Below are 288,358 nucleotides of genomic sequence, written 5' to 3'. Positions count from 1 at the left end.
GATGAGTGGCATGGTCGGAATGGGTCCAGGGCCAAATGAACCACTCAGGGGTGCTGGTCCTTATGATCCGAGTATGAGACCAGCAGGTCCTTATGATCCAAACATGGGAACATCAAGCCAGTATGATCCAAGTATGGGAGGCCCTGGTCCATATGATCCAGGTATGAGAGCATCCGGTCCATATGATCCAAGCATGGGAGGACCTGGTCCATATGATCCAAGCATGGGAGGACCTGGTCCATATGATCCAAGCATGGGAGGACCCGGTCCATATGATCCAAACATGGGAGGACCTGGTCCATACGACCCAAGCATGGGAGGACCTGGTCCATATGATCCAAGCTTGGGAGGACCTGGTCCTTATGATCCAAGTATGGGTCCGTATGATCGAAACTCTGGAGTGGGACCTGGAGCATATGATCCAACAATGACAGGTTCTGGACGTTATGATCCACCTTTGGGTGGACCTGGGCCTTTCGAGCCTGGTTTTAATGGTGCAGGGACATTCGATCAAGGTTTTGGCGGTCATGGGCCAAATCCAGGACAGGGAGGTATGGGACCTTATCCCGCTGATGCCGGCACTCGATCGACGTCACTGCAAGACAGTCTGCAAGGACGTCATCTATCGAACCAGATGGCGCTGCATGAGAGACGGAGAATGGGGCCGACACAACTGCGATCACAGATGGACATGGGAAATGGATTTCAAGATCATCCACTCAGCAGGAACAGGCCTAATCCTAACACACTTACAGAACATTCCCCTCGTCAACTGAATCCGCCTGTTTCTGGCACTCAAACTGGAGGCTCCTTTGGTCAACAAACAGGTTCTTCTAATACCGATCAGTCAGGAGGACTTTCAAATAGATTCACTGTATCTGCTCAGTCAGTGCTAGATACTGGCGCGAATTCATTATCTCAAGGAACTTCATCCTTCTCATCTACAAATACAGCAGTAACAAATCGTGTAGGGTCTCCTAACAGTCAAGCAGAAGGTCCGACCCAATCCTCACAAAACTTAGCAAGTGATGGTACTCTAAAATCGTCCCTGGTCAATAGTCAAGCACTTTCAGGTTCTGTGAGTGGTACAAATGCGATACAAGCCTTTGATGGAATGGCTGACTCAAGTGGAGGTGCCCTTGGTCAAGCACAAAGTATGCTTTCTCAGTCCGCAACACAACAGCAGACTCTAAATCATCAGTTAGCATCAGACCAGTCGGGAGTTACATTTAACAGAAAACCATCTACAAACCAGATGACTCAAAGCAAAATGTCTTCAGGAATGTCTCACCAACGCGGTGGAATGAGCCAGGATCTCGCCAACGTACGTTTGCAGAATGCCAGACAAGACTTCGGCGATCAACGCATGATGTCGACTGGAAGGATGTCACAGACATCCAGAGATTCATCATTCCTTTCCGACCATCCCCGCTCATCAGTTTCTCACCCTTCTGACATGATGACACGTCCTAACTGGAGAATGTCAGCGAGATCCAGCGCTCACTTCAATGCTCACGATATGGGAAGAGAAGCAACAATGAGCCGCTCCAGCAGATTCCTTCAGAACAGGGACAGACATCAACAGCTTCGCAGTGGTTCGTCATTTGGTCATAATTCACGGATGATGTCTTGGAATTCACCCAGGTCCTCTGGCCGGATGTCCAGCTTCTCCCACCAGAGCACATCACCATCCTTCACAAAGAGTATTATGGGCCAGAGATCTCAGTTTGACACAATGCGATTAGGGATGCAGTCAAGCATGAAGTCTCAGTTTAATGGTAAGCGTAGGTTTCTGAGTGCGGCTGTTGGAAGCACTACAAAAACGTTTTCAAAAAGACCCAGTGTCAATTCTGTCCATGAAACACCTGGTGTTGCAGAGACTGGGAAGAACGGTGACACTTTTTCAATGACATCTACCGATGGCCTTGGAGGAGTAGGTTCGTCCGATACTACGTTGAGGAAAAAAGAAGCGTTTTCTTCACCGGACACTCGACAAAGTCCCAAGTTTGATGCAGTAGAGAGAAATAGCTTGATGCGAGGAACGGCTCTCACGGAAAAAGATATCTTCCTCAGTAAAGGAAAACCCCATTTAAATCCGGGTACTAAGGTAGGCACACGGGTAGCAAACGAAGTCCTTTCCTCGCCGAGTATTGAAAGAGGAGCTGAAGGTTTACCATCCGTGTCCCAGCAAGTATCACACGATGGCATATCAGTAAAGGACAGAACACTTGAAGGAAATGGCGGCAATAATAACATTCAAACGTTACGTAATGGAGCCGAGATGAGATTAAGCCACAACGCTCTTCCTCCCGACAGTAACACGTTAACTACCCCTGGAGGAGATCGACGCACAGACCCAAATTCTCGCACGGATATCCAGACAGACTCATTTGCTTTGAGGAATACCTTAACCGATGTTGGTCAAACTGGTGAAATGGCGTTGGGAAATGCCGCCGCGAATGACCCACCACCCATCGAGGTGCCGGTGGTGTCTGCTGGCATGCTAACGGGGCACATATCTTCACATGTCAATGGTGATGTTGAGAACAAAGCTCAAGGACTTGATTCTGGTGCTGGGCCTACTTTGTCCAGCGGTGGAAAAGGCGGTGCTACCATCGTAGATGGTGGTAAGTTAACCAATACTGAACTTGCCACGAGATTCCGACCCCCTGTAATCATACGAAAGGCAGACATCAATAGTCCTGTTAGGGACCCCGAGATTGACAAGTATGGCGGTAGGCTCAGAATAACACAGTCGATAGGTACCAATGACAAAGTCATGGAGAAGGGAACTGTCCGCGGTGGCGACCTCCGTCTTGGGCATGGCCTTCCCAGCAGTCAGACAGCTGACATTGAGGCAAGGAAAGATGTCATGAGCTCCAGGAATAGTCATGGCATTGACCATGCACGTGACACCGTGGTGAACGACGTTACGTATTTAAGATCAAAGAGCAAAGGTCAAGGTAACCTTCATGAACGTCATCTTGCTGTTGATCAGAGGTTAGGAAGAGCAGGCCATTCACAGAGTCCGAGGTCAAACAGGTCATTTAATGGTGTTGTTGATGCTGGCCTAGGACGGGATGTTACTGTGATGGGTTCATCACTAGGTACTAGGCATCGTCCAGGTGATCATGGTTCTACAGTAGCTGGGCATAGAGGTACAGGACCTGTTGATGCATTACCGACAAGACATGGAGCAAACCTGGACACTCGTACTGGGCACCCAATGGGAGCTCGGCATGCAGCGAATCGTTTCAGAAACGAGGGACCATTCCCAGGCGATGGCATGGGTGTAGCCGCTGGTGTCGGGTTTGGAAATCAGAGTCCTGATATGGGTTTGAGTGGGTCAGCAGCCTCAGCAGACATGGGTTTTGGAAATACCGGTCTGTACGCTAGGTCCGATGTGGGAATGGGCAGCTCAATGAGTGTGGGCTCAGCAACGGATTTGGGTTTTGGACATATTGATCATATCCATAGACCTGATTTTGGGTTGGGTGGTGGTCAAGGGGTGAGTGGTGGTTATGTAATGGATGGAAGTCCGTGGATGGATGGAGGTCACGGGATGGGCGGAGGTCATGTAATGGATGGAAGTTCGGGGATGGGCGGAGGTCATGTAATGGATGGAAGTTCGGGGATGGGTGGAGGTCATGTAATGGATGGAAGTCCGGGGATGGGTGGAGGTCGTGTAATGGATGGGAGCACGGGGATGGGTGGTGGTCACGGGATGGGAATGGGAATGGGATTGGATTCACATCTTTCTACACATACTGATCCTAATGCCATGGGACCAGATCCATTCTTACTTAGCTTAATATAATGTTGGCAGATTTGATTACAAAGGTGCGTTGCCTTGAATAGATTACGTAATGTTTGGCTGAGATCATCCCATTCAAAGAGAAACTGTAATTTGTAGATCCCCTTTAAATATAGAACTTCCTCGATATCACCCGTTTCTATACTAAATGAAACCAATCATGTATATTTGAAATAAAGTTAGTTTATGTACAAAACGGACACAATGTCTATTTTCTGTTGTCAAAAGCATTGCTTGGCATGGAATTGCTTAATTTGTCTAATTACTGATTATTCAGTTAGACTTAAGTGATAAAAAGAAGCCAGGTACATACTTGTTACCCTTACATACATTTGACAATATTAATGGTAGAACAGTGACTCCCCGTTAATTGGGACCCAGCCGATTCGGACAACACCAGAACTGATACAACCGTAAAACTGATAACTGCTGTTTTTAATTTCCTAATCCGGACAATACTCCACGTGGCCGACGACTGTGATACGATCGCCTATATACTAACTGCTGTTTTTAATTTCCTAATCCGGACAATACTCCACGTGGCCGTCGACTGTGATACGATCGCCTATATACTAACTGCTGTTTTTAATTTCCTAATCCGGACAATACTCCACGTGGCCGACGACTGTGATACGATCACCTAAATGATGACTACTTTCCTTAGTTTTCTAATCCGGAAATATGTCACGTCGCCTTTGCTTTAAACGGCTGTGTCCGGATAAACCAGACTTTACAGTATACCAATTCAACCTGCAGACATTGGTGGCATTGTGTAAATGATGGTTTGAATTGCTCTCTTGAAGCATTTCACGGTGTCTGTTTCCTATGACGTATGTGCATGCTATGCAAGTAGGAACCGCCCTTTGTTCAGCGTGACAATTAAAATGTCACGTGTCACGTCCTAACAACGAGGGAGGATGACACAGGCGGGCCTCCTCGCTCCGACGTGAATATGGTCAATATGGTATCACTGAAGATTCTTGTTCAGCCTGTAGTCGTTTTGTTGACATTAACAGGTAGGTTTGTGCTTGTTTGTATTTGTCATACTTTGACTGTAACTGATAATTAATATCTAAGAATCTATGTAAACACGTTTGATCTGATATCACAATCATCATGCGCAACCCATTACACAAAGACATATAGCGACGTAGTATCATGATTAAGAAGAGACTGATTATTTGTACCATAAAGTTGCATTGTAATATGTACCTGCAATGTACACCTGTAGTGTACACCTGTAGTGTACACCTGTAATGTACACCTGAAATGTACACCTGTACTTTACACCTGTGAATTGCACCTGAGATGCTACCAATAACGCTGATTCACCTTGCAGGTGTTACCGGACAATGGGGCGGAGGTAACTATCAGACTAACTCTTTATCAGTTGTAAAATTTCAAATATTTGTAATTCTAACATTAAGAAAATAAACATGTCTAGTACGTATCTAATTGATGACTGAAGTTAAAGTATGTTTCATGCGTACAACATGATATGCATGATGTCATGACTCGGTGTATACCAGCGTCAACACTAATGTCACAAACATATATTATCACGCATCTTTGGAAGGTGACGTTGTATGTTGTACGTGTATATAGCTTTTCAGTAAATATTTATGTTTTGTATGTCATTTCATGATTTCAGGGGAGATAATGGGAGGCCGTCTCAGTAAGTATTCACGGTGTAACACATATCCGGGGCAGTATTACGGTACAACCAATTCCCTCAATAAGCATGCAAGACAAATATATAAATTATATGATATTCACATTATGCTCAATTTGTTTTTATTATGTTTGACCCCTGCAGAATATACAATTGATTTAATCGTTCCCGGCATTTTCAGTCCAATCACGTGACTTACTGGCAGTTCAAAACAATATTAACAGTATTCACAATATGTACAAAATGTGTGGATCAATGAAGTATGGATACTAGTCATAGCGCAGTAAAAGGTATCTACTATTCTCAGACCAATTCAACGTTTATGCAAACGTTACAATTTAATGCAATGTGTACAACATTCACAGTTCAACAAAATATGTAGAATATTCAAAGACGAATATGTGTACAAATAGTACAAAATTCATATTTCGATAGAATATGTCCAATTCGTAAGTATACATGTATGTATCCCATTACATAAAGACCATAAAGAATGTTGTTTCTGCGCTGACATCTCCAGTCAAACACGTGAGTATACATATACGTATCGCATTGCATAAAGAACAAAATGAATATTGTTTCTGAGTTGACTTCTCCAGTCGAACACGTAAGTATACATGTATGTATTCCATTATATGAAGAACAAAATGAATTATTTTTATTGAATTATTGAAGGCGAGAAATGCAACAGCTTCCGCGGAATAAGTCAAGCACTTTCGCTTTCTGTGATTGTGTTAATGGCAGCTTATCTAGTACTTGGAACTTTCCAACATTTCATTTACGGGTACTTATGACACAACGAATGTTAATGACAACCACCCAACAATGAAAGTTGAGCATTATTTATACTGTTCTGTTATTCATATGTTTGTTTAAGTGGGCCCTGCCTTACCAGATCCGGGATTAATAGAGGGAGGTGAGTAACGTTTGCCGTTTCACGCGACGCATGGCCATTTTGCAAGTGCATGATAACGGTCTGTAAGTTGTGAAGCCGAGAAGGACAATCTAGTGGTTGACTTCTTGAGCAATCGGGATACGACAGCATGCACCCTTCACGTGGTCCTGTTAGTCTCCCTTGACGACAAGGAGCTGAGGAAGTTCAGAGTTTACGGAGATTTTCGCGGCTGAGTAGCGGCTGGATATGTGCTTACGTCTATTAAGTAATGTTATAAAAAGTACAGGTAGTGAACTGATATATTGTAACGTTGTGACAAAATCTGGTTAAGTAGAACAGATACATTATTGAGTTATATCAAAACTTTGTGGCGAATAACAGATACATTGTTGAGCAAGTTATATCTTTGGCGAAGAACGGATGTAGTGAAATGGTATATCAAAATCCGACTTCAAAGAACAGATGCATTGTAGCGTAATATCAAAATCCGTTTGCGTAGGACAGATTTATTGTAACTTTACGTACTATGTCATCACCAACTGGTCGTGCGTTGTCGACATATTGTTAGGTTAGGTCAACTTCCGGCCATGAACAGCAATTATAGTACACTGTAGTACCAGCAGGAGATACAACACAGGAACTCCACTTTAACTTCATCATCAACAGGAATCAGTGTTTGGCAATATGTGTATGTTTAGTTGCATTTCTTGAAATTTCCGGTCCATTTCAGGCGGATTCGGTGTGGACCTTGCCGCAGGAATAGGGGGAGGGATGGACGCCCGTAGGGGCGGAGGAGGTCCCCCTCCCTCTCCACCTGGGGGAATGGGTATGCCCAGGGGATTCCGTACGTATACAGTAATCTGAGTAACATGTCGATAATAGAGTGATATCCGTCCCTTTTTGACTTATACGGTATTTATAACTGACTTGCCTCATCGTGTGTTTCTTTCTGAATCCATGTTATCACCATTGTTCATGACACGTCAAAAACACGTCTGTGGTTTCATTGGGAATAATACAAACACACCCTTGCAAAGTTGATATGTCTAGTGAGAAGCGAACGGATTTTGAGGGTTTTATTTACTAAATGTCCAAATTGAAGAAAATAATGAAAATAAAGCAAAGGCAATATTAATGACCGTTCCAACGTGTGCTGGGTCCATAGCTGTACCCACTATTGGAGGATAGGCGGTGTGTGTTAATGTGACGTCTTCCGTATGATATACATGTATGATATGAAACGTATGATATACATGTATGATATGAAACGTATGATATACATGTATGATATGAAACGTATGATATACATGTATGATATGAAACGTATGATATACATGTATGATGTGAAACGTATGATATACATGTATGATATGAAACGTATGATATACATGTATGATATGAAACGTATGATATACATGTATGATATGAAACGTATGATATACATGTATGATATGAAACGTATGATATGTATATTCAACTACGTATAACGCATATATACAATGATTTCTTAACATTGGAATCATACCGTCAGACGTCAGGATGCAATATTTCTGACGTCGTGTTGACTGTTAGCTTTTGGACCCACTTGTCAGTATCAAGACAACCCGGAAGTGCTGCAGCAAAATATCAAATACTTCCACCACGAGTTTCCTTGATGTAGAGCCGAATACACGAAGTGTATGGTAGATGAATGTCCACTTGTGGTCATAAGGTTGTCACGGCCATCCTCTTCTGATTACGTCCTTTCTTGTCAAGATGAATATTTAATACGATTAAGAGATCGTGCCACGTTGATGCCAATGTATGTTTGCATTACAGCACTGATGTCCCTCGACCAGCTAGGTATGTGGTACTGGATACAACTGTCTGTATCTGTGTGTGTTTGTCTGACTAAATCACATATCTCAAGTCCCAATGACGCATCACGTTGACGTTTATCAATGCGATCGGTGCAATGCTGCAAAACGTTGTTAAACTGCAGGGATAACTGACTGACTTTTGGTTGTGCGCCTCTTTTAGCAATATTTCCCGCTATATCATGGCTGGGAACACCAGAAATAGTCTCCACTCATTGTACTCATATCTGAATCTAACCCAGGTCTTTGGCGCGACAAACGAACTATTAAACCACTTGGCTACCCCACCGCCCACAAGGATAACTGATTTGGCTGTTGTCAGCATGACAATCTTTTCCATTGGATCGAGGTTGAATGACGTGTGGGTTAGCACGCTATGTATGTTAGAGATCTGGTGTCTCAGTCTATGGGGTTTGAACCGCTGATGGGACTCAACCCCAAAATGTAGTATCAACATTATAGCGCCCCACAGGTAGCTTGGCTTACCCGTGGCAACAGTAACTTATACTTAACGGTAACAGTATGTCCATCACGTTCAAAGTGTTTAGAGCACGTTCGTGCGTTGTGGGGATCAGCTCCATGTAAATGGCATAAATAAATAAAGTGTAATAATAAGATAATATAAGAAAGTGCCAACTCTAACATATGGTAGGCTTGAACACAGTACATTGCGTATTATTAAAAGGAGAATACAATACCTGTAAATCACATATAGCGACAATATTCTTTAAACGCCAGACAATATTCTTCGATCGTCATGGTCCATACGCTAGACTTGTTCGGCAGTGTTCGGCAGTGTTCGGCCATGTACGACATTTCGATGGTAACGGAAAAGTTTGTCTTGAGCAGTGCTACTGTTGATCAGCTCCACAAATCTAAATGACAACGGTTTGAAGACATGCTTACATGAAGTGTGCATGATGTTTCAGCGGAGTACAATGAGGTGCCCTTCATGCAGCGCCCCCTGGCAGCCCGGATTGCGGAAGTGCAATGGAGGTGTAAGTAAGATCATATGTTTTACTTGAACGCTGGAGTGACAGGGAATGGTGAAAAGTTCATATGTTAATTAAATTGTATTGGTACACGTGTATGTGAGCAGCGTGAATAAAAAGATAACTTCAGACGGCCTCAAGTATCAAACCTCTGATGCAGATTTGAACATTTCGGTGAAAAGACCACAATCACGGAATAGAACCACCTGGCGCAGATAAAGTAACGGAACTCTGTATAGTGTGTTGTGCCATGAAAGATGACTGTGTGCCCATGCGGTAGATCTCATTGTCCAATCAGTTACAATACCGTCGTTAATTTTTTCAATCCATATACTGTGTAGATATGCGCATGTTGGCCATTATATTCTCCCCACCCCCAAACCCCGCACCAAATTTTGACACTTTGAAACTTTGATCCAAGTGTTTCTGAAGGTTAGAGAAACCCATGCTTAACAGCTTCCATGGATTACACCCAGTATTGAGATGAAGAATCAGTGCCAAAATATTATGCTATTTACTATAAAGCATTGATCATTTTGGTCGTACAACATGTTTATCGAAAAAAGGCCTGATACAACATGTTTATCGAAAAAAGGCCTGATACAAAAACACGGTGAGGGTCACTTAGGTGAGTTCGTTCAATGAGTCACACAGGGTGACAGGTCGAGGTCGTTAAACAGGGTCACAGATCGAGGTCGTTACAAAGGGTGACGGGTTGAGGTCGTCGAAAAGAATAACAGGTCGAGGCCGTTGAAAAGGGTGACAGGTCAGAGCATGTTGTCTGCATATCCTTATAAACACGTGTCTGCCTGTTTCCAGCCCAGATGCCGTCTATGCTAGCCATGGAGCCGCTCCAAAGAGGATGTAAGTCTCTGTCACAACTATCGCCGGAATCTACAGTACTTCAGTAGCAATAAACACTATGCAACACTTTCCCTGAGGCTGATCATAGACACCCTTTTCATATCGAATGGGACTCTTTAACCAGACTCCACTCTGCGGAACTGCTATGTCATGACCATTTTGACTCACTATCAGAGAAGACACCAGGTGTTCGCGTAAACCTGGTAACCCCGAGACCCGTACATTCAAGAAATAGTGTAGTCTAGCTGAGGTACTGTACATTCCCGCGTACTTGGGCACCATAGACCCGTTGTGTTTATGTACGGCATGACACACGTCACATGACCAGGCAGACATGCAGGAATAGCTCTCACTCAAATTCGCCATCTGATTGGACATCTATCTTAATGCATGCAATGGATAACGCATATATCTCTTGAAAGTGGTATAAGATCAGAATTTCATTTACAGTATAATAAATATGTCTTCAGATAAAATGATCGTATAGTAGATGTTCCTTTGAATTCGAAGCTCTTCCTTTTCTCTGTTTTGTAGTATCATGAATATGTAATTTGTAAATATATCAACTTGACATTAATCTGGCATCACAAATAACAAATAGAAGCCTCGTTAAAGTATGACTGTAATTGTCCTAGCTGTAGTATTCAGAGAGTTTAGTTTTACATCGCTTTTATCGATATTACAGCTAAATCGGACCCCAGAAATGGACTTCACACATCATGCATATGTGGGGAATCGAATATGTGGGTCTTGGTCTTGAGGCGTTACCCAGTAGGTTACCCCACCGCCCCCTCGTTAACGTGTGTCTATACGTGTCTCAGCTGTAATATTTAACATAAAGTGAGTCAGTGAGTTCAGTTGTACACCGCTTGTTCCAGCAGTATCACGACAAGGGACACGAGAAACTGGCTTGACACATTGTACCCTAGCTGGGAATCGAACCCGGGTCCTCAGCGTAACGAGCGAATGCTTAAATCACTAGAGTATGCACTTTATGATGAATTGTGTCGCAATGAGCGCTCTGTCCAAGCACCGAGTTCACTTTAACGAGGTTTCGTTTTGTAAAGTGTGTAGTGTGTGTTTTGTGTAATTCTCGTTATTAATTGGAGATTGCCTTACGTCCGTCCTCTCTTGCAGGGCAGCTCCTGGGGCGTAAGTGACACTAGCATAGATGGCTCTGTCTGGGTCAGAGGTCACGTCAGGCATCTCGTGGTGTTAGACAAACTAAACCAATGGCAAACAAGTGGAAATGTTAACAATCCCCGGTTTATACGTGTCATAAGTGAAATAAAGTATTTTAAATACGAAACTAACGTTTCACGTTTTTCCCGTCTGTCGAAATTTGTTTTCGCTCAATTACGACACTGACTACTGCATGTAAACGTCGACAGTATTTCTAACACATTGTACTAAAGGTATAGCTAGAGGAGGACCAAACACCTGTAATTGCCTCTCTGTAATAAATATTCATAAATTATAAGAAAAAACTTTGTCTTGGGAGTGACACCGTAATTTGTGATCATGTTGACTTGTAAGGAGTTAATCTAGCTAAATATGTAAATTGTCATAAACACGTAAATCCATATGACATCCGTGATATGAACATGGTAACAGCTGCCTCAGTGAATACATATATTAGGAAACAGCATTATTCACTTTTATAGCCACATCGACTGTCACAGAAAAGCCGAAGCGATATAGATGTGAGTATACCTAATCTGAAGCTATGCTGAATGTTGCTTTACTAATGTGTACTGCATTTTAACACTCTCACATAAAGATCAGACAGGCCATTTGGTATTCTTCAAAGGAACTACGGTTTGGGGAAATCATTCAGTTTCTGAAAATTATCCACCCAAATTGTGTTATTATGCCACCTGTATACGACACGTGTAATGTTTCCACAGACTACCGTCCGAGAGTCCAAACATACGTTGGCTTTTACCTTCCAAGAACAAATAAGAAACAAAACAAGCCAAAAAAAGCAGAAAAAAGACCCCCAAAACAATGCCAAATAAAAAGATGGAATATTTTGAAGCAATGAAATATGTTTTGTTTTTAAATTTGTCGATAACAGCAGCAGCAAATGGTCTGTGATTAACATTTCTTGAATCAGTATGAAATATTTGTGTCAACAATTATTCAGTCTCTTGTATATGTTAGTATTGTTGTTTTCATTTTAAAGATTTGTGTTTTATGTATGGTGATCCAGAATGTAATCATTTCGTTGATAAATGTGGATATAGTTGAATAGTGGAAAGTATAGATCAGACGCTGTATGTATCGTTGTCATCGTGTAGCATACATTGGGACTTTAAAACCCTGTGTTAATATCCATGGTCAGTTGTGGACAGTCGGGTGGACAGTCGGGTGGACAGTCGGGTGGTTAGGCTCGTAACAGGATCGGATGGTCAGACTCGCTGACGTGTTTGGCTCATGTCATCGTACCCCGATCGATCTTCATACTGTTGGTCACTGGACTGTCTGGTCCAGACGGACGCCATATAGCTACAAACACTGCTGACTGCGGCCTTAATAAACAACACATGCAAACAAACACGTCATTATTTCAGTATTTTCCAGATCCAAGGCTGGGGAACGAGCCACAAGGTACGTTTGCCGACATTGTTCAAACCGATGTGCGTGAGTTAACAAACCCTTAGTTTATATCTTGTAGAAGAGCGACATTAAATACTAGATTGTTTTAATTCCAATTAGTTCTTATTACCAGAACTTTACATGCCTAAGAACAAAATTTTGAAAGTCAACATTGTCACTGCGTACGAAACGAAACTCTTGCTTTTTGCCAAGTTTTCAAAAAGAAGATATAAACATGAACGCTTACTGTTATGAGATTATATTTTTTTCCAAATTTGGTTTTCTTTTGCTGTTCAATATATATGTTATTGATATTTAGACGCGACCAAACTGTTTCTTGTTACATTCATAAATATTCACCGCGTTTATTGTATGGTGTACATGCTGAAAATGGTGTTATATATAAGACGTGAAATGTGACATTCTATTGGACGTCAAAATGTCACCGAGCATTATTGTATAATACCATTGACGTTGTCGTGCTAAGTCGTTGAATATTATGCGTTAAGGCTTTATTTCTAAATCTCGTTTTAAACGCTCGAGGACAGATTCTCTTCTTCCTGTTGTACAACATTTGTGCATTTCTTGTGAAATTCAAAGTATCAATTTTCATTTGTACCAAAGTACGATAAAATTAATATTGGGATTAAGATGAAATGAGAAAACGTTGGTGTCTTTCGTCTAGTACAAGTCTAGCGTCAGTCATTGTTTCAGGTCCTAGAGGTCCGGACAAGCACGGTAAGGATCTACAGATACTTATAAAGTGCCAAAGCACACTACATCAATGTAGCCTGCAGACAATTGAAAAATTGCCGCTTGGCATTGTCATAATTTATTGTGCCCTTTAATTTCAAATGCGTTTATCATACATATTACATAATAATGTTATACACTAAATTATTGTTACGAAAATTATTAACCGGAAGAGAAAGTGAATATTATCATACAGCCAATATTTATTGCATAGAAGTAATAGTTCGCATGGACATATGGGGTCAACACTTATTTGCAGTGTCCATATACATATTGCTTAGCAATAATTGGCCTACAAGCCATGTGCCACTCCATGTGCCACTCCATGTGCCGCTCCATATGCCACTCCAGATACTCTCCACAGCTATAATCGGTATATATTTCATCATGATCGTACAGTAGGCGTTTGTGTACCTAAATGTATTTTGGGCTTTGAGGTAGCCTGGTGCTTCATCCGCATCAGACCCGGGTTCGATTCCCCACATGGGTGAAATCCACGCCGAGATATTGCTTGGATATATCATCGAGCAGTGTATTAGTAAACTCACTCTAAAATGTATCGACAATACATCAAAACAAGAAATCTACTCTGTTCCAGCATGGAAAAAACTCAAGGCTACTTTGGGTAAGTGTTTCCGAGGACACTGAAGAATATGTTTGTTTAGTAAAGACAAGCTACTGGACCAGATGGTGAATCTCATAAGTCACAGTCACATACTGCTCAATGTTTGCAGTGTCAGATAGTAAATGGCAATTATGCTAGATTTGTTACTCCGTGCGAAAATTGTAACTTGAAGTTTAAATGTACCATAAGGTATGGTAGTAATTTCGTTTATTTTATTTCAGATAAAACTTTGTCTGTGTTCCCGACGCAGGAAAGAACAGATTTGAAACCAATCGACAGCAAATTTACTCAAGAACCCGCGCATCAGTCTGTTTCCAAGACTTTACCCCCAGCTCCAGGCTTTCAGGTTCCTCACGTGCCACAACAGAACAACACAGTCAACACACACCACCCACACAACATACAGAGCTCACACAGCATACATCATGCCCCACACTCACACTTTAAACACAGTCATCCAGGCAGCCTTGGAACAACTAACGTCAAGCCATACATTGGTCCTGCTTATCGGTCTCTGCCCCCTTCTATCCCCTACACCTCCTCTTCATCTCAAACAGTCTCCTCCTCTGCAGCACGTGCGCTGAACCCACAGCCTCAGCCCAGCACTGGAGCAGTCTTTCAATCAATGACACCAGTAGTTGCTAATGTCTTTCAGCACAGGGGCATGTTTCAGCACAATCAGGCCTCTGGGGTGCCATCTAGAACGCCCTCTGGGGCACCCTCTCGGACGCCATCTCCGTCAATGCCTTATCAGGTTCCCAGGAGTATTCTGTTGAAACAATCGGCTGCTTTTACATCCCCGGGGAGAGCACAGAAAAATAGGCCTGTATTATCTAGTAATTTCGCACGTGGTACACAGAGCCCAGCTATACATGGTGTTTCCCAGGCGCTTCATAAACCAGTGGCAACTTTCAACCAGGTTTACCATCAGCCGAACACCGGGTTGTATGACTTGCAAGGCATCAAGGCCCCGGATGTAGGATACAATCAGTTTGGTCCATCCAAATCAGGACTGATCCTGACTAAGAACCCTAATCCCCAGATTGAATCCATGAGACAGGCTGTCCAGAATGGAGAGAGATTTGACATTGTAGTAAGATCAAATAGCACAGCGGGAGTTGCGTCCACCACGTCGCCATCTACAGGAGCACCAGAGACAAATCCTCGGCCTGGGCACCCACCAACGCCGCTCGACGCGTTGACCCAAGCAGCTGAAGGACCGTCAATATTTAACCTCAACTCAGTTTCACTGAACGGTGCTAGGATCAGATCAGGCATTCCAAACACTATTCCCGACCCATACAGCCCCGTCACAAGTTCTCCCTATTTAGATGCGGGAGGATTGTATGGTGTCAGACAGGAACCGCACTTAACAACCCCGCCGTGGAGCTACACCTCCCCGGGGACTTACTACACTCTACCCCAGACTGTGTACCCTGACTATCTCACGCAAACACCGTACTACCAGGGGTATTACGAGCTGAACTCGGTACCGAACCAAGTTGCTGTCGGTGCTGTAGGGTCTGACTATATGCCCGGGGGCTTGGTAATTCAGCAGAGTCACAACTCTATATATCAACTCGCAGACTCTGCCAGGAAGACAACTACACTGCCCCCATCAACAACAACGTCATTCGACCCATCAACACAAGCATCGACCACACAACCATCAACTGCATCCACATCAACTACACGCTCATCAACCACACAGCTACCGACCTTTCAAACTAAATCTACTCAACCACCTGTCCCAACTAGTGGGAAGTTGACGACAAAAGCATCATCAGTTTCTAGTTCGCCGTCGTCGAATAAAGTAGAAACAACAACAGCGACTCCGTTGCCAACTCTTCAAACATCATCCTTTTCACATCCGTACGCTCGACAGTTGAAACACTTGGACCCTCGTTCCCATCAGCTGAATCCAGGAAGACCTCCACTGTATCGAGATCGACAGATCAACATTCGACCGGAGTACCTCCTACAGAGAGACAGGTATAGAACAGTATGGAATGTTCGACCCAGCGATAGTATGGGACCAAGGCCCACTCACGTGAAGCCAAATCCGAACCCTCGTTATCCATTAAGGCACACAATCACTGATGGTACAAACCTGATGACCTCGACCACAGTGGAAACTTCGTCACCAGCAGCCTCTACTCATTCACCAACTTCAAACGAAACAACAGATTTATCGACAACACCAAAAGCAATAACACAGCGCACAGGAGAGCCAACAACAGAACGCACAGAACAGACGACATCAACCATTCCGTCTGTAAACAGTTCAGCTTCTACCCCGACAGAGAGTTCAGTTTTTCTCAACATGGTCGAAGGACCACTAGCCATAAAGACCGTTCGGAACCACAGCTTCACAACTCCTGTTGACGAAGATGCTTCATCTCCAGTCACCGTGGAGTCCAGTTCGTATCAAGACGCACTGGACCAAAGCCACCAGTTGTTTGATGCCCAGATTCAGAACATGGACAGACTACAGTTGCTTGCCCAAGGAAACACTGACTCACAAACTAGAGCGTCGGCAGTTGTAAACAACAAGAACAACAACAACGAAGTTCGTCCAGTAACCACTGAAACGTCTCCATCTACAGCAACACCAACGCCAGTGTACGTGTCTACAACACCTGCTACCATATTAAAGGTCAGTGCAACCTCACCAGTCCGTCCCACAGCCACCCTGATACCAACGTCAGTTTCTGTCATGTCAAAATCAGCGACGTCACCACCGACGACATCACAACCGACGACACCACAGGTTAACGTATTGGATACTTCCAAATTGACAACGTCACACTACACAGATTATCTCAGCAATTCGGGCAGGAACCCCACTTTGATTGGTCAATCTTTGGTCCTAGCACAAAATAGATTTAACCCAGGAACCCAAGGTCATCTAAATGTGAGAGGTCGAATAGAACTGAGTGACCAGATGAAGTTTTCTGGAACTGGTGAATCCCTTCAAGGCCATCTTACTTTACAACAGGTGGGAGGCAGTGCTGGAGTTACTGTAAAACCATTCAGTGTTCAGCAACCCACTCTTCCTCCAAGACCAATTCACTTAAGTTTACCACTGCGGTCGTCCTTCGGGAACAGTGCTCTAACCATGAGACACAACACCCCATTGGTAAGGACTTCAGTCAATCCAAACATCTCGATGTCGTCCGCAACCCCGGCTCCTAAATTCAGTCTCAATACGAGAGCCGGGCGGGTGCAGTATAGATATCCTCAACGTACCATACAACCACTGCGATCCTTCCATGCCAATAAACAGACTTTGGGTAGTTCACGAATCGGAAGCCAGACCGTTGTAGCAAGAAGCCACTTTCTTCAGAGATACCCCGGTAGGGCGCTATCACACAGAGTCACGCCACAATCAACAGTCCGCAGACTAAACTTCACCAAACCAACATTTTCGCACAAACCAATACACACCACATTTCACACCCCACTACACAAAGGCTCACGGGCATTTCATACCTTCATAAACCGTTCCAGAATGACGACAGGGCGTAGTCTGAAACCAGGAATGCCAGCTGCCCTGGGTGGTCAGGGCAACCCGAGACATTCATCTAAAGTGACAACTAGACCTGTCCCTGGCACACGTCGGGCAACTGCTGGACGAAAAGCTGTTCCTTATGGTTTTGTCTCTTCGGCGCAGCCATCACGACCGCAGACGTCCGTTGACGTGGCAAGTATCGTGTCCAAGACGAAACCCATGGATGTCAAACCAGCAGCACCACACAGTAACCCTACAATTAAACATGAACGACCTGGACATCCATCCCAGTCACACCACCATCTGAAACGACCAGCATCCTCTCCACCGTCACCCCAACCACAGAGGAAGCCTCATCCTAGATCCCCTTCCACATCCAACACCACGGCCATAACTGATCACACACGTGGTCAGATTGCTGCATTGAATACTGGCATAAGTAAACTAGTATCTGCAATACTACCCAAACCTTCACATGCTGGGCACCTTCCTACCACTCAAAGAGGAGTTGATCGCAGGGGACATCATCACAGAAGACCCCATCTTTCTGCTGCGCGGCCGAATCAACAACCTCCTTCAAGGAATGCTCTAGGGTCAGTTTTACCCAAACCAGCACCGACGTCAGCCATACAACGTCCTCTACTGTACTCTACTCTGAGTAGTTTATCAGCGGCTGCCAAGACCCATAAATCTTTGCGTATAGGGAACCCCATCAATAAGATTCAGCTTACGTCAGCAAATCCCAGACCCCAGCATCCAGCATCTGGCAAGTTACAGCTTCGACAAGTACAGAGTAAGTGTTTGTGTGGGAGTGGTTGTGAGTGAGAGAGTGAGTTAAAGGCACAATGTTACACCATACCTTTGCACATGATGCATTTCTCTCAATAATACAAACTATCAGTCTTCAGGGAAGCTACCATATAACACATTCCTAAACTAATTACGTATATAAATTCGAATAAATTAATGCAACTTTGCATTAAATCGCCTCCCGCGCTCTCTACCTGCCGAACCTAATTTCAAGCGAACCCCATAGACCTACGTCCCTTGGAGCGCTCTTTGATTAAAACAAGTTCGGCAAACACCGACAGCACCGCGTGCGAAGGTTTTCGATGTATGTAGCAATCGATTACATTCGATAGGTGGCAAGTGCTCTCTGTTTGGAAGATATTCGCCTCGATGTTTCAGTTGTCGATTTCATACAAGTCGTAAGGGATAATCAGGGTGTTTTTTGCATCATTAAGAAGCTAAAATGAGTGCCAGGTCCCCAATATATCAAAAACGGACCAAAATGTGGTCGAAATGTGTGACATTGTGCCTTTAAGATATTTTAAATTCACCATCTTTAGCTGCACCCTTCTTGATATTTACATCCAGGTATTTCCTGTGATGCAGTAAAGTAAGATAATGACAGTACAACCCACACGCTTAGTTTCCCAGTTTATACACTTAGGCCCTTGAGGAAGAGAGTTTTATGCATATCAGCTTCTTTACTACGAGGAAGACAACGTTTCAGAACCTGGGACAGACAGCTTATCAACAGACAGAGCTTGACGTTGTTCTAGTTCTGGTATGATTCATGTTCCAGTCAACTTCTAACAATGTTGTAGCTTTAGTGTGGCTCTTATTTGTTTCTGGGCCAACTATATGTTTCCTATGAGACAAACTGATGCCCTTATACCATGTGTATGTTGTACCTTCCAGTGGGCCAGCCAGTGCCAAGAGCCATCCAGCCTACAGGTTCGTAACAAGTTATGTCTAGGAAAATGCAAATCAAAATGATGACAGCTTCTTATGTATTGCATACCACAACGTTTCTGGGCGGTTCGTTACCACGTTAATTGATACAAACAAGATATATCAATACGTATATGTATTAAAGTGTACAAGACGTCAGTGGTGCATGTATAAACAATAAACTGAATAAGAAACACGAGATGAAAGGGTGAGATGTACAGACAGTGGGTATGTTGCTTACACAAGAGTAAAGTCCACACGAGGGAAGAGTTTATACAAGTGGTTTGCAGATGTGGATTGAAGCCAGTGGCGATTTAACTGACTTCCCAGGCACTGCGTAAATACGCCCTTTGGTCCCCATTCAGCCGTTGTAATTGTCTTACCTAATTGACTCTCATTGTTTGCGCTTGCACCAATCATGAACAGCAGCGGTTGATGTGGTTGATTGGTGCCAATCATGAAGAATAGTGGCTGATTGGTGCCAATCAAAGGAGTGAGAATGGTTTGTGATGACGATGAGCTCTGTCGTATGTCACATGGGTGGTATATTTCACCTAGGCACATGGAGTCACAATCACATTGCAGTTTGTATAAGCATCCCATGGGTCTACTAAGAGTTTCAATAGAGAGATATTACTCCACATTGAAGCGACCCATCTCATGCATGTGCCAGTGACGATATGGGGTAGAGCTGGTTTCAGCCAAACCCTGATTGTCATATGCAAGGATCTGGGCCCAAGTCTGTTAGCGCTAAGACAGTCGTAAGTTAATGTCAATGCATGGCAATTACGAATTTGACAATCTAGGCCCTGCTGAAGAAGCAGTTTCGTGCGAACATTACTTATCGCAAGAGGTGATGTACTATTAAAAGTACGTAGATAAAAACGTCAATCACCGGACTATGTGGTGCCGACTCACTTATCGTATATAACCAGAACATATTACCCGCCAGCCTGTCTCAAAATGTGATTCTATGGAAATGTTAAGCTAAAATAATTGATAATAATTTCCATATATAGAAAAGGTTCACCTAGTGACTGATTTAGGGAGATCATAATCATTTGTATTTACAATGAAAGGAAATATAGTTAAAGACATGAAGACTGCATTTTAAAGCGAAATAACTATCCGTCTCCTGCTACAACACCATGACAATCCCCGACACGGATTACACCCAAATGAAGGTCTGGCTTGATAACCTGCCTTTAACTGTTTGTTTACAGGGTAACTGCTGACCCAGAAATGCTGTGCCAACTGTGAAGACTGGACAGGGGTTCCCAGCCTGTCAACACAGCGTTGTTCTTGTACATGTTTCCCTAGACGAGACTCAGGGGCGGATCCATGGGGACCAGGGTGGTGGGAAGAGTATTGGGGTTGGAAACAAATAGATGCCTTAGATATGAACCTAAATAATACCACCATAGCCTAATACTGTCATCTGATAGTCTGTTCTGAAGCAAACACACTTCCCAACATCATCATCTCCACCCAATGTCGACCTTAAGGCCCACAAGTTTCAGTTACAGTTCCGACCCCAAGCCACGCCCGCCAAAACACACCCTGATGTTAAGAATTCGCATTTTGAACATCCACCCTTGTGACCAAACATGGATCCACCGCTGACCTTGTAGCTATCACCACCGTGTCAACCTGTATCTGATCTGTACAAACATTTCATGGACTCTATTTCATCTTAATAAAATGTTATTATCGTTTTCCTTGTGTTAACTTGTGTTATGCTAACATTGCCTAATGTGTCATGTATTTGGCAAAAAAAGTCAGTTTGGAAAGACACGTGTACAGAAACTGTGTGAATGAATGAAGGTTTACGCCGCTCATAGCATTTAGACAACTAAGCCTCTTGCTCAGACAAACATCCAAACCTGAGGTCTTCCACGTTCATCGCAGATAGGATCCGAGACGATCCGGGTGACAATTGGTCTTTACTAAGCCATGCTTGTCTCCCGTGAAGATTCAGGTGTGAGTGATTATTGGTGTGCGGCAAGAGGCAACCAACGGGATCGGGTGGCCAGACTTGGCTTACACGACATCGTATCGCCTATCCGTAGATCGACGATGATCACTGGTTTGTCTGGTCGATAATTACTGTGTGCTGCGTGAGGCATTTGACGTCTGGTTAACTTTGTTTTATATTTTATGCAGGAGAAACATCCACACAACCTTAAACATAACTAAATCAAATTCCCACCTACATTGAGTATTCATTGCACGTTTCCGACAAGATCATAAGCATGCGTTTATGAATTATTAACAGTCAGGGATGACACCAGGTGTTCGCAATATGTGAGTGTATCATGCCGTACAGGCGGCACCGAGTACAGCACACAGACAGGACACCTGCTAATTATGACACCTGCCTCAGGCACGAGGGCATTGCTGGTGATGAAGGCAAGCTTCTGACATGCCTCGGTACCATTACTGGTGTGGTCCATGGTGTGACCGCCTGGTACGAAAATACAAGGGGAGAAAACACTATTAATATTGCAATATTTTGTCTCAATGGACTATCGCCATCGCAACACTTGTCTCCCCCTCAACACCCCTAGTAATCTAACGACAGTGCATGTACTCTCGACACCGTAGGGGAATACAGGGCCTTCAAAGCAAACTAGGCCGTCGGACATCGCGATTGTCTATTGTTGTTTATGAAAGAGTTCACAATGTTGTGAACTGAAGGTATCAAAGCCAGGACTGACTTTCAGGCCAGATACCCTGAAAGCTGCCTCTCGAAAATCATGGATCTAATCACACTTCCCTGCACATACGTTATCTGAATCTTTGCGACCAGGATATTGTGGTTTCAGTGGTTTCCTATACTTCCAGTTTGGTAGGTGAATGAGAGAAGTGAGTGGGCTGGGTGACCTTGACAGATGTTCCATCATTCAAGTGAGAGCTGTAATGTTTGGCCCAGTTCCTATTCGAACGCCAGCACATCTGGTCACGTGGCACTGACTTTATCTTATCTTGTCGCACCTACATTAGATCTTGGTTAATTTGAACACCATTGTCTGTGTGAATAATTCATTTCAAGATGTTTACAACAGTTCTTGTCCTGGGACTTTGTGCTGGTATGTCTTTTTCTGATTGACATTGGATATAGTTTGTTTGATACCTGTTAAGTTCAGTGTACCTGATGTCTGTTAGATCCATGATCCCTCTCAGAGCCAGTTAGCTTGATCCCTCTCAGAACCAGTTTCCCTGATTCCTGTTAGCTTCAGTTTCACTGACCCCGTTAGATCCAGTTTCTCGGATCCCTGTTAGGTTCAGATTTTACTGATCCCTGTCAGATCCAATGTCTGTGATCCTGTTAGAAAAAAACTTCTGATACCTGTTTGATACGGTTTTTCTGAAACCTGTTATTTCCAGTTTTTCAGATACTTGTTAGATCCATTTTTTTCTGATACCTGTTGGATCCGGTTTTTCTCGTCCCTGTTAGATTCACGTTTTCTGATCCCTGTTAGGTTCAGGTTTTCCGGTACCTGTTATATACAGTTTTTCTGATACGTGTTAGATCCAGGTTTTCTCATAAACGTCCATGTCAAGTGATTTGAATAAAGGAGAGAATACAGTTTTACACTGCAATATTCCAGAACACACAGCGTGGAAGGCAAGACAGGGCTTTTCCATACTGACCCCTGTATGTAATCAAACTAGGGCCATCAGTCTGGCAAGCGAACGCTTGAACCAGCAGGCCACCAAACCGCTTCAAATCTTGGACTTGTTGTTTCAGCGGCTGTGCAAGGCGTACCCTTCAAGCGTCAGATCGGGACCTGTGTGGAGGAGTGTTCTGTGGTCGGTATTGGGTTTCTCAGTGGTTGTCCCCATGGTCAGATCTGTCAGTCCAATGGGTGTGGTCACACATGTCAACCAGTAATCCTGGGCAAGCGACAGTTTGGAATCTGTGTTGAGATGTGCACTCCTGCGGGAAATGGTCGCGAGGATTCCTGTCCAGCGGGAAGTACCTGCAGGTCTAACGGATGCGGGCACACCTGTCACAGCGTCAGCCTCAAAGGGAGAAGCTTAATCAAACCAAGTATGTACTGCATCAAGGCAAATGCAGTGATGGCCCTGTAGGTGGGAGACTGTAAGGTCATTCCTGTACACTTCCTAGATATTAAGGCCATTCTGGCTATTCCACCTGCTGTTCAATTTCCCAAGATTAAGACCATTTTGGCTATGGTAACATTGGCCAATTCCCCGCGATTAATGTCATTCTGACTATCTCACCTGCTGCACAATTCCCCGAGATAAAGACCATTCTCGCTATCTCACCTGTATCCCAATTCAGAGGGTCATGCGGTTGATCATTGGATTGTCTGGTCCAGACCCGGTAGAAATGACCAACGCCATATTGCAGTAACAATGTAGAGTTCGGCGTTAAATAGGAAAGAAACAAAATGACACATCTGTTAGCAATGTCATGAGCTGTGTTATTGTTAACGGTACTATCTTCCGCAGACTGCCCCATGGTGCTGTGTGAACTATACTGCTTTAACGGGTTCGCTACTGGTGCCGACGGATGCCCTGTGTGCAGGTGTAACAGCGGAGGGGACCTGAACAAGGTGCTGGGGACACTCGGCTAGACGGGCAATGGTATTAGGAGGAAACACAAGGTTTTGTCAACTGACACTGTAACTGTGAATAAACTAGTTACAATATTACTGAGGCTTGGAGACTGAAAATGTTCAGTTTGTTCGTTATACAGTAATAATAACAGTAATGCCACAGTAATACCATAGTAATACCATGGTAATACAACAGTAATGCAAAATGTATGCTTAGTTACGCGGCGTTTTGAAAGGGCGTATTGAACTGTGACTCCGTTGTAATTTCTGTATTTCCTGAGGCGAAGCGGAGTAGACTGTATGGCAAATGTACATTACTCCTGAGATCTGCTTATATACCTTTTCTTTAAAAGCCAGCATTCACTCTTCAGCAGAGTTTGGTTTTTCATGCACGATATAATGGGAGATAACTCGGAAACGCTTGGTTTATGATGAGCATGATCGAATGTGAGGTGAAGTTAAACAGCATGTGACATACAGAGACATTTAATTTTCTGAACATTTTTATTAACACAGGATATTATAGCACAAATGATATTATTTATGTTCAACTGGGTATGTCAGCTCTCAAATTGCCAACTCGAAACGATCTGCCGTTTGGCAGCCACATTCCAAGGTCAAGGTCATTTGTACAAATGTGTAGGGTGTGAAGTGACAGATTTGACAGGATGTACGATTCATACGCCTGACATATCCGCTTACATGGTTTTTCAAAGCTGTGGCTATTGACCAATCAGCATTCAACAAATTTATCTTGGTTAATGATTATTGTACTTTTGCATCCACTCGTGCTGATAGAAGTGCACGTACACAAATCTGATGCGTGTAGATCCTCCGACGGCAGATAGAATGTTGGATTAAAAACATTTTTCAAAATGGCTTATCAAGGCCAACATGTTGAAAAGGAAATGACCATTTTCATTTCCTGTTTTGCAATTTAGGACACATTTCGTTTACTGCTCTTTTTACATACCGTGTCATGTTTTCGGGGGAACCATGTTTTCAGTTTACATGTATTTCTTTTCCCCGTATTTTCTTGCGTGCAGTGAGATGACAGAGCCACCTGTAAACACCGTCTCGCGTGCAGAACACAAAATGTTTGAAATGTTCAGCTTTCACGGCAGTTTTGGCCTAATTTCTGTCAATGTACTAAAATTCTCCCCTAGAACCTAATGCCCTTTGAGAACCTTCGTAAATGTGATCATAACTTTTGAAATAACGCTCGCGACTTGTCAAGCGAACCATCGTCTGCTCGAGTGAAAAGCCAAACATAAATATCCCTGACCCGTGGAATGTTGCCGACGTAATAAAAAAAACCATTGAGTACCGAATTGGTCATCTCTTACATATGCTATTTCGTGGTGCAGAATTCGTACCAGACATGTGACCTCTGTGTTCATTTAAAATACAACTCCGCAGCAACCCGAAAACATGGTACGTCAATTCTAGCGCTCGTGCTTGCCGACAAGACACGAAATGTACGCTGCATTGCAAACCAGCGGACGACAGAACATTTTAACAATAAATTTATGAAAGGTGATGTTTAATTACAGTTTTGATACTCCATTGATACGCAATAATGTTCATGATCATTTTTTTGCGTTATTACCCCGAAAACAGGTTACACCATGGTAATGAATTCGAAAGAAAACCCGTCTTACTGTAGGAAATAGTTTCAATGACCTTAAAGCGGCTAAAGTCATCCCAACTCTGGACATAAGTCAAATACATTCGGAAATAAAATACACTTGTATATACTATTTTATTTCTTTTTAAGTACATTTCAACTGAAACAACCATATTTCATAACCATATTTCGTTAAATGAAAACAGGACTATGTGTAGATGCACGCATCTATTGTTCCTGTCCGGCAGTTGTGTAATGTTGTTCACATCAGCCTAGTCTCAGTACTGCAATTGCAACGTCTTCAAGGACGTGCACAGCAACAACGTGGAACAACACCAACGTACATGTATTCTGATGCCCAGCGCTAGTTGAGAGAATGAAATTAGAATCCGATATTAAAAGTTCCAAGTCAAACGATTACAGTAACAATTTATTTAAATCTCAAAACAATAATTCGTGAATGAGATATATACTACTCAGGAGGAGTTAAGGATCGCCATCAAACCCACGAACCACAACTATAGTCAATTTTTAAACTTCTTATGAGTAGTATTTGACAGAAATCCAAACCTATAAATTAAGATGCGACAGTTACGGGTTCGGTCATACAATGTGACCATGTCACTATTCATCGCTACCTCAACAAACAGAAGTAACAAACAAATACACAAATACAAGTTATCCGGGCACATGGCTATTTTAGAAGACGAAGACCATACATTAGGTACAAGTTGTCTTTTAAAATATATTAAATTTATATAATCTGCCTGTATTCGACAGTGTTACGTTAATACACATAGCAATGTTATTGTGTTGAAACTATTCACACACTGTCTGAATGCTGAAAATCGGGAACCACTATCGACGATACTTGAACGGTGTATTATTCTACATGTCTCTTCTGTAGGAACGGTGTTTGAGCGTGTATTGATGGTCCCTTTAAGCACTGTGTTGGTATCGATGTAACCAGCCGAACTACAGCCTGAAAACACCATACAGCGATCAGCGTCTGAAACAGAATATGCATAAGAATTAGGCCACAAGAGATTTGTTAACATATAAGTATAGAAACGCATCTTTACACGCAGCCACAGCAAGGAATGTAGCGTTAATTCCCGGAGATACCGTGCAGACTGGCACAAGTCATGCAATACTTCTGTAACAACCGAGTGAGTGAGTTTAGTTTTACGCCGCATTCAGCAATATCTCAGCTATATGGCAGCGGTGTGTGAATACTCGACCCTGGAGCAGACAATCCAATGATTAACAGCATGAGCACCGATCTGCGCCATTGGGAACTGATGACATGTGAAACACGTTGTTTTGGGTAGGTTTATGGGACTGTAAGACCCTTGTAATTCAATATTTCTTCGGATGCTCCTCGTCCTTTTAAAACACCGTGTGACAAATTTTTTACCCTTAGTTGCCTTTAAATAACAACATTCAACCTTCGGCAGAACCTTTCGCCATGAGGTTTCCTAATCGGTCATAAAGGGAGATAATCTGGAAATGCAGAAGTATTTTAGTTTTTGGATATATTTACTGACACAAACAAATAAAAAATGTTGGCAACGATTTTATTATATAAATACTTTTGTATACGCCAACTCTAAAATTTCGAGGCGATCTGCCGTTTGGCAGCCATATTCCATCTAAAGTCAAGATCATTTGTATACCCCATGTAGTGTGTCATGCGATAGACGGAGTGTACAGCAAATTCGAGTACATTATGTGTTTTATCACTGATGGGATTGTATGATGCCTACCGATGTTATTCACAGAGAACCCGTGTGGTGCCGATGTAGAACTCGTTGCTGCAGACACCGCCGCAGTCGTTGATGCTGAAACAAATAGCTTCCTTCATTAAAGGCGATGTCAGTGTCACGATGTCGTTGTCCAGGTTAAGAATGTTTGACCGCTGACCGTACGCGTGTAAATGTTTTGTTCAAACTGTATCTATGTGTGTGGATATAAATAATAGCAGCCATTACATTCACTTCCGCTTAAATATTAAGTAGAGGTGTGTGTCTTGTTTAATGATCCAGCTGTACGCTTTGAGCAGCAAAGCTAGGCTGGAAAAGGCGTGTAATGAATATTCTCAATGCTATTAACACATTAATCATTTATTGTGTAAATATATCTCTTACACGCCCTGGGTGACAACTGTTATATACGTACACACATTCCGCTGTGGGGTTGTTTTTACATCGGCAGAAGTCTCTGTTCCATAGGTACGTGGCCTGTAGAGTCTGGGTACAGTCCGCCCTTGGGCTGCCACCATAGCAGCCTACAAATATATAGTGTCATGATAAACTCCGTGCTGCAAAATTCAGGATTCAGGAGTGAGTGGGTTAATTTTACGCCGCACTCGGCAATATTCCAGCTATATGGTAGCTGTCTGTAAATAATTGAGTCTAGACCAGACAATCCAGTGATCAACAGCATTAACATCGACCTGCACAAATGGGAAGTGATGTCATGTGTCAACCATGTCAACGAGCCTGACCACTCGATCCCGTTAGTCGCCTCTTACGACAAGGATGGTTGCCTTTTGTGGCAAGCATGAGTTGCTGAAGGCCTATTCTACCCCGTGTAGATCTCCAGGAGTCGCAGTATTCAACACTGGCAAACGGTGGCAAGATGGAAAGTTCTGCTCCATGCAGTATAAATGTTGTGTGAGACGAACTGATTTACTTACTGGGAACACGTGGCAGCGTCTTCGCTATTTCAATGACATCTGAAAATACACACACAATAGAATCAGTGAGTGAATGGATGGTGGATAGGTGAGTGAGTGGGCAGTTGATTGATTGGTTGATTGATTGGTTGATTGATTGGTTCATTCATTGCTTGATTGATTGGTCGATTGGTTCATTCATTGATTCATTGATTCATTGATTCACCGATTGATTGATTGATTGATTGATTGATTGATTGATTGATTGATTGGTTGATTGATTGATTGATTGATTGATTGATTGATTGATTGATTGATTGATTGATTGATTGATTGATTGATTGATTGATTGATTGATTGATTGATTGATTGATTGATTGATTGACTGATTGATTGATTGACTGATTGATTATAGTGTATTACCTTGCTTCCTCTTTCACAAAGCGGTAAAAGTGCTAGGCCTATTTAAGTAAATGTTAGAGTATGGGTATTACGGTCTACCTATACCCAGTTGTTTAAATCGATGTTCATGATGTTGATCACTGGATTGTCTGGTCCATTTAGCAGGAATCGTGTGGAGTGGTGCGTCAACCAGCCAACAAACCAAATATCTAACCAACCAACCAACCACCAACCAAACAATCACCGTAGCACTATGGCCGCCTTTTGTGAAAGGGTCCAGTTCTGTGTTGAAATATAAATTTTGTAGTCTACTGTGATTTTGTCTACTTACTGTAGTGTACATGTTAGTGTGTACTGTGGTGTACTGCGATGTACTACGGTTCAGGACCTAGATTTTCGAAGCTCTCTTAGTGCTGTACATTAACATTAACTTACGACTATCTTAGCGATAAGAGAGCTTCGAAAATCAAGGACCAGAGTCCCGCTGCATGATGCGTCAGGAGCGCTATGACGTTATTAATTCTACGATGAACTGTAGGCTTGCGACAGGTCGTAAGGTTACGAATTCTCTGCGGGTCGGGACCCTATGTGATACTGTGCACGTGTCAGTGGAGTCCACCTTACCGAATAGTCTGTACACGTGCAGTCCATCTGGAACACAGAGCAGATACATGGTAATGACGGTCGTCAATCTTGGCGTTAATACACAATGTTGACAAGGCCTGGGTTTTTGAAGCTCTCATAGCGCTAGGAAAGTCGTACGTGCGTGTTAATGTACGGCATGTATGGCACTTACGATTAGCTTAGCGCTAAGAGAGTTTCAGACTATAGGCCCTAGACCCTACAGTGATGCACATAAAATAACACTAAAACTGTGATAACAAAATGATGAACTTGACCAAGTGTTCCTCATATACAACGTAAACTCGCATGTATAGTTATGCAACTGTAAAAGCCGCGCACCTTGAGCATTTCTTATAGCATACACGGCGCTATAGGCCATGCTGACTTAAATGCAAAGAAACGTGTCACGCTTGTTCCACACATATCTACTTATACCGTCGATTTAGAGGGATTTCATCCTCGTTAAGCAGAAGTCAGGTGAGTTAGTGAGTGAGTCTAGTTTTATGCCGCCTTTAGCAATATTCCATCAATATCACGGCCGGGGATACCAGAAATGGGTTTCATCATATGGGGTCTTCAGCTTGACGAACGAACGCTTTAACCACAAGACTACCCCACTGACCCATAAGCCACGCGGGCCAGAGCATTACCAACAGCTGCTGTCTGTGGAGGAAGTGTGATGTGACCAGACCAGAAGTGTATGACTGAGACTCAGGGAGTTCCGAGTCCTTCACAGTTCCATCTCTCCTAAGTCAGAACCAGTGAACCCTAAGAGAGGTGTGTGAATAGTGGAATCATTCAAACGATAGAAGTGGGCAGAGGTCGGCGAAGCTTTTGATCCAATAACTAACCTCAGCGTCAGTGAAGGGATCGGCGTAGCTAATGTAACTTCCATAAACACCTGGCTGGAGGACATGTTAAGTTGTTCACTGGTCGAGAGAGTACATGAGCCCATGGATCCAGAGGAACAAGTGAACGACGTATTTATTTTACCGAAAACCTGAATTTTGATGTTGAACTGTTTGAAGCACTTCTGTTGAATACGAGGCGAATTGCCATTTTGCAGACGACACAAGGTAAACAGATTTAGAGTTATCTCCCTTTCATTGATTTTCAATCGCAAAACATCGGTAATTTCAGTGCTTGATGCATGATGTTATTCGAGGTAAAAAAAAGTACTATCATGAAGCACCAGTAGAGTTCGGAATTCCCAGCGGTGTACATTGAAAATAATAGAATAGCGCTTAGCCAGTCAGAAAGCGACATTCATGTGTGAGGTAAGGTAATATGAGTTGTTCACTGGTCTCTTTTGGGAACATGGGTTGTGGTACCCTCGATGTATGTTCATGTTCTCCTAACCCTCAATCTGAAGGGTGAGGAGAAAGTACAGGCAGACGAACGTAGCACGCAGGGAAGCCAGAAGTGCAAGCGGAAGATAAACAGGCCATGGGACCAGTGAACAACGTATTTATCCTACCTAAAACCTTAGTGTTAATTTTGAGCTGTTTAAAGCATGGGTATTGGATCTTACACTTCAGCCAACCTGAGTGAATCAAACGACTCGAATCTTGCATCTTGCTGTTTTCTCCAGAAAGTATTGTCTTAGCAAAGTCGCCACGATGCATAATTCCTCTTCTAAATATTCACAGGGCCTACATTTGAACGTTTTGTCAAAATATATTTATTGGAAAGAGAGTAAAATGTTTTCGTAACCATCGCTAGATTTTGCGGACATAAGAAAAACAGATTTAGAGTTGTCTCCCTTCCATCGATTTCCATTCGCAAAACATCAATAATTTCCGCAAATCATGCGTCATTTAATGTTATTCGAGATGAAAAAAAGTAACCACCACGAAGTACGGAATGAGCTGCCACTGGCAGCGGGGTGCATTACAATGTACCTCGCTTGTAAGCAGGGTACATTGAAAATAATAGAAAAAACGCTCAGCCAATCAGAAAGTGACATTTTTGTGTGAGATAATGTGAAAACCTTACCTCCATTATAACGACACAGGTCGGGGATGGTTGGATTGGCCACACACGGTTGTGCTTTCTGCCAGGCAACGAAGGCGGGGCCTGGAGGGGGGCGGGGCATCGACGCAGCAGGGGGTATGTGGTAGGGATTATAGCCGAAGGTGTTGTTGGGCGCTTGTGACTGGTATGGCTGCTGGGGCGGTTGATAAGGCCGATGGACCTGTGGTCTTTGAGCAGGATGTGGTTTGGGCTGAGGTTGTGGCTGAGGTTTTGGTCGGACTTGCTGTGGTGGCTGTTGTGGTCGATGTTGTGGTCGCGGCTGTTGTGGCTGTGGTTGTGGTTGATTGGGGTAGGTATTAGGGTAGTCTCTCACAGCGCCAGCCGGGGGCGCTGAATTCCGGCCGCCTTGATTGGATGACGGTGGAGCGAAGAAGTTATTGGGTATATCGGGATAACCTGAGGTAGAAGAATACCGTAATTAACATCGCAAATATACAACCATGCACAGTGAGTAGGATGGTCACTATATACTCACCGAAACATTTGAATTATGACTTGCATCGTAGTAAGAGGTTTTACCGCTACCTAACAAATATTTGGTTACATGTTCTTGCATACAGAAACAAGAGTGAGTGAGAATGATTTTACGCCGCTGTTATAGTTTTCCAACAATATCATGGCGGGGGACCCCAGAAATGGGCTTCTCTCATTTTACCGATGTGGGGAATCAAACCCAGATCTTTTCGTGAAGAGTGGATTTTGAACCACTCGGCCACCCCACTGCCCGTGACATAAAGAACAAGGTTAAGCTATATCTGAAATGGAATTTACAAAACATATCATAGTTCTTATATTTTATCCATTGTATACTGACGTGCAGAAGGAAGTATACAACCGGGGTTTTGATTCTAATGTCACAAGAAAAGAACATCAGTATTTTCAAAACTGTGGTTTTAATTGTGAAACAACATTGTGAACTGTTTCCTGAATTGCAACACCTAGTTCCGGTAACGTACAAATGTTAACGTTATTCACGATCAAAACATAAACTGTCAATTTTAAAGATGAATGTTTTTATATGTTATTGCTATGCCGCTTGTGTTTGTTCAAATGTTAGCTGCCGAGGAGATAAACATCGTGCATCATTACAGTTTAGTTACTACTGCACATTCCACGGCTGAAAAGTCCACTGAATACACCCGATCTTAATAGGGGTGTGGCATGCTCATACTCGTATACCTCACGGTATACTCTCAGTAAACTCGTCAAGACGAAAACTGGAAAAAGGCATCAGTCATTTTTCCTAGTACTTTCTAGATTCGGGATACAAAGCATGCCATTTTCAGCGATAACGGAGTGAGTGAATTTAGTTTTATGCCGCACTCAGCAATATTATAGCTATATGGCGGTTTGAATATGATCAGCTCTGTGCCAAACAGTCCTGTAATCAACAACATGAGCGACCTAACGATGTACGATGAAATACGATGACATGTTGTAAATAAATCAGCGAGCCTTTGCACCTTTCCGTTAGTCGTATCCCCATTTTGCCAAGTTCGCCTAACAGGCAGAGTGGCTTCATGAGTCTTGGGGAGTTGAAAAAGTAACGGAGAGTATGATAGTGTCCTGTGACCAGGAATAGTAATATACGTAACGCCGTGTACAGGCAATATGCCGGATATGAGTGCGAATAAGTGGACTGCTGTTGCTGCTACTACTACTACTACTACTACTACTACTACTACTACTACTACTACTACTACTACTACTACTACTACTACTACTACTACTACTACTACTACTACTACTACTACTACTACTACTACTACTACTACTACTGCTACTGCTACTGCTACTGCTGCTACTACTGCTGCTGCTACTACTGCTGCTGCTGCTACTGCTACTGCTGCTACTACTACTACTGCTACTGCTGCTGCTGCTACTGCTGTTGCTACTACTACTACTACCACTACTACTACTACTACTACTCCTGCTGCTACTGCTGCTGCTACTACTACTACTGCTGCTGCTACTACTACTGCTGTTGCTGCTACTACTACTGCTACTACTACTGCTGCTGCTGCTGCTACTACTATTACTACTGCTGCTACTACTGCTGCTACTACTACTACTACTACTGCTCCTACTACTACTACTGCTACTACTACTACTGCTGTTACTACTATTATGCTATATACAACTGCTACTTTTACTACTACTACATCTACTACAACAACAACTACTACCACAACTACTACTACATCTACTACTAATACTACTTCTACTACCAACGTGATTGTAGTTTTTCGAATTATTATGCAAAGAATTATTACTGGATTACAAAATTATTCATGTGCAGAGGTTGCTATGGAAGATTTCAGGGCCCGAATTAGATTTTCATCACCAATTTAGTGATTATATTACAGCAATATTCATGCAGGATTTACAAATATGATTATATAACACCCATAGACTTGCCTCCTTGCCATTGAGAGCCGCCGCCTGGTTGAGCTGTAACATGGCAACAATAGACATTGATCAGCATAGTAAACATATACAGCAGTACATGACATGACAAAACTATTAAAAATCTTGAATTAAATGTGAATTTAACACAGAACGATATGTTTACTCTGTTTTGATATCTTGATTAAAATGGTACGTTTCACCTTATTTGCACCACATTTAATAAGAGATGGATAGAAATCATGAGAAAGATATTTATTTCGTTTAAGAAATTGAATATTCGAGACACGCAACGACAATACAATGGTGAATATTACATGAATAGGTGTGGATGATCTTCTATATATGTTGTATGACAACCGCAACCTTCAGCGTATGGAAGCATTAGCGCAGATAGCACGTGGTTAATGAATATTGTATGATGTTATGTTTTATCATGGCTGGCATCAACTTGATTAGTGTTCCAGTGGTATGGAGAATGAGGAAACTACAAACTTTGGAAGGACCACAAAGAGGATGGTTCTCCTGCGATATATCCGTATCGACATACAACATCAGTATCTTCATACACAGATGGCAACAACGAACGTATTTTCCTTTACTATTACAAAGTAACGGAGTAGTTATTACACACATTCTACGGTAAGCACTATCTATGATTATAAAATGCTCTACCTAAAATGTTAGGAAATACAGAATTGTTTGATAATGGACAAAGTACAATGATACATTGCTCTACTCTCTCAATAATACATCCCAAAATATAGTGGTAGATAGAGGTATGACGTCATATGACGTCACGGCTTCGGGTACCTGCATAAGGGTCCCTGGACGAGTAGCTATCCGCAGGTCGGGACACGGAGGATGATGAGGGTTTGTTCGGCAGATAGTCACTGAGAGTGTGTGACCTTGAATGTTGCAGATAGTCATTCGTGGGGCGTGACATGGGTGATGATTGGGGGTCACGCGGTAGGTAGTCACTCCCGGGATGTGACATTGACGGTGAGTTACTAGGCAGATAATCACGTGGCATAGAGGGGGAATGGGAGTTACTAGGCAGGTAGTCACGTGGCAGTGGAGATGAATGGGCGTTACTAGGCAGATAGTCACGTGGCACGGAAGGTGACTGGGAGTTCCTTGGCAGGTAGTCACGTGGCATGGAAGGTGACTGGGAGTTACCAGACAGGTAGTCACGTGGCATGGAAGGTGACTGGGAGTTACCAGGCAGGTAGTCACGTGGCATGGAAGGTGACTGGGAGTTACCAGGCAGGTAGTCACGTGGCATGGAAGGTGACTGGGAGTTACCAGGCAGGTAGTCACGTGGCATGGAAGGTGACTGGGAGTTACTAGGCAGATAATCACTTACGGGACCTGACATGGAAGATGGCTGTTGGTCACTGGGCAGGAAGTCACCTACGGGGCGTGAATCAGAAGTGGAGTGACTGGGCAGGTAGTCAGTGACTGAACGTGACACGGGATCTGGTTGTGCCTCAGGACTCGGCTTAGAGGCTGGCGGGGAGGTGGGTGGGGAGGGGTAAGTGTGCACGCTGTTGCGTGACGACGTGGGTGGAGCCGATGGAGCTGGAGGAGTCGGGAGTGACTTTGGAGGTGCAGGATCCTTTGGAGCCGCCGGAGCTGTTGATGCTGCTTTAGGTTTGGAAACAGCTACAGAAGCAGATATAGTTGGGATACATTTCAAACTGAAATCAGCGTTGTGTCATGGATTCAATATATATATCTATATAAAATGACTCCCCATGTAATCTAATAATATACGATTCAAAATAATATAAGACACTACAATCTGGATAAATGAAATTAACTTATGTGTTAATTTGGAATCGTTAGCGACAATGCTTTAGCGTATTAACTTTTGAATAATTATCTAAATGTTTCTTTATATAAACAGTGCCAGGATGATCGTATGTAACGGTAAATGTTCGAGGAGGGAGGAAGGTTGGCCTTCCGTCAAGTGTCGGTACCTGCTTTGGGTCTATATTTTTCCGCACTTGGGTAATTGGGCAAGAGGGCAGACATAAGAATGGATGTGCTGCTCACCTCGGAGCCTGGGGCGCCAATAGCTTCAACAGAACAGCATCAGTAACAACTTATAATGGTGAAACGCTGACCCGTGCTATAGTCCACCCATACAACGGTCTGCATATAACCTGGACCACACAATCCAGTGATCGCCATCTTGGTAAATGCCAAATGTCTTAAAACGAACAAGCCTCCTATCGAAGTAGCATTTGGTGGAGGAAACCTTCGGTACCATTTGCAATGAAGCCATTGACTAGATTGGATACGTTGTGAAATTTTGGGAGTAGGGTGCTCATAATTTCACAGACTGGTTTGCTGGGACCAGATTTATTACAGACCGTCGTGACAGAACTGGAATATCACTGTCAGCTATGTTAAACAATATTGACACGGCCATGTCAGATGAAGACGGCCCTTCAGCTTTAACATACACTCGGAATGTGCTGACATATCATTTCATACAAACGTCATTCACTACAAAGAAATAAATATTGATTGTGATACGAATTTGAATTCTATTAATGAAATGAATCGGCGATAAAACATCTGACCTGCCAAGGGTTGGAGGCAAAGGATGAGATGAATGCCTGCATACCTGTTATATTTTTATAATTCATTAGCAGGTGCGCGGATGAGCCATCAACCAATCGGCTACCTTCAATCAAGTCTTGCATATCAATATCTGATTACAGAAGCAGTACTTGTTCCACACCAACTCTGTAATGTCTCCACAAACTGCTGGCCCGTGTTGCATTGCCCATTTCCCCATAGCTTGATAATACTACTCAACCATTGCTAGGGAGCACAGTTAATATTTCGGGAATGGGATCTTGACGGAGACAAACGACATTTTTGCTTGATGCAGTGATGTCGACTTTTATGCATAATTAGAATTTAAATATTTCACTAAATCAGTTAATTTAATGTGGATAGAAGGGATGAGTATCCTTAGAATGGTTTGAGTAGTATACGAAATGCCCCCTGCTCCCAGAATGTAGCAACTGACCAGGTGTATCTGCAGGGTCTGCTGTAGGCGAGCCTTGTTGCCATGCGGGTCCGTCTGAAATAATAACCCATGATGTTCCCAGGAAATGACCTTTCACACGTGACATTAAAACTCGAGTTGTCCTATAAACCGTGTGGGAAGAACACCCACCCTGGTGTTTTCAGTCGCTAGCAAGTTAAATAATACATTAAATTCCCTTTACTCCGGATGTGACTATATACGTTCTTGGTAGGATATGTTCACGCAGCAAAGAAACTTTGACATCCTTAACCAGTCACATAGTTCAGTACATACACTGATCAATCGATGGTTGGGACGGGTGATCCTGGAACCTGCCTTTGTGTCTCCTTTTGGAGACAAAGAGACGTCGTATCACGCGTTATGTAGTGTTAGTCTCACCTTGATGGTTCACAACAACACTGAATGATGAGGACATGCTTATAATGAGTAGATGACGTTGAGGGGTAAACGGGTATATGACGGGTACATGGTGACCGGGTGAAACAGTGAACACCTACATCTGTTAAGCATGCTACTATGGTAAGTTAACAAAGTGATATATATGAAAGTTAAAAGGATTTTTGGAGGAAAGGCTGGACTTACTCTGTTGTCCCCATGGCTGAGCGGCTGCGGGAACTGTGAAGGATGAAGGAGACAAAATACATCATGCTTGAGATATATAACACATCCGTGAAGGATTGCCTTAGTGAACACACATTTGGGCAATGCAATGAATGGAGAATATAGAATAGAATATACTTCCAGATGAATGAGTGAGTCTTGTTGTACGCCGCTTTCAGCAATATTCCAGCAATGTTACGGCTGGGAACACCACAAATGGGCTTCACACATTGTACCCATGTGAGGAATCGAACTCGGGTGTTCGGTGTGACGAGCGAACGCTTTATCCACTACCCCACCGCCCTAATTACCCGATGTACCAGGTAGAATGGAAACAGCGTCCCCAATGACGCATGCCAATACATAGGCAAATACCGTATTATTAAGCTGAATATATCAAACTCATTCACCCGTCGATACAACAGGACATACAATCAGTAGGCGATGCTCTATTATTATTTATCGACAACTAGGTCACTAGATTATGACATGACATGTATACATTTACGCTTACAAACATTTTTTAGTAGTTTGGAAATTTGTATGTCTTGTAACAGCATCACATCGTTAAGTGGCACTGGAGGTCATAGCCACTGCGTATGTGGTCTGTCCAAGTTCAAGGTTACGTGATATATCAATATTATGTCAAGGTCACAAGGTTACCATCGGGCGGGTCAGCTGGATCCGGCATTGACGACGGGTCAATCCCTCCCGGTATGACTGGTCAAAAGTCAGATTTCAGAGGTCAGAGGTCAGAGATTATTTAGAGTATATTTTTATGATAACTGTTACAAAATATGCTTCGGTTTTTACCTGTTAATATTATTTTTCAATTTCTTTTTAACACGTTTAATTGCTTACACACACATCTTGGTTACAGTTACTTACATTCAAGACCATTGAACATAGCTATTGGCAAAGATTTCATCATCGAGCTTACGTCGTTTGCAAATGCATATATTTTTAGCTTGAGTATATTTCGTGCTAACTGTGAAGCAGTAGATACTTTTATAACAGCAGATAAATGCGCATGCGTGTATGTGTTTATATACAGCTATAATGCGTTTATATATAACTGATAAGTCAAGAGGTATATAAAATTATAGAAACGTGCCGTTACTTCATTGGTTGAATCCTTGATGGAATATACAATAACAACCAATGGCTCTCAAAACTGGGCAAACTTTATGGATAACTATTTCTATATTTCTATATTATTTTATAAAATACTGTTTTGTGCAAGCGCTGGCTTCATGCAATAGTATTACACTACATCACGTGATATAATCATGTAGCGCAGTGTTGTGGTATTGTCACAGTTTGAAAGATGTAACCAGTATAACGTGATGACGTAAATGTGTTATAACTGTTCTTATTAACTCTCTGGGTCAAAGTGTATTGCTCTATATTTCTGACGTTCGCTCCACTGGAACAGACAAGTCTTGGTATATGCCATACACTATATATATATGCTACTCTATATGTCTGACGTTATCTATACCATGACTGACATTCTCTTCTATATGTCTGATATTCTCTATACCATGACTGACATGCCCTGCGGTATGTCTGACCTTTTCAATATGTTGGCTGACATGCTACTCTCTGTGCATATGCAATAATTCTATGCAGCGCTGACAGATCTAGAAGAGTCCGCGGACTGTTGAACATACCTTGCAGCCATAGCGGATACTGAGAAACTTAAAGGAGAAGTATGAACACGATTTCATGAACATGCCTGTTGTTTACCACCCAGTCTACATGAACACGTCTCTCTCCTTAACGTTGCAGTGCTATGATGACAGTACTACGACGCTACTGTAACACCAATGAGAGTACTATCACGTCACTATGACACTAATGTGACAGTACTACGACAACACTGTGACAATAATGTGACGGTACTACCACGTCACTATGACGCTAATGTGACAGTACTACGACATCACTGTGGCAATAATGTGACAGTACTATCACGTCACTATGACGCTAATGTGACAGTACTACGACAACACTGTGGCAATAATGTGACAGTACTACCACGTCACTATGACGCTAATGTGACAGTACTACCACGTCACTATGACGCTAATGTGACAGTACTACGACAACACTGTGGCAATAATGTGACAGTACTACCACGTCACTATGACGCTAATGTCACAGTACTACGACAACACTGTGGCAATAATGTGACAGTACTACCACGTCACTATGACGCTAATGTGACAGTACTACGACATCACTGCGGCACTACTGCAAACATATAGCGACAGCAGTGCAGACCACTGCGACACGACTCTACTGAAGTTTCAGCAATACTACAGCTGCACTTCTGAGACACAAAGCGATCATACTGTGATACTAAGCGACAGTACTGTGATACTAAGCGACAATACTGCCTGAAAACAGGATCAGTGAAGAGCCACTACTGCAGCTAAACTTCGCCGCAACTACTGCATTACTATGAGTCTAATGCGCCATTAATGCGGTTCTAATGCGCTGTTAGTGTGCCTCTAAATCGCCGCTAATGTGACTCTATTGCGCCACTACTGTGACTCTAATGCGCCACTGCTGTGACTCTATTGCGCCACTGCTGTGACTACTGCGCTACTGGTATGGCTTTAATGCGTCAATGCTGTGGCTCTATTGCACCACTGGTATGGCTTCAATGCGCCACTGCTATAGCTCTATTGAGCCACTGCTGTGACTATTGCGCTACTGGTATGGCTTTAATGCGTCAATGCTGTGGCTCTATTGAGCCACTGGTATGGCTTCAATGCGCCACTGCTATAGCTCTATTGAGCCACTGCTGTGACTATTGCGCTACTGGTATGGCTTTAATGCGCCATTGCTGTGGCTCTATTGCACCACTGGTATGGCTTCAATGCGCCACTGCTATAGCTCTATTGAGCCACTGTTGTGACTATTGCACCACTGGTATGACTTCAGTGCGCCACTGCTATAGCTCTATTGAGCCACTGCTGTGACTATTGCGCCACTGGTATGGCTTTAATGCGCCACTGCTGTGGCTCTATTGCACCACTGGTATGGCTTTAATGCGCCACTGCTGTGGCTCTATTGCACCACTGGTATGGCTTTAATGCGCCACTGCTGTGGCTCTATTGCACCACTGGTATGGCTTCAATGCGCCACTGCTATAGCTCTATTGAGCCACTGCTGTGACTATTGCGCTACTGCTGTGACTCTAATTCGACACTACTGTAAGTACACAACTACCCTGCTGCTGCGTTAGTGAGGCTCTAAAGCGCCCCTACTGCAACTACACAACTCCTCTACGGCGTCAGTGCGGCTCTAATGCATCGCTACAACCGTACAACGACTGTGCATGCAGTCACGTACCTAGCTGCCATGGTGAATATGGAGAGGCTGAACACAAAGTCACATTCAAAGAATATCATGATAAAAAACAGTTGATTTTTTGCATGAAATTGGGAGTGAGTATAATTTTACTCCGCTTTCAGTCAAACTGAAACAAGGTACTAGGTCACGACAGTAGACATCTGAAATGGGCTTCACACATTGTACCATTTGGGTAATCAAACCGGGATCTTGTAGGTGACAACTGTACAAGCTACATTACGTCCCCTGACTAAAACAGTGTGATGTATGTGTGCACTACATGTGCAAGATTTAGAAACAAAAATTGCATCCTAATCAAAATGAATGAAGTTGTTTCCAGGTTCACACAGGTTAAGTGATATTTGTTACGAGGGAGAAGTGTAGAGAAAGGAACAGCCAGGTGTGCTAGGAAGGATAAAGACGGCACAGCACAGGTTAATGTAGACAACGGGCACCTGTCCAAATGCTTCTCAAACACCTTGCTGTCTTTCCCTTGCACTTCTAGCCCGTTACAAACAGTTTACTTTGTCAATCTTTTTATGACAGTTTGCTAAACAATTTGTTTTTTATCCTCTGGACCAAAATTCTGGAAAAACCTCATAAAGATGTTTTGATTATGATCATCGTTTCATTCAGTATTTCATGTTCAATAGTTTTCGAGTTAGAATGCAATTTATGGGTCCGTTTTTGAGCCAAACGGACAATATCTACCGGAACCCGAGTTATATTGGTTTGTGTTCCCGGGAGTACCCGAAGCATAAACACAGACGGTGCAAACTGTGCCACATGAGAACACTTGATAATATTTATGACGATACCGATCATAATCATGATCACATCTGTGTTATCAGTAGTTTGGGTATAATGAGGGTAGGCCATTTCTACTGATCCCTATTGTCTGTAGGTCGGATGTACCAATATGAGTGAGTATGGTTTAGAGTGACTTTAAGAAATATTCCAGCAATAACACGCAGTTTGATCACGTCGGATATCGAACCCGGGTCTTCTTTGTGGGAAGCGAGCGCTTTAACCACAGGACTACCCTTCCGCACAGAAGCACAGAGTTGTTTTGATAACTTACACCCAAAAAAGCAATAACAGTAAGCTTTCTCACCAACCCATCGACGTGGTAGTTTAAATTTTGAGTTTTCGCGTTTTCCCCATTTTTTCATCTTTTGCATATACTCGTGCTAACTGTTATTTGAATTTAGCAAATCCTTTGGGAGAAACTCTTCAAAGTTTCTGTACCTTTTGGTTTCTAGAATGAAATTGTGATTTCATGCCTATTTGAAATGAAAAGTGCATGGTGTTTGTGACAGTAATGCAGTGATATAAGTCGTCACTTACCCGGTTGTTGGTAGGGAGAGCCTTGCTGCCTGGCTGATAAAATAGAATTGATACAATAAGCAAACCTGTATTTAGGACTGTACAATTGTACACCTTCTGAACAAATCTAGGTCATCATTCTTCATGACAATTAGTGCAAAGTAAGTAATCAGTAGGACTGATATTAGTATGTTGCTAACGAGGAACCTCGGCGAGGTCATGATCAGTTTGAGGACATGCAAAACTAGAATACACTGATTAGTACTACAAGCTATCGTTGTTAAACAATCGTAATTACTGAACTTAGATGTAAAGACACACTGACTGATGAACGACCACAACCAACCTCCCGCGGTCTGGCTATTCGGGGATGACTCCCATCCGGGTGGGGGTTTGTCAGGCGGTGATTGCCAGCCAGGGACTGCACCATCTGGTGGTGGTTGCCAGCTAGGAGGTTGACCATCTTGCTGTGGTTGCCATGGATGCGGGGGTTGATCTGGGGGTGGTTGCCATGGTTGCAGATTTTGATCTGGCGGTGGTTGCCATCCAGGAGGTGGGCCATCAGCTGGTGGTTGCCATGGTTGCGGTGGTTTATCAGGCGGTGGTTGCCATCCAGGAGGCACACCATCAGGTGGTGGTTGCCATCCAGGGGGTGGGCTATCAGGTTGTGGCTGCCATGTTTGCGGTGGTTTATCAGGCGGTGGTTGCCAACCAGGAGGAGCACCATCAGGCGGTGGTTGCCATCCAGGAGGTGGTTTATCAGGCGGTGGTTGCCAGCCAAGGGGTGCACCATCAGGTGGTGGTTGCCATGGTTGCGGTGGTTTATCCGGCGGTGGTTGCCAGCCAGGAGGCGCCCCATCAGCCGTTGGTTGCCATGGTTGCTGTGATTTATCAGGAGACGGTTGCCATGGTTGTGAGGGTTTACCGGAAGAATGTTGCTGGTTTGATCCATCTGGCAGAGGTTGCCATGGTTGCGAGGGTTTCTCGGGGGATGGTTGCCAGCCTGGCGGGGGGCCATCAGAGGGTGGCTGCCACACTTGGTTTGGACCATTTGGTGGTGTTTGCCATGGAGGGTTCTGGTGGTGATGGGGTGACTGCCACCTCCCCCCACCTTGGCTAGGAGCATCTGGGGGTGGCTGCCACGCCGTCCCTGAACCCCCTCCCGTGGAACTGGATGGCGGGTCCCACCCGCCGGTGTTGGGACTATTGGGGTATTTCGGCCACGCCCCACTCTGCTCACTCTGCCAACCACCTTGGTTTTGTGGATTGTTTGGTGGCTGACCGCCTGAAATATTTCAAATGTAGGACAAAAACTTACATCCTGCCATAAAACTCTCCACTACGTTTCCCATTTCAGTCGTGAGAACAAATGGAAACATTCCACGGATCAATACCCGCATCCATAACGTTCTGATTTCTTTTTGAATTTCCATTTCAAGTGAGCGGGTTTAGTTTTATGCCGCTTCTAGCAATATCCAAGCAATATCACGGCGGGGACACCAGAATCCGGCTTCATAAACAATACCAATATGGGCCAACAAACCCGGGTTTTCGGCGTGACGAGAGAACGCCTTAACCACTAGGTTACCCCGACGCCCCTTCTTTCCGGGAATGTATTGTTAACGCATGTATTGTATTGTTATTTCCATCCCATAATTAAGCTTCACTCATGTGTACGTCGCATGGAGGAAGGCTGGAGTGATTACCTAGGTTGTCTGGGAGATCTGGGGATGGGGCTCCATAGGCTGGCTGCCCCGTGGGTGAGGCAGTGTGACCTTCACCTCCAGCAGGTGCTGCTTAAAGGTTGGAAGTGAAAGTTAAACAAGTGCATCTATAACGACATGCAAATATTACTGAAACTAGACTAGATATCTAACACACGGTCATCGCCCACAGTTTACAGGATCATATAAGAGACTGACAGTTGAATGTACGCTGAAATGAACGTTGCTGTCTGTCAAATATATTTAAATTGAGAGGGGACAAAGACTTAAATGTGTTATCCTAGTAGTCAGATGAGAGATATTTTACCGAAGCACTTTCTCTCTCCTCTCTTTCCCTCTTTCTTCCCCTTTCGCAATGTCTTTTCGCCCCATATGTAAAAACGAATTATTACAAATAAGTACAGGTTGTTCAGCTTGACCTGAGCTATTTTACATATGCATGACCCACAGGGTCAAATGTCACAAACGGCTTGTCGAGTCAACTTCATCAAATAGGGGAGCAGATATTGATGTACACGCCCTGGGGTCGTTACAGAACTTGTCCCGGAAAACAACTCTTATGAAAAAAAAAAATCATGTTTTAACTGAATTGGGTTTACAGTCGTAACCCATCTAGTTTGGTTTACTAACTTTACAATGTAAAGTCATTTTCTTTCACAATCACATTCACTGCTGCTGCTGGCTGTCTAAAAGCCCGAATATGAAACATTAAACAATCTGCAGTTAATTGACTAAAGAAAATTGGGACATTGCTGACGGTTTCCCGACTCTGAGATATCAAACGGTGGCCTTGTCTCGGCTGCTGGGACAATCACCTGACAAAGTCGCACCCCTTCACAATAATAGAGCCATCCAGTTGTGACATGGTCGTGCAATGAATTAGTATTTACTTGATGAGGTCAAGCTGGACAATCTGTATACAATACCACCCCTTCTGCACTTAAACCGTGAGTGATGACCATACTAGAACTAACCAGCTGGCATGCATCTATGTGATCAAACAGTGAGTGAGAGAGTGAGTGAGTTAATCTCTAAAGTCACATCGGCAATGTCTCAGCCGTATCGTGACTAAGATTAAAGAGTGAAGTGAAGTCTTGTCATGCATATTAGTCTAGTCTGGGGTATGAATACACAATGACATTTAGAAAGTGGTCAGATGTAACATATGTCATATTTGGGATTTCACTTTCTTAGTGAAGTACAAATTCTAGTACTTTTATGGTTGAGTCCCACCCGGGATTCGAGACCGTGGCGGAGGGGGCTAGGCGGCTGACTTTGTGTGCTGGCGATATGGTGCCTGACTCTGAGGGTTCAGGTTCGAATCCAGATGGGACTCAAACATAAAAATACTAGAATTTGTTCTTCACTAAAAAAGTGTAATCCCAAATATGACATATGTTTCGTTACATGTACAGTCTGGTGTATTAACTGCTATAACATCACATTAGGTAACTAGGTAACCACAGTGAATATTGTTTGCAGAAATATAGCATCACAATAGCGAATCATACCGTTCATGGGCATGCGTAACAGGCAATACACAGCAGAAATAATACACTGTTAACGAAATGTCAGTACCATACTATATGAATCGCCTCATCTGTATTCAGAACACTTCTTTGAGCTCAAATAGGGTCTGTTTTCAATGGAGAGTGAATGAGTGTGGTTTTTCACCGTGTTTAACAATATTCCGACAATATCATGGCGAGGGACACCAGAAAGGGTTCCAAACATTGTACCCGTGTGGGGAATCGAATCCACCTCTTCGGTGTACCGAGCGAACGCTTTAACCGCTAGGCTACACTCTCGTCACAGAGCTGCCAGACAGAGTGTGTAGATCAGTGGAGACACTGTCGGTAGACTTACCTTGTGGCCACTGGTACTGCATCTGCTGAGACGGCACTAGATCAGACACAAACTCAGATTAAAATTCATCAGACAAACAATCTGGACAAAACAAGTTAGAGATATTGGGATTTTGCTGATTGTTATTGTATCAATCACTATTTTTGTCCAATATATATATTGTTCATTCATTCATATTTAGGTATTTGTTTTTAAATGTTGAAGTATATGACTGAAAACATTACTCATTGCAGAAAATTAGTATCCGAACTACTTACAAGTTCGTGACAATCAAATAAGGAAGGTCAACGATTAAAACTTCCTTATTGGAACGTGAGAGTTCACTTACTTGCATTTGGTAGTAAAGTGTTAATACACTATCTAGATACAGACAAGGTCAAGTTATATTCTCTCATGCTTCGAGGGTAAGCGTTTCAGTTGTTATATATATATCTACTTGCATTATACGGAAGTTAAAGAGATTAATCATACTATGGTAATGTTATAATGTTGTTTGTCAGACAGGAGGAAGGAAATGATGATGATTTGACATTGTCCATAAATACTCATGACTTCTCTCTACAGGAAAAGTCAATGGCTTTTCCACAATGACTGCCAGTGTTGAGTTCTGGTTTCTGTGGGCCAGACAATCTCGTGACTGATACTGCTCATACTGTTATCAGCCAACCACGCAGTGCCTCTCGACAAATATGGATGGCAGAGGAGAAGGGCACCTCTGCCCATGAAGTCCAAGGGGGCATTAGGGCAAGTACCATGCGTGGCACCCACTTACACTATACTCATAAGACACATGGTCATTGGACATTGCACTCGATACCCACAGCTTCCTTCATATGAAATGAAATAGCGTTAACACAAGGACAGTCCATGCTGTTTTAGGTGACAGGATTGTTTAACGTCACACTAATATTGCAGTGACATGAAGACGGTGAGTAGAATAGAGTGTAGACCAGACAATCAGGTGACTGATAATGTCAAGAGCCATCCACGCTATCGGATACAACGACACACGAACGGTGGCTAACAATCAGTCCCACTTATTCTCGTACTTTGGCCAGGTGATAGTGGGAACCAATTCCGCCCTTGAGGTCCACGGAGCCGTTAGGACAAGAACCTTACACCGTACACACTCACTCATACTACACTCATGCAATACGGACAAACAGATATTTGGCAGTTGATATGAAAGGTCAAGGTCACACAGTTTACTGATGGTTATTGGACACATGCCGTGACCTTGGTTGGAGTAGTGAGGACATTAATCAAGGTCAAGGTTACAGTTCACGGGAATTTCAGGAACATTAAATAAGTTGTTTGGTTGAAAAAAATATAAAATATATTAGTTGTATGACGTGACACGCGGTATAACATTGCATGCAAAATATTAATTTTGCATTGTATCTAACATGCACATTACATTATAGGACAGAATCTACTAGACATGGGTAAGTTCGTCTAATGGCGCTTTCCCAGATACAGCATAAGGAATCATTAAAGTGAAGACTTTAATCCATCCTGATATTAGCGTCTCTTGTCTGATATTTACAGCCAGAAAAAATAATAAAACAAAACATCACTATAATACACTCACATTTGATTTCCCTAAGGACAAAAAGCAAGGGAAAATTACTCGATGAACATATACATTTGGTTTCAGCAAAGCGTGATGATCAAGTACAACGTTTATGTACATACTTGCTTCTACAGTTAACAATTATGCTGTTTTACAACATCTGTATTCAGGGAAAACATTGATGTACAGTCATGCGTGTTTATAGTATGGGACGCAGCACTGATGCAATGAGACGTTCTAGCTGGCGAGTCTCGCAATAATTGTTAGCATTGTCATTATTGTTCATTGATAACTCTTTTCGTTTTGAGCCAGATGACCCGTTGCATTGCGAGACAGTGCTGGTTCTATCTACTCTACACGGGCGAGCTACAAAATGGCTCTGTCTTTACGCATGTAATTGTTCCTCGGCCACTGGGCATTATACCCGTTGGGTGGATAGTTACTGTTCCCTGCAGAAAGAACGGGGAGATCTGACTGGTGGACAATAACACAACCAGAAACTAGTTCACGAACACTACCACAAGCATGATAATGATCGCATTCACGAACCTAAGAAAAACGCGATCCCAAACTCGTTCATGAAGATGATCACAAGCATGGTAATGCACGCTTTCACGAACAAAAAGATCAGAGACACGTTCATGAGCGCGATCATAAGCTTCATAATGAACGCAATGACAAAAATGTTCATGAATGCGATCACACACATATTCTTGAACACAATCACTACGACGCCCACTAACATGCTAAGAAACAAGTTGACGAAACCTGTCAGTCTACACACAAAATCAGGCAAGATTATTAAGCAGAGAAAACACTACTCGCTAAAAGTTAACCACAAAATCTTAACACTGGGTTTTTCTCTCAACTGAGCAATTCCATAGACTACGAGTACGTTGATACAGACACCCTCACAGCGATCGTAACGTTATGATGATCGTAACTCCTTCACTTTAACATAGACTTACGATAGTCGTAGCGCTAGTAACAAGGCTAATATATATAAAATACCCTTTATTAGTGACCTGGCTAGGAGGCGAACAATGAAGGGATTTCTACAGGTCACGTTGTTCTTCCACAACACCAACACAAACTACTGCAGATCTAGTACATAGTAGTTTAGTAGTATATACAATGGGGGTTTTGGACCACTTTCAAGAAAAGTCTCTACAAAGCCTTATTTACTAAATAAGGCTTTGGTTGGGACCTTAGCTCTTGCTACTATTACCCCTACTACAAAAAAGTTGGCGGTAATTACTGTGCCTATGTCACGTTTACCGTTTAACGTGACTTGCTACTATTACCGTGTGTTGGTAGGAGGTAACACTGTGCCGTATGGTACGATCAATAATTCTTCTCTTACCCGGCCTATGTCACGTTTACCTCGATGAAACAGTTTAACGTGAACCGCCTATGATCTCTTTGGTGTTCATAATAAAGGCTTGTTGGGCTTTTTGTATCCCCTGTTCTATGTACTTTTTTTTCTCGTCCTCACTGATAGCAGACTTACAAGATTTGGACCGAATATCTTGTTTCATTCCGTTATATTTTGTGAGTTCAGAGAGGATTGAACGAAACTCCTCTTCTGAGATCTTACTATCAGAGAGTGCCGTGGAAATACGCCCACTTACTGTGTTGAGCTTTGCTTCAGCCAGAATCCTGATCTCGTCGTGTTTCAATACCTTACGATGAAGTCTGCGTGATACTAACTTAAGCGCCAACCCTAACACCCCTGCCACCCCAGCTGTTATTTCAATACCTAGCACTATAGGTGCAGCCACGATGGTAGCTAACAACCCAACACCTGCCGCCCCTAGTCCCATACTGGTTGCCATAAGGGTAGTGTCATTGTTATACTATTTACGATATAATTTCCAACTGGTTTTCTGATAATAGTTCAAGGGTGAACTTCATACCCATGAAGTGTATGTTGTTAGGCAGGAAGATATTGGTTAGTGATATCTTGTTTTCCACGATCACGTTGACCCCCTGCAGACTGGTGTTGGAGTCGGCACCCACCCGCACGTAAACGTTGCAAACTTGATACTGGTGTCGTTTCACCCAACCGAGTTTGATCCCCTTCACGATCTCGACATCATTCCCCGATGGTTCCCCTAGGTAGACTTTGATGATCAGTGTTGAGTTTGCCAGTAGACTCTCTAGTATAGTGACCACGCCTTCGAATTCAGACACCAACTGCAATTTCACGTTTTGTATGGCCGGTTTACTCGATAGCATGTGGGCTGCCATAGTGTTGAGTGGGCTGACGGCTATGCTACGTCTCTGAGTTGGGACGTAAGCCACGAGCAGGGTTCCATTGTTCACGACTTTGTTTAGGTGGTTGTCTTTGTTATCCTTGAACACGTAGGGAGAGACGAGTCTAATATTGGGAACCAGTCGTCGTTATCGGGTAACAACACCCACTTGTCATCTTCGGTGAAGACGAGCATATATGGCTTGTTTCGGGCGACGGTAGTGCTCTCAACATCGTCTAAGTCGAACAGTTTACCCCCGAACGATGGGTATATTATCCAGTTATTACCGGTGTTGAAAAGGGCGTACTTAGTGTTGACTTTTGCTCTTGCGGTATCTACTATATCACTTAGGGCTCCACCGGAGGTGACTTCAACGCGTTTGTAAATGTTGTTTTTCAGTTGAAATGCGTACGATGTACCATCTACTCCGGGAGCGTCGAAACCACGCGTGTCTCCGAGGTCGGAGATCCCGATATTGACGCATTTTTTCACTCCGGGCCCTTGTGCGCTGGTCATTTTACATGAAGCGTTAAGCTGAGGTATCCTATATTTACAGGATTATGATTTCTATCTAACACCGATATTGTCAGCTCAGGTATGTTGCCCTGGGTTAATCTCTTATACTGCCATGGTGAAAACGACTCGGTTCTACCGTCGTTGTATTTCTCAGTTTTCACCGGCACTGCTCTCAGTATAGTGGAAGGGTGACCTCCTTGAATGTTGTACGTTGTGCTCACCTGACCGAGATGAATGTACAGCTCTCGGTACGGTACTAGATCGGGTAACTTCGTGCCTGTGACGGTTGTTGTTGGTTTTATCTCATCAGGAGACATACCGAGTATCCTCGCTAATGGTCGGCCGAGCCTCAAGGGGTTTCTTCCGTTGTTGATTAACACCACTGTACCGTTTGAGTCGTTCATCTTGAGTTCGGCTCCCAGGGGTTTGAAGACCTCGTCGTTTAGAGAGCACACGCTGTAGTAGCCGTCAGTTATCTGGCTGCGAGTTCCACTGACGAACAGCTTATTGTTGCTGACGTTGATGTTAGTCCATTGCGGTAGGTAGGTGATATCGCAGAGTGCGACTTCGAGTTGGCCTGACGTGTTATCGATCGCGTGCGTCAGCTGAACGGCCTCACCGCTCGTTATTCCTGGAAGTGTTATGTACATGTTAGAGTATATATTCTCATTATATAAGAGTTTTAAAATGTTGTTTTACCCTAAACTGGACGTAGATTTCTCCCCCATGAAGATCGTGGTTGCTCCTGGGTTGTATTTCAATGCCCAGCTTTTAGATGTGTTCGATAAGTATAAGCTTTCGGTGACTAACATCAAGGCAGTCCACGCTTGGTTCAACAACCCTATGCAGTTCTGGCAGAATCAATTCAACTTTGCCGTGTGGTGCGCTACAACGGGGTGTGGTGTGACATTGACCGACACTCGGCGTGGACCGCTGAGTCAGTCTGTGTTCAAGTTCCACGTATACTACCAGGTCAGACGTATCCTTAAAGAGATCAGCGCCCCCCTCCCACAGGACAAAGCGTGGGACGCAACAAACAACCTGTACGATAGACGGGCCTACGAACGTATTTGCAATGAATTCGAAATACACCCGAAGACGGATTGGCGTTTGCCGGGGCTGAACCACGGGTTGGGTTTTCCTTACAGCGATGGGCTCTCAGTAAAAGCATTTAAGAAAGATTTACTAACAAACTTTATGAAACGAAAAATGTTTAGTACTGAGAATTTTTTCCATGCATTAGATGATATTGTTCCTAAACCTACCAAATATGGACCAAAACCAGTGAAAGATGCAAGTGATGATTTAGTGAAACGAGGTATACTTAGACTTTTCTTTGTCGAGTAATGCATGGAGGGATGATCGTATGGACTTTGAAGGTGGTGTTGCTTTCATAATCCAGAAAGTGGAGCAGTCAACCGCAGACGGGTGGAAAATGTTTATGCTGGACACGTCGAAAGGGTTTACTCGTGCCGGGGTAGCCAGGTTGAACGACTCGATTCGAACGTACGTGTGGGCGCTGTTGGGTGCGCAGTCGATGACGCGTTCCAACATCCTCGGTAAGGGAACTGCTTACGACGCTCAGAAACAGTTCGTTTCCAACATTGAGGATGCTATCAATTCTCCAGTTGATCTCCCGCGGGCCATCGACCGTTACCAAAACGTGTTAGAATACGCCAGATCGAAAGTCAATTACGTGTTCGGCGTGGGGCTGTACATGGCTCCGAGTGATATGCAACTGAGAGTAAAAAAAGTGGTGGGTTATAACAACAAAATAGTCATAGCCACGAAGGATCAAAAGTTGGGTATCAACCCCGATATTAACACCACCTATATCCCACACATCCCACCACGTGAAACGGGTATAGTGGCGTCACCCCCGGAGTCTAAAGTTCATGTGGGGGTACCCCCCACACACCCCCATATTCAGGCCTCCTATCAGCAGCATATTGATAGTAAAACGGCCCTGGTGGTTGGTGGGGTAGCTTTGGGACTTATTTGGTTAAAGATTTCTTAGCCGCTACGTACACCAGACCCGCCACGGCGACGATGGCTGCCCACAGGTTTTGACTGAGCCACGTGGCAGTTTTAGCCAGAGCGCCCAACAACCACGAGACGATGCTACCCAGGATGCCGGGAAGGGCTTCGGCGGCTTTACCAGCCAGTTTAGCTAGGTCTTCCCCGAGTTTTTTTATCCAGTCTTTAACACCCCCACCGCCACTTGGGGTTCCGCCGCCAGCAGGCCCCACAGTACCCCCTGTCAGTGACACCACCAGGGTTGATATGATGAAACCCAATGCAGTCAGAATGCTGGCGATGGTGATCCCTTGCTCCCGGAACAATATCCGAATCCTGTCTGCTAACGTGGTGTCTCGGTAGAGGACTTGATTGATGGTTTCCCGCACACGGTTGGTCTGGGATCGAAGCTTTTCTTTGTAGCTGGATGCTGTCTCCAACCAGACCTGCCTTTCATCTTCCAAATTACGTATTTGTTCCTCGATGGTGGTTTTAATAGACTCGTCCTCAGTTTCACCGAGTTTGCCCTTTTCATAGGCGATTTTGTCGTCTATCTCACTCACTTTGGCCGTGCTTTTCCAGAGCTGACCACGAATGGTTTGCATCAACAGGTCCAACCCCTTCAGTTCCCGAAAGGTAATTTCGAGGCCCGGGAAGGGCTTGTTCTCGTAGTCGGCCAACACCTTTTCAATATCATAAGTCATGTTTTGATCCGATGTGGCGTCCCTGATGCCTTCCAGATCTTGACGGACCTTCGGGGTAAGCTTACGTCGCGCGCCACCGTAATTTGTGAAACCTAGTTCATCTTGGACAAAGTCAGTATGATATTTACCGACCAATGTTGCTAAGGCAAGCGGTTTTCTCGTTTTTTGATGAAAGAGATCGATCTCCGGGTGATCCTTCAAACGCAGCTTACCCTTGTCGAGGGTAAACTTGTTATAGTCTCGCCACCGCGTTTTGATGTTGTCTCTTTCTTCAATTGCGTTGTAATAAGCGTCGACGGCGCCATTCACGAGTGTGGTAAATGAGATCTCCTGCTTGTTTATATCTTCAACTTCGTCGACAGCCGGCTGTAGGCCAGTACTGAATGAGGTCTCCTGGTCATCATTGAATGCCTGGGCACTATCGTCCCACATATCATTCATAGGTACGTCTTCATCCATTATTTAGTATTAAAAATATATTTCGTTTATATATAACAATGTACGGCAGAAAATTAGATCCTTTCAGAAGATTGAGAGAGCCATTAGGAGCCAGAGCCGTGCGTCAGTCGGTGACCATCACCAACAATCCCAGCAAGATAGACCAGAATCAAACTCTGCTGGTTAGATTTCCAAACCTTGGTGAGAATGACCTCATTGTACCAGGCACTGTTCGAGTGGCGTTCAATATCACGTTGACCTCTGACAACAACAAACGCGAGCTAGTGCGGAACGTGGGTCGAGCCATCATCAAGAAAACGACCGTCAAGATCAGCGGTAACGAGGTGCTGAGCATCGACGACAGCGACATGTTTCACTGCTACGGGGATCTCTGGAAAAGCGAGGGAGAACGAGTCAATGATGTGTACCAGGGTATCAGCAAATCAACCCGGTTGCGCATAGGGTATGCCTTCACGCCAGACCAGCAAGACAATCGGACGGTGAAAAGGCCATCGCTCGAGCATACGGGAATCGATTCTGCGTGCCGCTAGACTTCGAGTTGCTCACGGGACCAGCGCCGTTTTACCAGGCCGCGCTGGGTGATAGGCTCGAATACGAGCTCACGTTTAACGACTATAGCAAAGTAGTGCGTACGCTGAACGGTGATGAGGCCAGTTATGCCATAGACAACATCTCTCTGGAGTTCGACATGGTCACTAGCCCGGAGCTGGCCAGGCAGGTTCGAAGCCAGTACTCTGGGAAGATGGCTATCCTGTACGATTGCGTACTGAGGCATAGATCAGTCGTGCGAGATAAGAGCGACACTGTATGGAATATCAACCTGAACGTGCCGGCGCGATCGATGAAAGGTATCCTGGTCGTCCCCGTGGAGGATTACGAGCCATTCCGGAGGGACAGCGAGAAGTTTTTCAACCCCAAGATTGAAAAGGTGGAAGTGACCATCGAGGGCGTGCCCAACCAGCTGTTCAGTCATGGTATGAGACCACACCAGCAGTGGGATGAGATAAAAAAGCTACCAGTGGGGACCTCACATTATATAACAAAGGACCTGGACCTCGGCTCAGTGCAGATCGGTGAATACCTGACCACCAAGTACGCCCTATGGTTGGACATGCGATCCACGGATGATGATAAACTGCACGGTAAACTTAATATAGACAATGGGAGATTTGTGCAAGCCATCTACTGATGGGGGGTACCCCCCACTCCCCACTGACCCACACTGCGCCATAGTGTGCGGGCAGACTGGCTGTGGGAAGACCGTTTTCGTGTTGGATATGTTGGAGGGTTACTACAAGGATGTGTTCGATAACATCGTTATCATGTGCCCTACTCTGAGCATGAATAAAACGTATGCGCGACCTTGGGTGATGACGGACCCGGACGTACACAAAATCGACCCTGGAACACGCCTGCAGGACTGGTTGAAAGCTCTTCACGAGAAATTTAAAGGGGAACCGACGCTGTTCATACTGGACGACTGCAGCGCTAATCGCGAGATAACAAAAAAGAGAGACATGTTATCGTACCTGGCCTTCTCCAGCCGGCATGCAAATCACAGCGTCTGGGTGCTAACGCAGAAGTTCAACTCGGTGTTGAAAGACCTCAGGGAGCAGACGTGATGGGTGGCCTTATTTCACTGCAAGGACAGGGATTCGTTCGAGGAGTGTTTGAGAGAGAACGATGTGATGAGTAAATTAGAACGGGAACGGGTGAAGAAACAGCTCGCTGAAACTAAACACGCTAAGCTCGTGCTCAAGACCGACCAACCCGTGGCTTATATAGTATGCTAAGCAAAGCTAAGCTAAAGCTAAGCAAAGCTAAGCTAAAGCTAAGCAAAGCTAAGCAAAAGCTAAGCAAATGCTAAGCATAGCTATGATATTTGAAGTGTTTGTCGTGTGCAACTTAACCTTCATTTCTCTGTGTTTTGTCTGCATCGGGTATTATATAGTTAAAACTAAATCTTACTTGTTATATTATAAGATGGAGTGTGAGGAATTGCTCGAACAGTTGGTACCTGGGGTCTCCCCCACTGATGATAAGCGAGAGAAACTGGTGGCGTTGGCTGTTGGCGGCAAAGCCAAACATTACTTTGGAGACTACACTCCGGATAAAATTCACAAAATGTCAGCCGAAGAAATCGATAAGCTGTACACTAGATACGAGTCCCGGCTCGGAGCAGAAATGACAAAGACAATAGGATCGGCTATGGCCCAGATATACACCGGTATTGTGTCATACTTCCTTCCCATTCCACCAGAGCGCCGACTTTACCTGTGGGAGGACCTCGAGAAAGACCCTTTTATCGAACACGCCGTGAGCTCTATCAGCTGCGAGCTGTACCACAAATATGGCATGTTGTTGGCTCCAGTGACGGCGGCGATTATCACGGCAAAGCATTGTCAATTTGAGAGAAAGAATAATAATAATAGTATAGATGGATGCTGCACAGGAAACCCCCGTGGGGGTACCCCCAACAGTGAGGGAAACTCCACTGGAGGAGACCCCTTCACAGGAACCCCCAACAGTAACCAGGCAGAAGAATCCTAAGAGAGTAGCTGCCGGTAAAAAACGGTGGTGTAACCAACATAAAATTATTACAGTGACCAACCCAACCCGACTGTTGTTGGCTGTAGGCGTAACTGCTGCCTTGGCTATCTCGTGGTTATATACACGTGAGGGAAACCCTCACTGTGAGGTACCCCCAAACAGTGAGGTAACCCCCACTATTGACCCGCATATCATGTTATAATTTTAATATTTTATATCATATACATAATGTCTGAGGGGAAAACGTTCGTCAACGACGCATACCACGCCACAGTGGTCGCCAGTCTAGCCGTAGGGTACGCTCGGTTGACTAAAATGGTGCTTAAACAACCAACTATCAAGCTAGATTTCAACCTGCAGGATATGGGTATGCTCATAATGAACCTTGGTATGGCGATGGCCACAAAAGACATCCTAGTAAAACAAGGAATAATACCTGAAAATATAATGAAATAAATATAGGATGGCCACGATAGCTATGATGGCCGGTGGGGCGTTAGTGAATGCCCTGGCATTTTCCGGGAGTAATTTCCTCTTCTCGAAACTACGAGATGACAACGTGGCTGAAATACAGGAAGAAAGGAAGCGGCACGATCTCGCTACTGAGAAATTACAAAGGGCACAGGCCGAGTACGCTAAAAAACGCCTCCAGAGGATCGATTGTATTAACGAACAACTCACGCGTGAAAACCATGCCGTTCAAACATTCAACAATGTCGATGAAGCAATGAAAGAATACTACCTACTAACTGGCAAACGATTGGAACCACTAAATAAACCCACACTCGCTCAGTACTACACACCATCCAAGGGACAAATGAATCGTGAACTGGGCTTCATAGTGTTGGGTACAGCAGCTACTGCGTTGGTTGCGAAGCAATTAAATTAAATACCTATTTAAGTAAACATGAGACCCGCTCCATACCGATGCGAATACATACTTATGGGGAAGACCGAGGCCTGTGGTAGGAAATGCAGGAATCTGGGGTTCTGTTGTTTCCATATGGGAAGTCCTAACTACACGTGTTCTGTGTGTGGTATCGGGGTTAAAGGGCACTACTGTCTATGTAAAGCTCACGGAGCGAACGTAGTCAGACATCAACTCATCTACGAGAATAAAAAGGGCTACATAAAAGAACGTAGGCGACTGCTCAAGATAGACTCCAATTAAATGTTTTATTGAGGTTACTGTGAACCAATTAGACATTGGTTCTCTTAGGTGTAAACACTATGACTACGGTGCGCGAGCTGAAGCGGGTCGCAAAACAGAGAGGTGTGATCGGGTATTCTCGAATGCGGAAGTCAGCATTGTTGAGATTACTAGGTTTAGAAGCCCCTCCTACGGTAACACAATTAAAAGCTCAAGCAAAACAGCTTGGATACACGGGTTATTCAAACCTGGGGAGAACCGGGTTAACCGCATCGTTATCACATGCCCCCGTAGCAAAACGTCCCACTGTAAAATAACTGAAAGCCGAGGCACACGATTTGGGTTTAGGCGGGTATTCCCGTATGAGAAAACCACAGCTTGTAGAATTATTACGACAGAATAGAGCTATTGACCTACAGTTCGTGCGCACTGAGCACGCTGTAGGCAACTATTTGAGAGGTTGGCGCATGCACGTTGATAGAAACATAGACATTACAGATATCAAGCCTCTGATAGCTGATAAGGTCAACCAGGAACTAAATAACCTAGGAAGTATCAAGTTTCAGATCACAGTGAAAATGTCGCTCGATAAGCAGGTTGTGGGGCCCACAGGGACCACTGAGTATGTTCAGCCTTACTTCCGAGGTAAACAAGAGGTCGTCACACATACAGAGACCATTGACGCATCAATCGATACCAGTTTTCAGCAGATACGAGAAAACCTAGAACGCTACACACACTTGGGGTCCGGGTGGGCTGTAGATAAAATCGATAATGTCTATCTAGACATAGCTAACTACGTGCCATTCAGAGGCGGGTCATACCTAGCCTTGCCACCATACTATAGGAACAAACATGCCATAGTAAACGTTAAGAATAGAGGAAACGATTGCCTGAGGTTAGCTATCAGGTCAGCCTTATTTCCAGCTGACACTCATTCAGATAGGCTTTCTAGCTATCCCCAAGACGATGGGCTCAACTGGGATGGTATAGATGAACCCACCCCCATATCCCAGATCACTAAAGTAGAAAAACAGAATAATCTGGCTATAAATGTCTTTGGGCACGAAGGTAACACAACAATAGTACACAGGGTCAGCCCGGTGAAGGATCGCCAAGTTATCAATATATTCATGATCCAGCGAGGTGACAAGTATCACTACACATGGATAAAACACTTTAGCAGGCTGTTGTATGACCAATCGGCACACAGAGAAAAGACCCACTTCTGTGAACGATGCCTACATGGCTTCACACGAGCTGATTTATTAGAATCCCACCGGGATGATTGTCAAGGTGTGGGGCAGACGACCATACGAGTCGACATGCCTAAGGAAGGTGATAATATCCTAAAATTCGGTAACCACAAGAACCAAATGTCTGTGCCTTATATCATATACGCCGACTTCGAAGCCTTAGTTGTGGGTGGGGATTCCCCCAGTGGTGCCGCCGGCGAGGCTCCCATCACCCACAAAACACAAGAGCATAAAGCCTGTTCGTTTGGATACATTGTCGTCCGTTGTGACGGGGAAACGAAAGCTCCGGTAGTGTATAGGGGCCCTGACGCGGCTGAAAGGTTTCTAAAGTGTTTGCAGGAGGAAGAAAAAATTATTAGGAATGCATTGTATAGAATCGCTCCCATGCGTATGACCCGAGTCGACAGGCTAGCTCACGCTAGTAGCACTAACTGTCACGTGTGTGACTCACCACTTAACGGTGATTCGGTGAGAGATCACTGCCACATAACTGGTAAGTATAGAGGCGCCGCTCACAGCGCGTGCAACCTCAAGCTTAAAATCAACCCTAAGACCATAAACATCCCCGTTGTCTTTCACAACTTGAGAGGGTACGACTCACACTTGATGGAGCATGGAGAGATACATCTCCTTCAGCTTAAACGGACTTAGGTTCATTGACTCGTTTCAGTTCCTCCTGTCGTCACTCGACAGTCTGGTCAAGGCCAACAATACCTTCCCTATCACCGATCGATACACAGACGCCGAGACTAGACCCCTGCTTATGAGGAAGGGTGTGTACCCCTATGAGTACATGGATAGTTGGGCCAAGTTCACCGAGACCAGACTACCCCCTATTGACTGCTTTTATAGCAAGCTGAATGAGGCGTCCGTCTCACGAGATGATTACTCGCACGCGACTAACGTATGGAATAAACTGGGTTGTAAGAACCTGGGTGATTATCACGACCTGTACTTGAGGACAGATGTACTGCTGTTAGCCGACGTGTTTGAGACGTTTAGGCGGACGTGTTTCAAGCAGTATAAACTCGACCCCGCATGGTATTACACCAGCCCAGGTCTGTCGTGGGACGCCTTGCTTAAAAAGACCGGAGTTAATTTGGAATTGCTCACAGATTACGACATGCACCTATTCATTGAGAAAGGCTTGCGAGGTGGGATTTCCATGGCATCCAAACGATACGCTAAAGCAAATAATCAATACGTGAAAGGTTACGATCCTAACAAGCCAACCAATCACATTCTCTACCTCGACGCAAACAACCTGTACGGCTGGGCCATGAGCCAGTATCTACCTAAAGGGGGATTCGAATGGGTACCCCACGTTGATGTTATGGGGGTTGCACCAGATTCGAACAAAGGGTATATCCTCGAGGTTGACTTAGAGTATACCAAGGAATTACACACATCGCACAACAGCTACCCCCTGGCCCCCGAACGTATGAGGGTTAACCCAGACTTGATGTCTGAGTACCAACATAACTTGTTAGGTGGGCGTGTGACAGACGTTGAAAAACTCGTGCCTAACTTAATGAATAAGACCAAGTACATCGTTCACTATCGCAACCTACAGCTGTACCTGTCGTTGGGTATGAGGCTGACCAAAATACACAGGGTGCTCATGTTCGACCAGAGCGCATGGATGGAGCCCTACATCAGAATGAACACAGACCTACGAAAAAAAGCCACCAGTGATTTTGAGAAAAATCTCTACAAGCTCATGAACAACTCGGTGTTTGGTAAGACTATGGAGAACCTGAGGAAACGCGTGACCGTGAAGCTGGTTCGGTCGAGTGAGGAAGACAAGCTCAGGAGATTGATAGCCAGTCCGGCATTCAACCGTAGTAAGATATTCACAGACAACATGGTTGCCCTACACATGAAGAAAAGCCACATAAAATTCAACCGGCCTGTTTACGTGGGGATGAGCATCCTCGATTTATCCAAACACCTGATGTACGACTTTTACTACAACGAGCTCAAGAAACAGTACGGTGACAGGTGTGAAGTGCTGTACACTGACACGGATTCCCTGCTGATGGAGATTCGAACCGAGGACGTGTACGAGGACATGAAAAAACACCTCGATTTATACGACACCAGCGACTACCCTAAGACACATGCCATACACAGTACGGTAAATAAAAAGGTCCTAGGTAAGATGAAGGACGAGTGTGCTGGCACGCCCATAGCCGAGTACATAGGTTTGAGACCTAAGATGTACTCCATACTGAAAGCCGACAGTAGTGAGATCCGGAAGGCTAAGGGGGTTAAGAAGTATGTGGTGAAACAACACATCAAACACGCCAGATTCAAGGAAGCCCTGTTCAAGACCCGTACCTTTAGGCATAAAATGAACACACTTAGAAGTGATGGACATAAGATATACGGACTGACTATAAACAAGACGTCCCTGTCGCCTATGGACACTAAACGTTGGATAGCTATTGATGGGATAAACACATACGCGTATGGACATGAAAAAATTTGAGGCTATTTACTACAGCCCGCATGGGTACTGGAAAGGAGCTAGCACAGTAGATAAGCTAGCTAAAATAGCGCGAGTACCCCAGGAGGAAGCCAAAGCGTGGCTTGAAAAACAAGCCCTGTGGCAGATCTATTTGCCGGCACCACGCTACGTGCCTAGAAGGAGGTTCGGTATTAACATACCTAATAGCGTTCACCAGGCAGACCTACCATTCCTACCCCACGACAAGAGGTATAAGTATGCCTTAACCGTAGTGGACGTAGCCAGTCGTTACAAGGAAGCCGAACCCTTGACCACGAAAGATTCAGCCCAGGTAGCCAGAGGATTCGAACGCATATACAAACGCAGCCCGCTGACGTGGCCAACAGAGCTGCAAGTTGACCCCGGACGGGAGTTCATGGGTGCCGTGTCACAACTGCTAGCCAAACACGATACAAAGGTCAGGCGTGGCACGGCCGGAGCCCATCGCAGCCAAGCCATAGTTGAGAGATTTAATAGGACTTTGGCTGAGCGCTTGTTCGGCCATCAGTATGCTAGGGAGATGGTCACCCCTGGAAAACGATCGACTGAATGGGTCACTAGGTTACCCAAGGTGGTGTCGGCAATCAACCATGAAGTCACCCGTCTCACCGGTAAGAAACCGGCAGACGCTATCAAACTAAAATCAATAGTTGCAGAGTCGGCCGCTCTATTGCGTGGGAAGGAGATACAGATACCAGATAGGGCCCTAGTGAGATATCTATACCAGCCGGGAGAACACGAGGGTGACAACCGTAAGCGGGCCACCGATCCTATATGGTCAGTCAAAACTTACAACATAGATAAAGTGGATATGAAAGCCGACGAACCTAACTTGTACTACTTGAGGGATGGGCCGGGTAGGGGGTTTGTAAGAGAAGAATTATTGATCGTACCGTACTGCACAGTGTTACCTCCAACACACGTTAAGTAGTAGGGGTAATAGTAGCAAGAGCTAAGGTCCCAACCAAAGCCTTATTTAGTAAATAAGGCTTTGTAGAGACTTTTCTTGAAAGTGTTTTAGAACCCCCATTGTATATACTACTAGTTTTGCGCTTACGATATCGACTAATACTATCATCTGAAATGGATTGAAAGATGGCCAGCTGTGCAGAGATTATTGCATGAGTGATACATTGATGAAGAGATGGATGGATGGATGGATGGATGGATGGATGGATGGATGGGTAAATTAATGCACGGACAGCCAGAAATTATGTCTGTATTTCAGAAATGTTTTCTTTGTTTTCATCGGGACAAGATTGAACCCCTTCTACTAACATCATACACCCCAAACACCATCCTACGCATGCTGTACATTTAGACATGTATTCTGTACTGAGTTTTAATAATGTCGAGAAGACAAACGTCATACCCAAATAGAAGTTTGCGTGTCGCCACGCCCGGCTTGTATATAGGTAAGCCGTATCTTAATTCATGAACATGAAGACCTTGTGAATTTACTACAGTCGTGAAGTAGGACTCAAGTAGGACGTTAATCCTGTGGATTGCTGTCGACATTAAACAATGTATCAGAAAGCCCCCCATGTCGGTGGAAACGAGCAGGGACATAAATCCCCCCCTCCCCCCCAGTTGTATAATTATACAAATCACACGTCTGACGAGTACCACACGTCCTTGTTCTCGTTGGTATGGCAATCCAGTTTACGTTAAAGACGAGATTTCGGCTGTATTTGCACGCTAATAACAGACCTTGCTTTGCCACATGACAAGAGGTCTCTTGTCAGCATTGAGCAAATTACTTGGGAATTATATGGTTTGTTACTGACCGTCTATGGCAATATTTGGATTTGAAGAATTTGACAGGCTTGAACTCTTCTGTTCAATGCCATATTATAATTATATTTCAAAATATGTCAAATGAAATTGAAATAGTAAATATTTGCATGACTAAATACTGTTATTCTAACACCTGAAATGGACAAATAAGTAAATAATGGACATGCAGTATCATTGCTACATTTTAACAAAAAACCTGCCATAACATCTATATGAAGAAGTAGGAAGTTTAATATATAATCATAAGTAAACATTTTAAAGTTGTACAGAGCACATGTATGATGATCAGCAGTCAATACATGATGTTTGTCACAATGACCCCGCGGGTCTGTAAAGGTTCATGAAGAAATATACCACTTTTGATTTGGATCATCTGATATCTCAAAAACATTAAGATTTATCATCCAAAACCGTGTTTCACAGGAAATATCGCTTGTGTGAGATGGGACGATATCTTCAAGGGAATATCGTTTTGACAGTAGATTTTGTACAATGCCCTGACAATGCGAGGACGTCATGGAGTTGATGACGTCACAATGTTGTGATATCGCTGCATTGGAAAATTAATGCCAGCACTGTGTTCAGAAATGTAGATCTTTCATTGAAAACTAATGAAGAATGATTTTGGATGATAAATAGAATCTCACCCTTGTGTCTACTGATATCAGTTATATCAACAATCATTGATAAAGGTAAAAATATCCTCGGCAAGCCTCGGACATTCGTTAGTTTAATAGCTTATGCTGATATATTTGATATTAGTAGACACTTGGGTGAGAGATTGAAGATAATTTTGAGGTAATATTGTCTGTGAAAACCCTGACAGCCATGTTCACCTGACAATGAATATACTCACATCCTCCTTGCGCTTCAGCTGTCCCTACAACAGAGCCAACAAGGGTGTACATTTCTTTGAGAGCAATCTAGAAATTGAATCTGTGCCTGAAAACACGCGCTGAGATGATGAGTCTTTATATTCGTAAGGGAGGATAACAAAATATGGCCGAACAACTTCTCCATTGCAGTGCGAGCGGCGTTTCTAACGCCGTTTTGTAGTTCTAACGTCATCAGATAGCACGTGAATCACTCAGCGAAACGTCGCTCTCACTGCAATAAAGAAGCTGTTTATCCATATATTGTTATCCTTCCTTACGAATACAGAAGAATGGTCATCCATCTCGTGGTATTCAGTCACAGTCAAGATCGTAAGATATCGGGGACATTGTCAACCTTCCAACATTTACCTTTATACCATTCAAAGTGCCCAGTCTTTCCAAAATCTAAACACCGTGTTTGTTTTTTTTATCAGCTAATCATTTCCTTCATGACAATTTCTTGTGTAGAAGCATATGTTGAAATTAACATTTCCTGGTCTGGTCATAATTCTCAACACAAGATATCAAGAAGGGCGAGTTGTTTTATTAGGATTGTCCCGCATGCTCATCTTTACTAGTAGTATAAGTAATTGTGGCACGAGACAAGGCCTACTTTACTCAAGAAGGAACCAGTGAAGGCTACATAGTATGCAATTCTGCACTTCCTAAACAGTTTCCATGATTTCATAGAGAATGTTGAAACAAGAGGACATTGATTAACAACACAGTACTACAGTAAAAGACTGAAATGGTAATCTATAAAACCAGCTGGTGAAAGAGTAATCACTTTGATACCTTGGGCTAAAAGAGAACATACGTTATCAGAACAGTACTAGGATAAAACTGTCCCTGAAAGACTCCAAACGTAAGGTGTGCAACAATAACGCCTGTAAACAGACACATCAGCGCCGCTTGAACATAATCCATTTTTAGTATAACTCGTAAAAACGTGAAAGTTCTTTTGTGATTCAAATACAAAGATGTTTCATATTTACCCGTCAGGTATATCGACACCAGTGCTGAAAAAGACAAAAAGGAATCATGAATGATTTGTTGAATTCTGTTCACAACAAATTGCAATCTTCATGTCACAACCAACAGAAAAATGCTCTTTGAGAACATCCCTACTCTTTGACTGGAAGTCTAGCTGCTGCAGTCTAGCAGCCAATACAACTTTAGGGACTCTCACATTTATGAATTAAGATTTTTTAACTTTTAGAAAACGTTATATTTTCTTATTCAAAACAAGTATGCTGAATCAAATAACGCATATTCTACACAAGGTTTTACGTTGCAGGACAATGTACAAAGTCCAATGTTGGTGTGTTTTACATTCTAGGGCAATATACAGGGTTACAATGTCGGTGTGTTTGACGTTCTATGGCAATATACAGGGTCCAATGTTGGTGTGTTTTACAATCTAGAGTAATTTACAGTGTCCAGTGGTGGTGTGTTGTACACTCTAGGGCAATATACAGTGTCCAATGTTAGTGTGTTTTACACTCTAGGTCAATATACGGGGTCCAGTGTTGGTGTGTTTTATACTCTGGGGCAATATACAAGGTCCAATGGTGGTGTGTTTTACACTCTAGAGCAATATACAGGGTCCAGTGTTGGTGTGTTTTATACTCTAGGGCAATATACAAGGTCCAACGGTGGTGTGTTTTACACTCCAGGGCAACATACAGTGTCCAATGGTGGAGGGTTTTACACTGTAGGGCTATGATATACAAGGTCCGGTGGTGATTGTTTATACAATGCAGGACAACAATATCCACGGAACTACCGTGATTATTTATGCGATACAGCACTATACTAAATAGAGGCGCCAAAATCTTACCTACGCCTGTGAGACATCACTGCAAACAACAGAGTGGACAGTGCAATTGTGATTATATCGTGAGTATCTGTTTGTCTTTGTGAACCATCGAGTATGGACCAGGCAATACAGTCATTGTCACCATGCGATACGATGACAGAGCACGTGTTTGTGAATCACTAAGTATGAAATAGTACTGAGTCCAGGTGTTCGCAAAGAGCGTCCTTCCCCTCTGTACAGCCCGTCATAAATACATGCAAAGTCTAGTCAGTTGTTCATGTATGGTGCAAGTCAAAATAAGGACCTCATCTGACATCATTTTTATTACTGATGTGTCAAATGTGGAAATATTGTCTGCCATAAGACGTTTTTTGACTTTCATAATTCTTGGAATTTGTAACCGTGATCAAACAATATATCAGCAAGACTGGTGAGACGATGTTTGAAAATTTGGTGAAAAAAGCAAGCTCGATTGCACCCTAGAAGGTGTGAACTGTAAGAATCAATGACTGAAGCAGCTGTTGGAATACTGCTCCACTTAAAGGGAACATTGGAACGAAATTGTATATTTCATGGTTTTTGAACAATACTAGACCACCGTTATACCCGACTCTTATGATCAACTTCTTCGCCTAACCACATCGTTTTGATTCTGCCAATACAAGCAAAAATTCAGAAAATAAAGAAGAAAACAAACAAGTCTTCAAGAAGGGGGACGTAATTGGTGCCCATGGGTATGCCTACCTCTTGTCCAAATGTTTTACCCCAAGAAATTTATATACGATGTAAAGGAGTGAGTGGGTTTAGTTATTAGGCTCAGTCAGCATTATCATAAGGTCCCATGGAGATGGTCTGTATGTTGTATGTCTATTCTATACAAGGTCTTATGATGATGCTTTACAAGTTGTAGGACCTCAAGGTCCTGTGGTGATGGTATGTAACATGTAGATCTTCAGTAGACAAGGTCCTATGTGATTGGTATATAACATGTAGATCCACAATAGACAAGGGCCTGTGGTGATGGTATATAACATGTAGATCTTCAATAGACAAGGTCCTATGGGGATGGTTTATAACATGTAGATCTACAGTAGACGACGTCTTGTGATGATGGTTTAAAACATCTAGATCTACAATAGACAACGTGTTATGGGGACGGTTTATAACATGTAGATCTACAACAGACAAGGTCCTATGGTGATGGTCTATACGTTATAGGTCTAAAACGGACAAATCCCCATCGAAATAGTCTATGCGTTGCTAAACTATAATAAACATGATCCTATGACGATAGTTTATACGTTGTAAGTGATGGTTTATTGGTATTTCCAGCCAATACAATATTGATGGAATGGTACAGTTGCAATAAAGAGTTATTGTAAGCCATACACCAATATTGAGAAAGGTTCTCAAGATGACGTTTAAAAATTGCAGACTTACAATATGTCTCGTCCTTCGGTTACTAAAGTGTCAAACAACAGTATGGAAGACCCCGCGGGTGACAATGAAACTCCTCTGAACAGTACCAACTGCTGTTAGTGCGTACATCGAACAACTGCTACAAGCCCAGTTTTATGGTGTTGTGTAGACGTTCTACAACAGTAATAAGTCTGGTCCTATGTTGGTCACATATACAAGTAGTGATGCTAGGTTCCACGTTACACGTGGCGAGGAAACAATACTTTTCAGGGTGAAACTATGGCAACTCCCTGGTAATGGTTTCCATAGCGACCAATATTCGTGATAGATATATATAGTTTCATCAACACTTTCCTGTTTTGGTATTATCTCATACTGCATGTGCAAATTCTTCGATCATAATAAACACTCTCCCATGCTGTATGTAAAAATTTTACGATCACAAATAACACTGCCCCATAGTGTATATGTACATATTGTACAACCACAATAAACACAACATCCTTATGTAAGTACATATTATATTATCACAATAACCACTGCACCATACTCTATATACTCATTCTACGATGAGACTAAAGACTACCCCATACTGTATGTACATATTCTACGATCATAATAAATACTGCTCCTTTCTGTGTGTACATATTCCATGATCACAATAAACACTGTCCCATACTGTATGTACATATTCCATGATCACAATAAACACTGTCCCATACTGTATATACATATTCTACGATCACAATACACACTGCACCATATTATATGTACATATTCTACGATCATAATAAATACTGCTCCTTTAATTCTGTATGTACATATTCCATGATCACAATAAACACTGTCCCATACTGTATATACATATTCTACGATCACAATACACACTGCACCATATTATATGTACATATTCTACGATCATAATAAATACTGCTCCTTTAATTCTGTATGTACATATTCCATGATCACAATAAACACTGCACCATAGTACAGTCAGGCCGCGTTAGTCCGGACCCCGACAATCCGATTCCCGCGATATCCGAACGATAGCTAACTGTAACCAATCTTGTTTACTATGTAAACTCATTACCTGTTGATTCAGTAATCCGGTGCTTCACTCTCCGTATCCGAACGTTAATCAGCGGTAACAGATTAGCTAATTACACATAGTTTTGCTTCATTAATCCGGCGGTGCATCAAAAAGGTTCGGATAATCCCTTCACACCATGAGCCCCATTCAGTGGTAATTGTTAAGTGACACTTGCGAGTTGAAGATGTCGTTAGTTTGTGATTTTGATCAATTAGTTGGTCTCACTTTTGGTTAGTTGGAGTAATACCTGTCATGGTTACTTCCTGTATAAAACACTGATCGTGTCAAAATGAGATCAGCTGACGCTTGTCAGTCATAATGGAAAAGTCCCGCCCCTAGGCGTAAAAGATGTGAAATTACTGCCGCACAAAGAAAAAGAGAAAACCTTGAAGCCAACTTTGATCTTATGTGTAAACATTTTGGTCAAGAATTCAGACAGTCTATCGGCAAGAGCACAATTTCGGACATCGGATATGTTTTGTGATTGGTATGATCGTTTGACAGACAGATGCAATCACGTGGTTGACACGTGATCTCACTTCGTAACAATGCTGCTAGTCACAAGTATGCCAATGTCAAACTGACCAACGTGAAAGTTGATTTCTTGCCCCCAAACACCACATCGCACATTCAGCCAACTTGTATACGTTCGTATGTTTTTGTATCGCCATGTCAAAGGGAAGTAACCCTACTGTAGTTGTGTTCATAAAAGTTCATTTCAGTAGTCCGTACGTTTCACTATCCGAACGTTTTTGATGAAAAACGGACGTGTTCGGATTAACGCGGTCTGACTGTATATGTACATATTCTACGATCACAATAAACACTGCACCATACTGTATGTACATATTCTGCTATCACAATAAGCACTGCACCATGCTGTATGTACATATTCTACTATCGTAATAAACACTGCTCCTTTCTGTATGTACATATTCCATGATCACCATAAACACTGTCCCATACTGTATGTGCATATTCTACTCTCACAATAAGCACTGCACCATAGTGTATGTACATATTCCACGATGGATATTCTACACTTTGTTTAACAATAAAACACACCATCTATCACAGTCTCACGCTGTGTCAGTATCTATTGTTCAACAATAAAACACACCAATCTCTGTATTCCCTACGCATTGTTAGAGAATAAAATGCATCGTCTATCAGTGTCTCGTGCTGTTCAATATATGTTGTTCAACAATAAAACACACCGTCTCATGCTGTTTTCTATATTTTGTTCAACAATAAAACACAAGATTATCATATATGCTATTTTCTGTGCATTATTAATAATCATCAAACTGTCCCAAACATTTCTTTTCAAATAGAATATATCAAACGATGCTACGATATATTGTTAACCAATAAATCACTTCCTTATTACCGTTACATTTTGTTCAACAATGACATACACTGTCCAATCATTTTCTTTCTACACAGATACAGATAAACCACACATCTTATGCTTTTGTTTAAACTTTGTCCAAAACTATTCTTCATACCTGGTGTTGATTTCATAAAAACGTTTCTATTCTGTTATATTGTACAATTGTACAATTGTCTTAAATACTGCTCCGTACTGTTGTTTATAAAGCTATGCTGAGTGTAAACAAGGCCGTATGATTCCCTGTGTACACATGTTGTACACGGTGGGTGACGTACAGTAAAACTGGCCACAATCTAGCTGTCTTGTGCAGTGTATATCATGTAAAACTCTCTACCATATAACGTGATACACTGACCGAGAGAGCATTACATCTTTGGCTCTACGCACAGTATGAGAACGTAAGCAAGTCTTGTATTTATTGTTACATTGTTCATATGTTTTAACTGGGATTACACTTCTTAGTAAACTAGGAATTTTAGTACATGTACTTGGTAGGAGTCACATCCGTTGAACCCACACCTTCAGAGTCAAGCACCTAACCGCCAGCACACAAAATCAGTCGCCAAACCCGCTCAACTGCGACATTCACAGAAATGAAATTGAGACAAGTGTTAGTCTAGACTGCCGACTTTGTGTACTCCTCTGATACGTGTATGCTAAGAAAGTAAAGTCCCAGATATAAGATACTTTACACTTTCTAATTGGTATTGTGTAATTATTGTTACATTTGTTTGTCATGGTTTAAACTTAGTAAGAGTATTTCGTCCAGTTTTCCCAGGCTTTTCGTGTATTTATTACAATGAGAATGTCTCAGACCACGAGCACGGCATAACGGGATATGACTAGGACCAGTGAGTTTATGGGGTGAATAATGTCCGCCTCCTGCCAAATGACGTGCCAGATATATAACACTTTACCTCACACTGCGGGTTATAGCTACACGCCAGTAAAAACACAAGTCGTTATTGCCTCATCTACAACAATGACGTATATATTCCATATAGCTACATCAGTCTAGCTTTACAACACTCTAGATAGAGGTCTAGAGGGAAATAGCTTCATAGTTAAAGCGTTCGCTCGTCAAGATGAAGAACTGGGTTCGATTTCTCACATAGGTACAGTGTGGGAAACCCATATCTGGTGTCCCCAGTCGTGATATTTCTGGAATGCTCTTTGCTAAAAGAGGTTTAAAACTAGATGTAACTCACTATAAATATTTCAGTGTGTCGCTGCTTTGTCGCTTTGCGTATAGGTAGTACTACACTGCACATGGCCTCCTGCATGCTGTTGTCTTAGATCGTCGTCATGTTAGTGGTGTACATGGAATCACCCTTGTGAAGATCTCATTTAGAACAGGTCTCCAGAAACCAATACTTGTCGTAAACGGTTGATACCTGACTGGATAATTAGGGTGATGCTCATGCTTTCAATCACTGGGTTGTCTTGCCCAGACCCTATTATTTACAAACGGCGGCAATGTAACAGTACTATTGAGATAATATTGCATTAATAATGGCATAAGCGAAACTAATCAAGCTTTATGAAGGTAAAGTACAGCGTTCATCAACGAAAGGAAAACACAATCATCCAGACAGCAGTCCGAAGCCGTTTACATTGATCTGGATAAGCGAATCACGATCATATATGTACCACCAATATGATAAATTCACCTATGCGAGAATAAGCAGTTGGCCACTGGACTAGCAGGGTTTAATTGTTGTGGACAATTTCAAATAAGTGAATGAGTGTTGTTTCGCGTCGCTTCCTGCAATGCTCCAAAAGTAACAAATCATCCTCGAAATGAACTTAACACATTTTCATGCGGGAATCAAACCTAGACCTAATAAATGAACGCTGTTACTAAAGGCGTACATCGTTCAGTTTAAATCAAAATATTGTACATGTGATCAAAACCGGATGAGGACGTCCAAACCGAACCAATGTGTTCCCAGTGTGCACATGGTTCCTGGAGACGCGCTATGGCAGAGTACTGGACCTCGTTATACCGTGGTGGAAAATGACATGTTTTGTAATGGATGCTGGGACATTAAGCCATACGACAAATTTAACGTCACATCAAGTTGACGAGACGTTTACAATGACGTTAACAAATAGCCGGAAACACAACCACATTCCGAGTCTGTGAGATGTCACTTTAATGGCACCAGAAAACATGAAATATTGAATATGCTGGAAATGCACCCTTAAAAAAGAGAAAAGGACAAAAAAAACATCGGGAGAAATTAACATTAGTGAATAACTGCTGTATAGCATACTGTCTGGTAGAAAATACCCGGTAGTTTAGTTATGTACCCGATATAGATCATATTGTAAGCTGCCAAGGTGTGCTTTTTGTTTCATTATTCTTTAGATAGTTCCTGCCTATTAATTGCTCCTTGACACTTCTACTATACGGTGCTCCATGACAGGTCTGCACTGCCTGGGCACTGAAGAAGATTGCGAAGGAGATACTGGGTACAAACTGTCCTCATATTCCACATGTTCCATCAACCTGAATACACCTACCCCATAAGACGATCATTCCGACCATTGTCCGCGTGTCCACAATGGTGTCCAGTCCCAACAGTGTCCGTCAATTCCTCGTGAGCTGTATAACACTCCGGACACAGCGTTCCTTCTAGCTGTCACGTGACGAAGCCGACTTTTACTTGTCACTCAATCCGTGGACGTGAACATCATCCCACTTATAGCGCCATGACAGGGGTGATTGATGTCAGTGAACTTTACAGCTGTATCCGCCATGTTTCATCAATGAACCGTTGTCCTCCGATAGGTGATCAATTGATGGACAATTGGTGGACAATTGACAAATGAACACGTCAATCATTGTTATCTAACTCACGTGTCAGAAATTACTTATACGTAGGGGTAACACTGCTGGTCTTTCTGTCCCCAACATAGTCTCAGGTGGTAGAATGTTTTATCGCGTGGCCATCTTTTTGTGTAGTTTTCGCAGAGAAATGTATTATGTGTTCTACAGGTAGTCTGCAGGAAAGTTGAACTCGAGGATACACATATTGACTTATTTCTGAAAAATACAGTGCTTCTGTACACGCATATTTCATTGCCTAAAGTATTTTGAAACGTTTTTCACAGAATAATATGTCGACCGATGCGTCTTTCTAAGAAAAGCTGTCATGTAAGAATACCCAGATACACACTACACTTCTCAAGAAGTCCGATTGCTAAAACGGGTAAAATGAAGTATGAGCACCCTCTTTCACAATCATTGGTACTACCCCTTCCTACCCTCTCTCAAGAAGCTGTATCCACCTCTGCATCAGGAGAGTGCAGTTATGTTGTTTTTGGATCCTTGCACTGATCAAAATATTTCTTGGATTGCCAGCCTCAACGAGGGGAGATTGATGTGAAGTAAGTTGTATATATGAGTCCGCCTCTCACACGCGTTACCTAAACACATACCCGAGAAGACCTTCAGTAACCCATGACTGCCTATATCTGTGGAGATTCGGGTTACAATTGATCTTTAGGAACCATGCTTGTAAGAATTGACTAGTAGGATCGGGTGGTTAGGCTGGCTGACTTTGTTGACGCATCTCATTCCATCCCACTTGCTAAGACCGATGTTCATATTTTGATCACTGGATTGTTTGGTCCAGACTGGATAATTTACAAACCGCGGCCATATTGCTGGTATATTGTGAGCGTGGAGTTCAACAGCATTCAGTCTAAATAAAATGAAATAAAATCCGAAAAGGAAGGTGAATATGTCTCAAATCTTTTAAATCTGTCAAACGCGTTGCATAATGCAACAGAAGTAATATGTTGTGATTGTGAGCTTGGCATACAAACGTTTAGTGATGTAATACTCAAGTAAGCGGAGACCATTACATCGTCCAAACCAAACCCAGATTGGTTTAATAATACATGTTTGGTACTTAAACATCGGCGGTGGCACTACCTTAATAAATTTAGAAAGCATAAAGACACACCATCCCGGGACTTATACATTTCATCAAGAAATGTCTACAAAACTGCGTGTCGGGATGCAAAACGTAAGTTTGAAAACAAAAATATGAATGAGTTGTCGGACTCAATTACTAAACCCCAATTATTTTGGCGAAAACTAAAGTACATCTTATGTCCACGTAAAACTGAAAGTAACATTACGGTTAATTCATGGCACGATTACTTTAGAAACCTCTTTGATTGGGACTCCAGTGTGACTTACATTGACTCCCTAGAAGATAGTAATGGCATATTCATACCTGATAGCCAGGTAACTAATGATATATTCAGTGCGCCAATTAGACGGGACGAAATCCAGTCAAGTGTTAATAAACTTAGATATAATAAAACCGCTGGGGAAGACCTCGTAGTCTTGTCATGTCATCATGCCTTACCTTGAAATCATTTTCAACACATTGCATGATAATGGATCATTCCCTATAAAATGAACAAAAGCAATAACTGTGCCAATATATAAACAAGGCGATAGAAACCATCTATTTCCAAAGCATTTGACTCAGTACAGAGACACAAATTATGGTATGTCTTCAATAAACACGGTCTCCTTTCAAAAATGGATAAAACCCTAAAATGTATTTACGAAAATGTTAAAGCCTGTGCTCGCACTAACAACAATATTCATACAGACGTATTTGACTGTCCTGTTGGTGTTAGGCAAGGTTGTGTCGTAAGCCCTTTCCTATTTTCGTTTGTTATCAAAAAACTAGTCTCCGAGATTAACCTTTCATGTTCTACTGGTGTTCAGTTATTTCCAGATCTTACTGAAATATTTATTCTGATGTTTGCCAATGATGCGGTATTCCTCTCAGAGTCTGTAATCGGTCTACAGAGGCAAATTAATGCTCTAGAAACCTACTGCAATAAGTGGACCCTAAATGTCAATCTTGATAAAACTAAAATCATGGTTTTTGAAAGAGGATCAAAACTTTCAGAATCAGAAAAATGGACACATAAATCCACTACCCTTGAAGTTGTTACATCTTACCAGTATCTTGGTGTAACATTCAACAGCACTCTAAATTGGTCCCTCTCACCCAAAGACATTTCAACTATGGCAACGGAAGCCTTAGTTTCTATTACAAAATGCCTTTGTAATTTTAAAGACTTGTCATATGATGTCTACTTTAAAATATTCGACTGTAAAATACTACCAATATTATTGTATGGGTCAGAATTGTGGGGTTTACACAAACATGATTGCTTGGAAAGGGTATTATTTTATGCAGGTAAACGATTTCTTGGTTTGCGAATGTCTACACAAAATAACATTGTACTCGGAGAAACTGGTAGATATCCTGTCCATGTATATACTCTTAAACGCTGCATTGCCTACTGGTTAAAGCTCCTCTCCATGCCCTCTTCACGCTTTCCCTCTAAAGCTTACAAAATGTTATGTAATGTAGACTCAAACGCAAGCGTCGAGCGAAATAGGTTTAATTGGGAGCAAACACAATTTCTTAAATCTGCTTCTACGAAGAAGCAAAGATTGCTCTATACAGGAGTGACATGAAAAACTCCAAAACAGTTCTTGTACATTCACTTATTCCTTGTTTAAAGAAAATGTTTATATGTGAACCATATGTAGGCTGTATTAATCTCAAGAAGTAAGAATAGCCATGTCACAGTTCCGTTCCATTTATTATGACTTAAGCTGTCATAAAGAAAAAATCCATAAGAAATCCACCGTGTGCAAATACTGTAAATTTAATATCCTGGAAGACGAATGCCATGTACTATTAATTTGTGATTACTATAGAAACATTAGAACCCAATTATTTTACGATACAACCGTCAAAACATAAATTTATCCAACTACTGTCAAATTCCAATCGGATACTCATTGAAAATATTGCTTTGTTTATTTATCATGCTATTTCGAAAAGAAATCCACTCTGCTGTTGAACTGTTTTTTATATATCTGTACTATGGGCCTGAGGCCTCCAGTTCTGAATAAAGATTGATTGAATGTAAAATTAAATAAATTAAATGAATATGATACGTGATTCCCATTTCGGGTGGAGTACCCACGGGGTTAAAGTGTCCGCTCGTCCCGATGAAGGCCCGGGTTCGATTACCCAACAGAATATTTCTCATTTCCTTGATTAACAATACAGGAATTACATTAGCGCAGATGGACAACACGTCATGGGAAGGACATAACACCGACTGGTCACAAACCTTGTGTTCATGACAGTAAATAAGCCGAAGTCCGCAATACCCTCCTTTATAATAAAAAATTTATTGCCCGACAAGGGAATTCCTTTCACAACAGTGAGGCATACAGCATGGTTAAAACAATTCAAGCAAAGAGACTCGATCACATTAAAAAAACACAAATGAATAAACGGCATGAGAAAGATAACCAGTGTATATTGTAAGAGACTGGTAGGCAGATGCCTTTAACGTTGTGGCTAGGTCTAACCTTCATTTAAAAGTTTAATGCTAGCGGGTATAAAAGATGTTTGGGGCCTCTTTGTGCGCTCTTTAGAAACGAGGAATCTACGTCGAGATGGTAAAAGCTTAAAACAAGAATGTAGGTCATGAGACGGGTCAGATAAAATTTTGTTCGCAGACATTAAAACACGCTCCTCATACATATAACAAAGGGGGTGCAAATTCATGCCGACAAGTTTTGAACAGGTGGTTACAACTTTTTGCAGTTTGTTTTTGTTTTGAAGAGAAAGGGCACCGAACCAACACTGAGCAAGAGAACACTAAAATCGATTGGATACAGCAGTTATAGAAAATATTCAAAATGGTGTTGTCAATGTTAAAGTATCTGAGCCTTCTCATAAAATACATCCGCTGTTGACATTTCTTGTATGTAGCCTCGGCATTATGTGTGTAAGTTAAAAATGTCATCAAATATGTTCCTTCTTAGATTTTCAATTTAAACTGAGCCGATTTATAGTTTACATGCATGTTTATCGACGTTCTTTTACATATACTTAAGAGATATTTCTCTAGAAAGCGATGATACATATGGATAATAACTTCCTTATTATGTTACAGATTGTCATGCCGTTGACTCTGGCTCGAAGAGACTCAAATTCTATTTTAAAACGTAACGCAAAATTTACTCCAAACACATAGAACGAATGTTTACTCATGGATCCTAGAAATAAGTACACAAGACAAGGCTTCGTCTACATGGACATGTAAAAATCACGAGACAAAAACAATAAACTGCTGTCCAAGGCCCGAGCGAGAGGTGTTGAGGTCGTTGTCAGGTACTGACCTGTACATGGCCATAAAACATGGGTACAACACGTATATCACTCAGTCACGGGTTCAGTTGATGTATCAGCTTGTCATTGGTAGTAATCAATGTCTCATGTCCTTGTTTGTGGTCTGGGTTGACTTCAGTAAATACTCATATGTGCTTTATTGTGTTTAGCTAAAACACGATGTTGCCGAAACAAGGCTAAATAACACCAGAAAAAAAAAGAAAAAAACACTGTACGCATGACGTCCACAGGTGTGATGGGGTGAGGTGAAAAGAGTGTTATTACAAGCCCGTTGAAGTTATTGCCATGTAATAATTTATTTTCACTTCAATATTACACTAGTGTCATACAGCTTGTCAAAATGGTTCAAAGTTGTGACGTCACAATGTTAATGTCGCTATCGCGATTTCACTAGACCTTGCTTGACTCGCTGAAAGCTGAGAGTATTCATCCTGCAGGCAGTGTAGGCAGTTTCTGTCAGTTTACATTGATGAGTAATTTTACTAAACACGTTAAAGATTTAGTATCACACTCACTTTCGCTCGTTTGCACTGATTTGCCATAACTGTTATAGGCACGCAATTTCGAAGGACGAGATGAGATATGTTTCGGCGGTTTTAAATCTGTTACGTTCAGCCATATGTAAATGTTTTCTCTTAGAGTCGTGGCATAATCTCATATTCCCAGCAAACATAAACATATGACAAGAAATATTCCTCGTCAGAAATGTGTCTCTCATGTATATACAGTCGAACCCCATTGTCTCGAACCCGGTTGGCAAGTACATGGACCTGCGTATAAGTAGTGCATGTCTGGAAAATATAAGGAAAAAATGATTAAATATCGGCACGGTTCGTTTGACCATTTTGTTCATGAAAAATCGAAACGAATCTGTCAATATGATTAATAAAAGGTATGGAAATAGATTGAGGAATTCGCTTTGTGTTCGTCTATCTATTAATATTGAACTCTCTCTCTCTCTCTCTCTCTCTCTCTCTCTCTCTCAGTATATCTTCCTTTGTTTGACATGCTAAATGTCATGACGAAAACATGTTAGCTTCAGCAACCATTCTTAAATTGTAGTGTCACAACACCCTACCCCGCGCACGCCTACCAGTAGACTGTAACGCCCACCGCCCAGTCACACTTCTTTAATTGTGTATGATTGGATGACACAGTCGCATCACAATATATCTTCTAGTTCATCACATGCAGCCTGAGTTGTATGCATCCCCACATTCGTCAAGACAGCAGTCCCAGGTACTCAATCTGTCGACTCTAACCGGATGTCACAGAAACGTGAAGGACGTTCCGGATAAAGCGCCGTCCCCGGAAGGTGAAGGACGTTCCAGTGTCTTTTTTCGATGACAAAATTCGAGACGGTAACGTTTTCACCCAGTCTAGTTAAACTTAGTCTCAGTATTATTCGTTACACTCCACTACTGATAAAACTTAGGTAACCTTTCAACGGCATGTGACCACCCATTTAAATGAGAGTGAGTGAGTTTAGTTTTACGCCGTACTCAAAAATATTCCAGGTATATGGCGGCGGTCTGTAAATAATCGAGTCTGGGCCAGACAATCCAGTGATCAACACCATTAGCATCGATCTGCGCAACTGGGAACCGATGACATGTGTCAACCAAGTCAGCGAGCCCGACCACCCGATCCCGTTAGTCGCCTCTTACGACAAGCATAGTCCCCTTTCATGGCAAGCGTGGGTTTCTGAATACCTATTCTACCCCGCGACCTTCACGGGTCTTTAAATGAGAGACGACCGAACGTCTAATCAGTCAGACAACGGCTATTGTTTAGGGTCTGGCGGGACTGACAAAATTCCCCTGTCACCGACCCTGACCCCTCAACAAAGGAAAATCTGCTTAACGTACAGATATTTGACCTGCATATACGCTTAGGGGTTTCTGTTGACATGGTTACCATCAGCCAATAATATCGTGTGCACCACTCTGAAGAGATCGTACGGAAAATAGCATTCGGAATCGTTCGAGTACAAATCTTTTCGAGGTAAAAGTTCAGAAGGTATGTGCGAATGTCCGCTTTCGCGACATGGTAAGCTGTGGTCTGATTGGTCAATCTCAAAAGTTTGAGCTCAGAAGAGCAAAGCTCAAGTGGTTTATATTCTCCTTCTTCCTGTTTTTCGTCATGGCTGTAGTCAAATCAACGCGGCCATCCGAATCGTCGAAGGTAAGTCACCATAATTTGAGGTACAGAGCTGCGTCCCTAGAGCACATCAGAAACCAATGGTTTTGCCTTCAAATAACGGATGTTTCTACACATATAATACATTCAACACTCTGTAATCCTGCAACGTGAAAATGCACCACAAAGAGAGGTCTCAACGTGCGATTAGAGGAATATTATTAAGTCAATCAAATTAAGTTTTACTTAAGTCGTTCTTCTCTTCATTTACTAATCTCCGAACACCCATCAGGGTGGTGGATGTTCTCGTGATGAAACATCGCACACGTGCTGTCGCGTGCATATTTACTGACACCACGTGAATTTGCAGGTAATGAAACTACACCTTCATCAACCCACCCGCGTCATGGACGAGTTCACATCACGTGATGTATGTATAAGGAGTATATACTGCCAGCCAGATGAAACATATATGTTCACATTTGGTACGTATTTCCATAATATCACTGATGGCATACTATTGGTATTTCTTAAAAATACCGAACATATATCTTCCCCTGCTGTGGTGAGTATAGGACCCCCCTCAGTTCCATCTGGAAAGACCTCAACAATTGATGAACTTCGAACATAGCATAAAAACAATCAAACTGTTAGGGGTTTCAGAACTCATTATAAACATTATACACCTCATCCATAATCGTCTCAACCAATGGCCGCCATCCTCTTCTTGACAACTCGTTTGACCGCTCCTCCTCTAAGGCTCAGGAAGGTTGGTTGGTTAGCTGATTGGTTGGTTTGTTGTTCAACGCTGCACTCAGTTATATTTCAGCTAATGGCGGTGGTCTGTAAATAATCTAGTCTAAACCAGACAATCGAGTGATCAACAGCATGAGCGTTGATCTACACGACTGGAATACAATGACATGCGGCAACCAAGTGAGAGAGATTGATGACCCTGTAGACGTCTCTTATGACAAGCAAGGGTTCCCGAAGCTCGAATCTTCATGGATCTGAGAAAGGAAATTCACACAAGATATTTAGGATAGCTGATGACTACTTGACAATCGTTTAAACATACAAGGTCACATATGTCGCTTGCCGTGACATTTCTGGATTATGTGTATTACTGCGTGACCTCGAATTAGATCCTATACACACTAAAGAGGTCAGTTATTTGCGAAGTGTAGTACATCGCCGTAGTACATGTGGTAACAATGTTCTATCCGACGTTCATATTTCCTTCTTTGATTAACTCCTCAAAACTGGGCATTTCCGTTTGTTTTAATAGCAGCCAAGCTGTTCACGACATCAGTATGTTAAATGGGAAGATAGAAATCAAGGTCATGCATGAAACCTTTGTAGGTTTTACAGCTGACGCGGGTTCTTCATACACCTCTATATATGCCATATAAAAAGGCGGGATATGTTGGGTATACAAACGTCATACAATGCAAATAAAAGAGTTGCGTAGGAAACATGATAAGGAGGAGGAGGGGGGAAGAAATTAATGGAATTCGTTCCATTCCTTTGGACATGTTTTATCTGTATATTACTATTTTCTCGTATGAACTGGCATTCGCAAAATGGAATATCCTCTACTTTGTTAATGGTATATAAACATATATTAGCGTGCTTTCACTTTCAGGCTATTTATGAGAATGACTTTAACATTTTCTTCTTGCCCTACCATTTATCTACCAGTTTCTATTTTTACACGAAATGAGCCACATGCTCACCCTGCCCGGCAACACAAATCCTATTTATAGAGATACAACGATGTAGGGTTCACCTCCAAGTAGGTTTACAGGAGTAGGTAAATCGTGATGAGCTGTAATATGAGTATAATTTAGTCATTTAGTAATCGATCTCGTCCCTTCATTCCTCCATCAAAACTGCTTTGTGTCATGAACTATTCAATTAAAGTACGTTACAGGTTAATGCGTCAACATAATGCGGCAGTACGTCATGGCGGCATTAGCTGGTCACGACACGGTAATAAACCTAGCCATGTGTGTGTCACTGTGACGGATGTTGACGGACGGACGGTGACGGCGAGGAAGTCGTTCAGGTAAATGTAAGAGCGTTGTTTATGTGTGAGCGGAGCTAAACAAGCGTTAACAACATAGCTGTTCCATATTTAACTGGTTTTTTTTATGCAGGAATGTATAAGTGTGGTTGGTGGCTGGTGGAATTTGTCATATAAACTGAGATAAGATAACAGGCGGCCAACACAGCGGAATAATTAAATGTTTTGCCTGATATGTATGCTTACATCATGCACTGAAAAGCAAATGCAATATATGGTGGCTAATTTCTCTCGCATTATCCATGATAACCTGGTTCAATGGGCATTCGGTATATATAGGACGTATGTTTCGTGTATATGGGACATATATTTGGGGTATGTAGGAAATTCGGTTGCTGTTTTTTACAGAACATACAGTCACGGAAAAACCGTCACAGGAAATAGGTCACAATACATAAATATATATTGATGGTTCATAGAGGCATATAGAAGCTGGTATTCAAGTCTAAGACAAAATATTATGAATGTCAACTTCTTCCTTGTGGTAAACACAACGTTTCTGAGCTATTCTTTGCTCCTTCATCAGGTCAATACTATCAAAAATGATACATAACATTATGATATTAGTGGGTTGAAAAAATAGGAAAACTGTCATTTACTAAAATAAATTAATACATTAAATTGATTATGCTCTGTAAAACATAGAGCAAAAACCCCTGTAACTGCACCAGGTTGGACGTGTATCAAATGTCCGAATTTCTTTTCGCCACACACATCTGGCTCGGCGTATATAGAACCTAGACTCAGCCTCAGCCTCAAAGAGCTAACTGCGGCATAAAACCATACTCACTCACTCACTCATTCATCCTCACCGGGTACCTTTCTACCCTGAAGCAATGACTGGTTTGAGTAAAACTGTTGATTTTAGATGCAATGAAAATTTGACCTGACCTGCTTCAGATATGTCTTTGCAACACATCTGTTGGTCAGCTACAGGTCGGTCAAGGAGAAACAATACATGTTTACACACAGGTATATGTTTTATTCACATATTAGCACAGTGGACAGATACGAAAAAAATAAGTAAAATATTGTTTGTCCTCAAACATATAGTTCATCATACATATCACTGATATTGACAACAGTCGTCGAAAAGGCGTTGCAAGTTTGTGCCGAATGCTTGGATTTCTTTCCACGGAACACCACATCGAAAACTGAAACGTGTTGAAGAATTACTGCGTTTAATGACAAAGTGCAATATAAAACTGGAACCACCGTTCTTTTCTTTGACACATGTTGACAAAATGAGGAAAGATGTCCCAGATTCTGTAAACTGATGGAGGGTGATGGAATACAATGCACTTTGAACGCCAAGGACAGCTGGGTCACATGTTTGGGTGGGCGTGTCGAGTTACTTCTATTGTGGGTTTCTTGACCACTGGCCCTTCTGGACAGGGCAGTCCACGACCACAACGCTGTTGTTAGCCACCTTGTAGAACTCGGTGCCACAGTTGGATCCACAGCCTGTCACCCTAAAATCAAAAGCCGTTCAAACATGACATGTGTGTCTCAAGCCGACTCACATGTCTCAATATCTTACTCGCATATCTCACATCTCGATCGAATGTCTCACATGTTAATGCTACGACTCAGTCGAATGTTCCACATGTTATAACACATCTCAGAAGAATGCCTCACATGTTATAACACATCTCAGAAGAATGCCTCACATGTTATAACACATCTCAGAAGAATGCCTCACATGTTATAACACATCTCAGAAGAATGCCTCACATGTTATAACACATCTCAGAAGAATGCCTCACATGTTACTGACACATCTCACACCTTAGTTGAATCTCCGATTATCACATTTCACTCACTTATGTTGGAGGGGGCTGACATTTGACTACCTACACTATTGGTATATATGGCACTACTGAACGCATATAAACCGATATTTGGATCTCATTTCAGTCACAAGTGGAGCAAGTGTTCATGTCACCCACTCACATTTGGACCACGTCGACTCACATTTGGACCACACACCCTTCTCACTTTTGAGTCACGTTCCACTCAAATTGTGATTACATTTGACTCACACTTGACTCACATTTGACTCACACAGTACTCACTGGCCCACTGAATACGCTATGGTATACTAAACCTGACAACGGACGTTGTGCTTCTGACAAAGAGAAAGATACTACAGACGCAGTAAAACGCAGTGGGGCACTTTCAAGTCATAGGGCGACGGAGTTCATTCCACCAGCCTACCTATACCTTCAGGACCACTGGACTCACTTGCCTCTCCTGACGCCATGACCTCCTCAACTACCATACAACACATACCTGCACCGTGCGTGTGTGTCTGACTGACAATGGTTGTAGAAGCACCTGCACGTCGGTTTCTGGTCCGGGGGACAGGCTGCAGTCAAATATTAAATTTTCAGGTCACAATTATTATCATGATATAACCTAGTCGCGTACAATGAACTATAACCAACTGCATTTTGGCTAAATATTTAAATACCGCTTAAAAACTGAATCTTACACAATTTTGCAACTTTGGTATCACCTGGGTGAGACAAGCATTGAATATCAGACACTAAGTCTACTTTGGTATCGCCTGGGTGAAACAAGCCTTAATATTAGACAATATTTCTACTTTGGCATTTAACGAATGGAATATTAGGGAAAGTCTCTGTTTTTGACACTGACAGTGAAAATGTTAGATACAAGCTCAGCTGACTCACGTGATGCCGACCATGGGATTTCACAATCCACTTTTCTGTTACCAATGAACCACTCTGCTCTGCACGACATGCACTTGGAATATCTATATAAACAATATAATATATATTATATATATAATATTAGTCAGTGAGTGAGACGCACCCGGTGTCTGGGTGGGTGGGACACGAGCATTGAGAGCAGTAAGTTTATATCTGTTACAGTCAATATCTACAATCAGGCAATGTGTACAATGACTGAATTAATCAATGTGTACATTGCCTAACGAGCTCAGTCATTGTGTACATTGCCTGATTAATTAGAGCAATTATTGTACACATTGACTGATTGTTAAACAGGGATCATCCAGGTGACGATGTTTATTCGTTAGAGCACTGTGGCCTCTCATGAAGGTTTATAGTTGAGATTAGTGGAGGAGATGAGGTTACCACAGGTTTCATTCTGTGATCACATAGAAACCACAATGCTGTGGCTTCATATAATGAAGTTATGTTTATAATTGAGATTAGTTGAGAAATCTTGTTGAAAATAATAATACATGTGTAGTTCTTTCATCACATGGAAGTCTTTTAATAACGTTATTCTTGGAGTACAGGCTTCACATGCTGGACATTCTAGAAAACGGAAAATTCTCAATATCCTTCATAGTCACTCTGGTCACTCTGTCATCATGGAGTCGTCATTTCATGAGCAGCTCTTGACCAGGAGACAGTCTGATGCAAAGTCAATATTGTTGACTAAGGCAGAGTACTTCAGTTTGACTGAGGAAGTAATGGTTGCATCAGTGGCTGAGTGGCTGACATTTCGCCAGTATTACATTCTTGGGAGGTATGAGATCTTTACAGTGTGGCGACATTGAGAAGTTAATCAAAAAGAGAAAATCAGAGTCTGCAGAGACCTCGTCAGCATCCCCGACAACATCTGCAGAGACCTCGTCAGCATCCCCGACAGCATCAACACAAGACACATTGCCTGACGCTCAGCATCTTGAGGTACAACATGCCAACATCATGTCATGTCGGAAGAGAGCTGCTGATGGCATTCTAACACAAGCTCAGGGAATGATCAAACGCAGTCGTATAATCAGTGTTGCTGCTAACCCTGGAGACAATGTGACTGTCCCCATTCCCATGGTTGATGGAGGAAAATGTGACATTCACGGACTCAGTTTGAGCTTTGCCCCCAGAAACTTTACACTGTCAATGACATTTTCACACAGAAAGAAATCGGACTAAGACAAGCAGTCCAAACAGAATCCAAATGTGGTGGACAAGGTTACACAAGGTGTAACTGCTCCAAAAGTGGGAAACAGTGTGCCACAAATAAGTGTAAATGTTACAAGTCGGTTGTGTTGTGTAACAGCAGGTGCCACAGCAGTCAGAACAAGGATTGTTGATGATTGTTATGTACCTGTTACCATGATTGTTTTCCATTCAGAAGTAATTTCATGTGTTTGTGTATGTTGTGAAATAAAGTCATTTTATCACTGATATTAGTCGTTTTAGTTTTAGTCAAAGAGAACACTTGAACAGAACCATTCAATCTTCATAAGAAACCACAGTGCTCTAATGAATAAACATTATTACGTTAAAAGAAGCCTGTGCGACCACAGAATGAAACCTGTATTAATCTCGCTATCTGGATCATCCCTCTTAAAGGTCACATGCAACCAAAACATCAAACATAATTAAAACACATTTATCACTTATTCATGACATATAATATACATTGCTGCTTTAAAAAAACCAAATAAACAAAATTATAAGCGTACAATCGCGATTCAAATGTGCAATATTTTGTATTTGGGCTTACTTCCCCCGAAACGAAGCCTTCGGGAGACCGAACCCAGTCATAGCGGGTGGATATGCACTCAAGTGTAACGACGGCTTCCGATTGGCTGTTTCATTTGCTGATATGCTGAGGGTTCATTGTGTGCACAGAAAGATGATCTGTTTGATGGGCATTTTAGAAGTATAGCCAGTCACAAGAAAGTAAGATTCTTTATGGATAACAACTTCTTTTTGTGTACTTGATGCGTCGTTTCAGTATGGATTCATATAGTGTTGTCATGCAAAATCGCATACACTAAAAGAAGTCGTTATCCATGAAGAATGTACATACAGATGTTGGGTTTGGAAAATACATGTTCTCTGAATTTGAGTTCGATCCAATCAAATATCATGTCAGTAGAGATGGTAAACTAGTGCGTGGCTGTAATCTGTCCAAGTACAGAGCAGGACTTGAGTTTGCACAAGTTTCCGTCAGATCCAGTCATCCGAAAAAAATGAATGTAGTTTGTTTGCAACCCACAGACATAAAAACATGTCATGTGTATCACACGTACCTAATTACATAATGTGACAGGCACGGGACTCGAGTGCACGAGTCATAAATCAACTTGTTTTCTTCATGTCGTATAGTCTGATAGGTGCTAAGTTTAAATTGCACGTGGTCACTGACTGAAGCTGTGTATTGCATGTTGTCTTTAGCACACAGGCAGACAGTCATATAGGTGTGAATATACCAGACAATGAGCTTTCTCTGTGACAGAGACTGCTTACCACAATCAACAAAATTTTTTTACGTAACGAGTAGATTATTTACATGTTTGTGTACACAACCAGGATTAGACTACTGCTCACGACCTAAGACGCTGGACGTGCATACTGTTTCAAGCTCCACGAACCTATTCACTGCGCATGCATTATGGACGCAGCGCAGCACAGCTGTTGAAACCAGTTTTCCCCCCAGCGCTGGGGGGAATTTAGTGAAACGTTTGAACTCCGATTTCGCGGGCTTTTCTTTCATCGCGTTTTTTTCAACTTTATAGGTTGAATTGGCATTTTTTATGATTTGTTCCGGTAAGTGCATACCGAAAGGTCCCAGAATCTGCAAAGTTGTGTTTTACGTTGCATGTGACCTTTAAACAATCAGTCAATGTGTACAATAATTGGGCTAATTAATCAGGCAATGTACACAATGACTGAGCTCGTTAGGCAATATACACATTGACTGATTAATTCAGTCATTGTACACATTGCCTGATTGTATATATTGACTGTAACATATCTACGAGTATTGAGTGTGGTAAGTATATATCTACCTGCACACTGCGTCTGGGTGAGCGGGACATGAGTACTCGGCACAGGGGTTCCTAGGACACGACGCTGTTATCTGAGACTCTTTACACCCTGCGTAAAGTAAACAAAACATTGCACAAATACCATTTCATTTCACTACCTAAAAGTAACAAAAACAGTTAATAACAAGTTTAAATTTGATATTAATTGGTAATTAATCCTGAAACAGGCAGTGCTGGCTGGTTTGTCTTTAGTGCACTGATTGCTAGAAATCCAGGTTTGCTAATCCCTTTCAAGCATTCCGCATGTTTATCACTGTCAGATGTATATTCGCCTGTTCCCTGGTGTAGTAAATTAGTCTAGTTTGACAAAGGTATCGGAATCAACACGGAGCGTCGTACCATATTGTAGGCGTTTCCATCCACAAACTCTCCTTCCATTCGTGTGTCTTCGTAAACCAACAATATTATTACAAAAAATATACTCGAAGTTGTTTTTATGAAACAAAACAATAACAACTGAACCCAATATTATGAAAATGACATATTTTCCCTTCCCTTAATGCATATCCCCACTGTTCATTGGACGACGAAAGTCAGTTCGACCAGGGTTGATTCGGAAAGTTGGACCCAAGTGACAAGTAAGGGAGGCTACTCTGTAAACACGATCCACGCCGAGTACGGTGATGCTACTCACCTGGTGAACAGTCCACCTCCCGACCATCAAGGTACCACCGGGCGAAGCAGGAACCGCAGGCATTCGGGCTGCACAAAGTAAGGTATTTTAGTGATTTGTTTCGTGCTTTATTTTTATTTCTTTTATTATTATTTGTGTGTGTGTGTGGTCCGTGTGTTTTGTAGAATTTTTAATGTTTTTTTAATGCTTGCTGTAGTAGTTTCTTTGTTGTGTGAAGTGAAGTAGCTCCCGTCATCCAACTTCTATATCGAACACATACCAGCCAGGTGGCGCAATGTCCGATACCATCGACTGGCAGATCTCGACGGTGGTGTAGCCAAGTGGTTACAGCAATCGATCGTCCCGACGAAGAGCCGGGGCGTAAAGCCCAAACAAACCATTCTTCCAATACATGTATGTATGTGTGTGTGTGTGTGTGTGTGTGTGTGTGTACGAGCACGCGCGTGTGTATAGTATGTATTGGCGTGTGTGTATGCTAGTATGCATGTTTGTGTGTACGTTTTCTGTATTTAAGTATGCAGATCTGTGCTTGTTCAGTTAACTTAAGATGTATACGTACGTATGTTTGTACATACATGTTTATAATGTTTCTTTAGTCTCTCATACCCCCACGGGTGGTTTCTGTACTTTTAAAGTCTTAAATCTCTCTCTCTCGCTCTCTCTCTCTCTCTCTCCCTCCCCCCCCCCCTCTCTCTCTCTCTAGCTTAGGTCTCGAAAGACATTATTATCTCAATTTTGGCACACATGCTGTTTGGAGGGAATCATAGGGTGTGGCAGTTTGGTTTCTAATACATACATGCAGGTTGCCCCCGGGATGTGGCAGGTCTGGTTGGCGCAGGGGTTGGAGGAACACACAGCTGGGGAGGTACCCGCTGGGCAGTTTTCAGCTGAAACAACATATACGGGTACATACATGTACGGTATTGAGTGCATAACATTCTTGTATGCCACTTTCGGGGCAGTGGGGTAGACTGAAGGTCAAATAGTTTGTTTGTCATGTCGAAGACTTGGGTTTGACTCCCCACATGGGTATACTGTGTGAGGCCCATTTCTGGTGTCCCCCCCACCGTGATGTTGCTGGAACAGTGCTAAAACATATTTATTTATTTTTTAACTTTTTTTATTTTTGCACTGCATTTTTTTATTTTTTTAAAAAAAATATTCCACTCTTCTACACCTTTAATGAGTAGAATTTCAGAATTCAAAGTTGTTCCGAAATAGGAACAAGCCATGTAGACACGCAGGTTGATATAAAGGGCAGTCTAATATTTTTCGGGCTTTGATATGTTCGTTGTGGACAGCTGAAAGGCTAAGGATGCCTCCGTACCCACTCACAACGGCTAATCATCATCGTAATTATGGAGGGCCATGTCTGCTAACTCGTCGTGGACCACTAAACTCAATTTTTGGGTACTCTTTTTATCACTGCATATGAAAGACTTTTGGTTAGTCATAAACGAAACACCATTTTTTTTTAAAAAAAACAAAAACTTGAGGTTAATTAATACCAAGCGCTTAAAACTTGCTAAAAAGCCGTCCGCTTCTCTCTCGCCCGCAAACGAAACCGCAGACAGGTTACGTAACTCTGTCGCCAGAGCCCTACAGTGACGTCATAGAAGGAACGGTTTCCAGTTAAATGTATAGAAAATGTGTAGGAAGCTCGTCATTTTGCTGATTTCTTGAAGTCACCAAAGACATGCCGAATTGTTGTGTTGCCGTCAATTGTTCCTTGGGGTCGGGTGATGGTGTCACCATGCACAGATTTCCACCAGACTCCGTAGTTTGTGCTTAAATTGGTTGTTAGTGTGTGCGAAGTGAGCTTTGTGGAAACCTGTGGTGTATACTAAATCGGATGGTTCGCCATTTTTGAAAATCGTGAAGTCACGGGCTAAAGTCCGTTAGAATTATTGAGATTATGATTTGTTCTCATCAAGTTAGAAAATCCGAACTACTTTTAACTGGTAGTTAAATATGCATTTGAATCATGGCCAAAAGGATTCTGCATGACACAACCTTTAACATAAGGACTTCTTCCAAGGAAGCAAGATGGCGGTCGAAGTGACATTTATATTGCAAGCAATGTTATATTGACCTCCACCTCACTTCCAGGAGTGAAACTGTTATGTTATAAGCAATGTCATGGAAAATCCTATTGTCCATCAATACAATACATATTTTACTACCAGTAGAAATAATTGTCCTTTTGTAAGTCCGTGAAAACAAACTTAAATAGCATTCATCGCAAGACAGGGCGCCGCCATTTTTGAAAATCGTGAAGTCAAATCCATTTGAATTAATGAGATTATGTATGGTTTGTTTTCATCACGTTAGAGAATCAAAACTACATAAATATGTATTTGAATCATGACCAAAAGGAGTTTGCATGACACAACCTGGAACATAACCTAAGCAAGGTCGGGGTCGAAGTGAAAATACTACGCGATAAATTTCTTCACTTGGTAAATTTACTTGGTTTGTAACGTTCACTCACCAGTATGTAGACACTTGTCAATATACGTCTTTATACTTGGTCTCATAATCCTATTTACTTTATAATCATACTTGTATGCATTTTGAAACTTGATAAAAAGAAGCGATCTGCGAATGGATAACAGGAAGGTAATATGTAGACATTTCATAGTTTTCCTATATGAATCATAACACGCCCTAGTGTATGTCGTCTGCATCATTACACTTAACGACGAAAACAATGATTCTGTTGAAAGCTACGACAACTTATTAAAAACAAAAATGCAAATATTAAAAGTTATAGGAGCAATGTCAGGCTATTACCTTGTTCGAGGAATGTGTCCATTAATATCCACAAAAACAAGTGATATATAATTCATCTGCCGATATCCCAATTCATGTGTCTTTTAACAGTCTAATATAAGAAAACGTGATGTACCGTTTCAGTTTTTTCATATTGCTGTATAGTTTCATTGGTTACCCAAGATAGCACACCTGGCAACTAATTGCATAATGTGCGTCATTCTTTTTAAAAAAGTTATTCATTTAGTCGATAATGAGCAATCAATCAATGTATTGGTGGTTAATCCTTTGAAACGAGGGTGTTGTTTTACATAGACACAGACACGACAGAGTGTATTCAGTATAGATTAGTAAATGTACATACATAAACAGTACCTTCTGACAAATCCCCCATTTAAATCCCCATAAAACTAATTAATGAATCAGCATGTTATCGGTTAATCCTTTGATCGATCCAGACAAAAGAAATGCCAAATGGGGGCCTTTGTCGGGTAATCTAAGTGGCGTTACCACTAATTATACCTGTTATAAATTCATTAACTGAGCATCAAGTGAATGATGACAAATAACATGTAGGTTTATACCACCCAACACGGATTACAACCTAGCGACACCAAGTGATTTTGACAGAATCGTCTATGAAAACAAGGGTTGTAACTCGAAAATTAGGCAAAGCAGGAGACAAAACTAAATGATAGTAGATTGTGAGAACATATAGCTTTCATTTTTCTCAACATTTTTTTGTACAAACCTGTAAACGAAATAGTTTAACCCCTGAAATGTAGATGAATACTGCACAGACCCTCATTTCTATATCCACTATCACGTCACGGAGACGTGCAGCTCTGATTGGTTGAAATTTCATTTGCGGCTGAGAATTGTGCACTGTTGACAAAAAGGTCGATTTAAGGTAATTAAAGATCGAAATGAGCAGTTTTGATGACGGGGTTTCATTTATAACGATGTCAGCAAGTGATTTCGCATTTGTACCCTATTAGAGTATATGTGACATTTAATACCTTCCAGTGTGTTTTCTCTTCAACGCCGTTATGAACAGACCTTCTGTGGCTCTGTTTAATATGGGATAAAATCCCCTATATAACTCAGCCAAAAAACATGAGTACAGGTGCGTGTTGACAAAACCAACTGGCATTAAGAGTTCGAAAATTGGATTAATGGTAAGAACAAGGGGCGTAACTGATGATTTTGAATCCGGCTCCTTTCTCGAGTATTTCATAAGAAGTTCATTATTAAGGTGAGTGTCAATCAGTCAGGAATTCTGGAAGTGGATTTGTGGTAAACAATTTTTAAAACATTTGAAAAAGGAATATTTCAAAAAGTGCTAGTGATACCTGTAGTTGGGACAAACAGTCCTCTTTGACTCGGCAAAGGTCCTAGAGATGTCCTTACAACACCGCTCTGTCCATCACGTGGAACCAGTGTGCTTCCTGTAGCACCGGATCTTGCTCTCCAGGCCGCGAGGTTATTCTGACCTTGACCCTCACTAGCCTGCCATGCAGTACCTGCGGTGTTGGTGAACGAGGGAGGGGGCAGGGCCCCAGAACTTCTACTGAACGACTCCTGTACAGTCTGGCCCTGAGATCCGAAACTGTTCTGTGTTTCGTCCATGGAATTTGTCGGTAGCGGTCCACCGGTTTGTGATGCTGAGGATACTTGCGGGGCAGTGTTCTCGTCGGGAAACAGGGCTCCAAGTCCGAACACATTCTGTTGGAGTGCTAACGCAGCGTCACCACGTGACTGTGTCCGAGAGTTCTGTGGGATGGTGCTCTGACTGGACACACTGCTAGCAACGACTCGGGGACCGGTAGCGGCAGTGCGTGGGGTAACTTGTGTGATACGGGGGCCGTCTGTCCATGGTGACGGTGGTTGGGTGAGGCTTGGAGAAGGTTGTAGAATCTGCGGACCTGTCCAACTGGGAGCAGGACCTGGTACTTGGGTGAACGGATCCGGGCCTGGCTGTGTGATAGGTGGAGCTGAAATCATCACATTTCGGACAGGATTGTCAGTGACACAAGCTTGTGTTGCCGATGGGGAAGAATGCACGTGTTTCTTTTAATTAAAGATGATGCATGTGTTTTTGTTGTGACTGAGAACTGTGCACGTGCATGTGTTGTCTCTGTGGACAGTGAACGTGTTCATATTGTCACTGAGGACGCACATAGGTACATGGTACGTCTCTTGCACCGTATCTACTTACATTTTCTCCAGAGGAGCACCACATCTCCTTACATTGTATTTAGCAGAGCACCATATCTAGTCACGTTGTCTCCAGCGTGGAGTACCATTTCTACTTACGTTGCCGGCGGCCTTTGCTGTTGGTGTACGCGCTCCTGTCCTTCACCATCACGGACGCTGGGTCAATGAGCTCCGGGAAACTTGTCCGTCCGCACTGTACTCTCATGCCGTCCCTGAAGAACTCGGCCATGCACCCCCCGCAGTAGTTAGGCCTGCATAGGAACAAATGGGTGTTTATTACCCACTCGTTGAAGATATCGCTTTTAACTGCATCTACTATACTTTTACATTGTGTGTTATTATTATAACATCCCGTGATGCCGTACGTATGACGTCATATTGATGTATAGTCATGACGTCACAATGCTAAAGCTTCTGTTACAATAGTATCAGACCTTTCATAAAATTCGAGACAGATTTATCATCAACACTTTCATAGAGCTGGTATCCTTTACATCACATCTGCTTTATGAAAGAGAACTCGCATATTGTTGCAGGTTGGAGACGTACTGCAGTGGGTTTGATGTTGACAAGCCCAGAATCATTGATGGGCTTATATAGCAGGTTTACCTCCATAACACAGATCGCCCAAATATGTAGATAAACATGGCACAACAATCAACTGGCCCATGATGGTCACCCCCAATTGATAAATGGCCTGGTCCGCACTTCGATAACTATGGATAACAACAAAGGACTGGGTGGACATCCTTGTCTAACACCAGTGGAGCGATCTAAATATACAGATATTTTTCTCCCTTCGCCGACAACCAGAGCAGACTTCACATTGTCATGTAAATGTCAACGAACACGAAATAGTCTCCCTTGGATACTTCTTCTATAAGAAGATGACGTAATTTATACCAGACAAAAATAGTTAGGGATATTTGTAAATTTGAAATTATGAATAATGATGATGTATTTATTCATTGACATACTGACAAAATATCAGTCGAGAAAATACCAATATCCCTGACTTATTTTGTCCAGTATATTTCGATTAACCATCTCGAACGTTTCCGTGAAATTCATGAAAGCGCAGTACAATCTGCCTTTTCATCGAACTATATGCTTTTGAACAATACATTGAAGAATGTATAGGTTGTCAGTGTTGAATTATGTTCTATAAACCCACTAGGTATTCACCAATTATTCCTTCATTCTCGAAAAAAGTATTAATTATCTTGTTTATGATAGATGTAAATAATTTACACAAAAAGTAACCAAAAGTATATCCTTTAGTAGAAGTGAGCAAGATAAGTTTTATAAAAAGTGGATGTTATGTCATGATTTTGCAAATTGATAATGACTTCCTGAAGTCTTTTTTCGTTTTCCCTAATCCTTTCTCCAGGTGGATGTGTATATTCAGGCTGCAGTAAGACACATACGTTTCAGTTATATCATCACAGCAAGGTCGCGGTGGAGTAATGTGCAAAGCATTTGCTCATCACGCCGTTAATTTCCCCACATGGAGACAATAGGTGGAGCCCATTTCTGGTGTCGCTGCCTTGATGTTGCTGAAATACTGCTAAAAGCAGCGCAAAACCAAACTTACTCTCTTACTCACTCATGACGACGACAGACGTACCTGCAGACCGCATCAGGCATGCTCCTGCAAGATGTCCGCATGCATGGGTCGTCACGACATCGCACATGCATCACTTCCGGTGGGCAATCTGAAATAGCAAATGAAATCGGAAATTAGCTGATTGAAGCAACATAAAATCATGTTTCAGAAGGTCTACGCTCCTCTTCGGAGGTTCGGGCTTCATCTGTTCCATAAACAAAAACGTTAAAAGATGACACTTGTTGTTTCAATGACTGGAGGAGAGCCGAATGTGTCTGAGTATTGTAATAGACTATTATCAGTACAAACATCTAATACATGTGCAAACTCGGCTGCGTCAGAGAAAACATCTTGAAACGGATGTTTACCTGTATTACACCTGATCATACTTCACCCAATCTCATCTCACCTAAACTTTCTCTGAGTCTCACCAGTAAATGCTTCCTCCATCTAACATACACAACAGGTTAAGAATATTGTATTTTCATGTTCGGTAATATCTTTGGTCTGTGTTCGAAACCTTTCAGATACCGATGTTGATTGCTGTGCATTGTTTACACAAGAAACGCTATCAGTATTTGTAACAATCTGAAATTTAAATAAGCTTAATGATTCAAACAGACATTGTGAAACAAACTCAAATTCGTATTTGTCCTTACCATTCTGTGGCAGCTGGCGTCGTTCCGGTACAACTGATGACAAAAAAGACCCAAAATGTTAGTATACTAATTTTTTTTTTCAAAAATACTTTAAACATAAATTTAATGTCTCATGTAACAATCTTCTAGCTCTATGGCGGCTTCACGATGGATTCCAAACCGAGTTTATGTAACATTTGGGCTTCCATCGGACAAGGGCGATAAAAGTCTTGATCCCAGATCTTAACAAAATTATCTCTATCCACAATATCACATATGGAGTTAGAGAGTTCATTTCGTTCATTCATATTAATCGTACATGACATAAACACGTGCTTTACAGTATCACTGGCGACAGTTACAATAACAATCATGATTTCAGCTGATCCATGATATCTTGCGATATCAGCGAACTCGCCATTCTTCTCTGTGGCTAGCATCCAGAGATAATGTTCCTTACTGGATTTTATATTAACATATCTTGACAGACTTAGTCTGGAGTTAAGATGGACATAAAATCGATTGTCTCGATAAGCTTTAATGAGATCATTTACGGCCCTGGGTCAGCTTTTCTTATCAATGAAGTAACTATTATGTACCTAGTTACTTGGTATATAGTTTAGGTTATACTTATATACAAGTTGCAGCATGTTATATATGGAGTCACTGATGGTGGCCGCCTGTTGGTTTAAGTCTTGCGGTCAGCAACATGTTATTTGGGATCTTTCTGCTTTGTCCACAGACGACAGGGTGTGATCGTTTCGGTGTAAATGCAAGACATTTCCCTCTTAATATCGTAATCGAGATTTTACCTCAGTGATAATAACTACACACATTGGGAAGTCAAACAGGTGCCTTTTGTCCAATGTTGTAGGTGCAGGCTAAAATGGATCTGGTTGCCAAGATGGTCGCTTGCCTGAGTGTGGTCATCGTACTCTGTGTATCATCACTGGTTTCCCCGTACATTGATTTTAATTTTAAACGAACATTGGTTTATCATCATCATCATCGTCGTCGTCGATGTCGTCGTCTCAATTGAAAAAGTATTGACCGAACATCAAACCCATCTGATTCATTCACTCACTCACTCACTCACTCACCCACTTTGCAATATAGAAATGCGCATGATATACACATACCCTTCTGCACAACGGATGCTGGTGGCGCCACTCTGACAGCCGGAGCTGAAAACATAAAGGGTTGATATATAGCGTTGATAGGACTTGGTCAGAGCTTCCAGCACATGTTGACAACAATAATATTCTTAACCTAATCATGTCATGAAACAAGAAAACCTCTCTGTACACCGGACCACTGTTACAGCAAGCATTTTGACACTGTATTCTGCAGCATAGAGTGTATGTAACCACCCCAAGACAAAGTCATTTTGAGTTCAGAAAATTCCTCTAACCTGGTAATCTGGATGACGCCATTGTGACTGCTGAAAGGGCAAAAAGAAGAGGTGAGTCTGTGTCACGCCCATCAATCAAAGTGTACTGCAGAGTGAGTGATAGGCAGCCCCAGCAAGCCGGACACACGCAGCTAAATCCGAAATTCATAATTGACGACAGTCGTATGGAAGACTGTCCATTAGATAATGTTTTTAACGGATTGCCTAGACTGCACCAAAACAATGTTTCAATTTCATTCAGGGCAACCAATGGACCTACTTCGAAAGTTGGCGACTGACAGTGGAGTAGTCTCCCTTGCCTTTCACGTTTGCAGCTCTACGAACACCTGAAGCTTATTCTTGACACATTAGCAACAATCAAAGTTTAGACATCCTTGGGCTACGAAAGTTACCAAGCATGCGACTTGATGCAAAGCAAGTTCCTGGTCATTACACAGAGAAACGTTTCGTACATTACTATAAAGCAAAACGTGACTCCAGCCAGGCGACGACAACCTTGTATGCTTAGTATGTAGTAACAAGCAGCTGTCTAGCAACAACAAGAAGAAGCAGCCAACAACATGGGGCCAGGCAGGAACAAATAGCACAAGTCTTGAAGCTGACAAATAGGAAGCATTGAGTTGTAAACAAGCTAACTGAATGCTCATTGAATTGATCGAATTTATCACTTGATTCACTTCGTTGATGTATGTTTATGGCAGTTTGGTGATTTTTGTAAAGACAGTGGTTTCCAACAGCTTTCCCTTGGTTGTTGTAGGGTTGGTTGTTGTTGTAGGGTTGGTTGGTTGTTGCTGTAGGGTGGGTTACGACCATCCTTCAAGTTGATTATCCCGGTCTAGCAATCCACCAGCAACTACTACAATCCAGATGAAACAGTGGGATATGGGTGGATGAGCTGAAAATTACTGGGCAGTTTCATTGATATTACTGATCATGTATACGATGTATACACGTTAGACTGGGGTAGTCTTGATTGCTCTTTGGTGGCGATGTGTACATATCAATTCTGGACCAGGTAATCCATTGATCAATGGTAGGATCATGGATCTACGCAACTGGGACGCAATAATATGTGTCATCCAAGTCAGCGATCTTGACCCTGATCCCGTTTGTCGTCTCCTAAGACTAGCATGGCTTACTGCAGACCTATACTGACTCATTGGTCCGGGAGAGTATTTCTTGGTCAAAGGGGTCTGTACTAAGATGGTCGCGAAGAAGGGATTGTGGATTAACGAGGCTACAACGTATGGCAGATACCTGTCTGTTATGTACCTAAAGTATTCATGAAATAAGCAAGCAAGGCCACACAGCTTACCTTGTGCAAGTCTGATTCGCGCTGCGAGAGAAACAATAGCACGAATAAGTTAAAATTAATCTTTTCAGTAAAATATGTCTTATAGTTTTTGTTTTATTTGATTCTTGCTAAACGCCTTCGTGACGGCTGTCTGCAATAAGTCGAACATGGACAAGTGATCTATGTCATGAGCACCAACAAACCCAGTGGGAATACGTCATTCATCAGTTTAGTCGGCTATTACGGGATGCTTCCGCGACTTGAAAATAAACCAAATGTACTTTCACAATACTTTGTAGAGCACGAAACCTTGGTTTAGCATCCGATGAATGCCAGCTCGTAGTGAGGTGACAGGTGGTTTGTTCTTCTACGCTGGACTCAGCAATATTCCAGCTATATGGACCAGACAATCCAGTGATCAGCAACATGTTGAAGGAAAGGAATATGATCTTGACAAAATCGCCTTACGTGAGCTGTTACAACTGACTTGGCCAAAACTGGTGTGCCAGATAGCTCGACATCCGCATCTCATGTACACCAGACTGAAAGCAGAAACACATGGGTAAGTGCGGGAGTCTGTGAGTCGGTCAGCCATAGCCCATATGGTATAGATCACAGCTTGCATGCTTCTGTAACGCTTGGGTGAGCGAATTTAGTTTTACGCCACTTTTGGAAATATTCCAAAAACATCACGGCGGGGGACACCAGAAATGGGGTTCATATGTCCCCATCTTGGACCCTGGTCTTTTTCATCTCCCAATTTAGTGTTTGAACACTTCGTGTTTATATATATTTATTAATTCCTTTGTCTGTTACAGAACTTGATGTTTTTTAATCACCCTAATTATCATGCACGATTTCGTCATACTGTGATCGTGTATTGTAGCAAAGTGGAAACATTTAGGACTTGAATTAGTAAGATCTCACTGGCCCTCAAGGCAATTGCTGTTCAAGAACGGTAACTCTACCTGCATCTGGCTTCGGGATACAACGGGCACACAGATGACCGGCAGGGGTTGAACCAGCAGGTGATGATGTCGACAAATGTACAGCGGGTCCCTGTAACATTACATTATGATAATAGGTGAAGATATGATGACAACAAAGATACTTTAACACAAGGTGAAGACACTTGTCATGATTACAGACTCCATATGATAACCATATTTCTGAGTCAGCAGGTGTCCGTCATTATCACACACACGCACGCACGCACGCACACACGCACACACTGATGGCGCCAATGGGGTAAAGTACCAAGATGTTGGGTATCACACGTGACGGTGTATTAATCTATAGATATGTAAACATTGCATCCGTGAGCAGGAAATATCTCATCAAATCACTTACTTTCCGATAGGAAGGCCGTGGTAGTTTGCGTGATGCCTGCAACATAAGAATTTCATGAATTTACAACAGTGGCATAGTAAACTAAATATGATACATCCGGGTTGTTGTTGTACCAGTAGTGGTGGTAGTGGTAGCAGAAGTAGCAGTAGAAGTAGTAGTAGTAGTAGTGGTAGTAGCAGTAGTAGTAGCAGCAATAGTAGTAGTAGCAGCAGCAGCAGTAGTAGTAGTGGTGGTGGCAGTAGTAGTAGTAGTAGTGGTAGTAGCAGTAGTAGTAGCAGCAATAGTAGTAGTAGCAGCAGTAGTAGTAGTGGTGGTAGTGGTAGCAGAAGTAGCAGCAGTAGTAGTAGTAGTAGTAGTAGCAGCAATAGTAGTAATAGCAGCAGTAGTAGTAGTGGTGGTGGTAGTAGTAGTAGTAGTGGTGGTAGTGGTAGCAGAAGTAGCAGTAGTAGTAGCAGCAATAGTAGTAGCAGCAGCAGCAGTAGTAGTAGTGGTGGTGGTAGTGGTAGCAGAAAAAGCAGCAGTAGTAGTAGTAGTAGTAGTAGCAGTAGTAGTAGCAGCAATAGTAGTAGTAGCAGCAGTAGTAGAAGTGGTGGTAGTGGTAGCAGAAGTAGCAGCAGTAGTAGTAGTAGTAGTAGTAGCAGCAATAGTAGTAGTAGCAGCAGTAGTAGTAGTGGTGGTGGTAGTAGTAGTAGTAGTGGTGGTAGTGGTAGCAGAAGTAGCAGCAGTAGTAGTAGTGGTGGTGGTAGTAGTAGTAGTAGTGGTGGTAGTGGTAGCAGAAGTAGCAGTAGTAGTAGTAGTAGTGGTAGTAGCAGTAGTAGTAGCAGCAATAGTAGTAGTAGCAGCAGCAGCAGTAGTAGTAGTGGTGGTGACAGTAGCAGTAGTAGTAGCAGCAATAGTAGTAGCAGCAGCAGCAGTAGTAGTAGTGGTGGTGACAGTAGCAGTAGTAGCAGCAGCAGTAGTAGTAGTGGTGGTGGTAGAAGTAGTAGTAGTGGTGGTAGTGGTAGCAGAAGTAGCAGTAGTAGTAGTAGTAGTAGTAGTAGTAGCAGTAGTAGTAGCAGCAATAGTAGTAGAAGCAGCAGCAGCAGTAGTAGTAGTGGTGATGGCAGTAGTAGTAGTAGTAGCAGCAATAGTAGTAGCAGCAGCAGCAGCAGTAGCAGTAGTAGTAGTGGTGGTAGTAGTAGTAGTAGTGGTAGTGGTAGCAGAAGTAGCAGTAGTAGTACTAGTAGTAGTAGTGGTAGTAGCAGTAGTAGTAGCAGCAATAGTAGTAGTAGGAGCAGCAGCAGTAGTAGTAGTGGTGGTGGCAGTAGTAGTAGTGGTAGTAGCAGTAGTAGTAGCAGCAATAGTAGCAGCAGTAGCAGTAGTAGTAGTAGTAGTAGTGGTGGTGGTGGTAGTAGTAGTAGTGGTGGTGGTAGTGGTAGCAGAAGTAGCAGTAGTAGTACTAGTAGTAGTGGTAGTAGCAGTAGTAGTAACAGCAATAGTAGTAGTAGCAGCAGTAGTAGTGGTGGTGGTAGTAGTAGTAGTAGTAGCAGTAGTGGTAGTGGTGGTAGTATCAGCAATAGTAGTAGTAGTAACAGCAGCAGTATTGGCAGCAATAGTAGTAGCAACAGTAGTAGTTGTAGTAGCGGCAGTAGTAGCAACAACAGTAGTAGTAGCAGCAGTAGTAGGAGTAGCAGCAGCAGCAGTAGTAGTAGTGGTGGTGGCAGTAGTTGTAGTAGTAGTAGTGGTGGTAGTATCAGCAATAGTAGTAGTAGAAGTAACAGCAGCAGTAGTAGGAGCAATAGTAATAGCAGCAGTAGTAGTTGTAGTAGCGGTAGTAGTAACAGCAATAGTAGTAGTAGCAGCAGTAGTAGTGGTGGTGGTAGTAGTAGCAGTAGTAGTAGTAGTAGTAACAGCAGCAGTAGTGGCAGCAATAGTAGTAGCAACAGTAGTAGTTGTAGTAGCGGCAGTAGTAACTGCAGCAGCAGCAGTAGCAGCAGTAGTAGGAGTAGCAGCAGTAGTCGTAGCAGTAGTAGTAGTAGTAGTAGTAGTAGTAGTAGCAGCAGGAGCAGCAGCAGCAGCAGCAGTAGTAGTAGTAGTAGTAGTAGTAGTAGTAGCAGCAGCAGCAGCAGCAGCAGTAGTGGCAGCAGCAATAGCAGTAGCAGCAGTAGTAGTAGCAGTAGCAGCAGTAGTGGCAGCAGCAGTAGCAGTAGTAGTAGCAGCGGCAGCAGTAGTAGTGGTGGTGGTAGTAGTAGTGGTAGTAGCAGCAGCAGCAGTAGTAGTAGTAGCACTGGTACTAGACGAAATGTTAGCTAACAGGGTGTTAGTGGTTGTGTCGGATGGGCTGCCTTGTGGGCCCTACCAAGAATATTCAGGTATATACGAAGAGAACCAAATATTACCTCGAGTGTCAGAAGGATGAGCTGAAAACCTCGGTACACGCCGAGTTAGTAAAGAGATTGACAGGTACCAAACTTGAGGCAAGGAGAGCAATGGGGACAACGACAACTTGGTACTAGTCATGATAACTGGAATATTTTACCTGAATCTTGTCAATCACATGGGAGTCTATGCGGCAGTGAACTCAAAGATATAAAAAAGAACATGTTGGTCTGGATAGGTCTGTGGCTATACAGAAGCCAGTTCCATAGAAATCCAGTCCTTTCCTTCTGTCACCCTCTACATATCCCGGGTCGTACCATGGATTTGCCGCTAATGAGGTGCCACACGTACGGCAAAGACAGTGATAGAATGGTCGATAGTGTGGTTGTATCAAGGCTGAGCATCCGTTGACAAGACGTTGGACAGTCCAGTTATATTCATTACATAATCATTTTACATTTCACTTTTACGTTTTGATGCAAAATAACATATTGACGGATGCCTTCTTTTCAATTCTTCAGCCAGCTCACTTCATTCTAACTGAGAACACCGCATGGTGACTTTCCTCAACCCATTTTACATGATTATGTGACAGTTTCATATAGATGTCGATGCCATTCAATCTGTACCCAGGCCCGTGACAAGTCATTTGTTTCGTGTTAGTCCGATAGGTTGCTTTAAATGTAGATAGCTTTACATGTAGATAGTATTGAGGGTTTGCCTAGCATTTTAGCAACAATCATATGTAAGCCCGGAATTTTTTTATAACGGCAACTACACGCCGGCACCGTCTTGCAATTCAGAACTGACAGTAAACTCTACAAACTCTACATTCACAATATCCTTATCACATCCTTAATCCAAGGTACTACTACATATGGAAATGTACAAAATCGAATTTAGATGTAGGTCTCTATTTTGAGCTGTGCCCTGTGTTCCCTGTAATTTTTACTAGGTGCACAGCTGACACCACAGCTCTACGTGGTGGTTCGGACAGGTACAGTCGTACATCTAGAGTTGACTCTGAACAGACAGTCTTCCCTTCCTGAAAGCGTGGGGCCATCTCTATTTTAGTTAATCATTCACACAAGTAGTTGTTCTCAACTGGAGACTGTTTAACTGAACGTTCAGTGTGGATGTTGTGTTAATCATGATATGTTTATTGGAACGTTTCCATCGTATGTCGTAACGACTGTCCTCTGTCACAAGTCAGTTTGATGGGGCTGATGAGTGACAGCCTGTCCTCGTGGTGATCTATGGCTGAACAAGGTTTGGATGCTCCTAATAGCATTGCTGAGATGAACGATCGGGTCACGTGACAGCACATCCAGAATGACATTGCGCTTTTCAAAGGGGACATGAAAACTTTTCCAGAGGGCGTGAACAGCAGCATGGTACCTGAATCAGTGCTTGTGGAGACCTGTGTTAAATCCCCAGTACACAAAAACATTAACGTGGTCGCATATAACACGTGTTAAGTTTGGTATTATCTTCCCAGTAAAGTTCAGGTGTAAGTCGGATCTGGAATTCAGCACACAGAGTCAGTCATTAACCCCCTCAGCCACCATGGCTTCCACTGAGTTGATCCCTGGGTTCGAATCTTGGATGGGACGTAACCCACCTAAGGTACCATAGCTTATACTTTACTGAGAAGACTTCGTCACAAGTATAACACATGTGAAACATCAGATTAGCTTTCGGCAATAGCCGTGAAAAACAGCTTGGAAAATCTATCAAAGAAGTTATACACCGGTAAGTGTTGACAGTGGCCTAAACACGTGAGACAGACAGACAGAGAGACAGACAGACAGACAGACCATCAGATCCCAGTATATTCGGCGGTCTTATGGCGTCATAAGGACATGTTAATTCTTGTGTCACAGTGTTTTCACGTGCATACCGCCCCGGGTCGCACATGTACACAGGCGAAACTATAAACAAATAGGTCTATCGTTCTGAACAATGACTTGACCCAAGACGCCAGCTTGCGGCTGTGCGTTGTTGACTTCTTGCTAATTAATCACGGTTCGTGAGACAACACATCTGATAATCTAGCCAGAGGCTACAAGAGTAGGTACATGCTAACAAAACATGGCGGGATCGTCATCCCTTCGTCCTTCCTAGAAGTCGGTCATGCGCGGAACATGTTTCCGGTTATCTTGCTCGGAAGATAAATGGCATGTTTTCTTAAAGCGGAAACGTCACTGTGAGATCTAGGGGGTCGTTAAAGTCATATTTCTACATCGTAATACTTTTGACCTGGTCGGGGTACGAAAGCATGTTTCAAAAAGTGATACGAGCGGGTTTCTGATTATCTTAATGTCGTGTATATGTTTGAATCTACATATTGTTCACTGTTCAAGGCCAGCTTCACAGTGAATCGACAAGCTACAGCACAATCTGTAGAACGTTGTCGTAGGCCTGTGTGGTTCCGCAGCTGGCGTTGGTGACGTGGAGGGGGACGGGAGTGCAGGATCCGCGAAGACATACAGCAAGGACTATCTGTCGGCGACTATCCGCGACGTCTCATATTTTGTCTCAGCGTCAAAATGACGTCAGTGACTACATCTCTCCTGTTTCATAACAGCACACGATTCTCCACGAGAGAGTCGTTTAACATGATACGAGTTGGAATTGGTGAGCAGGGTTGGTTTTAAGCCGTAGCAATATTACAGCAATATCACGGCGAGGAACCCTAGACATGCGCGTCACACAACTGAACCCGGATCTTGAGCGTGACGAACGGACTCTCTAACCATTATGCTACCACACGGCCCTAGTCAGGATCACAACAACGCGCACGTCTTGTGTAAAAACCATAATTCAAAACAGATATGATACACATGATATTTGAGGATGAGGAGTTAATATGCAAATATGGTGGTTATGCCATAACTTGTGCTATAACATTCACCTTGTCTGCTAGTTATAAGGCTGTCACATGCTTTCATTTCATAATATGGAACTTATTGAACATTTAAATGCATATTTAGTATCATGAACGGAGATGAACACATTGATCCCGTTTCGTCGCCATGTTTAGAGTATATACGGTACAACCTGTCGCGGCCTTATGCGTCTTGGGCGCCCGTCTAGGACTGTTATTAACGACTGGATGAACTAGGCTTCTGTACATCCAATCACAGCCAAAGAGACAAGAGGTATCTGTCACGCGAATGAGACAGGTTACCGCACAATGGGTGTTTGTGACAATCTGTTCTTGTCATCAGTCATCCCTTCACTAAAGCCATTAGTCTACGTATATACCACTGATTGAGTAGATAAATAGAAAATACTGAATGTTACAAAAGACTCATATAGATCACCACGTGTGTGTGAAAGTTAGTTATATGACCATAAAATGTTTTTAGTGAAAATGAAATGTGCGAGCTTTTTGAAATCTTAATGAAGCAGCACTCATGATTATTTAACAAAAGCTGGGAACAGTTTAACAACAGACGCCGGAGTTCCACCCCCTCTCATACAGTCTTGGTGAGACGGGGGTCACTCTATGCATAATGAGTGAGTTAAGTTTTACATTCCAGATATATGGAATGTCCCCGGTGGTCTGTAAAAAGTCGAGTCTGGTCCAGACAATCCAGTGATCAACAGCATGAGCACCAATCTACTCAACTGGGATATGGTGACATGTGTCAACCATGTCAGAGAGCATGACCGCCCGGTCTCGTTGCTCGCCTCTTAAGACAAGCGTGGGCTACTGAGGACCAATTCTAGGCAGGATCGTCACGGGTCCTCTGTTCATACATCAACATGGACAACCACAGGTATGAACCACGTGGACAACCACAGGTATGAACCACGTGGACAACCACAGGTATGAACCACGTGGACAACCACAGGTATGAACCATATGGAGCGGCTTGGCAAGTAGTCTCTATTTCAAGTCTGTCAGGGTAGTTTAGCAACATTGATTAAAACTGGGAGTTCAAGTGTAATGATGTCAAACGAGACATTTCCTTCTAATGCATATTACACCGAGGATAAGGATACGCCACCTGCCGACCACTGTGGTCTCCCCATAGTACACCGAGGATAAGGATACGCCCCCTGCTGACCACGGTGGTCTCCCCATATTACACCAAGAATAAGGATACGCCCCCTGCCGACCACGGTGGTCTCCCCATTAGAAGAGGTCCCCGCTTTGCACGTGTCGTGCTTAGAAGAAGTCCTCCTCAATCTCTGAAGGTGCGCATCTTAGAACAGGTCCTTAGCAGTCTCTGCATGTGTGCATCTTAGAAGAGGTCCTCAGCAATCAATGCAGCTGTCCTTCTTAAAATAGGTTCGTAGCATTCTATCCAGTTCTTTCAGTTACCAAACAATCCCAAACGTTGTTCGACGAGTCACCCTGAGGGGTCAAGTGGTCAATGTTGCTGACTTGATCGACTATCCGTCATACCTCGACGGCTAGGATCCTTGCTTGTGATCGTTACACGATCCCGTCAGGTACCAGGACATTTGGTCAAACAACAAACAAATAAACAAAAAATACCACAGCTGTTTTAGTATAACATCCACATTCACCAAAGAAAACGCAGTGACAAAATGCTGAATTAGAACTGGGTCAGTGTATCTATGCTGTTTTTTACTTAACGGGAAGTTCTGTATGGTTATGTAGACTTGGTATCCATGTATCATAGGCTGAATATTGTTATGTCTGCACTGACTGGGGCCATGGTCCACGACTCCACCAGTCAAGTGACATTGATCGGTGATGAACGATCGCGTGTTTTTTTGTTTTTTGTTTGTTTGTTTGTTTTTGTTTTTTCTACACGTCGTTTTGTTGTTCTGATACATAACGCTATTAATACACTTTAATCGAATCTGCGAATATTCCACATTATAGTTTCTGTTACGAAAAAGTAGAAATTTAATGTATTCTGCAAACAAATGTACAGTGTATGTCAGTTGTTATAGTGTTAAACAAAATATGCTAGCTTTAAAACACTCTTAACATTCTTGGCTATTGTGCTTTTCGTCCAGTGTTGTTTCAATGGAAACGACACTATATGTTATCAGCGGTGATACAAATCATGTACTTTTAAACACGGCAATCTCATACACAACGATATCTTCAATTCTTTAGTAGTGCAGATATTATCTTAACCCAATACCATAGGTATGAATACCATAGGTGAATTAATGAAGTTGAATAAATGTTAAAATGCAAATTTCGTTAACAAATTACATCATGTGTCAGCCGACCAGCCGACATTTGACACGTCCTTGACAGCAGACGAGCCATGATCTCGACGACAACAACAACCCTGACAAGTATCAACGCAGTCGTTAAACCACATACAGCGCAACAGCAACATAAACCGCTTCTACTTACATAGTAAAGCGAGAATCCTGATAGCGTGTGTCCATTCCATGATTAGCCTGTAAAGATTAGTCCTGGCTTCAGGAGAGTGTTCTGGGAGAATGTTCTAGGAGAGTGTTCTGGGCGAGTATTGTCGGCTCCAGCAACTGCCTCGTGAGCTTGTATTGAGCTTATGCTCTGGTATTCTGTGTGAGATGTTCACAATACCTGCTGTCTGTGACGTATATACGCCGGTGATAGATAGCAGGTGTGTAGCTCACGGTCGATCACGATTGTGACGTATCGGAACGTCATGGACGAGGGGAGTGTTTCTGAGACAGTTTCCCAAACAGTGTGACATATTTGTGACGGAAATTTGGTATTTGTGTTCTGAATAATACTTTTATCTTGATTTGACCTTGACTTTAAAAAAAAGTAGTCGGTATGATGGAGCATGACTGGCATGTTAATGTCATGACCCCATACTTCATGATATTTTATTATACTATGTATGTGGGTTTCGAAATATTGAAAAAAGAACAGTTATTCAGTTTCACGCTAGTTACCTTCCACGCCGCCTTGAAGATAGTTACTTATAAAATTGTATATGAAGAAAACAGTCACCTTGGGCGTATACTGATCAGTGTAATAGGGTCGGCTTGTTACTTGACAGAGGCTACGGGGCAAATTAAGTAACCATTATAGTAATTATATTTATGAGTGAGTTTAGTTTTACGCCGCATTTTGCGTGATGTTTCTGTTGCAATAGCTCTTCACAAGTTGCCCACCGGTGTATATTCTGCAACCCGTGCTCGTAAGAAGCGACTAACGGGACCAGGTGGTCAGGCTCACTGAATTAGTTGATGCATGACATCGCATCCGAGTTTGTCGCTGCTTTAATAATGTTTTCAATTGATGCCCTGGAACCCCCAACAGCACAAGATGTATGTATATAAGAAATTTATCAAATGCATAAAACGGTCTGTACCGTTGACTTTCAGACTGGACGAAGTCGCAGACCTTATAAATTTAAGCTTTACCATCAGCAGTAAACTTGATTGTGTGAGATGAATAAATCGCTCAATCAGTAGGGTAAACTGTCACGTGACAAATTTGCCCGTGCCTAGCACTTCCCTGGCTGTTACCTGAGCTGTTGCTACACCCTCGTCACAAATCTTGCAGTATCGAATGAAAATAATGATGACATGTTAAACAACTGTTATAATTTGCTGACAGAAATTACAAGAAAATTCCGCAGAGTTGGTGTGTTTTTACTTTGGCGTTAGTTTGAGTAATTTACGATTATGTTGATTTTGAGTTAGAGTGCAATTCATTGGGGAGATTTTGACTCAAATGGACAGTAATTCTTAATCGCTTGGCGTGTATTAGAAACACACAAATACGAATACTGAAAACCGGATAGTGTTTATAAAATAACGTCTTACATATCGTGCATTTCACACAAGTACACAGTCTAAAGTAAAACCGGATGTGAAAACGAACGCTGAGCTTGAACGCTGAACCGGAACCAAAGCAAATTTAGTATGTACACTGTTGTAACATTTTCTTATATTTGAGATATTTAGCCTTGTTCTGTATCATGCAAGCATATAGACAATACATATGAGTTTTCTTTGAACAACATTTACACATGGGTACAATGTGCGAAGTCAATTTCTGGTGTTCCCCACCATGATATTGCTGGAATATTGCTAAAAGCGATCTAAAATCATACTCACTTACTTTCTGAGTGAGTGAATATATAGAGGCTTTATGGGCAGTTTAAGCCAGCCATTTACTTTATCTTTCTAGGTACTGCCATATTATTAAAGAAATGATAGATTTAAGAATGAAACTGTTAATGGCCTTTTATGCCCAAACAATGATGACTGACCATGTGTATATTTTGTCACAAACGGTTTGTTTGACAGTCGTTTTAGAAGCTGTGATATAGAGATAACAAGACTTTAAAGAAAGGTTAAACGATCAATGACTTTCGACATTTAACGCTGGTTTAAAATACAGATAATGGTTGCATTTTGTAGAATTGCTCAGGGTAGAGTACCAGGACTGTTTTAAATTATCTGATAATCTTTGTTTGAATAAGCTTATAAGCATCTCTCCATAATTAACGTCTTAACCAGACATATCCAAAACCAAAATTAGACAGAAGAATCTTTTATGCTCATATTGCAACAGTGCTACCACTATCATGGAATGATTTCAGCATAAGGTAGCTTTAAAAAGGTAATCTGTCATGAGGAAGTTGTAATAACCTACTCCAATATTTGATTACATGTGTCATATAAATAAAGTGCAGGGGCAATCTGCCACATTCGCCCAGGGCCATTGGATTACAATATGATCTATTTATTTGATACTATTTTTAACAAAAATCAGGCTGAACCGATTCAATGCTTTTACAATAAGAAGTTCCCCATATTTCTGAGTCATAGCATACTATTGGTGTGATCTTTGCATTAAAGGTTTTGAAAAATCTGTGCAGTTAATGTTTCCAAATGTCTTTTGAAAGCGATTAACTGATAAACTGGTCGTTTTAGCTTGAGATGCTACACACACTTATGCCCTGGACCAAACAAGCTTTGGTGTGAATTAAAAAGGGTAAATAACGGCAACAATAATGCTCTTTCCCCAAGTAGGGTGGTGGAGCGGGTTGGGGACAAGCCGTATGTTTTGTTAAAAAGAGCAGTGAGAGTAGGGGTAATGAAACTTCTCGACTCCTGTAGAAATACATCTGCACTAATGTAATACATGTTATAAACGTAACGTCCAAGCAGACGAGGGCTGTCATGTCAGGGGTTGTCCCATCTTCTCCCACTCATCGCGTTTCCTTGACAACTGACTGTTTGATGTGACTGTCACTATCTCGAACATAACGTAAATTTTATTCAAAGCGAAACACCGAGGTACTTTATGAAACTCTACAGTGTCCCGCTGAGCTGTTCATGTGTTACTGCCTGCAGGTTGTGGCGCATTTATCAATACAGTGCATCACGTCTCTGAGAAGACAAACTCACATGTGTACGTCGAACGAAATGTGCGCAGTTCAGCATCTGCGCATCGTCATGCATATGTAAATAGGATATATGTCGGAGGTCATAGTTCACTGGACTCAATACACCTGTCACCAAAGGTCGTCTTCGTCACGGTGATGGATGACAAGGCCGAGTTCTGTGACAACGACGACCGATATTCGTCAAGTAAATCACTATGTCGTGAGAGGTGACGTCAGAGCTAGGAAAGCGGCTACAGGACCCGGATGCAACTGCCCCGCACAGACTTCCGCATTTCTTTACAATTAATTACACAGATAATTCGATAGGATTTAGTGGAAACTCCAGGAGGATTGAACACTTTCTTATTTAAACTGTATAACTTTGCAAACAGAGGTTATTAGCCGAGTGTACGTCCATAAATATATTGTATCAGGATTAATACATACATGTCTCAATACACTGCACAGCGTTAATACAGGTTGTTCAGCTTGACCTGATCAAGTGAACACTACTGTATTACATGACTGTGTCACAACTGCTTGGGTCTATTATTGTGTAGGAGTGCATCTTTTATCAGTTGATTGCCATGTCCGAACAGCCAAGACAGGGATGCCGTTTGACCCTTCAGTGTCCTGAAATCGTCAGCAGTGTCCTAACTTTCTTTAAAATGTTTCCGATGTATGCATGCTTCGAACTAGCGCAACATTAATAACTTTCCCTGACCTCGATCCGACGTTTGTGCAGTTTGACCTCCCGGGTTATGCATATGTAGAGTAGATTAGGTCAAGCTGAACATGGGGCGGTGAGGAAGGCCAGTGGCTCAAGCGCACGCTCGTAACACCGAAGACCCAGGTTCGATTCCCCACATGGGTACAGTAACTGATATTCCCTGTCTTGATATTGCTGGAATATTGTTAAAAGAGGCATAAAACTAAACCCACCCACTCGACGGGGTTATCAGTAATCACGTGTTCTTATTCATGAAACTTTCCGTGTGAAAGGTAACTTTGAAACTGCAGTTTGTGACTGAGTGTTGAGCGTGTATATACATATGTATGGCCAAGAGTCACTTGGTGAGTCATTGAATCTTATGTTTGTATTTAGGGATCTCAGATCACAGATGTATTTAGGTATCTTTTATGTCTGGTTAAGTTGTAAAGGCAACTTGCAAAATTTTGCTAAGCATTGTAACTATCCCTTTGTGTGATATACGCCAGTCTCTTTTCTCAGGTTGCCATAGCAGCCAAGACGTCCTGAAATTGATTGCATTTTATGCCTGTGCCTATTTAGGATTTAAAACGTTTTTTTAATATAAAAATTGGATTTTTTTAATAAATATTAGATTTAAGAATGGTATTAACAATAATTCAGACTGTCAACGATGTTGGGCGTACGGGAGGTACTGTGTCACGGCCTGGTACACTCCCCTTGGGGAAGTACGGGAAATATACGTCGCTCAGGAATGTTGAAGTAAATGTTATTGCCTCTTACAATATTAGTCCATATCACCGGACCAATCATTGGACATGGTGAATATTTCCCCTCCATTCATTTCGTAGACAGGACCTGGTGGTAGCTTGTTTATACAAGGATGTAGGATATAGCTGAGAGAGAGAGAGCGAGAGAAAGAGAGAGAGAGAGAGAGAGAACAGTCTTACGCTGACACTGATACTCACTAATGGCACCAGGTGTTAGCGTAGGGTGTCCTCATTCCTACTCTACCGGGGACACATGCACCTCACACATAGTATCAACTGCACATGATCAGTTTGAGGCCAAACGGGCGGGCCACTGTGCAGCTCGCATGTAGACACACATCACTGATAATCTATCATTAAGGTACCTCACACTGACGAAGGCAGCATTTCTTATATCAGAATAGAAAATTTGTTGCTGGCTAGCACCAGCGTTCAAAGAAATCCCAATATGTTCCTGTGACGTTGGTTACAAAGATTTCCTCCTGTGTAAGGTAAAAAGTCACGAACAGTAATCATTGTAACATTGATTGTATCATTCGCTTACACTAACAACAAACAATACACTGCAAACACTAAGAAATCTTAAATCTCGCATCGAATATTTGGAAAGCTATACGCCCTAAAATGTATCTGCACATTGTCATTTAGTTGGGGGTGCCTCAATGTGTGTTGAACATGTACTGCGCTGTTTCAGCTGATCAAATTCTTCACTAATTCCTGCCGTATGGCAGTGGTCTGCAAAGGTGGTCTGCAAAGTGACCAGTCTTGTCAACCATACACGACGTTAACTATAAAGGCCCAAGGCCATTACATTACGACATTTACGACGTATGATAGAATGCACCTGAACTACATATCGCTACTGGATGTTTGGGAAACAAGGGAGTGTCGTATGCCGTCGCAAGACACTTCAGCTAATGAACTCACTGACACACTTTGTACCAGTGCGGTAAAACCTGCCCATACTCTTGAGAAATAAAACACGAGATATAAATACTTGTATCAGTTGCAAATGTGGATAAAGTACAAAACAAGCAAAAGCTTTCGATAATTTCAGATCTTAACTTACATGTCTCTACTTCAAATCTCACAGTTACTGCTTAACTGATGACACACATTTCACCAAAAACCAAAACCGTAACATCGTCTTGCCCAGTCCCCCGTGAAGCATCATAGTTCTGAAGCTCAACAAATAGTTGGATTTCACCCATCGCTGATACTCTCTGTTCAAGGCAAACCTTTAGCACAACCGCTTCATAGTTACATGAAGTTCAACTTTCCACACAGCAGATTCAGACTTCACGGGCGGGTTCTCCGAAATCCAGAACTACTTTGAATATTCAGTATAGTTGGTACGTTTCGGTGTTTCTGATTCTCGCCGGCCCCTACCATTGTTTGGCCCTGTCCAATAATATATAGCCATACATGTCAAAGTATATATCAGTACTAATACCAATGATTCGTGGATAGTTTCGTACAGAGCTTCAAGTTCCGGTGAATCGCAACATTACTACAAATTACTTGTGCTTCACAATACACGAGCAGAAATTCTGCTGCTAACTACGAGCGTGTAGCACTTGGAGTGAGTGTATTTAGTTTTACGCCGCACTCAGCAATATTCCCGCTTTTTGGTGGCGGTCTGTAAACAATCGCATCTAGATCCTACAATCCAGTGACCAACAGCATCGATCTGAACAATTGGGAACAGATGACATGTGTCAAACAAGTCAGCGAGCCTGACCACCCAATCTCGTTAGTCGCCTCTTATGACAAGCATAGTCGCCTTTTGTGGCAACCATGGAATGCTGAAGACCTATTCTACCCCGGATCTTTACTTGCAAGTAGAATTAGAAAATTTATTCGGTCTAAGTGTTCTGATAGGGGGCGTGTGCTTCTGCGTGCGTGAGTGTGTTTTTTTAAACATGGAGTTCAGACCTTTCTGATAGCTGACACAGACAGATGCTACTGGGCTAATCATGAAACAGGATTCTCCTGCAACAGCAACAACATCGCCCAGAGCAAACATCTGCAATACCTGCAGTCTAGTTTCGATTACCCGTCATCATTAATGATATTTATGATCTCACTCTACTCTCATTCTACTCTCTTTGCAATCTGTAATATTTTTTTACTCTTTTTAAAGAAAACCATGTGTGCCGGAGTGAGCGAGTATAGTTTTACGCCGCTTTTAGCAATATTCCAGCTATATCAGGACGAGTGACACCGGAAATTGGCTTAACACGTATTGCCTTGTTGGATTCGAACCTGATCTGTATTGTCAATATTATAGAAGGGTGACCTCGTGATCAAAACATGTTTACTCACATTTAGTGATACATATGGATTCCTAGATGGGGCACTGTCACTTTTGTAGCAAGGTGACGTTGTTGCCCTCACAAAAACTATGTTGCTTATGTGATTTAGCTTGTACAGGTACTTGACGAAAGAGAAACTAAATACATTAAGACATGTTTCTAAAATAGTTATACAACCTTAATGAATTCATCTCGACCACAGTAATAGTAGAACAAACGTAAAGCAGAAGACTGTCTAAGGGAGGCAATTCTGCATGTGGAAATTCTCCACCTCAGACAAGCCCACTGTACATGCATCCCAGTGATAACCTGAGCAGCAATCCACGTCGCCAAGGCAACCTCATCCACGTCTTCTTTGCGATCACATGATCCCTTTTCGTCGGACGAACAAGCAGAGCATACTTGGGGACCAATTCATGTCCCAGTTTGCGAAAGCGCTTCCAGTATTTGAATGTAGAAACTGTGCAAAAGATTACAGAAAGGTAAAATGTTATTAATTATCAGGCCACTAGATTTAGACGTCTATTATATGATAACTTAGCAGGTCAGAGGGAGTGAGATATATGTATGAATGACCCCAAGGAATTTCATTATTCAGTCGGGTATTATTCAGTGTAGATTTACTGGATGGACTAGATTTTTATTATTCACCACCTAACGGGCCAGGGACTGTTTCGCACACTGGGTACAATTTCAAATCTTTTCCCATTGTGTTAGTAAGTCACCAGTATATACTGACAGTTACTTCTACTGAACCAACTGAACTGTTTCAGTGTAAATACTCGTGTCACTGAACTATAATAGTTCAGGGCGAAAGTGTGCTTTATTACACTGTACATGGTGGTAAAACGAACAGTATTTCTTAATCACAGTGAGATCATATTGTGACGTCATCAGCTGTATGGCGTCACGCCGTTGTGACGTCATCATTTGCCCACTTGCACAAAACGATCTTACAATACAATACTTAAGATCGCGATCTTAGGCTTCGGCTACCATCGCCATCCACTAGCAGAAAGCGATTGTAGACTAAGTAAGTTACAATCAAAACTTAGAATTGGTCGGAACCATTTGTAAGGACCTAAGACCATTCTAGTCAGTATCAAAATGGCGTTCAAGTTGGTGTCAGTTTCACGCAAATAATTAGCTTTACGTTTGGAGATTGCTTTTTTATTGCATAAAACTGTATGATTCGCCTCGACACGTCAACAACACGGAGAATGTAACATCGATGTAACGTCAGAAATATCGTTATTTGAGGTAGTGAACAAAATCATTGTCGAGTCGATATCATAAAGTACAATCCTCACCCGATTCAGTGTTGGAAAAACTAAGAACACCACACCTTTTTGATGATCAAGGAAAGGATAGTAACGAAAGGTGTCTGCGTGCGATTAGCAGTGGCCGTGACCTTTTCAATAACTCAAGGACAGCTAATCTTAGTTTGTACGCAAGATGGGAGTGGTTTCCCTTTGCATATTATGCCGTTGCCGTAAAATCTGCCATGCCCAAATAGAATGTACTAAGTATGTTATGTTGCGACAGCGCAGATCTCCACATATATTTCTTTTCGGTCATGTTCATGTCAATGATTTTGTCTTAGTTTATCATTAAAATAATCTACAGTTGGATAGCGTAGAAAATTATGTTTCTTTCTAATTCTAAAATATAAAATTAGTTCTGACGAGAGACAAGTGTTTTAATCTATGCATTTTAATCATAAATCAAGTATTCGTCAAACAGGAAAATACACTTGCTGAGGCCTGGGAAATTTGCGTAAAAAGTCATTTTAACAGAAACAAAAAGATATCAACAAAATAGCCTAAAGTAATTAATGCTCGTGGGATATATTTGGGATTTTACTCCAAATAACACCGACCGAACTATTTAACTGACAGCCATTGACAAGTCATGGTACATTTAGGTGTTATATCATAATAAAACTTTGTTTATATGTTATCTTTATATTTTCATGATTATTAGGTCAATAACTCAAGACTCATATTTTTAATGTGTATGTTTGTATTTCAATATTTTCATAAACCATGATATTTCTGTGGCTGCAGTATCACATCCTTAGTTCAAGTTAGAATGTAGAAAAATTAGAGAATTACAAGTGATTACATATATTTTATCTTCGACGTCATCATTCCCCTCAGCCACGTTACCATTTATTTATTTATTTATTTATTTATTTATTTATTTATTTATTTATTTATTTATTTATTTATTTATTTATTTATTTATTTATTTATTTTATTTTTATTTTATTTGTTTATTTGTTTGTCTAACGTTAAAGAGTTCTATCTCAGTTAACATCGCGATCTTAAATCCGTGCTGTCTTAAGATCGTCTTTGTGCAAGTGGCTTTGGACAATTGTATGGTGATTGTAAAGTTGATTGAAGGGGCCTGAGATTGTTTGTGACTAAGATTGCTCTGTGCAAGAGGGCCCTGAACAGTAAGGCGAACTGTTAACTCTGCCCATGACCTCACAATGCTTATGACATCACAATGCTATGACAACATGATATCAGCAGCTAATAGGAATACTATGACAACATAAGAGAATCTTTGTTTCGGTATTGGGCTATTTGCTCTGTCATGCTGACTAGACACTGACTCAGCAGATTTATTGTTATCCTTCACGTGTTCAAACTTCCGGAATGAATTTAGAAACAGAGACATTAATCAAATAAACAAATACACACCTCCGTCACGAATATGTCACTCAATTTCAGGAAATGTCGTCGAGAACAGTATTGCTATCAGAGCGTGCCAGCTTCACGTGGGTGAAGTGAGTGAACATCAGCTGGCTTTAACCACGCCCTGAACTATATGTCAGCTATATGTCATGTGTGATATAATCGAAACAAGTCCGTTTTATATTTGATAATTTCAGTTTTAAATAACTGTGTTCAAGTTCCGTTGTCAGAAAGTCTCCTTACAGTGCAGAGGTGTTACCTGTACTAAGGGAGATAATTTCTTTGTTGACTTCATCAAGACAGATTTCAAATGAAACATGCATAGTCAGTCCCTGCTCTGCCTGGCGCACCACCATGGCTTCTGCTGAAGCCTGGATTGAATGCTGAACTCAGATGAATCGTGAACAAGAGATTGGACCACCAATTAAGAACATTTCCACACATATATACACTGATGCATAAATACGAAAGCCTAATGCTGCCACTTTTGTAGCATAAGATATTTTTTTTCAAAGACAATTCTCGTTACTTCAATCATTTACTCGTTGCTTCGAGTATTTTCTCGTTATTTCAATGATTTTCTCGTAACTTCGAGTATTTTCTCGTTATTTCAAATATTTTTTCGTTGCTTCGATTAATTTCTCGTTACTTCGAGAATTTTCTCGTTACTTCAAGTTTCAGTCAAAAACTTGAAATTTCGAGTATTTTCTCGTTGCTTCATGTTTCTTTCAAAAACTTGAAATTTCGAATATTTTCTCGTTGCTTCAAGTTTCAGTCAAAAACTTGAAATTTCGAGTATTTACTCGTTGCTTCAAGTTTCAGTCAAAAACTTGAAATTTCGAATATGTTCTCGTTGCTTCAAGTTTCTTTCAAAAACTTGAAATTTCGAGTATTTACTCGTTGCTTCAAGTTTCAGTCAAAAACTTGAAATTTCGAATATTTTCTCGTTGCTTCAAGTTTCAGTCAAAAACTTGAAATTTCGAGTATTTTCTCGTTGCTTCAAGTTTCAGTCAAAAACTTGAAATTTCGAATATTTTCTCGTTACTTCAAGTTTCTTTCAAAAACTTGAAATTTCGAGTATTTACTCGTTGCTTCAAGTTTCAGTCAAAAACTTGAAATTTCGAGTATTTTCTCGTTGCTTCAAGTTTCAGTCAAAAACTTGAAATTTCGAGTATTTTCTCGTTGCTTCAAGTTTCAGTCAAAAACTTGAAATTTCGAGTATTTTCTCGTTGCTTCAAGTTTCTTTCAAAAACTTGAAATTTCGAGTATTTTCTCGTTGCTTCAAGTTTCAGTCAAAAACTTGAAATTTCGAATATTTTCTCGTTACTTCAAGTTTCTCTCAAAAACTTGAAATTTCGAGTATTTTCTCGTTGCTTCAAGTTTCAGTCAAAAACTTAAAATTTCGAATATTTACTCGTTTACTCCAGTAATCGTAGTGCTAGATCTTTTCGGATAACCAATTTATCGATTGCTAAGGTATTCAGATTAACTGATTATCTTTCTGTTTTTGCAGCCGAACACTTGTACATTTTGCAAGCATTGAAATGGGTAGATGACTATGACAGTGAAGCAATTATCTCCACAGATTCCCTTGCAGCGATCAAAGATATAAAAGCTGGAGACGCCTGAAAATATCGAACATTATCTAATTACATGCCCTGGACAAAATAACATAAGACATGATCTGAGAAGTACGATACTTCAGGCTGATCGTGCATTATCTTTAGAGACGGTTTTGTGCCCTAATGCCGTGTATGAGTCTATGCATCGGGCAGCTTAAGATCGCGTCATCTGGAAAATATTATGTAATCTGGCCAGGATCGCGAACGGCTTAGGTAGATTTGGTTAGAAACCATTTTAACCTGCTGCTTTTTAAATGAACGAGAATTCATGTTTCAGAATGGAAGAGGTTACTTAAGGTTTATAATCCGTAACACTAAGCAGGGGTTATATGTGTACATCCATCCCAGTTGTCGTTTCAATTATCTTAATTAAACGACTATTTTTGTAATTGTAGACCCGGGAAAGTCCGGGGCAGAAAGGTCTTCAGCAACCCATGCTTGCAATAAAAGGCGACTATGCTTGTCGTAAGAGGCTGCTAATGGGATCGGGTGGTCAGGCTCGCTGACTTGGTTGACACATGTCATCGGTTCCCAATTGCGCAGATCGATGGTCGTCCTGTTGATCACTGGATTGTCTGGTCCAAACTCGAGTATTTACAGACCGCGCCATACAGCTAGAACATTGCTGAGTGCGGCGTAAAACTAAACTCACTCAATCATTCACTCACTTGTAATTGTAATGAAATTACATATGATTTTTTTTTATTAAATCAAATCAGTGTTTGGGGACCTCTTATTGGCCCACGTCTCCCTGAAAGTATAAAACCAACCTCCCAACTTTATGAGTATCAGCTTTTTCATTATTGCATTAATTCGAAGTCGATTCGAACAGTCATGTAGCTGAAAGTGACTACAACCAAATGGTGAGAGGCAGATGCACATATGTTTTTAAGATAAAAACATTGGCTTATCTTAAAAAAACCATTGTCTTTGGAGCTGTAAGCTGATGCAACTAGACTGAAACTAAAGTAACTCTTCCACGGAATTGGTAAATATCGTTTGTGTACATCATGCTAACAATTAAGGATAAATGTTGTATTAGTTATATAACTATAAACCTTTGAAGTGTAAACAAATTTGTCAACAGCGTAATTTCGCCTTATGAATTGATCTGTCAAAGTTAATGCGTCATAACGTGTATTTAAGCCTAAACAATTTTTCATGATGTACCCTTCATGCAACATTCAGTATATTGGCTTGTGTTTTGATTCAGCTTAAACCCGATGACTTTTATGCTGTTTATGTTATAACACGCACCATGATGAAAATCAACTGCAGTGTAACAAGGTTCAATAATTGTTTATTGAGACTAACCTAACATGTGACGAAATCCTGTCGTGATTTACAGCCTGGGATATTCTGTAATGACCTTATTTGTACTTCGAACATGCATGCGATATCCACGTGTTATATATATATGTATGTATGTATGTATGTATGTATGTATGTATGTATGTATGTATGTATGTATGTATGTATGTATGTATGTATGTATGTATGTATGTATGTATGTATGTATGTATGTATGTATGTATGTATGTATATATATATATATATATATATATATATATATATAAACTGACGGACAAAAGAAACGCTGGTTTCACAAACCTGGTTGCAAAACTGATTCAAACTCAAAAACATTGTTTACAGCAATATAGGAACATTCTTGCAAACCCAACCTTCGTGGCTGATAACATGTAATGAACGTGCAGCATGATTTTTGGGTGAAATCTGCGTTTTTGCATATAATTTCAAAAGTCCTTTTACGAAAATTTCGTGCAAAGATCGGGTATAAATAATGACTAAAACTCTTCTCTGACATTCGACCGTTTAGATTTGATGAACAAGAATGCCACGTTTAACATCTGTACAGCGCGAGAGAGCGATAGGAATGCTGGAGATGGGTGCAACCCAGTCCAGGGTTGCGACAATCATGGGCTGTCATAAAACCACGATAGAGAGACTAGTGTAACGTGTCAGACAGACTGGTCAGACATCAGACAGACCACGGAGTGGAAGACCGCGGGTAACAACCCAAAATGAAGACCGCTATTTACGTCTGCTTCACCTTCGTAACAGATTCCTCACTGTTACGTCATCAGCAAGAGATGAACTACAACACCCCATCAGCGGGAAGACCGTGGCCCGACGTCTCCGCCATTATGGACTGAGGGCTTATCGACCATTCAGAGGAATGACCTTGACCCTGCAACATCGACGGAACCGATTGAGGTGGGCTCGAACTGTGCAACTCTGGCAAAGACGACAGTGGGACAGAGTGTTTTTTTTCGGATGAAAGCAGATTCAAACTCTTCAATGCTGACGGCCGAGTGCGCGTGTACAGACGTAGAGGGGAACGGACGTCACGTTGTTGTGTTCAAGAGGTGCAACCCGATGGTGGCGACAGTGTGATGATATGGGGCGGTATTTGTGGTGACAGGAAGACTGATTTGGTTGTCATTAATGGTAATCTAAATGCTCAAGGATATATCAACCAGGTATTGAGACCAGTCGTGCTTCCCTTCATACAGAATAATCCAAGAACTCTGTTTCAACAGGATAACGCCACTCCACACAGTGCACGTGTTACAAGGGACTTTCTGAACGCTAATAACATCCAGGTTCTTCCTTGGCCAGCCAGATCCCCCGACTTGAATCCGATAGAACATCTGTGGGATCACCTCGGGAGACGTCTTAAGCAACGTCAACAACGTCCTCATGACCGACAGACGTTAACGCAAGCCCTGCAAGAGGAGTGGCGTCAAATCACCCCAGCAACTGTCAGGAGACTGGTTACATCTGTTAGAAGTCGTGTCAGGGCGTGCATTCGTGCTAGAGGTGGACAAACTCCATACTGATGACATTTTCTTAATTTTGGGTGATTTCGGTGTGATATACTTATGGACGATCCAACTGCTTGAACAAAATTCATTAATTCATAATTTCTTAAATATCCACTATATTTTTGTTAGAGCGTGTACACCTGTTGTCAGTTACCATCTCTTTGATATACAGTCATAATTGCTTACATATATTGTCTTACGTTTTCATTTCATAAGATAAAATGTTGCCAGCGTTTCTTTTGTCCATCAGTTTATATATATATATATATAATGATAATGTACGTTTACTGAAAAATATCAGCATCTTAAAGCTTGTTCAAAGTGATACACAACTGTTCATACGGTTTCTCGTTTTAGTTTCGGTTTCCCGTTTTAGGATTGTGTGATCTTGTGCAGAACCCGGGTCACAATTCAGTCGATGCTGGATGCGGAAAGCAATTGGATGAATAAATGTGCATAACAGCCTCAGTCCTGAGAGTTTCTGAGACATCTGACTTGCCCGACACCAAATCACGTTTGATACATGGGATTGCCTCTATTCATGCAGCGAAAGATGGGTACCCGGTGGGATAAGTAGTATGACTGTTAAGCTGCGTCAAAAAGCAGCCACCTCGACCAAATCCAATATGCATTTCCAGAATCACAAGTGCCACCACGAGTGAGGATCGGCTGGCGATGAAATAACGATTTTGTTTTAGGATGCTATCATTTTCGCCATCAGCAGTGTGTGGGCATGTTGGGGTGGTTGGGAGGATTTATAGCCTAGTTCATGAAGTTATATATATTATACCCTGATACTGAAAGAAAACGTTATATGTGGACAATCGTATGTGACTGCAGACACGCGTTACACAACGTCTCCGAACGATGTAACAAGCTAGTGTTTACTGCCTGTATACATGCTATCTGTATATATGTTAGCTATAAACACAATACCTGTATAGATGCTACTTGTAAACTTGTCACCTGTAAATATGCTACCTGTAAACATGGCCGTTGTTAACGTGTGACCTGTACACATATCACATGTATACATGTTATCTACAAACATAAACATTTTACCCGCATATATATCACCTGTAGACATATTACCGTAAATATGATGCTTGTAAACATGTTACCTGCAAACATGTTACCTGCAAATATGCTACTTGAAAATATGCTATCTGTGTTCTCTGTAAACATATGACCTGTAAACGTGTTACCTGTAAATATACCTGCAAAAATGTAACCTGTAAGCATGTTACTGCAAACTTACTACCTGTAACCAAGTCACATTTAAATATTACCAGCTGGCATGTTTCCTGTACACATGTGACCTGTAAACATATAACCTGTAGTCATGTTACGTGTAAACATATAACCTGTAATCATGTACCCGTAATCACGGTACCCGTAATCACGGTACCTGTAATCACGCTACCTGTAATCACGCTACCTGTAATCACGCTACCTGTAATCACGCTACCTGTAATCACGCTACCTGTAATCACGCTACCTGTAATCACGCTACCTGTAATCACGCTACCTGTAATCACGCTACCTGTAATCACGCTACCTGTAATCACGCTACCTGTAATCACGCTACCTGTAATCACGCTACCTGTAATCACGCTACCTGTAATCACGCTACCTGTAATCACGCTACCTGTAATCACGCTACCTGTAATCACGCTACCTGTAATCACGCTACCTGTAATCACGCTACCTGTAATCACGCTACCTGTAATCACGCTACCTGTAATCACGCTACCTGTAATCACGCTACCTGTAATCACGCTACCTGTAATCACGCTACCTGTAATCACGCTACCTGTAATCACGCTACCTGTAATCACGCTACCTGTAATCACGCTACCTGTAATCACGCTACCTGTAATCACGCTACCTGTAATCACGCTACCTGTAATCACGCTACCTGTAATCACGCTACCTGTAATCACGCTACCTGTAATCACGCTACCTGTAATCACGCTACCTGTAAACTTGATACGTCTGAAGGTCCATAGTGTTTTGTTTCACTTTCCCTCTCTATCCGAGAAGATCCGAAGCATGTAGTGAGAGGCGACTACTTTAATCGGGTGGTCAGGGTCGCTTGGTTAGCTGACACGTCATCGGTTCCCAGGTGTGTAGATCGGTGGTCACGCACTTGACCACTGGATCGTCTTGTCTCACTTTCCTTCTCATCCGGGCGTTGCTAAAAGCTTCTGTTATACACAGTGTCCAATATATCGTCCGAAAAGTACGACTTGCCAGGGAAGCTCACATACTGCAGAAGGTTAATCATGCGGACATAAAATATTCACTCGTAAACTATGAAAAACTATGAAGCAAGAGGAGCACTTTACAAACCACAATGTGTGAAGCCAAATTCTGGTGCCCCCCTGTTTCTAAAAGCGGCGAAAAACAAAACGTCTTACAAGAGACTGCGGTTTAAAACAAGAACCATTCACGTTCACTTGGAAACCATGCCCCCATGTATGCACACTTCCTTCATAGGCTGAAAAGAAACGTCACAACATTGGAAATGAGATTATGTGTCGACGGAGTATTTGAACATATTTCTTAAATATATTCCGGAAGTCAAGTTTGAGGAAATCACGACTCGTGGTCTTATAGCCTGTTTTCCCCAATATGGTATTGTTTGAGATTGAGGTTAGAAATATTTTAGCATAAACTTAAATATTGCGACGATTTCTTGCCTTTCCGTATAAATCAGGTCAAGTCATTTATCAAGCAGCTGTCTCGTTTCCTGTTGACGGGGGTTCGTCCTACAATAACTAGTCCCGAAGTTTGAGACCAACTCATTCAGCAGGATATGTGAATCATTATCAGTCCTATTTCATACATCAAATCACTAGTATGTTAGGACACTGCGCTCCCAGTCCTTGCACACACGTTCTACAGTGTGTTCTGTCGTACATCGTGGTCTTAAACACGAAAACTTGGAAATCGTGGATATATCAAAAAGAGGCTGAACTGAAGGTCATTGTCTGAATTTATGAGACACAATAGTCGTTTTTTCCAAACTATAGATTCTGTTTTGTGTCAGTACAGGGTGTTTATACATGCCAGGAGATATCGCCTGACTGGGACTGCAGGGCATCCTAAAGACACCGCTGAAAACACTGTCCGCTAGCTTGCATTACCGTCTACACTAAGGGCGCTTGCAAACAAAATGTTGGACGGGTGAGTGAGTGAATGAGTGAGTGAGTGAGCAATCTCACTGAGGAGAACACCAGAAATGGGCTTGTGACTTTCAGTTTAAGACGTTGTCAGCTGTCATTGAACTGTTTTGCGATTTTCTGTATCAAAAGGCACAGGTGAAATATTCAATTTGTGTCCGACGAAACACGCACCAGTGGTTTAAAACACAAGCCGTTTCGAGTTATTGCCCTTTCAATAGGTCGAGGTAGTTTGACGTTTCCTCGACGTAGTAAACCACGGAGAATGTCTGTATGGTTATATTTGCTGAAATGACGAAATGCAACTTACAAATAACATGACAAATTCAGAAATGGCGATAACTGGTCTTGTTCTTGGGAAAGCACAATATACACCCTCACGCTTCCTCTTGACCGGTCTTCAGCAATCCATGCCTGCCATAAAAGGCGACTATGCTTGTCGTAAAAGGCGACTAACGTGATCGAGTGGTCAGGCTCGCTGACTTGATTGACACATGTCATTGGTTCCCAGTCGAGCAGATCGATGCTCATGCTGTTGGTAAACTCACTCACTCACTTAAAACTAAACTCACTCACTCCTGTTGACCATATGTCGCAGAAACGCGATCGGCACCTGTAAACAAGCAAGACACGTCGGTGAATAGCTATCATCACGATAACATTTGATAACATTTGATAACATTTGATTTCACTATGTTAAGAAACCATGGAGCATATCGTTAAAATCCACTAAAAATGGCGATAACTGGTCGCTGGCCTGTACTATCCAAGAAAAAAAATCGCTAGCAGGAAGTTTAGCTGTAGAAACTAAGCCAAGCTTAAAAAATTGGATAACAATACATTATTGTCGGCATGACATGTGCTCCATCAACAATCTGCTAATTTGCTGAACATAATCAATTGGCCATAATTCTGTACGACTTAAAAGTGTGTTATAACAAGTCGGAGAGACTTTCAGAGAGGAGCGTTAAGTGGGATGGGTGTGAGTCGACCCACCACCCTTGAATACCTTAACTTTAAATGGAACACTAGTCATTTTCAAAATGAACCCATGAAAAGTCACTAGTCAGTCGAACGAATGATTGTGGAGATTTACTATTTGCACACTGGCTGTGTTAATTCAGTTCCTTGAGAGAGGGTGACGCGTGGCCGGCCCCCTTGTGTCTTGTACTCCCGTTGTGGCTGAATGTCAGAACACATTCCTGTGTGGCCTTTTCTGCCGCTTGTCCACGATTATCCAAAGATTATATATTGCACAGCTTTTGCCGTTCTTAGATTTAAAAAATAAGCAATGTTGCATTCTTCTTGAAGAGAAACGAACGAGCACATTCAGCCCAAGCTCTGATCACGTGACAAGGTAGGGTGCAACTTTGCAATAAACCAGTCTGGCATTTTTACGACAGGCTTCACAGCTGCCATATTCCGTGTAAAGGTTCGGCCGAGAAACTATACAACACGAAGCCAACGCTGAAATATGTTTTTGATGAAATATGTACCGATAGTAAACACGCCTTTCGTGAGTTTGATCATGTCTCACGAGCGTAATTGTGTCTGTCAAGCACTGAACTCGCTCTCATTGACCGTAAGGACTAACAGTCCCTGGATGTAAATGTTCTTATTAGAGACTGACTCACGGAGTGAGTGAGTGAGTGAGTGAGTGAGTGAGTGAGTGAGTGAGTGAGTGAGTGAGTGAGTGAGTGAGTGAGTGAGTGAGTGAGTGAGTGAGTGAGTGAATGAGTGAGTGAGTGAGTGAGTGAGTGAGTGAGTGAGTGAGTGAGTGAGTGTAGTTTTCCAGCAACGACACAGCACTGGGCGCCACACAGAAATGGAGTGAATGAGTGAATTTAGTTTTACACCGCTTTCAGCAATATTCCAGCAGAGTCACGGCGTGGACACCAAGAACTGGTTTCACAAATTGTACCCCTCGGCGTGGGGTGCGAACGCTTAAACCGTTGGGCTACCACACCGTCTTGACCGAACTGGAATCAAGCAAAACTATAGTATAACCGTACTATAATGCCAGTCAAACAAACTTGTAGTACAACCGTACTATAAAACTATGCCATTTGCAATAATTTTAAATGAAGATTGTTGAGTGCGGCTTAGCATTGGTCCCAATAAAATTGTATATTTCGTGAAAATGAGTGTTCCCGATGTGTAATATCGATAACAGAAGTAGAGAATCACATCCGAGTTTCCATCATCATTCCTCATCTGATCAAGAGAAATATCAAGTGCACTGAGTGTAATAAAGGACATAAAACACCTTTCGTGGCAAGTGATAAGTATCGCTCTTTGATTGTGACAACGATGACGTCACAATTTCTACTCAAGCACCCCCATATTTAGGACCCAATCAGTGTGACATCACAGACTGGAACAGACGATGACGTCAGATGTGCCGACTTGAATTCCGATACTGCCTAGACTTTACAGATCGGCTGGATCAAATGCGGAATTGACATGGAGACATATTTCACGACCACTTTCGTCTCCCTACAGATCTAAAAGAACTCGACAATGCTCTTGCTGAAGAGTGGAACAGCCATCAACACACAAACTGTGAGCATGAGAAGAAAATGTCATTCTGTAACAGCATCATGTCGACTACGTACCCGGTTAATAAGGTCCTATTTTAATTACTCACTGATTGTTTTTTTTTCCCGTAAGTTCTTTTCACGTTTCACATTCTCGTCAGATACTCTCCTTTTGGTGTGTGATCTGACGGATTATTCTCTACAAAGTTTCTCCATGTCTCTGTTTGTGGACATGATTTTTTTTATGCAAGGTATCTTCTGCTAGATACACTCAGTCTGGCGTACTAATTGGGGGTCAGCATCTTTAAAGAACAAAAAGTCGGTCAAAACGTGTTCCGGGTAACTATAATCTCCGTGTCCAATGTTTGAAAATCTTCTAAAATGGTATTTTGAAGGAAGCATTAGCAAAGCCATGTGCAAACATTCACACATGTGAATAATAAGGTTAACGAGATATAATCGTCATCACATCACATTGGGGTGTAATACTTAACATAAATGCAGACAATGAAACCGTGTGTTATTTGGTACCTCTCTTGAATAACGATATGCGCTCAGATACTATCACCTAACATATGTTCAGTATACTATTGGATGGCTTCCCGTCAATATCAACAATCAAATATTTGGATTGCCTGGTCTATATTTACACGGGGGCTGTTTTCATGGACGCCCCCATTTTCATCTTTCCAAAACATCGTGTCCAGATATTCCAGCTGGCACTCTTTCCAATATATTGAGATATGAACGTGTGTGACCATTCAGTGTGAACAATTAAAACATTGGAGTACGTTTACGTCATACATGCCTACTATCTTCTGAAAGGGGGTGAGTAGTGTATCCAAATCCAAATCAGGGGGGTTTCACTTCTATCTGGCTTCTGCCTATCTCAAAAACAATGTTTCTTGCATGCTCTGATTCCTGAAGTGTGTGATGCAATTATCGCAGATTTTTGGGAGTACCAAAATAAAAAGTCAAACAAAAAGGTTATCGTGAGGCTGGAACATAGCAAAACCAATTTCCTTTAGATAATGTACAGACAAATAATTCATAAAAAAAACCCATCTGCATTTGTATCATTTTCTTGGTGAAGATGACTACATTCGGATCCGGGTTAGAATTGGTCTTCAGCAACGCTTGTTGTAAGAAGCGACTATTGGAGTCGAGTGGTCAGGCTCTCTGACTTGGTTGACACATGCTATTGTGTGTCAGTTACGTAGACTGATAGTCATGCTATTGATCACTGGCTTGTATGGTCTAGACTCTGTTATTCATATAGTGCTGGAAAGAACAACTAATCAGTAAACAATAAATGCAAATACATGACTAAATTTAAATAGAAATACCGTACTCGTTTTGAATTGTTAAAGTGAGGAACATAAATAGTAATATAATATTGTCTGCAACATCGATTATTGAGGTGGGTTCACTTTTTGTTAAGGACTATGAAATACAAGGAATGCTTCCAGACATTCAAGATTCTGCGGTCGGAAATCATAGCATCTTCATTTAGTTTTAAGTCAGTGAACTAGCACCGAAGTTCCACCACGTGTAATGAGAGCAATGACGACACTTGCATCCATGTAGCCACGCCCTTAATGTCACGTGTTATACGTATTGAGGAAATCTATAACACATTGTCATGTTTGACTCCGAGGTCTTGACTTTATAGTTAATGTCTTCACAGTACATTTTTATATGCTTTTATGATGACTTCGTATTAAATATTTTAGGTGTATGTTAACATTAGCTGCGGTTGTCGTATATGTTAAATGGTCAAATCAAATGCCACAATTACTTACCGTATTTTTAAACTCTTAGTAGCTCATCTAGACAGACAGGCATGTGAAGGAGGGGAGACGACACGTGTCAAAAACTGTGACGTCATCACATGCTCTTTGAATCAACGCGCTCGCCTTGATACCAGTCTTGGGGAGAGTGTTTTCTACCGGCGTATTTACGGATATATTCAGAAACAAACAAGCCCTTCAGGGCTATGTGGATAGACAGATGAAGGGAGAAGGAAGCAGCACAGAGAAGAACTGTATTCGACCATATGTTCTTTCTTTCACTTTCGTTCAGTTGGCTCTGATATGTTCATTCGGTGCAGTGTTTTATGTGCAATTTTTGGACCTTACCCGACTCCGAGGACGGGTCGACAAGCTAGAAACACTGTGCAATTTCGCCATTCATAACAGACACGAAAGGGCAAAGGTACGTATTTTGTACTTTCAGTTAAAAGTGTCTTTTTTGACTTTTGAAATTCCCCCCTCCCCCTACACGATTTCTGAGGTGCCAAATCATGTTTTGACATTTTGATTGTGACAAGTTTGGGCGAGGGATTGTCCTTTGTCTTGTACAGATTCGTGCAAAAGTAATGTAACCTAGTGACAAGACTATATCATGGTGGAATTGCGCTGAATTTGCTGATTTGTTGAGTGTTCCATATTGCTTGCTACGTTGATGGTCTAATCAAATCCAACTGCATTGAACTCTCTCTTTTTCCCATAAACGCGAACACTGTAGTTGTTTCTTTAGAACATCGAAATACAGAGGCATATTTGCAAGAAAATGGCGGCTTCTTATGTACAAGCCGGTAGCAAATGTCTCTCCTGTACATTGATTATATAATTAGATATACGTTGGAATGTGTGATTAGGTGTACGTCAAAGTGTGTGAGATGTACATCAAGATTTGTGAAAATTACGTCAGGATCTGACATATGGGACATGTACGTCACGATAGGTGATATGTATGTCATGATGTATGACATGCACGTGACATGTCCGTTTTGATGTGTGACACGTACGTCATGTGTGACATGGACGTCTAGGTGTGTGACATGTAGGTCACGTTAGTGTGATATACGTCATGATGTTTGATATATACGTCATATATGACATATACGTCACGATGTGTGACATGTAAGTCATAATGTGTGACATATACATCAAGTGTGAACTGTACGTCACGCTGTGATATATGTGTCACAAGGACGTCATGTGTGACATGTATGTCATGCTGTGTCACATTTACGTCATGTGTGACATATAGGTCACCATGTATGACATGCAGGTCACAATGTGTGACATGTACGTCCTGATGTGTGACATACATTTTCATGATATGTGACATGTACGTCATGATGTGTGACATGTACGTCACTGTGATAGATTATATTTATATCCTCAAAAATGGTGATGATTGTTATATGTTACAGCAATATGTGTGACATGTACTTCGGAAATTGTGACGCTTACGTAAAGATGTATGACATGTGAGGTTCATTCAACTGAAGTATTGCTTCGTAATTTTTGGTGACACACATATCAAGTGATATAGACCTGGCAGAACCTAACATGTAAATATGACTAGTACCTGAACTGCGCATGTCATGACAAGTACTACGTCCTGCATACATCCCATCATAACGTTGTCATGTACGTCACGATGTAAGGATGTCACGCCCCCGTCACGGACGGAGCGGAATGGGATCTGCTTGTTGTTAATGCCCAATGATGCGTGCATTTTCCACGAAAATTCCGAGATTTACATTCCTAGACAAACATTCACTCCACGTCCAAGCATGCGGCCCAACACCCGTCTATAAACACGTACGCATACACACATGCACCACGCACGCACGCACGCACGGACATTCATTTTACAACCAAAACGTTTGCTGAATTGTTCCACGACTTCAGAGAAATGTCGTCCTTAAAGACAAGATGGGGACGACACATACACCGCTTATGAGCAGTGACGTCATGCCCGACGCCTACACCAACCTCCCTTCCTACGCCGGCACCCCCGAGATGGCATACGTCACCCAGATTGCTGAGAAGATCAACCTCACAGATAACATGGGCAACATCGACTACGGCGGCGTGCCCCTCTCCAACTACGGCGTGGAGATGGTCATCGACCAGGCCATCCAGTACATCCTGGACGCTCAGGTCAGCGAAATTAATGTTCATTCATATTTCTCAACACCGACCGCAGAAACAGCAGTTGTGTTTTTCTGGCGTGCACATGCTTTTAGTGGTTAATGCGATCCTTCGTCATGGTTCGATTCGCCATGTAGGTACAACATGTGAACCCATTTCTAGTGTCCCCTGCCGGGTAATAACTAAAATCTCTCTAAAAAAACTCACACACTTTCGACCACATGAAACAATTAAGTCAGCGGTTCTAGAAAGTGGAAATTCTCGTATTTTAAGATAGGTCCATTCCAAGATCTTGAGAACGCTAACATGTCTCTTAACCTGAACTTTAGACTACGTTATCCAATCCTGTGACGTTTGAAACCGAGAATGGTCGATACCTAAACTAAATGTAGCGTTAAGGGGTTGGAAACTGAATTGCGCGCTCATCTATAGTATATTTTATGTGCATGTACCTGAAGCAATTTAGGCAACATCTTAGATTTATAGATTTCTGACAGCTACAAAAGAAATAACGGTGTTACAGTTTTAAGGTGAAGGATAAACCAAAACAAAATAATGATACAGTATGAACAATTGTAACTGAAAACTCATACCGATCAGAATGAGATAATATTAAAGCGATGCCAAGATCTGGTGGCCATTGTGAAGAGAGAACTTGCTATAAACAAGTGCTTGGTACCTGCTACTTCTTCTGGGTTCGACTCAGTTGTTTATGAAAGATAACGGTAAACACGTGTCTGTTTACATCCAAGACGTTGCCCGATACGGCAGGGTTACCATGACAACAGCGTAACAGCATGCTGGCGCTCAGTAAACTTTCAATACTTCTTAAGGTGAACAGTTCAGACAACAGTGAATGGGTACCCGGTCGGTACAGTCATATGACTGTTAACCTTTAGCACCTTACAGGCAGCTTGGATCATCTAGGATTATTGATTATCCGGGTTTTAGCATACAACACCATGGGCACCGGAAAACAGGCGCTTTAAGAATAACCAGTATGCTTATATTATTACCAAATGACTTGCCTCTGCATGTGTTTATGACATGTGCAGCATCCCTCACCCCGCATGTACACACGCTAGTTGTACAGTCACACACACGCTAGTTGTACATTCATACACACGCCAGCTGTACAGTCATAGACGCGATGCTGTACAGTCATACACACGGTAGCTGTACAGTCACACACATTCTAGATGTACAGTCATACACACACTAGCTGTACAGTCATACATCCGCTAGCTGTACAGTCATAAACACACTAGATGTACAGTCATACAAGCATTATCTGTACAGTCATACACACGGTAGCTGTACAGTCATACACATGGTAGCTGTACAGTCATACACACGCTAGCTGTACAGTCATAAACACACTAGATGTACAGTCATAAACACACTAGATGTACAGTCATACAAGCATTATCTGTACAGTTATACACACGCTAGCTGTACAGTCATACACGCTATCTGTAAACTCATACACACGCTAGCTCTACAGTCACACACACGCAAGCTGTACAGTCATACACATGGAAACTGCACAGTCATACACACACTAGCTGTACAGTCACACACACACTAGCTGCATACACACGCTAGTTGTACAAACATACTCTAGCTGTACAGTCACACACACGCTAGCTGTACACACACACGCGCTAGCTGTACAGTCACACACATGCTACCTGTACAGTCATACATACACAAGTTGTACAGTCATACACGCGCTAGCTGTACAGTTATACACACGCTAGATGTACAGTCACATACGCGCTGTCTGTACAGTCATAGACGCTCTAGCTGTACAGTCATACACACACTAGCTGTACAGTGATATACATGCTAGCTGTGCAGTCATACACACGCTAGTTGTACAGTCATAGACACTACTTGTACAGTCATACACACGCTAGCTGTTCAGTCACACACACGCTAGCTGTAGAGTCATACACACACTAGCTGTACAGTCACACACACACGCTAGCTGTACAGTCGTATACGCTCTAGCTGTACAGTCATACACACTCTAGCTGTACAGTTATACACACGCCAGCTGTACAGTCACTCACATGCTAGCTTTATAGTCATACACACACAGGCTGTACAGTCATACACGCGCTATCTGTTCAGTCATATACGCGCTAGCTGTACAGTCATAGACGCTCTAGCTGTACAGTCATACACACGCTAGCTGTACAGTCATAGACACTACTTGTACAGCCATACACACACTAGCTGTTCAGCCATACACACACTAGCTGTACAGTCATACACACACTAGCTGTACAGTCATACACACACTAGCTGTACAGTCATATACACACTAGCTGTTCAGTCATATACACGCTAGCTGTACAGTCGTACACGCGCTAGCTGTACAGTCGTATACGCTCTAGTTGTACAGTCATACACATGCTAGCTGTACAGTCATACACACTACCTGTACAGTCATACACGCGCTAGCGGTACAGTCATACACACACTAGCTGTACAGTCACACACACGCTAGCTGTACAGCCATACATGCGCTAGCTGTACAGTCGTACACACGCTAGCGGTACAGTCATACACACACTAGCTGTACAGTCATATACACACTAGCTGTTGAGTCATACACACGCTAGCTGTAGAGTCATACACACTATCTGTACAGTCATACACGCCCTAGCTGTATAGTCATACACACACTACCTGTACAGTCATACACACACTAGCTGTACAGTCGTATACGTTCTAGTTGTACAGTCATACACACGCTAGCTGTACAGTCATAGACACTACCTGTACAGTCATACACGAGCTAACTGTACAGTCATACACACACTATCTGTACAGTCATACAAGCGCTAGCTGTACAGTCATACACACGATAGCTCCATACTCATACACACACTAGCTGTACAGTCATACACATGCTAGTTGTACAATCATACACGCGATAGCTGTACCGTCATACACACGCTGCCTGCACAGTCATACACACGCTAGCTGTACAGTCACACACGCGTTAACTATACAGTCATACACACGATAGCTCCATACTCATACACACACTAGCTGTAGTCATACACACGCTAGTTGTACAATCATACACACGCTAGTTGTACAGTCATACACACGCTGCCTGTACAGTCATACACACGCTAGCTCTACAGTCATACTCACGCTGCCTGCACAGCCTTACACACGCTAGCTGTACAGTCATACACACGCTAACTGTACAGTCATACACGCGCTAGCTGTACAGTCACACACACGCTACCTGTACAGTCATACACACGCTAACTGTACAGTCGTATCCCTACAATGGAGTGCCCTTTTCGGAATTCGTCTCCTCCAGGTGTGTGGACATTTTGAAATTTTTATTCTTAGATTTTGGGGTTACGAGAACATTCTTCACGCGTCTGAATTATGGCATTACTGTTGTTACAGGCAGAGGCTCTAGCTGTTCACTGTTCTGCCGCACACAGCATTTGTCTCTCGGGTAGGTGATTCGTTAATACAGACACCTGGCAGCATACGAATTAATGAGCTAGTTTAAAAGGTAATTGGTGGTACGTATAATAAGTGTATCATTTTTTGCAATACAACGTGTTTGTACATGTGTATTGAAATGCATATAATGCTTCACTACCTATTTTACAACCGGAGTTAAAGTTCTTAATGCTTGGTGTTAGGGCTTGCTGACTCGATGTGAGAGATTGAGTGAGTGAGTTGAAATTTTAAGTCCTATCGGCAATATTTCAGCCATGTCAAGACTAAAACAAGGACAGTAAAACGTCTAGATTATCACAGATAGATATTTAAACTAGTAATTAAGAAAACAGTTTGACTATAGAGGACGATACTGTATAAAAACGGGCTATAGATCGTCAGCAACTGAAGGTAGATCACCATACCAGGGTCCATGGGGACTTACAGTATCTTTGCTGCCTCCACGGACTCTAGCTGGATTCACACATTTGGATCCCTTCAGCCTCTGGCGATTGTAGGAAGATTTAGTCATAATTAAAAGAACATGTACACGACAATTAAGATTAAATGTAGGTTTAAACTGACCTTGAGCTGACTCGATGTCTAAATGTCATCGTGAGCCAACTACATAGATAAATGCTCACGATGTGGGTCACTGGATTTTCTGGTCCTACGTCGAATGGCTGGAATGTTTTAGTTTGATTACTGACACATTAATATGTGCACCTGATCCAGTGGTTATGTTCACTGACTTGGTTGATACTTGATGTCAGTGTATCTCAGTTGCGAAGATCGGTGCTCATGATGTCATTCACTGAATTTCAGGGGTTCTGTTTGAGTGCTTAATGATCATTGATGATTATTGAGTGCTTTAAACAACACAGTAAGTGTGTTTTCAATGTGTCTTTGCTGATCTATCACGTGACCTCTGATAATGTTTGTTTGTACTGTGTGTTTCTCTGTCACGTGACATCTACTGACGTGTGTTTGTAGGTCCAAAGGGTCCACCTGGTTTCGACGGCTTCCCGGGTGAGTACTGACCAACTGTTTCGCCCTGGGCCTCTGGTGTATGACGTATCTCCCATCAAGCGACTTGCTACACTCTATGATTTAAACATCATTCCATCTTGTGCACACTTTGACCTCATGTATATCATGTATATCCGTCCATAGTGTATACATATGGACCTGTCGTATATCATGTTTATCTTTCCATAGTGTATACATATGGACCTGTTGTATATCATGTATATCCTTCCTTATGGTATACGTGTACGCTTGATTCTGTTGTACACCACGTGTATACCTCGACACTGTCAACAAGGACCTATATCATGTCACGGATATCCATCTATATGGTGATAAATAGATTCTGCATAGAGTAATCATTATGTTACATATTACAACACCGCTGTAAGTGATGTTTTATGACATCCGCTCTTGAGTGTAAGAGGTCACGTCGTATTGCAGGTCCGGAAGGTCCAGCCGGCCCACCAGGGAAGGACGGTGAGAAATGAGTAGTTTACAGTAAAACTCTCGACCTCTGTCAAATTGTCGGCGTTTTCAAAATTACAAATGAACCAAGCATGAGCAATTACATCATACACCTTTTAATCATACAGTGAGTAGTATTCTCTACAGGATAAAGCCAACGGATATTTTCGGTATCCGTTGGGGTCATATTCAGATACCGATGCAAATTGGAGAGGGCATATGCAAATTTTAGGGACTACTTTCAGAGTATAAACAAACGTGGTTCCAAGGTTACGGCACTGTACGGAGTTATTTAACCTACCCTCGTGTGTAATACTGACACTATGTAACGTGATCATTGTACCAACTGCAAAGTTTAACCTGTTTCAGGTGCCCCAGGAGAGAAAGGTGTTAAAGGAGATAAAGGTAACGAAATGTTAAGGTTTGGTTAGAAGTACCTTTAATTTCCTGTGTGAAGATAGAAATACCTTTCAAGAAGCCAAAGTTTTTTAACTCAATGATTAGAATGCAGCACTGTTCGAGTTTGGTCGTGGCAAAGACAATGTGTCTATTTCAACAAAAACGGGATAGGAGGACCGTGACTAGATGGGCAGGGGAGTAATCCAGTGGTCGAAGTGTTCGCTCATCACTACGAAGGTCCGAGTTCTATCTCCCACATGGGTACGATATTGAGTATTGCTAAAAAGCGGCCTAAAACCACACTGACTGACTGACTCACTCACTCACTCACTCACGTTAGCCCTACAAATACTCATACGTTCAATCTGTCGGTGACCTGCTTACATGTCCGTGTGCCCAGTTAGTGGGCATTGGTCACGTCAATATTTGTTAAACAGGTGCATGTTCCCATCTTTTACGTTAGGTTTAATACCTAGCAATACATGTAAAATTCGCTGGCGTGTTAGTCTACGTTTTTGGTTGAGAAATGCTTGTCGTTGTACCTAAACTCACGGACGCTGTGTTATTCAGGTGATCCTGGACTTCCGGGGGAGAAAGGTAAGTTGTCGTCGAATGCATAATTATCAAGATAGCACTGACATTTCCTGTATAGGTATGTTATATACATATCATTCGTCGTAAGGAGCGAATTACGGGATAGGGTGGAAGGCTCGCTGATGTGGTCGTCACGGGTCAACTTATCCCGCCTTATAGCTTCAGTATGTCTCCGTGCGGCGTAAAACTTTACTGACTCACTCACTAACTAATTTTATTTCGAGTAGCTGTTTCTGATTCACTGGCATACTAGACTGTTATCATTCCGTTTGGTTTATTCTGGAATCTTTAAGTTAAAGTGACTGATGCAAAGTGACAAGATAGCTCATATTGTGTGCTTGTATAACAGATGTATGTATAAAATAATGACAAAAAATATCAAACATGTTTTTTGGGCAGGAGCGGATGGTCTTCCAGGGCCGAAAGGTAGGTTATTTAGTTTCAGATTAAGGATTGTGAATTTGATGTAATTACATAATCGAAATTTGGTGTTGACTGTTGGCCGTTCAAATGGTTGCATACTCTTACAGTTTCTGTCATTAATAGGCGACCCTGTTATTTCAGTGTTGTAGTATGGTTCCAAATACATTGTTGTTTCACATAAAAATATGCATCGTCTAGACTTGTCAAGCACTAAAGTGTTTACGCTCGCTCGTCACGCTAAAGGTCGGAGGTCGATTCCACACTTGAGCATAAGGTGTGAAGCCAGGCTTGGGTGTTCCTTAATAGGGCCGTGGGGTAGCCTATTGGTTAAAGTGTTCGAAGACCCGGGTTCGATTCCCCACTAAGGTACAATGTGTGAAGCCCATTTCTGGTGTCCCCTGCCGTGATATTGCTGGAATATTGCTAAAACCGGCGTAAAACTAAACTCAGTTACTCATTTAGTGGCGATGTGGTGGAAATGTTGTCAAAAACTGTTTACCCATTCACGCTCTGAAACGTCTAAAGTATATTGCTACACATGTAGTGTGACCCACTGACCTTTGTGACCTTGTGCATATGTTCTTCAGGTGACCAGGGGCAACAAGGAGAACGAGGTATGTGCCACAAAGTAAGCTCAACATTCCATATTTGGAAACAGTATTTAAACGATCGGCTTTGAAACATTCCACAGACAATAAACCCGTCAAAGTCCGGATTAGAATATTAGTCTTCAGTAACGCATGCTTGTTGTCAGAGGCGACCAACGGGATCGGATGGTCGGGCTCGCTGACTTGGTTGACACAAGTCATTTCTTCCCAGTTGCACAGATCGATGCTCATGCTGTTCATCACTGGGTTGTCTGGCCCAGACTTGATTATTTACGCACCGCAGCTATACAGCTGGAACATTGCTGAGTGCGGCGTAAAACTTAAACTCACTCACTCACGCCACAGACAGTGCACGTACCTCCACACACTCTTTGTCTGCTCATCACGGGACGGCGGGGTAGCTGTGTGGGTAAAGCGTGCTCTCGTCACTCCGAGGTCCCGGTTCGATTTGACTATGGGTACGATGTATGACGCCCATTTCTTATCTCCTTCGCCGTATATTGCTGGAATGCCAATAGTGCGTAAATTTAAACTCATCCATACCTGTACCCTACTTACACATGTGACGGTGCACATTACACCAGTGTGTGATTATTATCTTTATTCGCTAACGTCAGTAACGTGTAAGAACACTCACTTGACAACAGCTGAAGCCTTAAAGTTATAATGAGGTAATTATGGCTTCCGAATAGTAATGAGGCCTGGCTTGTCTCTCATTGTCGACATGGGACGGCTTGCAGTTCATAACGTCAGTTGGATTAGGGAGCTTATTTTTTTAAAACGAAATAATAATTTGGATCGATAATGTTGATGTCAAAGGACGCAGCTCATGGTGTTTGTGTTGACGTTTACGTTGATGTTGTTTCAGGCTGGCGAGGTTGGGTTGGCATCAAAGGAGAACCGGGTAACGTATACGTGTCCACATACACTGGATATAACCCGATGTTTCAACACGTTTGGCGACGGGGTATCGTATAAGTGTCTACATATATTGGGTCTTCAGCTCACAGGACCGTGGGATAACGTATAGGTGTATACACTGGAAATGATACTTTGTACCTTCAACAAAGAGATCAGTGATGTAACAAGGATGATAAATTATTTGTCGTCAGTATTGGCGCAGGAACTTCTGGATTCCCTGGTTTCACGGAACCAGGATATTGTTGTAAACGTCATGACACTTAACACCTCAGTCACGCACTGGCTCTAATACTGATATAGTCTTCTACCAGGACTAAACTTCAATATCAACATCTATAGCATCTTGTACTTACTCCCAGTGAATGACTTCCTGTACTGTTTGTCAGTTTGTCAGTGTTTAATGTAGGTGGTGCTATTTCTTTGTTTGACATACTACTCTGCCTGAACTCCCACCACTAACTTCCATTACTAACACTTTGGTCTGAAAAGGAAATCTGTTGAACCAAACAGCTGAAAATGTGTATATGTACATGTACTGCAATAACCAGAGAGAGTCGCATGTGCCTCTGGTAAAACATGATTACCTAGTAAACACCTAGTAAAATTTCAGCCTTTCGTCAAATAGCAAAGATTATGTTTTCGCATGGCATCTCCAGTCCTGGAAACGTGACAGCTTTCCTGTATGGAGACCCTATACACATGCACAACCATTCTGTGCAACATGGTTTAGCTCGGCGTGAATAGGTTTTCAGCAACCCACTAACTATGCTTGTCGCAAGAGGCGACTAACGGGATCGGAAGGTCAGGCTCTCTGACTTCGTTGACGCATGTCGTCTGTTCCCAAAACATGGATCAATGCTCATGCTGTTGGTCACGGGCTTGTCTGATCCAGATTCGATTATTTAAAGACAGCAGCCATACAGCTGGAATATTGCCGAGTGCGGCGTAAAACTAAACTCACTCAGCTCGACGTGTACCTATGATACACAATCACTGCCCTACCAAATTGTAGTATACGATGAGACATTCTTACCCTACTTTACTGACCTGAAATATTCCAGAAATGTCAATCACTATAAAGAACGAGGTTGCATGATAATTAGGTGACTAAGGTCAGGGTAGCTTATGTTAGGATCAGAGCTTATAAGCACTTGAACTGTCGCAGTGCTTTTGTGTTGTGTATGTGAGTCCTATACTGAACCGAACCGAACTGGACCGAAGAGAAGACACCATGACTTTGCGTCGAGCGCTTTCTGAGGAGGTGGTGATTACCAGCAACTCTAATGAGCTTGCTGCTATCACCACATGAGGCGGAAGGAGCAGTCTTCCACATATGTATATAACGTGCATGTCCAATATTACAGTTAGATTCTATGGTATACACTGAGTGGACCACTCGGGCATTCATACGGGAATGTCAAGAATGCCGTTATGTACTAACTAGGTCAATAACGTCAAGACATCGTTGTATGCTTGTTTTATTTACAAAGACTCATATATTACAATATTTTACCAGCACATTCATTTAAACATGTAAATAACGTCGTATAATATTATGTTATTTCTAATATGCTGTATTTACAATGACTCGCACATTCTCTTCCCACGGGAGGTTACTTGTCATATCTTCCTATGAAACTGTTCTAATACGGCCCTTTCATGGCGCGCGTGTTTTGGATTCGTGATTGGTTGCAGTAACATACAGTCGTGCAATCAGCGACTTTGTTTCAAAAAAGATCATTCGCAAAGCCTTCGCAATTTCCGTATGCTTCGGGAAACTAGAACCTCTTCCCCAAGCACGAACGTTTTGTCTAGATAGAGCCCAGTCATAAGACGGCGGATCAATGGCGCCGCTACCCCTCTCGGTGATAACGGACAAGCTAAATGTCTTATGTGTCACATCAACAAAACACAACTTGTCGAGTGATCCATGCACTATCAGTTGGGTTAGTTAGTTTTTTCAGTTAACCGTGAAATTCCGATCTAACCTACGTTGATCAATTAACTATGGCGGCCGCAATACTGGATCTAAGTAAATGCACCACATGACCGGATTGCATAGAAAGAAGGGAGATAATTCTTGTTAGGGAATTTTACGAGAAGCGGGAAGTATGACCATATTAGAACAAAGCTTAGGTGGAAAGATATGACAGCAGTAACCCTTGTGGGAAGGGAATGAGACTGGTAAGCCTACGTACAATCTGATATTTGCGATATTGAAGCATGTATGTTGTTTTGTTGAATTTCAACAGGCGAGAGCGGGTCAGGCCTTGGTCTGAAGGGTGAGAAGGGTAGGTAGCTTCATAGATACTCCACAGATCACACCAATAGGGCTGTATACTCCACTTTCTGTCCTACCCGACTTCAACACGTATAAAGATGCGTCGTGTGAGCGACATACCCTTAGGTACGACGTTAAGCCTCACTCTCATCCCACCGCACCTCACCTCACACGTCACACACCGCATGTCACACACACACATCCAGACAGACGACCAGACCTAAGAATATCAAAAAAGATTATTTTCTGTCATTTCAGGCGACCCAGGAATTCCAGGCCTAGCAGGGCCAAAAGGTTCGTGATGACGTCATTACGGGTATTCAGCCTCAGCATCATTTCATACATAAATCTACCGACCCATGCTTGTCGTAAGAGGCAACTAACGGATTTGGGTAGCCAGGCTTCCAGTGGGCACATCGATGCTCATGTAGCTAATCACTGGATTGTCTGGTCCAAACATGAGTATTTGTTTACAGACCGATTATAACGAAGGCTGTATAACAACAAATAAATGTTACTCTGTCACAATTTTTTCAAACTTACGAGGACGGTTGGGCTTTTTAAAAAAGTTAAATAAAAAAGTGACACATTTTTCTTCTCAGAAAAACAACTTGGGATGTTTAGCACGTGGGGGCGCGGTGGCTAGTGATCCAGCGAGGTTGAGGTGTTGAGATCGGGCCAGCTGTGACCCATCTGTACAGTACACACCCCTGTGCTCTTAGTCAAAATTATTTTTTTAGATGGCGATGAAAACTTATTACGCGCACAAATAAAAGTAACGCGTCGATGACCGAGTAACATTGCATTGTTGTTTTTTTTTGTTTAGCCTAACACATTTAGTCCAGTAACTCCTGACTCCTCCAGTGGTTGAGGTGACGGATTAACGGGCACGTGGAGAGCCATTTTGTCGTGTTAGGACGATAGCTTGCAAAACTTTATACTTAGTTAGTATTGAGGGCTTGCACAACCTTTCTAACAACAAAGCGATGCCGGAGTTCTGTTCCCAGCATGGGTACTATGTAGAAAACCAATGGTATGGTGTATCCCGCTGTCGTAATGTTGGAGCTTTGCAAAAAGCGTCGTAAAACCACACTCAGTCACTTTGTCATTTTTGTTATGAATGTGTTTTTCAGGAGACATGGGGTACTCTGGTCTTCCTGGCGAGCAAGGTCAGTGTGCGAGATAAAAATAATTGGGATTTTATGAAACGACAAGGGTTGAGAGATGCTTTTGTGAGTTGATAATCCATTAAAACTTCGAAAGGATGTTAGAAATTGTCTTGAAAGTAAGTGAAACCCCTCCCCTTTCTCTTGACACCCCGACCTTCCACATTGGAACGTACAGAAATACATGCAGTACACTGTCACAGTGGCCTTAACCTAGACAACGTAGGTTGGTCACTGTTGAAAGTTTTGAAAAATTACTCGGACCAAATGGGTAAGGAAATGAAGTAGGAAATGGCGATTGCTCATGATATCTATCACTGGACTGGCTGGTCCAAACTTGACTGATCGCCGCAACGTAGCTGCAGACAGAAGCAAGAAACAAATGTCATGGTGCTGTGGCTCCATTGTGATTTTTTGGGGATGACATTTTGTACCCTTTTACGTTCACTTTGACCTTAAACAACGTTCAGGGCTGATGTTAAGTGGATATTACTTACTAGAAGAATCTGGTGACGTTCTGGGTGTCTAACCACGTGTATGTCGGTGTTTGCTTCCAGGGGCTCCAGGCCTGCAGGGGCCGAGAGGTCTTCCCGGGGCTAAAGGTATCAGTGGCATTCTCTTGGAATACTAGTACAGTAGTTCTGTAGCTCTTATTCATCATAAGGATATTTGCTAGATTTGTCTCCGAAGTGGTAAAGGTCTGGGACGTGCATCCCGCACACGAGCACTTTAGGATGGAGAGAGGCAGGTAACCCCACTGTTTCAGAGGGAGTGGGTGTACACAGTATAATGTCACAGCATTTAAACGTCATGTTGAGATTTGGGACATCGTTACCTGATGGTCAACATGTTCACGCTTTCAATCACGGGGTGAAATTCTGTTATATAGGACAGCTGTCTGTTCTAGTGGACAGATCATCAGATCGGGGTATATCTACGGCCGTGCCATGCCAAACGGGTGTTGAAATATGATACTTATTGTCACTTTGCTTGACACTGGGGATACACCAAGGACTGCTGGGTGTCAGTATAAACTGTCTGGGTGGGGTGTACGTGGGTGGGTGGTGGCAACATTCTCAAAGCGGCATTAGCCCGGCGGGGAACAAGTAGCTCATATACATTCACTGCGAGACCCATACATGTATTAATGATAATAGCAACAATCTTGAACACCATGTTTCACTTTACGATGCGCATGCCCAGTGGTTAAAGCGTTCATTCGTCGCGTCGAAGACCTGAGTTTGATTCCCACATGGGTACAATGTGTGAGGCCCAGTTCTGGGCTGGGATAGTTCTAAAAGCGGCATAAAAGTAAACTCACTCACTCACCCATTGCACCACCTAGCATACAGACCATGCCACCGTCTAGTGTTATAACATACGGCAGGAGTAGGACAGTATCGGTCCGAATGTGAACAGCAATAACCAGTCAACTGTCACCCTTGCAGGTGACAGCGGGGTTCCTGGTCTTCAAGGTGCGCAAGGTAAGTGACTGGGCGTCTGTCTTTAGCTGATCTGTACATGTCCACAGTTCCTCTCGCAGTATCAGTATTACCCGTCTTCTGTCCATTAACCTGCCACTTTTCTAAAACTGAACTGGTATATAAGAGGAACTCATATCGGCGTTAATATTGAATAAATAATTATATATTTTAATTCATTTAATACATTTCTTAAGCTGGCGTGCACATAAATACAAAGGAACCAACATATGCATGTATAAATTATAGTGGTAAAAATGAAAAAAGGAAATTCAAAGAGCATAAGACACAGACGAGTGTAAGGTTTGCGAAAACATGTTTCATTAACGATATTGATAAATCTGATGCATCTCATAAAAATGATATAAAGCAAATGAAAAATGAACTCTAAGCTGCCTCCGCCACGTTATGCCAATCGTTGATGTGTCGAGATAAGATAAATCTGCAAATCTGCTACTGTAACGTACTATGATCTAGCAGACACTCGAATCACTTCTCGATTCTTCGAGTAAACAGGTAATAAAACATAATACCGACAAACTCATAGAGCAAACTTGTGAAGACTGGTTTCCTCGGTGTGTACAGGCAGTTAATTCAAACATGTCGCTGTTTCAGGGTTACCAGGTCCGCGTGGAGAAATGGGCTACGACGGTTTCAAGGGTTTGCTTAATCTCTTTACAATGTATATGTTGAATACTAGGACCCTATCAAATATGCCCTGTAGTTATGCAAAAGATCGTAGTTTATCGGGAGATATTAACAAAAATCTACATTCCGTAACATACATGTATGTAGATTTCGCAGTAGTGGAGAAGCGTCAGTGTGGAAGCGGAAGGTCGTTAACACCGGGGGCCCACAATTTTGTATTTGTTTTGTGATGTACGCCACCTTGATATTACAACAATGCAGCTGAAGTGGCAGTAAACAACATTCGTTCACTTACTGATATTTCCTGATGTTGTGTAGGTTAGCGATATTATAACCTGTGCTTGCGCTTTCGGACGCTTTGTGAAGATATGGTTATACGACTGAAGATACGAGGGGAAGTCAATATGTTCATAGAACTCGATATAAAACAGAACACAATGGTTGTGATATTGGTTTTATTTTTCAATATAGTCTCCCTGAACCTCGATGCATTTTGCCCATTTGTCTTTGAGACTGTCTATGCCCTTGAAATAGAAGTCTTCAGATTGGTCCCTCAGCCACGCCTCTGTTGTTGCCTTGAGGTCATCATCATTGGCAAATCTTGTTCCACGCAAGTGAGATTTCAAATTGCGAAACAGATAGTAGTCGCTGGGGGCCAGATCTGGACTGTATGGGGGATGGTTTAGTTGTTCGAAGCCACATTGTTGAAGAGAAGCTTGTGCAACACGGCTCTTGTGGACTGGTGCATTGTCGTGGAGAAGCATGACTCCAGCTGTCAACTTCCCACGCCTCTTCTCTTTGATGGCCGCTCTCAATCTTTTCAACAAGTCAGCATAGTAAGCCCCTGTGATCGTAGTTTTAGGTGGTTTATAGTCTATGAGAATCACACCCTTTGAATCCCAGAAAACGGTTGCCATGATCTTGCCAGCAGAAGGTTGTGTTTTGAACTTCTTGGGTGCAGGAGAATGCTTGTGCTTCCACTGCATGGATTCTTGTTTGGTTTCGGGATCCCAGTGATGAATCCAGGTTTCATCCCCAGTAACCAGACGAGCATGAAAGTTATCAGGATCAGCGTTGTAGATGTCCAACAGCTCACGACTGGATTCAACTCTCTGGTGACGATCATGTGCATTTAGGTTACGAGGGACCCATCTTGCGGATACCTTGGACATGTGCAGGTGTTCATGGATCACTGTGCAAACACTTCCATGTGAAATGCCACACTCTGAAGCTATCTCGTCCACCTTTATTCTCCGATCGAACATAATTAAGCATTGGATCCGGGCAATTGTATCTTCTGTAATGGCTTCAGAAGGTCTTCCTGACCGTGGGTCATCTTCCAAGGAGCTGCGACCTCGCTTAAACTCAGCTGACCATTTTGCCACAGTGGAATATTGAGGGGCTTCCTCGCCATACACATTGATCATGCGTTTGTGGATTTCGGTTGCATTCACACCTTCTTTAGTGAGAAACTTGATAACTGCACGAAACTCAGTTTTGGAGGTTTCCATGATTTGTGCCGGGTAATCGTCTTTTAAAGGCTCTAACTCTCAAGTAAATGCTCGAGGAAGGTTGGGTATCAGTATACAGAGTCACAGATGAATCAACTCAATAATGACACCAATGACAACATCACCAAGGATATATCAGCACCCACTTCTGTGAACTTATTGACTTCCCCTCGTATATTTTGAGTTCGTTTAAGAAGTTTTGTCCTAAACACATAATCTTTGAAACTGAAGTAATTTACTGTTTTCGGCACAGACCCTTGAAGGCCTGGGGTAGAATAGGCCTCCAGCCACCCATGCTTGCCATAAAGGGCGACAACGCTTCTCTTAAGAAGCGACTAACGGAATCGGGTGGTCAGAATCGCTGACTTGGCTGACACATGTCATCGGTTCCTAATTGCGCAGATCGATGCTCATGCTGTTTCTCACTGGATTGCCTGATCCAGACTCGATTATTTACAGGCCGCCGCCATATAGCTGGAATATTGCTGAGTGCGGCGTAAAACTAAACTCACTCATTTTGGCACAACTTACTTCTTTCACTGATACTGGTGAATGGAGGAGCGATGGTTAAACAACAGAATTGACATTGTCTTGTTGTTACACATTTTAAGACTTTCTCACACATCTTAGATGGAGCGACAAGATGACATATTATGCCGCATTGTTGCGCTTTGGATATATAACAAAATATCGCGTTGTGGGCAAAATGTCGCGTTGTCATACTGTGGTACTACCGCATTTTGGTGCTTTTGCCACTTTTAGCTTGTGTGTTATGGGGATGATAAGGCGACAATGTTCCTTCCAGAATTTCATATCAGATAAGCAATATTAAATCTGGGGACACTTCTGGCGATGTCCAGTTACATAAAAACAGAGTGCGTATACTTTCTTTTGCGCCTCAGCATATATCCGAAAATCATGGTTTTTTTTGTTGCTATATATGAACAGGGGATGCCGGCCCATCCGGACCAAAAGGTGAACCAGGTAGGTCAGACAGGCATTGCTAAGGGCGGGACCAGAATAGCCACGCCCATGACACGCCCATAGCACTTCCCCTACGTAGTCGGTCAACGCTACTAAAGACGTGAATGTACACTTGCAAGTCACCGTGTAAAGTTGTCTCCCTTAGAGGAACCATGATTCGATTGCCGTGGGTTTGACTCCAGTGTACCCAGGTGCATGTTGATAGCATGCAGGGTTGTTAAATAGAAAACCATTGTAATCGGTTTTCGTCAGTTTCGACCACCGTGTGACTGCTGGCGAATATAAGCTCCGTCGTGATGACACAGAATCAAACAAGTCCGCCCAAACAGATCCCCGGCAATTTATTGGACGAATGTTTCACCACATCACTGTTTTTTTCAGGTAGCGCATCCCAAAGTGCTGCTCTGAAGGGAGACCAGGGTAAGCAACGCACATGTCCAAAACCTGGCGACCACAGAATATATCAGCCGATATCTCAAAGGATATATATCACAATACAGTGAAGAACGATGGCAATTTTAACGGATATACTACTTTTATTCTGTGAAGGGTGACGTTTCCACAAAGATTCAAATGTCGTTGTCAAGTCTATCAATTGGTTGACATTGTTATCTTTGTCGAAACGTCGCCTCGCAGAATAAGAGAAGATGTACATCCATAAACATTGTCATCATTCTTCATCAACTCAACTTCTACCCATCAAAGATGTGAAATAAAGTAATATGGCAATGCTTTGAAACTCACTAATCTCGCAATAGCCGAAAACAATACTATATCAACTCACTCGCCCTCTGACCCGTGAAGGTCCGGGGTAGAACAGACCTTCAGCCATAAAGGGCGACTATGCTTGTCGTAAGAAGCGACTAACGGTATCGGGTGATCAGGCTTGCTGACTTGGTTGACACATGTCATCGGTTCCCATTTGTGCATATCGATGCTCATGGTGTTGATCACTGGCTCGTCTGGCCTCCATTATTTGCAGACCGCCACCATATAGCTGGGATATTGCTGAGTGCGGCGTAAAACCACACACACGATCTCTCTCTCTCTCTCTCTCTCTCTCTCTCTCTCTCTCTCTCTCTCTCTCTCTCTCTCTCTCTCTCTCTCTCTCTCTCTCTCTCTCTCTCTCTCTCTCTCTCTCTCTCTCTCTCTCTCTCTCTCTCTCTCTCTCTCCAAATGCTTGGGGTTTCTTCTTTGTGACCTAACATACCGGTACTTCTGATTTTCCTTTCCAGGTCTACCTGGCCCGCCGGGTCCTCCGGGTCCACCAGGACCTGCTGGCTACGATGGATTCAAGGGTAAGTTTGGATCCACTACAGGCCATTATGGAAAAGTGGGCATTCAGCCTTCCCCAGACAGAACACGACACATGCAGAACATATCAGATAACTTTTAAATAACTTTTAGGCTCCTTATAGCACATGATTACACCATGCCATTAAGAAAGTGGTCAAATGTAACATATGCCATATTTGGTATTACACTTTCTACAAATTCTAGTACTTTTTAGGCTGAGTTCCATCCGGGATTCGAACTCGCACCCTCTGAGTCAGGCACCTAATCGTCAGCACACAAAGTCAGCCGCCTAGCCCGCTCAGATACGGCGCCTTATGGCACACTCCTGATGTTCCTGTCTAAATCTAGTGCAAATCTGAAGATAGAGCACATCACCGCCACAATGTACTACACTTTGAACATTGTAACACAATGCATCACTACGTCTTAAAATGTTTATAAATGTAGTGTGCTTGGAAAACGGATTGACTCATGGCACCTAGGGTTCGAATCCCGACATAGGAATTCTGTGCCTCCCCAAACGTTACAGCGTCTATGTTCTTGCTTACTGTGGTCTGTGATATTACTCCCTCTCCAGTGAATGTGTCAATCAAAACAGAAAGGCCAGGTCACCAAGTGCTAACAGATCACGTGATGTTGCAGGTGAACCCGGCATCACAGGACCTGCAGGACCACCAGGTGATGTAGACGATATTTTTGAAATGTAGACATTATTGTGATGCACTCAGCAATATTCCAGCTATATGGCAGCGAGTCTGGACCAGACAATCCAGTGATCAACATCAAGAGACATCGATCTGCGCAATTGGGAACAATGACATGTGTCAACCGAGTCTGACCACCCGATCCCGTTTGTAGTCTCTTACGACATAGTCGCCTTTTATGGCAAGCATGGGTTGATGATGGCCTATTCTATCGCGGGACCTTCATGGATCTTGTTGTGATGAAGATGGCGTTGTTGTGATGTTTATTGTGATGTAGATTTAGACGACGTTCCTGTGATGTAGGCGACGTTCTGATGTAGACGACGTTCTGATGTAGACAACGTTGCTGCAAACCGAAAGATGAGTCTCATTAACCTATTCTGACAATGACCTACTTTTCAGCCGATCCGAATTTTCTCATGTCAAAGTGAAAATAGACACCACAAACAACTCTGTAAATAGGAAAGGAGACTCTTCTGTAATCAATGTTTTGACGTGGATGTAGACCACGTTGCTGTGATAGAGACGACAACGCTGTGATGTAGACGATATTGCTGGGATGTAGATGGCGTTGTTATGATGTAGACGACGTTGCTGCAATGGAGACGACGCTGTTGTGATGTATATGTCATTGTTGTGATGTAGACGACGTTACTGTGATGTAGACGAGCTTGTGATGTAAATGACGCTCTGATGTACGTGACGTTGCTATGATGAAGACGGTGTTGTGATGTAGATAACGTTGTCATGTGGACAATGTTGTGATGTAGACGTGAGTGCTGTATGTAGATGTTGTGATGTAGACGACGTCGCTGTGATGTAGATGACGTTGTGATGTAGACGACGTTGTTGTGATGTTGACCTTGTACCAATGTAAACGACATTGTAGTGATGTAGACGACGTTGTGGTATTGTAGATTTTGTGTCACTCACATACCAAGGAGTAGCTCTCTGGCTGAAGTGCTCACTGGCCACGCTGCAGCAGAGCTTTCGAATCCGTATGGAACCCATTCAGGCCAGAAGTGGCGTACACCAACCCACTCACTCACACGCTGAACATTCTTAGGCTCAGTGGAATTCGGGAAGATCATGATTCGAGTACATCATGCTTGTCTCGAGATCGAGACTTGACTACTGAGAATCGTATGGTCACAATTTCCGACCAGTCTGATCCAAATTTATCGTGTCTACAATATCCCTCGTGGGTCTTGATAGAGCTTTCTGTGTCATATTGGAATTTCCTTAATGAAGATGAAACGACCTAACTTCACACACTCGCCATCTCATTAGCAACAGACACTTGGAGAGCCGCGTAAGGATTAAACTACGGTAAGATATACTTGTAGGAGGCGATCGGTCGACCTCCATCTTGAATATAGATGTGTGAATCTGTGTGTCGCGTCCATCTCACCTCCCCGCCCCATCGAAACATCCATTTTGATCACAGGCACTACAGAAGATAAATGATTATCATCGACATTGTGTATTCGGAATTATATGATGTAGAAATTAGACCTGCTAGTCTGATGATGATCCCTATCGCTACATAAGCCAGGTGGTTGCCCTGAACATCCGCCCGATGTCAAAACCTGCTGGTATGTCATGGAACCTTCACACAACAATGTATGGAATGTGTGAGATGATAACGTGTGTATCTATTCGTGATAGGACCGGCCGGACCTCCAGGAGCAGAGGGTGCCCCCGGCCAGAGGGGATGGCGAGGTAGGCAGTGAGTGAGTGAGTGAGTTTAGTTTTACGCCGCAATCAGCTATGTTCTAGCTATATGGCGACGGAGATGAAATAATAGAGTCTGGACCAGACAAGTCAGTGATCAACAGTAGGCAGTTATCACAAGGGGTGTTTTACCAGGATAACCCGAAAAGATGCAGGTTAGAATTGGTGTTCAACAACTTATACAGGGTCGTTATATTTGACAGGAGGATCGTGGTGCCTCAGTCGATTGATACATCTCATCAGATCCAACTTGCGTTGACCGATGCTCATGATATCAGTCACCTAGTTGTCTGGTTATATACTCAGGAGAGTTATATGCAGTGGACAGGTACATGCTATGGACAGTTATAAGCTAAGGAGATTTTTACCCTTTCAGGTATCAGTGTCTCATATAAAGTAGGATTTACAGATGCAATTGAGGACGGTGTCAGCATGAAGCTATATAGAAATTATGTGTATGGTATCAGATATCAATACATGTTTTACAATCATATTGTATTCTAGGATGGCGAGGACAGCAGGGTCTGAACGGACCCCCCGGACCTAGAGGTAGGTGTTTAGTTATCCCCATCCTCCACTCACATACTACCAGTCTATGACCCCCTGAGATGTTCACGCGGTAACTATGCTCATACCGCACCTAGTCTGGGTAGCCTGAAACAACATGACTATCCCCATGGAATGTTGAGTGTTACAGAACAATATCTCATTCCATTACGTAAAACGCTGCTGTCAGATATTCGCTGCTCAGTGTATATTATGGCGTGACAAAGCCGTGGATGTTGATGTTGATGTTGATGTTGGTTCTGACGATGTTTACAGGCTTACCTGGCCCAGCAGGTGGACCCCCAGGAGAACAAGGTCAGTACTCAAACTCACTTCACTTTACCAAATAAAGAAATTGTTGGTACAATGATGAAATCGTGTGGGGAAATAGTATGATGAGAATTTGTAATGCATGAAACGGATACATACTCAACACCGTTCAGTCAGGGCAAGGTCACCTAGTCTTTGCTGTCATATAGAGAGTATAACACGAGCGAGTGTGACATATGTGAAAAAGAAGGGTTGCATGGCAAAAGACATGCGTGCACATTTGCAAATGTTACACACATGACACTAGTTATGCTTCATCATGTGGGCAATAAAATGCCGAATGCCTCAACGTGACTTTCAACGTCACGACACATCCATCCTAGCGTGTGTAGCAAACGCCTAGTACATAGTGGGTAAAGTTCAATGACATGATGACGACTTCGGAGACGTTCTACAGGACCTTATGGAGCACCTCTGACCGATACTATACTCTCGGTCATTCCTTGTTTTGACGTGTACGTCATATTGTTGTTTTCTGATGAACAGTTTTCTTGATTATTGCATGTGTTAATGACGAATGTATCGGTTTGGGGCAGGTTACGCTCATCATTTCGCAATCACCTGTTGCTACTAAATGTGTTCATAGTGATTCATAACTGTATGATTATGTTACAAGAAGAATCGTAGAGAGGTCTCTGTTTGTTCACCCCACGTGTTTGTATCCCCAGGTCTGCCCGGCCCACCGGGTCCCCAGGGATTGCAAGGACTGCCAGGTAAGGATCATCACGTTCCCACACAGAGGGTGTGTCAGGGCAAGAAAATCTCTCTATTGTAACTGTAAATGTCATTTATTCACACATCGTGAATTCTTCGGCGTCATAAATTTAAGAAAAGTCGTACATGTACAGAACCTTAAGACAGTGACCTCAGCCATAACACGTAAAGTGTTTTGACGGATTTTTTTTTTCAGTATCATAGACATTACTTTGTCACACATCTGATCAGATCAACATCATCAGTATAGGTTTTCTGTCTTTCTTACGCAAAAGCACGATACCTGTTTTTGTACTAAACAGGTCACTAACATACTACATTGTTATACGCATTACAGGCTAGTGATGAAAATACTGAGTATACTGTGTCGGTTTGTACAATCAAGTGACGTCATAGATATATTGTGACGTATTTCAGGTCCTCAAGGCCCGGCAGGAGGCCCGAGGGGAGAAAAAGGTAGGACTACGAACTGGAAAGTATAAAAGATATTCCATTACAATATTAGAAACAAAACGTAAGAAGAGGTAGGGACATAACAAAGACGGACAGTCCGTCGAGTCATGTTTTCACCAAGGTCGGTCATCACAGTATTTATGAAACTGGTCAAGTTGTAGTCAGATCTGGATTTGGGAAACGTTTATGCATTTGTGTGACTTTGAAATAGCGTAACGTGAAAATATTAATATATTTTCAAAATTACCTGGATATTGCATGTAGCGTAAGTATCGTATCGTTAATACATTCAGTCGATACAAAATGACTTGAGACATGAAAAGCGTGACTTGAGACATCGAAAGAGAGACTTGAGACATGAAAAGCGTGACGTGAAACGTCAAACAGAATGATCCGCCCCATCACCATCATTAAGTTGGATGTCACGTGATATCTTATCTGTTGCTAGGCGACAATGGCCTGCCCGGATTCGACGGTTTGCCCGGTCCCCAGGGACCTCAAGGTATGGCCGGTTAATCGTTTATTGGTCTCTGTCAGTTCTGTGTGCACGATATTCAACACATATGTCATCATTCTTTTGTGTAGAAATTAAATTCACTGAATTGAACAAAGTGTGAGCTATTAACTGCCCTTGGTTTTCATGCTATCTGAAGTGTAGTATTTGTTTGTCCAGGTCCCCCAGGCCCGGCTGGTTTACCTGGCTTAAAGGGTAGGTGAAGGACGCAAAGCAATACATGCGTATATCTGTGTGTAAATGATTCAAACGTTACAAAACAAATAGGCTGACAACACTGTGAATGTTTTTTTACGGTCATGAGAAAGGATTTCAGATAATGTAATGTCATATCATCGACTACATCGGTTTCTGTGACACGTAATATCACTAACTGTTCTATTATACAATCAGTTCAATATTCAACCTGTCCTAATGCCATTATTTCTGATCAGCATGCAGTACAGACCGTGAAACTATTGCAGCCAAAACATATCCTACAGTCTATGCTATGTAGCAATTGCGGATTTCTGTAGTATAGACTCAGAGAAACTCAGAATGTCTCTGGACTCCTTTTTGCTATATCTTATTAAAACATTTTACCATTCGGCCTGTTATTTTGTAAAATATGTTCATTTTTTTAGAATGAGTATTTTTTCTATATGTAGCATCCTGGGTGTGTATGGGTATCTTCCCAACCCTTTCGGCATACCAGATCTGCTCAGTGTACTCATCTCACATCAAAGGGGTGCTTCTTTTCCTTCTCTTACCTGTAAAGAAAGCGTTCTGATTAGGTCCGAAGATTTCTTAAAAGCCTGCCACAAAGGTTACATGGTCAGTTGCCCTTCAGCCTGGAGACAGAACACCGTCACCAGTCGGCTATTTCACGCCATGGGCGTGTTTCGTAAACCCATGACACTAACTCTGATACCGATAAGCCATTATCACACTTTGTGTCAAATGTCAGCGGCTCCTGACAGTGATGGGGATTCCACTTCGTAAAACCACCTACTGAACCCAGCACATGTGATGTGCACCTGGTTTATTTGTATCCACGTGCTGTTTCAGGTGACCCGGGTGTAGCTGGTGCTGATGGCGTTCAGGGCCCAATAGGATATGACGGAATGGACGGTAATAGACGCTTTATGCTATTTTACATCTAAATAGATCTTCAAATACCGTCAAACTTTATTCAGTCATGTTGTATGTCAAACTCAGCACTCTGCACTGTTCTGCTGTATGACAGCAGTCTGTAAAAATCGAGTCTGGACCAAACAATCCAGTGACTCATACCATCAATATCGACCTACCAAATTGGGATACGCGTACAATGGCATGCACCAACCGTGTCTCCGACCCCGACAGCTCGATCCTGTTAGTCGTCTATAGTACAAGTATGCGTTGCTTGAGAGCAGATCTCACCTGGATCTGTACGGGTTATTTCATGCATGACATTGAACTCGTTTTAATTACCCTAACAGATAACCCGCGCTCCTTTCAAGTCGGTGTTACATTTGCCAAAGTCTCATGCCTTTCTTCGATGAATATATATAGCATTAGAGACAAATACTGATGGACGTTGTTATTGTGTTTGTTGCAGGGAAACCGGGCCCACCAGGTAGGTTCATATACCTAAGTGAGTGAGTGAGTGAGTGAGTGCTTTGAAGAGCAAAAGTACCGCATACTATTCATGTTGGAGGAAAGGAGTTTAAAGTCACGTTAAGATTATTTCGCTCACATGACGACATGCATGTGTGTGTTTAATATTAATAATGGCCATTTCTAGTGCCTGATTCATACACGTGTGCATGCTCTAAACGCCAGGGGGCGGTGGGGTAGCCTAGCGATTAAAGCGTTCATTCGTCACACCAAAGGCCCGAGTTCGATTCCTCGCATGGGTACAATGTGTAAACCCATTTCTGGTGACCCTCTCTGTGACATTTGCTAGGATAGTTCTAAAAGCGGCCTAAAACTAAACTCACGCACTCACTCACTCGAGGCGCAAACAAATATTACCAAGGATAACTCAGTCTGCCTGTCAGGCGCTTGAAGGTTACTAGTCATTTGACTTGCACTGCGGATCTACCCGACTCACTCCGAAGCGACCACTCAGTTGTGCCCATCAACTCCGAGCGCAAGACAGAGTCCAACAAGTACCATATTTTAATGTCTATTGGTATGACATGCAAACGCTCTAACCACCACACCAAGGAGGAGGCATGTTGTCAACAGACGAATGTGAGATTCCAACGAAAAGTCAAACGTTTTTTCCATCATGTATCCTGCCACCTCCCGACTTAATACATCTCAAAATACCTTTCACGACGAAGAAAGTCAAACAAAACAATAGCGTGTGTTCCACAGAGGAAGAATGAAGATTGTGATGTCATGTTTTGTGACGTCATCATTAACTGATTTTATACATTGTCATTAATTATTGTTGTCATTATTATTGTAACTATGATAACATTCAGCATGGTAATTCTGACATTACTGCATTGTCATTCTGGTGTGCGTGACGATACTTTCGTGATCGAGTTATTGATGGTATTGTCTCTGTTGTTTCTCGAATAGGTCCACCGGGCGAGAGGGGGCTACAGGGATATGACGGTAAGAGGGATAAAGAAATGAAATGTGTTTTACCAGTATTCGACACGGACGTGTCAGATAAATGTCTCATCAGAACCTAACTCAACAACAAACACGAATCGATACAGAATGGGCATGTGAATATAAGATATTGAACATTATTTTTGTACAAAACTTCAGACGAGGGCCAATGATAACATACAACATTAAACCTCCGACAGTCTCACACTGCCACACTGAAAGGAAAAGAACAGTCGACATCTTGGAGTTGGTGCAGTTTAAGAATCAACAAAAACAACACGAACTGCTTTACAATAGTAAAACGATTTCTCATCCAATGTCTGTATTTTGCAGGTTTACCTGGTCCAGATGGTCTGCCAGGTGAGAATGTCTAGTTAGGTTGCATAAAAGTAATTAAATGTTTCTTGGACACATTTTTCTTCAAAAGTGACGAGGGACCTTTTTATTTGTTTTTTGTTTTTTATTATTTTTGATGGTAAAAAAGTGACGAGGGAGGAACACATTCATATTTTTTCTCTCCCAGAAATACAGCCTGGGAAGTTCTTACAGACACTCATTCTTATAGTGGACAAATTGATGATTGGGACGGGGCAAAGTCAACATTATTTTTTTCATAAGGCAATAGGACGTTGTCACGCACAAGTAAAAGTGACGCGCCGGTGACTTTCCTGTGTTGTCTGTTGTTTCATTCCTTTGATGTTGGCGTCAAGTTGTGGGGGAAATAAGAATCAAAACCCGTGTTTATTGTTGAGATCGGTCAGATAAATATTTGACCACGTTAGACTCTCGTCTTCACATTACTATCTGCATGTTAATAATGCGTGAATTTAAGTCCGCTTTTTCCATTAGCGTATGAGAGACGTCCACACTCAGAAGCTTCACCTAAGGAACCCATTAGGAATGATTCGAAACGAAGAATCAGCTCCATCGGTTCCCCTAACATGGAAAGCATGTGCTCACTGCTGGAAAATGTGAGGAGATCCCTTTACGGGGACCGACATTACATGATCACAAAAGGGAATTCCTGATGACTCGAGATATTTCCATACCGAAACATAAGTCTCATTAACCTATTTAGACAATGACCTACTTTTCAGACGATCCGAATTTTCTCGTGTGAAAGTGTAAATTGACATCACAAATAACTCTGGTTAAACTGAATTCCAGTTCCTTGTTTCATAAGAAAATGGTATTTACAAATGAATTTTAATTTTAAACTTTAATTGCACCGTCATTCTCTACTTTATGTCGAGATTGAGGCAGCATACCTTAACTATGGAATCACAGATTGCCCCTGTCTGATGAGGTCGTAAAACGATTTACAATGCATTTGGCTCACTGGTTAAACCTGTTATGTGTTGTTTTGCGCTTATTGAGCGTAGTTCTGTAGCGCAGAATTAGGTTGATGTAATATCAGTTCCGTCAGAGACCGCTAAACTTTTCTAGCGGCAGAGCCTCGTTTTGATATTTCCTCCATTTCCAGGTTTCCGTTTATCAGAGCTCGCTGTACGACATAGCACGCCGTACGACGTATTTACTAGGATTAGAAGAAGCTTAGTGTTGCCATATACAACTGCGTAGACTTATCAGATCACACTGATTAATATTTATGCATCCAGTTAAATGACATAGTCTAAAAATACTGGAGTGGTTATCGCATTAAGCTGCGCAATAGGACAGACCCAAGTAAACAGGAAACGAGACTGTTCTGTAATCAATGTTTTGACATGATTGACAGTTACCAGATGTTCTTCAGATTTCGAAATCAATATATAATGTATATCATTTTTCTGTCGTTTTGTTTGAAACGGAAGATCTGTTATTGTCACTGGGCGCAAGTACTATATGTACAATCTCGGTCATCAAACAGACATCCAACTACTTGTTTTTTATCATGACTTTTGATTGAGAGCTTTGTTAAAGTAGCTATCCGGCGTCGCCACTTTCAAACGAGTGAGTTTCGAGCAGTCTGTTTTCTGAATGTAAGCCATCGACTACGTGTCATTTCATCTGTCGGCCAATGTTGGCGACATGTTGCTCTAGTCCATGTCTTCAGATGTCTCCAGTTCTCTACAGATCTGTGGAGCACCAAGGTTGTTTTGAAGAACGAATAAACTCACTTTTTTGTACTCTTTTTACCACTGCATATGAAAGACTTCTGCTTAGTCATAAACGGAACACCATTTTTTTTTAAAAAAAAACAAACTCCTTTGTTTAATTAATACCAAGCGCTTAAAAGTTGCTAAAAAGCCGTCAGCTTCTCTCTCGCCCGCAAACGAAACCACAGACACGTTACGTAACCCTGTTGCCAGAGCCCTGCAGTGACGCCATAGAAGGAACGATTGTCAGTTAGGTGTATAGAAAATGTGTAGGAAGCTCGTCATTTTGCTGATTTCTCGACGTCACCAAAGACATGCCGAATTATTGTGTTGCCGTCAGTTGCTCCTTGGGGTCGGGTGATGGTGTCACTATGCACAGATTTCCACCAAACCCCGTAGTTTGTTCTTAAATTGGTTGTTTGTGTGTGCGGAACGAGCGTTGTGGAAGCCTGTGGTATATACTAAATCAGATGGTTCGCCCCCTACCACACTTCCAGGATAGAAAATGGCGTTCAAGTTTCATCGAGTTAATCAAGACTGCTTACTACACATTGCTTACCAAAGGCATTTTGAGTATACGATTCCTCGAAAGCGAGCTTGTGGTCGAAGTGACAATATTATCGTAAGTAATGTTATATCGACCCCCGCCTCCCTTCCAAGAGTGAAATTGTTATGTTATAAGCAATGCCATGCAACATCCTATTGTCCATCAATAAAATACACATTTTACTAAGAGTAGAAAGTAATTTTGATTTTGTAAGTCAGTGAAAACAAACTTAAATAGCATTCATCCTCAGACAGGGCGCCGCCATTTTTGAAAATCACGGACTAAAGTCCATTTGAATAAATGAGATTATGGTTTGTTTTCATCAAGTTAGAAAATCAAAACTACTTTTTACTGGTAGTTGAATATGTATTTGAATCATCACCTAAACGAATTTGCATGACACAACCTGTAACATAACACAACCGAGGTCGGGGTCGAAGTGAAAATACTGCGCGATAAATTTCTTCACTTGCTAAAATTACTTGGTTTGTAAACGTTCACTCACCAGTATGTAGACACTTGTCAATATACGTCTTTATACTTGGTTTGAGAATCCTAATTCGTATATAATCAAACTTGTATGCATTTTGAAACTTAATAAAAAGAAGCGATATGTGAATGTATAACAGGAATGTAATATGTAAACATTTCATAGTTTGCCTATAATATGAATCATAATTCGCACGCACGCCCTAGTGAATGTCGTCTGCATCATTACACTTCACGACGAAAACAATGATTCTGGTGAAAGCTACGACAACGTATTAAAAACAAAAATGCAAATATTAAAATTAAAACAAATTAAAGTTCTAGGAGCAATGTCAGTCTATTACCTTGTTCGATGAATGTATCCATCAATATCCACAAAAACGGGTGGTATATAATTCATCTGCAGATTTCCCAAGTGATGTGTCCTAATATACGAAAACGAAAACGTTATGTATCGTGTCAGGTTTTTCACATTTCTGGATAGTCTCGTTGATTACCCAAGATAGCACACCTGGCAACTAATTGCATAATGTGCGTCATTCTTTTAAAAAAGTAATGTAGTTAGCCAATAATGAGCAATCAAACAATGTACTGGCGGTTAATTCTTTGAAAGGAGTGTGTTGTTTTTACATAGACACAGATACGACAGAGTGTATTCAGTATAGATTAGTAAATTTCCATACATAAAGACTACCTTTCGACAAATCCCCATTTAAATCCGCATAAAAGTAATTACTCAATCAGCGTGTTATCGGTTAATCCGTTGATCGATCCAGACAAAAGAAATGCCAAATGGGGGCCTTTGTCGGGTAATCTAAGTGACGTTACCACTAATCATACCTGTTATAAATTCATTAACTGAGCATCAAGTGAATAATGACAAATAACGTGTAGGTTTATACCACCTAACACGGATTATAACCTAGCGACACCAAGTGATTTTGACCGAATCGTCTATGAAAACAAGGGTTGGAACTCGGAAAAAGCGGGAGACAAAACAAAATGATAGTAGATTGTGAGAACATATAGCTTTCATTTTTTACAACAGCAGTCGCGCTTTCAGGTTTGTACAAACCTGTAAACGATATAGTTTAACCCCTGAAATGTAGATGAGCTCCACATAGACCGTCATATCTATACCTACTATTACGTCATGGAGACGCGCCGCTCTGATTGGTTGAAAGTTCGTTTGCTGTTGAGAATTGTGCACTGTTGACAAAAAGGGTTTTTTTACGGTAGTTAATGATCAAAGTGAGCAGTTTTAGTGACGGGATTTCATTTATAACGATGTCTATGAGTGGTTTATGCATTTGCACTCCCTAGAGTATATGTGATCTTTAATAAGACTTCCAGTCTTTGCAACTACTATCGAGTATTAGTACTGAGTATTAGTACTGAGTTTTAGCACTGAGTTTTAGTACTGAGTATTATTATAGAATATTCGTAGAATATCAATCGGTCGGGTGAGTGAGATCTTCCTGTGGTAGGCAGGTATGAAACAATCCAACATTTATCCACAATTTACTGATGTTTCAGGACTAAAGGGACAGAAAGGCGAACCAGGTATGCTCGACGTCCTTCTCACATGTCTAGTTTAACTGCACTCTCAGCAATATCACAGTTGTCTGTATATAATCGCGTCTGGAGCTGACAAACCATTCATGTTGCTAGTACTGATCTATAATTATGTAACCAGACAGTCTGGCCAGCCGATCTACTGAATCTGTGTATTCGGGCTTTGGGTCTCATAGAACATTTAGAAAACCTTCCTGGTGTCTTTAAAAATTCCGGCTCGTTCTACGAATTCCTGTCTCAAGTCTTTGGAATGACTCTAAACTCTAAATAGGATGTTTCTCAGACAAAAGGTACACACAATATTCGGCACATAAAATGAAATGTAAGTCTTATTATGGCCGTGGCGGCTTGAGTACTCCCAAATGTGACTGGACGGACCTCCATCTTTGTGTTCGTGTTCCAGGAGCTGAAGGCCTACAAGGGCCAAGAGGCTACGACGGATATCAAGGTACCACAGAACTTTCAAATCAACACCAACCCCTATGTCATATTTTGTAATCCGAGTCTAATATGTGACAACAGTAATGGTATGGGATAATACGGGACACCAAAATTGGGTAGCTTAGTGGTTAAAGTGTTCGCTCGCCACTCCGAACACCCTGAATATCACAGTGTGTGAAGAGCGTTTCTGGTGTCCACATAATACTGCTGGAATGTTGCTAAAACTAAGTATACTCAATCACTCTGTTCTAGGTCCACCCGGGGTGTCCGTGAAAGGGGAACCAGGTACAGCATGCATCCACTCACTCACAGACCAAGAAGTTATGGTTTTATCGAAAATAATTACACTTAAAATTATCACACTTTATATGAGTCGACATCTGCGTCAAGTATTCCTGGTAGTGTACGTAATGGTTAGCTCGACCCGTGTCCGTTGTCTCGCTCTTGTTGTCTTTACGTAAGAACTCGTAAAGCAACTCCAGGTTTTGTCCATTCTTAATGTACTATGTCAATACTATGTATTTATCAACATACTTGAGTGTTACGTGGTACACGTCATATAATGAAGCATTACTTAGTTGTTTACGAGTATGTGTTGTTCGTGTGTTGTTTTTACCGATCTCACTTCTTCGTTTTCTTAAGGTCCGCCAGGCCCTCAAGGATTTGCAGGTAAAACACACATCGATTTTTTACTCAATGAGACCCTAAAAATTCATGCGTTATATGGTAGATCACGTAAAGCAATTGTCTTTCCTGGGGATTAGAGTAATACTTGTTACGCGTTTATCGCCTTTCGTATATCTGTCCTCGTTAGATTCCATGTTGATTCAAAGACAAGGATTCAAAGATTCAAATTGTATTTAGAATTTCCTGTCTTGAAGCTTCCACGTAGTTGCACGTGCAACAGGGGAAGAGGTATGCCAGTGTAAAAGACCAAAGTGACCACCATGAGCCAGGGTGATACAGATGTTTGTAGGGATATGTGCCGACAATGCGGGGACTGCCAAATAAGTTGAGATCAGTGTCCCTTTCAGATCACTTTTCTATTTCACTTTACAAGCGGTTGTATATATTAGAAACAACGGTTTTAACGCTCTTGTATTAACAGGTATTAACGATCTAACTTCACTGTCGCCTTGTTTTCATTCCAGGACCCCCTGGACCCATCGGACTTCCGGGTATGTGTTTGTAGGATTATTCTCGATATCGCTGTGTCACTATTATCTAGGCCATACAGTCCAGTGACCAAAAGCATGAACATCTATATGACTGGGAAACGCTGACATGTGGTCAACCGAGTCAGCGAGTCGAACCACCTGATCCCCTTAGATCCCCTTCACGAATCGTTACGCAAAGCAAGTACCCCTAAAGCAAGTCTTCGAATATGCATGTGTGTGTGCTTGTGTATGTGGTGTGTGCGCGCGTGTGTGATGTAATGCTGTTTTGAGGAGCTGTCCAGTGGTAGCCGAGTGTTTTAAGGGCGTGCCAGCTAATTACATCAGTTACATTAGTTACATCAGTCACATCAGTCACATCAGACACATCAGTCACATCAGTTACATCAGACACATCAGTCACATCAGTTACATCAGACACATCAGTCACATCAGTTACATCAGATACATCAGTCACATCAGTTACATCAGTTACATCAGTCACATCAGTCACATCAGTCACATCAGTTACATCAGTTACATCAGTTACATCAGTCACATCAGTTACATCAGTTACATCAGTCACATCAGTCACATCAGACACATCAGTCACATCAGTCACATCAGTTACATCAGTCACATCAGTCACATCAGTCACATCAGATACATCAGTCACATCAGTCACATCAGTTACATCAGTCACATCAGTCACATCAGTTACATCAGTTACATCAGTCACATCAGTCACATCAGATACATCAGACACATCAGTTACATCAGACACATCAGACACATCAGTCACATCAGACACATCAGTCACATCAGTTACATCAGTCACATCAGTCACATCAGACACATCAGTCACATCAGTCACATCAGACACATCAGACACATCAGTTACATCAGACACATCAGTTACATCAGACACATCAGTCACATCAGTTACATCAGATACATCAGTCACATCAGTTACATCAGTTACATCAGACACATCAGTTACATCAGTCACATCAGGCACATCAGTTACATCAGACACATCAGATACATCAGACACATCAGACACATCAGACACATCAGACACATCAGTTACATCAGTCACATCAGTCACATCAGTTACATCAGTTACATCAGTTACATCAGTCACATCAGTTACATCAGATACATCAGTCACATCAGTCACATCAGACACATCAGTCACATCAGTTACATCAGTTACATCAGTTACATCAGACACATCAGTCACATCAGTTACATCAGTTACATCAGACACATCAGTCACATCAGTCACATCAGTTAAATCAGACACATCAGTCACATCAGATACATCAGGCACATCAGTCACATCAGTTACATCAGTCACATCAGTCACATCAGATACATGAGTTACATCAGTCACATCAGTCACATCAGACACATCAGTTACATCTGTCACATCAGTTACATCAGATACTTCAGTCACATCAGTTACATCATTCACATCAGTTACAACAGTCACATCAGTTACAACAGTCACGTCAGTTACATCAGATACATCAGACACATCAATTACATCAGATACATCAGACATGGCAGTTACATCAGACACATCAGTCACATCAGTTACAACAGTCACATCAGTTACAACAGTCACATCAGACGCATCAGTTACATCAGATACATCAGTCACATCAGTCACATCAGACGCATCAGCTACAACAGTCACATGAGACGCATCAGTTACATCAGTTACATCAGATATATCAGACACATCAGTTACATTAGCTACATTAGTTAAATTAGTTACATCAGTTACTTCAGATACATCAGACACATCAGTTACATCAGATACATCAGGCACATCAGTTACATCAGTTACATCAGTCACATCAGTTACATCAGTTACATCAGTCACATCAGTCACATCAGTCACATCAGTCACATCAGATACATCAGACACATCAGGCACATCAGTCCCATCAGTTACATCAGACACATCAGTTACATCAGTCACATCAGTTACATCGTCACATCAGTCACATCGTCACATCAGTCACATCAGTTACATCAGTCACATGAGATACATCAGACACATCAGTTACAATAGCCACATCAGATACATCAGTCACGTCAGTTACATCAGACACATCAGTTACATCAGTCACATCAGTTACATTAGTTACATTAGTTAAAATAGTTACATCAGTTACATTAGTTACATCAGATACATCAGACACATCAGTCACATCAGTTACATCAGTCACACCAGTCACATCAGTCACATCAGTTACATCAGTGACATCAGTTACAACAATCACATCAGTTACAACAGTCACATCAGTTACATCAGATACATCAGACACATCAGTGACATCAGTTACATCAGTGACATCAGATACATCAGTCACATCAGTCACATCAGTCACATCAGTTACATTCGACACATCAGTTACATCAGATACATCAGACACATCAGTTACATCAGATACATGAGTCACATCAGTTACAACAGTCACATCAGTCACATCAACTACATCAGTTACATCAGTCACATCAGTTACATCAGACACATCAGTCACATCAGTTACATCAGTTACTTCAGACACATCAGTCACTTCAGTCACATCAGTCACATCAGTTACATCAGACACATCATTCACATCAGTTACATCAGTCACATCAGTCACATCAGTCACATCAGACGCATCAGTTACATCAGACACATCAGTCACATCAGGCACATCAGGCACATCTGTCACATCAGTTACATCAGTTACATCAGACACCTCATTCACATCAGTTACATCAGTTACATCAGTTACATCAGTTACATCAGGCACATCAGGCACATCAGACACATGAGTTACATCAGTCACATCAGTCACATCAGTCACATCAGACACATCAGTTACATCTGTCACATCAGTACATCAGATACATCAGGCACATCAGGGACATGAGTTACATCAGTCACATCAGTCACATCAGTCACATCAGACACATCAGTTACATCTGTCACATCAGATACATCAGATACATCAGGCACATCAGGCACATCAGTCACATCAGGCACATCAGATACATCAGGCACATGAGACACATGAGTTACATGAGTCACATCAGTCACATCAGTCACATCAGACACATCAATTACATCAGATACATCAGTCACGTCAGTTACATCAGACACATCAGTTACAACAGTCACATCAGTTACATTAGTTACATTAGTTAAGTTAGTTACATCAGTTACATTAGTTACATCAGATACATCAGACACATCAGTCACATCAGTTACATCAGTCACACCAGTCACATCAGACACATCAGTTACATCTGTCACATCAGTCACATCAGTCACATCAGCTACATCCGACACATCAGTTACATCAGATACATCAGACACATCAATTACATCAGATACATCCGACACATCAGTTACATCAGATACATCAGTCACATCAGTTACATCAGTCTCATCAGTCACATCAGACGCATCAGTTACATCAGGCACATCAGGCACATCAGGCACATCAGGCACATCAGTCACATCAGTCACATCAGTCACATCAGCTACATCTGTCACATCAGATACATCAGATACATCAGGCACATCAGGCACATCAGTCACATCAGGCACATCAGATACATCAGGCACATCAGACACATGAGTTACATCAGTCACATCAGTCACATCAGTCACATCAGACGCATCAGTTACATCAGACACATCAGTTACATCAGATACATCAGACACATCAATTACATCAGATACATCAGACACATCAGTTACATCAGATACATCGGTCACATCAGTTACATCAGACACATCAGTCACATCAGTTACAACAGTCACATCAGTCACATCAGTTACATCAGTCACATCAGTTACATCAGTCACATCAGTTACATCAGTCACATCAGTTACATCAGATACATCAGACACATCAATTAAATCAGATACATCAGACACATCAGTTACATCAGATACATCAGTCACATCAGTTACATCAGATACATCAGTCACATCAGTTACAACAGTCACATCAGTCACATCAGTCACATCAGTTACATCAGACACATCAGTCACATCAGTTACATCAGTTACATCAGACACATCAGTCACATCAGTTACATCAGTCACATCAGATACATCAGGCACATCAGGCACATCAGTCACATCAGTTACATCAGTCACATAAGTCACATCAGACACATGAGTTACATCAGTCACATCATTCACATCAGTTACATCAGACACATCAGTCACATCAGTTACATCAGTCACATCAGTCACATCAGTCACATCAGACGCAACAGTTACATCAGACACATCAGTCACATCAGGCACATCAGGCACATCAGTCACATCAGTCACATCAGTCACATCAGTTACATCAGACATATCAGTTACATCAGTTACATCAGGCACATCAGGCACATCAGTCACAGCAGTCACAGCAGTCACATCAGACACATCAGTTACATCTGTCACATCAGATACATCAGATACATCAGGCACATCAGGCATATCAGGCACATCAGGCACATCAGATACATCAGGCACATCAGACACATGAGTTACATCAGTCACATCAGTCACATCAGTCACATCAGACACATCAGTTACATTAGTCACATCAGTTACATCAGATACATCGGACACATCAATTACATCAGATACATCAGACACGTCAGTTACATCAGATACATCAGTCACATCAGTTACAACAGTCACATCAGACGCATGAGTTACATCAGATACATCAGACACGTCAGTTACATCAGATACATCAGTCACATCAGTCACATCAGACGCATCAGTTACAACAGTCACATCAGACGCATCAGTTACATCAGATACATCAGTTACATCAGTCACATCAGTTACAACAGTCACATCAGTTACATCAGTCACATCAGACGCATCAGTTACATCAGATACATCAGTCACATCAGTCACATCAGTCACATCAGACACATCAGTTACATCAGATACATCACTATGCACCTTCCTTGTATGGATAAGACGTTCATGAACTTTGTTCAAGTCCACTATTTTCCTGTTTTCATTACACCCCTGTATTTCAGGTAATCCTGGAGGTTTGGGACCCTCAGGTCTACAGGGCGAAAAGGGACCGGCAGGTAGGTTAATTGTTTTAAGTAAGAAATGCAGTCGACCACCGTTGTGTGGAACTCTGATATCTCGACATCTTGGTTGTCTCGATGTAACATCTGTGTCCTGGCATAATCGTTCACAATTTATCAGTATTTATGTACACAGTTATACAATATTTTCTTTACTTCCCGAAGGAATGAGTTTTATAATTAGTACTGAGGACAACCTCAGTGTGTTGGTTCATTAGTTAAAGTTAAGACAGTACTTGACATGAACTTTGTGTTAAGAAATGTGATATAGTTTACGATTGTGTTCCAAACATATACAAAGTTTACGAATTACTACAGATCACTACAAAGGGCATTCATCCCAAAACTAGTCAAGTACAAGCTTACATATGATGTCCATATAATTGTTGGCATTCTTGTAACTAAGCTGTAAGTTGAGATGGGTTTCAAGAGTTTTCTCCCTTTTATACCGACCAACATATTTCCAGGTGCTTCTCCAATGTTCTCTACATGAGAGTGAGTGAGTGAGTTTTGGTTTTACACCGCTTTGAGCAACATTCACGGCGGAGGACACCAGAAAATGGGCCTCACACATTGTACCCATGTGGGGTATCGAACCCGGGTCTTCGGCGTGACGAGCGAACGCTTTAACCACCAGGCTACCCCACCGCCACTCTCTACATGAGACGAGGATTGTAGTCTACAGTATATATCAGAACATAGAGCACACTACTGACCCCAAATGAACGCCAGACACAAAAATGTATTACTCTTGGAACACTGAGTAGCACCGTCACAAAACAACCTCATGTGATAAAAAGCTAATTGTGCTTTTGGGTAGTGATTTGCAATGTCAGTCAGTGGTGATGGCACAGTGACACAGTCAGTTAAGTCGCTCTGTTCAACGACACAATTCCGATCTATTCCACTGCAACAACAAATTGTGTCACCTGTGTTTTAGTATGACAGTGACCTGTCAATAACTGACTTTAGGACAGACAATCAGAGATTGACGATGACCATTGATTTTGCTTTACGTGGCTTCGCGTAGCTTATTGCGGACATAGAATTGGTAAATGTGCGCCAGGCATAGGTTTGTGCGAACCAAACATAGAACATTAGCACAGAATGATGTGGACATAGCAAAGGTTCATTTTGGCCTAGCATAGGGTATTTCTTTCCTAGCATAGGAAAATGCAGAAATAGCATAGGATAATGGGGATCTAGCACAGTATAATGCGGAAATAGCATAGGATAATGGGGATCTAGCACAGGATAATGCGGAAATAGCATAGGATAATGGGGACCTAGCATAAGATAATGCAGAAATAGCATAGGATAATGGAGACCTAGCATAGGATAATGCAGAAATAGCATAGGATAATGGAGACCTAGCATAGGATAATGCAGAAATAGCATAGGATATTGGGGACCTAGCATAGGATAATGGAGAAATAGCATAGGATAATGGGGACCTAGCATAGGATAATGGAGAAATAGCATAGGATAATGGGGACCTAGCATAGGATAATGCAGAAATAGCATAGGATAATGGGGACGTAGCATAGGATAATGCAGAAATTGCATAGGATAATGGGGACCTAGCATAGGATAATGGGGACCTAGCATAGGATAATGCAGAAATAACATAGGATAATGGGGACCTAGCATAGGATAATGCGGAAATAGCATAGGATTATGGAGACCTAGCATAGGATAATGGGGACCTAGCATAGGATAATGCGGAAATAGCATAGGATAATGGGGACCTAGCATAGGATAATGGGGACCTAGCATAGGATTATGCAGAAATAGCATAGGATAATGGGGACCTAGCATAGGATAATGCAGAAATAGCGTAGGATAAATCGGAAATGGAATAGGACCTAACGTAGATACATCCGGACATTGCATAGGTTAATGTGAGCCTAGCAAAGGTTAATGTCGGACCTAGTGTAGGGTAATGTGGATCTAGTAAAGGATAATATTGACCTAGCATTGGATAATGTAGATCTAGTAAAGGATAATAAGGATCTAGAATAGGGTAGTGTGCACCTAAGATAGGTTAGTGTGGATCCATCGCATGATAATGTGGATCTAGCATAGGATAATGTAGATCTAGCATAGGATAATGTGCATCTAGTAAAGGATAATGTGGACCTAGAATATGGTAGTGCGCACCTTGGCTAGGTTAGTGTGGATCTATCATAGGATGCAGCATGGGAGGTCTTAGCATAGAATTACATCTTGTATCTGGACCTAGACTAGGATAATGTGGGTCAGGTGCAGGTGCCCTGCTTGTATATGAGCTGTCATTTCTCTGACTGACTACCTGTTGTTCCAGGCGTAGAGGGTCCACAAGGACCAAGAGGATGGCGAGGGTTTGCTGGTGAGTATTATCTTTCCACTTACTGTCATAACGTGTAAACGAACAGACACGTGCTTGACAAGTGTTGGTGACGTAAAGCCACTTATACATCTTTAATCTCGAGCGAAAGGCATGTTCGTCATGACATTAAATGGAAGAGGTGTTTTTTTTTTGGTGTGGGCGGAGCTATTTCTTACTGGACGGGCTGAGATTGGGAGAGTCCATTAACAGAGATTATTTTTATTATATTTTATAGGAATGAATGCAGTGAGATACCCATTAAAAGAGTTTGTGCCAATATTTCTATAACAAATACAAAATTAATGTGGTAGAAAAAAAATACCCGCATGGAACTAACCACAGGGTACAACATAGGTTCACAGGAACCTACACTTTTCTGCAGTAATCGTTGTAATTCAACATCAAGAGTCGGTGTAAGGTGTTAGCATTTAAATATGTTGCGATTGCCACACATCTAGTGTTTCATACTGCAGCACGGCTGGATTTACTAAAGCATTTAAGGATTCTACGATATCAATAGTCATTTTACTGTGTGAGTTGGCGCGATATGGAAAGAGTACAAGAATTTGCAATACACTGTCAACCTAAATTAAAACGACTACACACGAATGAATGACTCTCATATCCTTGTAATGACTAATTTCATCAGAGGCCCATTTTCCAGGGTCTGGACCACTGGATAAACGGCACGGAGCCAGAACACCGATTGTCTCCTCTTGGCGGAAGTACACTAGTCACGTGTATCGACCAGCGCCACAGCTACCGCCACGCCCACAACCACCGCCACCGCCACCGCCCACAACAACAACTACTACTACTCCAAAGCCAACAACTACTGCAGCTAGATTAATTGATTCTCATGTAAGAATACGTGTAGTTTCTGAGCCTAAGAAAACAGAATCATCCATTTCAGGAAAACCTTATAGAAAACATGGTTCAGATCCGAGCTGGGGTGAAGGTCGTTCAGCGTCGGGAACACAGTATGGAACAGGAATAGATGTGCCTGTAGGCGCAGTCACATTCTATGGTTCCACCCCTCCCCCTTACCAGCAGGACATAACAAAGAGACCTTATGTAAAGAAGGAATTAAGTAATTACCCAAGTTCAGGAGCTCAGCATGAACAACGACCCAAGACTAGCTTTGATCAGGATATTACAAGACCAAACTACCCAACAAACAGTCATGATAATTCAGGGTCTTCCAGTCCAGGGACGCTTTTTAATTCAGCCAAAACAGACTCAAAGCCCATGTACCTGTCAAAAGGTCCAAATCAGTCTAACAACGCAGAACAGTCAAAATCAAGGAAATCTGTCCCATCAGGAACAGTGTCAGCAGTACCGGGTTCCGGTAACATCGGGACTGGCCCTGACAGAGGGGTGACAAGATTGCACGAAGATCCAAGGGTAATAGGGCCAAGAAAAAAGGTAGTCGCATCTCTGTCACCAGCAGAATTTTCAATTCTTGAGAAAGATGCTGCTAGATTTATTGGTGACAAGATTCCAGAAGGTACTTTCCCTCCAGGCATGTCTGTCGCCAGTGACTTACTGGTTCCAGAACAAACAACACCAAGACCAATTAGTTCATCCAGGTTAAATGTGCCTAAAACCGTCCCCTTGAAGCAGATAGTAGATCCGGCTCAGTATCTTGAAAAGTCAAAATCAAATCTTGGTCAAACAGACAGTTCTGTCTCCTTAAACAACAGACCTAATGTTGACCCTAATTATGCATCTGGGTATAAAAAGCCTGTTGAAGAGCCAAATGCCCAGATCAAACATGTGGTTGTTTCTCTGTCAGCCTCTACATCATCACGTTTGTCCAGTTCTCCATCACGTCTTAAACACAATGAGAAAGGAGAGATCATCCATCCCTCAGCATCCAAATCCAACACTCGCCAGGAGTCACCCGGTAACTATGTCAACAAGGAACCAAAGGCAAACCACGCATCTGCTCAAACCCGGCCTCAAGGCTATGATATAAACAAACAGACAACAACAGCAGAACCCTACATTAGAGACCGCTCTAACTCGTTTTCAAAACCTATTATTCGGTTTTCTGGTTTGAAGGCTGCAACATCAAGGACAGGATTCAGGTCCGGATCCGTAACTGTAAGAGCTCCACTTTCAAGACCTGGTTTCAAGAAAGCGCCCTTGTTCAGGGTAAGGCAGACCAACACATCTTCGTCAACGTACCGTCCTCGGTTTTTACGGAGAAGGGGCCAGAAAATCACAGAGAATGCTAGATCCAGCACCATGCCCATATCGTCGGCTGCACAATCACCTCCGCGGGTTCAGTCGCGTGTGCCAACACCCCAGACAGCAGCCACCTCTCCACAGAACCACTCACCCAATTACCGACCCAGAAGTCCTGGACATCGTACTGGGAATTCGCACCCAGTGCAAAAAACTAGATCAAGTGTACGAGAGTACAAAAAAGAACCAGTCCTCAAACTTGAACCTAGCGCTGGTAATCAGCAAGTTCAGAACACAGAACCAGCTTATCCGTCGAGGTTTCAGAACAGTCAACAACAAGCAAATGATAAACCTCCAGTTCGACCTTCAGTACCCCACCCTCCACGAAAAATAACCCTCACATTGAGGCGAGTAACTGGAGCGTATAGCGCAAAGCAAAATTCAAAGGTTACAAACAATAAGCCCTCGAATACGAAGGTTTCATTTGACAACCAACCTCTCCAAAAACCGCAAGATCCTCCACCACAAATTCGTTCCTATAATCCTCAGCCAAATCCCGAAATTTCAAACACCTACGGCACACAACAGAAGCAGAATTCTCCTCCGAATGGCCAACAGTCTCAGTCATCAAATAACCAACAACAGCCAGCTGGTTACCAGAGCAAATATTCACCATCTCCTTCTCAAATAGTGATGTCCAAATTATCTCAGAACTTAGGATATCAAACCAACAACAGTCCGACTCCATCAGGGCAATCTCAAAACCTCAACACACAAAGTCAGAATGTGCAGTCCCAAGTCGGTTTTCAACACGATAGTGTTGGCCAGGCCAAGAGCTGGAAATCTGGAACCAGACAGGACAGGGATCTAAAGATCCCAGCTTCAGGACTTACCTCTTATCAAAGCAGTTCAGGCACATCCTACCAGAGTCGTCCGAATCCGACCCAGAAACAAGAGCAACAAGTTGGATATCAACAACCTCAGCAAACGTTAGGGCAGGAACAACAGCAACAGCAACCTCAACAAGGTGGATATCAGAAATCACAGCAGAAGGTGGGATATCAACAACAGACTCAAACACAGCAGCAGCAACCTCAACTCGGGGGATATCATAGTAAACCACGGCAAGCACAACAGAACGTAGGATATCAACAACAGCAACAGCAACAGCAGACTCAACAGGGGGGTTATCAACAGAAATCACAGCAACCGCAACAGATCGTAGGATATCAGCCTCAACAACAGCAGCAGCAGCCTGCACAGGGAGGATATCCGCAGAAGCCACAACAACCACCACAGAATGTAGGTAATCAACCTCAGCCACAGAACCAGCAGAATAGTGGATATAAACAGCAACAGTCCTATCAGTCAAAGAGTCAGAAAGCGCCACAACAAAATCCCCTAATGGGAAGAAAGAACGGAATTGGGCAACCAGCATATATGCAGGCTGATAGTAAAAACACCAATAACGTCCCGAGCGGTCCAGCGAATAGACCAGGTGTGGCACCTGCTGGTCCTCAACAAGGAATAGATTCTCCTGGAAACAGTCAGGGCACAAGCTACGGTGGACTAGTTCAAACACAGACCAGCCAAAGTATACAAGGTAGCGCCATGCAACAAGCTGCCTTGAAATATAGGTATAACCTGCAGGGACAAAAGCAGGTCAATGGGCAGGTTCAGACTAGTGCTGCATCGCATGGTCAGAAGAGCCAGGGCCAGACGAATGCCGCATTGTATGGTCAGAACCTCCTGGGCCAGACGAATACTGCAGCAAATGGCCAATCTGTAAATAATCAACCAGTAATGCAGACCCAGAACACGGGAGCGAAACAATTATCAAGTTACGGTAATACTGGATCTCAAGGCCAGATTACCTCGGGTGGAATTCGGACCGGAAACACACACACTTCAGTACAGAGTCAGAATCAGATCAGTGGTGCACGGACGTATGCTGGACAGCAGACTCAACAGTCCATACAGTCATCAGCTGCTGGGTCGGGACAGAAGATGAGTCAGGGTCTTGCACAGTCTAGTATGGGCACCAATAGCCAGACAGGCGTGTCCAACTCTTACAACACCCAGGGGCGTGGTCAGGGGACTGGACATCTAGGGTCAACTGGTCATAATGGTCAAGGGCAGGCAGGAACTGTTAATCATGGACTGTCACAGACCAATACTGGCCTGGCAGGGAATACAATGTCAGCACAGATGAATCAAGGGACGCAGAACAGCATGGGTCAGAGTTATTCTCAAGGAGTTCAAAGTGGTGTTAATCAAGGAATGTCTGTTGTTGGTCAGACCATGCGAAATGACGTCAATCAAGGTATGCAAAATGGTGTCCACCGGGGCATGCAAAATGGCGTGAATCAAGGTGTGCAGAATGGCGTCAATCAAGGCATGCAAACTTTCGTCAATCAGGGCATGCAAAATGGCCCCAATCAAGCCATGCAAAATGTTGTTGGGCAGAGCATACAAAATAGCGTCAACCAGGGAATGCAAAATGGCGCCAGTCAAGGCATGCAAAATGGAAACACTCTAGGTATGCAAAACAGCGCCAATCATGGCATGCAAAATGGGGTCAGTCAAGGCATGCAAAATGGCGTGAGTCAAGGAATGCAAAATGTTGTTGGGCAGAGCATGCAAAATGGCGTCAACCAGGGAATGCACAGTGGCACCAGTCAAGTCATGCAAAATGGAAACACTCAAGGCATGCAAAATGGCGTCAGTCAGGGCATACAAAATGGAGTGAGTCAGGGAATGCAAAATGGACCCAATCAGGGCATACAAAATGGAGTCAGCCAAGGCATGCAAAATGGAGTGAGTCAAGGCATGCAAAATGGAGTCAGTCAAGGCATGCAAAATGGACCCAATCAGGGCATACAAAATGGAGTCAGCCAAGGCATGCAAAATGGAGTGAGTCAAGGCATGCAAAATGGAGTGAGTCAAGGCATGCAAAATGGACCCAATCAGGGCATACAAAATGGAGTCAGCCAAGGCATGCAAAATGGAGTCAGTCAAGGCATGCAAAATGGAGTCAGTCAAGGAATGCAAAATGTTGTTGGGCAGGGCATGCAAAATGGAGTGAGTCAAGGCATGCAAAATGGCGTCAGTCAAGGAATTCAGAATGGCATGGGTCAAGGATTACAAAATGGCGCCCAAAATGGGATCAATCAAGGGATATCAGGCGGAACCTTTCAAAACAATAATGCTGGCTCCCAGATGAACACTGGCCAAGCTGGTGGTCTAACTGCCGGGGGATCTATTCAGAGTGTCGGAACATCTAGTGTGCCTGGCCAGATGAACACAGGTAGCCAAGGCGGCATGGCTCAGAGTAGCATGGTTGTCAAACAGACAATGGTGGGGGGTAAAACCGCGATGGCGGGAGGAGGAGCAACAGGAGCTATGGCAACTGGACTTGGAGGAGCGATGACTGGTCCAGCCCGAGTCAGGGACCTGGTCCTACCCTACAGAAACAAAGGAACCGGAATGTTAGGGGCTGAACCAGTGTCCTTTGAGGTTGGTGTGGGCGGGAGGATGGTGATGGACCCCACAGATGCACTGAGGTACAAGGCTCAAGGTGGAGTGTTACCTATACACGGCATGCCTGGCACACAGGGGGCAAATGCTGGACAAGTCATTCATCTGGAAGGACAACCTACAGGGAACGTGTTCACCCACTCTGCTCCCGGGACGGCACACGGTGCCACTGCTGGCAACATTGGCAGGACCGGAACTGTCCTTCAGCAATCTGTCAACCTTCCGTCACCACCCGGAAATGGCGTCGTTGCTGGGCAACAGAATAATCAGCAGCAAATCGTCACTAACCAGCAATCAGGCAGCTTCAGAGGGAAACGGTCAGTCACTGAGGGACTATTTTCTAAATACAAAGTAAGACCACCAAGCGCCTGAAAAAACAGCCCTGAAGTAATAATGGGATATGTTTATCATCTATATGTCATATATATGTCTTGTAGACATATCGGAGTTATGTCTACATAAAAATTCTCTACGGCTGCCTGATGTTTACGATACAAGGGATAAACAGCACATTACATATAATGAACAAAGTCAGTGCGTTAAAGTGTGTAAAACAATTTGACAATTAAATCTTAAAATTCCAAACTGTATGTTTTATGACGTGCACTGTATATCATGCAGACCACAATAGTGTGCCAGATACAATATGACATTTCGTTTCAATTAAATGACTAAATTTTGGATATGAAATGCTGGTTACTGTTTTGTAAACTGATGTATCACATGTGTCTGACCACAATACGATACGTAATTATATTAACGAATTATTTACTGAAAACCTGCTGAAGGTGAAACAGTATTCACGAATATTTGACATAAAAAAAGAATATTTTCTTGTTTATGTGTTTCCCGAAAAACACTCAATAAAATCATTTTGTAATCCCTTTGTTGTTGTTGTTTGTGTTTTGGGACTTATTTTTTACATTTTGTCGACCCATATAAAAATATTGCAATTACCTGGGATGAAGTGACCGTGACTGGCAATCGTCCATCATTCAGACAGCACTCTAAGACTCACTCACGGACAGTTTCAGTTTCAGCATACATGTAATTCTAATCTGACGTATTACGTCATTGCATTTCTCTGACGAACAACTGCTTTTAGTACTATCTACTAAAACATCGACAAAATCTGAGGTGCAAATATGTGTATAACAATTTTTAACAAAATATTTGGGTAGATAAATCTCAGCCCCGTCCAAGATATACCATTTTTCAGAGTTATTTCGCAAACCCCTTGTCACTATTCAAAGTACAGAAGAATATTCGTATGTCATGACGTCAGAATATTTGCTATGACGTCACTTGGTTGTGACGTCACAATCGAACATCAGGAACATAGTCTTTATGGATGTCAACTTCTTTATAATGGGGAACACAACGTTTCGGAGCATATCCTTACTCCTTCGTCTGGAGAATGAAGGATGGCCAAAACGTAAGAGTTGTGTTCCTCGCCATAAAGAAGAGGCCATCCATGAAAACGCTCTTCCGTAAATTTATTAGTTCAAAAGCTGTTCAAAGACCACAACTGAATATGTTTGTATTTTGATGTACAATGTTGAAAGTGTGATATAAACCACCAGATTGGTCCAATCGCCGTGCATGCGAGTATCAAGCTGTGTTACTTGTGAACACGTAATGATTAAAGATGCGACTGGCACATATTCCTGTCACGCCGTGACACCTGCCGTCAGGCATCCTGTCCTAAAACTGTTGCTACTGACGCTGATCCTACGGGATACAAATGGGGTCATTATTTCATTTTAAGGTCTACCTGGGCCGCCTGGTAAAGATGGCCTCCCAGGTGAGTACTCCTTTTCAGCTTGTTCCTGAGGACAGACATTTTAAAACTTGGTTTACAAATCCAGTGACTCCCTTAAAATTGAAGTGTGAAAACGGAAAGCTACGTTTGTGGAGAATATATCCCGCTAACAAAATTCGGTAGAATGCTAAAATACGCCATTTATTCTCTCTATTAACGTAAACGAATTATAAAAAGAAGACTTCTGACGGATACTTAATGAAAAATTATCTTTAACACCTTTGTTCTGTGACTTTTGTTTTATCATGCCCTCCTTTCCAGAAACGTAGTATGCGGATATGTGAAAAATAAAAACCAATGACTAAGTTTCTCCGCTCATTTGACATTCTGGCCTCATTATATGGGCAAAGGATATGGAAACCAAACAAAGTTGTCTGACCTCATTAATCTTGTTATTGTAATGAAAATGATATGACGTGTGTTTCGTGCTTCCTTTAGTTCAACGGCATCAGCACTTTACTCAAAAGTGTGAGTCGGTAGTCTACAGTGTGGTAGTTGTAAATTGAATGCCCTTGCTATTACCTGATCCGATGATTTTCTGTGGTTGAGAAACCTTACAACAGAACTATGGCGCTGAAACAGCCTACTCCCCTGTATCTAAATGTCGGAACAGGTAGCCTAGTCGTCCAGGCTGGGCAACATCAAGGGAAGAGTTGTGTCCCCTTGGCACGTAGGTGAGGAGCCCGATTTACTCTGGGTATGTTTTTGTTTCTGAGCAACATGCCTGTGGTTTCGGGTTTCACCAAAGTATTAAACGATTGACACCTGCACCACATCGGTCTTCGGGGATGGCAACAGGTGAAAACGATTTCAGCTGAAACTCCGCTTGGGGCACAGGATCCGAAACATTATATCTAAGAAGATACAGTGAAATGCTGGAATTTGATTGCCGAAAAGGCAAAGTTGTTTGTACTTGACCCTGCTAAGAGGGACCTCACCCTCCTAAATATTTTCTCCCTGGATTAAAACGAATCCTCAAGATCCATTGATTTGCACTGAAATCCGCGACAAATATGCTATCCCTGCACTGTTCCCGGGACATTAGTAGCCGTCATGTAACTGAGACAATGTTCAAGCGGCGTCCAAACCAAGTCAGTTGTTTATTTTACTCACCCATTGTGGTTCAATAAGATCATGTCTCCACAGGTCCACCTGGCCCACCAGGAACACCGAGCCCCCCAAGACCAACTGGATCGCCAACTACATTCCGACAGGGCCACAATCATAACAGCATAGTGATGACCGGACAACCAGTACTCAGGCAGCCAATGAATTCAGCTCAAACACGCGTCAACCCTATCTACCGAACCATTCCTCCCGACCCCCCAGCTTCTCAGCAATATCCCCGACAGTTTGCTCCATCTCACTCCAGTACCCGGGCCCAGACGGTGTCCATCCGGCAGCCTCGCTACCCTCCAGGATCATTCCCTCAATCTGCCGCTGCAGGATCAGGATCTAGAACGTCAGTGTCTGTCCAGAGATCTCTGGGGCCCACATTTATCGCATCTGGTGGTTCGGGTGCTGCTAAAACTTCAGTTTCAGTAAACAGACCAAGCCCTGACGGCAGCTCAGTCAATACAGTGAAGATAAAGACTGGCATCTCCTCTCTTGATTCCTCCTCTACGGGAAAGGAAGGACAGGCTGGAACTTCAAGTGGAGACACTCCTGGAAACACCAAAACCAATCTTCCACAGGCGATTCTGAAAGCATTATCATCATCCTCTAGTTCATCTGCAACAGCAACGAAACCAGCATCGGCGACGGTGACCGTTAAACGAGTTCCAGCCTCCTCAGCAACTGCCCCATCTTTGAAAACCTCTGTTGTAATCTCTCGATCTTCCAAGACTAGTGCAGAATCTGCTTCTACCAGACCTTCCTTGACTATATCCCGGTCGGTGGTTAAGAGACCTGGTGAAAGTAATCCCAGGCCAGCTGCCACAATAACTATTTCCAGGCCCGCTCATGCTGAATCAATCTCTACCAAGTCTCGTTCCGTCCCCATCACAGTTTCCACTTCAACCCAGTCTGAACCCACTGCTAGACCTGCAATCAAGTTGACGCGTCCCAATCTATCATCCTCAGTTGCAAGCCCATCTCGAGTCTCAATCTCCTTCCCTTCCTCAGCTTCTGTGACAATAGCAAGACAGTCTCATTCTGGAACAAACCCCTCACCACCTAAACCCTCAATCTCAGTCTCTCGCCCTTCCTCCACAGCTTCTGTCACAATATCCAGACAATCTCATACAGCTGCAAACCCCTCCCCACCACGACCCTCAATCTCAGTCTCTCGCCCTGCTTCTTCATCCTCTGTCACAATATCCAGACCATTCAAGTCAGCCTCCGTTTCTTCCCCAGAACGAGCGTCAGTATCTGTCTCGCGCCCGGCCCCCTCTATCACAATCTCCCGACAATCGAAATCAGTCTCGACCCCCTCCCAAACAGGGTTCTCAGGGACCATATCCCGATCAGCCCAGTCAGCTTCAATATTTCCGCTGCAAAAATCATCAAACTCAGAGTCTCGTTCCGCTACACCCACCTCCGTCAAGATAGGTCGACCTTTCCAGTCCTCATCAGTGTCCTCCCCATCAAGACCTGCAGTCTCAGTCTCCCGCCCCGTACCTTCAGTTGCAGTCGCAGTCTCTCGCCCTGTACCCTCAGCTACAGTTTCAAGCTCCCCTGGAGCTTCTGTCTTCTTGAAGCGGTCTTCAGCTAATATCCAAAGCCCTTCTACGGGAGGATCTATCCTGGTCAGGCAGAGGCAGAGACAAGCAGCAACTGAAGCAACAGCGTCTCCTGTTGCTGGAAGCCAGGACAAAGTAGCGGCTCAGCGCCGTCGTCCCAGCTTCTTGTCCTACCGCCTGGCAGCGTCACGCCGCTCCTCGTCCCCTGGAACCAGCATTGGCAGCAGTGTCGTCCGTCGTCCTAATCCAACTCTCGGCGGTGCAGGGGCATCTTCATTACAGGCACGAACACGTGAGTAGGAAATGTTTCTGATCCTTCTCTGTGACACAATTCATCCCGAATTCCGGGTTCGATTCCCTACCATGTTGCACTGAATGAGTAAGTGTGTGAGTGAGTTTAACTTTACGCCACACTCAGCAATATTCCAGCTATATGGCGGCAGTCTGTAAATAATCGAATCTGGACCAGACAATCCAGTGACCGACAACATGAGCATCAAACTGTGGAATTGGGAACCGATGACAAGTGTCAACCAAGTCAGCGAGCCTGACCACTCTATCCCGTTAGTCGCCTCTTACGACAAACACAGTCGCCTGCACTGAATGAAATGGTGTAGACACTCATGCTGAAATATTGCAAAGGCGGCTCAAAACTCAATCACGCCTTCAGCAGTCACTAAAGTCTAAGATTGTCTTAAAATATATGGCAAAGAAAACAGAAAAGGAAAATACGAAAATGTCATCAAGACCATTAACCACTCTGTGTAAATCTCATGTATCATTGTATTACTTCCCCTGAATAAGCTTAAATGCTGGTACTTTCTGCACCTTACAAACACGAACACCACTGCCCATCCTGAAAGAGGCGGTGATGAGTTGTCTGTTGTCCGCGGGTCTAAGGTTAAAAAATGGCTTTGATGGATTAGTGGCATCATCGCAAAAACTGCCCAGGACGTCAGCACACAGCACCTTCAAAACTTGTATTTATATCTTTTCATTTTCAGCATTCATGCGTTACCATTCAAGCAAGAGGAATAACAATGCCTTAAGAAGCGGCACGTCATCCGTGCGGGTTATACGGCATGGTGGCCACGCCTCACGGCCAAGCAACCCCCCAGGACATGGAGAAGCGGGCGGAGCAGCAGGTGGAGCTGGGGGAGGGGCAGCAGGCGAAGGCGGAGACGGAGCTGTGTTACCGATCTCTGCTGAAGTGGAATCAGAGTGAACGACTGTGTTACGGACCACGTGACTAGATGAGTTGTCACGTGGCTCAGTGACAAGCACGCAGATGAATATCTCAAACAATAGCGCTATCATTTTCTGTCCGGGAAATAGTTAAGAGGACTGATTCACCTTGGGACTGTGGTGCAAGGTCTACGGCCTAGGTTCAGATAGGCCCAGACGCTGTACTTAATAGAACATAGGACATTACCTTCCTGTTTTTAGTGTTAGCAGATATGGCCAGTACATACTGAACTAGTATATGGTACATATTGACCTGTCACATCAAATTGTTACCTGAAGCAGTCAACTGTGTCAGCAGTAGTATAACCGAGCCGAATATCCCCCTGCCTATCCGTCTGTTTGTACGAACATTCAACGTGCATTGCTATATACAGTCTACCTATGAATAACTAGATTGGAGATCATAATTTCGAGCTAAGATTATTCAGTGATAGTTTACATATTAGGTTCATTTCAGTACTAGGAAAGAAAGTAATTGTTCTGTTTATGTTTGGTCTGTTATTTGTGGGCGGATATGTGTTTGATTTCTGACACTCTTATGACGTTCTTCATTCCTTGTAGTTGCTTTGTCGCCATTACCCTAGCTGACTAGCTTCAACCGACCCTATTTCACACGCTGTTGGCAGGAGAGGAAACATAATCTATTAGAGTTGAGGGATTTCAGAGCAAGCCGTAAATTTGCTTTCACATTACCGACATGCTCTATTTGTTGTGAGAATTTTTCTTAAGTATAGAGCAGCCTTTGGCAGGTTTTAAAAAGTTCTGGCAACCTGGCGTGGCACGTGATCTGGTTGGAATCGCATTCATTGTAAAATTGAACATGTAGACGTAGAACGAAATAAAGTTCAGAGTACAAGTTTTCTACTGTTGTGTCTACGATTTGATGCCTGTATGTTGTCTGTATCTTCCGATAAAATAGAGAGTGTTACTGAAACCTAACATCGTGGCCCGTCTGGAGAGTGAGTGAGTGTCGTTTTACGCCGCTTTATCCGAGTTTCCGGCAATATCACGAAAGAGGACTCCAGGAATAGGCTTCACGCACTGTACGTTTGCGGATATTCGAACCAGGGCTTTCGAACTGACGAGCGGACACTTTAACCACAGGGTACCACAGCGTCCCCTGTGGTATTGAGTTGCTGAAAGCGGCGTAAAAGCTCACCCACTCACTCCTGCGCGTTAGAGGTATCCACACACAGGCTGGTCAATACTCATAACCCGCGCTTGAAGATAATCCATCTCGGTTCACACATTTAATACCGCTGATTTTCACTTGCAGCCCATGGCCATGTCAACCGTCACGTTATCACAAATCCCTTCACGCGAACAGACAATACACATGAGTTATAATATGCAGTCTCCCTTGTGAGTGTTTTCGATTGTCGTACTTCTGTGACTCGATTCACTTTTGCTTGAAGGCGCCGCTATTCGCAGAGGTGTCTCCCTTCTGTCCCTGGGTAGATTTCCCTTGTGTCCCTGGGTAGATTAGATTATTGTCTTTTCCTATTATAGTCTATTGTCCACAAACTCCTCTATCAACTTGCCCTACCTTGACAGCAGCACACACTACAGCCACCCCATCCACACAAGTCAGACAGCTGAGTATTTAATATTCCGGTTCCATCACCCGCAACAAACAAACCATCTGCATATGTCATGAGATCAAGAATGCGTATTTAACATAAACACTTTCAAAAATATTTTTAAAGAACTTATCACTAAAACATTAGGTGACAGCGTTCCATGGATCCGTGCTTTGCTAGTGCGGGTGTTATCAACACGGCCGCTGAATTGTTCCGAAATATGACAAAAAGGTTGGTAGTGTATTAAGGTGGCTAGGGTCAGGAAGACAAGAACCCAGTCACCCATGGTGTCTGTTTCTTACACCTTGTTACGGCTGATGGCGAACTTCTCTAAGTTGCGCCAGTTTGACTTGGTTACAATAAACTACAAGGACAATGACATGCCATCATGATTTCTGGCAGCAAGTGCCCGCGTTCATGTGCTCTCGTTCAGGCAGAGATGTTAATAACATAGGATCATGACCGTAGTGTACATGCATTCCTCGATAAGCTGGTACTATGAGCCAGCCCAGCCCCAGGGTCAAGGAGGCATGTTTACAGCCGGAAAATTTGCTTTAGCTAAAGAGGTTAAAGCAGTTTACTCGACTCAAATTTGTGTGTGTGTGTGTGTGTGTGTGTGTGTCTGTGTCTGTGTGTATCTGTGTGTGTGTGTGTCTGTGTGTGTTTGTTTGTTTGTCCCTAACAGAGTATTTTATCCACACTTCACAAGTAAGCGTCATTTGATACCGAGGACCAATGACCGTCATGTTTAGTGTTGTCCAATCACAGCCTTTGAAAAGTCAAACACTGTACATTCGTTTAGACAGCAGACCAGTAGGTGAAGTGCATGCGAACAATTCAATATTTTAAAAAAAATAAAACAAACACAAAAAATAAATAGTGGAGATTCAGACAGCCTCTTTACAAGGCGAACCTGTGAAATGAGATAATTGTCACTGACAAAGCGGATTGATTCCACAGACATTCAGACATGGTATAGTCACCCTATCTCACCTCCACAGTATTGCCCCAGGGCCATGTGTTGCTCTCCCACCTTATCGCCACCGTTCAACCTCCATGGGGTCACGTGGCTGCCGGTAACACTTCACAAAATATGAGTGTCAAATCCCAGCCTCAAAACCACAGCCTCAATACTTTAGCGGTTGCCTTCCTTGGGGTGTCGGCGTTGGTGGTGTTGGGGGTGTTCGCCTTCTACCAGAACAGACAGCTGTCTCTCCTGGAAGCCAGGATTACGAGCGTGGAGAGGAGAACAGAGCATGAGAAGTCCAGACTGAGGGTGAGACCTTATCTGATAATGGGCGACAAGCCGTATTGCCAAACGTAAAGCTTGGCATTCATTACAGGAGTATTGCCAGGGAGAGTGTGTTGCCTTTACGTTGTTTTAAGCAATAATCCAGCAAGACCAGGGCGGGAGATACCAGAAATGAGTTTCACACATTGTACCCATATAGGGAATCGAACATCGGTCTTCGGCTTGGCGAACCACAGACCCACGTGCACGTTACTGGAGAAATGTAACCATGCTTCTATACTGACACATAATCAGCTTCATGTTTAGCTTTGAAAGCACTAGTTGTTTTAGCTGTAGCTCATCTGGAAACACATCCGCCATTCACACCCACACTGTGGTATGTAGAGAGTTTACGTGATGTATACACAACAAGAACATCTTAATGTCTTCTTTATGGCCATTCTTGTCAAATGTATTAAAAAATACTTCACAGTGTGTTAGCATAAATTATCAAAGCTCTCGGGTGAGATCTCATAAGAGTACCGCTTGCGTCAAATTCATTTTATTTTGTGATATATCATGTTTTGATAAACCAGATGTTTCATGAAGGCCAAGATTTCGTTGGAAAAACCTAGGCACAGATACGGAGAAGCAGAAAACATACAGACACTGTTCGCGCAGATCCGTTTCGCCATCCAGGCTCGGCCAATGTTGCCCTTTCAAGAATGCGAGCTTCGTCACTTGGGCGAGCCATATGTCAGTGATTGCGGACATGATTTCTAATGCTCTACTGTTATGGACAATCTTAACCTGGATGTAGGTGTCTGCGCTACCTCGGGTTGTCCTCCAGCTTCAAGCGTATCGCGATATAACTGAATACACCTCAACCCCCTACAGACAATTATCAGTGGCGAGTTTTTCCAAGGGAAGGCAATCAAATGTCCAAGTATTCCCGGAGCTGGGTGAGAAACCCATTCGTGAAAACTGGTATCACACATGTGTGAGATCGATTTCTAATCCTCTGATTGGCTGCTTAGTGTTGGTGACCTAAAGTCAAATTATGACGGACTGTTTTCCTGATTAAAATTCATTTACAAGTTATTCGTTACATGTTACTTGTGCCCACAAAACCTTGTACTCTTGCTATTTTCGCAATTGCAACATAAACAAGTCTTTATCTGCTATGAAACACATATCGAATAAATATAACACGAATCCAGTTAGTTTCTAATTCTTTTTTTTGTTGAAATTGTTAATTCGAATTATGAATTCTAAATAGCTCGGACAGTCAGTGTAAGCAATTATGTGAAATTCACCGTTAGAGACAAAGTCCGGGATTGCCTTCGATCGGATATTTAAACTGTACACCACTGGTACTTTTACTGGAGAGATGTCACACGTGTCATGTGCATCGTCTTGTAAAAATGCCTGCCACGATGTAGCGTCAGTGCCACTGACAGATCGATTTGCCTCGCTGTTTCTTTGGTGAATTGTTGAAGATGACATTTTCACTGATAAACATGACGATTGTTTCAATAAGGATCCACTTCCATCTCCTAGCTATTGTATATGTGATTCTAGTGTTATCAAAATCACTCATGACAATCAGAACCAAGACAAACTCGTCGACGCAATGTCCAACATGGAATGTTTGCGAGGGTTCAAGAGTGCAGACGGAGACACACGCCATTTCAATTGAACATGTACAATGATGGTTGTAACTACTCGCCCGTTGAAGATGCTGCGGTGTAATATTTTTACGGCAATATTGCACCAGTCTAATACCGCTTGACGTATGATGTCAAAGTGGTTCAAAGTTGTGACGTCACAATGCTAATGCTAATTTTACTAAACCGTGCTTGACTCGCGGAAAGCTGAGAGTGATCACACTGTAGGGAATTTCGAGGCAGTTTCTGTCAATTCATGTTGGCGAGTAATAAACAGAATACTAAACTCGCTTTCCCTCGTTTGATACCAAATCATTAACTCGTGTAATAAAAATGGTATTACACGGAAGGTCGTTTAGTATTCTCTATATCTCATAAACCATTGCAAAAGATATTCCTCCGACGCATGTTACTGCGAAGTTCATGTCTTCATAACACACAGAATGTAATCAGCTCAGATTTCTTACTGGGTAATGTTCCAAGTTGCAGTTTCTGGGTCGGGAAAACGACAAGGCTGTGCCCCGGCGAGGAAGACTAGTCCCAAATTCCCAAATGCCAGTTGATATCATAACCTCAGCAGTCTCACTTTCAAGCACACCTAACTACACATACTCAGTAGTGTTGGCTCCGGTAGAGGGGATGACATGCAACGTAAACTGGCACACAAATATAGACCACCAATGTGCAGATATGTCCAAAACAATCTTCCGATACCAGCTACCGCGAAACGATAACGACACGTTCAAACATTTTAGGCTTGCAAGACTTAAAATCATTCGTATTTACATAGTAACATCATCGTTTTTGAGTGTTTAATTAATTTTCTGTGATCTAATATCAGCATTATCAGCATTGTATTGATGACACAAAGGTGTGGCAGAAACTGGCTGGTGGTGGATCACCCACGGACGAGTAGAGATCAGGAAACCAAGTGATGATGAGAAATTATATATGACACTTGTGTCTATTCGACTATAAAATGGTGCGATTTTATGGTGTAAGAAATAGATTATTTTCAGGCTTTATGAAGATTTGCGATTTTGATTCATACTTTATGTTTGTCTCTGCAGAGGAATCTTGATGACCTCGATGCTGACGTTGAGAGACTGGTGAAGCGGCACATTGACCAGCATCTGGATACTCGGCAGGTGCCCGGTCAAGATGCAATCGAGTTGTTGGTCAAGCAGCTTGTGGCGTCGGAGGTATGTGGACTTACACTCATCACGTGATATTACTGTCATCGCGTGATATCACTGTCATCGCGTCATATCACTCTCATTACGTTGAATTACCCTTATCACGTGGATTGGGCGATCTTTTTGCTGCGAGGGGTGATGGCTCTTATTTTGAAAGGATATTAGCGACGGTCCAACTTCTCACTTCCGGTCTGGTTCCCGACTCAATGTACGCTGCGACAACTTGCTACATGTAAGGACAGAACCCATCGCGCTTGTCCTGCTCACCACCATTGAGAAAATATTGTTTACGACGAAAAGCCTTTAACTGGCAAGGATTTCGTTTTAATTTTTAGTTTAGATCTAAAAGCATTGTTTGTTTAATTTCCAAGGGAAGTACGAATTGACACGATAGAAGATAACAGGGAAAATGCCACGCACGACATCGATATTTTGTCACGGTATTTCCTACGACAGAAGAAGAAACCGGGCAAGTCTCGGGTGTCGTAGTATCTGTGAAATAATTAAAATTCTTCCAATATATTATCAACTCTTGTGTTATTTTCAAAGGTAATTCCTTAACTATTACCGCATTAAAACTTTACAAATAGTTCCCATACTACCACCGATCTTAATGTAATAAAATCACAGATACCAGTATCCCCCTGGAAGGTCTTTATCGCCAATTTGTGATTATTACACAATTGAACAAATTCCGTGTAGAATGTAACATTTAGTTATAGATATGTAAATTATGTTTTCTGAAGCAGCTTCCCACTCATCTGAATCTATTTAAATATTATATTCTGACAATATACTTTCATGTATACTTATGTAAATGCACCTCATCACTTGTTATCACTGTCATCTCGTGGAATTACCCTCATCACGTGATATTACTGTCATCATGTGATATTATCCTTATAAAGTAATATTTCTAAGTTTGAAAACTAAACGTTTTCGAATCGTTACAGAGTGTTGTGGTTTGACACCACGAATCACTTTGGTCAACAATTCTTCACGTTTGTTTATACCATTAGTTTATGTCATTAGTTTATGTTGTTAGCTTATGTCATTTGTTTATGTTGTTAGTTCATGTCATTTGTTTATGTTGTTAGTTCATGTCATTTGTTTATGTTGTTAGCTTATGTCATTTGTTTGTGCCAATGTGTGTGACTCGGAAGCGGCATTGACATAATCCATGGTTACGGTGTATGTTTTAGACGCAGGTGTTACAATCCTACTGCGAGAACGCTACTATCGTGTGTCAGCCTGGTAAGTGTTAGACGTCTTGCTTGCTTGTGAGTGAGTGAGTTTTGGGCCGCTTTTAGGGGTAATATCGAGGCGGGGGACACCAGAACTGGGTTTCCCACATTGTACCCATGTGAGTAATCGAACCCGGGTCTTCGGCGTAACGATCGAACACTTTGATCATGTTGGAAGATGTGTGAATTCACTGGTCGGATAGATCGCAGATATCTGTATTCGATTATTTATAAGTGAGTGATTGAGTTTAGTTTTACTCAGCAATATGGCGGCACTCTGAAAATAATCGAATCTGAATCCGTCAATCTAGTGATCAATACCATAAGCATCTATCTACGCAGTTGAAATAAGATGACACGTGTCAACTAAGATCCGATCCCCTCACTTGGGGCATTCAAAACGTAGTCAGCCTTGCCTAGAAAATGATACAAATGCAGTTGTTTTTATGTCACATTATCTGTCAACCTTGATCAAATCGGTTTTGCTGTGTTCGAGCCCCACGATCCGGCAATAAATGCAAGACAACTCCAGGAAACAAACATGAACGAAACGTTGTTTTGAGTAAGCTAGAATCAAGCATAAGGCATTAAAGACATTAAACATGAAACTGCAAATGCTGGTTACAGTTAACCCCCTTCTCTATGACTGCTGAAAGTGTTTGTTTGGGGGGTACTACCTACCCTCTTTCAGATGACGTGATCATAAGGACATAACTTATTACAATGTTTTCACTTATTCCTACATGACGCCAAGGGTTCAAACTAAATGCTGAATGGCCACACAAGTGTCAGCTCTCAATATATTGTTAATAGTGCCACTTTGAATATCTGGAAACAATGTTTTAGCAAGATTATAATGGATGTGGCTTTTTAAAAGCTCCCGTCTAAATATATATCAAGCAATCCAAATCTGTAACTGTTGATTTTGACGTGAAGTCATCGAAAAACATTTCTCAACATTTTTACATGATATTATCTGAGGGCATACCATTATCCAAGGGGTATCAAATGACAGATCGTTTTTCATTTTCAGCATTTTAAAACGAAATATTATACCCAATGTGTTGTGATGATTACTAGCTCGTTAACCACATAACCCACATATGTACAAATATGGCTTTGCTAATGATCCGTTCAAAATGAAATGGAAACTAATCAAACATTGGACATTGATAATATAGTTAAACTGACTACTTTGTCAACGTACAGGCAGGTTTTACTGAAGATCAGTTGTTACCCAGATCTTCACGGGGGAGACAAGTATGGCTTAGTGAAGATTCTAACCGGATCTTCACCGGTGATTATTTATCAGGGCGAGAAACAACAAACGCCGAATTGACCTTTGATACTATTTTTCATCCGCTCATGTTTAACCTGAAACAACCTGCTTAATGTGTTGTAAGTCTGACTTAACGCACGATTTGTTTTCCCCAGGTGCCAAGGGGGAGAAGGGCGATCCGGGTAAGTAGTCTGTGAAGAACACGACCATCAGTATAATCTGTTTGTGAAAGTTTACCAGAACTCGTGCCAGAGTAATGTTTCATGGACAGAGGCCTCTGAATAACCACCTGTAATGTAACACCCATCTAAGGTTTGGACACACTGTTGTAAATGTAGCCACGTACTTCTATCAGTTGTTGTACACTATAATTTGTAAAATATTCCATACTGTTTAAATATACCGCTTACACACGAACTGATGAATTGTAAGACAAATTCGTAACGTTCAAAAGTTTATTGTCATGAATTCAATATATGATGAAACTCAGTGGAAATTGGCGATTTCTAAAAAATAACTTTTCACCAAAACGCAGCTGTTCTCATGCACAATATTTGCACATGCTTTTCAGTAATTCGATGCATGACACTCGAGCAGTCCATCACGTTAATGCAGTTACCACATGCATATACATAACATGGCATATAGTTTAGTGTGTTAGAGGTGAGTAGGGATGAAGAGGGCGTGTTTGAGAGGAGAGGGATTGAGTGCCAGGTGTTAGAATTGAGAGGTATTTGAGTACAGGGTGTTCGTAATGAGAAGGTGTGAGTATTGGTGTCAGAGTTGAAAAGGGGTGTGTATGGGGTTTTAGAGCTGAGGAGGTTTCAGTATAGGGTTTTAGAGAGGAGGTGTGGGTATAGGGTGTTAGACAGGAGATGGTGTGAGTATAAGGTGTTAGACAGGAGATGGTGTGAGTATAGGGTGTTAGAGAGGAGAAGGTGTGAGTATTGGGTGTTAGAGAGGAGAAGGTGTGAGTATCAGGTGTTGCAGAGGGGAAGGTGTGAGTATAGGGTGTTAGAGAGGAGAAGGTGTGAGTATAGGGTGTTAGAGAGGAGAAGGTGTGAGTATCAGGTGTTAGAGAGAAGAAGGCGTGAGTATAGGGTGTTAGAGAGGAGAAGGTGTGAGTATAGGGTGTTAGAGAGGAGAAGGTATGAGTATAAAGTGTTCGAGAGGGGGAGGCGGGGATATGGGGGTTTCAGATAAAAAGGCGTGTATGTGTCGTTAGAGCTGCCACAGTAGCGAATATAAACTGCTGGATGTGAGCAACACTCCGGTTGTGTATAGATCCCGAGGGTTAGGAAGGGATTTTACTGGTTGTGTGATATGTTCGGGAGGCACCAAGACAGATCACCCATGATAATACATTTCTGTGCAGGGGACAAGGGGGCGGCGGGCCAGCTGGGTCTCCAAGGGCTACAAGGACTAAAGGGAGACTCAGGCACCCCCGGGTACAACGGACCTCCTGGGCCTAAGGGGGAGGTCGGCAGTCCAGGTAACTACGTGCATCAGGCACATTGTACTCCGTGTTGTATTGTTGGCATATTGTCCACCGTGTTGTATTGTTGGCACATTGAACTCCGTGTTGTATTGTTGGCACATTGTCCTCCGTGTTGCATTGTTGGCACATTGTACTCCGTGTTGCATTGTTGGCATATTGTCCTCAGTGTTACATTGTTGGCACATTGTCCTCCGTGTTATTGTTGTCACATTGTCCTCCGTGTTGCAATGTTGTCACATTGTCCTCCGTGTTACATTGTTGACACATTGTCCTCCCTATTACATTGTTGGCACATTGTCCTCCGTGTTACATTGTTGGCACATTGTCCTCTGTGTTATTTTTGGCACATTGTACTCCGTGTTGCATTGTTGGCACATTGTACTCCGTGTTGCATTGTTGGCATATTGTCCTCCGTGTTACATTGTTGGCACATTGTCCTCTGTGTTATTGTTGGCATATTGTACTCCGTGTTGTATTGTTGGCACGTTGTCCTCTGTGTTACATTGTTGGCACATTGTCCTCCGCGTTGCATTGTTGGCACATTGTGCTCCGTGTTGCATTGTTGGCACATTGTCCTCCGTGTTACATTGTTGGCACATTGTACTCCATGTTGCATTGTTGGCACATTGTCCTCCGTGTTCCATTGTTGGCACATTGTCCTCCTTGTTGTATTGTTGGCACATTGTCCTCCGTGTTACAGTGTTGGCACATTGTACTCCATGTTGCATTGTTAGCACATTCTCCTCCGTGTTACATCGTTGGCACATTGTCCTCCGTGTTGCATTGTATACACATTGTCCTCCGTGTTGCATTGTTGGCACATTGTCCTCCTTGTTCCATTGTTGGCACATTGTACTCCATGTTGCATTGTTAGCACATTCTCCTCCGTATTACATCGTTGGCACATTCTCCTCCGTGTTGCATTGTTGGCACATTGTCCTCCTTCTTACATTGTTGGCACATTGTACTCCGTGTTCCATTGTTGGCACATTGTACCCTGTATTGCAATGTTGGCACATTGTCCTCCTTGTTTCATTGTTGGCACATTGTCCTCCGTGTTGCATTATTGGCACATTGTACTCCTTGTTACATTGTTGGCACATTGTCCTCCTTGTTACATTGTTGGCGCATTGTCCTCTGTGTTAGATTGTTGGCGCATTGTCCTCCGTGTTACATTGTTGGCACATTGTCCTCTGTGTTACAGTGTTGGCACATTGTCCTCCGTGTTTCATTGTTGGCACATTGTCCTCCTTGTTACATTGTTGGCGCATTGCATTCCGAAACATGAGTCTTATTGACCTATTCAGACTATGACTTATTTCATCCTATCCGAATTTGCTCGTGTTAAATGGAAAACAGACACCTCAAACAACCCTGGTTACACCGAATTTCAACCCTCTGTGTCATAAGAAAACAGTATTTACAAATGAATGTTAACTTAAAACTTCAAGAACATCTTGAGATGTAGGCAGCATTCTTTAACGATAGAATCACAGACTGTCTTTTTTTGTTGAGGTCATAAAATGCTTTATAATGCAACTGGCTCGCTCGTTACACCTGTCATGTGGTGTTCCGCTTATTCAATGTAGTTCTGAACTGCACACTGAAACTGATATGATATCAGGGCTCACCGTAAGACAGAACACGCTGTACGACACGACATGTTTGGAAGGACTGAAAGGAGCTTAGGATTGCAATATACAATTGCTTAGATGTATCAAATAATAATGATTGATATTGAGGCATCCAGTTAAATGAAGTCGACTAAACAATTTGGACTGGTTTTCTTACTAAATTGCGCAATAGGGCAGAACCCAATCACCAGGAAAAGAGACTGTTGTGCAGTCAATGTTTTGACGTGGCTCCCTATCGCATTATTGGCACATTGTGCTCCGTGCTGCATTGTTGGCACACTGTGCTCCGTGTTGCATGTATTTTTGGCAGATTGTACTCCGTGTTGTATTGTAACAGAAATACTCTACAGGCAAAATTATGTGTTATGTGTGATTGATGATAGCTAAAATGAAACAAACACGAAATAGTCTAGTCTATAGCAATGTGTTTTGATACAGGTGTTACAGGTGTGTCTTGATGCAATTAGCACAGATATGTTTTGATTCAGGTTTCACAGGTGTTTTGATGCAGGTATCACAGATGTGTCCTTATATAGGTATCACAGGTATATCTTGATACAGGTATCACAGGTGTGTCTTGATATAGGTATCATAAATGTGTATTGATAAAGGAATTACATGTGTGTTTTGATATAGGTATCGCGGGTGTGTCTTGATATAGGTATCATAGCTGTGTCTAGATACATGTATCACAGGTGTGTCTTGATATAGGTATCACAGGTGTCATGATATAGGTATCACAAGCGTATCTTGATATAGGTTTCACAGGTATGTCTAAATACAGGTATCACAGGTGTGTCTACATACAGGTATCACAGGTGTTTCTTGACATAGGTATCACAGCTGTCATGGCAAAGGTATTACATGTGTCTTGATATAGGTATCATGTCTGTGTCTTGACACTGGTATCACAGGTGTGTCTTAATACATGTGTTTTGACTGTCTAAGATGCAATCTTGTCATTCAAGTCTATTTATCTTGATTCCAAAACCTCGACCTACCTCGTGACCTTCACCCAGATAGATGCATCTGTGCTACTCAAACGCTGTGTTCCCTTACTCGACACTGAGGAAGCGTTGTCCCAGTGTTGCGATGGTATTCACTAATATTGAACTCAGTGAGCGTACTGTTCACAACAGTGTTAAACTCACCTGTAATGTTGATTTTCCCTGATCTTAATTACAGGTGCAGCAGGTGCAAAGGGGGAGCCGGGCACCGTCGGTAAAACTGGCCTGGCTGGACCAAAGGGAGACAAGGGAGACAGAGGTAGTATAACTGATAATATCAATTAATCAGTTAATGTGAGATCTGCCGGATATGAAATGTGCACCTGTTAAAGCCTGACACAGCTTCTTGAAGAAATGCAGGAGACAGACGATAGTATAAACGCCGGATGCTGGAGTTCAAGAAGAAAGGCAGCATGTCGTCAAAAACGGACGTTGGTGGAATTCTGTGTGAATGAAGAATATAAGAAACTCTGTGGCTGCTATTGTTGACTGACTGTGCACCTGTCCTTTAGTTTCGTGCTAGGATGCATTATGTTTTCGTGCTCATGGCTTTTCATTGCCTTAGCGGGATTGAGACCATATTTGTATGTTTACCTATTTGTGTTACTTGTATGTAGGTCAGCAGGATGAAAACAACATTTAAATGGGACAAACACAATTTCAAACATTTGAAAATAATTATATATTGAGAATAGAAAGCTGGTAGGAAAAAAACTAAACATAGACACACTACGGAAATGTGAAGAAATAACGGAGACAGACTATGGAAATGTAAAGAAATAACGGAGACACACAACGGAAATGTGAAGAAATAACGGAGACACACTACGGTAATGTGAAGAAATAACGCTGACACACAACGGAAATGTGAAGAAATAACGCTGCGACCGGCTTTTATTGTCATCTTTTCAACAGACCTTAATCACAGTATTTGAAAGCATTCACGTATGGATAACATCAGTAAATGAGTTTTCTGGACCAAGTTCAAATGGTTCCAGTGCAGGTCATCAAGAATGAGGAACCAAAAGAGGAAGACGACAGACGAGATTCAGTTCTTGGCCTTTATCCGAATATTGATAATTTCCATCAAACATCCAGTCAAAAATAACAAAACTGAAAATATACTCAACGCTAAAATAAACGTTACCCCCTTCCTTAATGACGGAATTGACTTGATCTATCTTTGTGATACATGGACGTCCACTTCTTGGTCTATCTACGGTTACCCCAGTCTGTCTGTAGCGCTGAATAACTCTTATAAACCTAACCCAGTCACATCCGAGGGCGTTGGCAACTGCAGTGTATGCCGACTCCATCTGCTGCATCCCAGTGACTATTTCCTCTCCACCAGTTAATCATGGCATGTTTCACGTACCTGTGTGTCATATCGTGCACGCGAATCATTCTACACGCGAAATATTGCTTGAATATTGTTACGTTTTGCCGACTGATACTTGTACATGTAAACAGAAAATGGAAAAATGTCACTTTGCAAGCAAAAATGATGTACCTGAACCCCTGTTCATAATATCAAAGGCACGTTTTACTTGGTTTTACTAACGCAAATCAGCTGAAAATGTTTAAGAGACTGAAGTCATAGGAATGATTCGTTTACAGCTTTACCCACAGATGTTTCTTTTTTGAGTAGCTGAAAGTTGATGACTTTAAATGATTTATTCAGGGGTTCAAAAGTCCGATCGCCCGACGCCTGGGACAACTCTATGTTTATTTTGGGCAGTCAGATAATGCTATCTTACTTGCCCGTGGGCTACTAGATGATTTCTACTGGCGGCTTCAAACTGCAAATAAACTTTGATGTCATTTCATATCTGCTTAAAATGTAGTTATTAATTTTCACAATTCTTAAAAATAGCCTAGTAAACATACACCATGTTGATTTATTCTTTCATAATAACATCATCGCGGTTTTTGTCATAAAATTCCGGGCAAGTTTTATCATTTCTTTTTGAGGGGAATATAAATCCAGGCTGGCTATATCATGTAAAAGCAAAAAAACAAACATGCATATAAAGTCTATAATACTTTCGTACAACTGTTCAGAGTAATTAACATTGTTACATGTACATCGAAAACATTTACCGATTCAACAGTTCTAAATAACTCGTGTAAGCGGGACCATAGTTTAAGGAATTAGGATTGAGGAATTAGGTCGATTAGTGTATACTTATAATACTGTTTAACTGGTCTCTTTACGTAGGATTTTTTTTCAATGAAACTTCTCTGACCAGTCGTGTATTTGATATTCTTGACTATCATAACCACTACAATCAGTAACCATGGTAACAGGAGAAAGGCACACTGAAATTACAAGGGGGCGTGACTTCCCACAGACCCATTCACTAACGCCACATATGCCCCCTGAGACAATGAGCAACTTGAAAATGCATAAGAAGACGTTAGGTCCCGCTACCAAGGATACCACTACTTCCGGCTGATTGTGTCTGGAAATATCTCTAGTCATACGTGTAACTAAGCATTACTCCTGGCAGGTCCAGGTGAAACAGTATTTATGCGTGATATATTTTGTTTCCAGGTGAAACAGCATTTATGCGTGATATATTTTGTTTCCAGGTGAAACAGTATTTATGCGTGATATATTTTGTTTCCAGGTGAAACAGCATTTATGCGTGATATATTTTGTTTCCAGGTGAAACAGTATTTATGCGTGATATATTTTGTTTCCAGGTGAAACAGTATTTATGCGTGATATATTTTGTTTCCAGGTGAAACAGCATTTATGCGTGATATATTTTGTTTCCAGGTGAAACAGTATTTATGCGTGATATATTTTGTTTCCAGGTGAAACAGTATTTATGCGTGATATATTTTGTTTCCAGGTGAAACAGCATTTATGCGTGATATATTTTGTTTCCAGGTGAAACAGTATTTATGCGTGATATATTTTGTTTCCAGGTGAAACAGTATTTATGCGTGATATATTTTGTTTCCAGGTGAAACAGCATTTATGCGTGATATATTTTGTTTCCAGGTGAAACAGTATTTATGCGTGATATATTTTGTTTCCAGGTGAAACAGTATTTATGCGTGATATATTTTGTTTCCAGGTGAAACAGCATTTATGCGTGATATATTTTGTTTCCAGGTGAAACAGTATTTATGCGTGATATATTTTGTTTCCAGGTGAAACAGTATTTATGCGTGATATATTTTGTTTCCAGGTGAAACAGTATTTATGCGTGATATATTTTGTTTCCAGGTGAAACAGCATTTATGCGTGATATATTTTGTTTCCAGGTGAAACAGTATTTATGCGTGATATATTTTGTTTCCAGGTGAAACAGCATTTATGCGTGATATATTTTGTTTCCAGGTGAAACAGTATTTATGCGTGATATATTTTGTTTCCAGGTGACACAGGCCTTCAAGGGCCATCGGGGCCTCCAGGTCCCAAGGGGGATAGCGGAGGTTATGGGAGTGGCAGTGCCCCCCTCCCCCAGGACTGCTGTCTCCGCCTTTGTGAGTATACTACAGAGTATAACGCGCATTAAATCTTTGAATGGCACTTAGAAGTGGAAAGCATAAGCAAGCCAGATTTGTGAATGTTAATTTCCTTATTGTGTATCGATGATGAAGGAGCAAGCATACGCCCCGAAACATTGTGTTATCCACAATAAAGAAGTTGTCAAAACAAATAATTTAAATTCGGAATTTTATTCAACAAGATAATTTTATATGATCAGTGGATGACTTTGCACTAACTTCAGTTCACGTAAAAACAGAGTTTAATTGAAACAATTTATAAATCAACAAATTAAATTCAAAAAGTTAATTTAACAAGATAATTTAAATGGTCGATCTAATCTTGCAAGATTTAAGATTTCACATGATTCACTAAGGTGATGAAAGTATCTCTGTACAACTGTGAAAATCATCTTGTTAGTGTGTGGGATGGGTTCATTATACCAGTGGGTCCGAGCCCGTCCACAGCTGCGCCCCTGTCAATCTCCGAGCCCCGCCCCTGTCTACAGCTGCACCCCTGTCAATCTCCGAGCCCCGCCCCTGTCTACAGCTGCGTCCATGTCAATCTCCGAGCCCCGCCCCTGTCTACAACTGCACCCCTGTCATTCTCCGAGCCCCGCCCTTGTTTACAACTGCACCCCTGTCAATCTTCGAGCCCCGCCCCTGTCTACAACTGCACCCCTGTCAATCTCAAAGCCCCGCCCCTGTCTACAACTGCACCCCTGTCAATCTCCGAGCCCCGCCCCTGTCTACAACTGCACCCCTGTCAATCTCCGAGCGCCGCCCCTGTCTACAACTGCACCTCTGTCAATCTCCGAGCCCCGCCCCTGTCTACAACTGCACCCCTGTCATTCTGAGTGTGGTAAACGTTATGATGAAACAAGTTCTGACAGCAATTGTCATGACTGTATATCAGTTATGAACTATTTCCAGCCGCGCCTAAAGAGATTGGGTCCCATGCAGTGCCTGTCCACGCGACAGTGGGTGACAATGTACTTCTCGGGTGTAAAGAATCGGGATACCCACCCCCAACTATACAATGGATCCCTTCCCTGTCACGGCTTGGAACGACACGATATACACAGTCAAAGGACGGGCTCACTTTAATGGGGGCGCAGCTCTCAGACAACGGAAAGATGTTTACCTGCAAAGTGAGCAATATGTTTGGCAGCTCCGAAACACTTTACATGCTGGATATTTCAGGTAAATGGTCTACAAGACGATCAAAGGGTAACTATACGCAAGGCAAAAAGTATCGCAACACTTATATTTTTCGTAGTCTCTCTAACCATGTAAGGGAACTTATCCAAACCCCAGTTAATTTATGATCTGGATAAACCGGCCCCCTAAATTAGTTGACTTATAAATCTAAACACAAAACGAACGAAATCCTGTAGTATTTTTTCAGAGAATCTACTCATTTGTGGATGGGGGCCGGGTAGAGGTGCGACCTCATGACGCCTCTCCTCACTATGTGATCTATCACTGTTGTCCATGGAGAATCTGCTTGTCTGGGATGTCAGTGATGTAACGATCTATTCCGGTTTTATCTGATCGTCACAGGGTGAAATTTACTCTCATCACAGAGGGACACCACACCATCAACGCAGTTCGAACACACGGACTCGCACGCGCATACATGCGCTTTTATGGCAACATGTTTATGGCAACATGTTTATGGCAACATGTTTATGGCAACATGGTACCAAGTAATTTGGCACACGGGCTTAGAATTCTTGGACGCCCCAATTCATAATACGAAGTTTCGATTCTGATTCGAACTCTGAAGGTTCGAATCGTAGAATTAACACTGACTCATTAATCGATAACACCACATCTACCCACGTGTTCATGTTGGACTTTAGAAACTAGCCTGTCTACGTCCCACATGGTGACAGAACTGAATCACTTTTTAAAGTCACTCAGTCACATATTCACTGATATCCAAACAAACTTTTCCACCCACCCACTTGCTCGCCAACTCACCTGCACACTCAAATCCACCGATGCACAACCCCCACACTCAAACTGGTGTAACCCATCCACTCACTCACTCATGTACAAACTCACTCACTCACCCTCAACATTAAACCCAAGTGCATGTAGTGATCACCAACCGCACTACTCTGTTACATCACCGACGGAGTAAGCCTTGGCTGGCACCTTGTAGTATATACACACACATCCACGATAGTAGATAGACCGCGAATTCAGACCGGTTACGCTAACAAGATGGCTTCCGCAAGTTCCATGTGGCAATCGGCTGTCTCCGGCACCCTCCGTCTCGGGTCACGACCTCCAACTCCATTGTTGGCGACCCCGACCACCACGCACACAAACACCCACTCTGGATTCCTGTTTGAACGTGTAAAGAAATTATAACTACTTCCAAAAATCTGTTTACCACTGTGCCCAAAACAAATATACAGAACGTAAATTTTGTATCTAGTTACTTTGGTTTCCATAGTGATCGCTCCACTACCAGAGCCAACATGACGACCGCATTGCGACAAATTTCCCTTACAGAGCCTGTCACTGTGTCTGTTACACCTACGACCTTGAACTTCACTGAAGGCAGCCCAGGGGACATAACACTGACTTGCTCATTCAGTGGCTACCCGCTACCAACAGTGCAGTGGATACATGAGAAGAAGAATGGTCAGACGGTGGTGATCAAGGCCAACATTGACAACAGCACACAGGGGGTCAGCATCCTCACAGTTTCCTCCCCCACGACCTCTGATCGCGGGAAGTACATTTGTAGGACGACCACGTCCAAGGGGATGGCAAAGGAGGCGTCTTCCAGTCTCGCGGTGTTTGGTGAGTCAAAGGTCATCATCTTGTTACCATGAATACTAATACTGTATCTAACAGTCAGTGTATCAATGATTGGTACAGTGGTAGAACCAGGTAATACAGTGCGTGGTTGTTGTGGCTGTGATGTCAGCAGTGTGTGTGGTATGTAGCACTCCTGTCAGCAGTACATGTTCACATGCAGGTGCCCCTGGTATCCAGAACGTCCCCAAGGACAAGACCATAACTGCTGGATCCACCGTGACACTGTACTGTGACGTCGACAGCGACCCCCCTGCCACCGTCACGTGGATTTACCCTCACGTACGTACACAAAATGCATGCACATGCATACAGATAGAATAAACACACAGGCATGTGATGACCATTAATAAAAAAGACCAAAGAAACAAAACAAAACAAAAAAGCAACCAAAAAAAACCCACAAGTATCCACCTCAGGAAAGGGTTTTGTTCTGAGGGACATGCCTTGTTTCCAATACAGTCCGTCTAGCGGCCACACGATATATCCTGGTGCTCGCTACAAGGGAAGGCTTTGAACTTTCAGCTGCATGCCAAACTGTCCAGCACTGCTGGTTCACAATATAAGTATTGTCAATAAAGTAACATCGCTGACATTACTGGCCCGTGTCCGGCTTTCCGCTCCTTCCATATTTGGGAAGGCTCCTTGGTAAGATGGTGCATTATGGGCTATGTCTTACCCCACCAGCTGCTTAACCGATTGGGTGTTTAGGGATGGGGGAAGAAGAGGTGAGTCACCTATGCATATTCCCTACTATTGGAGAACCCTTCTTTGATTCTCGACTCTGATATATGATTCAGAATGTTGCTATGTTATATATCGAGCTATGAAAGGAATAGTCGCCACCGAACATCGTCTGATCGTCATGATTATGTGAAAACATAATATTAATATCATATATAAAACTTTTTTGTTTTTGTATTTATTATACTGCTATATATAGGACCGTTCTTTGACTCTTGCCTCAGGTACAAGTTTGCTCGCGTATTAAGCGATAAAACTTGGTTACATTATCGCCATATCGGTGCCAACATCCTTGTTCTTCATTCATTAATTTGTAGTGATGTGAGGGCCATGTTTGATGACCGGAACAGACTCTATGTCTCCCTCATCCAACTGATCTTTGAATGTCAATAAATGATCATTCTGTGACTGAAGATTTTCTTGCGATTTCCCATGACCTGTCTTATTAATCTCCGGGTATATCTAGTAAGCACCCCAAACACCACCCACCTCCACAACCATAATCCAGTTCCACACAAACCCCACCCTCACCCGCTAATCCATTTCCGTGCTCACAAACCCATGTGTTAATTGACATACCCTGCCGCCACCCCACCCGTTAATCCATTTCCACACCTACCACTCATCTGTAAAGTCCCATTACATCTGTTCAGCCATTTTCATCGCAATCGCCCTGTTCAATTAAGCCAGTTAAGCCGCTTCCACACCAACTGCAAGTCATTCAAGTCAGCCCGGTCGTCACAATAAATCCTTTAAACCATTGGTCCAGTAGTCATTCATGTCAGCCCGGTCATCACAATAAATCCTTTAAACCATCGGTCCAGTAGTCATTCAAGTCAGCCCGGTCATCACAATAAACCCTTTAAACCATCGGTCCAGTAGTCATTCACGTCAGCCCGGTCATCACAATAAATCCTTTAAACCATCGGTCCAGTAGTCATTCAAATCAGCCCGGTCATCACAATAAACCCTTTAAACCATCGGTCCAGTAGTCATTCACGTCAGCCCGATCATCACAATAAATCCTTTAAACCATCGGTCCAGTAGTCATTCACGTCAGCCCGATCATCACAATAAATCCTTTAAACCATCGGTCCAGTAGTCATTCAAGTCAGCCCAGTCATCACAATAAACCCTTTAAACCATCGGTCCAGTAGTCATTCAAGTCAGCCCGGTCATCACAATAAACCCTTTAAACCATCGGTCCAGTAGTCATTCAAGTCAGCCTAGTCATCACAATAAATCCTTTAAACCATCGGTCCAGTGCAGTAGTCTCCTCTAGTAGACCCATACCTCTCCTAGCCTCTCCTACCTCATCCTCACACCAACCTACCCGGTACAACATCCCAGCATCAGATCCACCCGAAACGTCACCGTCACAAGCCCCAGGCATCGCTGATACTTAATCGGTTACTTCCATGCCGAACCAAGTGTCAAATTCGTGAAATATAAATGTGCGCCCGGTTTTGGCACTAGATACAGATTTTCAAAGAAACTATCGAGCTTTTGATATCTTGCTGTTCCAGAATGACTCCCATCCCCGCTTCAACGTCGCCCTTAACCCCGACAACTCCATCACTATCAACAGTGCTGACAACGAGAATGAAGGAGTGTACACCTGCGTAGCTCGCAACGATTTCGGCGTCGACCAGTCACAAGCGAGGCTACAGATAGTCCGTGAGTGAGCCGAAAATACGTTAAATGGAAGGGTTAGTGAGTTGACTTTAAAGACCCTCTCAGCAGTTCGTTCCTGGCGGACAGCAACGAGTGAGTGAGTGAGTGAGTGAGTGTGTGAGTGAGTGCGCTACGATAGTACTTTACATACAGACGTAGTTTACATATAACAATTCATTACTTACAATCCTTTCTTGCAGCGGTACGTTAGAAAATGGTTTTTTACTTATGTGATACTTTAAACAGAATGGTCCTTTACTTACAGTGGTACTTTATACAAACGGTTCTTTACTTACAATAATACTTTAAAAGGAATGGTTCTTTACTTACAATGGCGCTTTAGACAAATGGTTCTTTACTTACAGTGGTGCTTTAGACAAATGGTTCTTTACTTACACTGGTGCTTTAGACAGATGGTTCTTTATTTACAATGGTGCTTTAAACAAATGGTTCTCTAATTACAGTGGTGCTTTACACAAATGGTTCTGTATTTACAATGGTACTTCGGACAGATTGTTCTTTACTTATATTGGTACTTCGGACAGTGGTACGTTTGCCAACGGTAGAGAACACAGAAATTGTTTGTTTCGGTAGTAATATACGTCAGGAATGAGAGTACAAAGATAGCTTTTGTCCACAATAAAGAATTCACATTGTGATATATCGTACAAAGATTACTAGATGGTGTTTACATGCGTTACGTGTTGAATCCCAGTTTCATGCGGTAGTTAACAGGGAAGCAGTCAGAAACTAGTATTTCTCCTTATATGAGTCCTATCAGAGATTTGAACCCTATATCTCAGATTCAGGCACCGAATCGCCAGAACACAAAGCTACATGTTAGAGGCAAGAGTTAATTCCCCTTGAATACCAAGGGAAGCTACTCCAGCTTGTCTATTTTCTAGGGTCGGGACGGTGGAAAAGTCCATAGTATGTGGTACTCAGCAGTATCTTCCAGAGTGAGTGAGTGAGTGAGTTTAGTTTTACGCCGCTTTGAGCAATATTCCAGCGATATCACGACGGGGGACATCAGAAAATGGGCTTTACTCATTGTACCCATGTTGGGAATCGAACCCGGGTCTTCGGCGTGATGAGCGACGCTTTAACCACTAGGCTACCCCACCGCCCCAGTACCTTCCAGAACGTTGTCTACATATAGCACAAGTCTAAATTTAGCCTACCACGCGTGGTTCTGATTCTGTCAAGTGTTTAAATAGAAGACATAAACATGAACGCTTACTTTTATGAGAAATGCGTTTCACTGTTCAGTATATATTATTAGGCATTGGTTTCATAACGTTGTATAATTAAGGTGACGGAACGAATTTTATGGATGATCAACTTCTTTATTTTCACAATAACGACGTTTCGGTATGGATTCTTGGATTCTTATACCGTGTTCAAGCATATGGGAAGACGTGTAATTGTTGAAGAGAAACCATCTGTAAACAAAAGAAGCCAAAAGTCCCGTCCCTATAAAACCCTGTCTTCCTTTGCAGGCAATGTTACCGTGACACTGACCCCTAAGGCTGCCTCGCTGACGACAACGCCTGTTGTAGCCCTGGACTGCATGAGCACTGGAGACCCAGCCCCTAGTACCACATGGTCCAAACTGGACGCGTCTATCGACAAGACTGACCCACGTTATATAACTGTTGGAGGGAACTTGGTGATAACAGGGGTGAGCCCTGCTACACAGGATAAGGACGCGGGAGTCTACATATGCACGGGGACGAACAACATTTCCACAACATCCGAGAAGGCAATAGGTGGGTAGTAGCGGTGATGTTGGAGCAAGAAAAAAACAAAAAAACAAATGCGAGCGCCATTGCTTTCCTATAGTGATTTTTTTATGACTCCCCCATTTGCGTAACTGCAACAACAACGAAACCCACGCCTACACCCACACCTACCCCTCACGCCCACACCACCTGCCCACAATCACACCACATGCCCACCCGTCACCACTACATCATCTGCCCACAACCACACCACACAACTATGCCTACACCACCTGCCAACAACCACACACCAACACTCAGCCCTCACGCCTACGTCACCTGCCCACAATCACATCACACGCCCAACCCTCACTCATACACCATCTGCCCACACCCACAACCACACCTACACCCACTTCCAACTCATCCGCCAAACGCCAACGGCTTCCCGCCAAACGCCATGCATCCACGCTTGGCTTGTTTGCTTGTCACTAGACATTCCCTACCCATTTTTCCTTCAGGTCTAACATTTCGGCAAACATGCATGCACAGGCCCTGGATCACATTCTTTTGATCACACAGTTTCTCACCCTTGCCATTTTAGAAAGTGGTCAAATGCAACATATGTCATATTTGGGATTTCACTTTCTCTGTAAAGTACAAATTCTAGTACTTTTTTGGTTGAGTTCCATCCGGGATTCGAACCCGCACCCTCAGAGTCAGGCACCTAATCGCCAGCACACAAAGTCAGCCGCTCAGCCGGGGGAAGTCGACAGGTAAATGAAGTTAGTTGTCGAGTGAACTCACAAGAAATATGCGTCTCTCCTATCCGTCTGACCCACAGAAGTGACTCCGCCGGCCTGTTACGGAAACACACGAAGCTGAACTGTTCGCAGTATACGACAACAACCAGGCTAACAGTATTGTTGTGTTTTCAGTGTACAAAGACGTTCCTGCCGTAGACTGTACGTCTACCTTCCAGATATGCACGGGGCCTGTCGGCGTTGCTTGCGGGTCAGTATTCATGTGACGCTGACTATAGTCTGAAGCGTACCTACAATCTACCCCTTTGAACAGGACATGGAGCGACGTTAAAGGCGCGTTATGACGATACACACTATTAACTCAGGGCGTAACTTATGGGTAACTGCTTCTTATTGTTCCTGATGCAACTTGCCCCTTCAGCAGATGAATGCTTCGTGAATATAACAGATAAAACATGTTTACACAACAGAAGATAGGAGGATGTTCAGAGATGGGTATAATGTGTGACACCTATTTCTGGTGCCCCCAGTTATCATATTGATTACTAAGGCTTCGTAAAACTAAACTCACTCACTTTTACTGTTATTTATATTGATATCATTGATGCTTTTCCTTCCCTTATCCTGATATCTGTTGGTTTTTTTTGTATTACCATTATTATTTTTTTATTGTTCACCTTTTCTTGGTGGGTTGGTACATCATTGGACTCTTATGGTTTTAGATATTTGTTGTAATATTTCATACGATTAATTGTGTTTTTCTACTTTGTATATTGTGTCTATAAGTATATTTTATGCCTTTAAAGTCTGTCATAACTCCATGTGAGTATCTGGCTCAAGGTGTTTCATGTAATATTTACGCTTGATAATATGCTGCGTGCTTTAAAAATGTACCAAATGGCTTGAGACTCTAATAAATGATCATCTATCCATCCATCCATCTATCCATCCGTCTGTCCGTCCGTCCTTCCATCCCTCCATCAACCATCCGTGCATCCACCGGCCATCCGTCCGTTCGTCCGTCCGCCAATCCATCTATCTACCAATCTTGCAACAACGATCTTGGTATTTTAGCAGAGAGTATTAGAGACCGTAAACATTTAACACTAGAGTTGGAACTAACTGGTGTGGTGTATTCTGCAGTGCCAAGTGTCCCCCCGGCTGTGCGTCTAAACCTGGAACTCTGTTTGGATTCATTGATTATACAGCAGTAAGACCTTAATTCTTCAGTAACTCTCCATTGCGTGTGGCACTCTGTTGACGTTGATCCGTCGTGAGCCGGTTGTGTCATGCCTGTCGTGCCTGTTTTAAGGGCGGTTCACAGGATACGGTGAGGCTAACCACCATTGATGATTCATTTCAATCGTCCTGATTGCATAATTGATGTTCATGATCAATCACAGGGTCGTCTGGTCCAGATCACTGCCATATAGCTGCATGGAATATTGCCGAATGAAGCGTTTCACGCATACACGGCCGACTATAGCACAAAGACGTTAACTAACTGTGTTTTCTCGTGGGCCGGTGGGGTAGTCTAGTGGTTAAAGCGTTGGCCGAAGAGCAAGTAGTGTGTGAAACACATTCGTGGAGTCCCCTGCCCTGATGTTGTCGAAATATTGCTAAAAGTAGCGTAATACCATGTTCACGTACACACTCGCTGACTGCATTTTGTCGTCAGAACTCCCAGCTGTGCCTGGCCGCTATCCAGTCAGGAGCTGTGACCGACGCCGGCGGGCTGGTCACGTGGTCTATGAGAGACGGGTCGTACCTGAGCTTCCAGGGAGTAACGCAGAACGGCATCACAAGCACCGCGTGAGTAGCCAAATTTGGCACCGCCAGTAATCAGGATGGCTTATAATAGGGCAGCAACAGAACTGATGCTCACAAAGTTTGCTTGATGGAAAGTATCTGGTATAAATAGCATCGGATCGGATCTGAACACAGCCCGTGCTGTTCAGTGATGTTTAATACCGCAGCAAGTAGCAATATACCCTCCAGAACTCACAGGACTGCTTTTGTTCTGTTTCAGAACTGGTCCGATCCATGCGGCAGCGTCAATATTTATTTGAAATAAACGTCATTCGTGAACTCCAACAGTTTGTCGTTTATGAACTGCGTTTGTTTTCAATTTCCTTTACCAGAACGATATGTTTACAGAGATTAATGGCGAAAACACTTCCAGTTGTGTTTATGTTTTATGTTTTATGCAGTACGAACAATAAAGCATGGAAACACCCTGAACTTTGATAGTCATGAGTACACGTCAACGTGGTGATGTCATTTAAGCTCTAAGGTAAATGCAACTGTTTATATGCTTAATGGGCACTTCAAACGACATACTGGAACATGCAGTGAGGCAACTGATTTAATATTCGCTGAGTCTGAATGGAATGAAACATTGTCAAACACAACGAAAAACGGGTTTGCACCGGGTTTGATTCAACCATCAAACAGAAAAGATTGATGTACCCCACACCTTTTTGTTTGTAGTATATTTTACGAGGATTTTGACAGCTCCTTAGCACCCGGGGAGCCAGCGCCGGTTGATACTGTATCGATCAGTAAATTATCTGTCTTTTTTCAAGAATATTGTCCGGACTTTTCCAGGTTGTTAACGTTCAGGAATGAGCCATGATCCTAATGTTACGATTACTTACAGTTTCACTTCCTGGTATTTCAGCGTTTAGTTCATAGGAATGTCAACACCAGTCTTTCACAAATGAAACGTCTCCATGTGCCATTAGCTTCGCTAACTGATTTTGTAGGAACTGATTTTGTAGGAACTGTGTGAAACGGTATTCAGGGTAACCTATTTTAGTTTTTATTGGTTTGACTGTAACAAAATGGGCCTGCACATTTCATTCAGGGCCTGTAGATTTTAAAGCCCGTAGACGGCAGCAGGCCCTGACGTTTAGATTTAGGCATTGCAAACACTGCTTCTTAGTGATGAACAGGGACGAAAGAACGTTCTTATGTACAGGAAGATCTAGAAACACAGTTGGACAAGTTGATGAAACGTACATAAAATCACCTCGCCTTTGCTCAATGAAATAGTTCGTGAATGACATGTGAAAGTGTGATTTTGTATAGTGAGTGAGTGAGTGAGTGAGTAGGTTTTACGCCCTTTCAGCAATATTCCTGCAATACCACAACAATATTCCAGCAATATCATACCAGGGGACATATTACCCATTTGGGGAATCGAACTCGGTCTTCGTCGTGTCGAGCGAACGCTTTAACCACATGGCTACCAACCGCCCCTTGTATTATGAGCCGAGGTTGTGGGTACAAGGACACAAGGAATACTGGGGGGAGAAGAGGGGGGCGGGATGTCTTCAGCCATACAACATATAGCCGTGAGCCTTCTCATATCAGACTTTTGTATATCATTCATCGAAATTCTTCTATATTTGTTAACACTTTAGAGACTCTCTGAAATCTGAAAAGATATTTATGCTGTGCCATCCCGAGACAGTTTAAAGTGGTTCTGTGTCGACTGGGAAGCAGTGTTGTTGCTGATTGTTTGCAGAGTTGGGAGTGTAACCATCACCTGTGTGCTCATATAAATCTCAAGGTTCACATTTCACTGCTCGTGTTTCTAGTATTCGGTACACACACTACAGTGCAAGCACGTTCCTATAGTTTGTTTTGTGTTTTTTATGCATATGGGTGGAAACATGTTCAGAGACAGCTTGGCTTTTATCCCACATATAGACGGGTAATACAGACGACATTCACCATACGTTGACAACCTTAGTAATATCCACGCATATACATGCATTAAAAGAAGGACCTTTCAGGGAAAGTCGCGGTTGCTCAACAGGTTAGCCGACTAACTTTGTGTATGAATCCAGTTGAGACCGATGAATTGCTCACTAACACAAAATCTAATAATTGCAACAAAACCAAATTTTGCACAGCCACATGGAATCGACAGACCAGCTATGATGGTGTGTCTCATAATTTGGAACACCCGAATACAAAAGCCAGGTGGGCAAGGTGCACGTGTGAAATTGACACGTGTGATTTGCTCGGCAAACCAGACTTTCGAATTCGTGATTGCAGTACCTGAAACAATGAGATTATCACACGACGCTCAGTCAATAATTTGCGAAGTATTTAACTTTTATAAAAAACGAAGGTGAATGGGGTAGGCCTCAAAATGCTCTGGCTAGGTATCGTATAGGAACTGCATGTGCTGTTGGGATGACGGAAGGGAAATTAAAAACTTGAAAAACTGTACCGATTCAACCTGCACGGGCACAAATCAGGGGACCGTCTCAAAACCCACACGATGTGAGAAAATTGATTCATTTCAACAACAGCTGGTTAGAAACGCCATTAAGTCTCTATATAAACAAAATACCTTTGTCTCTCTGCGCATTCTGAAAAAAGCATATTGAGACAAATGATTCTTTGCTCATTTTAAAATATCAGTTAAGGAAGTTGCCTCACAAATTTGGTTTCCGTTACAAAAATGTTGGCTCAGAAAATAGACGTGCACTGTGCAAGATGTCTGATATTGTTCGACTAAGAAACCAGTACTTACGCACAATTCGAAAGAAACGTACAGAGGGTTACGAGCCTGTAAACATGGGTAAATGCTTCCCAAACCGCAGGGACACAATGGTTCGCTTGCTCCTCTTCAGAGTCCTGTGCCAGAAAATTACCACTTGGCAAGGGAGAGCGACTGATTGTACCAACACTGACTCCCCCCCCCCCCCCCCCCCCCCCCAAAGTCTGATTGTCATGGATAACTCTCCAGATCATGGCGTTGAAAAACCTAATAAAAAGACCCCAACATCTAACAGTAAGAAGGGGGGCATGATAGAATGGTTGCAAAGCAAAGCGATATCGTATCCAGAAAAAGCAACCAAACCTGTTCTGTATGACATTATGAAGTCAAATAAAACCACACCTGTCTTTAAGGTTGATGAGTACCTTACAGAACATGGTCATTCAGTTTTACGATAGGCACCCTGTCGTTGCGATTTAAACCCAATAGAACTCATTTAGGGTATCATGAAATCGGATGTTGGCCGGCAAAAGGTAACATTCAAACTTCGGGATGTACAGACGATTGTACAACAGACAACAGACAACAGACACCATCACAGCACAGGCTAGTTGATAACCTGGTACTCCCCCCCCCCCCCCCCCCCCACACACACACACACACACACACCCCACACCCCACACACCCCGTTCCTAAACAACCTTTTTATTCGGGTGACCCAAATTATGAGAGACATCATCAGAGCTGGTCTGTAGATTTCATGTGGCTGTGCAAAATGTGGTTTTGTTGCACTTATTAGATTTTGTGCTAGTGAGCAATTCATCCGTCTCAGATGGAATCAAACGGACTGTAGGTGGCTGCGTGTGCGGGTTCGAATGCCGAATGAGACTCAACCGAAATCTGTACTTTACTAAGAAAGATTAACCCCAAATATAGTTATTTCGTACAACCTTCTATTGTGGAATTAGGCAGTACAATAACGTCTGAAATAATTTTCACAGTGAAGCAATGTTTAGCAATATTTAGCAAGTAAATATGATGAATATCATATTTACTCATAGATACGCAATAAAACACTTTATTATGAATTACAGATACCAAGTATGTAAGGTGTTATTCATTATTAGTGAAATATGCCCGCTATCGCGCGCGCGCGCACACACACACACACACACACACCACCACCACCACCACCACCTCACCTACAACCTCCCTCCCAACACACACACACAGAGCACCCATTCTTGTCTTGGCTCTGATGTTGCTCTTGTTTGTGGCAGCAGTATTCCTGAAACACGATGGCAGCCTGTAACTTATCGAGTCTGGACCAGATAGATCTGTGATTGACATTATGTGTTTCAGTCCACAAAGGTGAGCTAAGATGACACACACTCATTCCATCTGTCGGAAGACATACGAGCGGATTACGTTGCCAGATTACGCGGATGAGGCGTGCTGCGACAAATATATCATGTTGCAGTCGAGAAGCGAGGATAACACAGAGATAACCGGTTTACGCTCACTCTCCCCGAGACCGATGTCTAGCTGTCCACTAAAATCCCGGGATTAATCAACAAGGGGCCCTGACCCCGAAGCATGTCCGAGGGACAGTAGACCACCGGATGATTAGAGCGGTATAACTGTCCATGTGATATATAGTGATGGGATTTTTACACACACGCTGTGTGAAATGAAACGTTTGAAGACGAAGGTTCAAGTTCCCTGCAGGTGTAAGTCACTTATACAAGTGACAAACCTGACATTGTCCAGTCAGAGGCATGTCATGACTTTTCTGTGACGCATTCAGTGTAACCCAGGATTATCTTGGATTATCTTGTCTCAATAACGAAGCATACGACTTTACGTATGAAAACTTCTTGCTTCTTGCACAGAGCGACATTTTGATGTAGATTCTTGGAAGGTATCCAAGTTAAAACCTAAAATCACTTAACGGCGTAAGAGTATTCCTGGGAACGTGATGTTCATGACGTTGATCACAGTGTTGTCTGCTTCAGGCTCGATTATATACACGCCGGCTCCATATACCCTTAATAACACAATGCTTCACTGAGGACTTGGGCACTGTAGGTTGAAGAATATTCGCATAATAGGTTACGAGGATGTTGGCAACATTTGTGATTGATTGTACCTGGAATCTCGGACTGAAGGCATATTTCTATTGAACAGCTGAATTCACCACAAGCACACTATTGTGGACAGTTTTGTCTAAATCTTCCTCCACAGACCTTAGCCAAGGACACTAGAGGTGGGTGAAGGTATTTAACTCACCACATGAACCGAAGTAAGCTGTAAATGGCAACATATAAGTCAGATCAGTTATATATGCGTCAGTTAAGCTACACTTACAAAGTTGAAGATGGAAAATTCAGACGTTTGCATTCATGCACAGGAAGACTGGACAGTAGAGGAGGAAGGGTGTTATCTTGTCTTTTCCGTCAGGCAAATACAGTGGTTTTATACCAATGCGCAATTTGAGCAATCTTTACCTGGTTTCAGATACCCACAGTAGAAAAATGTTTTTCTAAACTTCTATATTTGTATCTGTTTGTGTCAGGTAAATTTGTGAGGCTGTGATGAAGGTCTCAGAGGTTTATCACTTTGGCCAGCATTGGTTTAGTCTCACACACCCAGAAATACATTCAGGGCATACAAGTATTTGAACACCACAATTATCACGTCCTGGTCTGTGCAAGGGGCGTAACTCTCCACAACCCCAAACGAGCCAGGATTCACTCAGCCGGTCAGAACCCGGATTCACTTAGTCAGCCAGAGCCACGATTCACTCAGCCAGTCAGAGCCACGATTCACTCAGCCAGTCAGAGCCACGATTCACTCAGCCGGTCAGAGCCACGATTCACTCAGCCAGTCAGAGCCACGATTCACTCAGCCAGTCAGTGCCACGATTCACTCAGCCAGTCAGAGCCACGATTCACTCAGCCAGCCAGAGCCACGATTCACTCAGCCAGTCAGAGCCACGATTCACTCAGCCAGCCAGAGCCACGATTCACTCAGCCAGCCAGAGCCACGATTCACTCAGCCAGTCAGAGCCACGATTCACTCAGCCAGTCAGAGCCACGATTCACTCAGCCAGTCAGAGCCACGATTCACTCAGCCAGTCAGAGCCACGATTCACTCAGCCAGTCAGAGCCACGATTCACTCAGCCAGTCAGAGCCACGATTCACTCAGCCAGTCAGAGCCACGATTCACTCAGCCAGCTAGAGCCACGATTCACTCAGCCAGCCAGAGCCACGATTCACTCAGCCAGTCAGAGCCACGATTCACTCAGCCAGTCAGAGCCACGATTCACTCAGCCAGTCAGAGCCACGATTCACTCAGCCAGCCAGAGCCACGATTCACTCAGCCAGCTAGAGCCACGATTCACTCAGCCAGCTAGAGCCACGATTCACTCAGCCAGTCAGAGCCACGATTCACTCAGCCAGCTAGAGCCACGATTCACTCAGCCAGCCAGAGCCACGATTCACTCAGCCAGCCAGAGCTACGATTCACTCAGCCAGCTAGAGTCACGATTAACTCAGCCAGTCAGAGCCATGATCACCCAATGAGAATCGCAGTATTCACCCAATCACAATTCCTGCTACGAACGCAGTGCTCCATGGACAAATTCCCTACATAGGGTGTATTGAGTGTAGACTTGAGCAGGACCCATTTCATTTAAGTGGAACTCAAAGTCCGGATCCGAAAGGTCTCGATGTCGTTATAAAGCCTGGTCATAACTGGTCAGAACAACATGCGTGACCATAAACAGCAAACAGAAAATAGGAAATGAAACGCCGTCAAGGCATTGGAGATATACATCACATATTACAGGTCTTTCAATTAGATGTACTTTGATCGATAAAATTATATGTTAACATGGTGACAGATGTCGCAAGTTATCACATCTTGTTGAACTACTACTGACACTAATTTTAATCTTTCATATAATCGAAGTAGAGTGCTCAGAGAAAGCATTGTGTGAAGTGAGTAATACCTAGAGGTAGAGGAATGCGTGGACTGTGAGGAATACAGAGAGGAAGAGGAATGCGTGGTGCACTGTGAGGAATACCTGGAGGTAGAGGAATGCGTGGAGCACTGTGAGGAATACAGAGAGGAAGAGGAATACGTGGTGCACTGTGAGGAGTACAGAGAGGTAGAGGAATGCGTGGTGCATTGTGAGGAATACAGAGAGGTAGGGGAATGCGTGGTGCACTGTGAGGAATACCTAGATGTAGAGGAATGCATGGGGCACTGTGAGGAATACCTAGAGGTAGAGGAATACGTGGTGCATTGTGAGGAATGCCTAGAGGTAGAGGAATGCGTGGTGCATTGTGAGGAATACACAGAGGTAGAGGAATGTGCGGTGCACTATGAGGAATACCTAGATGTAGAGGAATGCATGGTGCACTGTGAGGAATACCAAGAGGCATAGGAATGTGTAGTGCACTGTGAGGAATACTGAGCGGAAGACGAATGTGTTAGTGAGACTGACAACCGATCCACTGACCACTTATACGACAAGCATGGTTTACTGAAGGCAAATATTCTAACCAGGACCTTCACGGGTCACACTGAGAAAGGGGGAGGGGCGGGGGAGAGAAATATCGAGAGGAATAGTATTGCGTAGTGCACATTGAAAGAAGGGGAAGGGGGTTACTTCTAGACCCCGTAAGCCACGGCAGAATGGTAGTTGGAGTCGCTGCAGAGAGGGAGATTTAGCAGAACGCCATCACACCAAACCTTCTGCACATCGTTTCACGGCGAATCCCCCAAATCGAGTGAATAATTTGTTTCGCATGTTCCCGTCAGCACCTGGGACTCACTGCGGGCTGTCCGGCCTCCCGGGGTCGCTCTGGGGGTGTCATGTGACATGCGACTTGAGCAGGCTACACCTGGCAGCCAGGTGAATACTCACTAGCTGTCTGACGGCGGAGAAGGGACTATCACCAACTCGGCACGTCCTGGATGACTCGCTAGTTCCCGCTCTTCTGGGACTGTCGTAAACAGCAACTAACATCTTTAACACCTGTACACAGGCCCCGAGACGCGCTTTGGAACTAAGTGGAAATATTGTGAGTGTACTTGCTCGTGTTAGTCTACCGTGGACAGTAACGGCACTATGGCGAATGGTGTGGAACGTATGGACTTCACCGACATGCAAAGATACAACAGTGAGTCGAACCTGACAAATGGAAAGAAGAAGCAAAATGGAGGGTGTTACGTTAGCACGGCGGTTGGTTTTTTGATGGTGCTGCTGGTCATTGCAATCGCCGTAGGGGTGGGGCTGATCGTTCATTTTGCTGGAGGTGAGAGATCTGTTGTGTGTACCTGGCCCTCCACTAACGGGGCCCAACAGGGACAACAGTCTGGCAATAAGTGGACGACCCCAGGCCCGGATTACATGAAGCAACACTGTAAGAAGATGGCAAATGATGGCGATATGGACATATGTAAGTTGTTTAGTGTTTTAAAATGTGTTTTTAGTAATATTGTATCCTTAGTTAATTTTCGCAGTCTCTTGGTTTCTGGAATGGAATTTGTCACTGCAATTCAAGTACAATTTCAGTTTGGATACAAGGTGTGTTGTGCCTTTCGTGACATACAAGAATATCATATTATGTAAAAGCACGCTCGTGTAGCCCGTTGCGGACAGCAAGCACCAGGTGAAACATCACCAGTGCCGATGAACTATACATACATATGAACTATGAAATATATATATATTGACGTCTGTGACGTCATTAAAATTGAACGTGACGTCACTGAACAGTGCACACGTAGATGCCTAGCGTGTTATACAGCACAAATGTACACGAAATGAATGGATAGTAAAGAAATAATTACACTTGCAAGAGTGTGCCACATGATTTATATCAAAATCTTGCAAAATTGTGTAGTGCCCGAGCGAGATACAATATTCAACATCCGTGCAACACACTTGCATGTGTAATCATATTTATATTGAGGCACGCACACATGCAGTTTCCGTTATAGAGAGTACCAACGAAGATCGGGTTATACGTAGAGTATTTTGCAAAACAGAGCAGCTGAAGAAACGATTGAAATTCACATCTTCAAACAAGTGAAGTTATCAGCATTCTATCACATTACGGCTTTGTGATTACCATAACATTGTCATATACATCAGACTGGAGAGTGACTTGTTGAATGACAAGACTGCAGGCAACAATTGTCGCCTTCTGTGACACGAATATTTAAACCATTGTTTGAAGTCCTACACAATGAATTATGTAGTTTCATTTTTGCGACAGCGTTATATTTCTCTTTCTGAGGAATGTATGTGTTTGTGAGAACGGTGGACGTACACATGCTTAGCCAGCGTCCGTGTCAGTTTCCGATATAAAGCGCTCCGGTGGGTAGATGAAGATACCTCGTTATATCGTGAGGGTGCAGCCACATGTATGCCCCAGAAGGCGTCTGCGTATTTTCCGAAAATAGGTGTCTAATGTGTTCTTACTTTTGTTTGTTTGTTGTTTAAAGTCGCCCTGAACTTTACCACAGCTTCGTGACGACAGTGTGAAAGTACGTCTGCGCCACACAATCAGGTGATTGGCGTAGTGTGCATGATATCAAACCAACGAAGTGCTGTGAAACGAAGTAAACCACCGAGGCTCAAGTTCTAAAGCACACCTGTCTCTGGGGACACAATCTCGCAGTTCCCTTTCCTGGTTACAATACAACCGTGTTGTTTATTTCACAAAGTACAGACATGTTATGAGAAAACTGCCACAACAGCTGGTCACGGGGTCATTATTTGTCGGTACGTGCAATGCTAGGCGCGTGTCTTGTATTTTTTTTTTATAATTCCTGGCGATACGTGTTCAGTTATCTTTCGTTTGCTGTGTCCGTTTACCCTAGACGGTTTCTTCATACTATCAACATCTGGTTTCCATATACCCTATGTTACAGTATATAAGTCAGACACCAGGATATGTGGCGGAACGTTGTAGCATAGGTGTAAGTGTTCAGCAGTTCGTCTCGTGTGAGTTTCTGAGGCTTCACCTCATCCACAACATGCAAACACATGCACTCACTGATTCACTGACTCGCTCACTCACCCATCCACTTACCCACTCGTCCACTCACTCACTCACTTCACGGCATATGCACATGCTGACAAGCTGTTGGGCACAAACGAGGCTAGACGCATCGACAACATGTGAACCTGATAAATCTAGAAACGTTTTCTCGGTATTTCACACGAACGTGATTGCACTTCAAAGACAGCAAGAACTTGAACCTGCTGCCCTTAATCCGTAATCCTTCACAGATGAATTGCTGAAAGGATGCGGACATGTATGTAGCTTGTCGGTTATAGGTTCGCGTTATACATTCGTCCTAGGGCTAGTGGTTGCCATTTTCTGAATATCTAATTCGATTATCTCACAGAAAATCAGGAGAGTTCAGTTTATATTCGCCTGCACGTACAGTGTGTGAACTCACACCTCTATGTGTTCAGTCGGTGCAGCTGGGGAAAGCGCTGTAGCTTACCTTTACCACATACGAGGATTAAGCGAAACTCAGGTATCCAGGCGTTTGGTAGGTCTTGGAGTAACGTTTGGTTGGTCTGGACTGGTTTGGAGTAGTGTTCGGTTGGTCTGGACTGGTTTGGAGTAGTGTTTGGTTGGTCTGGACTGGTTTGGAGTACCGTTTGGTTGGTCTGGACTGGTTTGGAGTACCGTTTGGTTGGTCTGGACTGGTTTGGAGTACCGTTTGGTTGGTCTGGACTGGTTTGGAGTACCGTTTGGTTGGTCTGAACTGGTTTGGAGTAACGTTTGGTTGGTCTGGACTGGTTTGGAGTAGTGTTTGGTTGGTCTGGACTGGTCTGGTGTAACGTTTGGTTGGTCTGGACTGGTTTGGAGCTCCATTTGGTTGGTCTGGACTGGTTTGGAGTAACGTTTGGTTGGTCTGGACTGGTTTGGAGTATTGTGTGGTTGGTCTGGACTGGTTTGGAGTACCGTTTGGTTGGTCTGGACTGGTTTGGAGTAGTGTTTGGTTGGTCTGGACTGGTCTGGTGTAACGTTTGGTTGGTCTGGACTGGTTTGGAGTAACGTTTGGTTGGTCTGGACTGGTTTGGAGTAGTGTTTGGTTGGTCTGGACTGGTCTGGTGTAACGTTTGGTTGGTCTGGACTGGTTTGGAGTACCGTTTGGTTGGTCTGGACTGGTTTGGAATACCGTTTGGTTGGTCTGGGATGGTTTAGAGTACCGTTTGGTTGGTCTGGGATGGTTTGGAGCTCCATTTGGCTGATCTTGGGTGGTATGGAAATCCGTTTGGTAGGATTAACACAGTGTGTTGTTCTTGGGTAACTGGAGGTGAAGTGAAGTTGAGGATGGGGAGAGATGTTGAGACACGGGGTTGAGTTATTAGATGACACTGATAGGCATGGAGAACGTATGTGTTTTAATGGTTTAATTTGGGGGGATTTTTTGGTTCATTTCATCATGCGGCGTTTGTAGTTTTACTGAAGAGCATCCTCGGTATCCACAACGTACGTCACCTGAACCCATCACCAGGTGTAATTGTATTAACGCTCATTAGGACCACTCCTTCGACCTGACTTACTTTACATGACGGAACAAAACAAGCATCCATGTATGGGTAACACACCTGTCCATCAAACAACCAACCAGCCAGCCAGCCAGACAGACAGACAGACAGACAGCAACTGAGGCTACAACATGTCAGCAGTTGGAAAAAGTGAGAGTAATGGTTGGCCTAGTCTTCTTTTACTTTTCGCTTCCTGTGTTGTTATTTAACGCCGCACTCATCAGCTAATAATCCAGTGTGGATCAGACAGTCCAGTGACTAACAGCATAAGCATCGATCTGCGCAACTCGGAATCGAGTCAGCGAGGCTGACCACCCGACCCCGTTAGTCGCCTGTTACGACAAGCATGGGTTACTAAAGGCCAATATTCTAACCCGGATCTTCCCGGGTAACCGAGATCCAGTAAGTTAAACAGACATGGAGACTCAGAAAACTCGCAGTCGGGCAAATCCGTTGTAGTACAAGCTAGCGCTGGCTACCTATATAGGTCACAGAGATCAATAATCGTTAACTGAATATCGATCTATTATCTATAATTATCGGAGAAATAACATTGAGCAAATATGCCAAAACGTGTCTGAAAGAAATGAATATAGTTCACAGCATGCGCGTGTTGCTTTGAAGCGGCCAGTGATTCAAAATGTTTTTATACTGTGTAGGTAAATTAAAACTTTACTCTGTCACGGCCGTTTATGTACGTCGATGTCAAACGTCGATAATACTATTTTCAAAGTGATACTCATAAATAATTTCTCCAGTCGACGGTTATCGTTTTAGCCAGCCCCAGAGCAAGCAGTCACGCGCGTGCAAGCAGCCTCACACAAGAGCGAGCAGTCACACACACGTGCATGCACGTCACAGCATTTTGACAACCATGTTGACGATGACACTATACCACCTTTCCCCTTACCGCCGCCATATTACTACCAGCTGTAGAGGCCACTACATGGGCCTTACGTGGTACCATATACAACAGGATCATGCAGACACGGAAGACGCCACTGCATTACGGCGATAAACTTGACGTAACATTCACAGAAGTGTAATACTTCATTTAGGAAACTAGTACATAGTTTCGATTTACGGCATGTCGTAACATTTCATTATAATGTTGTTTCAACTGTAGACCTAGTTTCATATGCCATTAAGAAATTGAAATTTCACGGCACCAACATCGCACACATGGCTCCGATTCACGTACAAACATTACCGAAACGGATATTAACCTCAAACACGGCTAGTCTAACGAGCTGTTTAGATTCACGGCTCGTTGCATCCACTCAGCAGTAGCCAGAATCTCTAAACAATTAATATAACCAGCTTTGATCGGCTTCTCAGTACTCGAGGTTACCCATCGTAATAACCCACATCAGCCACGGGCACGCAGTTAACATCCATACAGCTGTTTAAGTGCCAGGTTTGTTTACATCGTCCACGTGTAACACCCTCACGTCATGGGGAGGTATTTGAAAGAGTTATATATATGTATGTACTGAGCTGAAAGGAACTGACCCAACGCAAATACTATTAATTAGCAGTGAGGCCGTTATTGCGTTCCTGCGGTAAACTTGCCAATGTGTATGTAAGGATATAACAATCAGTGTCCAGGTTCCAACGGTTAAGAGGTAATTGCAAGTTATGCAAGTTATAACGTCATTTCGAGAGAAATGTGTTTACTTTTCAGTGTAGACTGGGTTAAAACTGGGTTCTTCTATGTTGTCATGGAAACTATGTAGCGGTTTAGTTTACCATCTCCTAGGCTGGAGTATACAAACAGTTAGATCCTCTCGTGGAGTTATTTAATGGAACAGTAGATATTTAAAACTACTGATATAGATATCTGAATTAACAGGCCTCTAAAAGTAGATATCTAAAATGACACACGTCTAAAAATACGTATAAGATGACATACATCTAACAATAGACGTCTAAGATAAATGCAATCTAAGAAAAGTTATCTATTATAACAGACATCTATAAAAACAGGCTTAAAAAATCAGGTATCTCATTACAGATATCAAAGATTACACAGCTATATAGTAGAAATTTGCATGTATCCATGTATAGCTTTCTGAAATTTAGATAGATTTTTCAAACAGAGCCCACGACGGCAATGGTTAATTCCAGGGATTCTGGTTCTGGGATTGCCTAGACTTCCAAGACTTTCCGTACGTGATTTCTGAAATGAATCCATTTGAATTATATTTAACTGGGTGTGGAGTACAGACGAGGTACTACGGGGGCCATGTAATGGTCACTGGGAGCGTGAGTATGTTATTGTGTAGCAGTATTCCAGTTGTATGTCGTTGTGGGCATAATCCTTGTCTCCACGTATTGTTCTCCTGAGGTGGAGTAGGGGTGGCGGGAAAGGCTAGTGATTAAAGCGTTTTCTCATTTCATGGAAGGCCCCGGTTCGATTCCCCACATGGGTACAGTGTGTGGAGGCGATTCCTGGTGCCCCCCGCCGTGATATGTTTGCTGGAATGTTGCTAAAAGTGGCGAAAATTTAGCTCACGCACTCCAAGGTGGGTCTTTGAGGTGACAAACCCACTGGCACATCCTAGGGGTGGCATGTTGGTTGTCATGATGCTATAGATGGTTGGTTGACATGATGTTGTAGATGGTTGGTTGTTGTCATGGTGTTGTAGATGGGTGGTTGTCATGATGCTGTAGATGGTTGGTTGTCATGATATTGTAGATGGTTGGTTGTTGTCATGATGCTATAGATGGGTGGTTGTCATGATGCTGTAGATGGGTGGTTGTTGTCATGGTGTTGTAGATGGGTGGTTGTCATGATGCTGTAGATGGTTGGTTGTCATGATATTGTAGATGGTTGGTTGTTGTCATGATGCTATAGATAGTTGGTTTTCATGATATTGTAGATGGTTGGTTGTTGCCATGGTGTTGTAGATGGGTGGTTGTCATGATGTTGTAGATGGTTGGTTGTCATGGTGTTGTAGATGGGTGGTTGTCATGATGTTATAGATGGTTGGTTGTCATGGTGTTGTAGATGGGTGGTTGTCATGATGCTGTAGATGGGTGGTTGTCATGATGTTGTAGATGGTTGGTTGTCATGGTGTTGTAGATGGGTGGTTGTCATGATGTTATAGATGGTTGGTTGTCATGGTGTTGTAGATGGGTGGTTGTCATGATGCTGTAGATGGTTGGTTGTTGTCATGGTGTTGTAGATGGGTGGTTGTCATGATGTTGTAGATGGGTGGTTGTCATGGTGTTGTAGATGGGTGGTTGTCATGGTGTTGTAGATGGGTGGTTGTCATGATGCTGTAGATGGGTGGTTGTCATGGTGTTGTAGATGGGTGGTTGTCATGGTGTTGTAGATGGGTGGTTGTCATGATGCTGTAGATGGGTGGTTGTCATGGTGTTGTAGATGGGTGGTTGTCATGATGCTGTAGATGGGTGGTTGTCATGGTGTTGTAGATGGGTGGTTGTCATGATGCTGTAGATGGGTGGTTGTCATGGTGTTGTAGATGGGTGGTTGTCATGATGCTGTAGATGGGTGGTTGTCATGATGCTGTAGATGGGTGGTTGTCGTGATGCTGTAGATGGGTGGTTGTCATGGTGTTGTAGATGGGTGGTTGTCATGATGCTGTAGATGGGTGGTTGTCATGGTGTTGTAGATGGGTGGTTGTCATGATGCTGTAGATGGGTGGTTGTCATGATGCTGTAGATGGGTGGTTGTCATGATGCTGTGTAGATGGGTGGTTGTCATGGTGTTGTAGATGGGTGGTTGTCATGATGCTGTAGATGGTTGGTTGTCATGGTGTTGTAGATGGGTGGTTGTCATGATGCTGTAGATGGACTCGCAAAGATTCTACTTTACCTCCTGCGAGCACCACAAATGGGTTAAAGAGTCTAATCCCACAAGTGGGAGATCAGGTAGTGTCTGGAGCCGTTCATTTGAGTGAGTTTATTTTTATGCCGCCTTTACCAATATTTCACGGCCGGATACACCAGGAATTAGATTCTCACATTGTACCCTAGTGGGGATTCGAACATGGCTCTTCGGCGTGACGAGCGAACGCTTTCATTCCTAGGTAACCCACCACCCCGGTGTACGTGAAGAAAATGTGGTACGTCGAATGCTCCGGGGGTTCCCTGTCTGCACGAATTGTACAGATCATTTGTCAGATGCCCCCAAGCCTATATTTCACTACTGCAGCTCTCGGTCCACGAACGGGTGCCCGTCTTGACGTCTACCTTGTTTACATAAAAGCCCACAAAATACCGCTTGTTTCCCCGTCTTTTCGTTGGTTAATACAAAAAGACGGGTTAATACAAAAAGTCTTTGTTAATTCAGACCGGGGCTTTACAAGTACAGTCAATGGAGAGTACGACCATCCGACAAACACTGACGCAGTGGAAGTTCCAAGGTCACCGTGATCGTCTGTCTTCTGGTTTTGACGAGCGTGTAACTGTCGGATCACAGTGTCTTGTGCATATCAGCGCGTGTGTGACAGATAGTACAACTCTCTTCAGGTCGTTCCTGCATTTCCTTAGCATATTGTTCACGTTGTTGTATAGTACGTGTGTGACATAAGAAACTCTGTCCGGTGTGAATATCCGGTGTGAATATCGTATGCCCGCCCAACATGGAGTGCCATGAATAAACGGCTAATCTGCTCTGTTTGTTAAAGGACTTCGAGAAGCACATTTAATAGACCAGATATTGACACAACAGAGCTGGCTCCCGATCCACAAAGACTTCGTATCGCTACGACATTCGTAAGTCTGTGGTAAACTATAGGGTTACGCAAGATCGTAACTTTACGAACGCTTTATAGCCGGGAATACTCGCTGTGCGTAGTACCAATACACACTTAAAATATACAAAAGATGGAGAGGTAGTTTTTATGGAGCATTGTACAGTATTTATGATGGTAGCACAAAAGTATTACTTTTTCAAAGCAATTATTTGTTTACAGTTTTAAAAATCGTTAAATTTTAACACATTTGGATTTTGAACATAATGGTTTGGGATTTAAGTTTTCCGATGGTATTTGAAGAAAGGGCAGAGAAAAGTGTAATAAAACTGATCTCCAACATCCCGAGGAAAGCTGAGCTGTTTGACAGCCATTCTGCAGTAAATCCACTGCTTCCCGCCCTTATAGAGGAGGTAGCCCTGTGGTTAAAGCTCCGTCACACTAAAGGAACTGGTTCAGTTCCCCACATGTTGGAATCTTAATTTTGGTGACCACCGTCATGGTATTGGTGTGATATTGCTATTTGGCTTTAATCTAGAAAGTAGGTAGTTGGTGATTACTTGACTCCTACTTTGCAGGTCAATTTTTTCACAACTTTTTCACAACTTTATTGTGGATACCATGTTTCGTTCCCTTGGGTCAACCTTCTCTTCTGTGAGTGAAGAATTTGAAATAAATATATATGATACAATAATATCTTAATTCCACAAGTGTGGGACCTCAGCTTCCACACGAAACGATGCTAGGGAGATTCAGTTGGGGTAAGTAAACCACCTCTGTCAGGGTGGGCTACAAACATCGATGACATTTCAACTGATGGTTTTAAAACGAGAAAAAAATATGACCTTGTCAACATGAGACCGCACAGCCCGTCTCAGACACTGCAGTATGGTAGGCTTCACCTGACAAACAAGCTCGTTGGGTAGGTCAACATTGTTACAATGACGTTGTGCGGAGACTCCACTGCATCTCGGAGTGGCCCGACGGACACTGACGGTGGTCCTGTTTAACAGTACACTATTGTAAACGTACGATGGATAATTTCTATTGTAGTATAAGGCTGAAGATTATTAAAACCGCACAGTGTAAAACAAATCTTTTTATCCTAGTCAAGTTACTCTCCCGTTAATAGACATATAACACACTCAGACAATCAATCAAGCAATCACCCAGTTAATCAAAGAATCAGTCAATCGGTCAATCGACAGTCAATCAGGCAGCCAGTGGATCTGGGTTAACAAAACCAAATGATATATGTCGCATTAGAATGAGAAAGCAAAGTACTGTAGCCAAACGTATGTCTCTAATGTCATATGTCACAAAGGTGTTACTTCCTTGAGTGGCGTTTAGATTTGTAATGGACAACGAGGTGAATATGCAACTTGTTTATTGTTAATGGCACGTCTTACACTTCAATAACAAAGAAATTGTATATCCATAGAAGAGTCTGTCGCTGTTGTTCATACGGGTGTAACAGACGCACGCCATAACTTCGCGTCTGTGTGTTCCCCTACCTCGTGAAAAAACTGAAAACACACAACAAACGTTTGTCCTGACAGTGTATGTTAAACACCTGCACTACCCGACAGCTACCAAACATTGAGCATTAGACATGTATTTATGCAGATAGAATAACGATATTTCAACGCCCTCAATACTAGTCTCGACAAATGAGTAATGAATGAATTCATAGAAAAGCCTGTTCTTTCAAGACCACATTCAAGATCAAACGCACTCATTGGTTAAAAACTCCCCCCTGTTTCCCCGACATTTTGTATCAAACTTCGTCGACAGTAAAGAAGACGTGTATTCGTTTATTATATTTACTAGTTTCAAAATCTGTGAGAATAGAGTGAATTATGTTGCACTACGTGACCCTCCCTGGCCTCAACATCAGAGGAGACGGGCCCGCGGTCACGTGACTGCAGTTTCGTTCCCATGTAAATTTGACACACGAATGGAATGACGTGTGCAAAAAAAAAGAAAAAAAAAAAGAAATCTGCCTCAAAGACGTAAACTGTAGTTGGGAACGGCGTTTCTTGCAGCAACGTCACACGCATGAACGACAGAGGTCAGCTGCTGCTTGATGTTATACCAGGGCAGGAGAAACACATGTTTGTTTAGACATCTTTGGTGCAAAACTCAAAACGAAAACCCACAAACCTAACTAGGTTTCTGTTACAGAGAGGTTGAAAACGGCATGACGAATAACCCATTGAACAGATATCCGGTTCAGCACACTCTGTTGGCCATATCGTGTAAGAGCACAGTCCTGATAGCTCCCCTGGTCATCCCAGGATGCAATGCTCGAGGGTTCGGTCCGCCCCGACAATTGTCAGTGGTTTAACAGTGCCTGCTGAATTCACGCAGCAGTAGGCTGTGCACGACACCGTTATGACACAGGGTAACCCAGTACATAACGTGTTCGGTCGTTTCGCTTAAGTCCGGGTTCGATTCTTTTCATGAATACAATGTGTGAATGATAGTTTCTTATGTCCCCAGCCGTTATAACGGAAGAACGTTGCTAAAGCGTTACTCGCTCACTCACTCTGGACTTGAGAAGAAGGTCAACGTCTGAGGAAGTTCTTCTCTCGTCGTTCATGCACCATGAATTGCAAATACTGAAGGAAGTACTGTCGAGAAACGAGACAGTTAAAACGATGTCCCGAATCTCCGAGATTTCAATGTCGACATTAAAGACATGTCTGTAGCAAACCCTGTCAAAATGTGCATGCAATGTGCATTTAACGTCGATAAACACGTTATAACGCAACATGGCAGGACATCTACACCCATATGCCTATAAAGTCCCTCAACTCACGAAGGTTCATTAACACCGTGGTTTTCAAACATGACGGTCTGCTTCAGCCTCTGTGTGCTCAGCCTTGCTATCTCGAAGTCTTCGAGGTCTCCTGACTATGCCTTTTACACTGTCCTGCCACAAAATCGGACATCAGGTAATGTCAGTTTATTCGTAACTCGGGTTATTCGTCGTTCGATTTAAGCAGTGATTTGGTTTTGTGGACCTGTCTATTGTTCGTATGGGGCAGCTATAAAATGATGTCGAGTTATACTACTTATTCGAGAAACTTCGAGAAAACGTGATGTCGGGGGATGTCCGCAAGGGATGTTAATCTAAGACACGAACCATTGTGATGTGCCAGCAACCACGTGCAGACCGATGTTTGTATTTAATAGGTTATTGCTATAAACCGTCGATAATCCCCTCCTCGCAAATTGCATCGGGGTAAAGCGCTCCCCCCGATCTCGATTCCCCACATGGGTACAATGTTTGAAGCAATTCTGCAGTCTCCCGCGGTGATGCTGCTGGAATATTAGTAAAAGTGACGTAAACCCCTACTCACTCACTCACTCACTCACTCACTCACTCACTCACTCACTCACTCAGTTACATAGGGGATATCCTGGCGTTATTTATTTCACTAAAACGCGCACATGTAAAATACACGAGAATGCATATAGTGCGTGAATTCAGTGCGGCTGTCCTTGCACACAGCTCATATATTTCACATAGTTTTTCTCATCAATATTTTTTCACTTATTTCAACCTTCTGCTATGAACGTGCGTTTTTCATGTGTAATATCAGACGACTAAGAAATGTGTGGTATATGAAACACTCGTGAACATTCACTGACGAAAGGTCAACACAGCGTTCAAAATGTCGCCTCGCTGAACAAAGAAGTTTGCCCACATTTTCAGACCACGGGTGGGCGGGGCAGGTCATATGTTAAAGGTCACGAATAGCTGTGAGTGTTGAGCTTTTATGGACTTCTTTTAGTGGCATTATTTGTCATGTTTAGCTTTTATTGGTATGTTTAGTTAGAGTGACCTCACATCACCTCACTGTGCAATGTCAATTTGCAGCTGAGTTCGCAACATCGTGCGCGTGTGTGTGGAGTAAGTAAGTGGTTTTTGATGTCTTCTACGCGTGTATGTCGAATGTTTCGACACATGTAAAACATCACTGACCAATTGAGTGAACCTAATTGGCCATTAGGAAGTAACATTTGGCTTAAGCACAACCTTTCTGATAAAATGCACACCTCGAGTTTTTAATCCATCGGGTCAGTATTAAAACGAACTCTCTCGTCTCCCTGTATATTCAGGTGGTGGTGGATGGTGAGTCGGGAGTAAGTGTGAGTGTGAAGGGCGAGGTGGGGAGGGGTGTGGTGTTAAAGAGGTGCTCATTTTGAGTAAGACAGTGTGTAACCGCTTTATCATTGTATACGGGACCTCGCCCCCTGCATCTGTATGGGGCATCAAACCCAGACCTTCGGTGTGATCTTGGTTATGAGTTTTATTTGAAGTCCATTATCAATTATATTTCCGAGTGGAGAAATAGGTGATATTCAGAATATATTCTTAGTGAAGTGGTAAAAAACACACTTGTTTGAGTGAGTGAGTGTGTGCGCCTTTAGCAGCATTTCGGACTGTCAAGGACACCGAAAATGACCGGCCTTTAAGCATTAAGGCTTTTGGGGAACTGATCTTGCTCACATGACGAGCTGAAGCCCAGACCAGTCGGCAGACTAGGTTACGTATGTTCACATAAATAGCTATTTCACACGAAGTGGATGTGACGTCTCAGCGATGTAGGACATGTCAGGACATATGTTGTCTAAAGCCCGAACCTTTGTTTGCTGGACATAAATCGTGGCCAAGGACATGTAGTTGATCCTCTATGTGCCATACGTTACCTAACATCCTACTCAGGCAACACAAGCGCACTGTGCAGATGTGTGTGCTTTGGGCGTGTCAGATGACGTCATAAACAGTTACTCAATTATTCTGAAACCCCCGTGTACACACGCGCTTACAGGAGACTTCGCCAATGAATCACTCACGAAGATCCGGGTTAGAATTGGTCTTCAGCAACGGCAACGCATGCTTGTCGTCAGTGGTGATTAACGGGATCGGACGTTAAGGATCTCTGACTTAGTTGACACGTGTCACCGTATTCCGTTTGCGCGATCGATGCTCATGATGTCGATCACTGGAATGTCTGGTTCTGACTCCAGTATTTACAACCATCCGTATACAACTAGAATGTGGCAAAGTCCTAAATGAAGCGAGTCAAGATTTCCGCAGGTTCGGGAAATTAGTTTTTGTTTCAGTCCAAGCGCTAGTCTAAGCAACCAAGTTACGCACACACGCACACAAGTCTTGAACTCAACTTACGGGGTAGTCCCGTAAGTTCAACCTTTGGGTCGCACACACGCACACAAGTCTTGAACTCAATTTACGGGGTAGTCCCGTAAGTTCAACCTTTGGGTCGCACACACGCACACAAGTCTTGAACTCAACTTACGGGGTAGTGAACAAGCTTTCAGGATGCAACTCTTTTATTTCGTGAGTGCGCTTCGATAATCTTCTTGTACCGTTCCCAACCAGGGTTGCCATTCATAAATTATATTAGATATTGTTCATCCCGGTTTTTTAAATCCCACTTAAAGAAGTTATTCTTTGTTTTTGAGGTTTATAAGCTAATTAATGAAGTAAGCTGTACACTTCACAGAGCGAACATCCATCGATGCTAAAGCGGACACCAGTCTGACAGTTAGCTGGAGAAACTCCATGGCTGCCGTACTGCGCAGTGAAAGAACTTTTGGCACTGAAACAGATGCACGCACTATCGACCGGCATTGTCAGACAGTGTTGACGCTGGTGGTGTTGGTTTAAACATTACCCTGATTCTGTATCCGACTATAAATACAACATACACTTGTCCCAGATTGGAGACAGCCGTTAGTGGAGAGCGAAACCCTGGTGAAGAATGGGAGCATCTACCTGCATTTAGACTGTTGGAATTATTTTTCTGTCTTAATAGGCGTGTGTTTATTTGTGTATTTTAAGTTTATTAGTGGTAATGACATTTCGGAGATTTATCATCGAAAACTGTGTTCTACTGCAGGTCTTGCTTGTGTGGAGTCAAACGATTTGTCCTTCGAGATACCGTTTTGATGGTAAATTTTGTACAATGATATGACGTCATGAACTTGATGACGTCACAATGCTATGACATCGCTGCTCTGCAACTCTAAGGGTAGTACAGTGTTCACAGATGTACGTTTTTCACTGAAAGCTAATGAACAGTGACTTTTTATAATAAATACATGTAGAATCTCGCCCTCGTGTCTACTAGCTGATATCATGTCAAGTCAAGTCATTTTATTGTCTGTAGGCAGGCCCGTATACAACATATATACAAATTGACATACATTTAAGCCTATATACAATAAGGAGGTCTGAGCTAACAAGACACAGTTACAATGATGCAATATATATGGAGGAATCATACAAACAAACATTTATCTTGATGAATTGGCACGTATTTTTGATTCTCTCAGTTGGTATGCATGGTATAATTATGTACATACTTTTCTTAGATGTGTTTCATTATTAGTATTTAATAGGGATTTTAATTTATGATAATCAGGTTGTTGACAATATACAGGCGGTATATATCTTGCTCTAAGAGCATCATAAAGATTACAAACAAATACAAATGTATACTCATCTTCCACTCCTAGACTGCATAATGAACAGTTGCGTACCGTTTACAGATATAGTTTGCCATCTACCTTCATTGTACTTTAATCTTAGCAATCCACATCTAAATTTAATCGATAAAACATTTACGATATCAAACCTCGTTTATTTGTACCTGTGTCAACTCGTGTTGATGCAAATGATATCAGCTGACATTTGGGTGAGATTCTCTATACATACCAATGTTTAAATTAAAATTCAGCGAATATAGTGAACCTGTTTTTTTCCCCTTTCCTTCCAAGGACAGTTCTATGTTTTAAGGAATGAGGTCAAAGGGTGACCAAAGTCCCACACTTCACTTACATAGATTCCGAGTTTAATTTGGTGCCCTGTTCCCAGCCTTAGGGACTGTGGGGTAGTTCAGTGGGTAAAGCGTTCGCTCGTCACGAGCTCATTTCTCACTTGGGTTTAATGTGTACAACCTTTTCGTGGCGTCATCCTTCCCGGAGGAGGCCTTTACTGGTCTGCCTGGTCCTGTCGTTCTGAGAGGCATCAAACCATTATTGCTGATTACGGTTTAGAATTAACCACACTCACAAACCTCGACAATGCGACAATGCAACAATGTCCCTTCCCGGAGTCCATATTAAAGTGAAAGCTAAAACAGCTCACTGTGTTTGCATGCATAAAATATTATCACTTGTCGTCGATAACATTTAAAAAGTTTCCCCAGTCGTGCCGATATACTTGATATCAGAATACCCACAGGGGAGAAAGATTGTAGACTGCAGGCGGACTGACATTTTAAAAAGAGTACATGTAGAGAGATAACGGATAATATCCATCGAGCGAAGGTAAGTTGGTGTAGAAAAATAGGAATATTGATTCACTGATTACTGCTAAATATAGACTCCCTGATATCTGATTACTGGTGAATATAGATTCACTGATGGTTGATTACTGGTAAATATAGATTCCCTGATAGTTGATTAATGGTGAATATAGATTCCCTGATAGTTGATTAATGGTAAATATAGATTCCGTGATAGTCGATTACTGGTGAATATAGATTCGGTGATGGTCGATTACTGGTCACCATAGATTCACCGATAGTCTATTGCTGGTGAATATAGATTCCCTGATAGTTGATTGCTGGTGAATATAGATTCCCTGATAGTTGATTGCTCTTGAATATAGATTCCCTGATGGTTGATTGGTGAATTAGGAAATGATGGAACCACCCATTTATGACAGATTCAAGTTTGGTATTTTTCCAAAGAGACGTTGTGACACATATTAAATTAAATGTATTCTCCTCCCCGCCAAAGACGGCCCCGTTGTGACAAGTCACACTGTTGTCAAAGGAGCAATGCATTCCCGTCCGTTCCCTCGGGAAGTTTCGCTCATTTACGGCATATGTCGGCCCACCAGAAAAGCTGTACGTACCATAAGAGGTCAGAAGGGGACCCGTGCTCTTCCCCTTCCCAGCATTCAGTGTGTAGGCCACAAAGGGTTCACCACATACGTGACATCCTCGGTGTCACATGATACGTTAGGCACCTTTTGAGATGGTCACAGAAATCACCGATAGTTGACTGTAAAATATCTAAAATCTTGATGAATTTAATTAATATTCAAAAGAATTTCTAGTCGCGCAGAGAAGAGTTCTGAGTATTTTATTTCATCACATAGCTAGACAGCGCTTCAGTCAGAGACCATCTATTATATGAAACAACTTGGCTACAGTGAGAGCGATCGACTTTTAGGTGAAGATGCTAACATGACACTTGCTTGATCATGGTGTTAGGACCTACGATGTGTCCATTGCAAAATCGAAACGAATTTGTGAGTTATGCAATATAGAAATATAGAATGAAATTCACAGTGAACTTCGAAAGAAATATATTAAAGATCATTTGATAAAGATGCCGCCATCGCAAGCTTTCGTATATAGTTTAACTGCTAAGAACGAATCTCAAATATTAAACTTTTCACTATAAATAAAATATGCATTAGTTAAAAGAAATGAATTGCTTATACTCTCTTATATATGAGTCGGGGGCCCTTTGTACAATAAACCTTTTTTTACTTGAGTTGACGTACCTCATTTTGTGATTGCTGGTAATTAGAATCCTAACATATATGTTTAATTATGGACTTTTAATGTAGTAAATAAGATTGTCATGCACAATTTGTGACACTCACTGTCAAACGCGTAAGTTCCAAGGATATCTCAATAAGTGTCGCAGTAAGGGCATCTCAAGTTCAACATATGACAACACAGTTCACTTGCCCATACACAGCCCTACTATTAACGCCCTGGTTTGGTATGGAGAGGCCTTCCGTTGAACCACACGGAACATATATAAGTCGTTAATCTTTTTTATTTATGAAGAATGTAGGCCACCGTCCGATGTTCATACATATGGTCAGTCAACATATAATGTATATAGTAATATACATACATCATATATAGAGATATTAATATGAAAGAGGAAAAATGATAATTAATCAGCAGGTTATTCTGAGATAGTTGCTATAATAGATATGCATGACCAGCTGTCTAACGGCAGCATGTTCAATTTATCACGCAGGGGTATGATATAAATTTAGTAGGTATGTATCTCTCACACAGTGAGAACACCGAGCACAAACCATCCAAAAATGACATTCATCTTCGATGTCGCCTTCATTACACATTGCACAGGAGGTTAACACGTCTGCTCGTTTCTATTTTGAGTCCACGGGAACTACTGCGAAATTGCGTCGTGGCAACGCAGAAATTTGCGATTGTTAATCATTCAAGTTATAACTCCCTCCCAAAGGTATCTTTAAAGAAAGTATAATTTCTAGTGTTAGAACTGTTGAAATGAGAGGAGTGCTAGCCCTGTTGAAACAACATTTTGATCTTGCCATAACTTCTGCAATAAAGGACTTTTTACTAATTATTGTTTGTGACTCCCATATGTAGCCAAATCCAAGTCTATACAATGAGTATTTCAACTTGGAAATCCAATTAATTTTCCCATTATTAGCTTGTATAAGGTTGTTATAACACTTATGTTATAACAGGTTATACCATACATCGTTACTGACAAAACCGCGTCCTCAGTGTTAGCTTTGAATATAATACAACGCCATCGGAATAGCCCACCAAAGACAAACAACTTTAGTCTACTTTCGTTTGGCCGTACACCTCATTATGTTGATCGTACGTTTGTGTGTGTTTGTAGATTGAGTTGATATTATATACATACATACATACATGCAAACAATGGCCCTAGTTACTGTCACCTCGCTGTATACATTACGTGTAGTGGGAACGCATGAACAGGGTGCGTGGTTTAGACAGCTCTTTAAACACGGCGTACAATTGTTAGTGGTGCTTGTACCTCCCGAGATTTGCTTATGTTGTCACACATGATAATACTGAATATGTATATTGAAGCTGTGCTTGTGTATACGGCACACACGATACTGACATGTTAAGGAGGTCGACCTTTACATCCTTAAAGGATTTGATGTCCCAATAAATTGCGTCTAAATCATGACGACGACAGTATTGTCTAGTGAGTTTCCATCGATGCTATCTGGAGTCGCAATTATTTCACGGTCTATTTTTTCAAGAATATGAGGGAAGTGTTTGGAGGGCAGTGTTTGGAGGGCAGTGTTTGGAGGGCAGTGTTTGGAGTGAGTGAGTGAGTGAGTGAGTGAGTGAGTGAGTGAGTGAGTGAGTGAGTGAGTGAGTGAGTGAGTGAGTGAGTGAGTGAGTGAGTGAGTGAGTGAGTGAGTGAGTGAGTGAGTGAGTGAGTGAGTGAGTATGGTTTTACAAACCTATTAGCAATATTTTAGCAAGACCACGTCAGAGGACACGTAGGAGTTGGGCTTCAAAAATTGTACCCACGTGGAGATTCGAGCCCGTGTGTTCAGCTTTAGGAGTGGGATGGATGGGGTTTGGGGGTTCTGTGTGTGGTGTGCTGGGGTAGGGGACAGGGGGATGGAGTAGGGAAAGGGACTGGAGAGGGCGGGGGGCACTTTGGGTGAGGGAATGGACAGATTAAGAAAGGCTTGTTATACAGGTGAGTAGACACAGCTTTCACCCTGGCTCTGGTGTTGCATTCGCGTATTTTGTGGGGTAAGGATGAAGGCACAGTTCTGCCTTAATTGAAATCTGATGAAAATACCTGTTTACCCGCACGGCATAACTGACACACAACAGCCTAATTCTGATCCCTTTAAAAGATCAAAGATGTGTTAATTGACTTGAATCTCAGAGAGGAAACGAAAGATCAGATAATTAATCCTCCGGTCTGTCCAGTCACAATTAACTTGATACTTGTATAGGAAACCACGCCCCTACTTGGGGACTGTTAGCGCCAGTTCTGAACCATTTCCTATTAATTTTTATCATAATAATTATTATTGAATGAAATATATGAAGCTAATTTCAGTTTGTCCATATTGTAGTTCATCGCTGGAATAGTAGATTTTAAGCATACAGTCCATTTAGTTTCTTTAACAGAAAATATCAAAGAATTAGCATATTCTTTCCTTGAAACGATCCCTCGAGAGCGAAGCTGATAGGCGTTGAGGTGAAGGTACGGATGGTTATTCACGTGTTAGCTATCACGGTTTGTCCGTGGGGGTGTTCTTGGTCAATTCTTTCTGGTTGACCTCTTACACAATGAAATCAGTTATAAATTGAGACAGGTGGCGTAGGTCAATCTCATCGTGAAGAGATCTGCCAGAGCCCCTCGCATCTCCTACAGGGCAGGAATGATTGTAAGCCGCTTCACAGTCCCGGAAACACACTATTGTCCCTGCTGCCTTGCCCACCCACAATGGGGGTTGGGGGGGGGGGGGGGTGATGGGCGGACTGTTTGTAGTGAGAGTAGGGTTAGTGCTACGGCGATTGTGCTGTTGGTGTGTGTGTGTGTGTTGAGGGGAGGGGGAGGAGGTGGGGGGGAGTCTCGATGTCGGGTAAGTTGGTTTTAGTTATACCATCCAGGAAATATCCACCTTTCCTTGTTTTTGTTTTGTTGTTTCAATGTATGAAGTCATAATACTGGTGTTCCCCGCTGTGATATTGCTAGTAAAAAGTGTTGCAGAACCAAACTCTCTCACTCGCTGACTCGGTTTTGCTTAGTCTGCGCTTGTTGCAAGGGAGGTAAGTGTGTGCATAATGTGCAAGAGACATCGGACGTAAATTCCAGTTTGCTTCGCCCGAAACCCAGTAACTGCTGCTGAAAATGTACCCGACATCGACGGAGATATAGAGACTACTAAACTCGCTTCCGTGTAATACCATTTTTGTTAAACGAGTTAATGATTTGGTATCAGACGAACGAAAGCGAGTTTGATGCTAAATCTTTAACGAGTTTGATAAAAATGATATTTCACGGAAGCGAGTTTAGTATTCTGTTTATTACTCGCCAACATAAATTGACAGAAACTGCGGCGAAATTGCCTACAGTGTGAGGACTCTCAGCTTTCAAGTCAAGCAAGGTCTAGTAAAATCGCGACATCAACACTAGCATTGTGACGTCACAACTTTGAACCATTTTGACGTCATACGTCAAGCGGTATTGTAAACCAAAAGTCACTGTGTTCTGTAATCTGATTGGTTGAAAAACATGATCAAATGGTATTAGATTCCCGGAAACTGCAAGACTAGTCACTGCGTATTGACACGTAAACAATTGTTTTGTTGTGTCATCAACAGTGGTGACGTCATTCAAGTCATTTTGTGACGTAAAGTTAGAATGACGTCACAAATGAGCAACTCCAGATGCTACCATGGGAACCAGCTGAAACGGCCAGCTGATGACACATCACTGCTGTACCCCTACTCGATGTAAACGAGTGCAGACAGTAAAACCCCTTTGGTTTATTTTTTAGTTTACAATGTCGATTCCAAATGCATTCCCATGCTTCAAATACTCAATAACACCCGGAAATTGGCCAACACATGATGTTTATCTCCTAATTACACTAGTGTAATACTGAAGTGAAAATATTACACTGCAGTATCTTCAACGGGCGAGTAATAAACACCACTACCACCACCCTAAATCGGTGTAAAACTAAACTAAACTCACTCGTTCATTCGATAGTAGCGACCTGATCTGCCTGTAAGGGCGGTCTGACTTCGTTCACGTGATGTCATCGGACGTGGACGTTGATCGCTGTTCATTGGTTCATGCTTGGTTCGTCAAAAATTCAAGTATGTTAGGACCGCTGTCAGGCGAAATATGTCCGGCATAAACCATTATCCACCCCTAAAAGGACATACCAAAACCAAAATAAAACTAGAAAACAAAGAAAGAAGCATCCATTCAGTAGATTACAAGTTATGAACTGATCTTTAGACATGTTTCATTTATGCTGTATTGTTCATTTTCAGGCACCGCGTGTCCATCAGACACCACGGGAATGACGACGCCGTCCCCGACGACTAAACCACGGGTGATAGATGTGAGGCTCCCCCTGGCGTTGTACCCCGTGTATTACGATATAGAGATACAGCCAAACATGTACGAAGGGCCGGCCGCGAACTTTACCTTCAACGGGTATACAAGAATCCAGCTTCGATGCGACACACCCACCCGCAACGTCACTCTGCATACCAACAAACTCCAGATCACACCCGGAAGTCTGGAATTTGGCGCGGAACCTGGAACAGCCGCAGCGCCCTCTATCGTCAACTGGGAGTGGGACAAGGACCGACAATTCATGGTGATCCATCTAAATGGGGTCCTTGTGAAGGATGGGCTGTACTATGTAAAGATGAATTATACTGGACCCCTGAAAGATGACCTGCACGGGCTCTATCTGTCCCAATATGAACAGAATAATGATACAGTGTAAGTGTTTGTATCTTCAAACGGATAGCGTTGTTCACGTTTGGAACCAGTCCAACATAGTGGGTACCACGATCCAATACTACAATATGAATTTGACTATCAGAATCTCTTGTTGATTAGGAAAGTGTCTCAGAGAGTTGTTCCTGTTTTCAGTGTTTCCTATTGTTTCAATTACGTGATGTGTACATTAATGCACTAAGCTAATAGAAATACCGCTATCTTCCGTTGTCTCCTGGTATTGGTGGTTCGAACCCCGACGGCATTAAACCATGAGACGTTGAACCATGATACTTGTTGTTTCCCTGCCTGACACTCGGATTTCAAGGAATGAAGCAAGGAACAATGGGTTCGGAGTCAGTATGTAGAATCGGTGATATCGCTTAGAGGCTAGTATCTTCTAGAACAAGTTAGGGATGGGTGTTCCATACTCAACCACGTCATAACAAAAGACGTTAAATGGTGGTATTTGTTGTTCCTTTGCTTGTCGCATGAAATTAAGGTGCTGAAAGATGACGGGTCGACCGGAGTGGGTAACTACTTTTACATGCGTCCTATTTTCTGTAGCCATGCTACGCTGTAATCCGACCAATGCACACACGCGTGCATGCACGTCACAAACGCGACGTTAACCCCTTTTCGCGTCACTTAATGCTGTAACGTCACCTAATCTCTTATTTAATCAGCTACATAGCGGCGACTCAGTTCCAGCCTACTGACGCCCGAAAGGCATTTCCCTGTTTTGACGAGCCCGCCATCAAGTCTAACTTCAACATCACCCTTGTGCGGAAGAGTCATCTGAAGTCTCTGTCCAATATGCCGATCATCGACTCCCAAGACAGGTACACCACAGTGACTCAACTTCTACTGTCAGTCATACCGTCATACGTCACGGTCATACAAAGCTCATGGTATATTACGCAACGCTGTATATTGCTGTATGTTGGTGCATGTTGCTGTATGTTGCTGCGTGTTACTATATATTGCTGCATGTTTCTGCATGTTGCTGAATGGTACTGCATGTTACTGTATGTTGCTGCATGTTGATGAATGTTTCTGCATGGTGCTAAGTGTTGCTGTATGGTGCTGCGTGTTGCATAATGTGTCTGTATGGAGCTGTATGGTGCTGCGTGTTGCTGCATGTTACAGTATGTTGCTGTATTTTGCTGTATAGTGCTGTGCTGTGCTGCATGTTGCTGAATGTGTCAGTATGGTGCTGTCTATTGCTGCATGTTGCTGTATCTTACTCTATGTTGTTGAATATGACTGCATGTTGCTGTATTTTGCTGCAAGTTGCTATATAGTGCTTTATAGCGCTGCATGTTGCTGCATGTTGCTGCAAGTTGCTATATAGTGCTTTATAGCGCTGCATGTTGCTGTATGTTGCTGCAAGTTGCTATATAGTGTTGTATAGCGCTGCATGTTGCTGTATGATGCTGCAAGTTGCTATATAGTGTTGTATAGCGCTGCATGTTGCTGTATGATGCTGCAAGTTGCTATATAGTGCTTTATAGTGCTGCATGTTGCTGTATGATGCTGTAAGTTGCTATATAGTGCTGTATAGCGCTGCATGTTGCTGTATGTTGCTGCAAGTTGCTATGTAGTGCTTCATAGCGCTGCATGTTGCTGTATGATGCTGCAAGTTGCTATATAGTGTTGTATAGCGCTGCATGTTGCTGTATGATGCTGCAAGTTGCTATATAGTGTTGTATAGCGCTGCATGTTGCTGTATGATGCTGCAAGTTGCTATATAGTGTTGTATAGCACTGCATGTTGCTGTATGATGCTGCAAGTTGCTATATAGTGCTGAATAGCGCTGCATGTTGCTGTATGATGCTGCAAGTTGCTATATAGTGTTGTATAGCGCTGGATGTTGCTGTATGATGCTGCAAGTTGCTATATAGTGTTGTATAGAGTTGCATGTTGCTGTATGATGCTGCAAGTTGCTATATAGTGTCGTATAGCGTTGCATGTTGCTGTATGATGCTGCAAGTTGCTATATAGTGCTGTATAGCGCTGCATGTTGCTGTATGTTGCTGTAAGTTGCTATGAAGTGCTTTATAGCGCTGCATGTTGCTGTATGATGCTGCAAGTTGCTATATAGTGCTGTATAGCGCTGCATGTTGCTGTATGTTGCTGCAAGTTGCTATGTAGTGCTTCATAGCGCTGCATGTTGCTGTATGATGCTGCAAGTTGCTATATAGTGTTGTATAGCGCTGCATGTTGCTGTATGATGCTGCAAGTTGCTATATAGTGCTGTATAGCGCTGCATGTTGCTGTATGATGCTGCAAGTTGCTATATAGTGTTGTATAGCGCTGCATGTTGCTGTATGATGCTGCAAGTTGCTATATAGTGTTGTATAGCGCTGCATGTTGCTGTATGTTGCTGTAAGTTGCTATATAGTGTTGTATAGCGCTGCATGTTGCTGTATGATGCTGCAAGTTGCTATATAGTGTTGTATAGCACTGCATGTTGCTGTATGTTGCTGTAAGTTGCTATATAGTGTTGTATAGCGCTGCATGTTGCTGTATGTTGCTGTAAGTTGCTGCATGTGTTTGTATGTTGCTGTATGTTACTGTATGTTGCAACATGTTGCTGTATGCTGCTGAATGTTGCATCATTTTGCTCTATGTTACTGAATCCTACTCTATGCTGCTCTGTGTTGCTGTATGGTGATGTATGATGCTGGATGTTACTGTATATTGTTGTATGTTGCTGCATGTTGCTGCATGTTGCTGCATGCCGATGCATTTTGGTGCGTGGTTGTGCAGGTTCATGTATTCTAATGCATTCTGATTTAGCCTTTCAGGGATCTGTTCAGACTAACAGACAGGTAGCTGTGACGGCAAAGTTCACCACGTCCAATCAAAGGATGAATATGCTCAGGTGTCAGCCTTTGAGACGACCCCGCTATTCATTGTTATAAACTACTGTTGCATTTTTTCAGGGGAGACAACTGGGTGGCTGATGTGTACCAAACTACCCCGAAGATGCCAACATACCTGGTTGCTTTTGTCGTGTGCAACTTTGAATATACCAATCAGACCACAACTAACAACATACTGGTGAGTTAATGAAAGAGCAGATTACGTAATATGACTGGCCCTGTGTTGGTTTGAGATGGACCCTGTGTACGTTATGAGGCAGATAGTGTGTATGTTATAAGACAGACACTGTGTAGGTTGTAAAACGGACGCTTGGTAGGTTATAAGACAGAAACTGTGTGGGTTGTAAAAGACACTGTGTGGGTTATAAGATGGACACTGTGCATGTTATAAGGCAGATACTGTGTAGGTTATAAGACAGACACTGTGTAGGTTATAAGACAGAGAATGTGTATGTTATAACACAGACACTGTGTAGGTTATAAGACAGATACAGTGTAGGCTATAAGACAGGTGCTGACTCAGAGTAGGTTATAAGACAGGTACTGACTCAGAGTAGGCTATAAGACAGATACTGACTCAGAGTAGGTTATAAGACAAGTTTTGTGTAGGTTATAAAACAGATACTGTGTATTTTATGAGACAGACGCAGTGTAGGTTATGATTGTAAAGAGACACTGTGTACCTCATGAGATTTGTATTGCGCAGGTGTGGTGTGTAACTGTATAAGTTCGGGCTGATGCCGGACTCTATAATTATCACAAGATTAATTCACGGATACTCCACTCCCACCTGTCCGTGCAGTGTCTCCTTTATTACGTGTGGAAACAAAACAGACATTTTTACGACGCTTCCTTGTATGTTTTTCCCTGAATGCAACCTCCTGTCTTGGTTCGTGACCGAAGCAGCGTACGAAGCCCACCCAAGAGGCCCTGTCTGGGTTCGTGTCAGACTCACTTGCAGTGTATGAAGCCCACCCAAGAGAGTGTCTGGGTGTGCCGAGAACATGGCCAGGTATTAGCAGGGGCGTTCAGTGGTATGCTTTGTTGTTCTTGCAGTACAGGGCGTGGTCCAGACCGGAGTCAGTGGACCAGACTCGCTACGCCCTTGGTGTGGGGGTGAAAGTCTTGACGTACTTTGAGGAGTATTTCGATATCCGTTTTCCTCTCCCGAAACAAGGTGAGTTAGTGAGGTGGTGGATGCGAGATTGAGCGGGAGGTTGGATGAGTGAGTGAGTGAGTGAGAACAGTTGCCTGTGCCGGTATCACAGTGAGTGAATTTCAGCCTTGTCGCGCGCGTTCAGGTGTAGTGGAACGAGTGAGTACGGGTTGAGAAGTATTTAAGGTACTTCACACGTGTCACTTCTGGTCAGAAGGTCGGAAGTAGATATTTACCATATCAGAATTTTTGCTATACCTTATGGACAATATGTTTGACATTTTCTATGCCACTTGCCCGATATTCCTTTCAGATATGATCGCCATTCCTGACTTTGCTGCTGGTGCCATGGAGAACTGGGGCCTGATAACATACAGGGAAACGGCCATGTTGTTTGAACCCGGGGTGTCTTCAGAGGGCAACAAGCAGAGAGTCGCCGTAGTAGTGTCTCACGAATTAGCGCACCAGGTGGGTTGTGTGATCAGGTGTCTGTACAGGTGCGCTGTGTGATCAGGTGTCTGTACAGGTGTGTTGTGTGATCAGGTGTCTGTACATGTGTGTTGTGTGATCAGATGTCTGCATAGGCGCATTGTGTCAACAAGTGTCTGTACCGGCATGTTGTGTGAACAGTTGTCTGTGCTGATGACTGAAGTGGTGTCACAAGTGAGTTAACAGTTGTTGGTACAGATGTGCTGTGTCAACAACTAGGTGTCTGTACAGGTGTGCTGTGTGGACAGTTGTATGCCAAGGTGAGTAAACAGTTGTTTGTACAGGTGTGTTCTGTAAACAAGTGTCTGTCCAGGTGTTTTGTGGACAGCTGTCAGTGCGGGTGTCTGAACTGGTGTCTGTCCAGGTGAGTTAACAGTTGTTTGCACATGTGTGTTGTGTAAACTGGTGTCTGTCATGGTGTGTTGTGTGAACAGTTTTCTGAACTGTTACATACGCAGTTATATCTTTGAAAACACTTAGAAGTTGGGGCCTTATTTTGTTGCATTGTTTATGCGTCGAGTATGATTATGTTGAAACATGATATCATGTTGAGCTGTTCACCCGGGGTATAGCAACACACGGTGTGGGTCAAAGAGATCACATTGGTTGAATCTTCTATGGAGTCTCATGTCAATGATCTACCCCATTCGATTGTCCGGTCCTGAACGTCACCTTCGAATATTGCGAGTGCGGCATTGAACAAAACACACACACATACATTTAATGTGGAGGGTACATTTAGGACGATGTGGGTAAACACATACTCTTTATCTTCAGTGGTTTGGAGATCTTGTGACGCCATCTTGGTGGGATGACCTCTGGTTAAACGAGGGCTTCGCCAGCTTTGTGGAATATATGGGAGTGGATTTCGTTCATCCAGACTGGAAGATGGTATGTTATGACATCATGAAATATACTTACTTTAATCTACAGAACCTGTATCAGTCACGTCTTGTGTTTACATTAAGAGGGGAACAATATCCCCAAGAGGAACATATGTCATGTTTTGTGTTTCACAGTGCTTGGGGTATAATATCTCCAAGAGGTACATATGTCATGTCTTTGTTTAACAGTGCGTGGGGTACAATATCTCCAAGAGGTACACGTGTCATGTCTTGTTTTTAACAATGAGTTGAGTTCAATATCTCCAAGACCTGTACATGCCAAGCCATGTGTTGGATAGCACGGGGGGTACAATATCTGCAAGACCCGTAAATGCCATGCCTGGTGCTTTACCATACGATGGGTACAATATCGTATGTACACATATGTCACGTATTGTGTTCTACAGTTTGAGCAGTTCGTGGTTTCCGATCTCCAAGACGTCTTCGACTTCGACAGCCTCATCTCCTCTCATCCCGTCTACGTTCCTGTTGCCCACCCAGACGAGATTAATGAGATATTTGACAGGATCTCATATGCTAAGGTAGGATCATCCTCGGCTCACAGGGGTGCAATGTCATGAGTCCAGCTTACAAATACATACTGATAAATATACCACCCCTAAGTGAACTGACGTTTTATATTTTACAAAAGCATGCACGGTCGATATTGTATGTCATAACTCCATTCGTATCCAAGAAGGATATAGTCAAGTCTAATCTCAGTCTAAGTAACCTTAGCCTCAGTATTATTCGTTACACTCATCTAATGAGTCTAACAAACCCCAGTAGGAGGTCGCGTCAAGTAACCTTTGAGTGACCTGTGACCGACCAAACAAACGCGAGACGACCGAACGGGTTTAACCAATCAGACAGCAGTTCTTGTTTAGGGTTTGGCGGGACCTTCAAAATTCCCCAGTCACTCACACTGATCCCTCAATAATCGACAGAAAACCGTCTAAAACACAAGTATTTGACCTGCAGTATATACGCTTAGGACTTTCTGGTGACATGATTATAATCAGCCAATATTTCCGCTAACTGACATCCTTAACTATTGACAAAAAACGCTATTCTCAGCGACTGTTTACTCACTGTTGACAGTGTTGTAGAGTGCTCCGTGTGCATCACCCCACAGGCAAAGTGTAGCGCAAAATGGGTTGCGCAGCAGAACGAAACTGACCAGTCTTCGTATATGCGAGCGAAGCGAGCAAAGGTTGGCAACAAACTTCCCTCGCTTCGGTCCGAAAAATATTTTTCATGTCAAAATAAAATATCGCCACCATCTAATATAGACACACATTTACTCACAGGGTTGTGCTCTCAGATTTCCAACCTCATACTTAACAATTACTCACGTGAAATATATTTTAATCAACGTTTTAAGCGCCGCTGGTGCTCTCACAGAGCGTTCTTCGCCTCCATTACCCCTGCCAGCTTCCGGTTCAGCGGAATGAAGGAACAAGAATAAGCAGAAATTAAGAGGACACATCATATGGCCCAAATTTCTCATTAAACTGTTCCAGATTATTTATCTGATATGTTGTGTTTATTGTTAGAATTTTAGTAACAGTTATTCTAAAAAGGCTCACTCCTGACGTAGCGAGTGGATGAATGCAAGGGAGGTAATTCCGCAAGTAGTTATTTTTGAGGGAAATACAAACACAGTAAAATGTGGCCATACGCTGGGACAGATGCCGTCAGCTGGTACGTAATATGAAGTAAAATTAAACTTATTTCTTTTCTTGTTAAGAAAAAGTGTTCCATGTGATCTAAGTACCGATTTGACGAAAAGCTATTCTTTTCATTTCTTGATCAATTCTTATCAATACAAAACAGTTCTATTACAAAGCAAAAGATCGTTTTCACTGTAAACGAAAACCGTGACACCTCACGACAAATCCACTTGATGACTTGAAATTTAAAAACAAAACATCCATACCTCAAAGTAAATGTCTTTCCTGTCCCGCATTGTCCTGTTATAAGGAGATTGTGGCCTGCCTCAGCAACAGCAATGCAGTTCCTTTGCTCCTCATTCATGGTTAATATGCACGACGACTGTCATCTGCGAACTTTGCGGAGGACATGCGACCCGACAAGTGTTTTCGGAGTTACCTAACCTGTTCCTTCATTCCGCTGAACCGGAAGCTGGCAGGGGTAATGGAGGCGAAGAACGCTCTGTGAGAGCACCAGCGGCGCTTAAAACGTTGATTAAAATATATTTCACGTGAGTAATTGTTAAGTATAAGGTTGGAAATCTGAGAGCACAACCCTGTGAGTAAATATGTGTCTATATTAGATGGTGGCGATATTTTATTTTGACATGAAAAATATTTTTCGGACCGAAGCGAGGGAAGTTTGTTGCCAACCTTTGCTCGCTTCGCTCGCATATACGAAGACTGGTCAGTTTCGTTCTGCTGCGCAACCCATTTTGCGCTACACTTTGCCTGTGATCACCCGGAGGAATGAGAATCGTTCTGATATGAACCTTTTTCGAAGTAAATATTCAAAGGTTGTGTGCAAAATGTGCACTTTCGCGATTTTGTAAATTGTTTGCTAACTGGTCAGCGTCAAAGGTTGCCTGAGGCGACCTCCTACTAGGGTTTGTTAGACTCAGTAGAGGAGTGTAACGAATAACACAGAGACAAGGTTTACTTAGTGTTCTCAAATCTATTAAAGACATATGCTACATGTGCCCATTATATATAAGGACTGTGTTACAGGGGGCCTCCATTATCCGGATGATGCGGTTTTTCCTGGGAGAGGAGACGTTCCGCCGCGGCCTCTCCGTAAGTATTCTCTCTCACTCTCCCCTTCTCCCTCATGGCCTTTCCCCTCACCTCCCTGTGTCCCTCTCTCCCGTCTCTATCTCTTCCCTTTTCTCTCCTCCGTCTTTCTTCCCTCTTCTCTCTCTGTCTCTCACCCTTTGTCATGTCTCACTCATATCAGCCTAAGTTAAATATATCAGCCTCTTCTTCTGTCCTTCCTAACTTCCTCTCTATCTCACACTAAATCAATTAATTCCGCGTCTGTTTCAGAGATACCTTAAGAGCAGGGCCTATGCTGCAGCATTCCATGACGATCTGTGGTCCTCCCTGACTGAGGTCAGTCTCAAGTGTTGTTTATTTCATAGACAACAATATTTAAACTGAACATATTTGTTTCCGACATTTTTCACAAAGAACAACAAATTTTAGAACAACCCTAACATGTTTATCTCATGGGTGATACGTCCAAGGAAACGGTCAATAAACTACGGTATTTGATATTCACCGACATCATCAACCTACCTAGGTGAGGTGAGGTGAGGTGAGGTGAGGTGAGGTGAGGTGAGGTGAGGTGAGGTGAGGTGAGGTGAGGTGAGGTGAGGTGAGGTGAGGTGAGGTGAGGTGAGGTCATATGGCGACGTGCATGCGTGTGTGGCTGCTTGTTCTATCCCAGCGCTAGCTGACTGAGATACCTTCTGCTCATCACTGTTCATGTGAGGGTGGCCGAGTGGTTGACGCGTTCGCTCCTTGAGAGGTTCTATTTCCAGCGTAGTCCAACGCGTGAAGCCACATTCTTGTGCCCCCCGTCGTGATATTGCTGGAATATTTCTAAAAGTACCGTAGAACCCAACCCATTCACTTACTGTTTATGTGACTCAGATTAATTTAGGATGTTGTCCGCTCCGTACAGACATTTTTAAAAACGGGGCGTCTCGAACTGGGGACTGAGTTGAAGATTTACTTTTGTGTTACTTACTCTATGTGTATGTCTAAACTGAAAATCGTGCGCAATTCTGCATGGTCTGTAATTGTTGTAACCTGTTTGCAATTTTGATATTTACAGCTTTTCTTTGACTTAAGTGTCCGTCGATTTCATATCTTTTTTAATGTGGTGTAAATTCTGTTGCATAGATTATTCTTTCTATGGCAAAACTATGCTAACAATAAAATATTGATATGGAATATTGAATAATATATTGAATAGGATACTTTTAATATCGAAATGTTAAATAGGATACTATTGATAACAGATAATCCAGAAGTGACCATTTATCATTTTGAGAACAAAGGAGTCGAAACATACGTTATACCGAGGTGTCCCTCTTTATACAGCAATCAAACCTGGAGGGGAAAAATATCAACGTGAAGGAAGTGATGGACACGTGGACGTTGCAGATGAACTACCCGGTAGTCATGGTGACTCGTGAAGGCACACGCATAAGGGTATCCCAGCAACGCTTCCTGAGAGACGCTAATGCTACAGACCCTGGCAAATATACGTCCAGCTTCGGGTATGTGTCACGCGTGACGGTGGCTGTGCTGCTTGTGTGTCATAGACCCCGAAACAAATACACCCAATATAACCCAAAACTGGCTCCTTTTCACAATATTTTACAAATATGTTTTCGGAACCGTATCATTCCTGTAACATTTGTTAGTTTTAGAAACTAGAAACTAGATCGCCGTGTTTGAGTGCTTTTGGACCCACGAGCTCTAAGATGTTTTAGCACGACGACTGCCAGGGAGTGAGAGAGTGAGCGTCCAGACTTCACTCACACACTCCAGTTATTACTGTGTATGTTGAAGAGGTAATAACGGCGTATGTTGTATGTTACATACATATAGGTAATGACGGCGTATGTTGTACGTTGTACAGGTACAAGTGGGAGATACCTTTCGCCTACACCAGCAGCATCGAGAGCAACTTCAACAAGACGGACGCCGACATCAGCTGGATCAAGCCTAACAGCAACGAGCGTAAGTTTGATCCTAGTGGTCTAACAACTTTAACCACTTCTACAGCCCTGGATGAGTGAGTGATTGAGTTGAGTTGTATATTATAGTTATATATTATACGATACTGCGGTCGCGGGTTGATACGATCTTCAGGTCGCCGGTTGATATGATACTGGGGTCGCCGGTTGATACGATCCTGAGGTCGCCGGTTGATATGATCCTGAGGTCGCCGGTTGATACGATCCTGAGATCGCCGATTGATACGATGCTTACATTGGCTGACTGCGTGGACGGTCTAGTGATCGGACTAACGCCTACCTGAATAGCCATATTCATAAGAGTATATTGTTTTGCTAGCTCGCCTACACTAACTACATTTTTTTATCGCTGTGCTTGAGTCGAAATACCTTTACAGCCAGACAACTTCTCAAACTCCCTCACTCACTCCTACAGTGATATTTGACAACCCTACTGTGATTCCCCCAAAATCGGATAACATGAGCTGGGTGCTAGGCAACCCCATGCAGTACGGCTACTACCGCGTGAACTACGACACCGCCAACTGGCTGGCTCTGATTAACCAGCTGAAGAGGGATCACTCGGTGAGAACCAACTGTACTGTTTGTTTGTTTGTTACCACCACCAGCAATAACAAAACTGTACCGTCGCATCCTGTGGAACTGCTGTCACATGCAAACTAGTGGTCAATAGTATGACGCCTAAATCCAGGTAGACGGGTGGATGACATAAGTTCTTGTGTTGAGACTGGTAAGAGACATTCGGTAAGAACATTTTCAGGAAATTATTTTAACTTTTTCCTTTTCAGAATTCAGAGTGGAAAATAGATTTGAGGCTTCTATCATTGAATAATGAAGACAGATATTTATGTTCATGGTGTTATTTCTACCTGCAGCAAATCCACACTATCAACAGAGCGCAGATTATTAACGACGCCTGGAGTTTGGCCAAGTGAGTGTACACCATGTATTTAATACTAGGGATACAATCATCACCTAGTCCCAGATCCTGTCGTCAGAGCCCAGTAGGTGAGCGAGCTTAGTTTTCGCCACTTTTCCAAGCAATATTCCAGCAATATTCCAGCAATATTCCAGCAATATCACTGCAGGTGACACTAACAATGTGAATTGAACCCAGGTTTTCGGCTTGGTGTGATATTGATGGGTTCATTGCTGAAAGCGGCGTAAAACTAAATTCACTCACGTTAAGCATCGGTGACGTCATTGATACTGTTGTTTAACCACTTGGAACGTAGCTCATAACATCAATCATTGGATTATCTGGTTCATCTGGGATTTGAATGTCGCTGACTGCGCTTTAAGGAACTGAACATTAACCGATGTTAGACGACAAGGGGATGAGGTGTACCTGTAGCTACCTGTGTCTGTCCCAGGGCGGGGCTGGTGTCTCAGGATGTCGCTCTGCAGACGGTGGAGTATCTGGATGATGAGCTGGAGTACGTGCCCTGGGCGGCGGCTGAAAGACAGCTGAAATACGTGGACACCATGCTGACCAAGACAGGATTGTATGGGGCATTTGAGGTGAGGGGGTGAGTTTGTGTGTGTGAGTGAGTGATCGAGTCAGCGGATGAGTGAGTAGGTGAGTGAGAAGGTGAGTCAGTGGGTGAGTGAGTGAGTAGCTGAGTCAGTCGGTGAGTCCGCGGGTGGGTGAGTGAGTGAGTAGGTGAGTCAGTGGGTGAGTCAGTGGGAAAGAAGGAGTGAGTGAGTTTCGTTTTACGCCGCACTTAGCAATATTCCAGCTATATGGCGACGGTCTGTAAATAATCGAGGCTGTACCATGTAAGCGGAACTTGGAACCGATGACATGTGTCAACCAGGTCAGCGAGCCTGACCACCCGATCCCGCTAGTTGCCTCTTACAACAAGCATGGGTTACTGAAGGCCAGTATTCTAACCCAGACCTTCACGGGTGAGGAAAGATGGAAGTGTGTAGGATGGACAGTGATAGTGATGGGGAGAGGTTGTTTTTGAGAGCGTGGAGTTGAGTGAGTGAGTGAAATGAAGCCAAGTAAGCGGTCATGGAGCTGCTTGATCTGGAAACGTGAAGCTCTCGTAAAATATTTCCAAGCGCAAGACTAACACGTCTAGCAATTGTTAGCGTCATACAACAGTCTGCAACATTATATCTTATGTTCTAATTCGTAAACTCAACCGAACATAAAACATTGACAAATGAACACAGAACTCTGTATTTGGGTACGTTCACGTCGCCTGACGGGGCTGCAAATTTATTCGTGTACATTGTACGAAGTTGCCAAGGGCGTCACGTCCAAATACTATCTTCATGACTCTTCAGTGCTATACTATCGGACGTCCTGATCTGCCAGTCTGCTCCGGTAGAGATTCACGATCTGAATTACCGGCAACCTGAAAAGACTTAGAAAACTATTTTACTACATTGCAACATTTCTGACATTCATACACTACTATACTGTTGTACACTGTCCCTCTCAAATCTAACTTCAGTTGCTTGTGCACTTTGATTTTAAGACTGGTTCTTTGACTAAACACATGAATAGCCCAGTGACAACTCATAGGTCCAGTGACCCAGTTCAGAGATGGTCCAGTGACCCAGCTTCTTCCTGATTAATTTCGGTGTTCAGAATCCACTGATGTAAGTTTCACTTGACCAATTTTACCTTAGTGGGCGGGCGAGCGATCAGTCCTTCCACGTCTGTCGTGAATCTCAAGTGCCTGATTCACGTGCAGTCCGCCCTTTTAAAGCACACTCATCACGTGACTTAATGCACGGACCAAAGTACGTCTCCACTGAATACTCTCGTACCCAAATACACTACCACGCATTCGTAAATATATCCAACCACTGGGATATACTGTATCACACCAGCAGGGTTATTGTTAGCAAACTGTAGCAACCACTCAAACAACAAGAGTATTATAGGTGGGTGTATATAGTGAGGTGTTCCACAGGACGCTGAGAATTACATGGAGAGCCGGATCTCAGTTTGTAATTTAACTCTCGTGTGTGTGTGTGTGTGCGTGTGCGTGTGCACGTGAGTGAGTGTGGGTGTGTGCGCTTGTGTGCGCGCGAGTGTGTGTCCGTGTGCCTCAGCCCCTCCTCATCTTCCTGTCATATACAGTACTTGACAGTTGTGTTATCTACACAAGGAGGACGGGTTGTAATATGAAGAATTAATTACGTCGAGTCCATTCAGATCAGTACATACCTAATGTCCTTTCATAGATATAGCTGAAACTATTCGCCCTCACTCGGCTAGTTCCCCGTATTAGAGACAATAATTGGGTATACAGAACGGCGGATTAATATAACCGAATCCCTACTATCGTCCAATCACAGGCAAAGTGTAGCGCAAAATGGGTTGCGCAGCAGAACGAAACTGACCAGTCTTCGTATATGCGAGCGAAGCGAGCAAAGGTTGGCAACAAACTTCCCTCGCTTCGGTCCGAAAAATATTTTTCATGTCAAAATAAAATATCGCCACCATCTAGAATAGACACACATTTACTCACAGGGTTGTGCTCTCAGATTTCCAACCTCATACTTAACAATCACTCACGTGAAATATATTTTAATCAACGTTTTAAGCGCCGCTGGTGCTCTCACAGAGCGTTCTTCGCCTCCATTACCCCTGCCAGCTTCCGGTTCAGCGGAATGAAGGAACAAGAATAAGCAGAAATTAAGAGGACACATCATATTGCCCAAATTTCTCATTAAACTGTTCCAGATTATTTATCTGATATGTTGTGTTTATTGTTAGAATTTTAGTAACAGTTATTCTAAAAAGGCTCACTCCTGACGTAGCGAGTGGATGAATGCAAGGGAGGTAATTCCGCAAGTAGTTATTTTTGAGGGAAATACAAACACAGTAAAATGTGGCCATACGCTGGGACAGATGCCGTCAGCTGGTACGTAATATGAAGTAAAATTAAACTTATTTCTTTTCTTGTTAAGAAAAAGTGTTCCATGTGATCTAAGTACCGATTTGACGAAAAGCTATTCTTTTCATTTCTTGATCAATTCTTATCAATACAAAATAGTTCTATTACAAAGCAAAAGATCGTTTTCACTGTAAACGAAAACCGTGACACCTCACGACAAATCCACTTGATGACTTGAAATTTAAAAACAAAACATCCATACCTCAAAGTAAATGTCTTTCCTGTCCCGCATTGTCCTGTTATAAGGAGATTGTGGCCTGCCTCAGCAACAGCAATGCAGTTCCTTTGCTCCTCATTCATGGTTAATATGCACGACGACTGTCATCTGCGAACTTTGCGGAGGACATGCGACTCGACAAGTGTTTTCGGAGTTACCTAACCTGTTCCTTCATTCCGCTGAACCGGAAGCTGGCAGGGGTAATGGAGGCGAAGAACGCTCTGTGAGAGCACCAGCGGCGCTTAAAACGTTGATTAAAATATATTTCACGTGAGTAATTGTTAAGTATAAGGTTGGAAATCTGAGAGCACAACCCTGTGAGTAAATGTGTGTCTATTTTAGATGGTGGCGATATTTTATTTTGACATGAAAAATATTTTTCGGACCGAAGCGAGGGAAGTTTGTTGCCAACCTTTGCTCGCTTCGCTCGCATATACGAAGACTGGTCAGTTTCGTTCTGCTGCGCAACCCATTTTGCGCTACACTTTACCTGTGGTCCAATCAAGAAGCGGCATTTCAACAGTGGGAGAGCCTAATACCTTTTATCGTTGGTACACGAGTGCAAAAAAGGATTTCTTGTCGAGTCAGTCTTGTTCATTCATTCATTCATTCATTCATTCATTCATTCATTCACAATGCTTTCCGTGTTGCCAGGCTTTCATGAAGGCGAAGGTTCAGAGACCGTTTAGCATCATCGGAATGAACAACACAGGCGCCTCGCATCTGGAATCGTAAGTTGAACACTGTCTTCAAGTACCCGAGGTACATGCCAGGACTTACTGAACACTGTCTTCAAATACCCGCGGTACTTGGCAGGACTTACTGAACACGGTCTTCAATTACACGGGGTGCTTTCCAGGGTTTAGTGAATACTGTCTTCAAATACCGGGTGTACCTGTCATGGCTTTATGAACACTGTCTCTAAATACCGGGTGTACCTGCCAGGGCTTTGTGATCATTGTCTTTCAACATCGGGTGTACTTGCTTAGGCTTTGGGATCATTGTCTTTTAACAACGGGTGCACCTGCTAGGGCTCACTTAACACTCTTCAAAGAACGAATATAGATACCAAGTCTAACTGAAAACTGTCTTCAAATACCGGGTGCTTCTGACAGGAGTTACTGAACACTGTCCCCAAATACCCGGGGAACATGCCAGGGCTTACTGAACACTGTCTTCAGATACCGGGTGTTCCTGCCATGGCTTACTGAACTCTGCCTTCAAATACCCAAGATACCTGCCAGGTCTCACTGAACACTGCCCTGTGCCGTTGCTGCTAGGAGGAAGGTTTACTGAACAGTGCCATGAAATTGTCACAGAGTAGGTGATCGCCTTGTCATCGGGGTACTGGCAGTCTTTTGGGATTACTGCTTGACAAGTATGAGATGAGCCATGACCTGACAAGTGACCCCAATTTGCAAATATGGGAAGGCCCTCCAGAACATTCCATTTGAAACAAGAGGGAAACAGGTTGTCGGCTAAATATTGAAAAGTTCTATTTCCTCGTGCGAATTGTGTTGTGATGGTGTTTTGCTGAACTAATCGCTCTAAGAGACAGGTGTTAAACAGTAGCGATATTGATTTCACGCCACGGTCAGCATGTATTGCACCTGCTTAGTTGCCAATCTACCTGTAGCAACCATGTGTATTCGTCCAGATTACTTGCCCCGCCTGCTTGTCACATACGCGTTCACTGCGCTGGGGTATCTAATGCTTGTCAACCAGTAAGTATTTATAGAAATTCATCACTTCTGATTGTTCCGTTGTGCTTAGATATAAGCTGTTGATTGGTCTGGTGCTTATTTGTGTTAGTCGTGAGGGCCCGGTCAGAATCGGTCATCAACAACCAAAATTAGTAAAGCTACTATCGGGATTGGGTGGTCAGGCGCCCTGATTTTTGACACATGTCATCGTATCCCATTTGCGTACATCGATGCTCATGCTGTTGATCACTGGATTGTCTGGTCCAGACTCAATTATTTACAGACAGCCATCACATAGCTGGTATATTGTTGAGACAGTCGTTATACATTAAGCAAACAACAGAAAAAAAACTTATGTGAATATTCGTGGAGACATTTGTAGCAAACGTATGTACTCAATGTCGTCATGGTGACTGTCGGTGCCACTGCAGATACATCCGGTCCGTGATATCCGGGTTGGCGTGTAAGTACGGTATCCAGACCTGCACTGACGAGGCCCTTCGGCTCTTCCGACAATGGATAAACACCCCCGCAAACAACCCGTAAGTACAGTTACATCGCGGCATTATTTAAGTTTAATTATCCATGAGTTTGCACGATGTCGGGCAGTGTTGTAAGACGATGGGTAGTGAGTTGAGAAGAGAGGAGTTGTAAATCAGTGAGTAATATAAAGGGAGTGAAAGGGTGGACTGGTGAGTGAGTGGAGTAGAGCAGATGGGTAGATGGGAGTAATGTAGCGTGAGTGGGTGGACAGATGGCTGGATAGGTGGGTGGACGGGTGGACTGATGAGCGAGTGAGTCAGTTAGTGGTTGGATGGAGGGATTAGTGTGTAAGTGAGTGCAGTAAAGTGAATGAGTGAGTCGGTGGTTTGGTGGGTGGATTAATGAGTGGACTAAAGCGGATGGGTAGAGGCGACATTAATATTGAGTGAGTGAGTTAGTGACAGGTGTCATCATGTCACGAGGGGTCAGACAGATGTGGCAAGAGATAGTCAGGAATATTCAGGTAGGAGACGCTGACATGTTCCTGTCCTACTTCCCCTGTGTATCAACTACTGATCATTCTTCTCCCCAGCATCGACCCCGGACTAAAGAGCACCGTCTACTGTACCGCCATCAAGTACGGCGGTGTGGCAGAGTGGGACTTCGCCTTCAAGCAATACAAGACGGCGACAGTGGCGGCGGAATCTGCACGGCTTTTATCGTCCATGGGATGTTCACGGGAACCCTGGATTCTTAGTCGGTAGGACTGACTGTGATGTAGAACTGTTGCAGCGTGTTTAGCCTGACCTTAATCAGTAGGACAGCTTGACCTTAGTCGGTAGGACTGACTGTGATGTAGATCTGTCACAGCGTGTTTAGCCTGACCTTAATCAGTAGGACAGCTTGACCTTAGTCGGTAGGACAACTTGACCTTAGTCGGTAGGACTGACTGTGATGTAGAACTGTTACAGCGTGTTCAGTCTGACCTCAATCGGTAGGACAGCTTGACCTTAGTCGGTAGGACAGTTTGACCTTAGTCGGTAGGACTGACTGTGATGTAGAACTGTTACAGCGTGTTCAGTCTGACCTTAATCGGTAGGACAGCTTGACCTTAGTCGGTAGGACAGCTTGACCTTAGTCGGTAGGACTGACTGTGATGTAGAACTGTTACAGTGTGTTTAGCCTGACCTTAATCGGTAGGACAGCTTGACCTTAGTCGGTAGGACAACTTGACCTTAGTCGGAAGGACAGCTTGACCTTAGTAGGTAGGACTGACTGTGATGTAGATCTGTTACAGCGTGTTCAGTATGACCTGAGCTACTCTACATATACATAACCCCCTGTTGGTCAAATGGCACTAATGGAAGGTCGAGTTAACTTCATTAAACAAGGGAGCATAGAATCCTGTGTTCGTGTGAAACATGCACACGCGGATTCGTTAAAAGAATTACCCCAGAAAACAACACTTCTAAAACAGAACTAATCATTTCATGTTTCATTTGAATTGTTTATACAGTCTATCTATTTTGGATTGCTAACTTTACACCTGTTTAAACGTACAGACGTCAGTTACTTTCTTAATCTAAGATACACGGTTAATGCACTTCCTGCTACCCCGATACATCACAGCTATATGCAGTCACGTCCATTAGAAATATAGAGGACGCAGCACAACAGTGTGACGCCCAAATATGCCATTCACGTGTGACCCTCGATAGTGCCACACTCACCATACGAACACATCCACTTCTGGCCATCCGATGTGTAACATACACCATGCTAACGACATTCTCCTGTGGCCCTCCATATGCCACACCCACTATACCATTCTCTTGTGCCCCTCCATATGCCACAGCCACTATACCATTCTCTTGTGCCCCTACATAGTGCCACACCCACTATACCATTCTCTTGTGGCCCTCCATATGCCACACCCACTATACCATCCTCTTGTGTCCCTCCATATGCCACACCCACTATTCCATTCACTGGTGGCCCTCCATAGTGCCACACCCACTATACCATTCTCTTGTGCCCCTCCATATGCCACACCCACTATACCATTCGCTTCTGCCCCTCCATATGCCACACCCACTATACCATTCGCTTCTGCCCCTCCATAGTGCCAAACCCACTATACCATTCGCTTCTGCCCCTCCATAGTGCCAAACCCACAATACCATTCTCTTGTGGCCCTCCATATGCCACACCCACTATGCCATCCTCTTGTGCCCCTCCATATGCCACACCCACTATACCATTCACTGGTGGCCCTCCATAGTGCCACACCCACTATACCATTCTCTTGTGCCCCTCCATAGTGCCACACCCACTATACCATTCGCTTCAGCCCCTCCATATGCCACACCCACTATACCATTCGCTTCTGCCCCTCCATAGTGCCAAACCCACTATACCATTCGCTTCTGTCCCTCCATAGTGCCAAACCCACTATACCATTCTCTTGTGGCCCTCCATATGCCACACCCACTATACCATCCTCTTGTGCCCCTCCATATGCCACACCCACTATACCATTCACTGGTGGCCCTCCATAGTGCCACACCCACTATACCATTCTCTTGTGCCCCTCCATATGACACACCCACTATACCATTCACTGGTGGCCCTCCATATGCTACACCCACTATACCATTCTCTTGTGCCCCTCCATATGACACACCCACTATACCATTCACCATTCACCGGTGGCCCTCCATATGCCACACCCACTATACCATTCACTATTCACTGGTGGCCTTCCATATGCCACACCCACTATACCATTCATTGGTTGCCCTCCATATGCAACACCCACTATACCATTCACTGGCTGCCCTCCATATGCCACACCCACTATACAATTCACTGGCTGCCCTCCATATGCCACACCCACTATACCATTCACCATTCACTGGTGGCCCTCCATATGCCACACCCACTATACCATTTACCATTCACTGGTGGCCCTCCATATGCCACACCCACTATACCATTCACTGGTGGCCCTCCATATGCCACACCCACTATACCATTCACTGGTGGCCCTCCATATGCCGCACCCACTATACCATTCACCATTCACTGGTGGCCCTCCATATGCCACACCCACTATACCATTCACCATTCACTGGTGGCCCTCCATATGCCGCACCCACTATACCATTCACTGGTGACCCTCCATATGCCACACCCACCACACTATCGCATTCGCTTGTGGCCCTCCATATGCCACACCCACTATACCATTCTCTTGTGCCCCTCCATAGTGCCACACCCACCACACTATCGCATTCGCTTGTGGTCCTCCATAGTGCCACACCCACCAATATAACCACACCCACCACAGTGCCACACCCACTATACTGAAGCACAATGCCACATCCCACACCCACCATAGGTTCATGCTACACCATGACAGCATCATATCTGATCATGTTTGCAGATTCTTGCACAGAGCTTTGATGCCAGAGGAAATCCGGAAACAGGACGCCCTGGACGTGCTGGTGTATGTGTCCCGGAACTCCATAGGGCAGGGTCTCGCATGGGACTTCTTCAGGAACAGCTGGGACACCATCAGGAACGAGTAAGTTCGACATCAGTTGACTGAGTGTACTGGATCCTCGACAGTTTTGCACTGGACAAAACACAACCATCCCCTTTAAATACCATCTATCCTCTAAAAAGCGCCAGGACTACGGAGTCCGGGACCTCTTTTATAAATGTATTCTCCCTTGATCCAAAATAGATTTGTTAAGGAATGATCCCTTACGTCATAACTTCCGGTCCTCCCCGTAGCACGGGTTGATGGATGTTATGTAATCGTTGCATTTGGGACACGTATTTTGAGTTCGGATTCCTACAGGTGCGTCATATCTCTGTCCACGAAGCGCAATAAGCGTTGTCTCAAATAAGCGCTTGACTCTAAGGCGACGGGTTTTGGAGCAACGAAAAAATAAGCGCCTTAGTACTTAATAGAGGAAATACGGTCCCCCGAGTGTACCTGGTACAATGTGTTAAGACCATTTCTGATCTTCCCGTCGTGACAAAGCTGGAATATGGCATAACTCAAACTTGTCACCGTTAATTAAAGTGTTTCGTCTTTTGCAGGTACGGCACCGCATTCTTCGCCTTCACTCGTCTGATTGGGGGAGTCACAGAATCGTTTAACACACCCTTCCAGCTGAAAGAGGTTTGAAAACTTAGCATGGATTCCACTTGATTTATGATAAATGTTTATGCTCCGCGTGTTTGAGCTCAGTCAATGGTTCAAAAATGTTTTTAAAAGCCACTTGCCACAGGGCATGACTAAGTCCTAACTTGTCTTGTCCTGATTAATTTTCCACTTGCCCTGAATTCTATTACATATTCATGATGATATAAATATGAAAGAATAAATGAGAATGGTATTTGATGTCGATATTTAGTGGACTATCTATTGAGAAGTGATAAACTGTAAAGAAAAATGACTCTACTTTATTATCATTGAGATATTTGATAGCTACATTTTGAGCAGATATGAAATAAATCCAAGTTTGCTTGCAGTTTGCAACCGTAAGCAGAAATTATCTAGTAGACTACGGCAAGTCAGATAACATTGTGTGATTGCCCGAAATGAAAACTGACTTGTCCCGGGTGTCGGGTGATGGATTCTTTTTAACCCCTGGCCGAATGTAAATTCAGCTATAGCACATATCCTCCTCGGCCAAGGGAAACGCCACCTAAGACAACCCAGATGTTCCCATGGGGAAATCGCTTCACTTGAAACATTCGGACATGGTAAACAGGCCGTTATGTGCAGCGGTAACATTTTCTAAAATATTCATTTCTTCGCAGATGTCTGAAACAAATCTGAAACAAATCTGAAACAAATATGAAACATATGTTAATAGTAACATATGAAAACAATGTCCGATTGCAAAGGTCAAGATTTGTAATTTAAAAATGATTCTTCAAACAGGGATTCGAACCCATGTGTTTCAACCTACTCAAACTCCGCTGCTGATCATGATAACAAATTAAAACATTTTGAAGTTGAACTTCATCTTCCAATGGGAACACCTGTTATAACTGAAAGAAAGTCTAGCAAAATTCATGTATTATGTTTTATGCACAGAGAAACTCCATAAATATAATGAATTCATAATGATGACACATTTATTATTAATCATTTTTAATGTCTACACATTTCGCATATTGCCTCAATGAATCATATTTCACATACACAAATCCTAAACTCGTGAGGTTAGAATTGGTCCTCAGCAACCAATGCTTGTTGTAAGGGGCGACTAACAGGGTTAAGTGTTTTGGTTTTTTTATGTCTTGAATGTTCGGTCAAGACTGTTATTTTACAGGCGTCGCCATATAGGTGGAATATTGCTGAGTGCGGCGTAAAGATAAAGTCACTCACTCACACAAATCCTGTGTGCGACCCAGTGCATGTTGTCGCAACTTGAACGTTTCTGTTGAATGCTACAACAAATTAGTAACAAGAAAATACACGATTACAAAACTAAAACCGACAAAGGTTATACAACCATATAGGGTGGCGGACTACGGACTTCGATTCCCCACAATATGTTACGCCCATTTCTGGTTTCCCTGCCGTGATATAGCGGGGATATTGGGTGTGATATAGCGGCGTAAAACAATAATCACTCTCTATAACGCCGGCGGTAAATAATGGTCTACCTGGGGTAGAATAGGCTTTCAGCAACCCATGCTTGCCATAAAAGGCGACTATGTTTGTCGTAAGAGGCGACTAACGGGATCGGGTGGTCTTGGCTCGCTGACTTGGTTGACACGTGTCATCGGCTCTCAATGGCACAGGTCGATGCTCATGCTGTTGACCACTGGATTATCTGACCCAGAGTCGATTATTTACAGACCACCGTCATATAGCTGGAATATTGCTGAGTGCGGCGTAAAACTATACTCACTCACTCACGTTCACGTGAAACTCCTGAAAAAGTAAATTGTTGTTGCAGCTTCAGATGTTCGTGGACACGCATCCTGACCAGGGTTCCGGCAAGCGTGCCTTTGACCAGGCCATCGAGAAGACAAACGCCAACATCAAGTGGATGGAAGCCAATCTGATGAGCGTCCAGATGTGGCTAAAAGACCAGGGGCTGTACAAGGAATAGAGTAATGCTTATCTAGCATGGATTTCGAGACTTGGGATGGGGGTCTGTTTTCCGGACACCGGTGTAAATTCACATCTGAAATTACGATAATTTCGACTGGGAACAAATCTTCAAATATGTGCAAAATACGATGATTTATTTTTCATACTCTATCGCGCGTATGTATATAATTAGTCCCAGAAATAATATTCTAGCATGTCCACCAGGGAAGTGTATTTCATGTCAAACATTTTATACAACAACAATTATTGTGCATCTCTAGGGGGGCAATACAAATATTTTTTTTGCGACCATTTTATACATTTGTGTAGTTGCTGCGTCTCATTAAACCCTGAAGTTCAAGTAATTTCGTACACATGGAGTGTCCGCACAGCCTGGTTTTCTGGATTCGTTGCCCTACGCTTTACTGAGTCGCCAGCGCAGTATACCTGGAGAAGCAGACGAATGTCCCCAGCGCTTCATACAGACTCGTGTAGTAGCAGAGATCAAGCTATGAGTATAATTAGATGGAACGTGTGATGTACTCTTTTATAATATTCAAGGCATAGAGATATTCTCTTTGTCTATGAAACTATTTTGTAAAAAGTAGAAAACGTTTTTGCAACATTGATCATTTAGTATTTATACAAACTTTTGTTGTAAACATTTATCATATTTAATTCGTGTTTATGAAATACAATGGATATTCAAGAGCGCTCTTTAGATATTTAGATGAAATATTAGCCGAAACAGAATGGGTTTCAAATCTCTCACCTGTAGTATTATTGTATACGGTATATTTGTATTTCGTTATGTTTTGTACGGAGCTGTAGTTTCTGTGTGGAAGATTTTGTTCAAAATATGTGCAACGTCACAAACGTCATTTACCATCAGAACAGCTGTGTGTCACATCGGAACATGCGTTGCTGACAGGTACTCGAGTGCATATGTGCTGCGCTTTTCCTGGCGTTATGCTCAGTTGCTGTCATCAGTGTATATGTGCTGCGCTTTTCCTGGCGTTATGCTCAGTTGCTGTCATCAGTGTATATGTGCTGCGCTTTTCCTGGCGTTATGCTCAGTTGCTGTCATCAGTGTATATGTGCTGCGCTTTTCCTGGCGTTATGCTCAGTTGCTGTCATCAGTGTATATGTGCTGCGCTTTTCCTGGCGTTATGCTCAGTTGCTGCCATCAGTGCATATGTGCTGCGCTTTTCCTGGCGTTATGCTCAGTTGCTGTCATCAGTGTATATGTGCTGCGCTTTTCCTGGCGTTATGCTCAGTTGCTGTCATCAGTGTATCTCCACACACAAAATACACATAAAAATGAATCCCAAAGCAGCCCCGAACACTTCATGATTTCACGGGGTACGAGACGCCATCCGGCTTGCCGGAATAAGATGAGTAGTTACGAATGGTACCACTCTCGTGGCCATGTCTACGACTGGGTCCTGTCTAATCCCAAACGGGCATGGAGATGAAAATAGTCTAGTACTATTATGAAGGAAAGATAAATCTGAATTTCCAAACACATCCCGTGGGAAAAACAGTAATGCGGTCATTCCCTTTGCGAATATGTTTCAGTGTTGAAAATTATTCATCCATTAGCACAAAGTTCATGTTTAAACTGTGCTTGGTATAGTTTAGCGAAGTGTCAAAGTTCAACGGTTCCGCCATTTATATGGTTCGAAATGCGTTTTACTACGCGCGATTTGATTGGTTTGCCACGACTTTTGGCATTAATGGCGAGCGAGATGGGTACGAGTCTTCTTGTAGGTCACGGAAAGAGACGAGTAGTTACGAATGGAGGGGTATAAGACACCATCCGGCTTGCCGGAATAACACGAGTAGTTACGAATGCAGCAATGTGTTGAGGAGACAGCTGCCCGACTGAATCTGAGCGCTGATTGGTCAGTGAGTTGCCTGGCCAGTCTCTCGCTGAATAATAGCCGTTGCGAGAGTTTCCGGGTGAAACGATATGGCTAACCGGTCAAAGAGTTTCATGGTCTCTCTCTCTCCGAATAACGTCCATTGCGAGAGATGTCATTTGCGCGTTGAAATCTGAGTTTTGATTTGTTAGAGACCTTGCTGGTTCCTCATTCGTCGAATAGCGATCTTCGCGAGAGCTGTCATTTGCCCGACGAAATCTGATTGGTCGAGAGCTGACTTTACAAAGTAGTATAGCTGTATTGTATATTCTATAAGATATAGCTCTATTTCATGTTTACAAATTCAATACTTACACACTTGAATAATGTAACATGTCTTCATATCATACAATACACATTATGTTTTCTCACATAAATGCCGAAATGCCGAACTATGGGAATTCGTCTAGAACTACGTGTTAGTTGTGTTTGGGGTGCTGCCTAACTACGGTACTCCTCATTATGGCCCAATACCCGTGCTTCAAACAGGTCAAATGTATCACTGACTGGTCCCTCGGCGTCAATTGGTACCCTCGATTCTTGTAAGAGTAGGGTTTGTATACCAGTTACTCCCTGTACAGCTGAACGAATCTTGTAGGAGTAGGGTTTATATACTAGTTACTTCCTGTACAGCTGAACGAATCTTGTAGGAGTAGGGTTTATATACTAGTTACTTCCTGTACAGCTGAACGAATCTTGTAGGGGTAGGGTTTATATACTAGTTACTTCCTGTACAGCTGAACGAATCTTGTAGGGGTAGGGTTTATATACTAGTTACTCCCTGTACAGCTGAACGAATCTTGTAGGAGTAGGGTTTATATACTAGTTACTTCCTGTACAGCTGAACGAATCTTGTAGGAGTAGGGTTTATATACTAGTTACTTCCTGTACAGCTGAACGAATCTTGTAGGAGTAGGGTTTATATACTAGTTACTTCCTGTACAGCTGAACGAATCTTGTAGGGGTAGGGTTTGTATACCAGTTACTCCCTGTACAGCTGAACGAATCTTGTAGGGGTAGGGTTTGTATACCAGTTACTCCCTGTACAGCTGAACGAATCTTGTAGGGGTAGGGTTTGTATACCAGTTACTCCCTGTACAGCTGAACGAATCTTGTAGGAGTAGGGTTTATATACCAGTTACTCCCTGTACAGCTGAACGAATCTTGTAGGGGTAGGGTTTGTATACCAGTTACTCCCTGTACAGCTGAACGAATCTAGTAGGAGTAGGGTTTATATACCAGTTACTCCCTGTACAGCTGAACGAATCTTGTAGGAGTAGGGTTTGTATACCAGTTACTCCCTGTACAGCTGAACGAATCTAGTAGGAGTAGGGTTTATATACCAGTTACTCCCTGTACAGCTGAACGAATCTAGTAGGAGTAGGGTTTATATACCAGTTACTCCCTGTACAGCTGAACGAATCTTGTAGGGGTAGGGTTTGTATACCAGTTACTCCCTGTACAGCTGAACGAATCTTGTAGGGGTAGGGTTTATATACCAGTTACTCCCTGTACAGCTGAACGAATCTTGTAGGGGTAGGGTTTGTATACCAGTTACTCCCTGTACAGCTGAACGAATCTAGTAGGAGTAGGGCTTATATACCAGTTACTTCCTGTACAGCTGAACGAATCTAGTAGGAGTAGGGTTTGTATACCAGTTACTCCCTGTACAGCTGAACGAATCTAGTAGGAGTAGGGTTTATATACCAGTTACTCCCTGTACAGCTGAACGAATCTAGTAGGAGTAGGGTTTATATACCAGTTCCTCCCTGTACAGCTGAACGAATCTAGTAGGAGTAGGGTTTATATACCAGTTCCTCCCTGTACAGCTGAACGAATCTAGTAGGAGTAGGGTTTATATACCAGTTACTCCCTGTACAGCTGAACGAATCTAGTAGGAGTAGGGTTTGTATACCAGTTACTCCCTGTACAGCTGAACGAATCTAGTAGGAGTAGGGTTTGTATACCAGTTACTCCCTGTACAGCTGAACGAATCTAGTAGAAGTAGGGTTTGTATACCAGTTACTCCCTGTACAGCTGAACGAATCTAGTAGGAGTAGGGTTTATATACCAGTTCCTCCCTGTACAGCTGAACGAATCTAGTAGGAGTAGGGTTTATATACCAGTTACTCCCTGTACAGCTGAACGAATCTAGTAGGAGTAGGGTTTGTATACCAGTTCCTCCCTGTACAGCTGAACGAATCTAGTAGGAGTAGGGTTTATATACCAGTTCCTCCCTGTACAGCTGAACGAATCTAGTAGGAGTAGGGTTTGTATACCAGTTCCTCCCTGTACAGCTGAACGAATCTAGTAGGAGTAGGGTTTATATACCAGTTACTCCCTGTACAGCTGAACGAATCTAGTAGGAGTAGGGTTTGTATACCAGTTCCTCCCTGTACAGCTGAACGAATCTAGTAGGAGTAGGGTTTATATACCAGTTACTCCCTGTACAGCTGAACGAATCTTGTAGGGGTAGGGTTTGTATACCAGTTACTCCCTGTACAGCTGAACGAATCTAGTAGGAGTAGGGTTTGTATACCAGTTCCTCCCTGTACAGCTGAACGAATCTTGTAGGAGTAGGGTTTATATACCAGTTACTCCCTGTACAGCTGAACGAATCTTGTAGGGGTAGGGTTTGTATACCAGTTACTCCCTGTACAGCTGAACGAATCTAGTAGGAGTAGGGTTTGTATACCAGTTCCTCCCTGTACAGCTGAACGAATCTAGTAGGAGTAGGGTTTATATACCAGTTACTCCCTGTACAGCTGAACGAATCTAGTAGGAGTAGGGTTTGTATACCAGTTACTCCCTAGCCGTAGATAACACTTAAGTTCCAGTTTTGTGTATTTCTGCCTCAAACATTCAAGGAAGTTGACAAACTGCTTCTGTTCGTTGCATAATTACAATCTGTTCTTTTTCATTCTTTCTCATTATACATACCCATGGAAACAAATAAGAAAATCACTTGTACTTACATGTGTTCCCTGACTCGTGAATCAAATGAAGGATATTTTGTAAGCTTAAGAATATCTATGCACAAGTGGATGAATATTTTGAAATAAAAGTATAAAAACCAGGAGAAAGATTGTCCTTGTGATGGAAAGTGATTCGGGGTTCAGTGTGTTATTTCTTCGTCAGGCAGTGGGGAGCGGTTTCAGTAAACTGTATTTCTTGGTTTCAGCATAATGTGATTGAGGGATTGATTGTTTTTGTGTTACTCCGGACTCGCATATAGCGACAGTCTGTAAATAGTCGAATCTGAGCCCACTTGCACAAAGCAATCTTAACGCAACAAGAAGACAAATTCGCCAATATCCCACGCAATGGCAAAATACTCTTCATGAATATGTGTACTAGTTATGATGATGTCAAATGTTTTGGTAAAGTGGAAGGGTCTATTGAAAATATATTATTCAGAATTCCAAGACAGCCAGAAGACACCAGTATACCACCAGACCAATAAAATATAGAAAGGTTTTACAGTTCTGCTCCGGAAAAGAACACTGCACCAGTATATCACCAGACCAATCTATGTGCCAAGTTTGGAGAAAAAATATTGAAAGTTTTCACAGTTCTGCTCCGGAAAAGAATACTGCCACCAAATTGAGTCAAAGTAAAAGATGTTGCCATGGAAACGCAGAAATATATTTCACCTATAACTCCAAAATTACCAAAAGGCAACGGTACACCGCCAGATCTATGTTTGGTTTAGAAATAGTGAACAGTTTTAAAGTTCTGAGGAAAAGAGCACACCAAAGAAATTTAGTCTAACTTGATGCCATGGAAACGCAAAAGAATATTCTACTCAGAATTGCAAAAGTACCAAAAGCACCAGCACACCACCAGATCTATCTATGTGCCAAGTTTGGTGAAGAAATAGAAAACGGTTGTGAAATACTGCTCCGGAAAAGACAATTGTGCACGGACGGACGAAGCGCATTTTAATACCCCCAAACGCGTTGTAGAGGTAATGGCCATCATCACCAAATGTTGGAGAATGGGAGCAAAAGTCACCACATTGGGGTGTGCCTCACATATCTGCCAAGTTTTGCTGAATGATATTTAAACGTTTCTGGAAAAGGAGCCCACTCCTTCATTTTGAGACTAGGTTCAAATCATTTCCATAGTAACCAAGAAAATTAAAATGACACAAATCTGTAAACAGCAAAAGGCACCACTACAGGATCTGTCTCATTTATCAGCCAAATTCTGTTGAAAGATATTAAGAAGTTTTCGAAACTTTCACGAAACACATCCCTCCATTTTGAGACTAAGTCCGAACCGTTTCCATGGAAAACGAGAAAATAATAAATCACTAAATCAAAAAAGCTTGTAAATTGCAACAGGCATTTTTGGTTCTGTTTGATATATCTTACAAGTTTTGCAGAGAAAATTACTTCCTCTCGAGAATAAGTCCGAATCGTTTCCATGGAAACCGGGAAAATGTAAACGCTAAAAATCTGTAAATAGCAAAAGGAACAACCGTAGCGTTAGTTTGTTATCTCTTCCAATTTTGGTCTAAAAATGCTAAACAGTTTTTGAGTTATGCTCCGGAAACAAAGTGATTACGGACGGACGGACAGACGAGGCGACGATTATCACCCTACATTACATGCCGAGGGACAAATCATGTTGCTAGACTGTTACTTTGTATCCCTGTAATTTTATTTGATGCTAAAAACGATAGATCAGACTGACAGGTATGACGACGGACCGTCGACTCACCTGTCATGAAATGCATGCTCTGTACAAGGGCAAAAGGAGCCATCTCAAAAACGTATTTTGCTTTTTCACCTGCGTTGAATTGATTAACATCTTGTCTTTCTTTCTTAAAGTTTCTGTTGAGATATGGAAAGTGTATGATACCTGATAGCCATAGAAAAGCATCGTATTAAACGCCTCAAAACATACTGATAGCATGATCATCTGAGAATCGACATGATTGGATATTATGAGTAAATCATGTTTCTTTTTTTTTGCTTTTTTTTCACACCAATTTGCATAGAGCCAATGATCTGTTCAAAGTAAATACCTTTGGACTCTAAAAACATCCGCATTACTCATTTCTGCACTAAACTCTCCTCTGCAAAGCTCTGTTATTACGTTTCGTTTAGAATTTCCCCATCCATGGAACTGTAGTTTAACAGATATTTCACACTTTCATATATCAACAAAATAAATTGTAGAGATAAATGTGCAAAAAAAACCCAAAAAACTGTATCCGACAGTACTTTAGATTTCCCAAAGTATACGTGAATTACCGAGACCTTACGAATGATCATTTTTTACACAACATCGCTGATTGCATAACTAAATCTCATTGCAACCAATTAGGATTCCTGATCATGAACCATGAAATAGTTCTTCTATTGGAACATAGGTTCGCAGGAAGGTATGACAAGTAACCTCTGCGAGAATATAATGTTGTGTGGGAATCATACCCGACTCTTCTCTCTGACCTGCCGACTATCCCACTACTATGTTAGCCCACCACCACTTTACATATAAGATAAAGTCAGCATATATGATACAAAATGATTTTAATGACAACATGAAAATGGTAAAACATCAGACATGCAAGTACTATACAACATCAATGTCTGAATATCCAAGTCATCCATGAGTAGATATCTCCACTCCACAAGTGACGAGCATGTGTTAATAAAACTGTAAGAAAACCGCACTCAGCAGTATTCCAGCTACATGACAGCGGACATTATAAAGTCATATCTGGAACAGACAATCCAGTGATCAATATTCAAACCACCTTGTGACTGTAGTCACTACATAAGGGAACCACTGGAGACGTATCATGTCTGTGACATTACTCAATAGATAGACCAATGGGGATCTTCTTGTTATCACAAGGATGTGCAGAACCATTTGAAAGAGACTTATCTCATTACGTGTGAAAATTAGCAGTATACTTATCTCTGTTGGACTACACATCCATTCAAAAAGCATTGTTTCTCCTATGCCTGTAGACTAAAGGTAGACTAACTTGTTTTACGTTTTGGGGACAACACATACCATTTGAAAGGTATTGTACATTAACAGTACACTGGTGGTAAATAGGTTGAAGAAAAATGGATTTGATATTTTTAAAGCAACATAAAATAAGCATAAATTCACAATTGATAAAATTTGAAGTTCATCTGCCACATAGGGCCTTTACACAAATAATGGTAAAATGTCCACACCACACTGAAGACGGTATTTTCATCCTACTGCATATGACAACAGCATCAATGAGCCTGACCAGCTTGTACCCTAAACATTAACAATGCTTAATGCAAAGTCTTGAAATCCTCTCTATAATTAATGTTAGTTTTTATTATGTTGCTTTGGCAGTAGTTGGTGAGAACAGATCACCCGGGGCACCTGTCAGACACATGATATGACTACAATAATGTTTCGGTATACCATAGAATTTGGCAACTGATACAGCTCTTAGTATTAGGGATGCCACCATACATAGATACTTCTAAGATGATACAATTATTGATACATTCAAAACTGTATCGATATTTAGTTTTGGAAGTATCTGTTTACATATATTTATGTATTGTTTACATATATTGCAATTGTATCACGTTTTTTGTACTCTGAGATGTAAATGATTATTTTTCATGTACAAAGAAGGGAATTAGAACTTTGTAATCTCTGACAATCAAAAACGTTGATTTTTTTTCATGGATAATTAAGTTTGAATTATATTAATGTTCAAAATGTCACTAAATTTACACAATAATGCAGTGAAAAATAGGTATCAAGATATGCGTCAAGTCATGACTTGGATATTGTGATACGTATTGATTCAAGAAACTATGTATGGTGACATCTCTAATCATTACATAAGGGTCTAGGAGTGAAAACTGAACCAGCTTTTTACTTTTATTAAGTTTTAACAGATCTCCTGCTCCAAACAGATATAATTATGATGGCCTGTCTTCCTGTACACACGACACGGAACAACAGTGTACTCCATGTTCATTTCCTGCAAACCGGTGTTGTGACAGAGTCTTGGGCTTGTTGAAGTAGTTGGCTACTGAAATAAATATAACAGCTTTTCATTCAGGATCAGATGATAGAGTGAGTGAGTGAGTTTAGTTTTATGCACCACTCAGCAATATTCCAGCTACATGAAAGAGGTCAGGCGTTAGTGTGTGCAAATGTGGTTGTAGTCTCACCAATGTCAGACATTTCTTTCCCAGACAATTAGGAGTGAAATTCTAAAGGACCTGATTTTTATTCTCATATGTCTTTTGCATGAAACTGGACTGAACTGAACTGTTTGAGAGGCATTCTAGAAGTTGCTGAGATAAAGATGACAAGAATTTTTATGGATGATCAACTTCTTTATTGCAGGGTAGCGACGTTTCGGTATAGATTCTTATACCGTTTTCAAGCGTGTGGGGAATGGCAGGGGGAGTACAATATATATACAGCAGAGATGAGCATGTGATGACAATACAACAATAACAGGGTTAACAATAACTATTTGAGGTAACAATACATTAGAGAAGTGTTGAGGTAAGCTGATTAAGGACTGAAGCCAGCGGGTGAGTTGACAGAAGCCAGAGTGAGATGAGTGGATTAATTGGTGGAAGCCAGGGTGAGTTGAGTGGATAAATTGAGACTGGGGGCCAGAGTGGGTTGATTAATTAGTGTTAATGATGCAGTTGAATGCCGGAGAGACAAAGACGCCTTGATCCCTGTTGATTGTTGGGTTGTGTCTGCGGATTTGTACTGCTTCAGCAAGTTTGCGTTGTTTGAAGTCATGTTTGTTGCTAGCAAGTGTTGTGACAGTGTCCCAGTTGATGTTGTGGTCAGGAAATTTGGTGATGTGTTCCAAAATGGCTGATTTTGTGTCACCTTTGTTTGTGGAGGTTTTGTGTTCTTTGATGCGTATGTTGAGTGGTCTGGATGTTTCCCCAATGTAGTTGCTGCCGCAGCTGCAGCTGATGTTGTAGATGACGCCTTTAGGGTGTTGTTGTTGTGTACTGTGTTTCCTACCGTTGGCCTTAATGATTGTTTTGAGGGGTGTTCCTGTTGTAAAGTAGGTGTCAATGCCTGCTTGTTGCTTGAGTAGGCGACTGATGTGGTGTGATGTTTTGCCGGTGTATGGTAGTGAGATGCGTATGGGAGCGGGATCAGGCTTGGTAGTAGTGGGTTTGGGAGGTGGGTTGACAGTGGAGTTAATGACACGGTTAACAAGTTGGGGAGGGTAGTTGTTTAGTTGAGTGAAGACATGCTTGAGATGGTTTAGTTCGGGTTGAGGAGAGACAGAGGATAGGTTTAGGGCACGGCGGGTGAGGGTAGAGATGATGCCCGTTTTAGTTCGGAGTGAGTGGTTTGAGTCAAAGTGGAGGTATTGGTCAGTGTGAGTGGGTTTACGATAGACAGAGGTTTGGATGGTGTTGTCAGTAGTGCGGGTGACGAGAACGTCAAGGAAGGGGAGTTGTGAGTTGCTTTCAGTCTCAAACGTGAACTGAATGCGGGGGTGTTGCTGGTTAAGGTGCTGGAGGAGAGCGGAGGGGTCGTTAGCTTGGGGCAGAATGACAAAGGTGTCGTCAACCTTCCTGAACCAGCAGGTTGGTTTAATTAGTGAGGAACTGAGGGCTTGGTGCTCAAAGGAGGTCATGTAGATTTCAGAGAGGATGGGAGAGAGAGGGGATCCCATGGGCAGACCATGGATTTGCTCATAGAGTTCATCACCCCAGGTGAAGTATGTGGAGGTGATGGAGTTAGTAATGAGCTGAAGGATGGAGTCAGTAGAGAGTTTGGTGTCCAGAGGGGAGTCGAGGTTATCAAGGCGGTTACGGAGGATGTGCAGGGTTTCGTTAATGGGAACACTGGTGAACAAGTCCACTACATCATAACTAACGGCTTCAGTCCTTAATCAGCTTACCTCAACACTTCTCTAATGTATTGTTACCTCAAATAGTTATTGTTAACCCTGTTATTGTTGTATTGTCATCACATGCTCATCTCTGCTGTATATATATTGTACTCCCCCTGCCATTCCCCACACGCTTGAAAACGGTATAAGAATCTATACCGAAATGTCGCTACCCTGCAATAAAGAAGTTGATCATCCATAAAAATTCTTGTCATCTGGACTGAACTGGTAGTTACTGAATGCAAATAACAAGGGCGTCCTCAACAACATTGGGTTCCCTGTACAGAAATGTTACCCGTGTTTTGTGCCATTCATTGTAAACATTTCTGAATGGAGACAGTACAGAAATGAGTGAGTGAGTGTGAGTGAGTGAGTGAGTGAGTGAGTGAGTGAGTGAGTGAGTGTGGGAAAGCTAATATTTAACATCACATCATCAGCAATATTTCAGGGATGCTATGACGTAAAGCAATGAAGCTGAATTCCAATAGAAAGCTGTTATCTGATTGGTTCAAACATCTAGGCATTCTTAATTTTCATCTGACAGACTTTTCTTTATGTTCCACATCTTGTGTGAAGATGTTCAAGTATACTGAACTGCAAAAGAAATCCAACTCTGCTTTTTTGTTTACTTCTTAAATAGAAGACATAAACATGAACCAATACTTTTATGAGCTTTCCTGTTTTGTTCCTTTTCCTGTTCAGTATATTCTGAATGAATTTGGTATTAACGTTTACTCAGCAAAGTAATTAATTCAGTGTGCTGCGTGAGGTCAGGCATTCTGCAAACTCCTGGTGACAGACAAGGATGTGGGAAAACTCTCACACAAAGTCAGTGATCAACACATTCATCATGCGTCATTGCTCTAGGACAAACAAGGATGTGGGAAAACTCTTACACAAGGTCATTGCTCAACAGATTCATCGTGCATCATTGCTCTAGGACAAACAAGGATGTGGGAAAACTCTTACACAAGGTCAGTGCTCCACACATTTATCATGCGTCATTGCTCTAGGACAAACAAGGATGTGGGAAAACTCTTACACAAGGTCATTGCTCAACAGATTCATCGTGCATCATTGCTCTAGGACAAACAAGGACGTGAGAAAACGTTGCACAAAAAGCATGAAAATACTTGCGCGATATATGATATGTTTATGGTAATTCATCACAAAACTCATCACAAAACACCCTCCTGGGTGTCCATGACAAGTGAACACACTGACCACAAGGTCTACTCACCACTACTGACCCTCCCGGGTGTCCATGACAAGTGAACACACTGACCACAAGGCTACTCACCACTACTGACCCTCCTGGGTGTCCATGAGAAGTGAACACACTGACCACAAGGCTACTCACCACTACTGACCCTCCTGGGTGTCCATGACAAGTGAACACACTGACCACAAGGCTACTCACCACTACTGACCCTCCTGGGTGTCCATGCCTTCATCGTCTCCACCTTCCTCTTCTTCCTCTTCCCCCTCTTTCCTCTCGATCTTCTCGTATGCCTTGTCGGACGGCGTGACCACCACCCCTTCCCACACGCTCATCTCTGTGGCAATGCCTGACAGAAAAATCACACAGAATTAAAAATGCTGTATTGAATACACTTCTTGATATATCTTTTATTGTGGAAGGAAGAAAAGTATAAACGACCTTACTTTTGTTGTGTGAAAGAATATGGCTGAAAAGAGGCCATATTGGGGTTGCCAGTTAGATGTTCAAGTGTATGACTACACATTGGTTGGGACGGAGTTTAGTTTCAGCAATATATGTGATTGTCTAATTATTTTGTTGATTCGTTGTGTCATTCTGCAGTCAGGAATAGTCCAGCTATATGGCAGTCGTCTGCAAATAATCCAGTCTGGACCAGACATTCCAGTGATCAACAACTTGAGCATCAATCTAGGCAATTTGGGTATAATTATGTATCCAGTAAGTTGCCTTTTAAGCATATGCTGATTAAGGCCAATTTCAACCGTGATCTTCACTTGTCTCTGATGTAGGCTGCAGAGTGAGTTAATGCTTAACATCACACAGGCAATATTTCAGCCATATTGAGACAGGAACATAACATAGGCTGTAGATGGTACATCCTTGTATGTGTAATGTAACAATGGCTCAAGTGCATATACCCCAAATATATATAATATATGCCAAAATATTGTCGAAAATGTGTGACATTGTACATTTAACCCATTTGGCTACCCATGTTTCTAAGATACACAAACATAAGACATTTTTGGTCAGGCAAGCAAGAGAACCAAGGCCAAATTGGTTGATGAATGACTTAGAGTGAGACTTACTTGAGTTTCCTTCCATGCCCAGGATCTGTTTAAAGCCACCGTGACTGAGGACTCGGAGCAATGTCTGAGCTGTGAAACACACCTGGTCCTACAAAAGCATGTAGTAAGACTGATGGATGGACTGACGAATAAGTGGATTGAATGACTGAATGAATTCTTGACTGACAGACTGATGAGGAATATAACAGTAGACTGAACAATAGTCTGATAGAACAACAGACTGAACAATAGTCTGATAGAACAATGGAATGAACAATAGTCTGAAAGAACAGTAGACTGAACAATAGTCTGATAGAACAACAGACTGAACACTAGTCTGAAAGAACAGTAGACTGAACAATAGTCTGATAGAACAATAGACTAAACAATGGTCTGATAGAAAAATAGACTGAACAATAGTCTGATAGAACAATAGACTGACAAAATGACTGAGCAAAATCATTCATGAGTGAATCATTCATGATTAAATGGATACTAGGGCTGCAACATATTCAGAAAAAGAATTCTCATCATGAATACTGGGGTTTGTTCACAGTGGGACTCTAATTTCTGGGAAACCGTATGAACAATTTGTCAGGTCAGAAACTTCCAAAAACATATATGCAAGAACCCTTCTGCCCCTTTCAGAGTTCCTCTGCATGATTCATGATGACAAATTTAATTTAATCAGTTAGTTAATTTAAAAAAAAAAAATGAAAGTGAGTTGTCATTGGTACACTCAACTTCCCAGCGTAGACACCTGACTGAATAAAAAGCCAGCCAAGGGAGGTAATAAAATTATGGGGCTAAGCCAGAGATGCACCCAGGGTAAAGTGGAGATTTAACTGAGATATAGAGAATGCTGTATTGCAGGCTTTATAAAATAAGTGCTCTCCATACAGTAAATACATTAGGGATAAGGAAGGATAAGTTCACCTTCTCATTGGTTTGATCCACGCTATCATCACATTACCTGTTGCTCAAGAGTCATGACTGTGTGCACTCGAACTGTCCCTTGTTCACATGGGTCTGTGATCCCCACTGACCCCGGCAGGAAGAAGCCGGCCGCCAACAGCTGGAGACATCGCCTGAAACAGACAGAATGACTTTACAGCATGTCATTGAAACAGACAGAAGTACTCTACAGTATCTCAGTGAACCAGACAGAAGGACTATACAGTATGTCAGGTAAAACAGGGAGGGGGACTTTACAGTATGTCTAGTGAAACAGACAGAAGTCGCGGTGGCTGAGCTGGCTAGGTGGCTGACTTTGTGTGCTGGCGATTAGGTGCCTGACTGAGGGTGCGGGTTCGAATCCCAGATGGGACTCAACCCAAAAATGTACTAGAATTTTTACTTTACCAAGAAAGTGAAATCCCAAATATGACAATATGTTGCTGTTGGGGACAAACGCTAATCTTATGTTACCTACCAACAAGAGTGGGTGAGTTTAGATTTACGCTGCACTCAGCAATATTTCAGCCATATGGTGGCGATTTGTAAATAACTGAGTCTGGACCAGACAAACCAGTGGTCAACAGCATGAGCATCAACCTTTGCAATTGGGAATGTAACAACCAAGTCAGTGAGGCTGGCCATTCGATCCCAACAAGAATATTCGCCTTTTGCTGCAAGCATGGGCTGATTAAGACCCATTGTACCTTAGATCTTTGCGGGTTTTCTAGATCGTTTAAACATTTCTGAATGCAGAGGGTTCACCTCTTACGACAAGCATGGGTTACTGATGGCCAATAATCTAACCCGGACCTTACTTACTGGTCCTTACTTACAAGAGAACCAACAACTTAATGACATACATATGCATATATAGTAAGGTATGGTTCCAATTTGTGGCAGTTATTGAGTTTAAGCACTAAGCTTATGTCTCATTTCAGCAAGAGAACCAACTGACAGATTCATGAGTCTCATTTTGTTTGTGATAACTGTTACAACTTACTTAAACGCAACATTGATGGGTAGGGGCTGGCGTGAGGGGTTGTTCATGACGGCGTAGTGACCCTGTAACAGCAACAACATCAACATCACATACTTCCCCAGTCTGAAGAAACTTGGCATGTATAATCCCACCAGGATAATCCCACCAGGATAATCCCACCAGTCAGAGATAGGTAAAAGATTGATAATCAAAAATACCATTAATGGTACGAAACATTTATTGATAATATCTATTGATGGCATTGAAAATCTCTTACACAACCACTTGTGAAATAACATTTAATTTACACACAGAATACATGAAGTCATGTCTTCATTCATACGAAAGTTCAAAACTATCTTCAGAATGTTTCAGCTTTCACCAGTGTAATGAAGTTGTTTGATTTCTTTAGGACACTTTTAGCATTCTTCTTCAAAGTTACCTCAGTATGAGTGAGGGCTGCTGGAAAACATCTAGGAAAACTGATGCAACAACAGGTATCTTAAGAGCTGTAACATTTGAGGTTTCAGTCAAACACAGAAGCAATGGATTCTGTCACCGGGGGAAAATTGAGTTCAAGATGTGTCATGTGACATACATCATGATAAGACAAGACTTTCGTCCCCTGTAGGAGCAACGTCTCAAGTAACTGTCCTCACCATTAGGTCAATTATCCAGGGTGTGAGGGGCTGGAGGCCTTCAAACCTGTTCTTCAGATCTCGCAGTAGTCGAATCAACACCTTGATGCTGGATGGGGAGAAATACTGGTGTTATACACAATGAAAATGAATGTCCGGGCCTTGGAAGATCATCTGGTGTATTCCTAACAACACTTCTACCAAAATAGACAAATAGTTATTTCTACTTATCCTGTCATATATATTTAGTTATCATACAACGGATAGTATCCTTGGTAGGATAAACCCAATGGATATTTTCGGTTTCTATTTGGGTCATATACTGATATCAATGCAGATTAGAGAGGTCATATGCAAATTTCAGGGACTACTTTCAGAGACTAAACAAATATAGTCTGCATTATAGTCAGTGATATGTCGGGATTGACGATTGGCTACAGTACAGTCAGTGCTTTGATTCCACAAAATTCGTGCCTGGTTATGATAGGAGGAGTAGATTACAAAGCGAAGATAGAAATCCATAGTCTTGTGAACATACAGACAACAGTTCCCGACCAAATGTCAGAGTTTGCATGAGGACGGCATAGGAATCCAGGGGCACATGTCATGTGAACATTAAAGCTTATTTGTTGTTCAAAAGTTAATTGAAATTTTCTGAAATTCCATACAGGTTTTAGTTATTTATCAAACATAAGCTAAGAATAAGATTTGCTGACACCAATATGCTCTTTAACATTTGGAACTAGATGATTTAACGCAGTCAAATGTATGATCAGTAGAAAATTGTGTCACTGTCACTGTCACTGTGATGTCACGCACTATGCACGTATTTGTGACATCAGAGATATGAGGGCACATCCCACAAAGTTTAGTTTCATGATACGTGTCAAATGAAATCACCTTTTTTCAAATAATAATGTAAGAATGATAATGCATGACAAATAGGTTATCACACACGTGTGTTTGGGATGGTTAATCATTAGGACTTCATTAGGACTAAACACTACCAATATATGTATAGGTTATCAAAACGAGCTTTGGCGAGCCCAACATGTACATATACAAATGTTGAAGCCAAGGAGGAAACAGATGATGAAGAGAAGCTATGGGAAAAGGTGACAATTTATTCCATTTCTTTGGAAATGTTGCATCTGTATGGAATATACCATATTTCCTCATATGAATTGACACTGGCTAGTGGTATGCTCACAAAAGGAAAATATAACCTACTTCTTTTTAATGGTATATTTTTTTTCAATTTTCTACATTCACAATGGCTGATTTACTTATTTTGTTAGGGCCAATGAAAACAAGCTTTGTATCCTACCTTGAGTGCACAGCGTTTTCTTCAAACCAGCGTGCGTGTCGGACGGCAGCCAAATGTCCCTGCATCACCTTTCCATCCACTGAAACAAGGAAAGGAACAATCTGAGTGACTTGTAGATTTTATGGCCCTTCTTGAGAGAGAGAGAGGAAGAGAGAGAGAGAGAGAGAGAGAGAAAGAAATATGGGGGGACAGACACTCTGCAGCTGATATACTTACGATGAAGTTCTGGGTCAAGCTTCTTCAAGTTGGGTGGGATGGTGGTGATGAGGCCCTTCACACTTGCGTCTGCGGAGCTGATCTCAAACCCAGAGTCATTTGTCAACATACTCAGCACTGAAATCATGTAACATTAGAATGTAACATCAACATCATGTAATATTGTCTTGTAATATCAACATCATGTAATATAATCAAGTAATATCAACATCTGGTAACATTAACATCGGGATACATTAGCAATAATCTGTAACATTTATATACAGCAAAAACATGTAGCATTAACATGTATCCGACAATGACCTCAGTAAATACTCATTTTACCGGATTGTGATTGGTTAATCAAAGTCATTCAGAGGTACATAATCACGTTCTATACCTCTGATTTTCAACACATTATGTATTTGTTTAACATCTGAATAACGCGGTTATGGAAGAATGGAGATAAACGTATTGTGTTGGTAAATCAGAGGTATATAACAAAATTATAACAGCTCTAAATTTTGTATTTAAAATCTCACGCTACGCGTTTGGTTTTATATCAAATTTAGAGATATTTTAATTTCGCTATATACCTCTGATTTTCCAACACAGTATGTTTGTATCCTAAATATTACTGTGTAACAGTATCATGTAACATTACTATGTAATAACAACATGTATCATTACTATGTAAAATATATGTTAACATTACTCTGTAAAAACAAAATGTAACATTACTGTGTAAAAACAACATGTAACATTACTGTGTAATAATAGCATGTAACATAACTGTGTAATAGCATGTTTAGCATTACTGTGTAATAATATGTTTAACATTACTGTGTAATAAATGCGCAAAACATTACTGTGTAATAAATGCATGAAACATTACTGTGTAATAAATGCGTGAAACATTACTGTGTTACAGTATCATGTAACATTAACATGCATTTTACTTAAGACAATATCACATGTTACATAATGTGTAACAATAATACATAATAAGATCTAACATGAACATCTACAATGTAGATGTGACTTAAAACTGCAGAAATTGGGATAGATAGCATTTTCATATATACTTTTTGATCTACCAATATCAGCTTCTGCATCAGATCAATGACAAAGGCCTGATATTTCTTTGCAGATGATTGTGAGGTGATCTGCTACCAGTGGGGCTCACTCATGACCCCTGTGCAGTGTTTCCAAAACTTTAATTTGCTAGTTGGCCATCAGGGCCTGCAGGCTTTAAAATCTACAGGCCCCGAGTCAGTGAATGAATGCAGGACCAAACTGTTGCTGTCAAACCAAGACAGACCACACAGAACAGTTTCACAATATTTGGACGAAATCAATTTGCGAGGCCGATGGCACAGAGACGTTTTATTACTGGTGCTGACATGCCCATGTGCAGAGTGAATGAGTGAGTGAGTTTAGTTTTATGTCGCTTCTAGCAATATTCCAGCAATATCACGGCGGGGGACACCAGAAAATGGGTTTCACACATTGTACCCACGTGGGGAATTGAACCCGGATCTTCAGCGTGACAAGCGAATGCTTTAATCACTGGGTTACCTCACTGCCCCCAATGCGCCAAGCTTTGAAATATGACGACGTGAAACTATAAGTTACCCTAACATCAAGGATCATGGATGATTTCTGAATACTAATAAAGAGATATGGAAAGATCAAAGATTGAAAAAAAGGTTAGTTTGTGAAGGCCAGAGGGGCCTGCAGATATTTGAAACTGCTGGTCCAGTACAATAACAACAGGCACTGGGTCTGAGGGATGCTGATTATTGTGAATGCTGCCCCTGAGACTCTCACCTTCATTGGGTTCCTGCACCTTGAGTTCTTCCAATACTTTGTTGCCTAGCGACGCCACAGCTTCCTCTGAGGAAATACAACCAAAACATAACATACCAAAGCAATCCTGAAGCATAACGGAAGGTGCAGAAATGTTGAACCCTGAAGTGTCACTATTTGTGGAAGCAATGTCACTTACAGGGAGAATGTCAGAACAGTCTTTTGAATGAAAGAAAAGCTTTCTGTCATACTTTCTGTACCAACTATCTACTGCTTGACAAGTATTAGATGAGCCAAGACCTGACAAATGACCCCAATTTGCATATATCATGGGAAGGCCCTCCAGAACATTCCATTTGAAACAAGAAGGAAACAGGTTGTCGGCTAAATATTAAAAAGTTTCCTTGTGCGAATCATGCTGGTAGCCACACTCAGCAATATTGTGCCTATATCATGGTTGCAAGTGTTTAAGGTCACAGAGTGTTAACATGACTGATTGTCGTGTAAGTTCTTTGAGAGGCATTTTAAAAGTTGTGCACATAAAGGAGAGTCAACTAATTGCAATAAAGAAGCAACTTGGTTTTCCTCAACTCACTTGTTTTCTAAGGATTGTTCAACTTGGAATATCCAAAGGGTTAAGTGTGTTTAGCATGTGTGTTAACTGACAGACTTACTTGTAGGCAAAGTCTTCAGCATGACAACAATATCTGCCACATTGTGTCCACCCATCATAGTGCCCTTCTTGAAAGACCCAACTTGTCGCACCTCCTCCACTTGCTAGAAGACAAACAAGACAGCATTCCTCTCATGTGTGTGCATGTGAGTGTACTGTATGTGCATTGACCAATCAGAGTTATATAGTCACATCATCTGACAGTGACATCGTATGTGCACTGGACATTGACGAATCAGAGTTATATAGTGACATCATCTCAGAGAGAAACTGTATATGCCCCAGACATACATCAACAATAGTTATACAGCAACATGAACTCACAGCAATATCAATGTGCCCTGGACATTGACCTGTCATGGACTTGTACTGTAGTGAGTACTTACAGCGGCATCAAATGTACCGGGGGCAATGACCAGGTTGTCAAGGATACCCTGTATCTTGGTGACGAGGGCCAGAATGGAGGCCTGTTCTTGGGCTGTGGGAGTCAGGTCGGAGTTCCTCTTCAACAGTGACTACAACAAAAACATCAACATCCCAGAGAGTTCTCTTTCCAAGGTCATTGTTCATAAGGCATTTGTTCCGAATAGTTGATGCAACTATCAATGTACTGAATCATTATTTATTTTATACACCTATCAATAAAGTACAATTGTGGGGCTCACAATCACGATTAACGGATAGTTTAATGCATCATCACACCGCTATTACATGATGTGCTGTTATGTTTTAGAATCATACAAAACTTTTACAGCTTGAAAAATGTTGCTAAATACAGAGCCTTTTGACTATTAATCAGGCCCCCTTTCAAACCTAAAACAAATATGGGGCCTTACTAGGGTAAAAGTCCAGGGCCTAGATTTCGAAAGCTCTCTTTACGCTATGATAGTCCTAAGTTAATGTTAATAAATGGCACATACGATTATCTTAGCGTTAAGGGAGCTTCAAAAATCTAAGCCTAGACCTTTTCAAGCAGTTGTTATGAAATGACATCTGAAAACACACATACTTACCTCAGTTAAGGCCTTTTCCTCAGGGGCTGTCTTGGCACGCGGAAAGGTAGACTCACACTGTAAATTCAAAACTCATAGTGAGCATGTGAGTTTAGTTTTACACCACTTTCACCAATATTACAGCAATATCATGGCAGGGTGCCCTAAAATTTAGCTTCACAGGGAATCGAACCTGAGTCTTTGGTGTGATGAGTAAACGGTTAAACCACTAGGTTACCCCACCTCCCATGAAATATCATTAATATGTGGCTTGTATAGATTCCACCAGGGATTCTGACTGCACTCACACCAATTTCATGGTCAGTTTGTTGTGACAAATCTTACATGATATATTCAGTGAAGGAATAAACTGTTTTAAAGGTCACATGCAACCAAAAAATGAAACATAATTAAAACACATTTATCACTTATTCATGACATATAATATACATTGCTGCTTTTAAAAAAGCAAATAAACACAATTATAAGCGTACAATCGCGATTCAAAAGTGCAATATTTTGTACTTGGGCTTATTTCCCCCGCAACGAAGCCCTCGGGAGACCGAACCCAGTCATAGCGGGTGGATATGCACTCAAGTGTAACGACGGCTTCCGATTGGCTGTTTCATTTGCTGATATGCTGAGGGTTCATTGTGTGTACAGAAAGATGATCTTATTGATGGGCATTTTAGAAGTATAACCAGTCACAAGAAAGTAAGATTCTTTATGGATAACAACTTCTTTTTGTGTACTTGTTGCGTCGTTTCAGTATGGATTCATATACTGTTGTCAAACAAAATCATATACACGAAAAGAAGTCGTTATCCATGAAGAATGTATATAGAGATGTTGGGTTTGGAAAATACATGTTCTCTGAATTTGCGCTCGATCCAATAAAAATCATGTCAGTAGAGATGGTAAACTACTGAGTGGCTGGAATCTGTCATTCGTCCAAGTACAAAGCAGCACTTGAGACTGACAAGAGTTTGCACCAGTTTCCGTCAGATCCAGTCATCCAAAAAAATGAATGTAGTTTGTTTGCAACCCACAGACATAAAAACATGTCATGTGTATCACACATGCCTAATTGCATAATGTGGCAGACACGGGATTCGGGTGCACGAGTCATAAATCAACTTATTTTCTTTATGTCGTATTGTCTGATAGGTGTTAAGTTCAAATTGCACGTAGTCAATGATTGAAGCTGTGTATTGCATGTTGTCTTTAGCAGACAGGCAGACAGACATATAGGTGTAAATAAACCAGACACTGAACTTTCTCTGTGACAAAGACTGCTTACCACAATCAACAAGTTGTTTTACGTAACGAGTAGATTATTTACTTGTTTGTGTACACAACCAAGATTAGACTCCTGCTCACGACCTCAGACGCTGGGCATGCATACTGTTTCAAGCTCCGCGAACCTATTCACTGCGCATGCGTCATGGACGCAGCGCAGCACAGCTGCTGAAACCAGTTTTCCCCCCAGAGCTGGGGGGAATTTAGTGAAACGTTTGAACTCCGATTTCACGGGCTTTTTTTTCATTGCGTTTTTTGCAACTTTATAGGTTGAATTGGCATTTTTGATGATTTGTTTCGGTAAGTGCATACCAAAAGGTACCAGAATCTGCAAAGTTGTGTTTTACGTTGCATGTGACGTTTAAGTCATAAGTATCGCAGGTAGACATGACTTCACTGCATTTAATATTAACTTTCTTTATTGCCATTTTGAGCAAAACTAATATTTTGGATGGTAAAACTAAAAATAAGCCCAGTGAAATAACTACACCCTCACAAATTCAATTTTAAAATTAGTAGTGAAATCTATAACAGTTTAACTACAGATGATGCAAAACAATAACAAGCTATCGATCACCAACAATGCAAGGGAGATCACCCTACTAGAGACCATGGGCCTGCATGGACCCTAGCTGGAATTACACCATTCATTCAGCTGCTTGTGATTGTAGGAACATTAAGTCAAAATTAAATTACAAAAAAAACCCACTACATTCAAACAAACATAGTATTTTCTATTTACTTTGAAAGTTTTAGGACTTACGTATCCCACAATCTTATCTATAGGTTTATCCATAGTCATATATGCAGCATATGAATTGTTTTTGCACTAATGCTGCAAAGATGGGGCCGAGGATAAATACTGTACACCTGCATGATTGTTCATACTGACATCCCGTTCACAATAACGTTAAATCAAACTCACTTACTCACTCACAATTGACAATGATACAAGACTCACAAGTCTCCCATGTACTAAATCAGACTATATCAAACAATGTTACTAAACTCGCAAGTCTCACCTGTACTAAGTCAAACGGTATATGTGGGATGAACGCCCTGAATCTGAAATGGGAAAATACAAAATAAATTTCTACTACTATGGCATGTTCACTGAATTATTCACACACTATAGGAAATTATAAACAGGTCATGAGTTGCAGTCCCAAATATTGGAAAAGATTTTATATATAATCAAAGGACATTAACAAATTTCATAATTAAAGGTCACAATTCAAGGAAATAATATTATCTAGCCTCGTGTAAGAATGTCGAGTTTTGATTGGTCCACGTAACTTTGATAAAATACCATGTACATCCATCACGATCTGCGAGCGGGAGTATAAAAGTCGTGTACTCCCGCTATGAAAGTCATATCCTTCCGCTACACTTCGGTGATGATGCGAAGTGAGAAAAGCGTGCATCAACAAGCCTTTAGTAACGTGCGGTGCATTGAGGTCAAACCATCAGCTGGTGTCAACATGGCAGCAAGTCGATTCGATGCGTGTTGTTTTGTTTCGATTTAGTGAAAACATTCAGCTAGATAGATGCGTTATCACATCGTGTCGAGGGAATTACAGGGTTTTATCAGTCCCTCGTAAGGTTGTATTCCCCGAGCCAGAGCCTTACTCGGGACTGATAAAACCCTGTATTTCCCTCGACATGATGTGATAACTTATAATGTTAATAGTTTTCATTGTTTACACGAGTATATGTATGTTTTTGCACCGTTTTCTGCAATATTCCATCAATATGGGCCTTACACATAGTATCAGCACCCTTTAGGGAATGGAACCCAGGTCTTCAGCGCAATGTGGCAAACAAATGCTTTAACCACTATGATATCCCACTGCCCCTATTGCTGTCATGGAAACTGTGATCTTTCATCATGTTTAATACGATATCCCACGTATTTAGCACCCGTGGTCATATGTGACACCTGAGCACATTTTCAGCAAGTCAATATACTTTTCTACTTCTAGCGCCCCAATTTTTTTGGTTAGTATATAGTGAACACGGGGTTGTAATGTGGCGAAAATGATACATTTAGAGAATAAAGAATATTCGGTATCCAGTACAGAAACACACATTTCACTCCAGTCTGAAGGTAATTCAGTTAAAAACGAACTGACAATACGACTTTACAGAATTTCTGTTCCATCATCAGAAGAATTTATATCTTAAATTATCTTTACAGTTATTTTTGAAATGATAATATAAAATGCCTTTGTTGTGTGATGACGGCATATCCTGTAACAAGTTTAAGGCCAGGCATTTTACCAAATCCTGAGAATACTCTTACTATCTTGCGTGGTCTAATGCCATTTCATGCACATAAACATACACAATATTACTATTATCAATATTTCAAGAAAAAATGTATTCTATCTTGGGAATGTAAAGTAAATAAAGCTTTATATTGTGACAGCTATACAAAATTGAAGTGTGTACATACGGAGGTCCAGGCTTGAATGGGGGATGTGATGGTCTCATCCCCCCTCTCATTGGCGGCCCCCCACGTCCTCGGAGATTCCTGTAAAGCAAATAAATCGCAATTCCAGAAGGTTCTGGTACTTCCATACAATTATGCCTGAGATAAAAACATCAGTATGAAACTACTTTGGCTAACTGTCTTGCATTTCTTTTCAGGCAAGATCACAGCATCATACACACATAGACCCATCACACAAATTGATCCATCATGCACATGGATCCAAGACACAAGGGTCTAATCCCAAGGTGCGGGTTCGAATCCCAGATGGGACTCCACCCAAAAAGTACTAGAATTTCTACTGGAAAGTCGAATCCCAAACATGACATAATGTCACATATGTTGCATTTCACCACTTTCTAAATTGCATTGTGTAATCACAGATTCTGCCAGACTTTAATTTGATTTTCGGGGAGTAGTGCACTTTACCGGGTGCGCTTTTTCCGATTTTTTCTGCTGTGCTGGCGGGGCTCGAACGCTCTCAGCAGGGGTTGTGGGATTCCAACTGGTGCCAATTAGACTAATTAGCGGACACGCTACCTCGGGACCACCAGTGCGATCACAGTAAGTTAGTGCTCGTTTAACGGGTCATTACCCCACTCGCTCTGCGCATGTGCAGTGAATGAAAACAAACTATTATGGTTTGTTTTCTTTTACTGCGCATGCGCAGAGCTAGGCCCCGCCTACCCATTCATCAAAGCGAGAAGCCACACCTAGGCATTGTTTTCAAGATGTCGTGCAGCCAATCCAGCGCTATGATATATGATGACGTTTATCGTTTGACTTGACAATGGATGGATATATGGATATAATCGCATCAAAGGTAAGCCAACCCTAACCTTTACTCACTAACCCTAAGGATCTAGAAGGGGGGTCCCTAACCCTAAGGATCTAGAAGGGGGGGTCCCTAACCCTAAGGATCTAGAAGGGTGGTCCCTAACCCTAAGGATCTAGCAGGGGGTCCCTAACCCTAAGGATCTAGAAGGGGGTCCCTAACCCTAAGGATCTAGAAGGGGGGTCCCTAACCCTAAGGATACATCAGCGCGGTAAAGTGAGACAGTTCAGTAGCTCGCTATAGTGATAGCGCGCTCATTAGCGAGCGCTCAGCAGTCCCAGGTCGCGCGCCCGGTAAACTGCACTCTAGCCGTTTTTCGATACTCGACCCTCGAAAACATCACTTTCAATTCCATTATTAATCAGATTTCAATTAACTCTCTGACTCGGTTTTCTTATAATGAAATCTGTCACAAACATGACGAAGTCTACAAACAACTGTCACATTATAATCAAACCGGCGTCAGCTAACCACGTTTTGTCTTACTTCAGCGTTCCATACTGTTTGAGTTTGAGTCAAAATTAACATCTGGCTGTGTGACCACCCTTGGGCTTGTGCACACCTTTTCTCAGGAGTGTGCACCCACACCCACTCTCTCAAAAAGCTGTATCCGCTCGTGTTGAGGAAAATAATTATTGGTAAACATTGGTAATACAGTTACAGATTAAGGTGGAGAACATGTTCGCACCAATGGTTATTTCCAAATTGATGAATGCAACATATTGCAACTAGAGACTGTCGGTTCCTACCATTGTGCACAAAGAGTCGAACGGATTCTCGACTTAAGTCGAAACTTGAAAGACAATAGACTTTCCAGTGTATCGAGCAGATCATTTCGTTCTGCCTTCTGTTTCGCATATTTCCCCCTTCAACTACAACACAATGTGCACGCATGTGCTCTCCCCCTTCGTGACAAAACCCACAATGTAGATATACTTACCTCATATTTGTGTTTTGATTCACGTGTAGAGCGTCCGGATATGGTTTACTGGATGACGAGTGCGCATGCGCAAAACTATATTCAATACTGCGGAGAGCGGTGTCGGTTGTACAACGAAACTGTGGGCACACAGTGTACAGAGTTTTGTAGCATGTGTGTTATTCCGGGACAAACCATAATATGGCTTTGCATCTCTGTGTCAAATGCAGCATTGCGAATCGTAACTCTCATACGCTAAATGTGCGCTAAACGTTTGAAATTCTACTCTTTCCCTATAATTTCTTAATCTCAAACTTGAATAAAAAATGTTTTACTTCCAAACTGGAGTTTTCATAAAACGTAATCTGTCCACTTTCTCCGCAATGATACAGAGGGACCATTATAACAGAGTTTATTGTCATAAAGCACGAAAAGTAACTGTAAACTTCTAATTTTTTTTAATTCTCGTGATTTCGACATTTCTACATGAATTCAAGTTCAGGTTTTCGATCACCGGGGTCTCGGGATGATACGGGGCAACATACGAAAAAGGGAGGGATTATATACTCTATAACATATTACATACAGTATGGTTCAAAATTATTGAGAATAGCTAAAGCATTTCATATTTTTAAACGAGAACAAATCAGATAAAATTGAATGTATTGTGAAAGTGAACTGACCTTTTCATGTTGTGTAGGTAACAATTTAATATTTTATCAAGTCTCCTTGAGCTTCACGGCACAGTCTAAGACGGGTAGGCATACTTCCTATCAGAGAGGTTAGTGTCTCGTGAGTTATGCTGTCCCAGTATCGGACCACTTCTCTCTTCATGTCTTCAATTTTTGTCAACCCCTTTTGATTCACACATTCCTTCATCATCCTCCAAATGTTCTCAATGGGATTTAAGTCAGGACTATATGCAGGAAATGGTAATGCAGTCACATTTTTCTCCTGAAACCACTGCTTGGCATGTTTTGCGGTGTGTTTAGGATCATTATCATGCTGCAAAATCCAGTCATTTCCATAAAACACATGTGCACTTGGAAGGAGAAAATTATCTAATATGTTAGTGTAGCGTTGACTTGTCAGATTTCCCTCAAACACACACAGCGGGGTCGTTCCTAATAAGGATATCCCTCCCCATACATGAAACTTTGGGCTGTATTTAGGTCGTCGATACAACGGTGCTGACGCAGACTTTGTCCTTATTTTCACATTATTGGGATATACCCATATTGAGCTTTCACCAGTAAAAATCACATTTTCCCAGTCAAAGTTTTCAAGTGCCAAACACCACTCAACACGCCTGTCTTTATGTTCTTGTTTCATGAGAGGAGAAGGAATTCCAGTCTTTTTCTCCCATCCAAGATCAATCAAATTTCTTCTAACTGTAGATTTTGATACAACTGTTGATCCCCTTTCTATCATTTCATACCTGATGTTGGAGATGCTTGCCCTTTGCTTTTTAGACGCTAAAATTCCCAGCCGGACGCGATCTGAGAAGTCCAATTTTCTGGGTCTCCCTGCTCCTTTCTGGTGCCCCAAATCCTTTCCCTCTTTAAAATTCTTCCTAATCCTATACACAGTAGAAAGAGGAGTTCCTGTTCTCTCTGCCAATGTATTTACATCATCAATTCCTTGATTACACATCTCAAAAACCAACCTTCTTTTATCTTCAGCAGACATTGTTGACAGTGCTGAGGAAAATGACGTCTGCTACAAATTCAGGGGAGGTAACTCTAATTGTACTATACTCAGTAGGCCAAGATGACTTACCTCCCTTATACCATTACTTAGTTTTAAGTATCAGTGAATCAGTTGAGGTGTTAGGATAGCTCAAAGTAAGAAGAAAAATTCTCAATAATTATGAACCAGACTATATTTTCACTGAAACACTAAAACACGCAGCCTGGAAAAAGCAAATGACACATCTAGGATTATACACGCTTACAAGTACCTTTGCTGGTACACCGAAAAAACGGATGATTTACGGCCTTGTTCGTAATTTGCTGGTTCTTGTCTCTTTCTTGGACATTTTCCAGGTCGATCACGCTCACTTTAAATGTTACAAGCTTCACGAGAGCAGCACTTGGCAGTCTCCATGCTATTTATACCTTGGATCACTGTTACGTGTACACACTAAACGAACAGCTTGTCTTGCCTTTTTATCACTGAATGTGTATCACAATGCGTAGCAGACTTCGGAAAATAGGACACTTGTGTGCCCACTAGTTAATACATGTACCTCACATAATTTAGTTATAGAGTGTATTCATATAGAGGCTTAATTCGTCTTGCCAGCCGTTCTTTCCACAGAACATTAAATGAATGACTTAATTACAAGTTACCGTAAATGTCCTGAAAAGGTGCTTGTGTATTTTGATTTACCGTGACGTAGATAAAACGGAATAGTTAAAAACATCTATATGAACATATTTTTCAGGGTAGGTGTTTCCTCTGTTGATAATGTACCTGTTTCTCTTGACAGGTATGTAATAAAGAACGAGGACATAGTTCTTTTTACACGAAACTATTCGAATAATTCTGTAAGGTTTGGGCAAAGGAATACTGAATATTGCACACCACAGGTTCTGAAGCACGTGAAGCAGTCATGCCAACATTTCATCCAACACTTGTGTAATGGCCACGAGTATGGCGCACTGCGTTACATGTGCTACTTTCGTCTGTAAACATTGTTCAAATAAGCGGAAATTTAAAAGAATAAAAACAAGACACAGTTTTAACCTACATCCTGGTATGTGATATTAAATAACGTTAAAAGTAATCATTTGTCACCTGGTTAAAAAGTAAGAATACATTCCAAAACTTTGTCTCCTTATAATAGATTGACATCCATAAAACTCTCTTTCCTATGTCTGTCGCTGTTGAATATCCATCAAAGACCCGATAATGAAATGAACTTCGCGAAAACGATATCTGAAAGATATGATATTACAAGAATATGACATTACCTAACCATACACAAACTGCAAGTAGCCTAATGGTGTCTCCCCGGGAAGGCGACATTTGATGTTACAGTGAAACCCTTTGATGTTTCACCGAGGTATTAAAAATAATCTCATGTTGTTTAATGGATCAGTGAAGTAGGTTAAACATCACAGTTGTCGTCTTCCCGAGAATGAACCAGCCTAATAGCTGCCTTTACTTTTACTCAACCGACTTTCATCTTCAACAAATTGCCAAACATGTACAACGATGCTGACATACCACCTCGTTGTTCTCTGACATTAGTGCAATATGTCCTATGTTGAATCTTTTGTACATAAACACGCGATGTATGTAATCAGACATATCATGTCCATCTAAGTGTTGCTATACTCCTCATAAAATTGAGTGCGTATTTTCAGTGTAATATCTTTATCAATCTCGATTACTGGCAAGGTAAATATTCAAAGAATACATAACCTTTAGTGCTTGTCAAAGTGATTTATCTCATTACATTGATAACATCACCCCAACACAACCTCCCTCAGAGGCAACAAACAAAATGTGTAGCATGAATGTACTCCACCTTTCACACCTGGAGTCTGATCAGTTAAAACCTACCTGTAATCAAGCGGGTCCTGACCTCATTTTCATGGATGACAATGGATTCGTTCTTTTGGTGGTCATGCGCGTTACTGTTTTACTGCTGCCTAAAACTGACTTGAACTTCAATGTTATCATTTTGCTCCACCAATGCGGCACATTTTGCACGACTGTTTCACGAGTACATGCTTTGGTTGATTTGTAAGTCTGTTATTGCTCAACGTCATTTTTTTTCATTTCGATAATCTTGTGTACACGTTCACCTGTATATTGCATCATTCTTTGATTTGTAATTTTAACATATGAAAATGTAATGAGATTAAAAACTTGTGTTGCTTAACCTTTTGTGAGGAGTATATTTGTATTTGTTTGTGTTGTTACTGCAACAAACAAGTTAGAAAAGTAAAAATAGCATCGTTGTCGATGCATCGGTTATTTTGTGTTACTTACGGCCGACAGAAACATTCCGTTTGCTTTCTCCAACTCATTGTATGTTATTTAGTTTCAGTTTGCTAATACTTGCTACAAATTCAATCAGATGCATCTCTACCCATCAGGCTGAGCCAGCATACGAATGTGTGTGTGTGTGCACGTGTACGTGCACGTGTACGTGTACGTGTACGTGTACGTGTACGTGTACGTGTACGTGTACGTGTACGTGTGCGTACTCCGCTGACTGTCACTGGGTTCAATGATGTCATTGTGTAAGATGTATTTCACTTCTTCAACAGAATGATGCATCAACCGAGACGGACATCTCAGCCTCCCGCCTCTGGCAACCAGGAGGGGTTAATGTGATCGGTTCCATCCTGGATATTTAGGCGTGCGTCAACTCTGTTATCTGTTCGATCGAGAACTTTAACCAATAGGCTACCCCACCGCCCCTCACAGGCAAACCAAACTAATGTAGTGTAAAGGTTATCAAAGCATAAAATGTCTTCTTATCAGAGTGATGGCAGTGGTGAGATATGATGGCTATAAGCATTCGGTAGCGTGTGCGGTTGCGTGTGATTGCACGTGTGTGTGAGCGTGTGTGGGTACCTGTTACAAATTGGGCTTGTTTGCTTGGTTTTTTAGTCATTTAGTCCACGCTTCTGATCAACTTGGCTACCTTATTGAGACTATGCGCATTCACTCTTGGCCCATGTGATGTCGAGAGTTTGGCAAGAGCAGGTACACATTTGATACAGCCGCGGATCGAACCATAGATTTGATGCTCTCAGGGCAGAGTATTTATCCACTAGGCCATTGTGCACTGACACAGACATAGATATACATATTGCATGCTCCTTACAAGTATCATGATGCAATAGTGCTTCTTCCTAATAAGACCCGTGAAGGTCCCGGGGTAGAATAGGCCTTCAGCAACCCATGCTAGCCATTAAAGGCGACTATGCTTGTCGTAAGAGGCGACTAGCGGGATCGGATGGTCAGGCTTGATGACTTGGTTGGTGTTGGTCACTGGATTGTCTGT

At 42.5% G+C, this 288,358-nt stretch overlaps 10 protein-coding genes across 30 annotated transcripts in view; 7 read left to right on the top strand and 3 right to left on the bottom strand.

Moving 5' to 3' along the window:
* LOC137260361 (serine-rich adhesin for platelets-like) overlaps positions 1-4,019 on the top strand; it is a 15,944-nt gene extending 11,925 nt beyond the window's left edge. Inside the window, exon 14 of the mRNA XM_067798033.1 lies at positions 1-4,019. This exon is cut by the window's left edge and continues 214 nt beyond it. Coding sequence (XP_067654134.1) covers positions 1-3,817 — 3,817 coding nt within the window. The 3' untranslated portion in view covers positions 3,818-4,019.
* A 97-nt stretch (positions 4,020-4,116) lies between these two features.
* Positions 4,117-21,032, top strand: LOC137260360 (uncharacterized). The gene is made up of 14 exons (XM_067798032.1): positions 4,117-4,830; positions 5,154-5,177; positions 5,466-5,489; positions 6,364-6,402; positions 7,112-7,225; positions 8,200-8,223; positions 9,167-9,235; positions 11,758-11,796; positions 12,677-12,703; positions 13,406-13,429; positions 14,043-14,069; positions 14,291-18,373; positions 19,285-19,320; positions 20,541-21,032. The coding sequence occupies exons 1-14, from the start codon at positions 4,767-4,769 to the stop codon at positions 20,543-20,545; spliced, it is 4,599 nt and encodes a 1,532-aa protein (XP_067654133.1). The 5' UTR covers positions 4,117-4,766; the 3' UTR covers positions 20,546-21,032.
* A 1,253-nt stretch (positions 21,033-22,285) lies between these two features.
* On the top strand, positions 22,286-24,021 carry LOC137260365 (uncharacterized). The gene is made up of 3 exons (XM_067798039.1): positions 22,286-22,406; positions 23,069-23,371; positions 23,797-24,021. The coding sequence occupies exons 1-3, from the start codon at positions 22,370-22,372 to the stop codon at positions 23,919-23,921; spliced, it is 465 nt and encodes a 154-aa protein (XP_067654140.1). The 5' UTR covers positions 22,286-22,369; the 3' UTR covers positions 23,922-24,021.
* A 1,625-nt stretch (positions 24,022-25,646) lies between these two features.
* On the bottom strand, positions 25,647-71,648 carry LOC137259987 (basic salivary proline-rich protein 2-like). Of its 15 annotated transcripts, none has more exons than XM_067797651.1 (22): positions 71,527-71,648; positions 64,275-64,298; positions 63,261-63,284; positions 61,665-61,685; positions 47,582-47,641; positions 45,620-45,655; positions 43,736-43,825; positions 42,376-43,314; positions 42,051-42,083; positions 40,704-40,730; positions 38,004-38,060; positions 37,323-37,355; positions 36,720-36,773; positions 35,656-35,754; positions 34,487-35,338; positions 33,686-33,718; positions 31,229-31,663; positions 29,234-29,260; positions 28,229-28,267; positions 27,709-27,817; positions 27,297-27,371; positions 25,647-26,539 (listed from the first exon to the last, which is right to left on the bottom strand). In XM_067797651.1, the coding sequence occupies exons 1-21, from the start codon at positions 71,549-71,551 to the stop codon at positions 27,302-27,304; spliced, it is 3,087 nt and encodes a 1,028-aa protein (XP_067653752.1). In that variant the 5' UTR covers positions 71,552-71,648; the 3' UTR covers positions 25,647-26,539; positions 27,297-27,301. The 15 variants fall into 15 exon arrangements, with proteins under 15 accessions (XP_067653752.1, XP_067653753.1, XP_067653755.1 ...); XM_067797652.1 differs by having other exon boundaries at positions 43,736-43,822; XM_067797654.1 differs by lacking the exon at positions 40,704-40,730.
* A 9,797-nt stretch (positions 71,649-81,445) lies between these two features.
* Positions 81,446-106,168, bottom strand: LOC137260226 (uncharacterized). 3 transcript variants are annotated; one of them, XM_067797919.1, is made up of 17 exons: positions 105,954-106,168; positions 98,243-98,278; positions 97,861-97,951; positions 97,361-97,434; positions 96,914-96,934; positions 95,599-95,628; positions 95,327-95,371; positions 94,209-94,241; positions 93,571-93,658; positions 92,043-92,194; positions 91,079-91,720; positions 87,751-87,841; positions 86,955-87,022; positions 86,282-86,369; positions 83,181-83,263; positions 82,777-82,852; positions 81,446-81,956 (listed from the first exon to the last, which is right to left on the bottom strand). In XM_067797919.1, the coding sequence occupies exons 1-17, from the start codon at positions 105,991-105,993 to the stop codon at positions 81,842-81,844; spliced, it is 1,773 nt and encodes a 590-aa protein (XP_067654020.1). In that variant the 5' UTR covers positions 105,994-106,168; the 3' UTR covers positions 81,446-81,841. The 3 variants fall into 3 exon arrangements, with proteins under 3 accessions (XP_067654020.1, XP_067654022.1, XP_067654021.1); XM_067797921.1 differs by lacking the exon at positions 95,599-95,628 and having other exon boundaries at positions 105,954-106,116; XM_067797920.1 differs by lacking the exon at positions 96,914-96,934 and having other exon boundaries at positions 105,954-106,116.
* A 21,237-nt stretch (positions 106,169-127,405) lies between these two features.
* LOC137260362 (collagen alpha-1(I) chain-like) lies at positions 127,406-180,567 on the top strand. Of its 3 annotated transcripts, none has more exons than XM_067798036.1 (41): positions 127,406-127,836; positions 129,327-129,578; positions 133,008-133,059; positions 134,043-134,078; positions 134,520-134,555; positions 134,913-134,948; positions 135,513-135,539; positions 135,936-135,962; positions 136,547-136,573; positions 137,436-137,471; positions 139,741-139,779; positions 140,028-140,063; positions 140,903-140,938; positions 141,493-141,537; positions 142,384-142,419; positions 143,032-143,076; positions 145,524-145,563; positions 145,945-145,979; positions 146,795-146,857; positions 147,498-147,533; positions 149,228-149,281; positions 149,798-149,842; positions 150,116-150,154; positions 150,838-150,882; positions 151,301-151,339; positions 151,785-151,838; positions 152,010-152,045; positions 152,898-152,960; positions 153,430-153,447; positions 154,404-154,439; positions 154,773-154,799; positions 159,111-159,137; positions 159,553-159,597; positions 159,843-159,875; positions 160,233-160,259; positions 160,742-160,768; positions 165,812-165,865; positions 168,192-168,236; positions 168,901-169,097; positions 175,732-175,767; positions 176,932-177,110. In XM_067798036.1, the coding sequence occupies exons 1-41, from the start codon at positions 127,633-127,635 to the stop codon at positions 177,019-177,021; spliced, it is 2,181 nt and encodes a 726-aa protein (XP_067654137.1). In that variant the 5' UTR covers positions 127,406-127,632; the 3' UTR covers positions 177,022-177,110. The 3 variants fall into 3 exon arrangements, with proteins under 3 accessions (XP_067654137.1, XP_067654135.1, XP_067654136.1); XM_067798034.1 differs by lacking the exon at positions 168,901-169,097 and adding an exon at positions 179,471-180,567 and having other exon boundaries at positions 127,486-127,836; positions 176,932-178,758; XM_067798035.1 differs by lacking the exons at positions 137,436-137,471; positions 168,901-169,097 and adding an exon at positions 179,471-180,567 and having other exon boundaries at positions 127,487-127,836; positions 176,932-178,758.
* LOC137260359 (filaggrin-2-like) lies at positions 169,104-174,847 on the top strand (the record flags this gene model as incomplete). Its single annotated transcript, XM_067798031.1, has 1 exon — positions 169,104-174,847. A coding segment is annotated over one exon (5,232 nt), but the record flags the coding sequence as incomplete, so codon positions are not given.
* A 1,748-nt stretch (positions 180,568-182,315) lies between the features above and the next one.
* Positions 182,316-205,524, top strand: LOC137260426 (peroxidasin homolog). Its single transcript, XM_067798085.1, has 16 exons — positions 182,316-182,567; positions 185,260-185,391; positions 186,588-186,639; positions 188,064-188,090; positions 189,284-189,400; positions 192,226-192,306; positions 195,438-195,545; positions 196,482-196,751; positions 198,075-198,368; positions 198,547-198,665; positions 200,654-200,804; positions 202,301-202,570; positions 203,461-203,536; positions 204,430-204,496; positions 204,965-205,098; positions 205,316-205,524. Exons 1-16 carry the CDS (start codon positions 182,385-182,387, stop codon positions 205,353-205,355), a joined length of 2,121 nt encoding a protein of 706 aa, XP_067654186.1. The 5' UTR covers positions 182,316-182,384; the 3' UTR covers positions 205,356-205,524.
* A 7,230-nt stretch (positions 205,525-212,754) lies between these two features.
* LOC137260170 (aminopeptidase N-like) lies at positions 212,755-262,134 on the top strand. 2 transcript variants are annotated; one of them, XM_067797864.1, is made up of 21 exons: positions 212,755-213,271; positions 234,026-234,485; positions 235,169-235,324; positions 237,431-237,548; positions 238,427-238,547; positions 238,840-238,994; positions 239,793-239,906; positions 240,307-240,441; positions 242,620-242,685; positions 242,935-243,000; positions 243,997-244,175; positions 244,541-244,641; positions 245,074-245,222; positions 245,534-245,589; positions 246,032-246,179; positions 249,450-249,526; positions 250,930-251,040; positions 251,574-251,741; positions 254,427-254,567; positions 255,092-255,173; positions 256,969-262,134. In XM_067797864.1, the coding sequence occupies exons 1-21, from the start codon at positions 212,941-212,943 to the stop codon at positions 257,122-257,124; spliced, it is 3,090 nt and encodes a 1,029-aa protein (XP_067653965.1). In that variant the 5' UTR covers positions 212,755-212,940; the 3' UTR covers positions 257,125-262,134. The 2 variants fall into 2 exon arrangements, with proteins under 2 accessions (XP_067653965.1, XP_067653966.1); XM_067797865.1 differs by lacking the exon at positions 212,755-213,271 and adding an exon at positions 223,986-224,068.
* A 2,416-nt stretch (positions 262,135-264,550) lies between these two features.
* On the bottom strand, positions 264,551-283,439 carry LOC137259799 (interleukin enhancer-binding factor 2-like). Of its 2 annotated transcripts, none has more exons than XM_067797414.1 (15): positions 283,354-283,439; positions 281,543-281,620; positions 280,110-280,152; positions 277,810-277,866; positions 277,183-277,311; positions 276,798-276,900; positions 276,145-276,210; positions 274,336-274,452; positions 274,120-274,198; positions 272,814-272,901; positions 272,176-272,237; positions 271,192-271,306; positions 270,240-270,327; positions 269,350-269,497; positions 264,551-266,075 (listed from the first exon to the last, which is right to left on the bottom strand). In XM_067797414.1, exons 1-14 carry the CDS (start codon positions 283,356-283,358, stop codon positions 269,352-269,354), a joined length of 1,176 nt encoding a protein of 391 aa, XP_067653515.1. In that variant the 5' UTR covers positions 283,359-283,439; the 3' UTR covers positions 264,551-266,075; positions 269,350-269,351. The 2 variants fall into 2 exon arrangements, with proteins under 2 accessions (XP_067653515.1, XP_067653514.1); XM_067797413.1 differs by having other exon boundaries at positions 264,551-266,072; positions 283,354-283,426.
* Positions 283,440-288,358: the final 4,919 nt, after the last annotated feature.

This window comes from Haliotis asinina, chromosome 13, assembly GCF_037392515.1.
Source record: "Haliotis asinina isolate JCU_RB_2024 chromosome 13, JCU_Hal_asi_v2, whole genome shotgun sequence".
Lineage (NCBI taxonomy): Eukaryota > Metazoa > Mollusca > Gastropoda > Lepetellida > Haliotidae > Haliotis > Haliotis asinina.
The sequence above is the reverse complement of the archived record's forward strand: the minus strand, read 5'-3'. Positions and strand labels throughout refer to the sequence as shown.

Bases quoted from the DNA above. Each gene is read 5' to 3' on its own strand.
- LOC137260360 (XM_067798032.1), top strand. From the start codon at position 4,767: ATGGTCAATATGGTATCACTGAAGATTCTTGTTCAGCCTGTAGTCGTT. The intron at 5,490-6,363 runs GTAAGTATTCAC...TGTTTGTTTAAG, and splicing joins GATAATGGGAGGCCGTCTCA to TGGGCCCTGCCTTACCAGAT. The intron at 11,797-12,676 runs GTGAGTATACCT...AGTATTTTCCAG, and splicing joins AAAGCCGAAGCGATATAGAT to ATCCAAGGCTGGGGAACGAG.
- LOC137260365 (XM_067798039.1), top strand. From the start codon at position 22,370: ATGTTTACAACAGTTCTTGTCCTGGGACTTTGTGCTG. The intron at 22,407-23,068 runs GTATGTCTTTTT...TTGTTGTTTCAG, and splicing joins TGTCCTGGGACTTTGTGCTG to CGGCTGTGCAAGGCGTACCC. The intron at 23,372-23,796 runs GTATGTACTGCA...TATCTTCCGCAG, and splicing joins GAGAAGCTTAATCAAACCAA to ACTGCCCCATGGTGCTGTGT.
- LOC137259987 (XM_067797651.1), bottom strand. From the start codon at position 71,551: ATGGTCGGAATGATCGTCTTATGGG. The intron at 47,642-61,664 runs GTAAGCGCAAAA...TTCTTTCTGCAG, and splicing joins TGATAGTATTAGTCGATATC to GGAACAGTAACTATCCACCC. The intron at 28,268-29,233 runs GTAAGGTGGACT...GTGTATTTTCAG, and splicing joins GCACGTGTACAGACTATTCG to ATGTCATTGAAATAGCGAAG.
- LOC137260226 (XM_067797919.1), bottom strand. From the start codon at position 105,993: ATGGAATGGACACACGCTATCAGGATTCTCGCTTTACTAT. The intron at 97,952-98,242 runs GTAAGTGATTTG...GTAATGTTACAG, and splicing joins CACGGCCTTCCTATCGGAAA to GGACCCGCTGTACATTTGTC. The intron at 97,435-97,860 runs GTAGAGTTACCG...TTCTGCTTTCAG, and splicing joins TATCCCGAAGCCAGATGCAG to TCTGGTGTACATGAGATGCG.
- LOC137260362 (XM_067798034.1), top strand. From the start codon at position 127,633: ATGAAGGGAGAAGGAAGCAGCACAGAGAAGAACTGTATTCGACCATAT. The intron at 133,060-134,042 runs GTAGGTGATTCG...GTGTGTTTGTAG, and splicing joins ACACAGCATTTGTCTCTCGG to GTCCAAAGGGTCCACCTGGT. The intron at 151,839-152,009 runs GTATGGCCGGTT...TTGTTTGTCCAG, and splicing joins CGGTCCCCAGGGACCTCAAG to GTCCCCCAGGCCCGGCTGGT.
- LOC137260426 (XM_067798085.1), top strand. From the start codon at position 182,385: ATGAGTGTCAAATCCCAGCCTCAAAACCACAGCCTCAATACTTTAGCG. The intron at 182,568-185,259 runs GTGAGACCTTAT...TTGTCTCTGCAG, and splicing joins ATGAGAAGTCCAGACTGAGG to AGGAATCTTGATGACCTCGA. The intron at 203,537-204,429 runs GTCAGTATTCAT...TGTATTCTGCAG, and splicing joins CCTGTCGGCGTTGCTTGCGG to TGCCAAGTGTCCCCCCGGCT.
- LOC137260170 (XM_067797864.1), top strand. From the start codon at position 212,941: ATGGCGAATGGTGTGGAACGTATGGACTTCACCGACATGCAAAGATAC. The intron at 240,442-242,619 runs GTAGGATCATCC...ACTGTGTTACAG, and splicing joins ACAGGATCTCATATGCTAAG to GGGGCCTCCATTATCCGGAT. The intron at 254,568-255,091 runs GTAAGTTCGACA...CGTCTTTTGCAG, and splicing joins TGGGACACCATCAGGAACGA to GTACGGCACCGCATTCTTCG.
- LOC137259799 (XM_067797414.1), bottom strand. The intron at 277,867-280,109 runs GTGAGACTTGCG...TTGAATTTACAG, and splicing joins TACCGTTTGACTTAGTACAG to TGTGAGTCTACCTTTCCGCG. The intron at 274,453-276,144 runs GTGAGAGTCTCA...ACATGATTTCAG, and splicing joins GGTGCAGGAACCCAATGAAG to TGCTGAGTATGTTGACAAAT.